We start from the raw sequence: 281267 nt of genomic DNA, 5'->3' as shown, positions 1-281267 counted from the left end.
GCCCCTGAGCAGGAAAAGAAAGAAAAAAGAGAATCTTGGCTGCGTTCCAATAAACAAACTTCCCTACCATTTAGTATGGTAGAAAAAGATTTAGGACGTCCCAATACATGATGCCATACAGCATGCTGAAAAATACCTGGATGTCCTACTACATCCTGTCGTTATTTTTAAGAGTTATTATTTTTAAGAGTGGATATCAGCATGCTTTTTTGGCAGTTCTAACCCTTAATCCACTGCGCAGCGGAAGTTAAGTCACATCGGACAGAGCCTCTGAATGAGAACAACCAGCAAAGGGACGGATATATAAGAAAGAGTGTATATGTACAATAAGTATACTATGTACCAATTGTAAGCATACTCCATCCAAACTACTTGCTTTTTATGGACAGGTGCACTATGTAGTAGTAGGGTAAAAAGAGTATGCTATATGGAAAAAAGCTAATCCTGTGTGTTCAGATTGGTGGAGAAACCTCTCCTATCTTTCGCTTTTAGCTCCAAGCAAAATCTCAACACAATTCAAAAGAAAGCTTTACGTTTCAAGTGCATCAGCAAAATGAATGTTTGGTGCGTAAGCTTTATTTTGCTAAACCGAGACATTAATCTCACCTGATCAGTTTGTTGGTCTCCTTCAGCAGTCGTGCCTTGCCGGCTCCTTCTCCCGCTGCTGCTGCTGCTGCTGCTGGACACAGAGCCCCTCCTCTCTACAAACCTCTGTGTTGTGACTCTCCCCGTGCTGCCGGAGCGCCAACTCTTCTGCCCGTCTGTGCTGCTAGGCCAACCTCCTCCTCCTCCTCCTCCTCCTCCTCCTCCTCTGACCCCCGACACCGCAAGGCTCCTGGCCTGGGTGAGCTGTGCCTTTACCAGGTGGTTCTGTCTCCTCAGCTCAGTGATCTCAGCCAGCATGGCCCCCGGAGAGATCTGGGTGCTGATTGGGTCGGGGCTGAGTGACATTGAGGAAGTGGAGGGCAGGCTGCTGAGAGGAAGGCTGGTGAGGCTGAAGACTGAGCTATTGACGTCATCCCGGCAAGGCAACACATCGACGGGGGGGAGGTCCTTGTGCAGCGGTATGGGAGGAGCTGCTGGAGAAGAGGTGGGAAAAGCAGCTGATTGAGTTAAGGTGGAACAAGGGCATTTGGCTGATATCAGGAGGCTAAAAAGAACCGAGATGTTACCAGGAATTTGTTGCCAGTTGTCTCTCTGACAAGGGGGGGAGAGCAACACAGCAGGAGGAACAGGCCCTTGCTCAGCAGCTGCTGCAGACTGACACACTGTTAACATATGCCATGTGAAAAACAATTAGGCACAATTTGCTCTATGAATATCCATACACAGATAAGGGATGGGACCAATCCGATATCTGGTCCAATATGTCTGTAATCCAGTAATCTGATATCGCACTGAAGACACAAAGCCAATTAATTATTTTGTTTTATGTGACTGTGTTTCTTGAGTGACATTTTTAAAGATCACTCACTCTTTGTTTTTGCAGCATAACAATAAAGCCCTAATTAATTTATCACGTTCAGATTTAGGAAGCAGCCAAAGCTTATGTTAAAGGCCATTTTGATTTGTGGATATTTATTTATTTATGCATTCTTGGACATCAATTTCTAACACAGATACTCAAACACAATGAATGAACCTGTGGCTTTGACGTCAGAGTCTTGCGGTGGGTCAGTTTGTGCCTCTAGTAGACCAAGTCCCCCCATCACCAACACCACTGTATCCACCTTCTGCTCCAGCTCTTCTGTCCGCTGCTGGAACCCGGCCTGAGAGGAACCAGCAGACAAAGAAACATGATCCATCATTCAGAATTGGAAATTGGACCATAAAGGAGTGTCTAGAAACATGTGGTAACGTCTGCGTCACCTGCCGGGCTGCAGCCTCTTCTCTCAGAGTCATGGTCTCGGCTGTGAGAGCGTCGATCAGCCCGCGCTGCTCTTTCAACATCTCCTCCGTTCTTCTCCTCTCCTCTGCCGCTCGCCGAGATTCCTCTTCACTCTGAGGACGTTTCAATTCAAAGTCATGAAATGAAGGATGCTCCAGCACACGGTCACCCATCAAAGCTGGTCAGTATTGAGCTAAAACAGTGAGGCTGACAATAGCAGTATATTTGCAGGTTTTAGCCCCCCCTGCTTCAAAATCATGTATTTGATATTACTGCTATCATTTTACAAAGTATGTTGTGTCCATTTACATTTCTGATGGAGAAGCACTTTGCTTTTTATAAATTAGATGTATGAAGGCTGTCTGAAAAGAAGGAGACACTAAGTGGGAAAGTGTTTTTTTTTTGCATGTGCTTTCTAGTGAAGGGGTTAAATCCTGCAAAACACTGGAATGGTCCTTTGATTTCAGCTTTCGTCTTGAAGCAGTACATTTTATATTGTTTGGACACAATGAGTAAACATCTTGAACCCTCAATGAAACCAGCAAAATGCCTCCATACATATCGACACATAGGAGGGATTGAAAAAAGAAGAAGAAGAAGAAGAAGCATATTACCTGTTTGAGGAGGTTCACTAAACGTCCTATAGTAGACACCAAACCGACAGAGAATCCAGTCAGGCTTTGATTTCTGTGTGGTTTTGGACTCTCTGCTGAATATGTCTCCGTGTCAGGACTCAGAGTTTCCAAGTCCCGCTCCACCTGACCCAACATGGCCTGCAGCAGACCCAGACTGGACTGGTCCCCACCCAGCGAGGTAACAGAGGAGCCGTCCAGCACAGTACTGTGAGGAACACACTTTCTGCTCCTCCTGGTGCGACTACTCATCCCTGAAAAACACAAACAATTATACCATTCAGTTCCTCTTTGTGAAAAAACACAGTGAAATGTTACCAAGACACGGATACGTTCCGGCGCTTACCTGACTGGTTAAGAGGCATCTCAGGGTTCAGGACCTGACTAACCAGGACTGATGGTTCTTCCTTATTGTCTTCTGACAGGCCTCGTCTGGACCGAACACGCTTAACAGCCACTGTGGCATTGAGAGCTAAAACAAAGGTGGGATGAGTTTATATATAGAAAACATATGATGACTGCATGAAATGAAATAAAGTTGTCATGCTTCTTCTACTCCTTGTCGTTTAATGTTACCCGTTTGGTCTGGTGCTCTGCCTGACGTGCAGGGGGTTGAAGGAACATGTTCTCTGTCTGCCTGGTCACAGATGGGACAATGGATTTTGTGTGGCAGTGACAATCTACCCCGAGACCGTTCCTTCATTTTGCGTACATTTGCCCTGTGTAAAGCAACACAAGTCAGTTTCAGTGGGTTAGAGTCCCACGGTAATAGTTAAAATCCTGTTTCACATTTCTTTGGCTTTTCTAGTGTCTATTCTATACTTGATGTATTTCACGCCCCTGTAAAGCACTTTGAATGGCATTGTGTCTGAATTGTGCTATATAAATAAACTTGCCTTGCCTCTTATCCCAGATTGTGGTGGTGCATTCTACTTTACGGGTAGCTTACCTTTTGATCACATGAGTGGTATCTTCATCACTGTAGTCTTGATCTGAAGCTTCTAGTTCATTAAGAGCCTGGAAAGTACCATTGTTTACATGCAAACACATTAATACAGAGCCAACTGTTATATTACCTACTATACGTATATTATTGTCAAGAAACAGTGAAACATAAATGGATGAACATTATCTTGGCACACACATTAACAGACCTGTTGGTCCATCATAGACTGGCTGAGCAGTGACAGCTGAGTTGGAGGATCTGGTCTCTGGAGAACAGGCAGCGCTGAGTCACAGTCACAGTCTGGAGCCTTTGTCACACTGGGGTGCCCTGTGGAAATACACAAACCAGTGCATACAATTAAAAATCAACGTGATCAAAAGTCTTGTCCTAATGGTACGTGATCTACCGGCACGCTCCATTTTGTCCATATTTTAGACATTTATCGCTGCATTTAAGTATCTATAGACATGGCAGAGTGGATTAGAAGCCCTCTACCCGTCTGCCTGCGTGGAGCATCTCCAAACAAGTCTTTGACCACAGCCATGGCTCTGTCGGAGCGAGCCAGCACGTCCTGCAGCAGCAGCTGATCTGAGAACACCTGCAGCAGCAAAACACACCATCACCACCAGCGGAAAAAGCACTGTGGTAAACTCTGCACCAGGTTTCATTTACATTTTTTTGTTTCTATTCAACAAGCAAAGCTATATTTCTCCTTCTAAAACAAAAAATCCCTGTGTAAGCAAAGATACTAAAGGTAAATTATACACACACACACACACACACACACACACACACACACACACACACACACACACACACACACACACACACACACACACACACACACACACACACACACACACACACACACACACACACACACACACACACACACACACACACACACACACACACACACACACACACACACACACACACACACACACACACACACACACACACACACACACACACACACACACACACACACACACACACACACACACACACACACACACACACACACACACACACACACACCTCCCTGATGATGCTGAGGCTGGTGTGGTCCAGAGGTGCTGGGCTCCCAGGGTGTCTGAGACGGCGTTGTAGGGCTTTCTCTCTTAGCTCCCACTGAGCCGCAGTCTTGTTCTGGGATTTGTGGATCTCATGTCGATGGTTCTGAAGCAGGAGCAAACAATCAGACAAACGGAAATGGGCTGGAAATAACCGTTTTAAATGTTTCAGTACCTTCATTACACTAAAATGATGTTCAGGTGCTATCACAATGTTTGATATATTGATGAATATGAATTAGTTCTAAGTGCTGCTTCTGCATACTAGCCTAGTGAAAAAAAGCACTACTGAAGAAGCACATGTTCAAACACCTTACCAGCTCCGCAGGTGTAAGCTTGTGCACGGACAGGTCATTGACAGTGCCCTGAAAACAACAACAGAGGGCTGTCAATACTTATTATACAGAGCTTCTGCAGTTCAAGACAAGTTAGGTTTAAGACTGTTTAATGTAACTTGCTATGAAATGTAAGTCCTTCTTTAAAATAACACCAATTTAAGGTTGTAACATAAAACAAGACTTTTGGTCAATTGAAAGAGTAATATGATCTACTTCAAATATTGAACATAATGTTATTATTTTACTTCACGTCATTCAAAAATCACAACTAAAAAGCCAGTAATAATAATGATATGCTATATAATGCCATCTCCCTTAATGTGTTAATGTGAGAGGCATTTGTAAATTATTTTAGAAAAAAAAAGTTTTAAAATTGCAACATCAGGAAAAAACTGTTTATAAAATTGCACTTCCCATGTCTTAGCATTTGTAAGACATAACACGTGTTGATTGAATGCATTTTAATAGCAATTAAGGCATATTTTTAAGGATCTGCAGAAACCCCGTTATTTGCATTCAGACAGCTGTCCAATAGATAATAAAGTGTGCATAGTTACTGAGTTAAGAATGAATCCCTTAAGGCTACAAAGTACATGACAACGTAACTTAACTAAACTCTAACCGAGTAGTATTCACTCTTCATACATGTCCAGTAGCCTACTCACCACCCACTCTCTTTTAGGAGCTGCTGCTACCTTCTTGGGGCGAACAGGCCTTTTTCCTTTGCCTTGTTGCTGAGGACGCCCCACTTTCACAAACGACATCTGCTCACAGACGACATGCATGCAAACATTAGTCTTATGGCTTCAAAGTGAAAACAAAGCGTTGTTTTATCTTAACTGCGGTAGTCTCCTCTACAATAGTTACCGGTATTCGTCCACCTGTTATTTTAGCTGTTTGTTTTCTAGGCTCCACTCAGGCTGCTTAAATGCGAGTTGACAAAGCTAAATGTAAAAAGAACACTTACGTTTTAGGTTGCGAAGCCAGAGTAAGTTGTGTAAGAGAAGCGTATTAGTTAGGTGGTATTACATTTTCCCACCACAGCTTAGAGGCTAACGAAGTTGAATAGCATCAAAAAAATCTCCTCCCCAGTTTGTTGTGTGACACAGTTTTAAACATGGACCTATAAAGAAATGGACAGCGGACTGAAAACCGTTGGAACGTTGAAGCCATTCATTCCTCTGAAAGCTGCTCATTGGCGCAGGGCAACCATACAGGAAGTATTCCTTCCGCGGTACACGGTGCCAACACGCCCCTAAAGCGTGACGCGCAGTGCACGTTTCACTGACGTTCTTGGATGAAGAAAGCAGTGTAACAGTCTAATATGTCCATGCCGTAAACTAAGCTGAAGCTAAGCGGAGACGAGCACAGTTGTATTGTTTATCTACCATGGAAGTATACATTACATATCCCCGATGATTCTCTGTATGTAATCGTAAAATAACATCCCGTTGTTGTTAAGTAATATAGTGATTCACAAGTTCTAAACGAAGACTCCTCCTGCCAACAGGGCAGCACTATTAGCTAATGTAAGCTAAACCAGCTAGTGGGTTAGCGCTGTTTTCGTAGCGTGTGCTGTTAGGTAGTGAGCAAAGTTCTTAGTGCTCTATTGAAATAAAGCAAACAAATGTTCAAATGCCAAAGTGAGCTTTTTAAAGTTTAATTATAAGACCGAATGTGTGGTTGTCAAAGCAATTGCCTAATCAGAATGGGAACAGCAACGAAGTTGGAGTAGCCTATACCAACATAATTAATTACAATACACAACATTGTTAACTGTCATACGTAACAAGCAACTGCAAATTAAAAACCAACGTAACTGAAATGGTTATATTACACTAACAATGTTATAAAAATTACGTAGGACTCCCATAATCATTCAATTAATCAATACATCCGTGCCTGTTACAGGCATTTGATGTGTTTTGGTGTTTTCCACACCATGGGTAGCGCAAATGGCATAGTACCCTTAGAGATTATTAGAGCTCATCAGCACAGCTGGAGGTGATAGTGAGGCTGCCGCTGGATGAGCAACTAGTTTTTGTACATGATCCCGTAATGCACCCATCCTTTGCCTATGGATCTTTTGAATAAATGGATCAATATATGGTGAATCGCAATGATCGCAAGCAGAGGAACGTGAGAGTTGAGCTCACGCGACTAACAGCTGAACCAGTCTACAAATCCCTCGGCGAGTAATGTTAAAAAGTCACATGCCTAAAATCATCAACGTCCTTCATGTTAAGTAAAAGGAAAAACCTCAGACACGAGAAGTTAATGGAGCCCGAGCCTCGCACTGAAAGAGTCATGGACCTATAAAGAAACACTGAGCCCTCTCGGAGGCCGGAGCAGAAAACCGAAACATTTGTTTCACTACGACTCTATTCAGCTGGCCACGGCTGCCCACCCCTCCTCCTCCCGCGAAAACAAACTGAAAGACGTTGAAAGCCGTTGGGCTAATAAAACGCTTGAGGTGGCGTTTTTAGATGAGAAAACTTCAGTTTTATTAGTACATGGTCTAAAGATAAGTATGAGCCTATGATTGATATCCAGAAAAAATTTGCGGAGACACAATCTTGTTCGCCGTTGTATTGGGGTGGACGGGAAAATCTGCCTCTGGGCTCCATGGAAAATAAGCTCCCCATTCACAGCATGCAGTACTAATGGGTTGGCCACTAGTCCATGCTGGTTGCTCGGAGAAGGCAGCATCCTGGGGGCCTGGTTTTAAACAGTTGCGCGCCACTTCCTGTGCTGTTGCTACGGACACTGCTTCACGGTGGAGCATGATGGGAAATGAAGTACAGACGAGAAGAAGGCGGAAGAGGAATCCTTTAGCAAAATAAAAGTAGCCAATTAAATTTACAGCACAATGGCCTTTGTTAGTGTCAAGACATTATTATTTTTATTTAAATGTTACAGCTCCTAGAATTGGTGGTAATTGTAGCTATAATATATGTGGCTAATATATTTTGAAATGTAGGACTAGTTAAAGTACGCAATTCAGTATTCTTTGATTAGGCCTTAGTGGAAAACAGTCCATCACTGTTTTTAAAAGTAAAAGTAGAGCATTCACAGTAGACCTACATACTAAAAGTAAAAGTCTTCATAATGGCAGAATGGCCTCTGTAATTATTTTTATCATTAACCTACATATTGTATTATTATTATAAATGCATGGAGCAGTGTACATAGGCCTATTTGTAGCAAAGCACTGAACTTTCTCATGGATTAGGACAACATTTAAATACTGAATATAGTACAGGAACTAGAAACATATTTTACTTTAGTGCAGTTCTTGTGTAAATGCAGGCTATATTACATCTCACCACTGTTCATTATATTATAATGCATGATATTAAAATGGTAGGTTTTGTGTATAAATGCTTAGCCTGAAACCTCTAGTGGACTAAAAAGTAGGCTATTTGCCTCCTAAATATGGTAAGAGTTATTAGATAGCATATGGAAAGATACTCAATGAAAATAAAAAACGACCTCTTTGTATTCTACAAGCCAGCAGATCCAGAGAATATTAAACCACTGGGTATTGTCTAAAATACATTTTGAATGTAATGCTAATCCAAATTACATTAATAGGCTAACTACTTAACTACTAGTAGGCCTAGGGCATAATAAAAATATTTAGAGGATTTCTAACTGAATGTAGCCAATCTTCATATTCTCTTAACTGTTGTTGTGCAGAATCATTGTTTGTACATAGGACCTTGATTGTATTCTATAATTCTATTATAATAATAATGGAATATAAGCCAAAGTTTTGCTCGATTATGATAACCTTGAAACACCCCTCAGGTCTCTGTAAAACTTTAATCGTTTTCTTTTGGTGTTGCAGGATGAAAATAAGTGAATATCTGGAATCTCCACTAGATGGCAGTGTCACCACGTAAATTCGTTTTGGGCATGGGAGGCTTGCCTGCACGAGCAGTGCCACTGCCACACAGCCAACACTTCAGTTGCTTTTCAACAGGATACAACTGACCTGTCACCTGAGAGGCATTCAGCTCAAAGCAGCTCAGCCTGGACACCTCTAACTGAAATGTGGGGCAACTGCCCAAAGCAAATCTCTGATTATGTTTAGAAGAGAGAGACGCTGCAAGAAGCCAGCAACAATAGCATATTCGATGTGCTTACTATCAAAATAAAATGATGGTTTTGTAAATATTTTTATCAGTGGTTGACTTTGAAGAATAGGGCTTATTGACCTTGAAAGTCATTGACAAAAACATATTCATTGTTGATAGCTATCAAGTGAAAAGTTTTCTCAAGCAGATCTAAAGAAGAAAATATGACAATTAGCCAGGTAGCCGTGGGCTGCGGGACTGAAAGATACTGTGAGAAAAAAAGTTTTATTGTTTTGTAATAATGTGAATTATTTACTTTTTTGCTATGATAGGTCCATTAAAAAACGTTTTTATTTAAATGAAGTTTGAAATTGCACATTTTATTCTGTATTTTGGAGGTTTTAACCGGAAGTTTGCATCTTACTCTTTGCATCTTGACACTGGTAGTCCCTTCACTTTATTGCTCTACTGAGGGGTATGTGTGTTTGCACGCCCCTCTCACTCTGATGCAACGTAGCAAAGGCTCTGCGCGCTTTAGTTCAATCAAGACTTCACTGACCCAGACTTTGGCTGTCTGTCTCCTGACACCCAACAATGCAGGCCAATCCAACAAGGCTGGACAAAAAGTTTTCTGTGCGCACGGGTCTGGCGGTGAGAGGGTCTCGGAAGTGACAGCAGCATCATGGATCAGGCTACAAGTGTTTCATCCACCGCGTCCCCGTGGAAGTCCGTTTGAAGAGTCAGAGGGAGACATGACCAGCGTCGCTGCGGTGCCAGAGGAGATCATCTAGTCTTTCCATACTGGATTTTAGGACACGCTCTGAAGTTTAAAACAACTGGAGTATCAGTTGGGTTTGAGGCTATATCATTGTTGTGACAACTTTTATTTTTAACACCACCTACTCTAACTTTTGGATAATTGCTTACACACTGCGGAGTCACTTTTGGAGACCTTGGATCTGAAATTACGCACGGAGTTTCTCTAACAAATGACAGCTTCTAAGTGCTCTGTTGCGCCCTCACTTCACCCCCATCTACTCCCCGTTTCGCACCGATCCACTGCATCACCCCCCTCACCGGGTTAGCATAGACGCTGGCGAGAGAAAGCCTCTCTGTCCGTCTGTCTCCCTCAGTCAGTGCGCCAACGTGCGGCCACGGGCCACCTGGCCCAGGATGTGGAGAGGAGGTTTCACCGTGATTGTGACTCTACTCCTGGTCATTATCGACGTGAAAGCCAGTGGGGAGTATTGCCACGGCTGGCAAGACCCCCAGGCCGGGTGGAAAGAAGGCTTCCAGTGCCCGGAGAAGATCGACCAGGAGGACGCGATCATCTGCTGCGGGAAATGCGAGCTGCGCTACTGCTGCGCCAGCAAGGACGCACGGCTGGATCAGGGGAGCTGCGACAACGACCGGCAGGCTCAGGAGCCCGGGACAGAGAGCAAGGAGAACAAGGACTCCAGTGCAGGTATAAGCCCACAGCTTCTACTTATTCAGCAACTTCTTTCAGCAAATAATAATAATCATAATGGTCATAAGTCAATATAATAAATAGGCTAGATGTAATAGATATATTTTCAGACAAGACAAAATGGTGCATACGGGATCAACACATAAAAAATGGTCACAATAAAAGCCTGCAATTTTTTCACTTGGACTTCTGTCAGACAAAGCCGTTAAAATATGTCAAAAGACACTAAAGAAAGCTTTGTTTGAATTCCAATCCAAAGAAATTGAGGCTAATAGAAAGTAATTTATAAATATGCTAAGTTGATTAACGCCATGCACAGGATGTCTTAAATTCGATAACGTAATCGCAGACCTATTACAAGCTTCGGTTTCCCCCCATAAAGCCAGCGGTCCCACAATATCTCCCTGTTACGAGGGTTCATCTGTTGCATGTCTGCCCCTGTTGGCACCGACAGCTGCACAGGAGACAGCGGCAGACTCCTAAAAAAAAGAAAAAAAATCCTAGTTAACTGCACTCACAAATGGCAAACTGTGTGCCCTGCTGCACTTATAAATAGCCGTGTTTGTTCTGGCCTGTAACAGTGCGAGTGGGGGCCGGGCTCAGATCACGCTGTCCCCACGGGGATCAAGTTTGGACTTGACCGGATCTTGGACAGTGGTTCACCAGAGGCGCTGACAGCTTGGCACATAAAAAAACCACACACACACACATATCGCGTTATGTATCATTTCCTCCTGGCTGTCACCCTCCTCACTGCAAAGTATCTAGTGTCTTTGGGCTTTCAAGGGATTCACACTCGTATAGCTCATAGGAACTGCATATAAGAGAAGCAACATATAACATTATAATAGTGGATTAAGTAACAACACAAACTTCTTTCTCCACACATTGGCTGCACATTCAAGTTGCTTACATTCCCATACATTCTTCTACCATAAAGCCCCTTGAACCTGCGTCATATCTCCAATAAAAGATCAACAAGTAGATAACAGCACTGGAGAAAAATGGAGCAACATGTGGACATGAAAAGGCAATGCAGACTTTACCACGTACTTCCCTGGAGGAATATTATGCCCTCTTTTTGGAGCTCCAGCTATAATCTGTCATTTGCTAAGACAATAATGCCTTATCACTGCAGGAAGAGGTGTATATATTTCATACAGTGGCATGTAGCCAAAATACAGTAAGTTAAAGAAAAGCTGCTTTTTTCCCACACACACACACACACACACACACACACACACACACACACACACACACACACACACACACACACACACACACACACACACACACACACACACACACACACACACACACACACACACAAACACACACAAGAGGAGGTATTTTAGTCATAAAAGGCCTTGTTCCGTTCATTTCTCATATGCTAGCAACCTATTAATCATCTGGACAAGAAACACAATGTGATGTCTATGGATAACAGACAGGAAATTATTAATGTGCTAAACTTGAAGGAGCATATGGTATTTAGGAACAGGAGAATGCCCGTGGGACGGCCCAGGGAGACAAGGGGGAGTCCAGCCAGCCAGCCACACAAAGGACTGTGCCCAAAACAAGAGATTAAGAAGGGGGGAGGCTTGCTGTCACTGGGGCAGGGCTCAACTGCAGCAACAGGTGTGGAAGAGTGACAGGGAACAATGGGAGAGTTTCAGCCACCATGTGCACGAGATGAGATGATCAGAAGCAAGACGAAAAGAAAGTGGGAAAGAAATAAAGTACTCTATGTGCAACAGTTATGCCCAGTTAAACCCAGCAGGTTTCATTTGTGGTGAATTGTAATAACTTGATCCTGAAGATGTTCATTTAGTGTCAAAGTCTAACTTTTACTCAAGTTTGAATAGTCATTAAATACCCTTAAAACAATTGACCTTCCCATAAGCCTCAGCTGTTGCCTACTTTTTGGTTGGCGCTAAGTAGCAAATGTTAGAATGCTAACACACTAAACTAAAAAAGTGAACATGTAAACACATAGTACCGGTTATCATTGACATTGTTAGCATGCTGACATGAGTATTTAGCTCTAAGTACAGCCTGCAGACTTACTAGCATGATTGTTCACAACCTCCTAGATTTATCTTGAACCATTGGACTGATCTCTACAAACAGAGTGTGAAGTAGTTCAAACGTGCTCCTCCTTGAGCAACAGTAAAACACTGCACGAGTAACAATTAAAACAATGTTTTTTGATACCTTAAGCAAATTTGACTGAAAATACTTCTGTACTTTTAATTGTAACAAAGTATTCATAGATATGAGTAGCATACTTCCCCCACCGATGTATTTGCTGAACTTTAAGTGGCACCTTTTCCCACCCTCCAACACTGATTTACAGTAGGCCTACAGCAGTTTGGAAAGGAGCTCCGCAGTTAAAGCAGGGATCAAGTAACACAAGACAAAAGTTTTTTTTGCAAATACTAATCCTCATCAGCCAGGCAGGAAAAAAGGGGAGTGGAGGCCGAGTTGTTGAGGTGGATGCCATATAAGTGCTGGAAAAGAGGGCAATGGAAGGCTCCCTTTACTTGTAACTTATATGTGTTGCCATAGAAGATTTCCTGTTAAAAACCTGTTTACTGCAAGGTGTGTAGTTTTTAGGGATGCTGGCCTCTGAAGTTGACACCGCTTGTTGTCAAAGGGAAATGGGTCAAGGTCTTAGTTTTTTTTCATGTCCTGACCTCCCTTGCCTCCTAGACTTACCGCATCCGCCAATGAATGCCCCACCAGCTCTTAACTGGTTTCAGGCAGTAATCCTTTTTGATACCCTGCAACTTTTGATGAGCAATTTGGAAAAAAAAAGTTTCTTAAGGCTGCAATGGATGCATTTCAAAGAGTCAAGAGACAAAAGGAAACTGGAGCCAGTTGCCATATCTCTCTCTCTCCCTCACTGGCATATGGTTACACCTCATAACACATGGGCACATTCAGAGCAGCAAAATAACTACACCCTGTGGGAACAATTAAACACAACCAATAGCTTGTAATGTAACATGGTGGTTATCGTCTTTTGTAAGGTGTTTTTGAGAGCCTTACACGGGAGGAAAACACCTCAGGAGTGAGCTCACTTTGCCCGTCACCCTGATTCTGCCCAAAAAACATTCACTCCGTTATTCTTTAAGGAACGTTAATGTTGATGGGGTTTCAAAGTTGTTATTGGATCATCCCATAGCACATTTACAGACTGGAACAGGTATCCTCACATATAAAAGTGTCAGGATTTTGTTTAATGCTGCCTCTTCTATTTGACCTGGCAGATTGAACCTCCTATTGGAGGAATTGGGAATTACATGAGTGCCTTCTTTTGAGTCCAACTTGCTTGTTTTAAACAAAAAAGAAAAAAAAAGTCAGTGAAGAAGGAATTTATATTTTTATTTAACAAAGCTGAATTACCTTCCATTCAGCTACGTTAAATCATTCAACTCCAATACCCTTTCTTTAAACAGAAGCCACATGCTGTAGTTCAACGTGAGTAACTTATTTCCAAAGGGGTTGGCCATAAATAGCCAAAGAAAAAAGCGGGGTCACAAACGTGTGCTGGCAGCCTGCCTTAAGTCTGTCGTCCATGTTAACACACACACACAAGGTCTGCAGGGTCGAGGAGGCTGGGGACACAGCAGGGTGTTGAGGATTAAAACAGATCAAAACAAAGTTAATAACTGCTAATGAGAGCCTGGGACTCCCTGGGGACACAAACTCAGTGGACCTTCCATTCTTCTATTCCAGTCCAAACACTCCTCTCTCACCCTAGTCTTTTGTTTCACTGTCTCACCCAATGTCCACTCACATGTAGGAGCTTTGCCTGTGCAGAGAGGCAAGACGTGCATGAGTGTGTGAGATGGAATGGCTTTGAAGTTTACTGTTCAACTTAAAAGTCAGTGTTTTACCGCAAAAAAAAGTCTGTTTATTTTGTAATGTTAATTTGTTTTTTCTTCTCTCTGCACAGTGCCCATTTACGTGCCCTTCCTGATTGTGGGCTCAGTGTTTGTAGCTTTCATCCTGGTGGGCTCTGTGGTGGCTGTGTGCTGCTGCCGCTGCCTCCGGCCCAAACAGGAACTGTCATCAGGAGGGGCGTCTGGAGGCGGGGGTGGGGCCGGTGGCGGTCGCCTCTTGGAAACCATCCCCATGATGGCCAGCTCAGGAACGTCCAGGGGCACGTCGTCCCGCCAGTCCAGCACAGCCACCTCGTCCAGCTCCTCCGCCCCGCCTGTCACAAACCGCCCCGGGCCCCTTCCTCTCATGCGGGCCCAGGCCTCCTGCTGCCTGCCCCCTGACGCTAGCGTCTTCGTCAACATGCCCACCAACTTCTCAGTGCTCAACTGCCAGCAGGCCACGCAGATCATGCCTCACCAGGGCCAGTTCCTGCACCCGCAGTACATCAGCTACGCCCACCCCACCGCGGCCTACCTGGACCCCACTCAGGGAGGATACAGACAACTCCAGTCCCCCTGCCCTCCTACCGGTGTGTCCAGTGTCATGAGTGACCAGAAATACCCTCCAGTGACTGTGTGAGGAACTGCAGACCACTCACTCACCATTATGTTGTGAAGTTGAACCTGTGAGGGCTGCGCCAGAGACCTTTATGAGACACTGCCAGAATGGAAAAAGAAAGGCAGGGAGTCAGACTCAGATGAAGGACTCATAAAGCCGGCAGGGTCAGCCCTGCTATTGTGTGTGGAGTGTGTCTGTTTTAGTGTGTCATGTGATCTCTTGGCAAGTTGGAATGAGCTAAGCTCAGCCTACGAGGGGGTAAGATGGATGTACAAACAATTTTCTGGCTTGATGCAAAGACAAAACTGGATACGGGAGGGTTATACAGCCCAGATGGGTGATCAGGCACGGCTCACTGCAGCCTGCAGCTCCAATAAAGCCTGTGCATGTGTTTGTGTGTGTATATGAGAGTGAGCAAAAGATTTGTTGGCTCTTATGTGCTGGAATGAATGATGATTGGATGATGTATGACAACTGAACTGTATGGAAAGTGGATACTCAAGTAAAAAAATGTATGACCACATGCTGTGTTTATGCCATGTGCACATCTGCACTTGTGAATGGTTTTGAGTGGTTTAAACAATACCGTTTGTTTGTTTGTTTGTGTTGAAAGTGAAAAGATGTCTGTACTGTATGTGTGTGGGTGAGTGCAAAGTGTGGAGGGATGTGGTCGTATGAGTAACTGTGTGAGTGAACGGTGTGTAATGGGAAAGGCAGGTGGTGTGATGTGAAAGGCAGGCGCAATATCCCTGTAGGCCATTTAAAGTCTAATGAAGTGAACACAGGACATAGACTGTGACGCTCCAACCTACTATATAACCCCCCCCCCCCCAAACCTCCTTCTGCTGCCACCCAAAAAGTAGAAACACAAGAAAAGGAAAATAAAACCTAACTGTCCTGAGTGGAAACACACACACAGACCTGTGAAAAATTCAAATATTCGCGCTTGGCTGGCAGTTAATGTACCTGGCGAGTGTGTGACAGAGGAGGAGTGAGAGGCAGCTCTCTGGAGATTACAGAGTTAATTATACAGCACAACCTCTGCCAAATGCCCCGTTCACTACTCTCCTGTGAGAGGTTCGTGTGTGTGTGTGTGTGTGTTTGTATTTAACTCCAACAGTTCAGTGCTTGAGCACAGGGCACGGGCAACTCGAGGGCAGCTTTGAGTAATTATTTTCCACTTTAAAAGTCACAGAAATGGCTGCGACTGGTTACGAAAAAGTAAAAGTTGCCTTTTTTTCCCCTTACAGCCATTCTGTTGTGCAGCTGGGTGACTGGTAACTGAGTAACGTGCGTCTGGAGGAATGTGCTGCTCCACTGAGCGTGATGTCCCATAGAAGTGAGGCCGGTATGTTGGCGTACCTCATCTGTACTCCGAGCACAATGTCTGCAAGAAACAGCGTGTGACAAAACGAGAGTATCTGTAAAATGATGTGAGGAAAATCGGTCCAATATGGTGCAGGAGTATGAGGTCTACAAAATAAACAATTTTTAAACAGAAAGCAGTGTGTTGAGAGCTTGTGTGTTTTCAGTGTTGTACAACCTCCTTAAGCCAAAAAAACATAACAAGCAGCGCTTTGTGCCTTAATAGCGGATTCCTTTGCTGCCATTGCCCCCTCTGGATAAGTGATATTTACATACACACTTAACAAAGAAACAAATGCGTGCCGTGGATGGGTTTTACACACAGAACTGTCTCGGATTCCTAATCTCCTTGAAACACAAACACACTCACAGTTGAGCTATACGAAACACTAATTACAGCCGTTCACAGACAGCTCTACCACCCACAGAGGGCTCAACCATTACCTGTCATATCTCTCTGACTCACTCAGGAGGAAAAATAAAACACAACTATGGGCGGTTAAAAAATATGATGTGGAGGTGTAGTTCTGGTCGTCCCCCCAATCCATCCCCCCCACACACAAAAAAACTGGGCCACAGTAATGTAGAAAGCGGAGCTGGCCACTGGGGAGGAGTTGAAAAGCACAAATGTCTTTTTGGCTTGTGCTCATACGCGGCCCGATGGATTCTCCATACCAGAGCAGCTGTAGTCGGTTTGGGCTGGGCCGCGTCCAGGAAGGTGGGTGGGAAAGGGATCTCCAGTTGGATTCCAGTATCCAGGGACTGGGGGCTGTATTAATCACACTGTATTAAAAGCTCTCTCCTGAGCTTAAAGAGGGAGTGTAGGAGGGCTTTGACTGGTTATAATGAAATCCACAGAATCTCGTGTAGAAATTACCTTTTTGATCCATTTAAAAAGTTAACAATGTAACCCCATCACCTATTATGCAACAGCTTACAATCAAGACACAAAGACGTTTTGGTCAGGCCATGGATTGATTAGATTTAATGATTAGGACACTGATGGACAGCACCCCCTTCTTTCAGTCTCTTTGCATTCCTGAACTGGAGTGTCCTCAATGCAGAGCACAAAGACAATGGACTCCACATTCAGACATATTCCAGAGCCAGAAAAACAAAATCATCCAGGCGTGTGTCTCGATCAAATCCCTTCTTTTTGAATGCCTATTAGCGCTATAGTTCAAGTAAAATATTCCCTAAGACATGAGTACAAAAAAAAACAGTAAATAATGAGGAAAAAAATATGAAAACATACACATTAATGTCCACTTTAATACATAAAAAAAATTATAAAAGAGGATGGAAATCCAACAGAAGTGACGGAGAAAGCTCTTATGCCAGGCTTGTTTCTTCTATGTTAGCTGACGATGCTAGACGGGCGGCCTCAGGAATCACAGGAGCGGTCACAAACAAGAAACAAAGTGGATTTTTTTTTAACTGGCCATGAGCAGCAGAGAAGGAGAGACGTGGAGGCTTCAGAGCGACTAGGTGATGGGGCGATAGGAAGGAAGAAAAGAAGGAGGGAGAGATAAGCTAGAGGAGGTCCCAGTGGGGTAGCAGGGGGTTGCAGCAGGGTGGCGGCCCAGTTTTGGCATGAGGGTTCTGCCTGAGTGGCATCTCTGTGGTGTTTGGCAGTGAGGTTGGGGGCTGAAATGAGATGGGGAGATGTCAGGGAGGGGGGGTTGGGGGCTCCGGCGTTCCTTGGTCTCTGCAAAACTCGCTCCCTTTTATCAGTGCGTGTGTGTGTGTTTTTATTTTGATCGTCGGCATGTGATGACAGACTAGCTTAACCCACCTCACGAGAGAGACAGAGATGAGAGGGGAACCGTTGAAGCTAACGCACGCGGGGGCCGAAACACACATGCACACAAATACAGGAGCGCCGATGCGTGCAGACACACATGCACAGGCAGATAAAGACACACACGCGCACACACATAGACACACATGAAGCAAACCCAGTCTGTGGGGTATATGGATATGAGCGGCAGTCTCTGAGTTTGACTTGTCATGTCTGTGCGTGGATATGATTGCTCATGCTTGTGCAGCTCGTTGGGAGTTTGAAGAATGTTAAATTCCGTAAAGGTCGACCTGGTCCCTGTCTCTGCAGTCAGTCCTACATGCGCCAGTGACGGCCTCAACACCCGACCGTGACCCCCACCCCGGAGCGAGGGCTCAACTTCATATAGTTCCAGTAAGGCCACAGCAGGGGTCGCTCACCCGGCACCAGGGTGTCACGCAAGTCTGTGTCCGCTGTCGCCTTGACAACCGTTGCTACAGTGAGCCAAAAGCCTTGGTCAGGGGTGGGGCTAGAGGCTGGGGCGTAGGACCGTGGTGTCGTAGGAGCGCACAACCTCGGATTGGGACACCACGCCGTGTTCCTCCTGGGAGAAGGCATAGCCATCTGTAGAGAGAGGCAGGAAGATGTTTGATATACAGTGCTGCTTGAAAGTATGTGAACCCCTTGAGCCTTTTGGAATGTTATTGAGTTTAACCGTTATTAATTAATTTTCATCAATACCAGTATTTTTTTTATATAAAATAACAGATGTTTGTTTATCAGTTCCACATTTTTCTTTTCCAGAAATCAATTGTTAATACAAATACAATTATTTGCCAACTTTTGTATGTGCAAAAGTTTGTGAACCCTGACCTGCATTGCTTAAATCGAGCAGGTAAACACAATCAGGTGGGCTAAATTGAGTGATCAAATGGACCAATGTAATGAGAGATCTTCAGGGAAGTAATTGGGCGGTACTAGATAAAACAGAGATCAAACCAGGTCAGTTTAGGCCCACCAAAGTGAACCCATACAGGTCTGACATGCCAAGAGGAAAGGAAATCTCAGAGGATCTCAGGAAGTTGTGATGTTGTACATTGTTGTTACTAGGCAACATAAAATAGAAACATGGAATAAAATTGCTCTCTGTCTACATTTGATCTCTGAATGGTTTGCCAGATTTTCATAATAGACAAGTTGGACTCTTCAAATATGTTGAAAATACTAAATGTTTTCTCCTTCATGCTGCTTAGTTTATATTGGCACAATACAAATTGGTTGTGAAGCTTTATATGCGTTTTAAATATTATTTTTTTCCAGTCATAGTAACGGAAAATGATGATCAACAATAACCGACCAGAGAGCTATAAAACTACATTCCAAGGTTGTACCAAAGATCTTCATGTAGCAGGCCCTCATTTACATTTCAGAGTGTGTGTGTGTGTGTGTGTGTGTTTGAAAAAGACACTCACGTGACACAGTCTGCTGCACCGAGTTCGAGCGTCCTACGCTTGAAGGCGTTTTCCTAAAGACTCTTGTCAGCAGATGGGCTCGTTCGTTTAGACTGCAGAGGAAGAAAAGGAGGATCAGTTACCCCACACTGACGGCACATGACAACATGATTATTGGTAATTAAAGATAGAATATCTACTACTGGCACTACTACACAACAGTATTACAAGCTACAGGGAAATGCTTTTCTGTTTTGTTTACCACATAATTCACAGTGCTTTTGTCACCTTTTTTTCTTCTGTCATGTCCAAGGGCAGATTTTACTGCCTTTGACATGTCAAAATATATTCTACCATAAATCTAAAGGCAGCAGGATGTATAAAGATCATCACCTGTCCTTAGTAAAACACTGGAGGAGCAGCATCAAAACACATGGCTCAATGAGCTAGCAGAAAGGATTTAAGGCCAGATTGTTGGTAGGAGACACTTTTGATACTGACTGCTTCTGACAACCAATTCAATCCAAACAGTAAGTCATAAACTGGCTCAGGGTAACAAGACATCCACAGTAAACTATTCCCCCCTCAATCCCACTCCTCTCTCCCTATCCCCCCTCCCATTTCAAGACGAAGACTGGATCCTCTGTTCTGAGACCACACGCCGTTACGGCTCCTCTCCTCCAGTGACCAAAAATAACTAAGCCTTTTCCAGATATTGCACGCATATACATGCACACACATTTATTTAGTCTGATGCTTCTCTCCAGTCTTATCACCATCATAACCGCCTATTAAAGTTGGATGTAAATTCAAGGATCCTTAATCACTGATTGCATCAGAAAGTCACATTGTATGCCAAATTTGAACTTTGAAGGGATACATTTTATACTTTTATCCGCCAACTGTACATTAAATTCACGCAAGAGGGGTTTCCCTGGAACTTACGAGGATCAACGGAGCAGTTATGGACTAGAGCCACCCTCTCCCAAGGTTACAATTTGGATTCAGCAGTTTGGAAATTCTTAATACTGTATGCGATTGTTGGGAACATTCACTGGACCGTTTGTCAAAAAAAAAAAAAAAAAAAAAGGAAAAGGCTCTGAAGTTTTCTCAAGTCTTTGGCCAGATAAAATGATGTCTGTTAGATAGATGACAGTGCGGAGTGAATGATGAAAGACTGAGTGGCGGCTGGATAAATAAATGAAAGGCTCATGCATCAGTGGGATTCAAGTTCTTTCTCTGTTTGCAATGTTTCCTTCTACTGCTACTCTCCGATTAAAAAAATCCTGCTCATGTTCTTCGTTTGAACCCTTCCCTGGAGACATTATTAACTGCCGGTACTATACCTTTCCCATGCCTACCTCAGGATCCCCCAAGGAACTACAAACACAGATGTGCTCATTTTCATTTGACTTTCTGCCCAGCGCTACTTTACTTCTCTTATTCTAAAAAGTAGAGGGCCCTAAGATTCCAGTCCTGCTTTCCTGGGTTTAAACCAGGGTCAGTCCAGGACGAGGCCCTGCGTTTGGGGGGGTCAGGAGCAGCTTGTTTCTACCACCACTCTAGTGATACCAAACACATGTATACAACTACACACAATATACAGAAGACACACCAGGTCTGTACAGCAGTTCACATTCATCCACCTAGGAAGCAATCCACAGAGTCAGGAATGGAAAAAATGAACACAAGGAGAGAAATAAAACGATTTCAATGATGAGGGGAACAAGATCAAAAGAGAGAGGTGTGAACTCAGTTAATGGAAAACAAGCGAGGGTCACTCCAAAGCAGCTTGCAGTGGGGCACACAGGTCATTTGAGGTCACAGTTCACACAGCAGGACAGTGCAAACCCAGAAACTACCTCTGTGTGCATGTGACAGCTCTGCCGCTATGGGACCTCAGCCTTGGCTTCGGCCCTGTCGACGGTGCCACCAGTGAGTTAGAAATACCATTTATTTTCACGCATGCAGATATATACATTTGTCATTGGGTACACCCACGCAAACTAATATGTTCACATAAATAAATGAATACCTCTCTGACAGTGACAATAACAACTCAACATTAGTATCTTTTGCAGAGGTCGAATTAATGACTGACCTGTTCTATTGGATTGCATTAAACTTTACAGGTGTACCTAATAAAGTGGCCAGTGAGATACAGCCTATATAGAACTTCATACTGAATCTGCACATTTACACAGAGAGAAAACATAAATTAAAATGGATAAGTCCTGATAGTTAGAAATCAAAATAATGAACTGACTGATGACAAATTAAAACTGTATGTGAGTGAAGGTGAGATGCCATGATTCTTTGCAGCATATGGTTTGTACCTGCGACCGCTGGCATCCCTCAGTACTGCTGCCCCTGGGTCGACGGCGCGAGCCTCCAACTCCTGCACCTCCTCCAGCAGAGACTTCCTCACAGTGCGACGTGTGCTGCAAAGCAGAATGAAGCTCATCAGACCCAGGATGCATCGCTTGAGCGTTTTACATTGCAGACATATGTGTTTAATAACATAAAGTGTGCAAAAGTGTTGACACAGACTCTATATGGGTTATGTAAACGCGTTGGTTGAGCTACATAGCCCCTGCATGGATTTCCCACGTATTTATATGAAATGTGTTCTACTTACGCGGTCCAAGCAAAGTCTTTGAGTAAACACGCAGCAGGCACCAGGACGAGGCCCAACCAGAAGTGCCAGCACTGCATCACCCTGCCAGCCTGCAATGACAACACACAGGCTCCCATTTATTTTGCTGGTTTATTCATTCAAATGGAGTATTAAGTCATTTTTTTGCAGCGAACGAGCAACGGAGAAACACATGTTGGAAAAGGCAGAGAGAAATGTGAGACAACGAACGCACGCACACTGAAAGCAATTCACAGCATTGAAATGAATTCAGAGTAAGCCAGACATGAACACCACTACAGTTAGCCAAACATATTTAACAGCTTTCTCACACCCTGTATCTACACCGCAAACTGGATTTAGCACAGTTTTCCCACCGCTGAAATACAATACGATTCTATGATCCTGCAAGATAAAAATGCTCTTGAGTAACCACAGACCCCCGCCCACCCCCCCACCCTACCTGTCTCTGCAGTCCAGCTGCAGCCAGCCTCGTTGACCTTTGACCCTCATCCTCTGTCCGTCTCAAGGGGATTAATCAAGCATCTAACCACTGTCTCAATCTGTCTGTCTCCTTCGCATTCACTCCAACACGTCTTTCTCCTGTGGCTCCCTCCAATCTTTCACAACTTCCTTTCATTACAGTGACTTTATCATTGGCTGCTTGTCTTAGCTTGTTACTGTAAATTCTTTATAAGCTTATATCTCCCTTTTACTCATCTGGCAGAGCTCTGTGGTGTGTTTCTCAAGTCTTTGTCTCTAGACAGGAACATTTAAGTCAGCAGTCAAAAGCCCTTTATGCACCGTAACATCCTCTACTACTACTTTATTGCTTATAGCATGTGCTTCCTGTGTCCTGTGTGTGGATACAGATATATAAAGACAATGTGGTTCCCAGAGGGAGAAGCCACAGGGAAAATGAAGATCGGAAAACCATTTGGAAACATCTCCTCTGCAGCAGCTGGAATCACAACCAAGTCACAGACTTTCTAAGTGGCCACACAAATACTCTCATGTCTTTCCGTCTGTGACAAACACCTAAACACAGGGGCACACAGTTCATATTTACAGAACTAGTGGACACACATTTTAACACAGGGGCACACAGTTCATATTTACAGCACTAGTGGACACACATTATACATGTTATGACCTTCATACACTCCGAGGATGGAGGCACGCTAAATGATTCTCTCTGCTTTGTTTTATCCACAGAAAAAGACTTGTTGGTCTCCACCACTTTGTAACGCTGCAGACACACGGTGCATTCATGCTCACATGCACAAACTGACACACACACGCACACGCACACGCACACACACACACACACACACACACACACACACACACACACACACACACACACACACACACACACACACACACACACACACACACACACACACACAGCTAATCTGAGAAGAAAATACACAGCTCTTTTCCATCCCGTCCCCCATGGACAGATGGAAATATAGATAGCGGGAGCAGGGGGAAATAAGAGAGGTAATAGGGCAGTTAGGAGGGGATGATGGAGGGCTGGGGGGGACTTCAGTTGAGTGTCTCTGACCATTCCCCAGTTAGACTGAGCAGCTGCAAAGATATTTGACCGCATTCCTGATTTCTGACACAAATTGAATTAATGGGCTGAGGGGAGTTTAGACAGCCCTATTCCCATTCCCTCCAATAGATCCTCAACCGCTCAGTGGGGCGCCTCACCTCACCCCCAAACCTCTAAAATGGGTCTCTCAATCAAGAGGGTCCCAGTGTATGCTCTCCTCATCTCCACCTCACCAGCAGCAATAGCAGAAGCAGCCCACCCTCTTGAGTCAACACCTCCACACTGGGGCAATAAAAGGCCCGGGCTCGGGTGACGTGCAGCAGGTGCAAGAAGCCTGTTGAGAGGGGCTGGCATGGCATAAATCTCCCCCGGGGCCTCCAGTACTGCCGACGTGGAACACCCAAGAGGTGAGTCTCATAGGCGCCATGTATTGGCTACTATAAGCGAATGAGGGGCAGGTGATGGGGAGGTTGCAGAAAAAGAGATGTAAAAGGAAAGGGCTATTTTAACCCCCCTCGCCTCCTGTTAGTGAAATGAGTGACACATGTTTACGGAGAGAGGGACTTGCCTGGCCTCGCATGTCGGGCGCGATGGGGAAGGCGGGCCAGATGGCGGAGTAGACGGCGAAGAAGACCATCCAGAGCGCCATGCTTCCCCAAACCGCCAGGTGGGAAAACTACAAGAGAAGAGGAGGAGGAGGCAAAGGTAAGAGTGGCGGCGAGGATGGAGATTAAGAGACAGAGGAGAGAAAGAAAGCATGAGGTGGAATAGTTTACATACAGCTCATCCGAATATACACAACCTTTCCCTCCCTCCCTTGCCCCTGTCTGCGTCCCCCTCTCTGTGATCTGCTGTAAGGGGACACTGCGTGAATTCCACCGGGACCCTGCTTCATTACTGCCAGGCTGTTGTGTGGACAGCTGAACGGACAAAAAGTGTCAGCGCCCTTCTGTCCATTCTGCCAATCTCTCTCTCTCTCTGTCCAATGGTAGGGTCATGTCGCTATCTTTGATTTGAGCTACGGTTGTCTTAAGTTCGGCATCCATCCCTGCTGATCTTGTTCCAGTACAAAAGTTTTAAAACCAAATGGCCCGCATCCTTAATAGTTTGTAAAGGAGAAACCTCTCAATAAAAAAAGTAGGGCTGGCAGCAATGTGAGTGTGTAAAAATGTATTTCTCATGACTCAAATAGAACATTCTTTGAGAGGAATGAGGGCATCTGGGCTTCAAGTTAACTATGTTAAATTAAATCGGCTTCGCTCTAATGTCCCTGTATGTATTCATCCAACAGATGGTAATCTCACTGCTTTACGATCTGTTTTTCTCCTTTGCTGCACTTGGTCTGAGCAATGATGACGTTCATTCGAACTTTGCAAGTTTCACCTAAAAATAAATCCAACACAAAAAAGGTTCACTGTGGAGTTTTCAAACCTCTAGTAGTGTATGGAGCAGTCTTACTATGATTGGGCCCCTCTTTTGTTTATCTGTGAACTGACGCGCTTTGACGTTCCTGCAAATACTTTCACACTATTTCACAGATCAACAGCTGATGGTAACAGACTAAGATCTGCTATAATGGGCCAGCAAAGGCAGCGATGAAGAAGACTGCAAGCTAGTGAAGATGGATATAAACAATGTAGTCTTAAAATACTTAAAAGAATCAGCTTTGTGTATGTTTTGTCAGGGAGAATAAGTTTATTAGAACTCAAGGGTTCACTGAATAACATTGAATTTAAGTATAACTAAACTCAACAGAGCATAACTTCAAAAGCCTTTGACTAGCGTGAGTTGTTATAAATTGTTTATTTATCAACATTGTATTTGCAAATTGATACATTTTAAATATTGAACAAGAGCAGTGAAAAAAAAAAAAAAAAAAAAAGTTAGAGCCACATGTGAATTCGTTGAAAGGGGAAGTGCAAGCAACTGCAGTTTAAGAAACCTCAAACCACCACCACAAGATCAAGGTAAGCCACATCTTTTCCCATGTCTGTCCTGACTGTAAAGCATTTAGACCATGTTATGAGAAATACTCCCAGAGCTGGGCCCCCACCACCTCCTCTTTATTTATTAACGGTGAAGTAAAATGCAGCACATGTGGTGTGGTGTATTAAGAGTGTGTTAGTGTTCCTACCCGGGTCCAAGCGGTGGTCTCCATTCCGGCTTTTAGACACACTGTAACTACCACATACTACACTCACACGCACACACACAGGGGAGAGGGAAAGCAAATGAAAAAAAAATGAAAAATAGGATTAGTTTGCTGGCAACTGTGGAGATGATAAACATAAATGTTGTATAGTAAACTTAGCAATGTCAGTTAAAATACTCACACACGCACACACACACACAGACACACACACACACACAGACACACACACACACACACACACACACACACACACACACACACACACACACACACACACACACACACACACACACACACACACACACACACACACACACACACACAGCACTCGAATTCACAAGAGACGGTAGGGAGTAAAATGATAGCGAGAGTGTGAGGTGGAAAAGTGAATCCAGGGAAAAGATGGATGAGAGTGGAGAGGAGACAGACTGGCTAGACAAGAATAAAGGTTGACTGGAGACTTTTAACGGTTCCAAGGAAACCCAAAGTGCTGGTGTGTACACAAATACTGTGCATGTGAAAAACATGAACAAATCTGCATGCCAAAAAGACACAGAATGTAAACAAAAAGACACAGAAACACATAGAAAAATACAAGTAAGGTGCTTACTGTGTAGACCATATTTCCAACAAACAGGTAGTCATTTCCCTGACCGTTACTGAAGGGAGAGTCTGTGGTGAACACACAACACACACACAAAGATGCCTCGTTACAAAGTCCTAACAGCGACAATTATGTGAATGTTAATGGGTTAATATGGCGAGTCACTTACCGTGCTCTAACATTTTGAGGGGAAACCAAAAGAGGATAATTGAATGAATCAGTGCATTGATACAGTGACCCCAAAACACCTGAAATATGGGGAGAGAGCGAGAGAGAGAGCGAGAGAGAGAGAGAGAGAGAGAGAGATAGAAAGAGAGAGAGAGAGAGAGAGAGAGAGAGAGAGAGAGAGAGAGAGAGAGAGAGATGGAAAAAAAGTCAGTGGAAACTAATGCCAAAGCACATATATGCCCCTTCACAAAAACCGCAATTCCTCACAGTTCCATACATCTTACACTGTGTTCTTGCCATCAAAAGTGCCCTCCTGTACAGTGTACACACACACACACACCTACAGTTGGTTGGGCTTGCCGGTGTACCCTCTAAAATGAAAGACTTCCTTATTCCAGCCCTATGAATCTCATTAGGCGTTGCCATGGAAACGTCCCAGTCTCCATGCCACTCTTGTTTACTCTTTGGCGTCCCAAACAAACAGCAGGCATCACTCGTCAAGCCCACACGGGCCACATGGCATGAGAGGTCCAACGCAGAGTGCAAAATGTACTGACTTGATTTAATGATAAGGCATGGGGTTTGTGTGTTTGTGTGTGGTTGCATGCAGACTGTAAATGTGCGCTCATGTACCTTGGTGTTAAAGCCCTCGGCATTCTGGGTGATTCGGTAGAGCTGTGGGAAACGGAGCATGTTCTGCTGGCTGCACGGCCGGTCGACTATCCCCAGAGTGAACGGAGGTAGCGCAGTGAATATCTGCATCACACACAACATACACACATACAGCCATTTAAAGACGTAATGACAGATTTTGTACAAGTACACATAAACATACATTTAGACTAGTTAGATAGTCAGTGCTCATATCAGAATTCCGGCATTAAAAGGAATTCCATTGGGTTTTAAAAATGGGGAGCCTGAAGGCCTATGCACTCAGACGTCAAGCACCCACAGCAGTCAAACCCATAGAAAAACCTTAAGACATATATGCAAACATTTCTGGTATTCAGAAAAAGCAGTGATAAGAAGACAAAGTAGAGTGAGATTGGGAAAGAGATAGACAGTTTTTGAAAGTGTGTGAGGGCGGATACTCACCACATTGTAGAGGCCTATACACCAGCGCTCAAAAAGGATCTGGCCAGAGAACCCATTGACAAAGGCAAACCAGAGCTGAGACACAAAGAGAGGGATGAGAGGGGATGAGTGGAACAATGGCAGAGGGTAAATCTGCTTTAGGGAGGTACTGATAGTGGAAACAGTGAGGGAGAGATTGCCAAATCCGTGCCTCTGTTTACACAATAACACAAACAGATGATTAAACAACTTGGAGCATTTTGTGTTTTATTGTGCCAAAGGAAACCAGACATCCAGCTGCACAGCGTCACAGTATTAAAGAGGAATAGAGCAGTTGTTCTTATTGTAAAAACATCCCCATGAAGGGTGAATTCTAAATCAATTTTAAATGATCTGGAAAGCTTGTACTCCCAAACGGTTTGTTAAATGTGAAAACTAAAGAAAGAAAAGCAATAAGTAGGCTAATGGAAAAACTTTGAAAATAAACAAATTAGGACAAAGATAAGCAGGTTTCATGAGAATTGTGGTCATAATCTTTTAGAAATATAATACTTTTTTTAAATATGTTATTAACAGGAATTATTCCTACGCTTCATTATTCATCTGTTGCTATATTCAATGTTGAAATAGGGATTTAAAAAGAAATGCTTGTAAATAGTTGTACTTCCTGTAGCTCCATTAAATCTCCTGGCAAGAAGTTTTAAATGCATTCCTCACGCAGGTTGTGGCTGGCTCCTAAAACCAATTTTGGACTTTATAGAAGTGAATTTACCAAGAACGCAATGTCAAAAAGTGACTGTGGCCCAGGGGAAACCTTCACTGAAGCGTTTACAGACAAAAACACATCCACACACACACAAACACACACAGAGACGCGGGCTGATATGAGGGCAGATAGGGAAAATGTTTGGGAGCTGGTGGGAGTTGTGGCATTCCTGGGCATACAGTGGAGCATACAGCCTAGGGGTGAGGTCAGACACACACACACACACACACACACCCCTTATTCAGTCTCCACCAAGTGGACAGAGACAGTCTCTAACCTTTGACCTAGAGTCCTTTGCAGGGGGAGCCAATCATGTGAGATAATCATGGACACACAGTCTCACACACACACACAGTCACACAGTCACACACACACACACACACACACACACACACACACACACACACACACACACACACACACACACACACACACACACACACACACACACACACACACACACACACACACACACACACACACACACACACACACACACACACACACACACACACACACACACACACACACACACACACACACACACACACACACACACACACACACACACACAGTGTGAGCGGGACAGTAGGCTACAGGCTGTGGCTCCCATGAGGAACTGCACCTGCTGGCACCCTTAATGTCAGATGGATGGGTGAGGAGGGGTGGAGCACAGCTGACAAATACCCCTCATTACAAGCAGGCTACGGCTGCAGTGTGCCCATTCATCACCCACACGCACACACTTGCACACACAAAGCTGTCGACCCTTGGAGCCCAAGGTCTGGTCACTGCTGATCTAAACACACTTTTTTTTCCTCCTCTGTGCATGTGTGCAGAAGAGACAGAAAGCAGACACCAGCAGGGCACCTCTTCCATCACTGTCAGCCATGTCGACAAACAGCTGCAAAACGTCTCTGTTAATGTAACTCTGTGTGTGTGTGTGTGTGTGTGTGTGTGTGTGTGTGTGTGTGTGTGTGTGTGTGTGTGTGTGTGTGTGTGTGTGTGTGTGTGTGTGTGTGTGTGTGTGTCTGTCTCTAAAACAGAGACTGTTTTGTGGTGGAGCTCCTACCTCTATAATGTAGAGGACCACATTCTTGTAGAAACAGTAGAGGATGCACTTGGTGACACGGTTGTAGCTCCACGCACCGTGGACCAATAGCAGCTTCTCTAGGTAGGAAAACTAGCAGTTTAGAGAAAAAGAGACAAGAGAAAGAGATGTATTACCATAAATAGAAGAAGAAAAAAAGTTAAAATGAGAACAAGCAACAGACAGAATGGGTCAAGAATGTGAATGGGAGACACAAGAGTTGAGACAGGGGGAGACTAATGGAGATAAGTTGTGTCAGTTGCCCGGAGGCAAAGAGATAAACAAGTCAAACAGCGAAAGTGGCAGAATGTGTGTATGTTAAAAAAACAAACAAGAATCCTCTGTTAAGAAAGACAGCCCTCTGATTGCTTTTCATCCAGTGTTATTATGGGCTACACAGATGATTAGAGGTTTCAAATCACAAATATTTAATTAATTCCAATCTGTTCTATTTTGAACAGCTTGTTTTGTTCGACCAACAGTGCAAAATCCAACAGATACTTAATTCACTGTTACAGAAAACAATAAAAAAAAGAACGAAATTCATTTCCTGTCAATTCAACAAATCAAACAATCTACAAATCTTTTCAGCTCAAATAGGGGCGTCTGAGCTGTCATGGTGTGAATCTATTATTTATTTAAAGCATGGAGAAATGTATGGGATAATAATGCCTAAAGAAGCCATTATTATCTGTTATACATTTAAGCTGCAATGAATTACTTTTTTATTTAAAAGTCGTTATAAAACTGCCTTTTAAAAGGAGCAAAACTGAAAACAGAATGTAATTTTATGACATGTTTGTATTTTCTTGGAGGACTTTCTCATGACTGGCCGTTTATTTGTATTGATAACGTGATACCACCTGACTGACCCCTGTAAGCAAATTCTCCTTTCAGCTGTCCCCCTCCAGGTGGGGTCAAAGATCGGGATCAGCGGACCCAGTGAGCCGGCAAGGCTTAAATGTCTTCAGTGACAAATCCATTATCTATGTTCATGTCAAGCCTGTAACATATCTGTTTGACTCTGACCACGTCTTTATGGTTATGTCTCCATGCTTATATCTGCGTCCCAACCTGTGCTATGGAGTAGTCAGAAGAGTTGCAGGCCTGCATGCCCTCGTTGCCACTGATCCCCACTCCAACGTGAGCCGTCTGAATCATGCCCACGTCGTTGGCTCCGTCGCCTATCGCCAGCGTGATGGCCTTCACGTGTTTCTTCACCATGTCCACGATCTCGGACTTCTGCAGCGGAGACACTCTGCGGAAACAATAACAAAAAGACAAGAGACGGTTGGGTTGATATCATAAGTGTATACAGCTGTCGGCACCGGTGGAAAATTAGAGGTTGAAGATAAAAGAATGTTGTGAGACAGGAAAGAAAAGAAAGGGGGAAAAAAACAAGGAACAAATTTGGAGACAGACGGGGAAAAAAAACTAAGATGCCAGCAATTAGGGAAAAGGAATAAATTCTGAAAAACTATAATTAGGAAACAGTTGAAAGGGAAGAACAAAAGAGATGGATGAGAAGCTCCCAGAACACACACACACACACACACACACACACACACACACACACACACACACACACTGCGGGGCTGTTTACTGCTCCTCACCGGGTATTAGGAAACAATGATTCACTGTTCGGCTAATAAGACTCTGGCTAGCTCACGTTTGATGTGTTCATAAATGCGTGTCTGCAATAATACCGGGGTGTGTGTGTGTGTGTGTGTGTAGATGTATGTTGTGTGTGTGTGTGTGTGTGTGTGTGTGTGTGTGTGTGTGTGTGTGTGTGTGTGTGTGTGTGTGTGTGTGTGTGTGTGTGTAGATGTATGTTTGTGTGTAGGTGTGTGTGTGTGTGTGTGTGTGTGTGTGTAGATGTAGGTGTGAATTCATTGAGCCTCCAGTGGTACTCCACCCTCTTGACCTGTATCACTGATCCTCCTGTCCATAACCGGTTCTGTCTCTCTACTGACAATGAAGGGCCCAGGGAGGCTCTATTACAGACGCTTGCCCTCGGGAATACTGAGAGACGATATTGAGGCGTCACACTGCATTTGCTTACTTAAGTACTGTGGAAATAGAAATACTGTTGAGTCAGCTACCTCCGATGCCCGGATTTCTGTGGGTTTTTCTGTTTTTTCATATACTGTATCAATAATTCATTTCTTTTACCATTATCTGCCTTGGACAAACTTTGTGGAAGCTTTTATATTAGTGTGCCAATAAAAAAACAAGTGTAGGAGATGGTATGTAGTTGTTTGTTTCGCTGCCTACGGGAATTGCATACTGCATTTAATAATTCACCTAAGGAACTAAGAACTATTTTCTTAAAAAATGATTTTGAGTTTTAAATGTTAATCCTCACCACAATTCCATTTAGTGATGGTTTTGGAGCTTCTGATTGTATCACATTGCTTTCCTCAGCAGAGTGTGTTTGCCCCATCATGAAAAGTTTGTAAGCTTTGCCATTTCTTTACATACATTTTTTCTTGAGCACTAAGAGATTATTGTCCATGTTGGTTTGGACCGCATTGTAACTTTGGCGAAGTAGTGTGTGAAATAGAACAGAAAAGGGGATTTCTTTAATTTGTACAAGCCTGCGTTTATTCATACTTTCCTTTTTGCTAGCCTTTAATATGTGTAGTTCAAATTCCAGCTTTGGATAATAGTCCCTTTTTATAGAGTTGTATCTGAGGATGATCATGTGGGACTGGTAGGAATCTAAGGAGCTAATTGTGTGAGAAAAGTTAACCAGACACACCGTGTTCACAATCCAAAAGCTGCATTCTGGACCAAATGACACGGTTTGGATTTGTCTTAATCTCTGCTTTCAAAACATGCTTTGTATGGAAGTGGAGCTCCTACTGCCTGTCATTCACATGCTGCACACAGCTTAAGTGAGTCTAGTTCTAACTACCTGCAACATGTACAGTGAAAGCACATACATATACAAAAGTAGGAAACTGATACTATGGTTAAACTGATATAACAAAGCAACTTATATTTCCCACAAACTAGCCCTTCCAACTGTAGTGGCTTATGTACATTTACAGTGTGAGTCAAACACATTTTACAGTAACTTTAGAAGGGATGTTTGAGTTTTATATAGTGCTAGCACAAATTCATCATTTGGATGTACAGTAGGCCATTTGCCTACATAACTAGAGATGAACCCAAATCCTGATATTAAATATTTACTTTACATTTCTCTGAATAAAATAATTACCTGAGTCTCAGTGACGTATTAGGTGTGATAGTAATTTGAGTATTAACATTGCCCCATCCATTTAAAATTTGGACAATACTTTAAATGGGGAGTCCATTTATCCATGTGTGTGCGTGTCCCTCTGTGGGTGCATGTGTGTGCGACAACTACAGCTCCCACTCTTCAGTCCAGCAACAAATCCACCCCATGTTTGTCAGTGCTCTGGCAATATTACTAAATAAAATTATTTGCAGCTGCATGAGCCATCGCACGCAACAATATAAAATGTGATTTGATAAAGATATGACCTAATTAAATTATGAGAAGACGCATGACCCTCCTGGCGCGCACACACACACACGTCCTAAAGATGGTCTATTTTCAATGAATATGTAAGAAGGATCATGTCCCGGTCAAGCTAAAATCACAGATCTGGGTGGTCTGCTTAGTATTCATACAGTAGAGTGTGCAAAAACACACACACACACACACACCTACAACCCCCACACCACAGGATATTTCCACGGGAAAACCTTAGAGAGAGATAGTCTTGGTCTGTGTAGTTGTTGCTGAAGGATGGGATCAACCTCTGCTCTTTGTTTTTTAATGTTCCTGCGTCTAATGTGTTTCTGCCTGTGCGTCTCTCAGCCCCTGACCACAAATCTCTCTTTTTATCTCACTCTGTCTCACTCTACCTTTCCTCTAAACACTGCTAACAGTGTCTCGGATTGTGTAAAGTGTCGTTGGGAGAGATGAAAGGCTCCCAGTGCTCTTCACGGTGGAGCTGAGCAGAAAATAAGCTAGCCGCTAAGTCCTCCGATAAACAAACGCACAGTGAAGTCAGGAAGCCATGCGTACAAGTTCACCCCGACTCTGCCGCCCCTCAAGACACACACATACTTTCCCAAACTATGCGACGCCACACACATACATGAGACATTATCTCACAGACAATTCTATATACTTAAAAGTCAAATCTCATTATGTTCAGGCCCCTTATTAACAGTATCGTGCCCTGATTCACAACGGGAATCAGCAGTGGTTCCCAACATGTGTGAGATGAGTATGGAAGAAAATATAGCAAAACCAATTCTGCAGCAAAATATATATATTTAGACTGTATATTAATTAAACTTTTCTCTCACCTTTGTTGTTTTTGCTTTGTTTTGGAACCTTTCTCCTTATCTCATCAGGTCTCTATAAATTATTTAAATGTTAAGAGTCTGAGCAAATTTTAGTTTGAAGTGTTCAGTTCCGCCGACTGAAACTTATAATGAGACATTGCTTTGGGGGTCACATGCCCGATGTTGGTCGGGAACCACTTAGCCACAGTACAAAATACAAATATTTAGCCGATATGTTATTTTTAGATTTATTTCTACTTTGATAACTTTTAAATCCACATGTTTTCAATATTTGGTTGTATGAGCATATTTTAGTCTGCATGACAAAAGTACTGATGTTCAATACCCAGCCCTAGTCCGGGTTAACGAGAGATATTGAAGGGTGGGAGAGAGGAGCACACAATGAGAGAGTGATGGAGTGAAGGATAGAGGGAAGGACGCTGAAGGCTGTTTTGCAAGGCCTGTGAGACCTGAGTCCGGATATGCAAGGGAGAGTCAATTACTTCCCTTCTGGCCTCCTGCACTTATACACACGCACATGTAAAGTAGGACCCCACACACACACACACACACACACACACACACACACACACACACACACACACACACACACACACACACACACACACACACACACACACACACACACACACACACACACACACACACACACACACACACACACACACACACACACACACACACACACACACACACACACACACACACACACACACACACACACAGACGATTGGACGATTGGAAACTCTTTTGTTAAACATCACATCTGGTGTTCAGTGAAACATGACCAAAAAAGGGAACACGCAGTAAACATTGTATGAACAGAGTGCACTTTGTATGAATGGAAATGTATAATGGCTGTGTGTGTGTGTGTGTGTGTGTGTGTGTGTGTGTGTGTGTGTGTGTGTGTGTTCCTGTTGGTGCCCATTCCAGGGGTACCAGCAGTGAGTGAGTAATGGCTTTGAAATTTCCATGCAGCGTAATGTATTACATTACTCCTGCTGCCCAGAGGGACAGGCTTTTATCATCCTTGTTCATTTGGTGACCGTGGGCAACTATTTGAAACACAGAGCCGCAGGTACACAGGTACTGTATGTGCATGAATACACACTGAAACATTCTCTCTATCATGTCCCTAAAGCTTTTTTTTTTTCAATAAGCCTCAAGTTGCTGATTTGGTTACTTGTTTAAAGAGGGGCAGTTTGGGGATTTTAACCGCAGTGACACCCACTCTCACCCACCTCCTGCCAACATTCAACTGTGCTTTTGGCAGTTGTCAGGATTCATTTTACAGATTATGTCACCGTTACCTGAGGGAGACTTATAAAGATGTGTTTTTAAAGGAAATAAAGTGGAATTTTCAACATTGTTGGGATAAAGTTCAAGGTTTCTTACCCAAGTAAGATCCTGCATTATACTATATAACACCGGTGCTTGTCCTAGATTAAAATTCAGACTTTGTCTAGACTTTTTTGGTTTGTTTTAAAGTGATTTGATAAATGTTTTGGGTCATAAGACTTCCACACATGATTTATTATGGAGGCTTTTAGATTTTCACCACTATTCATGCTCCTCTTTAGGACACCAAGCATTTCTGAAATGCTTTGTTTTAACAGAATGAAATGTCATTATATACAACCAGGAGGAATTCTCATTTCCTTTTTTATTTTTTTATTATAAATGATTCCGGCCTCAACTGCACCGCGGAATTTTTATTAATAAACACTTTCTGTAAGTGAGAAGCTGATTGACGTCGAAATCCCATATAAAAAGAAGGTGCCGACAAGGCGACAAGCTACTTTTTTTCTTTGTGAGACCAGAATTTAAAACTTTTTCTAGGCTTTCAAGACATATGACAATACTTTGATAGAAACCCAAAGGTGTTTTTGCAGACCTATGTGTGTGCGTGTGAGATGAAGGAACCAATGAATCTTCCCTACCGGCAGCAGATGACAGCCTTACAGGACAACGCCAAGTCGAGGAAGGCCTGGCGGAGCTCGAAGGACAGTGCGTATTTCAGCGTCTGACCATCGATGATCAGCGCCAGCTCATTTTCCTTCCTTAGAGAGTCGCCAAGAGATGAACAGTGAGCTGTCAGTGTTGCACGAGTAGCCTGTAAGGAACAAAGTAACACAGAAAAATGGTTTGGGTATTTTCCTAGTAAGAAGACTGATGCTTTTTCAAAGACTGTTAAGCCACTTTCTCACATCATCAACATGCTTTTACTGTCAAACTTATATCTGCACCATCTTTTCTACAGTAGGCTCAAGTCGGTAACACACACACAATCACTTCAGTGGTTTTAAAAATGTAACAGGAAATGCTGTTGGATTACAGTGAAACTCTAACCTCTAACCCTGAACCTAACCACTAATTGTCAACAGTCTTAAACCCCAATCTGCACCCCCAACCAATAACCATAACTCTAAAGCTCACCCTTAAAGGTGACTCATTTTCTGATGTGGCCGCATTTTCAGGTTTTGTGGAGATATTATGCCCTCACGAAGGGGAGAACTAACAAATCCCACACCTTAAAACACGCAGACCAATTTGTTGAAAGGTCAAAACCACTGGCGGTAAATGAAAGACATGTGCTCCTGGCTGCACAGCCTGCTCTCATCCGGAGAAAGAATTTGCTTCTGTGTATACCGAAACAATTAGAAATGCCAGTATAATGTTAGCAGTTGTTCTAGACATCATCACAAAAGGATGAGATTTTGAGGCCTTGTGGGCGTGTTGGTAGTGGTACCATGGCATCAAATCAAATCTTAAATCATCCTTACAAAGCATCAACTCACAACAGTGGGTGAAAATATGAGGAAAGAGATGCGTGGTTAGAGGTAAAAAAGAAAAATTTGCCTGACTAAAGTCGTGGCTGGTAAAATGCATCATTCATAACAGCAAAGTGTTGTTTGTGTGTGTCTGTGTCTGTGTATGTGTGTGTGTGTGTGTGTGTGTGTGCGTGTGTGTTTGTTTGAACGCCAGCTTGCCTGGAGGGCAGTTGTTTGGGGCAGTTTTGATGGAGCTCTTGATAATAGAGGAACAGGGATTAATAGAGAAAATAAACAACCCACAGACTTGTAATGAATTCCATGTGGAGGACCAGTCACGCTACAAGCTACCAGTCAGAAACACGCACACATTCACACAGACATACACACCTTAATTTCCACTTACAGGAGTTACCATAACCATGGGATCCCAATGTTACTGAGCATTAACATGGTACAATACGCTTGCCTTGTGTGGTCCATCTGTACCATTTAGATGCTAAACAGTAGTTCTATTGAAAATCCAATACAATAGAAGAAAAGGAAAACATTTAGGTTTCGATTAGGAATTGTCATTAAACGATGTAACATTCAACCAGATCCAACAGTTCCAGATCTGTTCTCAAGTTTACCAAGAGCTTTTTTACATTGAGGAGACACAAAGTCATTCAGATTTAAAGCTTATTAAATTATTCCAACACTACACACATGGAACAAGATTGTTTTATCCATTAAATTCGGTCCAATACTGTAGCAAAAAGCTCACTATCTGTCCATCTAGGGACAGTTTTTATTTAGTTGTACATGTGGAATTCGGCTTAAAGGAATGACGCAAAATGAAATGTCCAATGCCAGGAGTTGTTTGTGGAAACATGGGCTATATAACTAAACACGTAGCAATCAGCAACACAAGTCCAAACTCTAGACAAAAAGTGCACAAATATTTGATAATTTGGCGCCGTTAAGAATCTACACAGTCTGTCACAGTGGGTTACGTTGGCCATTAGACCTAAGAGAGTTCAGTGACCCGCAGAGGTGACCTGTCGGTCTACCGATCAGCATGAGCAAGAGACAACACAGCAACTCACACACATACACGCTCATATACATGTATGCAATACAATTATATGAACAATGCTGTCTCTCTTCTTCTTGCCAAATAGCCATGCACACATGCGTCCACACATAAATATCCTTCCTCTTCCCAAAATTCCCTGCTCTTTGTTTTCTCAGCCTGAGGCTGTGTGTTTTTCTTTGTATGCCGGAATTCCTGTTTGCATTCACCTTTCCCCAAACAGGGGGAAAGAAAACAAAAACATAATGAAAGGATTAAAGGAGATTACAGGTTGTCAGAGTTCTGAAACTCAAAGTGTCTATGTGTGTCTGTGAAGTGCATGTGTTTTTATAGAGGAGAAAAACACGTGTATGCATGTACTATTGTGTCTGTTTGCATGTGTACATGTAGCACATGTGTGAAGGATGGGAATCTGACAACTTTTTTTCCCCGGCTTGTCCTCACCTCATCACAAAGGAATGGACAGAAAAAGCCTACGCAGAATACAAAGTTTACAGCTCAAAAGTGAACAATTATTGTATAAAAACAGTGTTGTAAGTGTTGTACAACTTTCTGCACCGGGCTTGATTCTGTGAAGCTCTTTACTATATGATATGAGAATATTTCAACTTTAACTACATCATTTATTTAGAGAATATAATAATGGCTCGGTGGCCAGAAATTCACCCTAGTATCTATCCATGTCATTTTCAAATTATAAAGAAACTCAAAGAGAGGGTCACACACATGTGTCAGTCCTCAAGTGAATGCAAACAATTCACAGACGAAGCAGTGAGGGGTTAATACACCACAGCGACTTGTCACAGCAGGTCTAGTCAAAGCTTTAGCGGCTAAGACAACCCGGGATAATAACCAGGCTAAGTCTCCAGGGAGCTATAGAAGATTAAAAAGGTAACTTAGGAACAAACACTAGTTAGCTCTTTAAGCTAACAGGCAGCCACTTACTAAAATAGAGCAAGTCCAGACTTAACTGTATCCTCATGACAAAGAACGCCGACTGTACATGAAAAGAAACAGCTCACAAAAGGTCCACTATGATCTGTTCACACTTTTTAATAGAGAACAAACACAAGACCAAAGAAAAATCCATTACTATGTAACTTTCCTCTTTCTCACGCTATATTACTCCCTATTTATGGAGACCTCAGAGGAAAAATGCTTAATTCTCTGATTGCACCAGTTGCAAAGTGACAGATCTTGTTAGCAAGCATTTTTATGTTCCAAACTAAACGTTTATTTTTCAATTGCATCTGAGCACGAAGAGGACGGAAACACTCTTAACGTGCACATACACACACACTTTGTAAACCATGTTCACAGGCCTGTGCATGGAATTTTATCAGGTTTTATATTTGGATCACAAAATGGGGCCTTATTGTTTGAGATAGCACAGGTCACCTTCTCTTACTGCATATTTTACCAAAGAACGCATAAGAACAAACAAAACACTCACACACTATATTTATATATCTGTGTGTGTGTATGTGTGTGTGTGTGTGTGTGTGTGTGTGTGCACATGTGCGCGTTTGTGTGCATGTGTGTGTGAACACAGTGAGGATGGAGAAAGCCAAATGTTGATCCGTTCCAGGCCACCCTCTCCATTCAAAGAGAGTTCAATCGCCAGTACCGTAATGACAAATGTACATAGGGTAGGGTATAAAATACACAAAAAAGCACTAAGCAAGATAAATGACAAAATGGTACAAAGAAAAGGAGACCGACGAAGGACAAGGAGTGTGAACCAGACTCTGGGAAAAGGAAGAGAGAGAGAGAGAGAGGGCTACAGAGTGAAGAGGAGGTGGAGAAAGACATGCTCATATTTGAAGTGCAGATTCTGTCACCAGTGAGATTTAATATACCGTTTAATTATCAGTCTGTGCATTTGTGCAAACACTCACATCCTGCCGTCTCAGCCAGACACACACACACACAAACACACTTCTGACCGAAAGGAAAAAAGAGACACAGACATGTGTGGATTTGAAAAGGAGGCATAAACTACAAAAAACTCTGATAAATTGAAAATTGCCAGAACAATAGAGCATTCACGTTGAGGCAGTACATAATGTGACAGTGTGTGCGTGTGCGTGTGCGTGCGTGTGTGTGTGTGTGTGTGTGTGCATAAGGATGATTAATGAGCAGGAGTGAGATGCTGTTTGTTTAAGAGTTGTACTGTGGGCAGCATGACGGGGAGCGGGGGATTGTGGGAAAGTTAGATGTAATGTATATTCAGAACTATCAAGCTGAAGATCAAGAGTATTAATGTGCCATTGCATCTTGGGTAAAAAGCATGTTTGTGTGTTTTCTGTTGGATTCAGAAAAAAGAAAAGAAAAAGAAAAAATGCACATTTGTATGCATTGTGTAATTCAGAGTTGAATACACAGAAGGAGACGGGTCAAAGATTTGTGTCACTGTGTGTGGCATGTGATGTGACGGTGACAGATGGGGCTCGTCACAGCTACGGCAGTCGCAAAGCGTTTGCCCAGGAGGCACTGCACACGGGCTTTGTTTTGATGAGGAGAAGCACCAAAAGGAGATCGCATTACCCCTCACTCATCGCCCTCATATGGCTCGACCAAATCTCCCCCGTCTTCTCCCCCTTTCATTCTCTATCCAGATTGTCCATCTCATACACGTAGTACAATAAACAACATCCCTGCTTTGTTCACAAACACACTCCGCTAAGATAAACACACATATTTTGTTGCTTGTTCCTGCTCTCCTTTTGACTCTCTCGTACAAGCACACACACACACACACACACACACACACACACACACACACACACATTTTTTTTGTCTGTCACACACCACAACGGCTGTGTAGTCGCTTCCTGTGCATAGAGAGGGTGCTGACAGATGTGGACCTAGTAGTGTGAAGGAGACATGGAGCGTAGAATAGGCTCGGTCTGGGAGGGGGGGGGGGGGGTTGGGGTGCTGCATCTGCTGCCAAGACCGGCAACTGCAAGATCCATTGCACAGATCAGCCTTCACACCGATAAAAGCAGAAAGAGGGTGCGATAAAGAGAGTGCAAAGTTGGGACACATTTATTTTCTAAACGGGGGCAAGAGGTCAACCTGGAAGGTGAGATTTTGATAAGCAGCTTCTGTTTCCGCTCACAGGTTCAACCTTGATGCATAAAGAATCAGAGCCGGCAGGAGTTATCTAAAGTGCGAGATAAGGGTCGCTCTGAAGACAGTGTCGCTTTCATCCACACAGACCACCATCAGTCACAACCAGACCTCTCTGAAGCTGTCTGCTGTGATAGACATGAATGTGACACAGACACGCACCAGCCAGCTACGGTAATACACATGAGAAAGAATGTTTCTTCTCTTAGACACAGTACAATGTGTCCAAATGTGAATCTGGAAAATGACCAAATATTACACATCAAGTTATCAATAGAATATCAATGAGAGATACAAATTAAACATATTATACACAGTCAAATATTTATTACTGTATGTGTACGTAAATCAGCATAAGATATTCCCATTTTAAAATCAGGCTTTGTTGCAGGAGTTTGTCATGCAGTTTATTCTGTTGCATACTTGACGTGCTGCTTTCACACCCACTATAAAGTGTGCTATAAACGCTCCAGGCTTTAAAGCATTCCGTAGATCGTGCACTCAAAAATTCCACTCATGTCCTATGGTTAATGTTTCACGCCAGCCAGCTGTCCCTCTCAACTTCCCCTGTCTCTGTGTGCCATAGAGAAATGTGCAAGTACAAACACTTTACCAAAGGAGCCTTTGTACGATGATAAATATTTAATCTTGAACCTTTTTAACAATGATAACATACACACACACTTCAAAAACTTGCTCAAGGACACATCAGCAGGGTGAACTGCTATTGCCATTACTGTGTATTTAGGCCACTGTCCTTTTCCTCTTGAGTAATATTTTAAAATGCAATTATAAGAAGAATCAGTTTAAATCTTTTAGTTGACATTCATTTTTATTAAACTTTAGCTGACAGCAACATGTCTGAAAATGTGTGTTTTAAAAATGTTTTCACTTGGAAGGCTCAGCGACTTTACTCACCAATCTTTTTTTTTGTTTACACTGGGAGTCCCATCTTTAAACAGCACCTTTCCGCAATAGCCTAAATCCTTCAATGCTACAGTATATCATGCCTCATTACAAGCCATTCAGCCGTAGGGGGGAATTTGTTCTGCCTGAAGAAATCTCCAAGGAAAATGTTTTCTTTTCTGACGTGAAGGTGCAAAAAAAGACCAAGAAAGCTTAATAAACCTTTATATGTTATCACCAAATGGTTTTATCCTTTACCCCAGACTACATCACCAAAACAACAATCCAATTTTGAAGTGTTCACTGGGACAGTACAGTGGTTCGTGTGTAGCTTGCTAATAAAAGCATAACTATATTAAGAACAATCTACATACAGAGGGCTAATTGTATTGCCCATCACCTACTAGTATTGATTGCATAAGCCACTCTCACCTTTTGAAGACTCATTGCCCTTATATTAAGAGTTCATTTTGTCCAACTCAATTTATTCAGTATCTAAGTGGTCTCGCACGATGTCTAGGAACTTCCAGACACTACTTGGTGTAAAGTCATGCACCACAATTTAAATTCATGAGCAACATCAAAACCCTTTCACACAGGATTCCAATTGGATGGTATGTTAATGCCATGTTGGCAACGCTGTAGAGTAATAATACAATCTCTCTAAAAGCTCTCACTTCAAGACAGCCACCATCTTCTTTGAAAATTATGAATGTAAATACAGACATCTCTCCATCCGGGATTAACACATTGCACTCACACATACACCCATGCACAAATACACACACACACACACACACACACACACACACACACACACACACACACACACACACACACACACACACACACACACACACACACACACACACACACACACACACACACACACACACACACACACACACACACACACACACACACACACACACACACACACACACACACTTAAAGTTTATGATGCAGAATCTCTCCTGTGTCGCACATAAACAATCGTTGTAAAAAGTGAACACATTGATTGTGTTTGTGCGTATGCTTGTTTGAGTGTAAGCACATATGTGGGAGTTGAAGAGTGGTTGGCAGTGTGTGAACGAGAGGCAGAGACGGAGACACATGACAGCAATCAATCCACTTGGGTTAAGCAGTCACACGTGAAACCTGAACGCAAGGAGCACATAACTGGGGTATACATCTAATCTAGAGAATCTAGTCTCAGATCTCATTCTTAGTAGCAAAAGGAACATAAATAAACACAAATACAGTCTGATCATTCTGTAGGCACTTTGCTAGAAATAATATAGACAAAAATACTGATAGCATGCCAAATGCTATCATTGGAAGCCAGGTACTATGTGTATGTAATGAAAGTTGCAGAGACAGAAGGAGAGGGAAAGACGTGATAGTTTACTACTTGTCTCTGTTCATCCTTTCTCCAAAAGGGACACCAGAGACTTTAATAACCGCACCTGTGAGCACACAAAGAGCCACACCCACCAATCTGGCTGTGGACCACACCCTAGTTCCCACGATCACCAGTTTAAGACCCCACCACATAAATCCCCCCCTCCCACACACACACACACAGTCCCGATACTGTACAAAGTGTGAACGAAGGAGGTGAGAGAGGAGGGAGGGGGCTACTCACATCCAGAGAGTCCTCGTTGACAATGATGAGGGACATGCCGTGCGTCACCAGACGACAGGAGTAACCTGATAGTGGAAGGTAGAGAACGGGGGATGGGAGACAGATTAGATTCACTCAAACCCAGAAAACTGTTGAGAAAAAGGTTTCATGTCCGACAAAGACCAGCTACATTCTCTCACAAGCAGCCATCTGACTCCACTGTCCTTAAACACTGCTTACTGCTACCTTACAACTAGTTTGAATAATGATACAGCAGTTCATCATTTAAAAAGTGAGAGAAAAAACAAAAGAGTGCGAAGGATGCCAGAGGATGTCCTGACTTTTTAACTCAGTACAGGAAGTGTCTACTTGTTTCATTGCTTGTTTACTTCCTCACTTCCCCCATCTGACTGCAAAGAGAAACTCAACACACTCTAATGTGGTTGATTTCAAATGTTTTCACCTATGTTGATGGCAGTCTCCTGCTTGTCTCCAGTAAGGACCCAGATCTTGATGTCCGCCCTCATCAGAGTGGCGATGGTTTCCGGCACTCCCGCCTGGAGACGGTCCTCTATGGCTGTGGCGCCCAACAACAACAAGTTCTGTTGGTGGACAGCGAGATAGAATTCATTTGAGAAATAAGATTTAACCCGAGAAGGAGAGAGAAAAAAAAGTGTGGCACAAAGGAGAGAAAACTCGGTTAAAATCAATTGCATTTAGGCTGCAAATTTAAGATTTAAAAATCAGCAGCCTGTATGTGAGGGCCCTTTCTCTCCAGACAACATCATCCATATCTAATTTGAGGATGAGGACGATGCCAGCAAGCTCAGTTTAGTTGGTACAGCAGCTCAGTCTGGAGTGGATGTCTGTACCAACTCTGTGTGTTCGTGCCAAGAAGTAACCAATTACCTCCCCCCCCTTGCTTTAATTTGTTCTGCATTTTAATGCATGTGTGCCCTCATTAGACACACTCGGACGCACACACAAACACTCCAGCAGGTACACAACTTAACACTATGGTGTTGTTGACTCCAGTTTTATGGGGCTTTTGGCATGCTGGTGTAGGTAATTACCCTTGTGGTCTCCCAGTCTGAGCCCCCAACCCCCTCCTCCTTCCTCTTTTCTTACTTTTCTCATGTCGACTGTCCACGCCGATTCCTTGGTTCTCCCACCTATCAGTTCAACAACTCTGAAATATCTTCACTGAAATATTTGCATTATATTGTGTACTTTATCCCTCGTTTGGTGGCATCTTTCAGACAAACCAATACACGTCATCATTCTAGCAAGGAGGAGCAGCTGACTTAACATGATGCTAAGAGAAAAGACACACCATAAAGGGAAATCTGACTGTGAGTAATGGAGGGACAACAGTGTTTACTGAAGTGTGGGAATCAACGTGGTGCCACTCTGCCATCTGCTGGCAAATTGACGGGAGTTTGTGTATTTTATATCCTTTCAGGTCTCTGCTTTGATTCCATATAAATCTATCAATACTTGATAGTCTTTATTATTATTAGATCTTCTACATAAGGAAACATGATTCAATATAGGGGAGAGTGGCCTAAGTTGTGCATTTTGGAAGTTGTGCCACCCCTTGTTTCTAGAAAACCGTGGAAGAAATTGGAAATGTGACCACATATTTAAGAAGAGCCATCCATTTGACTCATCCTGTAAAGAAGGGAGACACAAGGAATAAGATATAAGCACATTTAAGCTAAAAAAACTGTGTTTTGCCTTTCAAAGTAAAATTTCCATGATCAAGGTTTTTTGATTATTGTGTCTGAACAATTATAGACAAGTTTGAAAACATTTGACACATATTTTAGTGCTTCGGTATGCTACATTTTGAGTCTATACAGTTAGCACGATGTCAGCCCTAAATTGCTGCATCATGCTTATTCTCCAAATGTCTGAGATTGGGGTGATTTGTGCCAAAGGGCCTGGGTGAGTTATAAGTACCGTAAGTAAGTAAGTAAAATGTATTTATAAAAGCACATTTATGACAGTTTGCACTGTCCAAAGTGCTGTACATAGTGCATTCAGTAGGTAAACAATGAAGGTAAAATAACAATAACCAAAATAAAAGACGTAAAGCCCATACATCCACATAAACACAGATAGTAGTGCAGAGGTAAGATAGCTAATGGGGAGGAAACACCAGGGTGTACATATGGGTTTTGAGCCTTGATTTAAAGGCAGAAATGTAGGGGAATCACATTTGTCAGGTGGCAGTTGGTTCCACAAGCACGGAGCAACTAGTGCAAAGTACATTTCTGAGAGTTGTGCCAGTGGCATGGCTGTATACGCTGGTCACCAAAAGAAAGTGATTGTCTACAGTAGCTCAGAAGAGAGTGACATCTCAATTCCACTTAACGACACCACTGATGAGAGTTCAGATGGCCAGAAAGATGATGATGGCGACTTTGTCATTGTGAGCTTTGCAGGTAAAACCATTAGATCTGCTAGGCCTTGTTTAAGAAAATTGTCCTTCAATCTTTGTCAACTATTTACTTTATTTACTTTAAATACACCTTAAATAAGTGATTGTCTAATGGACTTTTTTATTGTCTTACATTACAGTTAATGAGATATATATCAATGGCACAATTCACCCCATGGTATTCTCTCCAACCGCACAACTTACCCCACACCGGGGGCAAGTTGTGCATCAAGACAACTTTTTTTCCGAAAGCTATATTTCTTCAACAGTTTATTCCAGATCAAAAGTTTTTATTGCCAGGGATGCACAACACCCTGAAATATATGTACATATTTGAGTTGGAGACTTTACTGTCAAGGCCTTACTTTAAAGTCACTTTGAGTGAAAAGTTGCACAACTTAGGCCACTCTCCCCTAAGTATATCCACCCTGAAAATGCTACCTCTGAATTTTTAAACTCATAATTTTAAAAAGTTTAAGACTTCAAGGCGTCATACACATTCTCACACATCCCAAGGAGATGGTGTGTTTACCTTTTCCAGAAGTTCATAACACTCCTCAAGTTTCTGAGCGCGGTCTTTGATCACAGTGCTGACACAATTGTATTCCTTCAGCCACTCCTGGTAGGCGTCTTCCTCCAGGTCCACATAGGCAAAACACAGAGTCCTCAGGCCTGGATGGGGGGGATGAGACAAATAATCAGTTTGGAATGGATTCTATTTTGAAGATCAAACAATGGAGGCCAGTCAGAAACGATGGTTCTGATGTAAATCAAGCCTCAACCAGAGGTGGGATCCAGTAATGTCAAGTTTTTACACTTTGATCTAATGAGAGTTCAAAGCCATAACGTGCAGTAACAGCAAATGGATCAGTAAGGAAGTCAACACAAGGAAAATAGATATCCAGTGAAAAACTAATTTTTTTTTTTTTTTTACCTTCAGTAGCAAACTGTTCCAGATGAGCAACAGTTAATTCGTTGAACTGGGATGCCTCAGTCAGACGTTCAAAAATTACATTATCCTGCAAAACAATGAAATAAGAAATTGAGCATTGAATGAAACATTTTCAAAAGACATTTGGAGTGCTGCATTATAATGAAATAAAACATACAGCTCCTTTGCAGTACAGCCGTAGCTTCCCGGCGGGAGTTCGGACCACGACAGACATGCGTTTGCGGTTACTGTAAAGGAGGCAGTGGGATTAGCTTCAATAACACACTACTCTTATATTACAGAGTTATTGACTGACTGATGGATTTAAGATTCAAGATTCAAGATTCAAGATTTTTATTAGTGTCCCAAGAGGGCAAATTGGTTTACAGCGAGGAGAGGCGACAACACATAACAGTACAAAACAGTGACGGATGCAAACAACACAACATGTACGCAGGCCTGGGCACTATAGTGCAAAGTGCAAAAATCAGGGAGAAACCAACACAACACTGTCAGTTCCTTTCCCTCCACAGATTAAGACGGGCCACGCTGGGGTTAGAGTCTTGCTGTACGGCAAAACTCGCCTGAGATATGACCAGAGAATTTGGGCTCTTACTAAAGAGTGTTCCCGCTCTGAGAAGGCAGACCAGGGCAACTTTCTCCTACTGTTATCCTAGCTCCGACAGTTAGACACAGGTCTTACCATCATAAAATAAAATAAAATTATGAGAGTATTACCTGGAAAACTCTAGCACATTCAACAGCTCGAAGGTCATCTCTGTCCCTCTCTGAAAAACACAACAAGATGTCAGCTCCTACTCTTTTAGTGCACTGAAGAAAAAAAACACAGATCAACACTTACAGCTTCGATTATAACTGAATGCGGGGTTCTTGCAGTGAAGACAAAGCCAAGTCCCTTGGCCCCTTTGACCAGTGCTCCTTCATCTGGCGAAGAGGCTTGGTAAATGAGCTGGTTATCCTCCCTCTCTGGGACCACTGTGTGGCACACTGCCATCATTGTCAGGAACTCACAGATCTGGGCGGATGTAGGCTAAACATATGCACACACACACAGAATGGAGATGAGTTTCAAAACCAATATTTAGTCATTTGGGGGCAGAATGGCTTTGCTCTGAATAACAAAACAATGGTGAAAGCTTCATAGACCCCTACATGGTTCTTTTCGATGTTTTGGATGAGAGCTGGGTCGTCAAACTCTGTAGAATTATTGCTACTGGACGGCAGATTGCTGTGAGACAAGAAAATAAAGAATTAGGACATGAGGTACTTTGGTTATTGTGTAGAGAATCAATTTTTTCCCAGGCATCCAATTGCATCATAGGCTAGGCAATTTTATGTAAACTTTTTTTCTAGTGTTCTAATCAAAGCATACGCAGTGCATTCATTTCTAAAAAACATGCAAAGGCTAATTAGAAATCCAGACCCACATCTAGAACGATAGAGGGTCCGGCCACAAAAAATAGACCTTCCCAACTCAAGGGGTTGCACCTTCGCCTGCATTTCAAATGCCACTGCACGTGATTGGATAGCACTACTACCAATCAGAGCAATGAACAAGGTGACGTATTAAGCCCTGTTCGTTTAGCGAACAGCGGGGTTAATTGTTAAATTAAACTTTTGCTGTGGTCGGTCGGCAAAAGAGAACATTCACCTTTCTTGCTCATGAAAGATTTGAGTGCCGTCTTCCAAATCGCTAAGTGTCGAGGCCAAAGCTGTTTCAAACTCAAACAACGTATCCACAGCAATCTTTGTTGCCCAGCACTATCGTCATCCGGTTACGTCCGCCCCAGAGCCCCATACATAGGGCTCTGGCTCGTCCATATCAAATAGTAAGATTTGATTGGGAACTCAGAATTTTCCGACATAGAGCTTCAATGGATCGTGTCCAGACCAACAGTCTGAGCAAATCTAAATTTGCCAGCTGCAGGTCTGGATTTCCAGGCTAGAGGCTAATAACAAGGAGAGAAAAATAGAAAGGAAATGACGGATGAGGGGATCAGAGGAGAAGGTCGCTCACCTGAAGTCCTCCATTGAACGATCACAGTCAAGATCAGGGAAGTGGCTGCAGTGATGAATGAGGGTGAATTTGGAAAGGAATCAGTCGGTTGATGAGTTGATTAGTTCATTTGATCAAGCATGCAAGTAAAGAGTTCAATCAACTGAGTTAATAACAGCTAATTCTTCACTACAAGTTATTCTGAGACATGAATTTGTTTTTGCATGAGTGCCTTATGTGGCATTCTAACATCAATTTATTTAAGTAGGTGGATCCTTTTAAAGTTATAGCTAAAATTCACAAGTGAATGTGACAAGAAAAAAGAAGAGTTGACTGACCCATAGGTAATTCCCGCAATGGTACACTTCTTAAAGTTCATGATGTTGCAGGTCAGAGTTCCTGTTTTGTCGGAAAAGAGATACTTCACCTAGAAAAAGACAGACAGACATTAGGGAAAAAAGATACAAACACAGCAGGTTTTAAAAGCCGTGCATTGATTGTGTATGTGTAATGCTTTCAGGAATATGGATGGGGGGAGGAGGGGGGGCTGACCTGGCCAAGTTCCTCATTGAGGTTGGACGTTCGAGCCATGGCCGGTGTGTCTGTCTCTGCGTAGTACATCTCCATATCCTGAGGGAATAACAAAAATAGACGCAAAGTGATGAGAAATTACATTACACTGATGATTACATTTGAAAACATACATTACACAGTCTGAAGAATCTCTTCTGCCTCTACTGGACCTATAAAAAAGTTTGGAGGGTTATCAGGTTATGTGAATTTATGCCCTTAAGTGAGGATCTAGATCCTGAGTTTCTCAGTAATCTTCCAGTTAAAGTTATATCCTGATGATATCCTGATGAGCTTAAAGATACGACCCCATAGAACAGGAAATGAGAGACACTTCTCTTCCAGTGTTACTCCATAAAGAGCGAAAACCTCTAGTATCATTTAAAGATATTGGTTTTGTATTAAAAACTTATTGCGGATTTGTTATCGAATTGAGAACATACATTACAAATACACACACATACCCAATTGATGAAGAGGGCCTGTGTGAACCTGACCACCTCCAGAGTGACCAACAGGCTGATGGGGATCAGGTTGTTGTACAGGATGATGAATGTCAGCAGGTTATATGCAAAGTTAGTGGATATGTCACCTGTGCACAGAGACATGATTCACTTATTTTAATGTACATTTAAATCTTCACAAATGTCAGGAGACTTAAGTCACAGGTTGTGAAATGTGTGTGTGTGCGTGTGCGTGCATGCGTGCGTGTGTGTGTGTGTACATGTTCTCACCAGCCCGGGACAGGTACCAGCAGGATTCTTCGGTGTGTTGTGTGTTCCAGATGGCGGCGCCCACAGAGCTGATCAGGGCCATGACCAGAAGGATGCTGAACAAGACCAGGATCTGCATGTTGGTGACGCGCTCCACGTTAGAGCGCTTCAGTGGTGCCTTGGTGGAGTTCTGGGAGGAACACAGGCAAAACAAAAAAAGGAAACGTAAGGACACGCACATCAAGATGGTGCTGGAAGAAGCTGCAGTTTCACTGAGTAACAATGGTTTCTCTGGGAAGATAAAAAAGGCCACTTGCAGCACCTTATTAATACTTCTGCCTCAGATTTCATTTGTTTAAAATACATGGACTAAGAAGTAACAGTACATCCCGTAGTGTGCGTCCCAGTTAGAGGTTCATTGAAACCTCTAAACTATTCTTACAAAGTTCACAAGGAAGGACATATCAACACTAAAATCACCTTTGCTCTAAAATGTTTTAAAGCCAGGAATGATTTTTTACACTTTACCTGCATCAGTTTGGAGTCATGGCCAGTGTAGACAACAATTCCCACAACCCACTGTGTGTTTCTGAGCTGAGCGCCTCGCAGCAATACTTGGTCTGGACCCAAAGGTACTGGACTGAGGAAAAAAAGAGAGTTAATAAGCTTCACTGTTTTTAATGATTTGGGAAACAATGTTGACACATTCAGGACAAATTGACCTTTTGAGCCTTTTCTGCTTACCTTCTCAAGCTTTACAATTCTGCTACATGTATGTATTTAGTTTCCTATCATCCTACACAGGTCTGTTTTTTATAAAGATACTGTTTATATACTGTTGACTCACAGGTATATAAAAAAAATAAGAAATAATTTGAAAAAAGGCCAAAATTAGCATAAAATGCTTACACTACCCATACACAGTCAATCAATAATTGATCATGAAAAAAGCGATAAACAGTAGGTGTGTGTTTCTCACTTGTGGTTCTCCAGCCGCAGTGTGCCAGTGAAGTCATACAGGTGTCTGTTGGGGCCTTCACACTCCAAACGGCCAGTAAGAGCCACTAAATCCTCCAGGCCTTGAGCACCAGCTGTGAGCGAGAGACCCTGGAACAAAATGAATCATGAAAAGTCAAGGAATGGAAAGTTCATTGGAGGTAGCGCTCAAGCAGGCCTCATTAAAAAGGGATAGAGAGAGAGAGAGAACTAGGACTAGAAGAAACAGGATCAGATCCTGTGTTTGACCCACATGGATGCAAATGTGAGGATTGCCGGAAGTAAGGTTTCATCTGATACGGAGTCCTGAAAGTGGATGCCTATATTTTTCAACATCTTCTATTAATTAGTTATTTTGCAACCAAATAGTAAGTAAGTATAAGATGTCTGTAAAACAACATTAACTCTATACTAACACCTAAACCATTGACCTCCTTTCCGGTGGGATAGCAGCTCCTTAACATTGGTTGACCCACCACATTTTTTTAAGTTTGCAAACACTAAATCTAAACCCAAATTTGAATGTATGTTTTAAAGTGTTTATATGTCCAATACTTTAGTCAGTCATACCTGTCTGATCTTTAGGTTGGTTTCTCCATCCAGGTTGGAGGTCTCAGTGTAACACATAGCCTGCGGCTCGCTGTGGAAAGAAGGCAAAATTCCATCAAAACATTCTAGGGTATAAAACGATTAATCCATCAATCGACAGGAGATCAGTTAACAAAAATTTGGAAATGATCATTTAAGGAATTAGGTTTCAAACAAATGAGTAACATTATGATTAGAAATGTTTTATAAACGTAAACTGCTTATGGCTTCTAAAAATATTAATATTTGCTTTCTTTCCACCTCTTCATAGAACAACCTTTTCGGGTTTTTCACTGTCGATCAATTGAAAGACTAAACGTGAGGTTCCAGTCAATTTAACGGTGGGAAATCATCATTAAATTTAACATGCAACATAATTAATCAATTAATCAAAAAACTACAGTAGTTTATGGTAGGTTATGTAATTTGTAGTAAATATTCATTAATAACAGCCCTAAAAGCAGTATAAAGCACAACAAATGATTAGAACATATATACTGACAATCACACACACACAGGAGTCTGACCTGGAAGACACAATAACCATGTCAGCGGGAAGGTGCTGGCCATTGGTCACCTTCACTATGTCTCCTACTGACACCTTGTGGCCAGGACGGAGCAGTGCAACCGCATGAGAGCGAGGGAGAGAGAGAGAGACAGCCAAGAGATAGAAAAGAGAATGGGGTTAGGACAAGGGGTAAGTGGTATTGGGAGGGGTATGGGAGGAGGACAGAGAGAGGAAACAAGAGGCAGGTTAGTTAGTGACCAATCGATAGGCAGCCAATAGAGAGAGAGAGAGAGAGAGAGAGAGAGAGAGAGAGAGAGAGAGAGAGAGAGAGAGAGAGAGAGAGAGGAATGCTTAAGATCAAGTTGCGGTCAGCACAGCAGTGCATAGCTTAATCTGTTCTGATTAGGCTGCAACAGAGTCGAACCAGAAAAAGACAAAAAGATCATAAGTGTAATGGGAAATATTGCATATTGTATGTCTCCTGACTGACATGTTAGATTCCTAAAATTCTTATAAGTGTAATGAGCTATATTGCATGTTGTATAATTCTAAACTGAAAAATAGATTTCTCAAATGCGTATCCACCAAAACACTCAAACAGGTTACACCTCTTCTATTGCCTTATGCTCAGAACTCCCCCTGCTGTATCTTCAGACTGTCTCCACCACCATCCCCCCTCACATGACTGACCAATTGAGAGACATTGCATTGTTGTTCTAATAATAAATAATAATAATGCATTTATTTTATATGGCGCCTTTCAGGGCACTCAAGGTCGCCTAACAAGCATAAAACAAGGCAAAAACACAATTAAAACAATTGTGTTCTGGTGAATTGAAGCCATTGTTGTAGCCAGGATAAGAGACCTGAGCCCTGTTCTGTCCTTTGCCATTCTGTTCAGGAAGCTATCGTGCTGCCTGAATTGGATGGACCTTCATGTTTCTTAGGATCCGGGAGCATGAAGCTTGTCTTTGCTTGATTAAATACGCTTTGCTTTAAAAACAGTATATTACGTCTCATTTACTCACAACAGAAACATGTAGAAAATAAATAGAAAGAGAAGGAGAAAAGGAAAAATAAATTTAAGGAGTTCAACTTAGTTCAAGGAGACTTGTAAAGTATTTTGAAAGCCACAGCCATTCAAAAAAATAATAGACTTACATAACTGTAGCTTTATCAAAAATACATTTAGAAAACTGTAAAAGAAATGATATGACATAAAAGAAGGAAGAATAGTACAAAATACTTAGGCCAAAACATTTTCTTATACCCAATGACCAAGAAAGAACTGGTGACAAAAAGAGCTTTGGGAAGAATGTGGAGTTGATTATCATCAGGACAGACAGACAGCTCAAACCCAGCCAGTGTGCTAAGTCAGGTGTAGTGTTAACCATGCAACCGTGTCCTTCACGCTGCTTGTTATGGCGCTATAGACTTGTTCACTTGGTACACACACAGGAGGGGAGATAATCTCAGACACATACCATGATCTTTCTTTTGGGGAATGTTTGCTGCTTTTTCGATGCCACACACACACACACACACACACACACACACACACACACACACACACACACACACACACACACACACACACACACACACACACACACACACACACACACACACACACACACACACACACACACACACACACACACACATCTTATCATAGGGAAAAAGGTCTTTCTACCAAAGCACACTGCTGCACTGATCCTACAGCAGTCAATTAATCATCAAGAACAAAGCATAAAGGCCAGGACACACCAGTCCGACTACCCGAAAATGGAGACTGCCGATTCAGGGAGCTGGCGATAACTGGCCATAACAGCAGGCGGCGCTAATCTGTATTGTGGCCCGAAAAAATACGAAAGCCGGAAATGATGGGACGGCTCTCTAGACCATAAACATAGATAGAAATACGTATTTATATTTATGGACCATAAAGAGCACCATTTTTAGCAGAGAGTGTCGAGCATGGTGTCGAGCAGTCAACAAGGGTTGATGCATGTGAGTACTCGCTGAACGAAACAAACAAACACATTAAAACGATGGCTAACTGTTGTTAGCTGTTTGTGCTACCCGCCTCACTTCCGGGCTTCACTGATTCGCTAGCCCTCCACAAATCAAATTGCTCCAACTGAAAGACTGCCCGCCGCCCATCGGCTCAAAAGAAGCCCGACGACATCTACGACGACCGATTTCACGGCACACACCAAACAGATTTGTGTCCCCGCCCCCTCCCGACTCTACGACGGCGATTATCGGGCCGGTGTGTCCTGGCCTTTAGGGGCATTTTTGCATGTTTTAACCTGAATATAGGCAACATTTGCAAACAACATTCTTCACTTAAACATTAACACTAGTGAGTTCGTGGAGCACCTCTGAACAAATTCCTTCAGCTATTCTGACCTTGAATAGCAAAGGGGGGTACATTCCTGCTGTACACTATTGTCTCCAAGGTAACAAGGACTCAAGTTTAATTTGATTTGAGCAAGACTGTCCACAGCTGGACTCTGCTAATGAGTACATTCAAGAAAAAGACCGGATCTCAAGACACTAGTTACAGTGTATGGGCATTGAACTGTGACAACTAAGGGTTTATTTTTGCTCAAGTAACTTGAATTTGGCAGATATTGCATGTGGAATATTGGACAAATCCAGCCCCAAAACAAACAAACAAACTCAATTGTTATCTGGCCCGAATATAAAAAAAATAATAAAAAAATATATATATACAGTAGGGGAAGGTGGGGTGATTTGTGCATTTTGGAAGTTGCAAAACCCCTTGTTTCTAGAAAACCGTGGAAGAAATTGGAAATGTGACCACATATTTAAGAAGAGCCATCCATTTGACTCATCCTGTAAAGAAGGGAGACACAAGGAATAAGATATAAGCACATTTAAGCTCAAAAAACTGTGTTTTGCCTTTCAAAGTAAAATTTCCATGATCAAGGTTTTTTGATTATTGTGTCTGAACAATTATAGACACGTTTGAAAACATTTGACACATGTTTTAGTGCTTTGGTATGCTACACTTTGAGTCTATATAGTTAGCACAATGTCAACCCTAAATTGCTGCATCATGCCTATTATCCAAAATTCTGGGGATGGGGTGATTTGTGCGCAAGGGCCTGGGTGAGTTATAAGTAAGTAAGTAAGTAAAATGTATTTATAAAAGCACATTTATGACAGTTTGCACTGTCCAAAGTGCTGTACATAGTGCATTCAGTAGGTAAACAATGAAGGTAAAATAACAATAACCAAAATAAAAGACGTAAAGCCCATACATCCACATAAACACAGATAGTAGTGCAGAGGTAAGTAAGTAGTGCAGAGGTTAATGGGGAGGAAACACCAGGGTGTACATATGGGTTTTGAGCCTTGATTTAAAGGCAGAAATGTAGGGGGAATCACATTTGTCAGGTGGCAGTTGGTTCCACAAGCACGGAGCAACTAGTGCAAAGTACATTTCTGAGAGTTGTGCCAGTGGCATGGCTGTATACGCTGGTCACCAAAAGAAAGTGATGGTCTACAGTAGCTCAGGAGAGAGTGACATCTCAATTCCACTTAACGACACCACTGATGAGAGTTCAGATGGCCAGAAAGATGATGATGGTGACTTTGTCATTGTGACACAATGACGCACAAATCACCCCACGTAGTGGGGTGATTTGTGCGACAAGACAACTTTTTTTCCGAAAGCTATATTTCTTAAACAGTTTATTCCAGATCCAAAGTTTTTATTGCCAGGGATGCACAACATCCTGAAATATATGTACATATTTGAGTTGGAGACATAACTGTCAAGGCCTCACTTTAAAATCACTTTGAGTAAAAAGTTGCACAAATCACCCCACCTTCCCCTATATATATATATTTGTGTGTGTGTGTGTGTGTGTGTGTGTGTGTGTGTGTGTGTGTGTGTGTGTGTGTGTGTGTGTGTGTGTGTGTGTGTGTGTGTGTGTGTGTGTGTGTGTGTGTATTTTTACTGTCAGGGATTCAAAGCACAGACAGATCATGACCAAACACAGACTGAGTGACTTAAAGACAGAATATGCAGGATGTTTGGTTGAAAAATGTGTGAAATAGAATAGGTATTGTATCAGTTAATTTTAATAACAGATGTATTTCTTGCTTAGGGGCTATACCTAACATTTTAAAACATGTGAATATTTTTGCTTTTTGCTTTCATTATGTGTGCTTACTTACTAAGCATTTTTTCTATTTTTAGAAGAAATGCATCTTTTCAGCTCGAACTTCCTAGAGGTTTCTTATGGTATTATTTTATGTAATTCATGACAATAAAGTATGTTGTTTTACTTAATTGTTATAAGGAGCAAGGTAGAGAGAAAGACAAATGTACAGGGGGGCGAGTGAGAGAGCACCAAAAATGAAGGATGTGATGAAAGTGATACCTGTTTCCAGATGACCGTCTGCCAGGCCTCGCTCCGCAGCACTGAGAGACAAGGACAACACAGCCATCAGTCAGCCAATAGAGCAGCGCTCATATAGTATTCATAGTGACTAAACTTTTGTCTGGGGTCTGCACTATAGTGAGTGACAGACAACGGCTATTCACTCAGCCATGAAAGGAAAACAAAACCCACACAAATAGACACAAGCAGACTCATGGAAAAAAGCACACAGACAGTTGGAGCACCTAACGAGGGCACACACACACACACACACACACACACACACGCACGCACGCACACGCAGACTATACCTGTGGTCTTCTTCTTGTTAACGGTGTTGTCTGCTTTGTGTCTTTTCTGTAAAAGACATAGATACACCATGCGTTAGCGTTTGAGATGACCACATCATGTCTCTTTCTTCTACACTTAAACAGTGTGTAGTTGGTGCTGTGGTACTCACGTAGTCCTCTATGATCTCTTTGATCCCGGCCACGGTGAGGATGAAGATGAGCGGGACCAGGGTGGTATAGCGACCGGTCGGTGATACATCAGGGATTTGCTGATGAGAGTCAAGAGTGGTTGGAAGTGTTAAGTGGCAAAAAGGGCCCATGTAACATCACAGTGATGGGACAGGAAAACATTTGTTGGTACTGATTTAGCCTCTGGAAACATGGTCTAAGATATTAAAAATATCTGTCTAGTACTGCTGTGATTGGTTCAAAATACTTACTGTGACATAAGAAGCAGAGCATAGTAGCCCGCCTTATCTAAATCAAATTTCTGTAAAGTTAAACCAATTTAAATGACAATATCTTTATTGTCATTTAAATACTTTTCAGATGTTTACTATCATGCAACTAACTCCCCAAAATACATAGTTAGAAGTATTTTGTGGATTTGGGTTTACAGGGGCTTTTAGTTGTACGTTAGCTATACAATTCAGCAATGTGAGCATTAAGGATTGTAGTGACATTTTTCATGAGGATAACACACAAAGGGAAAGACAATATCGCCAAACTGATTTTTGCTAATCTATGCAGGCCACAGAATTCGAATGAAACCAAACAAACAGCACACAGAGCAAACGGTGTGACTGTTTTGTGCGTGGGGTTTACCTGCATGAGTGCAATGAACAGGAAGAAGGCGTTGGCAGCCCGCCTGATCTGCTCATACAGGAATCGGGGTAGGAAGGTGAGGACCCCATATTTGGTGGTGCTGCAGAAGAAGACAAGGATAAAGGTGAATTTACATTTAGTTTACATTCCAGACATGATGGCAACAGCGCCAGGTAATGCATTATGAACAACAGTATTGCAATTATTGCATAAACTGGATGCTAATGGATTTTTTTATCGAACATGATCAAACAGCATTACCTTAAAGGCTTAATAACACTAGACTCCATTTATCTTTCAATACCGCTGCACTAACATAAAAAAAAATCTATAAGAAACACTCAGACAGGGCACACAGCAATTATGGGCTGCCCACAAATTCCACCTATAAGTAGTACACTGAGTTCAATTTCAATAGTCTAAATTTAGAGCCAGCACTCCGGAATATAAGTGCAAGAAACCTTGGCAACTCCACCTTGTCTGTCAATCCACTGTACTGATCAGTCAATTGTATTGATTAGCCTTAATATAGGGAGGAGCTACCGTAAGGGCTTTTAGAGTTGCTGGACATTTTTATAAAAAAAAGGTCAACCTTCAAGTCAAGGGCAGCCTGTGGCTTGAGTAAAATGTGAGAGTATTTTGCAATGGATTTTGTTAGATGGATAGTGCGTGTTTGTGTCGTGAATTTGTGAGTGCATCAAGTCAGTGCATCCAAGGCAAAACACACCAGTCACTCTCTTATGGTTCAGAATCTCCTTGGAGATAAACCCATCAACGCCTTCTTCCTCCCTTACATATACACAAAGAGCAGGATATTACGCACAAACACAAAACAGTGTAGCAACAGCTGTTAGTGTTCACAAATACATACACATGCACGCACGAACGCAAGCACTGGAAACCTCAGAGTTTGTGATTCTACACCATACGATCCACCAGATAGAGCTCAAAGTCAAGTGATACAGTATATCAGATTCTACACAGACAGGCATTTTCCACTGAACCAGGCAAAAAAAAAAAAAAAAGGCAAAACATCAGGCTATGTTATTTTTCATACTATAGATGTCCAACCTGCTGGTGGTGTTAACAGCTGTTAGCTGCAGGGGTGATACTCTCCCGCAGCTGTGTGGCCCCATTTTGTTTTTTAAGAAAAAGGTCAGTATTGTTCATACAATATAGGCAAAAAGAAAATGCTGGGTTGAAGTCAGAAAAGTAATGACACTTTAAATTGTATGTCTTTTTATAGAATAATATGGCAGGCTACTTGGCAGACTACTACATTTGAGAAGGAGAGCAGCACTTGTGCACAGATTACATAAACACAACTGTATACAAAGAAAGTGGTATGGAAGTGGAGGAACAACCATGGAGAGGAGGTGAGTTGAGTGGCTATAAGGCTTTAATCCCAGAAAATCAATGAGGCTATTTAACCTTTAAAACATAAACTAAAGAGTTACAGGAACACAGGGACATCAAGGGGCATGCCTCTGGAGCCAAAGTGCTCTAGACTGTCCAATCAGCTTGCAGCTGGGGGCAGTACGCCACACGTGACCCAGTCAGATAAGCCACCGAGCACCAGCTTTAATCGCATTTGTAGCTCTGAAATAGGTTTTTTAAATCATTTAAATTGAATCTTCTGAGAATAATGGCAAACCACTGGATGTCAACTGAGTGACGACTAGCTTTCATTCAAGTGAACATGATCCTAGCGCTGCCTATGGCACCAGCTACAGATGGCACATACAAGTAGGAATAATAAGGTAAAGACAGGGGGAAATTCAATTAGAGGATGACTCAATCAAACCCTGCTATTTATGACCATAACCGAGCCTATAAAATATGCCAACGACAGCTGGGATGATTTTGATAAAAAGATGTCTTCTCTACGTGCTGTTTGGCCCCTCCCATTAACTGCTTATGACAGATACGTAGGCACAAACAGGAAATTCACTCAGATGTTCAATATTAAACCACAGGGAGCCACTTGAGTCAGGCCAGCACACTATGCGGAATATAGATACTGTTATGAAGTGCGGTGCATGATTTGTGTCCACTTCTTGCCACAGCTGCTCAAACCTCAGACAGACATGACTATGAAGTTCACACCTCTAGCCTTTGGCCAAGGTCTGAGGAATGAAATCAGACGGGAGTGACCCCTCACAATTTCTCAAACAACGCAAACGCAGAGTACACCTCTGACCATATAGACACAGCTGAGGCGCTTCCAGTAATTCATGGAAACAAATGTACATGTGGTTACTTTACTTTCATTTGCCCCCTTACATATTCATGAGGACTTTATTGATTAAGCAGCACGGTCTTGTTAAGTTGTTAATTCATGCACTTTTCGACAAAGATTCTCAAGTGTACTTCTAAACAGCAGCATGCATAACACGTGCCCATCTGTTGAGACCACTGCAACATTGCAAATAATCGCTTGACTGATGTATTATTAATTAACGTTTAAGAGCGAGAGAAAAAGAAAAATCTCAGTGGTCCAAAGTCTACTGCTTGTCACACATTGCATGCTGAGCAGCGAATGATTCAAACAGACTGTGAGGTCTTTCAACCTGACAGCAGCGGTGTGATAACCCTTTGAGCAAATATCCACCATGCCGGAGTGTCCTTTAGCAAGACACTAAAACCCTATACAAGCGGACCCTGCACTCTGACCTCCATGAGAAAGGCTATAAAGTAAGGATAAACACAAAATAAATAAAAATGATCTCAATATAAGCAGAAGTTTTATAAACGTGTGATGTATACTTTTTTTTGCACTGAGCAGTGATTCAAACTTCTAGAAAACTCAAATTTAAATTTGTTTGATCAACTTAGCTCTCTCTCTCTCTATGCTGGCATTGTCAAGCTAATATTTTACTTTCAGTGAATAAACAAACGAAAAAAATCAAGACAAGCCACACCATGCAATACAGCAAAACGTGCAGTCGGTGAAAGCTCAGGGTCAGAGTGCCACCTACCTGACATGGTTGTCGCAAAACTTGGTATTCTGTTGCCGGTTGAGCAGCACAATCCGCGCCGTGCCGTCTACGGGATCCGCCTGGGAAGTGGTCCCGGACATCTCATCATCTGCCTTGCGGTAACCGGCGGACGAGCAAGCAGGTCCTGCACCGTTGGATTGATGGGAGAGAGGCGAGGCTGAGTGAGTGCGAGTGAGAGACAGTGAGACATAGACATAGATAGAGTGAGAGAGAGAAAGAGAAAGAGAGAGAGAGAGAGAGCGAGAGAGAGAGAGAGAGGGGGAAAGAGGGGGGGGGACAGAGACATAGACGGGAGACGTGGTTTACAGTTCAAAACCGAAGGCGACCAATTAGTAGCAACTCTAGAGGCTACTGTATGCTGAAGCCGGGGTTTATTCAATGACGTTTCCCCTTATAAAAAGCGCCCTTGTCTTTCAGCATTATTATGCAGGTACCGTCAATGCACACACGCGCGTTTTGCGACGCCCACGGGACCCCCCGTATATAATGGATGTGCTGAGGGATGCACAATGGCGAACAAACACACCGAGTTTGTCTGTGTTGGTTTAGTTATCAACTGCAACGCAGAGAAGACCCGGTGCATGTTGCGGTTGTCACCTAAGCTTCAGGCGCAAATGATCCATTCCACTCATAAAAAAGTGACAGAAGGGGATACAACTTGCTTTCCCTCCTGCAGACTCCCTGCTTCTCCGCCCGCCTAGCTTTTGTCAGCTCCAACCATTTTAAAGCGTCGTGATCTCCGCTCATTCAAACACCGCATGAGATCCACTAGCGGGACATTTCTCATCCTCGAGTGCACCGAATGACGGGATAATGCGTATAGTACTGCTGCAGGGAAGTGAGGGCAATGCAAACAGGTCAGGACACCTAAGTTTACTCAGCTGGTGGTACAACAACAGCGAACCTGGGCGAGGACAGATGCAGCAGCACGCCCGCGCCTCCTCTCTCCTCCTACGGACTTGCGGAAGGGGAAACTCCCGGTCTCCCTAGTGAAAGATACTGGCCCTTCAAGCTCCGCTGCAGTGTCATCTGGCCACCTGCCGCCTCGGGAAGCCTTTATCGGGCGCGATTTGGATGATCTCCTCCCTCCAGTTTTTGATGCTAAGCGGTCCTCACTGCTGCCAGTCCAGACAACGAGAGGAAGACATATGGGAGCTCCTTCAGTGCAGCGGAGGTGCAAAGCCGGGGCTCCACTTTTAAAGGGCCAGAAGCCCGATATCGCCGTAAGGTCTTGTGGTCTGACACAAATGGGTCGAATGACATCCGTGAGACAGCAGGAGCCATCCATCAGAAGATCACTTCATGACGCTTTCCCTCCAATGTGATGCCAGTGCAACAGCAGTGTTCACCTAGCCTACTACAGGTGTATGCTATTCAAATATTTCTTGTTTGTTTGCATAGATTCAGAAAGTGTAGGTCTATGTGCTAAAGCATTCTGCATCTCCAGTAATGCAACATAACATACATTATCTAGAATATGCATTTATTTGGTAAGCAAGCCACTTCCAAAATGTCAATATTAATTTTACACTATTCCCACAATTCCCAAGTGCGCATTTAGTTCTCAATTGTTAATATCCAGTGAGCTCAAATGCATGACCAAACATTGCTATATCCGTATTATAACAAGCACTTCTTCTAAAATGTATTATGGGATAAGTGTTATTTGTTTGGTCTAGTTGTATCATTTCTTGGGATTTGTCCATTTTGTTTCTCGGTCTGTGGACGCCTCTGTAAGTGCAAACAACAACAGGCTAATTGCATTAATAATTTAGAAAAGAATAAGCGCCGCCAGCATTTAGCAGATTGAATTTCCGCAGTCCTGAAACTCCATTTCATCAGCACTGTGTTCCTATAATAGACAGGTAATTATCTCCTCTCACCCGTAACCAAAATTAGGTTTTTATCATGATAATCCACTCAAGCTTGTTGTTCTGAAGTAGGCGAGGAATTGTAAAATGACCCAGACATTTGCCAGACACACTTATCTACTGGATAGAATCACATCCAACTTCGACTTTTCCATTAAAAGAGACATTAGGATGAATGTGTTTACAACTGGGGTTATGTGAAGGAGCATGAATATAGTTGGATTTGCATTTATAAAGGAGGTACATTTTTTTTCTTCTGTAATATACCTCTTACCATTCTACCAATGCTACCTGCTTGAGATTTGAAGAGCTGAAACCCTGTCCAAATCTCCACCCTTAGTAAAGTGCTATCCCACACCATGCCCATAAAGTGTGTGCACGAGGCGAGAGTAAGGGTTAAAGTCTATCCAAGCAAAATGATAATAAGCAGCCAATCTCTCATCTCTATATCTCTGACCAAGCTATTACCTCCGGACTTAACAGAGCTATACGTCACAATCAGAGCTCGGAACTCCACACTGCACTGGGGTCAATGAGATAAGGAATGAGGGAAATGATAAAGGGATGATACAAGGTTAAATGCAGTGAAGTCCAATGCACATTGTTACCTGTATGTGGCATCTTTTACCTTCCCTGACATGATGCAATTCTCTTTCCTTGTTCCAGGGAAACAACAAGGCTCGCAACACTCCCTTAATACATGTTTCTCTTCTGCGTGAATCACCTTCTTTCTACATACCTAGTGTGTACCTAGTTTATTGCTGATGTTTTAGAGCTGTTTACTTAACCCTCGACCCCCTTACCTCCATCTTTTAACCCCTCTAGACTCTACCTTTTCAACAAGATCAATAAATGGCCTTCCGAGCAGGCCGCTTCAACTCTGATTACTTTCGGAGGAGATCAATGCCATGGTTATTCATCTCTGATGGAGCACAGGCGTAGTCACCACCACTACTCATTATTGATGCACCACCGATGACTCAGCAGCAAACCCCGGCTGAGCAGAGCCAGGTCAATGACATATGAAGCAGCCAGGCTTGCCGGACAGGTGCCGTAGGTCTGATAGACTGCAGCCAGAACAGGTAAGATTAGACTGATCCGCTCTCAACGAACACACTGATCTCATACCCAGCTTGCGAGATACTACAAATAAACCCATTTGGTCTGTGAGGCTTAAACAATACCTGTCGCCTTACTTGAAAACAATCCCATGAATTAATTAGCCAAACTTCCGTCCATAGAGAAGCTTAAAAGCCCTTTTACTACCTCTCTACAGTGAATCTCTCCCATTAAAAGCCTATTAGGCCGAACACCTATAACACAGTGTGCAGATAAAAGTACCTGTTCAGCAGAACGAGAACAATGCAATATAATTTATCTCTTTGCCCACCTACCCCTCCCCTATATGTAGCTTTTGTCGCTTGTCAAGCCACCATTGTAAATACAAACTTGTTCTTAAAGACTTGCCTAATAAAGGTGAAATAAAAAAATGTAATCTGAAAATGCAGACATTTATATATCCATTATATGTGTCATTTTAAGAAGACGCACTCATCACAAACTTTGTAATACTGCAATATTGAGTATTAACTTCCTGTTTCAGGTTGAGCTTTTTGGCATAGGGCCAAACTAACACTTTTTAAAAAGCAGGATAGTCTACTGAATAATGGATAGCACCAAGCTGCATAATTCATCTACATTTTCCAGTATGGCATATTTCACCAGACACTCGGCTTTGGTGCGGTCCTCCAGCCTTCACTGAAGAAACGACTCACATCAGTAACAATCACTCCCTCAGCGGCTGTGTCTATTAGTGAGGCTGCCAGATTTGTGCTTGAAATTAAAACATAGCTTTTTAGACTGAGAGAGAGAACTTTCGGTCTTTAGGACAGTAAATATTAACGATTAATATTACACTTGTTGCCTGTCTTACGTGTCTGTCTATCTCTCAGACAATAGTTTAGCTTTGTCGCCTGTGAGGAAACACCGTGAGGTCAGCTAAATAGATAAAGCTTACTCTCACTAGACTCTTAAGGTTGTTCGACTCGGACCCAAAACATTGGTACTCTTGGTGCCCAAGCCTGGAGCCTTTAGAGAATGCACAAGGCTAAACTACTGCTCTCAAGAAGTCTCTGGCAGAACCGTAATAAACCAGTGCGGCTGTCCCGTTCTCCTTGATCAAGCCTGTAAGAGATATTCCTTTATAATTCATCCAAGTCTCCTAAAATCTTCCTCTACCTGAGCTGCCCTCTGAAGAACTTCCATCACAATGTCCAATACAGATGCATATTCCAGCCATTCCAGAGATAAAATGATCCAGAAAGGATATAGCTAGTAGCAATCATAACAGCAGTTGTTGTAGAACATCTGCAATAATCCCAAACTTCCGAAAAACACTCCTAACCCACAAGCCACACTGAGGACAAATACTCAGGCTTTTTCCACATTTTTATTATCTGAAACACTGCCAAAACAATTCAAGATGGCAGCTGAATGCGCATGGAAAATCAGAGTATATTGGCTATGCTCATGATATCCCAGCTAACGTCTTCCTCTGATATGGCCACAGAGTTTCTGGTGTTATTGCCCTGTAACAGAAAAGTCCCAGGTTGTAACCCTCTGACAGCACATATAGCTGTCAGAGGTTCTTGAACTAAACACAACCACCTCCCTCATTTCAAAACCTTCAACAACAAAAAAATTAAAATCTTCTCGGTCCCCAATCCCAATCTCACTATGACATTAGGAAAACATTACCAACAGAGCATCTTCTGCTCGGTCGACCCCTGCGTCCCATGATTGTCCTGGTCTCCTAGGTGACCCACAGACCCTGTTTGTAGGTCCTGCTTGACCTATTATTTAGTCTTACTACTGGGTCCATTTGTCGCTGTAACGGAGTACGCGGTAAAGGCAAGAAAGCCTCTTACGGCCAAGGGATCGAGCACAATAATCCCCTCTGTGCCTGCTCTGCAACTTCACCTACTGCTAATCCATAACCGGATAATCCTACAGGTAAGACTGCAACACGCACTCAAACATACATTGAAATAAAAAAGTACACACACACTCACTCACACACACAGTATTATGGACAAACTCTCTCTCACACACACACACACAGGTGACATATCTTTTGATGAAAGAAAACATGCAAGGCCGCAGCATGCAACTACTACGCTGCTCCAATCCTGCTGTCAAACTGTCTATGTGTCATACATGCATGCAGCAATGTTCATGTACATGCTCTCTTCAGGCATGCCATGTCCATAACATGCATGTGGTGTTTGTTTTACTGCATGCAAATATATTCATGTTTAACGTTTCGCTCAAAGGTCAGATATTGGTGTCAAAATCACTTTGTCAAAATCCGTGAATATGTCCTCACAGTCCGCTAACATTACGTAGCCTAGTGCACACTCAAAAGAATCTAGTGTTTCTACACACCCTAGGCTCTGTAAACTGGCATGTTGCTAGCCAAGGTGGGCCCTTTTTGTTTACATACCCTTTGTTTACATACCAGTTTACAGAGCCTAGGCTGTGCATTAACACTGGGATTTATTTCAGCGCACACACACACAGTATTGACAGGTAGCGGAGGAGAGGAGAAATTCACTGATTTTGACAACAGCGTTGTCCAGAATCGCTGAATCCACCTGTAATGATCCCAGTGCATATCGTTCTTTTTCTCCAGCATGGTCTGACATGAGTGCGTGGTCACCCGGCCTTCTACTAGCACATGCAGTGAGAGGGTTGATTCCTGTTCAGCATTCATCCCTCCAGGCCCCAAGGAGCTACAGATTATTCAGGGTCCACAGCAGTAATAATGTCATGTCTTTGACTTTGCAGACAAAAACCATCGTAAGAAACTAGACAATAGTAGCTCTTGAGGGCCGGAGGTTGGGAAACACCTGCTCCTAACCGTTGTGCATGGCGACATGCACCTTGGGACGCCAGACGCAAATGGGGCTTCATCCAGTCTAATTCGAGGACACTCACTTTTGTCAAACCTGTCTGTGAGGCAGGCACGCATGGTAGCGCCAGCGCCTTGGTCCTGTAGTTCAGAAGCCTCCTGCCTAATGGGGGTCAACACTAACTGCTCTGTGGGCACCAGAGGGAGGCCACGGCGGGAGAAAACAACACACACAAAACAAGAAGTCAATATACACTTACCGCACAAAAGACATCTACTGTATGTGTCAACTGACCTGTAAATGTGTTTGTATGTGCCGGTCACTGGAAGCATTAATAGTGATATGAGATTCATGTTTCAGATGTAGGCCTGAAGAATTTCAGAGAAATGGAATTGAGCAAAAGCTTGCACAGGAGCACCCCCTTGTGTCCAGCTTACGTAAAGACGGCATTGCTGTAATTTATTAGGCCTCTCTCTATCTCCCAAATGGTATCTTCTAAGCCTTGGCAGCCATGACGACCAGTCATTATCTTCCCGAAACAGACGTATTGTCGACAGTTGAGCTGCATGACTCGCATAAACACGCCAACAGTGGTACAAGATGTGCTCTTACAATTTAATAAAAATCCCGTGGGATGTCAAAGACACACAACAAAACATTACAGACATCTCCATTACAGTTTGTTTAGCTTTATATTGTGAAGGGCTTTATGTGTTCGATATAATAGAAACATGACAAAATACTAAAATGCTGGTCAGAAAGTGTATCACCCTCTATTTATTGTCTTCTTAAATAGCAACTATTAAAATATTACAGTGTGTTAATGTGTTTGAGAGTGTGGGAGTACATGTGACAGACTGGTAGGGGCAGACATCATCTCCGGGGAAGTGACAGCTCGCTAATTGGAGCAAAGAATCAAGAGGTCAAGCTCCAAGAGATTACAGTAAAAGCAGTGTTGAGAATCCAGGAGGAAATACAAGTACTGTACATACCGAACCCCTTCACATGCTTTAAATAAGGCAGTGGTAAATGTGTGTGAACAATTTTAAGACCTTATGAAACCAAAAAAGTCTGCACTTAAGTTACCGCATGCAATGATCTGATACAAACAACAAGAAAACCAGTGGATCTCATTATTAAACTCTAAAAAGTGTCTATAGGTCAACATAGTATAATAGACGTGAAAATATGACAACTGAAAACAAATAAATATCTGGGGAACTCTGGCATGAAGACAGCATGGCCCAGTTGGCGCTCATCTCGCTGCCCCGCTTTCTATTTCTAGATACTGCATGAGGCATGCAGCTATACACAAATAGGCCTACTGTACACACACACAGCAGCAAGGCAGCCCACAATATGTGCAACTGCCAGTCACTATTAAAAGCCATGGGATGAGCCAAACATATGCTCCTCTCTTCCAGTACAATCCATTCCAATGTCGGGTAGGGTTGCCCTAATGAAACCTTGTGTTTGATCATTCCCATCTTCTCTTCAACTCGTAATCTGAGGCACGTTCTCCCAAAGTATGAGTCTAGCCCTCACTATACAGTTTGTTATGTGGGGTTCATAAAAATCAACAGCTTTTGATCATACAGCATATAGTTATTAGCAGACACAGCCTGAAGCATCCCTTTCCAACTCGTGTAAACAATTGTGATGTAACAGGCTTTGGATGTAGCCTAGGTGGATTTCAGGTGAGGTGAGATAAATTCTCGTATAGGCTCAGAATAAAGAGCTCTCCTTATACGGTCACGTGGCTTTTAAATCGGCGAGAGAATAGGCTGTTCCTTCTATAGGCGATTGTATTGGACTTTTTAAATGCAAAATAGTGCACAATAGGCTACTTAGATATGGAATAACGTAAAGGAGCACAAATCGTGGCGAGTCAACTCAAACGAATATGATACGATTCAGGAGATCTATATAAGAGGAGTCAACAAAGTGTTGTAGGCTAATATACTACCATAATGATGCCGTTGGAATTACAATTAATTCCATACGCACACAGTGATAAGGTCACAACAGATTCGTTTCACTTTTCGTGATGGAAGGAAAAGCACAGATCCATACACTTATATATAGCATATAACAAATCCCAGGTTAAACATCGGCAGACGGTGCTACCTGAAACAGGTGCATACCTGCAGTCTGCATGCCCTTGCATCCCACACAGGTGCCAAGATCTGAGCGAGGCTGGAGGATAAACACTGGCAAAGCAAGTCACCCCTCGTGCATGCCGCAGTTCCCGTTATTATGCCAACCACATATCAAATACGCAATGTTAAATACAGGCCGCTATATCCACTAAAATATACAGGCCTATAGCCTAATTTGACTGCGATAACCGCAGTTGAAATGTCACATTAGACGGCGAGGGGGACGTCAATCGAGCGAAAATTAAATAGCCTACGCGATGTTTTCAGGCTTACCTCCCTCGCTGTGTATCTTTTTGCCTCTCCGGTTGAAATACATCTTGCTGGTGGTGAATGATTATCGGCGAAGCTGGGGCGACGAGGCCGAAGCGGTGGCATGCTCATAGCTCACCGACAAAGCCGGGTAATGCTGCTCCAAGGCCGGGCTGCGACCGCTGCAGCTGCTCGGGGATCATTATTTCATACGGCTGCACAGCGGAGGTAATGTTGTCAATGTTGTTGAGGGCAGCTTCAGCTAGCGTCAAGTTCACTGAATAAATCAAATTAAGAGGGATACTTCCGGTGAATACTTTAAAAATAAAGTAAGTTAAACCACTCAAAGGGGATCATCAATCCTGCGTCTAGCCTGAAATTTTTTCTTAATGAATTATATGGAACAGGTAAGTTACAGTCTATATGTTCATGTGTGTACAATTGTAGTAAGGATTAGGTTTAGAAGTTACTGAAGGAAATACACATTAATCAGGTCAATATATTTAAAGTACTTTTCGCCTAACATCCACAACCACACACTTTTTTTTATAACGTACAGTAAACTGTAAATCAGAAGACCTACACAAGTATCCTAATTGCTGACACAATTAGATCTAGGCTACATGCTAGCACTTACCCTAAGCCAATTTAAAAAAAAATAGCTTAATAAATACAGTGTGAGATAATTTTGGGACTTAAGGATAGTCATAGTTCATATTAATACTAATGATTAATATTACAATTGTTACCTGGCTTATGTGTATGTATGTCTAGCTCTCAGACAATAGTTCAGCTTTGTCGCCTGTGAGAAGACGCTGTGAGGTCAGCTGAATAGATAGTCTACTCACACTAGACACAAGGTTGTAATGGTTCACAATGTTCAAATATGACCCAAAACACTGGTACGCATGGCGCCTAAGCCTGGAGCCTTAAGAGGTAGGAAAGGAAGCTTATGGCAGAACGAAAAATGCAAAACGTGTGCTGCAGTCTTGTTCTCCTTGATCAAGACCATAATAAATAAATATTGCTTTATAATTCATTCATGTTATACACATATTATTGTGTTCCTAATCATATTAAACTACAGCTGAAATGAATGGTATGCTTGATGTCAACAAAACACATATGGCAACTTTCTCAATAACCAATTCATCTTTGAATCAAGCAGAAGTTTCAAAGATTTTCAAGTTCCTATTGATTGTGATTTGTTTTGCTTTTCTTTTTATTAAGTATATATATATATATATATATATATATATATATATATATATATATATATATATATATATATATATATATATATATATATAATAGTGTTTAAATTGAATGTCTTTTCAGTAACCATGGGACAAATCAAGATATAAATGTGGAGTTCAGGAAATTCTAACAGACATTACTCAATGTTCTGTTTTATCAAATAATAAAAAATAGAAAGAAACAATTGTCGGATTAACTGATGATGAAAAAAATTGGCAATTGAAGCCCTTCATTAAACAATTGAGAACTACACCATAATCAAAAACTTTTAGGAACATCTTAAACCTTTACTTTGAAGGGCAACTGTCAAACCACTGCTTCTTTCCGACTGAAGCCTTTGCAAATGAAGGCCGAGATCGCATGAGATGCGTGCGCGCACCAGCATTTGGACTATTTTATCATTATGAGTGGAGACATTTGAAATAATTGTACTACAGTAAATGTTTTCCTTTGGACTGGAGGCGACTGAATATGGCTCTACCAGAAGATACGTTTATGTAACACATGCTATTCATTTAAAGCAAATGGGATACAAATGTAGGCCCAATTGTTAAAATACTGTGAAATGTTGCCTCCATAATGTTCTGCTCAAAGTTAATTGAGGGTGCGTTTCATTGTTTGGAAATGTAACTCGTAATTTTGAGATGGGGAACAATAACGAAACTCCGTTGATAGCGTCAAAGCATATTAGCCATTTTGTGAATATTTAAGTTAGCTTACACTCACCACAACGGCCACAGTTTTACGGCGAATTAAAGCCACCAAACGTTATCAGATACGTTTTAGATAGCTTGTACTACTACATAATAAGGCACTTCTCCTGTGTACATAGGCCTACGTATGGCTAGTTTTAAGCACACGAACAGCTTTTTGGAAGTTGGCGCGGTTAGCTGTTGACATCTGTGCGGCTCAAACCTACACGCGCACAACGTTCTCTTCGTACAGCGTGCGCACGCAAACGTAGCCTAAAATATACAGTATTTCCATGTACACCAATTTCTAGGCATAACAAAGCTGCGTTTTAATCAGGTTTTAATCCATTGTTAAAGAGCAGAGAAGAAAACCCCATGTCTTCATTTTATCACATAGTAACATATGTATCTCAACCGTTTTATTTCCTCTCATCACATTGTCACATAGGTTAATACATATGTCAAAAGTTGATTTTCATCTTAATTAATACGAACAGAATAAATATTCACTTCTGAGCCGAGGTCGCCACAGCCCTGTCCAAGTCTCTAAGGTGGACTGCTTTCTGAGAACCAAGTTTACTGGGACGCTCTTCCTTCAGCACTCACACACACTCAATTAAATCACACAAACTTAACCCCACTCTCACACATTTTAAAATAGTATGTATGATTCCTGCAGTTCTTATTTTTACTGCTCCAACTTCTGTTGATGCACAAAAGGGCCGTGTTAACACTGTCAACTGACTAGGTGGTTTGGCTAAATAATCCTATGCCACAATAGAAATGTCAATACCAATCTGTGCATGAAATGTAAAGCAAAAGCAAAAAGCAAAAAAAAAACATTGAATAGCATACAGGAATTAAACATTAGTAACACTAACTTATTCAAGTCAAGACAGACACAATAAAAAGGATATGTGTCCTTGACAGAAAATGCAGTTATGGAGACAGAACTGCATTAGATGTTTCAAACATCAACACAGTTCTAGCACCTATCTCATAAAGGATTTTTCAGCACTAGCTGGACAACCGCATTAATGCTAGAAAACCTATTATTTATTTTTTAAATCCATGTTCCAGGTTTTTCGCTCAGCAAATGTATAAGAATAACTACTCAATGCAACTTCATGACACCGGTCTGAAACATAAACCAGGAGGAAACATTGTTTTCAGGGTAAACAAGAGTTTTTTTTTAAGTGGAGATGATAATCAGGCATTACAATGTAAACAACATTAACAGTAAAACAAACTATACTGTCTTTTCTTTCTATATTGCACAACTCATACTAAAGTACAACTTTGAAATTCCTGATTATCACATGCCTTCTGCATTTCGGTTGAATAGTGCCGCTCATATGGATAATGTTAATGACTTCAAAGCAGCTGATTTTAGTGGGTGACTTTTTATGGATGAATTCTGTATTGCAATTATATGGGATAAGTGTATGGAGGGGGCTTGACAAACAAATAGTACTAGACATACAGAGTAAAACTTATTTCAAAATTAAATACATAGCTCATACACATCTCAATAAATCATACATTTCTCAACCAACTGTTATGGGACACTTTAAAATTGATGTCTGAGCTTTAAATGTAAAAAACAAAACAAAAACTTCTGCTTCCATTCTAAACAGATGGCATATTAGCGTCTTGCTTCAGAACCCTTAAATACAAGCAGTCTTGAGTTATTTACAGCTTATACTGAACAAATCAAGTCTAGAAGTGATTTGTATAGTCCAGTAGTGACAAAGAGATGTCACATGTTTCAGACATTTAAGAGTAAAAGTGAGACTAGTCAGCAGCAGCTACAGGAGCTCCTTAAGCATTAATGCCATCCACTGACATGGGCCTCTCAAGCTTTGTGACATATCAGTGAAACAGGTCACTGGAAGAAGAAAAATAAAACAATAAGTTGCTGAAAACAAAGAGTCTAAAAAAATAAAGTTGTTAATTCTCTGCATTTATAGTTAATTTTTTTTCCACACTTTTGGTTCAACCTTCTTTAACTTCAACACAATGGATCTTTTCAAAGAAATTAAACCATGAAAGCGCTATGTACATGCAAAGCCCACTTGGGTTTGCTCAGTTCAGCCAGCCAAGAACATGATAGTTGTGTATGTGAGCAAATATGTCAGTCATGATGCACTGCGAGTATGGGCTGTCTGCAGATGGGGCAGGTGTTGTTTTCAGAAAGCCAGCGGTCGATGCAGTGGATGTGGAATTCGTGGGAGCAGGGCAGGCGGCGCAGCTTGTTGCCCTGGGCATACTCATTGATGCAGACGCTGCATGCACGCCCCATCTCCCCCTCCAGGCTGGCCTGACCATAGGTACGGGTGGATAGATTGTCAATCTGCTCTTTGGTCAGGCCCCTAGGGTGTTCGTCATCCTCCTCATCATTGAGCAAGAAGAAGTGTGCCAGGCGCAGGATGGGTAAAGTACCGTTCTCTACCAGGTTGTTGGTGTCTCTACTGGTGGCACGGCCCTCTGTGGGGCCCACTACCGCTCCACCAAGCCTAGCCTGCCCACCCTGATCCTCCTCATTTCCCACAAGCCCCACCCTCTCCTGATCTACCCCACCTGTACCAACCTGGCCAGCTGCGCTCTCATTTGTGTGTTGACGACTGGCTGGGTTTGCGATACTATTTGTGCCACTAGCATCTGGGTGGCTGGGTGCAACAGTTTCAGAATCGGCTTCAGTCTCCATTAGAGAGCTCAGCTCCCCAAATCCAGTCATGATCTGACGCAAAATGGAACGCAGGGCGGTTGAGTTGGGCTCTCCCAGGCCTGTCTCACTGATGCGTCTCAGTGGAATCCGGATAGTGCTCACATAGGTGCGGATCCCAGCTCGCTCAGAGCGGGAGATAGTGCGCCTAAATCCACCACTGTCACTTTCAAATGTGACAGTATTTTCGGCAACGCGGGCACGAGAACGCGTTCTGCTGGCGATGCTGTCCCTATCGCGGTTTTCACCAGGTCGAATCCTTCTCACCTGCAGGTCCAACATGATGGTTGGGTGCCGTCGCACCGCTGAACTTCCTGCTCCTATTACATGTGATTCACTCTCACGTTCCGCTGTCTCTACAGCTGGCTCTGATAGCGCTGCAGGTTCAGCCACAGCCTCCCCTGTTTCCATGGAAACAGAGCTTGAGTCACTGCCTGGCTCAACAGTGTGGATGCTAGAGCCACTGACACTGCTTGATGGTGGAGTGGTACTGGCAACAGGTATTCTGTGCAAAGGGGAACGGCTCCGCCTTGACAAGCGGGATGAAACCCCGCCCCCTGCGGCAGCCCTGCGTGCACGACCACGTGATCGAGTCCTACTGCCACGTGATTCCTGTTCAACTGTTGAGGCCTGAGACCCAGACTGAGGTAACGCATGGGGACAGCCTATAGAGGCAGACATATCATCACTGCCCTGCTCTACTTCTGCACTCATGGCTTGATGTTGCAAAGGCGTAGTTTGATCAATAGGAGGGTTGGGAACAGTAGGAGCTGGTGCTAAAGAGTGCAAAGGGGCACCTCTCCTGTAAGCAGCAGGTGGGGCAGCCACTGGGGCAGGATGTTCAGGGGGGCTCATGGAAAGGGTGGCAGTGCTGCTGCGTGTACGCCGTGTCTGCATTCTCCTACTGAGGGCAGGGCGGGGGGTGGGGTACGGGGCTGGCCTGGGCGTGGTTGAAGGGCGGGGGTTGGGGATAGAGGAAGCGGTGCGTATAGAGGGTGGGGTTGTGTTTGGGGCAGTAACTGGCAGCTCTGCAGCGTCTACTGTGTCATTATGCTCCCCGGGCTCTGGCTGATCGTGGTTGATGTTGATTTCCAGGCTAAAGCGGAATTCTCCACTGTTAGGGTTGGTCCGGCTGACGGCACGCCAGGTCTGGTTGCCACTCTGCCCGCTGCGAGTAGCATTACCGGTGCGTCTGAAAGTGTTCAGCCATTCCAGTAATGAATCACCATTAGAAGTTTCTGCTCCAGGCTCTGTGCCCCCTGTAAAAAGAAATATGGGTCAGCCTGTAAACTAACATGTATTGGAAGCCCTAATATAAAGAGTGCTGTTTCCCATTGACTGGCAGTTTGAGTCATATCTCACTTGAAATCAGCACTTCCACTGTATTTACTGCCAGACTAACAATCAAACAAACTGTGTTGCAATGTTGTATAAACTTTGCCAAAGCGGATGCCAAACTCAAATTTAAAAAAATCATGAATATTGTTCATAGATATATGAAAAATGTTATAGGTAAGTACTTCCTTACTGTAAGTACTTCCTGAACAATCCAGTTTCACAAAATGTATCATTAAAGCTATCATATTATCCAATACTCAAGGTCCAGTTGTAAAAAACTGTTTTGTATTATTTGATTTTGTTACCTTCCTTGTTAATTAACAGTGGCTTAACCCAAGGCATTATGACTAGTGAAAACCAGATTAGGAAAAGATCAGATAGAGACAAGTCTCTCTCCTCCTCCCTACCTTCCCCTCGTCTCCCTCCAGACCCTCTCTCCTCTCCTTCGTTACTGCCCCCCTGCTGTTCTCTGGAATCAGCCGTCTGCGAGCGCTGCTCAGTACGGGGCTGAGATGACATGCGCTCTTTTGCTCCATCAAGACGCTGCCGGAGCTCCTCGGCGGTCACCTCCCCTGCGGAAAATATGGACAGCAGCAATGGGTCAAGAAGAACTATCATTGCCCCTAGTAAGAGCAGATGATCAATATCCTATATTGTGACATAAAATGTCCTTAGCTAAACCTCATATGCTTGGAATATATGTGATGTAGGGCTACATGGGCCATCCCAATGTGTGTATCAATGAAACTGGGTGTATTTTCTTCTCACCAGGTGTGCCAAGCAGGTTGCTGTCTCTCATTAGGCGGTATTCCTCTTCACTCAATTCATTAATAAAGTGATAATATGCCTCCTCTCGTCGAAGACGCTCTGCCTGCCTCCGCCGTTCGTCTCCCCCACCAGGAGGGTCCATCACCGAGAAAAGTGCTGGCAGACAGACGAGTGAATGTCAGTCAAAGGGGTGGAACGATACCTGAAGCTAGAGGTTCACATTTAGTATTCAAAAAGAAAGTAATGAAGTCGAACAGAGCATCTGCAGTTCCACTGTTCAAGTGAACATGGTCATATGTCAATATAGTATGATGCTCAGGAGCAAAACAAGCCAATGACATTTCGATCATCTTTTGGGAAAATACACAAATATTTTGCACAACAAAATATCATGCACTTTCCATGTTGCATTTGAAACTAAACTATAGTAAAATAAAATCCAAGTTATAGTTGTTTGATTACCTTAGCCTTTCAGTGAATAATCTCTAGCCAAGGACGACAGTACAGACAACGCCATCCATTTTCTATCGAAACACTCCAGCAGAAAGAGATTGAGCAAGACTCCTGCTTACGTTAAGCCCGAAGACAAGCGCCACAAATTCATCAAGTTCAAAATGTGGACAACTGCTCAATTCATTGAATGTGAGGAACAGCGAATAAACAGCATGCTAACAACGTAGTATTCATGTGAGCTAATATTAGCCAAGTTACAACAGGAGCTACGGAAGGCCATGTTGAAGGCAGGGGAATAAAGCAACAAAACTGGCGTTGTCATCCTGGTCAGCCACGAATCACCGGCCTAGAGTAAATTACGGACACGCCAAACGTCCAATCACAGCTGTGCAAGGGCGGGACACGGCATAATAAACGGAGGTCTCCTCCATGTAAACGCAGGGCAAAGAAGGAAAGACAAAGAATCGTGTCAGCTTCATGACAGAATTAACTAATGCAGGTGTTAACCCGACAATGGTGCGTAGCCGCCCAAAGGCGACATTCAGTTTTGTGGACCATTCAAGGGTGCGAACTGTCATTTCGAATGCGCAACGCTTTTAGTTGCTAACCGAGCACTAGCACATTAGCTCATCTAACGTTAGCAGCCCGTCGACACTACTGTTAGCTGGAGGCAGAATAACTCCTCGGATATAAATGTGACAAACCGTTTTATGAAGCGGGTAATTTACACGGAGCATAGCATAGTTTTTTAGGAGATGACAATGACATTAAAATAAATGTATTACCTGACAAAGCAGCTGTAATATGGACGGTTTGCTTCTCCCTTCTCTCTCAAACCAAGATGGGACCAGCGGTGCTACACGATATTGTCCGTCAAAAACCACCTCACTGCCTACATTAGTTCCTAGGTAACACAACATCTGCAAAATATCTCAAACCTTCTTGCACATCAGTAAAAAAATACTCTCGTTATTCGGTTTAGTGAGACTGTATCTGGAATACATTTCAAAGGAAAATATTACTTTTATTTAAAAAATATATATATATATATATATCCTGATAGCCTATCATATTACTGCATAGCATGGAGTGTATGGTCTACCAACCATAACATAGGTTCATATGTAAAGTACATAACTGCAAACACTTTAAAACAGTTGTCTTAGTAAATAGACCATTATTAAAATTTCAACTTTGTATTCAACATTTTGAATGCATGATATTGCCATAGTCATGCAACTTTTAAACGATTTGTGTTATTTTACATCCAAACTGATGGATGTAAAATAACAACCTCATGTCTAAAACCAAACCGCCCTGCCAAAGACTTTCAACATAAAGAACTGAAAAGAAAAAAGTGTGACATTTCTGACTTGAAACTCCAGCACACAGTTATTCTTCATGTTTGTCTTAAAATAAACCCTCATTTTCTAATAAGTTTAGTATTATATTATATTATATTATATTATATTATATTATATTATATTATATTATATTATATTATATTATATTATATTATATTATATTATATGTGATAGGGTATTCTGAGGTAATACAACAAAAACAATGCAGATGTTTCCTAATGCACCTGTATTATAGCATTGAAATATGCCAAAATAGGGCATAATATGTATTTATTTTTCCATCATATGGTTGTTATAGCCTACTTCAATAACCATGTGCGTCAGCTTTTAAATTTTTGACAGAAAGTCAAATCTGCCTATTTTCTGAAGCTCTTTCTCTGCTGCGGAGCTGCTGTCTTCACGACGTTTTACGACAGTGCCGTGTAGGAATACGACGTCGTTACCGAGTGAAGTGCGTCTCTTTGGAGCATATACCGGCCGAGAGAGAGACGTAGCAACAAGAGAAACGAATATATTTCGGGGTCGTTTTTCTCCCACTTGGACTATCTCCGAGCGCCTGATTCCTGTAGTCGGTACGAACAATTTGACCCGAAAACTCGATGTGGACCCTGGGCTGAAGGTAAGAAAGGGCCACGCTGGTGGAAGGCAACTAGCTGAATTACCAAACCGAGCTCACCGGAGTAGCCTAGTTGCCTCCCCAAGTGACGCTCTAGAAAAAAAAGAAGGAAGAAGCGGATATATTCAGCACAAACAGTGTTGAAAATGGACTATGATTTTAAAGTGAAGCTGACCGGCGAAAGAGAGCGTGTCGAGGACCTGTTCGAGTACGAAGGATGCAAAGTGGGAAGAGGCACCTATGGTCATGTGTACAAGGCGAAGAGAAAAGATGGGTGAGTTGATGACCAGCAAGGCCTCTAACCAGTAAACCCTACGCCAGCCCCCTCCCTCTCTGTCAACTAAATATATTTGTATTACATGTCTAGTTTTCTCCCATTATCATTATGCAGACTGGGTTCGCGTGTCTCTGCAGAAGTAGCATGTTGTTGTTTGAGAATGATGTGTAGTAAGAGATCAGTGCATTGAAATTTGCCTGTCAGGATGCTGATGAAGCTTAGTGACATGTGGCTCACTGTTGTGGTTGTGGCTTATGTTGTTGTTCTTGTTAGAGGCATCCATTTTGTCCTGTGCCCTGTTTACTCGGCAGCAGGCATTATTTTATGTAGCCTAGTCATATCAGGAGGCTTTTGCAGGTGATATAGTGAGTGAATATACCTGTAGTATGCAGCAGGTGCAGGAGTGGGCGCTTGGTAGTGGTCTTCACTGGCACTCTTTTCAGGGGAGGGGGTGGGGTGCTATTATCATACTCAGGTAAATTGCTTTGGAACTACCTATATGGATTTTGCCACCACCGACAAAACTTTGAGTGAAAAGTTAATAAACGTTAATTTGGGGAGCAATCTGTCACGCGAAACCAGATGTTTGTGCTTAATGATCTAGTTAAGTATTTCAGAAAAGCTTTTTGTACTAAAACAATGTTTTGATGTGTGTTAATATTAATCTAACATGCCTACGGTGCTTTTCATGCTCCTTTTTTAGTCCTCTTTTAATTTTAACCGCATCCCAACTTTATTGTACATTAGCTTTTAGCTTTATTTCTTATTTATATATTTATTTATTGGCACTTTTAGGCTTAAGTAGGGTCAACTTGAAAGATGAGGACTGAGAGGCAACAAGTCCTCATCTGAACTTGAACCTTAGCCACTCTGCTATATGGTAGTACCATTAATTTCTAAACCATTTATTTCCCCTTTTCGTTCCGTTTCAAATGCAATCCAGTGTGGACCAAAGCAGCTTGAGCTGCTTGAGCTAGGTCCATTATCACAGCCCGGACATACTGGCAGCCCCGAACCGCACAAAAGAGCCCTAAAGTGTTTAAAGATGTTTGTGTTCACTTTGGGAGGGTGCTGTTTTTGAGACTATCTAAGCTGATTTGTGCTGCAGCAGTTGGATGAGGCCTGAGGAGGCACAAAGCATGGGGTTATGAGATGATTTAGGCCAGGGGGAGGGAGAGGATATATACCCGATTCATTCAACTGAGAGCCAGTCCCAGTGCCCTGTTTGTCCCTTGCCAGCTGCCAGACAGTGCCTATTTCCTCTCCTCCTTCAATTGTTTTGGGCCTCAGAGGTGAGCTTGATTACACAAATCTGGAGGTAATGCAACTCGGCCTCTTCTCCGAGTCCCTGTGCCAGCTGCCAAGTGCCCCCCTTTATGTTCCTGTGCAAGCGGCTCTCCGGGGGCTCGCAGTCTGGTCTGGTGTGTTGACGTTACTGCTCTGCCTCTCTCTGTTTGTAGGAAGGATGATAAGGACTACGCCCTGAAGCAGATTGAAGGCACTGGCATCTCCATGTCAGCCTGCAGAGAGATTGCAGTAAGAACCGCTTGGCTTACTCCCTTTTTGTTTTGGTCTCAGTTAAACACCCTAATGCCATAGGTGCTTTATGTCATATCTGAATCACCTTAACAAATTGGATTTTGTTAAGTTTGCAGCAGACATAAAACCAAAAACTAGAAGACATTAATGTAATGCATACAAAGGGAAGACACTATGCAGCTAATATAAATTAAGCCCTCAAAATCAGTACTGTAAACTTCCTATGCTTCAGAAATGTTTTATTTGTTGTATTGCATTGAGTTGTACAGGTAATATTGGCCATTGTAAGCAGTACAGTAGACTACATGCTTTAGCAGTTAACACATGCATTAATTAGTATAAATTGGTTATTTATCGTTAATGATTTCTGCCATGAGAGCGTTTGGTCTGAATGTGTTTGTGTATTGCAGCTGCTGCGGGAGCTGAAGCACCCCAATGTCATCTCACTGCAGAAGGTTTTCCTGTCACACGCAGACCGTAAAGTATGGCTGCTGTTTGACTACGCTGAACACGATCTCTGGGTAAAATACACACATGCAACACACTTGAGCTGCATGGCATGGCTAATCAAACATACAGCAGTTTTGTGTATTGAATATGCTCGGTACCAGAATGCATTTGGTTAAGTTTTGCATTATTAATAGGGTCCGACCGATATTGATTTTGGAGTGCCGATGCCGATTATTTTCAGAGAAAAATTCCGATAACGATTAAAAAAAAAATGTTAATCCCAAAAATATATATTGAAAAAAAAAATACTTTTTTGAACCCTCAAATATATATAACTTTTACTGTCGAAAATGTGTTCAGGGACTTTTTCTTTATTGAAATATGCATTGTCTAAAAAAACTAAGTATTACAAATATGTCTAAATTCAGACATTAAGCATTTTATCTTAATGCACCCAACCCTCTGGAACTCCCTCCCCCCAAACATCAGCATCTCAGACTCAATAAACTCATTCAAAAGTCAACTCAAAACTGACCTCTTTAAGGAAGCATAATGACACCTGACTCCACTTCAAACCTTATTTATATTTTTCTGTATTTTGTTTTCTTTTTCTACATGTATGATTCTCTATAATGAAAGTGTCTTTGAGTGACCTCCAAAAAAGCGCCATATAAATTCTATCAATTATTATTACTAACAGTCAAGTGATGACCAATGCCTCTGCTATTGGTTGCAGAGGGAACTTAATCCAATGTATTACAACACACCTGCTGCTGCTGTAAATAGGCTATAGCCTTAATGCTATGCATTTAGGTTACCTCCAGGGCAGCAATACATTTCACACATGATTGCTTGAAAAAAAAAAAAAAAATCGTCAGAAATCGTTTTTTATATCCTCAATTTGTTTATTACAATAATCATGTACATACTGCAGACTCCCACACATTTAATTGAGCACACATGTAGTTAATAAACGGTACTCTTAGTTCATACTCATAGTTTACGACTTGCTGTTTCTTTACACATTGGTGAGCATTTCCGTTTTCTCAGCACAGACATTCACGCATGGAGAATAACTCGCAGTGCTGATGCCGTTCTCACATCACAATCAGCAACAATCAGTTGTAAAAAAATAAAAATATAATAAAAAGGTGAGTCAAAATGCTGAAAATTATGCATTGTGAGGTCTCATTAAAACACACACAAAGAATAATCAACATTTGATTGTTAAACCTCCAGAGCATTACTCTTGGCAGCGTATCAGAATGGAGTTAAAATGCCATTTTCTGCTATAAAGCTGCAAATGCTCGCATTCCCCTCCCAAAGAAGTGGAAACGCACGCTACAAACATCAGCCTCACCCATCTCGTCTGTCGCTTTGTGACAATACAAACATAGAAGAGTTACACAACATGATGTATTTCACTAAGCATGTACGCACACGCCACAATTCCTTTTTATTTTGTCTTTCCGCAGCACATTATTAAGTTCCACAGAGCCTCCAAGGCCAACAAGAAGCCACTTCAGCTGCCTAGAGGAATGGTGAAGTCTCTGCTCTACCAGATTCTGGATGGCATCCATTACCTCCACGCCAACTGGGTCCTCCACAGAGACCTTGTAAGAGGATTTGGGATGGGAGAGGAAGGGGGGGAGAAATTAGGGACTGCTTTGTAGAGGGGTCAGAACAAGGCTGCAGTCGATGAGACATTGTTAGATTGTTATTGGGCAGAGAATCAGTCCAAGGCTTGTGAAGCTGTGTGGTAATCTTAGCCCGACCTTTTCTACCATGTATGTTGGTCAATGAGGATGTAGAAACAAGTTTAGGTCGACCTTCTCTCCTTGTTCTACAATAATCTGTTATAGTTGATTTGGTGGGAGGTTATTACATAAAAGCTGACATTTGAATTTAAATAATAGTAGTTTACTGTGATCTGAATTGTTTTGTTTTTTAATAAGAACTTAGTTTATTTTTTATTTTATTTTCATTAATAATTGGATTGGACATATATCAGCCATTCACAACCACTGACTAACAAAATGAGATTGAATTGGTAGCCCTTCTGTCTTGTGATGTGCATTGGGTGTATTTGACCACTAGAGGGCAGCAACAATGAGTTTTGATTACACACCATAGTAAGCAACTGGGCTAACCTACTGTATTTGAATCAATCTCAGTTGATTTGTTGTCACTTGAGAAATATGGAACTGTGCAAACATGTTTAAAGTGGTTGGTTTATCTCTTGCCCTCCCTCAGAAACCAGCGAACATATTAGTGATGGGGGAAGGGCCGGAGAGGGGTAGAGTAAAGATTGGTATGTATAAAGTCTCCTTTTTTAAAACACTTTGTTTATTGTTTGAGGTTTGCCCTTAACTTTACTGACAATAATATCTGTTCTGCTGCAGCGGACATGGGGTTTGCCCGTCTCTTCAATTCACCGCTGAAGCCTTTAGCCGATCTGGACCCTGTGGTGGTCACCTTCTGGTACAGAGCACCAGAGCTACTGCTGGGGGCTCGGCACTACACCAAAGCCATCGGTGAGATTTGCACAACGCCGACTTCCCTGTGCAGCCCCCCCCCCCCCCCCCCCCGTGGGACCACATGAAGCCAGTTCTTCTGACTTAGGTGTGCTCTGCTTTTCTTTGTTTTTCATCAGACATCTGGGCGATTGGCTGCATCTTTGCAGAGCTGCTGACGTCTGAGCCCATATTCCACTGTCGCCAGGAGGACATCAAGACCAGCAACCCTTACCACCACGACCAATTGGACCGCATCTTTAATGTTATGGGCTTCCCTGCTGGTGAGCTTGCAATGTTGACAGACACTGGTGAAAATGCTTCATTTGAAGTCATAAATATACACTGATTTCTCAATCATATTCATGAATGGCTTCATAAAGGGGATGCTTTACTTTTGACACTAAGAGAATAAAGGCGTTTTACAAACAATGTTAATTCTGTTAGTGCCACATCAGCAGCGATGCCTTTCCAATGGAAAAATGCTGTGTGAAGAACAAGCATTTTTCCCCTTCTAGCAGAGGCAGATTATTTACTTGGTCTTACTTTTTCCTGTTTCTTTAGGCAGTAATGTGGGCTCTGAGCATCAATCCACTCACAAGATTGACATGCCAAGGCAAAAACCCAGAAACTTTTACTTGCAGGGCTACATTTGGGCCTATATTTTCCAGTTCACTTAAGATGCTTCTGATCTTTTCTCTTTTTTCCTCTCCCACCATCTCTGCTCTAGTTGTGTAACTCACCAGGCTGTCTGATGTATTTTGTTTTGATTCTGCAGGAAACCAAGCATGACACAGGGTTCAACATAACTTTTTTTTCCTACTGGCCCGCCGGGCCAGTGGATCCGAGTTTTACTGGCCCCTTGTATATTTTCACTGGCCCTGCACACACTTTTTTTTTCTTCATAATTTAGTGTCAATAATTATAATACCTGTATTAGAAAAATAAAGAAAGATAACCAGATCTAAAGGGAATATCTATACTGTAACAGTATAGATATTCCCTTTAGATTTGGTTATTTTTCTTTTAGTTAATTATATGAAATGTTGATATTGCTCATACACATAATATAAAACCAGGCAAACATATTGAATTAGAAGCCTACAACTGAAAGTATGTTGAAAGAGTCGGCCAGTATTTTAAAGTCCAGTAGTTTGAAGGTTGTTTTTATTCTTGAATTTGGGCAGTTTAATGAATAGTTCACCTGCAGAAGTCATGTTCAAACATAAAAAATAAATAAGAGATGAAGGTCTGATCATTCTTTGTGGTGTGGTAGGCTGTTTTTATTACTTTCTCTATATGCATTAGGGATGTGAATGTGTCGACCGAATGACCGGTTTTCCACTTTCGCTCAAGTTGACTTTAAAAATAGAATAGAAATCCGAAAATCAGTGGGTTATGCCGTTTTTTTAATGGGAGATTTCACCGTGTATGTGAGTTCACGTCTGGTCGTGAGCGCGCTGCAGCAGTGTCACTTCTCCATGAAGTGTCAGCTTCACATATAAGAGTCCGATGTGGGACCATTTTTTCAAACTATTGATAAAAAACAATGCAGTGCAAAATATGCAGCATAAGTTAAACGCTCGTCTAAGACTATGACGTTAAATCACCTTAGAAACACACAATGCCTTCGTCCGATCACAGCAGCGTTTCACCGTGTGATCTCGCCAGCGAGTGAGCCGCCGCGCAGATGAACTGTGGTTTGTGGCTAAAATAATAACCGGGGATATTCTCCCCGTTAGCGATTTCAATGGGAAAGACTTCCGCGATCTGATTGAATGTCTCGAGCCTGAAAACACAGTGCCAAACTGCGCGACTATAGGAACTGTACAGTGAGCGGAGTCCCTCCGTTCGTTTCTGTCTACAACCGACACAATCACCGGAGACGCATTCACAGCGTTTAAATAACGCCTCTCATTTGTATTACCATTGGGGCTTGGATGCAAATATTGTAACATTACGGCGGCAGATAAAGCAAAAGCGCAGTTATCATTTTCTGCGCGTCAACCTCTGCTGTGGGAAGAAAGAAAGGGGGCAGAGTAAGTCGATTGATTTGTCGACTCGCAGGCGGACGGTAGGCAGCTCTGCCAACGGTGCCTGTCAAAACGCCCACGCATCGGTTGTCCACTGGCCTTTCATTAAAAAATATATTTTATATTAGGTTTATTATATTGAGTCTTAAATAAACACTGCTTTCATTACGACTCAGAACGCGCATTTCAATGAACCATGATGTAGTCTACAAAAAGATACTGAACTGTGATTGGCCAGTCACTGGCCCGGGCGGGACAGTGACTGGCCAATCAACTTGCCCTGCATATGATTTTACTGGCCCCGGGACATCGCCATGTCGAACCCTGTGACAAATGTGGCATTGAAGGAAAATTGTTTTCTCAAGTTTTGAGATAAATTATGCGAATACTTAAAAACTTGCAGACGAGGAACTCATTTTCAGTTTCATAACACAAAACCGACATTAACCTTTTTAAGTCAAAACCAAAACTTCATATCCTCTTGTTGTAACAAGGGGTTGTTTGGAGAGAATCGTCAGCGTCTGTGCTTCAAAAAAAGATTGTAATCTGGACCCTACAACCAAAATAATCTGTTAAAGAGAGGGAGGGTGTGACATGGTGTAATCCTGTCTTTCCCTCATTTTGACAGAGAAAGACTGGGAGGACATCAAAAAGATGCCAGAACACTCAACGCTGATGAAAGACTTTAGGAGGAACACGTGAGTCTGCATCAGCACCGCTGTCCCAGTTTTTCTTAAAGATCAGAAACAAAGTGCTGTGTCTCCTGGCAAAAGACATTTCTTTATGTTGCTGGAACACAGCTCTTGTTTAAGCATGTCATAGCTCAGCATATATGGCACTATATTGTTTCACTGAAAGCATGATATTAATGTAATTTGCTCCTTCTCCATCACAGATACACAAACTGCAGCCTTATAAAGTACATGGAAAAACATAAAGTCAAACCAGACAGCAAAGCATTCCACTTGGTGAGTCTTAATGTCTCTAATAAGGCAACTGCAAATGTAATTTGCAATCATTAAAGGACATCATAGTACTATTATTACAGTGAATCCATGACAGCTGTGCAGCTATGGTTTGGTTCTACATGACAAATGCGTGCTTTGTCTTTATGCTACTTGTTTTGTGATTGAGTCCTAACACTGTGTCGAACTCATTAAAGCTGCAGAAGCTGCTGACCATGGACCCCATCCGTAGAATCACATCTGAGCAGGCCATGCAGGATCCCTACTTTTTGGAGGAGCCCCTGCCCACCTCTGAGTGAGTCACAACACACACATACATACAGTCTACATGGAGTTTTCCATCTTTTGTTGCTCTTTGGCTTGTGTCATGTGACCTTGATGGGATGTCTTGGGATGTCTAATAATATTGAAAATGTCTCTTAGCTATAGTAAGTTGCAAGTCATGTTCAAATGTTTTAAATTTCTTCCCCCAGTGTGTTTGCAGGCTGTCAGATCCCCTACCCCAAGAGGGAGTTTCTGACAGAGGAGGAGCCTGAGGACAAGGCCGACAAAGTACGAAATGCACGTGCCACTTTTCTTATTCCATCAATATATACGGGAGGTAAAGGGGAAACATTGCCAAGATGTAGCAAATACGCAGAAACTTACAACACGTTTATTTTGTTTTTTGTACTATTAGAAGAACCAGCAGCAGCAACAGGGCAACAACCACACGAATGGGGCAGGGCACACTGGTAACCAAGACAACAGCCACGCCCAGGGCCCGCCTCTGAAGAAAGTGCGAGTTGTACCGCCAACCACTACCTCAGGTGGTCTCATCATGACCTCAGACTACCAGGTCTCTCACTCCCCCTATCTCGTCTTCTGGCTCTTACACTGTTTCAGTATTTTCTGAGACTATGAAGTTGAATTGTATTCTCACTCGTGGTAGATTAAGCTTTATTTTTCCCATGTTATTTATACAGCAGTATATGGAAGTATGTATGTAATGTTTGACCTCTTGTATGCACTCAATCCAGCAATCAGCCCTTATTCGTGTCATGTTTTTGTAAATGCAGCTTTTTTGTTTTTTAAGATATTTTGGGGCATTTTGGCCTTTTAATAAACAGTTGTAAAGCTGGAAAAGTGGACAGGGAATATGGGGAGAGAGGGGTTGCCGGCTGGAATCGAATCTGCAACTTTGCGATTTAATGGCATGCACTCTAGGCACTTGGCTACGAAGGCGCTCTTATTTGCACCTTTTTATGGAAAAGTTGGCGGAAAATATTAAACTTTCCTGTTTTTCTCTCTTGTGTTAACTTCGTCATGTAACAACCTCCAAATTTAAACAAAGAGGGCACTGACAATAAAACAAATGAGGTCAAGCTTTGAAGTCAAACCAAAGTGTCCCTTTTTCTTCCTTCCTGCAGCGCTCCAATCCACATGCTGCCTACCAGAACCCTGGACCAAGCACATCACTGCCCCAAAACAGCATGGGATACTCCTCTACCTCCCAACAGCCGCCCCAGTACTCCCACCAGACCCACCGCTACTGAGACAGCCCTCCAATACTTATATACACACACAGACACGTGGACATACAAAGCCCTCACCATGCCCACATGAACAAATGTACTTAAGGATGTGGGGATGTGCAAGGCAAAAAAACCTCCACCCAACCCCTCCCCGCCCACAGAGGGCATCTTTTCTGCAGCAGTGTGTTAGACCAGCCTACACCTCTTCAAGATAAAACAACTTAATCCCAGTATTAGAAACACAGCTAAAGAGCAAAACCTGAGGGGTGAGACACAAGGCGGAAGGATGAGAAGAATGGATCCTGTTGTTGAATCCAACCCGTTTCTGTTGCTGAGACGTGATCAAAGCAGCCAAGAGAAGATGGCTGGGTTTGGTTTAGAGGGGGGCAGATTTGAATGTGTTGTCATATGATATCCTGCCCTCTTCTTCTCCACCTGTCTCACACCTCCACCTTCGCCCTACCCTTTTCCCGTTGAAAGCTTGGATGAGACTGAAAGCTGCTATGTGACTGCCAGCGGTGACCCATTCCCAGTCCGACCATCCTCCTGTCCGTTTTTATTTTGTGCGTGTATAGCCCTGTGAGGGCCTAAGCTTAGGACTGAACTGAGATGCTGTGAAGCATGCTGGGAGGAAGTGGAGCCCCCGAAGCTGTGGTGTTGAGGGTTTTACAGAAAGGAGAAAAAAAAAATGTAGTAGTTAATTTAATCTGTTTTCATGGTTTTATTTTCATGGAAAGAGTGGCGAAGCAGCCTGCGCGCTCAGCTGCTGTGGGTAAGCCTTACAACATCATGACAAAACCAACCAATCGCATGGAGGATGGCAGATGGAACATGCATTGTACTGTATTGTATTGAAATATTTTACATGAAGAAAGTATCCTGACAATAAAAGTGGAAACGTTTATTCTGTTATTTTAGCAGTGTGTACACGCAAGCAACTATTAACCTTTTACAGTTCAAAAGTTCCTTCTCTTTTATTTCCTTTTTCTAATTCACGGTTTTAAACTTTTCCTTGAGAATTCACGCAAATAGCATCAGCTGGCAAACATTTCTGGAAGAATCAATGGCTATATGGTCCCATCAATATTTGCGCATGTGACAATATATCACAAAGATCACGAAAAGGTAATTTTAAAATGTTTTCTTTACTTATGACACTTAGCCAGCAGACGTTAAGCCTTAGGTTTACTTCAGTAAATGCGCTGCATGACTTGCAAGAAATGATCTTTATTATAACCTCATCTGATAATTATGTTTTTGATTCATCAATTCTTCACTTTGTCTTTAAAACATCAGATAATAGTGTGAAATGACCATAACAGTTTCCCATAACACAAGTTGATGTCTGATCAAGGGCAAAAAAATAAATAAATAAAATAAATATTCAAATTACATTAATAGGAAACAGGAAGGCAGGAAATTGACATTGTAACTAGAGAATAGTTCACATTTTTTGCTTTAAAGATAATAATCAAATTTGCTGAACTGCCCCACTTTATTACACGTAGACGTAGTCACATGTGTGCTTTATTATTCATGGCTGAATCAATTATAAATGTTAAACTGACAACTGTATATCAAATGCAGGCTGTGGCTTTCCCCCTTCCCCAGGACTCTTAACTGCATTTGCAATAATGGCACTCCCTTTCCCTTTCTAATGAACTGTTTGGAGGCTATTCTCTGTTCCCTGTCCCTGCTTTGACGGTCATCTCCCTTGTTTTGGTCCAAAATGCACCTGGTAAAGTAAAGCTCATATCTATCTATAGTTAGTCCTCTCATTGAACCTATTCCTGCAGGATGCTGGCCCAGCTATTTCAGTCTGTTATACGTACAATACAACCCCAGTCTTTCTCAGCATCACTGCTCCAAACATGTTACAAACCCCCTATAAAACCTTTCCAGCTTGCAAATATTGTTTTGCTAATACTGCGTATTAAGGTAGATATTCGCGTGCACAGATTCTCCACATGCCCCAAATTAATTAAAGCACATATAATAATCTTGACAAGGAATGGGACACATTTGTGAAGAAATGAAAAGCCCGTTAAGCTCTTCAGCAACGCCCAACTGTAGCCCCGCCTTCTCCATTCGCAAAACCCCTCTCGAGCTGGGGAGTCTCCCTGTCAATCATTCCAATCCAAGGATTTCATTGAATGATGAGAACGTCCATCATGTGTTAAAGCCCCATTTTGCAGATTTGATTGGAGGATGCGCCCGGTGGGCGTGTCCCCGTCCTCAAAGGCTTTTTCGCCGGAGTGGCCAGACGGGCTGGGGGACACAGGATGGAAGCGCTAATAGGAGTGTCTAACGGGACATGCGGACGGACTGATTTCTTCTAATATTTCAAGTGCTGGTGAGGGCCTTACGATACTTTTTATATAAATTATTACAACGATTAATGACATTTTGTCTGAGTGGTGCAATGTGTGTGGCTATTTCTGTTTGACTGTGGTATCATTTGTACAAACTAAGAAGTCGACTGGACATTAGCTAGCTAACCAAGTGGTCAGTTGGAGAGGACCCCCAGTTGAGGATATCAATCGGACCCTCCGTACACGAAACCTGCCTTTACAAAAATACTATTTTTACCGATGCTGGGTAACTTTGACCAGCAAATGTATGTTCGATTGTACAGCTTTGTGTTAATCAGTTTATTAGGCATCTAGACATTAAAACGGCAGGTTTCATTTAAGATTAAAACCGGCGGAAATTGACGGGAACCGAGGTTGATGAACAGATGTGGGTCAGTCCTTCGTTAACGGGAAGCGACGGTGCGGAACAGTGATTGATCGCGGTTGCCATTAGTTCACGGCTGTGTACGTGTGTGTTTCTGTGACTGTGCGTGTATCAGCCATAGACTTTATTTAAAAGGTATTATAATCCTGTGGTGGGGGAGAGAGAAAGGAAGTGTGTGAGTGTGTAGTAAAATTGGGATTGGATTTTTAAATCATGAAACATCAGAATAGCACAATTTAAATAGCCTAACTTTATTCTGAAATTAAAATAAAGTGTTTTCTGTTATGACATGTAAATGACGGAAACGTTATTATAGATACAAATAGGCTATAATGGAGGCTTGCCTCATACTTATAGTATACAGTTGGCTCTATAACCAATATCTGCAAATATTCACTTCAAATGAATAAATCGACTACATTTTAGATGTATATGATTGAGTCTTTGAATTCAAAGTGAAACATAATATTGCTTCCTTAATTGACCACGAAATGTGTTGTTTTTATTACTTGATTAGTTACTTAAATCTGAATCCATTAATTGACCAACTGCTGAATGAATCAGCTAATGTATCATCATTGGGATTATGATAAATGGGGTCATGTTTTCATTAACTTGTCGGTAAGAATAATCCTGCAGTTACTCAGCAGATTTTAGGGCTGGGTGGTATGGTTGATGATGCTACATATTTTAAAGTATCAATTTGTATCACATTATATTGAATGCATATTTACATACATTTTCAAAATAATCAATATTTTGATGCATAATGATGACTTCAGTCACACATTTTTGTTTATTTGTCTAATGACAGTTTGCTGAGTGATTCATTTGGACAAGACACATTTGTTTAGAGATAGGATGATAATATTTTAGCATCAGGTTAAGATTTTACCTAGTCAATAAACAATAATATTGATTTATGGCATAAAAGATATGTCATAGTGGCTTCATAAAATAAGGTTTAGGTTAGGCAAGCTCCCCTGCCCTTCTGTGTAGAGTAGAGGCACAGTACGTTTCACCACAGATGCACCTGAGTAACACTTGGATGAGGAGACGCTCCTGAGCACGCGCAGTGTCACAGCAGAAATAGTTTTTTACGTCATATTTAGGGCAGTGTGACCTGACGTAATCCAGGCTGCATTATTCATAACGTCAGAACAAGCAAAACAGCCTCGACACAAGAAGCTGTACTCGGCTCATAAATTGGTAATGACTCCCCTTTCAGATCTTAATGGAGTTTTCACATCTGTAGTAAATGCCTCTTCTCTCTCTCTTCTCTCTCTGTCTCTCTCTCTCTCTCTCTGTGTGTCTCTCTCTCTCTGTGCGTTGGTGTAGAGATGTGGAGTCACTGTGAAAGTGTGTTTCACCCTGAGAAATGCAGCCTGAATGTCACCCGCCTTAAGGGGGATCAAAGACATTTTGTTGCTGCCGATGGGACTGTTTTACAGGCTGCTAATAGGACATGTGAGAGGCTGCCTGGCATGTTGTTGGTTGTAATAAACTCAGCCTTCGAAGACATGCTCAAAAGGAAGCATGAGAATTTGAATCCATGTTTGAGAGCTTATGGTGCTGTGGGTGAGATGGGCATACTCATGTGTCAGGCTTTACTCTCCCTTTCCTGCCCCTGTCTTTCTCCCAGAGTGAGCGGACTAGCACGAAGGAGGAGTGCTCACTTGCTACGCTTTGAATTGCAAGAGTACAGGGGCCTTAAAGAAGGTCGAAGAGGAGGAGGAGGAAGAGGGAGGGGGGGGAGGATGCATGGGAGAGCTAGCACTGTTGCCGTGTGAACGAAGCTCTATTGTCCCGGGAACCTTTCAGTGGCTTCCCCGAGGTCCCTGTTCATACCCCTCCCCCTACCCCGATGCACTCTTTCTCCCCCAGACACACATAAACACACACACACACACACACACACACACACACACACACACACACACACACACACACACACACACACACAAAGATAGGGCTGCTCGATTATGGCAAAAATCATGATCGCAATTATTTTGATTGATATTGAGATCACGATTATCCAACACAATAATATCACTCATGGTCATCACCTACATTGACTTTGGAAACATACTTTTAATAACTTGTTTTGAAATGTATTGGAAAAGCCTTCTTTGTAACAGATTTCTTTGAATTGAAATATACTGTAGTTCAAGTGTAAAATAAAAACATGACCCGGCTCCAAAGGCTTGACCTGTCATTAACACATTATCTTGTAAAAGTCTGTTGTCTAATTTTAATTGTTGTTGGAAGACAACATTGTAATTCCAATTAAAAATTCAATTAATTGCACAGCCCTACACACAGACACACACATAGTATGTCCACAGCCTGTCTCTCTCCTGTCCTGTCCCACTTGATGTCTATCTGGTGCACCCCCCTCTCTGCCTACACTTTCCCCTCATTTCTCACAAGCAGACGAGGCCCCATGCCCCTCCCTCCCTCCTCTCCGCTCGCCCCCCAGTCCCTCATTATTTCGCCTCATTGATGTGATTGTCATGCCAGACCGACAGCAAAAGCAAAAACATGCAATCTTCTCATTTGCATCACCTCCTTCCTATCCAAACGCTATACAAGCGGCACAGTGTATTCCAAAATGTTTAATGCGGACAGCTGAATCCAAGAGGCTGCTTCGCCCCAGACGTTATTGACTGCATTCTTTACTGTCCTTTGCAGCAGCACATGAGGGTGTAATTTTACCCTTTGTTTTGTCTTATTGGCGTGGGGCTGTTTGTTGGGGTTTGCTGGGGGGTCGCTAGCTGAGAAAACGGGGGCCAGACGAGGACTCTGCTTGTGGGAATTAGCCTCAGTGAGCAGAAGTGTCTCTTTTCAGTCTTGGGGCAGCTGTAATGACACAATCTGTAATTACAGTAGTTTCCAGCTGTGCCACTGATAGCCAGCCACTGCTACTTGCTTTGTAGGTGATTTAATGCTGTAAAGATGTAACCCCACCTTTTGCATTTGGAATTCTGAGATAATTATTCAAATATATACTGTATATATAATTATTAAGCCACTTGGAATCGAATCAAATCCAAGTTTATTCATGAAGCCCCCCTCATCTGTCTCCCCCCCTCGACCCCCCCACCCAACAAACACACACAAAATACATGGGAGTAAGTAGATTAATAAAACAGTAAATTAAATTAGTAATATATACCAATATGGCGAAAGAGAGAAAAGGATATATAAATAAAAATAGACTAGATACACATAGATTTACATTCAAATTGATTAATTAGAATTCAATTAAAAGCATAATTTAAAGGAAGGTCTTAAGTTTACCTTTTAAAAATATAAACATCGAAGATCTACGTTTTGTAGTTGTGATGTGTTAATACACATCACATCACAAGTATTTTAAAATCATCACTCTTATTCCATCAATCTTATTTCCAATCAAATCAAACTTCTTGTGATCATAAATGAATAATTGCAAAGTCCAGCAAATATGAGCTGTATTCCCAGTACCTGTCAGCTATTATTAGCCTTCTTTCATTCTGCCAGATCTCCTGTGTCTCTCCAAGCTGCCTTTTCTCTGAAGTCATTTATTTTCTTTCTCTTTTTCTTGGCGTAGCAGCACAGTAAACACTGTGTAAACTCTAATTAAGAGTGAATCATCAGATTGGCCAATCTATAAATTGGCCAATCTAAAAATTTTGTGAGAAGGGCTCTGGTTGGAAGTGGGTGCTGGCATGTTTCCATCTGTGGCCCTGTGCGTCCTGGTGGTTGCTCCTTTAACCATAGCCGTATTGTATATTGTTCTGGCCAAGTGTTTGGACAGGAAGGAGAGATGTGACACAGGCTGGACCAGGAAACAGGAGTCAGGCCCAGGCCCGCACAAACAGGAAGCAGGAAGAAGCTCCGATAAGATGGCCGCTCTGATGCTTTGAGTAATTGTCTGTAGTCCTTTTGAACTACATAGAGTGTGTTGTGCTTGATCAACGCCAACGAGGGGTTTAATTTAGACAGTTAAGTTCAGAGTTTACACTGTAAGTTATCTGGAGAAAGTGGTGAAGCTGTCGGTATCTTTGTGTGCTTCAGGTGTTTGTGATATCTTCAATTTTGGTTCTATGTCATTTATGTCAATTCCCATTTGCAGAGCTCTTTCGTTTGCCCTGCTTTTTGGTGTTTGGCTGACCATATCAATGAATCACTGTTTGTGTCAGGATTCCAGCTGGGCCAGTGATAAGCCGGCCTGGGATTAGCTAGCGTGCTGTATTTTACTATCCCTAATGCTTTTAATCTCTCTGCTGGTGGGCCCAAGTCTCACTGTCAGTTGGCTGACCACCAACTCACTCATGTCTTCTTTACAAAACAACACACCGAAACTGGACAGAAAAACCGAAACACTGACGGTTAAATGCTTCCACGAGGCACATACTTGCCGAATGGTGAAAGTGCAGTGGTGGTAGGCAAAGGTAAAGCTCCTAAGAAGCTACAATATGGTTGAAGGTCACTGCGACTTGACAATATTAAAGTGTCAGTTACTTATGAGCCCCAAAATTTCATCAGTTCACCCATGAGTGTGAGTTTGTGCCAAACATGACGAAAATCCCTCAAAGTGTTCTTGAGATACTGTGTTCAAGAATATATGAGGTCACAGTGACGTTGACCTTTGACCCCAAAAATCAAATCAGTTCACCATTGGGTCATAATGTTCATTTTTGACTAAACTGCATTATTATATAATGATTAATAAGTCACACGTAATATCTAGCCCCTTATCCACCGCCACGGGGGATTGGCTGCCTTGCTCATGGACCGCCAACTGCGTCTTCTGTGCCAGTTTCTCTACCACAGACGTTCTCTCTTAGCAGGCCACCTGTAACAATAACACTGACTGTGTGCATTCTCTGCCCCTTGTTTCCCTGCAGAGTGTGTCGGTGTGAGGCCTCGCCATGCCGCTGGTCAAGAGGAACATCGAGCCCCGTCACCTCTGCCGTGGGGAGCTCCCAGAGGGCATCGACAACGAGCTGGAATGTGTGATGAACAACACGCTCTCCTCCATCATCCGTCAGCTCAGCAGCCTGAGTAAGACACACACTCACATAGATCAACACAGTGTAGCATTTTACAAAAAGATATTAGCTTCTTTAAGCCTGAAAAACACAAATATGGGATTTTATCTGACAATAAAATCAGACTGAAGCGGCATCATCCTCAGGCTATGATACAAACCTCAGTATGACGACTGTCCATGATCTGTGTAGCCTCTTTGTGGCAGCACAGGATCACATGCTTTCATCATTAATCCCGAAGCTGTGATTGATTTAGGCGTTGTCATGGCTACAGGCCCTGGGGGTCACTGGGCTAGCAGCAGAATTACAGCGGCCACGCTCTGGAACATGGAGGGTTGAAATGTAATCCTTTTAGATAGCTCTGCAAAAAGGATTGTGTCCGGACAGCTGTGTGTGTGTCTGTGTGTGTGCGTGTGTGTGTGTGTGTGTGTGTGTGTGTGTGTGTGTGTGTGTTAACTGCGTTTCTTTTCAGAACTATTTTACATTGATTGTCATGCTCACTGTAAAAATTTATTAGAGTTATTACAGCATCAAGTGTATCCATCTCCCATTCCCTTATCCAAATCCTAGCCTGTCATCATTTTAACAGTCACACTTCGCCAATTTATCCTCAGCTGCACCCACATTCCCTCTCACACAAACTGTGCTGAGAGTTCAGACTGAATTTCATCAGCAACAATTTGAGACCAATTATTTTTCCTGCTCTACTTTTTGACCCAGTCGTTTCCATTCTCCGTCTGTCTCTTTCGTATTGTGTCAAGTTCCAGCGTTGGGAGTGGGCCTTTCAACAGCAGCTGTGGGGGCTATATATAAATGCCTACACGGGCCTGGAGGGTTGCATCTACAGACTACATACACTGTGTGTGCATGTTTGTTTGTGTGTGTGTGTGTGTGTGTGTGTGTGTGTGTGTGTGTGTGTGTGTGTGTGTGTGTGTGTGTGTGTGTGTGTGTGTGTGCAAGTGGACCATAAGAATCCTCAGTCGGGGTCAAAGTTGGCTGAGCTCACAGCATGCCGGATTCGTGATTCTTCCTTCCTCTAAATATTTTTCCTGCAGCCTTTCCTGTCAGCAGGAGGGACACAAATAGCCCTTAGTGTGTGTTATGCCATACCACCTTTTTACACACACTGTTCTATTACTGAAAAAGGTTCATAGAGCAGCGCTGAACCTTCATCAGATGGTTTTTAACCTGTTGAAATCCAAAGGGGGGATTTTTTAATCCTAGTCTCTCCATTTCAGTATGCTGAGTTAAGCAATAAAAAAGAAAGAAAAAAAGAAGCCTTTTGCACTGATTAGTCCTGGGGTAAGACCCCCAGAGCCTAGAGTTTATAGCTCTATTAACTGTGGACTACCCGTGTCCGACTTCCTCCTTTTGCCCTAAATCCCATTCCAGAGCAGGGCCATCCCATCCCTTCAGGTTAGTTGTATTATAAGAGCAGACACCAAAAGTGCTTGTTTTGATCATATGTTTTAAATGAACAACATCTGGACCAGGACCAGTAACGACATGAGCACATGTACCGAACACCATTGGTTATCATTTTGCTTGATCGGGAATCTAAACAACCAATGTGCATTAGATCAAAGGATATATATAGGGGAGAACGGGGGAATCTGAGGCATTGGGTAATGTGAGCCACCCCCTGTATCTAGGCAACGGAAAACATTTGTGGTCATGTGAGATATATGTTTTCAAGGCCCTCTCATTTCCCCATGGCCCTGAAAGAGAGGACCTCATGGTGCTGTGGTAAGCATGTTTTCTTCACCAAAATAGGTATTTTGCATGTAAAAGTCAATTTTCTTGCTGTCAACTTAATCAACTGTTGTGCCAAAGCAAATGTATTCACGTAGAAAAACTTTTATCATACGTGTTGATGAACTACCAACATATGAAACCATGTGATGCTGATAACTGAAGATTAGCCTGAAATGCTAAGAGAGGTAGTTTTTTCTCAAATTGTGGTGGTGGGGGAAAGTGAGCCAAATGCTGTGGGGGAAAGTGAGCCACTGTCTCACTTTCCCCCACCATGAGGCACAAGTTAAGTTTAGTCTTAAACATATTTTAATGTAATATTACATAACATATGTTTTATATTAATGTCATACACATTGTAGAAAAGCCATCATGCCAAGGAAATACACCAGGAAGACAACCTGGGGCAACAACACGGAAAGAGCACCTTCTCATCTTTCCCTGTACCCTTCAGGGCTGGAATGTAGAGTAGGCCTAGTTGTAGAGTATGACAGGCTGATGTTATAATCCAGTTGGGTCTTCTCCTGTGTTCTGAGTCCCAGGCTGTTCTCACTGGTTCTGTTTTTTTTTTCCTATGCTTTGACCCCCAGACACTAGCTGGCTCTAAGGGTCCTGTGTTCTGACCCCCAGACTGTGTTCTAATCTAACTGGTTCTATCTTTCATTTGAATCTCATTAAAACCTTTTGAATTATAATATGTTGTATTTGATTTTGTTCAGAGTTACTTTCAAGTGTTTAGAAAATTTGCTTTGCTTAATTGACCAAACCCCATCATTCTTTTACTAGTCCGACATTAGTTCTGGAATGTGTGGCTAGCTTTCATGATTCTTACACAGTAAGAATCATGAAAGCTAGCCACAAAATTCTGCTAATGCCCATATGTGTTGTTATGGTAGTTTCAGAGTGGAAAAAGTAAGTGGATCAGTTTACCCCACAGCTGGGGTAAAGTGAGCCACATGACAACTTTTTTTAAAACAATCATATTTTCACTGCCCTTTGTCTTGAATAAATTCTGCTAATGCTCATTTCGAGGAAACATCCTGAATTAATGGGAAATGTGTAAATTTGAGTGATAAATCATTTTAGCTCCCTTAGAGGGGAGCAAATGTAAAAAGTGGCTCAGATTACCCCGTTCTCCCCTATATATTTTTTTAAAGATATTTTTTTATGGCATTTTTATGCTTTTTTTATTGATAGTGCAGTGAGACAGAGGTGAAATGGGGCAGAGAGGGGAGTGACATGCAGAGAACGACCGCGGGCGGGAATCGAACCCGGGTCTGCTGCTGGGCCCGGCCCGGGGGGGGACGCCCTACCCACTGAGCTAAGGGTGCCCCCCAGATCAGAGGATATTTGAATTAATTTGCTCACATGGCAACTTTTAGTCTTTAAGTCATGGCAGCCAGCAATGGCACGTGTACTGTCCTTTCATTGATAGTCATGGGTTAATAAATATGGATATGGTTTATTAACCGATTTTCTTCTTGTAAACAATGTCCTTGGAGTGAGAAATGTTCACATATTCCTATTTTAGTCCAAGAACAGCAACACTAGAATAAGGTGATTACAAGCATTGATTAAAGGCCCATTAAAGTCAGCCTTGACGTAGAGGAGTGTATTCTATCATTTTCCCTGTAAAATGTATATATGGCTTTGAACTGTCAACCCTGAGATCAACAGTATCTAGTAATAACATTCTTAAATAAGTTTAAAAACATCTAAAGGGGATTTAGCAGAAGTTCTGTACTCGGTGCGTATTTATTTATTAATGAGGAATGTTGCGGTATGGAGTAATTTCCTGCACAGACTCTCAAGACTCTAGTTTCAAATTGTTTCACATTACCATTGTATTGATCGGACTTCAGGCTCTGTGGGGATTGATTTGGCTCCAGATAACGATTACAGGTCTCCTTCTTCTTTTGTTCAATTTTCCTGTCTCTGTCTCTTTCTGCTGTTCCTTTCCAGGTAGACACGCCGAGGATATATTTGGAGAGCTTTTTAAAGAGGCCAACACCTTCTATCTGCGTGCCAACTCTCTCCAGGACCGCATTGACCGGCTGGCCGTCAAGGTCACACAGCTGGACTCCACCGTGGAGGAAGGTGGGTCGGATGTTTTCCTAAAGGCACAGCAATCCACCCCTCAATGTCCAAGTGTAGTCAGTCTCATATGTTTTCTGCCTTTTTCTACACACTGAAAGTCTTCTTTTTCGCCCAGGTTCCATTGTTTAATTGTGTATTTTGTCCTCTCTTCCTCTTTTTATGTTCTCAGTTTCCCTACAAGACATCAACATGAGGAAAGCCTTCAAGAGCTCCACCACTCAGGACCAGCAGGTGGTGTCAAAGAGCAGCGTGCCCAATCCGGTCAGAGAGATGGCCAATCTGAGTGACAAGCCCCCGCCACTCAGTATCCTGTCAATGTACAGGTTTGTGATGTTGTCGCATACACACTCATCAAACACTCAGACCTTTCAGCCATTTCAAGTCCCTTTTCTCTTTTTTTAAAGTCCCTTTTCAATCAAAAGTTTATTTTTAGTATATGAGACAAACAAATCATATGTGTGTACACAATGTAGTTTTAAGATGTAAAAGACAAAGCAATCTTCTTATTTTTTTTTAAGATTGACATGCTTTACATGCTTTATTGACAGATAGAAAGACAGACATGAAATTGTGGATGTGAGGGGGATGACATGAAGAAACGACCCAGGCCGGACTCGAACCTGTGTGTGTGTGTGTGTGCGTGTGCGTGTGCGTGTGCGTGTGCGTGTGTGGGCCATGAGCAGACCCAAAGCAATCTTCGATTAAATAGTTTTTTTATTCAAAATGTGAAATGGTGTGTTATACTTGACCTACATTCACAGCGAAACAGCACATTTGGTTCTATGTCCAACTGCTATTTGGTAGCAGCTTTTATCCAGTGTGCTTCCCGGTACTTTGGGTGCATTACGTATTTAGCACATCTTGTTCCAGTGGAAATCCAACCCCTTACCCTCACTACATAGCACACTTTTCTTAAGTCTCTCTGTCTCGCTGCTTTATCGCTCTCTCCTTGTGTCAAATATCCAGGATCATAATGTCACCCTTGTATTTCCATCAGCCTCCTCCACTTTTGCAATATTCATATCTTCAGGTTTTATACCCAACTTAGTCTTCCAACAGGGATATGCTAAGACAAAAACACTTCACCTTTTCTGTCTCCTCCTTCTGTATAAGCAATGTACTTCATACAGGTTTCTATACAAAGACATCTGTGCACCCGTATGACCTTTTGGTGTTTCTGTAGGGATGACCACAAGGACGCTCTCAAGTTCTACACCGATCCCTCGTACTTCTTCGACCTGTGGAAGGAGAAGATGCTGCAGGACACAGAGGATAAGAGGAAAGAGAAGAGGAAGCAGAAGGTACTATCATTCCCAATGAGTATCTCACATATCATGTTATGGTTCATTATATTGTAATGATAATGTCTCTTTTGGTCAAAAACAATGGTGATATTCTGTCCTATGTAATGCAAGCTTTTCCAACTCAAAATTTGTGACCAAATGTTATTCACAGTTTAGTTTTATATTTGAATAGCAGTCCTTAAATGTTCCATTCAAACAAAACCATACAAAACATAAGTAGCCTTAATGCTCTCTTTCTCCTTCACTTTTAGGAGCAGAAGCGTGATGTGGATGGGACGTTACAGAGGGAGGTGAAAAAGGTCCGAAAGGCGAGGAACCGTCGGCAGGAGTGGAACATGTTGGCTCTGGATAAAGAGCTGAGGCCGGACCATCGACACACCATACACCGAGACCGAGGGGCTTCCTCCGAGGGCTCAATGTCACCAGAGAACAGGTTAGGTCTCTTATGTATCCCCATTTCTCTAGGGAACATTATATTTGCCTTATTACTTAGTTAAAAAATTATTGTGTCTCTATCAGGGGTCACGGGCCGGATCTTCACCACTATCCCAACTCTATGAACCATGCGGGCCACGCCCACACTTACTCTGGCCCGCCACCCAGTGTGTTGGCTGCCCAGATGGCCGCGGCGGGGCACGGCCCCCGTGGAGGAGGGGGTGACCACGACGGCAGAGGCAGGAATATGATGGCCTATCAGGGTGGGACTCTGGGCCGGGCACACCACCACCACGTCCCAATGCCTCCTCCGCCCACCGAGGTTATGAACGGTGGCTCCATGTCCCTCCCACCAATGGACTACAGGTAAACATTCAAGCCAGAGTTTTTTAGGGGAAACACTTTTATAACATGCGCTTAATGTTTTTCCACGCTGTCTATATATATCTTAATTTATGTTTATATTCTATTTTTCTTCACTACTTTTTTAGAATTGGCCTCAATTTTCTGACAATTTAGTTGTTTTTTTATGTACACTTTTCTTGATCTTTGCCAACTATGAGTACCAAAACATTACATACCGACATATTTAAACATTCACCACATCACTTCCCCCGCTGTTTCTGCGCCCCTCTATGTGTGGGATTAATTTCTTTATATGTGCCCATAATTCATTTTGTTTGAGTTATTTAGTTTGGGGGCATAAACTGCTCGATAGAAAATCAATTATTATTTGAGCCAGTTGTCCACACTGTAGAAGTAATTCTTCAGTATTTTTAAGTTGATGTAGTATCATGTATACCAATAGCCTGGAAATCCAGACCCTGATATCTTGAACGATAGAGGGTCTGGCCACGATCAATAGTAATTTCCAACTCAAATGCCACTGCACGCAGTTGGATAGCACTACAACCAATCAGAGCGATGCACAAGGTGACGTATTAAGCCCTGTTCGTTTAGCGAACAGCTGTTAAACTGTTAAATTAAACGTTTGCCATGGTCGGTCGGCAAAACAGAACATTCCACTTACTTGCTAATGAAAGATTTGAGTGCCGTCTTCCAAATCGTAAAGGGTCGAGGCCAAAGCAGTCTCAAACTCACACAACATATCCGCAGCCATCTTTGATGTTTACTATCACAGCTTCAACATCACATGCACGTCACTGTCGTCATCCGGTTACGTCTGCCCCAGAGCACCATACAAAGGGCTCTGGCGCGCCCATATTAGATAGAACCAATTGAAACGTGATTCTGGATTTCTGGACTTTCTGAAAAAGCTTCAATGGAGAGTGTCCAGACCAACAGGCGCAGCAAATATAATTTACCAGCGCCTAGTGGCAGGTCTGGGAATGCCAGGCTAGTATACCAAGCCATCACAGACTCATACTTGAGGCCAGGTCTGAGTCCACTGAACTGTGAGCTAATGCTGCCACCTGCTGGGTCAGTGTATTAATGATTGACGAATCCTGACGGCAAACAAAGTACAAACTACTATATTTTGTTTTTTAACTCTCTCCTTCATTTTCCTCTGTCTTGTAGTATGGATGGCTATGCCAACACCGGTCCCCCTCCCCCTCCTGCAGCCCCTCTCATCCCTTCTGCCCAGACTGCCTTTGCCTCCCCTCCCGGGGGTCCGATGTCTCCTGGGCTCTCAGCTGGTGGCTACACTCTGCCTCCACCACCTGTATCTGGGGCCCATGCTGCCCCACCCCCACCTGGTCCTCCACCTCCTCCCCTTTCAGCTGGGGCCTCCTACTTCACAGCCCACAAGATGTCCTCCTCTGCACCCGCTGAGACCACAGTGGTCAACGATGCGCGCAGTGATCTGCTGTCTGCTATACGTATGGGTAAGAGCTGTAGTGTATGTGTGTGTCCATAAAGACATGTCATTTGAATGTACATGTGTATCTTCTTTAGAACAATATGGCTTTTTTCCCCTACCTTTTAAATAGATAGACAATAGAAAATGCAATCGCACTCACCTATACATAAACATAATGCATATAAATAAAGTAAGTATAATCAAGAGAAAAAGAGCATTTTATGTCAAAGTGAATATTGATCTCTACAAAGTCATGGAAATCATAAATGTGAATTGTGTCACTGACAGCAAATGGTCTATATTTATTAAGAGGCTTAAACTAACATTTCAGAAATTCCCAGTGTGTTGCACCTAAGAACAATATCTAAGGAAAATGTAATTAATCACAATAATCCTCTTGTTATATAATCGGAATCACACATCATACATCGTATTTTCAAGTCCAGTTTAAACCTATTATGTATGAAGTAGATACTCCAACTGAATAATCCATCTGAAATGTCATTGTAATCTTTAATTACACTGCATTACTCAATGTATTCATTACGTCGGTAGGACAAAGTTTACCCAGGGCGCAGCTTTTACAACTCAACATTTACATATGTGGAAAAGTTATCTGTGATTTGTAAAAACTAAAAAAAAAACTAAAATCTTTAATTAAGGAAATAACTTAGATAAGGCTACTTTTGATACTTCTGTTGTGTCAACCCTGTGAGTAATTGTGTCAGTTTTTTGAACAAGGCTTTACATCCGATGTGTTCCTGTAGGCATCCAGTTGAAGAAGGTGCAGGAGCAGCAGGAGCAGCAGGCTAAGAGGGAGCCGGTCGCAAATGACGTGGCGACCATCCTGTCACGACGCATCGCTGTGGAATACTCTGACTCCGAGGACGACTCCGAGTTGGAGGAGAACGACTGGTCGGATTAACATACATTTAAAAAAGTAAATAAAATAGGATAATCACTCTCGAGATACACAACACTATAAGACACTCAATCAAGAATGCCCACTGTAAGGCAACCAAGGTTGTCACACACACACACACACACACACACACACACACACACAATCACATGCTGTCGGTTGATATAAGCTGAATGGTCCAAAACTGGAAATGTGGGGGTGTATTCAAGATGCAGAATCACTGTAAAGACACTAGTAATATACTGTAATGCTGATCACTGAAACACTAACATTTAATGTAAAACTATATATATATTTCAAAGCATTGTGAATACACCCCAGTGGATGTTTCTCTACCTGTTATAACACTATAGACGCCCTGTGTATGAAGGGGCTTAATTCATGTATAGTCGGAGCTTGAGAGCGCTAATGCTAGTAGAAACTTTCCTCTTGAGCTAACCAATGTACTTGTCTTTTTTTAACGTTTTTACTGAGGCAAGTTTTTAACACGACACTAGCTGTAAATGAAGGAGAAATGGCCGAGCTCAGTGGAAACTGCGGTCGTTGATAATGGCTTCAGCCCGCCGAGGGGTTGAATGGGGAAAGGAACTGAAGTATGGCAGTGAAGCTGGATAACAGGGCGATATGTAAAAAGTCTTATTGATCATAAATGTGATAATTGATTGAGCCATCTGCGTCACTTGCGTGTGTGGGGGGTGGGGGGGGGATCATGTATATGCCAGTGTAAGCTCTGTAACCTTTGACCCAGAGAAAAATAAAATGATGAATGAAGGATCATGGCTGGGCGGAGATGTCTCTTTACTGATCCACTGTTGTCCTAGAGATGACACATACCTGGCTTTAAAACTTCAGTTTCCATGGTAACAGTACAGCTAAGAAGGGGGTTACCAGGGAAACAGAAGAGTGTGAAAAGGGGCTGAACAAATTAGTCAAGGCAAGAGTTTTATGCACAGCACATGTTTGTTTTAATACAAAATTAACAAGATCTCTCAATAGAGTGAACTAACCAAAGCAATAAAAAGTACAACTAACACCTTGGAAAAATAGACACCACGTTCACACAAATGTTTTTACAATATCTCAGTTAAGTTAGTGCATGTTGATTATCGTTTATACATTTCATTTTGCAGATACTTAATTTTTGTGCCATTTTCATCCCCCCCCCCCAAAAAAAATAAAGTGCATTTCACATTAAAAACTATGCATACGTCTGCACAAGATGCTGTAACTGTGGCATCCCCAACCCAAAAACACGCGCACATTCACAGGCCCTTGAGTGTTTCGATATTTAGCTCTAGATTAGTAACCATCAGAAAGACAAAACAGCCTATCGTCGGCTACACATTAAAAAAAAAAAACAGAAGAACAGTCGCTGTGTACACATCTTATGTACCCATTACTCTATGAAACGATTCAGTGGATTAACAGATGTGTGCATACAGAGAAGTATTACATCCAACATCACAGTCTCATACTATTCTTGGATACGAAGCCCTTGTTCACACCTGTTCAACCATAAAAATCTCAACAATACTGCTGGCTGCACTAGAGACAAACATTCACCAATCAGGAGAAAGTCTTGTACCACTTTTTTCTCCTTCCGTTCTGTGTAGCCAAAATTCCGCTCAAACATCCTTTAACCAGCCTTTTCAAACCGGTACATACTGAAGCATGGAAACCTGACAGAAGACATCATACATTAACGGCTGAGCTGGAGAAATGTCATAAAAAAACAAAATATAAAAAAATGGTGCAACCCAACTTCTCCCCCTAATTTGCCTGGCTTTGGTAACACCATGCACGGTGGTATAAAGTCCTTCCTCGTCAGCATGCTATATTTACAGAAACAAATTAGTCAAGAGGAGGAAGGAGTACAAGATAAACAATTTGATTATTACTACATTCAGAAAAAGAAAGGCTTTACAGCGCCGTTATATCATACAACACTGGAATCTGAAAGAATTCAGGCCAGACAAAAAAAAAATAGAACTTTTCAATGAATATAACAAAATAGACTTTTTTTCTCCAAAGGTAAAGGAATACGAGTTTCTTTGATGTTTTTTAATGTGCCAGCCCAGCCTGGAGTTATAGAGTTCGGTCTGACGCTGGGCACAGGTTCACATACACAGGCCACATTCCATAGCTCAGAAAATGCTATTCTTCTGCTTTCCTTACTCACCCTTCCCACCCCTGTTCACTTCTTTACACCCGATCGGAGGCTACAAAGATAAAGACTATAGAAGCTCCCTGCATGCGTCCATCAGGCTCACTGAGATAGGGGGCTGAGGGGGCAGCATGAACGAGAAAAGATGCATTATCTTTGTGCTTGGAAGCAGTCTTTTTTTAGCTCATAGAATCATTCCGAGGTGACTTAACGGACACCAGCCTTGACTCAACTAGATTGATTTTAAAGAAGAGTCAAATATTGGCGATGTACAGGAGACAGCAGGACTAGGAAACCCCAGTTCGCTCAGAGTTACTTTCACTTTGGGTTGAAGTGCTGGAGCTTCCACGGCCTAGTCCCATCACTCCCAACAAAAAAATTAAAAAGCTCTACAAACATGTAAGGAGGGCACTTCTCGCAGAATTGACAGGAAGACTGGCAGCATTACCCTCAAAGGTCATGGAGGACAGAGGTGGTCAACAGGAGTTATATTCCTCAGGTCTGTTTTAAAAACCCCTGATTATGGTCTGCTGAGCTGCTGAATGACAAACACACACACACACCCGGAGGCCATGCAACTCATACAGTATGCACGAAATAAAGACAGTCCTAAATCACACACTGATACTTGAGGTTACAACATTCAGGACAGTTGCTCACATAATTTCATCCTGGTGTGACAAAATCCAAAGATTCAGGCGTCAGGGGAAAACGAGTCATGGTTTAATCTCGTTCACTTTCCTGCCACCTATTTGAAGATGTGTCACTGGAGCATCACTTTTGGCTCCCTACAACACGGCGGCCATTGCGGTACTTAGCTCAAGAAGTTGTGGATGGACGTGGATGTTATTGCTGTCTGAGTATTGCTTCACATCTAAAAAGAAAACGATAACTATACCATCAACAGGCTAGTTATTGCCGACATGATCTGGAGGAAGAAAGAGTTGACAGGATGGCATATTCATTTTGACGCCATAAAACGATGGATAACTAACTCAGAGCAACTGGTGGTGGGTGTAGTGATATGGGCCAAAGCAGAACACTCAGAATGCCCCTGTACTTTTTTTCTTTTTTTTTTAATCCTCATTTTTCACACACAGAGTCATGACTCATGATGACATCAAGATACAATGAAAAGTAGCCTGCAGCGCCCTATGTGACCAACCTAACCTTAGGAGAGCTCTGCTGGTTGCACGCAAATTACACTGAAGTCTGGCATGCAGATCAGTGGCTGGTGTGAGGTCAAATAAATGGATATACATTCGATTTTGCAGACTTCCACCCACAAATCACTTGGGCTCTGGTCTCTATTTGGGCTCTGGTCAATAGGTAAGTAGTGAATTCCTAAAAAGAGAAAATGTCAATTTATTTACTTATTGGAGTTTTTGAGGGGGGTTACATTTAATAGTTGTGTTATCGTTTTAAAAAGATACCATTAATCCAATTTGTGGGATTTTCTTGAACGAATTATGATTTAAACATATATAAATTATATTGCTAAAATTCATTAGCAATCTAAATTCGAAGAATGACTGAGGAGGGACATGAAGTGATTACATAATCCGATGGGCCTATATATGGTCTGGTGCCTCTGATAATATTAATTAAACAAAGTGAGGGGAGGAGTTAGACTAAAACACATTCAAGCACAATCCAGAGGCATAAAAAAGGCAGACAGACAGACAGACAGACAGACAGCGAGAGAGAGAAAGAGAGAGAATTGGAGAAGTGAGCAGGAGAAGAAGAAGAAATAGAAACAGCTTGATTTCTCTCTCGGCGTCTGTGGAGGACTCAGGATCAGAGGGCGCCGGGTCTATTTATAGCTCTCCGCGGCTGTTTAGCTTTCGACGCACGTTCAGAGTGCAGCAGCAGAGCGCCGGGATGCTGCTCCAGACGGGCTTTATGTGGAAATGCCTGCTTATTGAGCCGCGGCTGCTCTCTTCTCTCCTGTTCTCAGCGCACGCGCCTGCTTTTTTAATCTGCCGTGCGCTTTAACGCACGCGCGCAAACTAATAATTCCTCCCCAACGTTTGAAGAAGAAAAAACGAAACAAGCACGTGTCAACCAAAGCTCCAGCGCTGTTAACTACAGTTTGCACATTTATATATACAGCTGAAGAACACGTGATGCACTTAGCGCTCTCTGCAGAACAGAGGAAGGGCGTGGCACTGCTAGGTTGCACGGGAGGGGGGCCGCCTTTACTGGGAAAGACAGTGACATAACTTGCCCTATTGTGAGTGTAACAAAGAAAAGAATGCCATCGATCCATCCCCATGGGCTGTGGATAGTTAACCAAACTGCCTCTGCCAGTAGCACCTACAGGCAGAACAGAGGCCAGGTTCCCCTGACCTCCACTGCAGCTGATGCTCCCTTTGCCACCAGAAACACATCCAGTGAGGAGCAGCCAGCGCTGACCCAGGCCGCCTCTCTCTTACCACCTGGGTCTGCTGGGTCAGACGTTACTTGGGGTCCGCGCTCGAAGGGCCACGCTGGCGGGCACGCAGCCACAGCACACCAGCCACAGCGCCTTCTGGATCTCCTGGTTCCTGAAGGCGTAGATGACTGGGTTGATGACTGAGTTGTAGGTGGCGGGCACCAGGGTGGCGTAGGTGTAGAGCGGGGGGTAGGTGTAGTCGGCGATGAGAGCGTAGACGGTGAAGGGCATCCAGCAGGCCGCAAAGGTGCCCAGGATGATGGCCAGGGTGGACACGCCCTTCCGCGTGGTGACGTAGTGGGGCGTGGCGGACAGGAAGTGGTGCTGCAGGGCGATCTGGTGGGCGTGGTGCATGACGATCTTACAGATCTGTATGTAGAGCTGCAGCATGAGGCCGAACAGCAGCAGGAAGGAGACAGACAGCACCGCGATGTAGTTCTTAGTGAGCGGCCGCACCACGCTGCACGTGGCCTCCTCTGCCAGGCAGTTGACCCCCGTGACCGGCAGCAGGCCCAGGCACAGGGACAGGCCCCACAGCAGCACCAGCATACTGTAGGTGAATGCCGCCGTCCGCTCAGAGTTGTAGGTGAGGGCGTAGTACAGCGACAGGTAGCGGTCGATGGTGATGGCTAGCAGGCTGAAGACTGAGGCCGAGAAGGAGGCCACCACCAGGCCCACCGTCAGCAACTGGGCCGCGTCCGACTGGAGCAAGTAGGCACAGGTGAAGTGAAGCACCAGGCCCAGGCCGGCCAGCAGGTCGGCCAGCGCCAGGCTGCCGATCAGCAGGAACATGGGAGCACGCAGCGCAGGGTTCTGCCAGATCACCAGCACCACCAGGGCGTTCTCACAGGCGATCAACGTCCCCGATGAGCACAGCACAATGTCCCAGGGGTTGACCAGCAGGGGCAGCTGGCTGGGCGCGAGGTAGTCCGGAGTGAACGTCCCAAAGCTGGTGATGTTGTCCATGGGTCCTCCGCCTCCGCTGGCCCACCCTGTCGGGTCAGGCCAACCGGGGGTGACTGCTGGCTCTTCACTCATTCTGCCCAGCGCCTGAAATCAACACAAACAAACACAATGTTACGATAGCTGAGTTGAATATCAGATAATACAAACCAACACTGGTTGTATGAACCCTTTCATGGTCAAAACAAAACAGGGAGTAGAAGAATGACCATAAATAAATCTGTAACACGTGTCTGTCTTGGTCTGTCACGCACTAAAGGTGACACAGTGGGGCAGTTTGCTCTCCTGCCCCCCTCTATGCACGCCACTGCACTTGTATGTTTTATGCCTGTGCATAAAACATAGTGTTATGCAAAGGCAGAACACTGTATGTTGCCTGTGCAAGGACATTGCGCAGGAGCACAGAAGGAGAACAGAAAGCCCTTGAGCTACACCATTTAACTTTTCATTCTGGCTTTCATTCGTTTTACACAGCAAAACACTACAGTGATAGAAATGTGCATTTCAGCTGGTCTTGTGTAGATAGTATATAAACCCAGTGACGGTCATATAACAGTGGCATTTAGGTTAGGCTACAGCACGCGTGAAGAGCCACTAATAATTAATGTATGGACACAAGGGAAAGAAAAAAGCATAATAGGAAACCAAAGTAGCCTAGGCTTTGCAGTTAATTTCATGCCACATTTCCCAAGAGAGTAGCCTATATGGATAAGCCTTTACCGGCAACCGGCAAAATTTCACGCTGTTGTCAGACACAAAGTGCCGCTCTCTGCAAAGCAGCAGATACCGCACCCGTCATGGAAATACAGCCTGTTCTTAACGCGATGGTGGCCATATGGTGCTGCTTTACCCTCTCTGCACCTATAGCACCAGATACACACAGCGGCTGCTCCAGGTCAGCAGGAGGGGGTTGCTTGAGGAAGAGGTGGGAGAAAAAGGGGGAGGGGAGGGGGACAGGCTGCTGTAACGGATGCTCAATAATCAGCCTACCTTGACTCAGTGAGGTGACACTTCCCGTCTAATTGGAAGAACGGCTGCCGTCCATGTTATCGATAAGGATGGTGCAGCGCCGGCGGACAGAGACGTAGCCCGGGGAGGGAAGGGGGGGATGCTGGTCCTTTCTGCCTGGAAGCAACGATGATGATGGTGGTGGAAGAAGAAAAGAGCGCGGAGCGGCTCTGCCGTTAACGGCGCATCGCCGTAGACTGCGGCTGTGCGGGGAGCAGCGGTGGATGAGAGGGAGAGGAGGGTGTGTGTTTGTGTGGGGAGGGGAGGTCGATGATGAAGGAGGAGTCCCAAAAGGGGCCAGCAGACCCCGAGAGACTGGTTGAACTCCTTTAAATGTCTAGTCCGTGCTGTCTCAAGGACAAAGACAGGTGTGTGTTCTGAGTGTCCAAAAGCCACATTTGTTTCACTTCCCGTCCCGCCTTCAATTATTATAACAACCAAACACGCGTTTTTCCCAACACGGGCATGACATGCTGCAACATTTGTTCCCAACTGATAGAAGCTTATTTATTACCTGACCAACCTGCACTATGCACTTCAACAGCTGCCTTCGTCAGTTTTTGGGATTTTGTGCTGCCCAACTGGTCTCTCATATGAAGATGCTGGAGGCAGAGACCTGCTATTCTTGTCCTGTCTGAGCTATTAACAGCAGCCCTGATGTGTGTCACCAGCTCCCCTCCTCTCTCTTGTCCTCCATCTTCTCCCTCATCTCTCCATCCTTCCAGCATCGCCTCTATTAGATCTGTGGCTGGTGATAGGTGACTATGGTAATGTAGATGTACATGTGGCCAGTGAGCTGACCAAACGTTGTGTCGGCTTGTGTATCATTTTTCAAAAGCACCTGTCTTTCGAATCTGAATGGATTATTAATAGCTCCTGTTGGTGGGAGAGCGGGGTTTACCAGGTGGCGCCGCTAAGAGGCAATGTTGAGCTGCGTATGAGTCATCAGTGCGCACCTGTAGGACACAGAAATGAATGAGAGCACACACCGGGCCTCAATCTTACCGGCTTTATTTCTTTTTCTTTAAAACAGAAAATGATTGCTTCACAACAGGCCTTGTTAAGCAAACCCTCACATTAAACTTGCCAACACCTACAAAACGGTATCAAAAGTGCACCATAGTGTTAATACATCTTCTTAAGGGTTAAACATTTTCCAATAATATTATCCTCTTGTAATATTTATACAAATACCATCCTGTACACTGTAGAAATATACAACATAGTGTGCCCCATGGGTGGGACACTCCCCTTCCTTCGCCTCCCCACACACGCCCCCATCCTCCCTTACATCATCCATGATCCACTCTCAGCAAATCCCAGAGCATGTTAACAGTGTGTGGGGTGAAGACACCAGGCCAGTATTACATTATATGAATTATTAAATACCCATTTGACCCCACACCCAAGGCAAAACTAATACGCCACTCATACGACCAACCTGTGTCTGTACAACCCTCATTCAAAGTCTTCTTTTAAAAACAATCATGACAGTTTTCATTCATCATCGTCTCATTGTCCCGGCAGCAGCAGCAGCAGCAGCAGCAGCAGCAGCAGGGTCCAGTCAGAGTGAAGTGGATGTGAGTGGGAGGGGCGGGCTCGGGGCGGTAAGGACATAGACAACTGGTAGATAGTTGGAACTTTTACTGAGCTGCAGTGCTGAGTACGTAAAAGCACAAGTATGAATTAGAGCTGCGCGGGCGGGTTGGACACGTGGTGCGTTTAGGGTTCTCCCCACAGAGAGGGAACAGAGAACTTTCTCCAGGTTTTGTTTGGTCTTGGCACCACCTTTAGTCTCTGGACTGGTAAAAGAGGATGTAGCCCGACTCAGAGTTCTTGGAGATTTCAGAAGTGAGACCGTAGAACTCCTCTATGGCCTGAGCGTCGATTTTCTACACCAACAGAAAGAAGACACACGGCACGGTGAGGAAAAATGTATGCAATGTTTCTGTTAATGCTAAATCATACGTATATAAAAACTGACACTTACCTCTACAATATCATCATCAAACAGCAACCAGAAGTCGTGACTTTTCACAATGGCAATGTAGTGCCCTCTGTTTGGACCACTTTAAAAGAAATAGAAGATTGTATTTAAGTAAACTTTAGCATCTAGTATTGTATTATCCCGATTTTAAAAATGCCCAACACATACGAAGCATCAACAATGGTGTCTTAAAACACTCTTGATTTGACTGACCTCCCTGTGAGTGTTACTATACATGTACGAGTGGATGAAGAAACCTTTAACATTTTTATTAGTTCAACATTTGAAGTTTACTAATGCAGTGTCTGTTCTGGACATGTGCCGGATCAGCAGCTTGGATTATGATGCGTGTCAATTTGTGCTGTTACGGTAATGCCACACTTTCATCCTTTCTGGCCGCTGCACACAGCTTTGAATTGCTGATCCAAACAGCTTTAAACTTGGCACTCCACTCCCTTAGGTGCTCAGCAACACATCCAGCAAGTGCTACAGTAAGTACAGGGGACGAGCAGTTGGCAAGTTATTTGAAGGACAGACATACACAAGACCTTTTACTCTATAAAACTGCAGTGCCTGTTCTGGATGTGCCTTTGCCCTCGTTGTGGTGTGATAGTGATGTATGCCTTTTCCCACTATTAATGTAGCGGCCCCCTCCTGTCCCTGTTGGTAAGGTAAGGTTGTGGGCTGTTTTCTACAAAACCGCGAGCCGAACAACTTAACACTAGACACTGCACTCCCTTGGATCCTTAGCAACACAACCACTAAGTGTGAAGTAGATCAGACGAACAGTTGGCGAGATATTCAAAGCACAGACACACACTGATGTCTATCTACATAGTAAGATGAAGATTTCATAAAACTCTGACAAGAGGGAGCTGAAATGGTAGCGTTGGGCCAAAGGAATAAGGAATACTTAAGACACTCAACCAGATAGCTAATTTACGTCTGTAAGACTCCTGACTAACCTTCTCAAATCCAGACAAATTTGACCTTTAAATATAATTTTGTAAATAAATAATATTCAGAATTGTGCTGGGCTGATGTCGGTTTAGCATACACTGTGTGAAAAGCAGGGAATTAACTTATTTAAACACAGACAGACAGACTCCCGATCACACTGGGTAAAAACCAGCACTGAGATGAAGTACGGCCTAGCTAAACAATGATGAATGAGGGTTTGTGTTTTCTCCTTTGTGATGTTGTGTAGATTCTAATGCATCTCTATTCTTCTGCTAATGGGTTCAGATACATTTATATAATTGGAACAAGGATGTGTTTGCCTGTCTCTTGTTGCTGTGGAGACCGTTTTCAAAAATGTGTTGTATTCTGACTGTGTGTGAGCGCCTACTCACCTCCCACAATGCACCACCACAGCGACCAGGTCGTAGAGCCTCTCGGGATTGGTGGCGTCCCCGGAGGTGTTGAAGAGGCGGAGCTCCAGGGGGAAGACGACGCGATAGGACAGCTTGGTGTAGCGCTGCAGCTGCTCCATGTACTTAAAGCGCTTAAGGTGCAAAGCCAAGATCATTGGCAGCTTCTTAACACGCATCCTACGTCACAAAATAATAGTGTCAGACATAATAGCTAAATACCCAACCACACACAGACATGCATTAGATTAACACGTGCCTAGAAGACACAGAGTAAGAACAAAGCTGTATACTAACCTCTTATGAGCCTCCTGCTTGCTTCTACATTCTTCACAGTAGTATTTGTACTCACTGCACAGTGTCTCTGTGTTACTGAAACCTCTGAGAAGTCACAAAGAGAAAACTAGTGAGTGTACAATCTGCAGTCCACATCTGCAAATAAGTGAATTGCTTTCAAAACACTGCATTCTCCCCATGCAGTTTGGTGAAGGACTCAAGTCCAAAGTGTATTCTTTATAATGTTCAGACTGGTTAGCAATAATCTTTAAAACATATAAATATTTTATAACTAAACACAACAGTCCCACTTTGTAAGTTACATGCTTAAAATCTGAAAGAGGCTCAAAGCCATTCAACAGTGACTAGTGCTGTCATTCTAGTAAATGTCCATGTTCACATTACAAATATGTTCTTAAATGTATCAACTGTTTAGTGTTTGAAAACCTCCTGAATATAGTGAAAAACGTATATCACAATTTTCCAGAGCCCGAGGTACCTTCAAGTTACTGCTTTGCCTGATCATCAGTTTAAATGACATTCAGTTCCATAAGATGTAAAAAAAATGTTTAAAAAGAGACGAGCAAAGTCCTACTATGAAAAGCTGGAACCACTGGAATTTGAAATTATGTGACGTTTATTATCAAAATAGTGTCCGATTTCGGACAATCAACTACATATTGTGCTTCCTCACTTCCTGATGCAGCTCTGGCTCTTTATGCGGTCATCTTACCTGAGGCAGTGTGTGATGGAGGTATTCTGTTCTACGTCCACAGAAAGGTCCAGAAAGTCCTCATCTTTGCTGCTTATCTGAAGTGAATGAAAAGGAGATCATAAGATGCTGTAAATAACAGAACCGAAGTACCAGGCCAATATGTCAGCTGGATGTCTTGATATGGACTATCTTTTGTATCACATAAAACATTGTTTTTGCATACAAACTAAGCTGTTCTGCTCCTCTGACAAGAAGCTGCATCCATGAAAGTTAAACTTCATACCTGAATAGTAAAGCCATCTAAACTTCCCCTTTGTATGAAAACATCAGTTAGCCAGCAGCTCACCGTTTCACATGTGAGGCAGCGTGTCTCGTTGGTCAGAGTGCCTTGGAAGATCTCATGGACCCAGGTGGGAGCGGGCGTGGCGTTGCTGTTGTTGTTCTGAGAGTCCAACGTGCCGTTGGCAACGCGGCCGTTGGTCTTGTCCTGCTTCCTCTCCTCCTGCAGCAGATCTGCGATGGTGTTGAGCAGGTAGTTCAGGAACTCATGAGCATCCTGCTGCATGTAGTTGTCAAACAGCTCTGAGGAAGAAAGTACAAAGACAGAGACTTCAGATTCAGCTATTCTTTACAAGTTAGCTAAGGATTAGCATTTCTTCAAGCGATGATTCGACACTCCGCTAAGTTTAAATCAGTTTCCTCTCACCATTCTCCTTGCGTAGCCGAGTGATAAACTTCTTGGGCGGTATGACACCCACTTTCCTCTTCTGGTTGGCAATACTGTGGAAGAGGTCGGCCAGGCAGGTGAGCAGGTTCTCCTTCCGCCGAGGCTGACTGCGGTAAGCCAAGATCTTCTCCCGAAATGGCCGGCAGAAGTACAGAGCCTGCAGCACCGAGTTGCAGTAGCAGGTGTTCCCGAACTACAGTCACATTTCGCATGAGGCAAAATCAGTGAGAGTATGAGTGAGGTGGAGATGATATGCAAAACAGTGAATCTTGAAATGTAAATCATTCACTTACATTGACAAGGCCAAAGTAGTGCTCATTGACCGGAAACTGCTCAGATCCAATCTCTTTCTCCAGAGCAGAGGCATTGGCGCCCTTAAATGCAAAGAGACCCCCACAACAAATTACCATAAAGCTGTATTTTCAGCAATTAATTTCAAGTAAATGACAAAGGAACCAATGCCTTCATTTCATTTTAAAGTAGTTGCTTGCTAAGATAGCAGCAGATCTGTATTTTCAAAGTAGTGTGCTGCTGCTTGTACAGTTGTGTTCAAAATAATAGCAGTGTGTTTAAAAAAGTGAGGCAAGTTCAAAATCCTTATCATAGCTTTTATTTCCAAACACGCAAATGCATTGGGGACATTGCACATTCTATTCCAAATCCAAATATGAAGAAACATTTGTCAAATGTTTCTTCATCTTTACAGAAAGTGAAGGAAAAGGAATATTAGACTGGTCAAAAAAATAGCAGTGTCTGCATTTTTCTTTACAACTCCAACATTTACTGTATCAACTGAAAAATGCATGAAGATTTAGCTTTCCAATGAATCACTGAACTAATATTTAGTTGTATAACCTCTGCTTCACTGTCTTCAAAGTGTACTGTGGCTTGAATTCAGTGTTTGGGGGTCGTCTGAGGCCCCTATTTAAACCACAGTACACTTTGAAGACAGTGAAGCATGGTGGCGCAGACATCATGTTATGGGGATGTTTCTCATACTATGGTGTCGGGTCCATTGATCACATACCATGGATCAGTTTGGATACATTAGAATACCTGAAGAGGTCATGTTGCCTTATGCTGAAGAGGAAATGCCCTTGAAATGGGTGTTCCAACAAGTCAACAACCCCAAACACACCAGTAAGCGAACAAGATCTTGGTTCCAGACCTACAAGATTAACATTATGGAGTGGCCAGCCCAATCCCTGGACCTTAATCCAATAGAAAACCTATGTGGTGACATCATAAATGCTGTTTTTGAGGCAAAACCAAGAAATGCAAAGGAATTGTGGAATGTAGTCCAATCGTCCTGGGCTGAAACACCTGTTCACAGGTGCCATAAGTTGGTCGACTCCATGCAACACAGATGTGAAGCAGTACTCAGAAACAGAGGTTATACAACTAAATAGTATTTCAGTGATTCATAGGAAAGCTAAATCTTCATGCATTTTTCAGTTGATACAGTAAATGTTTGAGTTGTAAAGAAAAATGCAGACACTGCTATTTTTTTTAACAGTCTAATATTCCTTTTTCTTCACTTTCTGTAAAGATGAAGAAACATTTGACAAATGTTTCTTCATATTTGGATTTGGAATAGAATGTGCAATGTCCCCAATGCATTAGCGTGTTTGGAAATAAAAGCTATGATAAGGTTTTTAATCTTGCCTCACTTTTTAAACACACTGCTATTATTTTGAACACAACTGTATAAAACAAAAACATTAAAAGTATTGACACGGCAAAAAATACAAGTGTTCAAGTAGAAAATATGCTATTGTACATATATTGAATTAAGCACCGGGCTGTTTTATGAAACGCACATCCCTCTAGCATATTTTGGTAAGGGTTAAAAGATCACGATGTAATGTAGCAATCAACTGTGTAGAGTGGACATGCACCTGGAACGGGTCCACAGCTGCGCAGCTAACTGTTAAACCATGTCGTCATTGCCTGCGATAATAAGATCTCGTAGTTTGTCAAAGGCCACAAACCAATGTAGCCTTTTCACAGTTATCGTACACGAAACACATACTGCAGAGACTAATCGTGTCCTTGTCTGAAGTCATCCATTATCCAGCTGTGTTCCAGGTGTTGGCTAGCTTTGACACTGGTTTCGCTTTAGTTTCCCTGCTAGTTAGCTAGTTAGCTCCCAGCTGCAGCAGGTGCACTGTCACCGTGCTCAAAAAGGCTGTGGTAAATAATGATTCAATGAGTTGTCAAGCTATGACTTAAAAATTAGTCCACACAGTTTAAATAGTGTCTAGCTACTGTTTCTAGCAAAAACGCCAGGGCGAAGAAGCGGTGGGTGGCTGCTTTGCTTTGCTGTGGTCGTAAAACTGCTTGGCTAGCACGGACACAGGAATTATCTGCTTTTATTTTTCAACCCCGGTTTAAACGCAAATAACAGTGCAGCCGCGGGTTCCGTATAAACCAACAGCCGGACTATTGCTAGCATGAGTCCGCCGTGTACTCACCATGGTACAAAAAGAGGCAAATTTGGAAACTGTCATTAGGATTTCCATTCGGCTAGCGCCATCTTCCACCAAACGGCCGCGCTCTGACAAGACTGGGCTGGCTCCTTCCTCGTGAGCAGACAGGCGATAGTGCCGAGCTAGCGACGGAAAGTCCAACCACGGAAGAAAAAAGAGATGATTCACTGTTATTGCTTCCGTCTTCGCCCAATCACAGTCGGTAAAAACGATCACTTAGTATCGGGCCCATGGTCGGGCCAAACATTTAACACATGCGGACTAGCTTTCCAAGAAAGTATTACTTTTCGGAGTAAACAATTTATATTGACAACATATTTCATAAAGTATCATCCAAAACCATTGAAGGCTCGTTTTGCAAAAGTGTTGCGCATGCGTATCACTACCATAGAACGATAGGCTACATTTGCGCCGTCGTAAAATGTATAAAACTGTTCCAAACAACGGATGAGAGGGAAAAAAATCGAAAAAGGACTTGCATGAATTGCATCCTAAGAACCACGTGTCCAAGGATTATTCTCTTGTTGTTACTTAATAGATGTAGATACACAGTCAAATAAATACAATAATAAATCATCAAAGAATGGTATTACGTATTGTAGCTCGTTAGGGTTCTATTGTAATTCTTCAATGAGCTGAACTCAGAAACTGCTGACCACTTTTCAATTACTTTGTTTAGCGCATATAGTTTATATAATAGATTTAGCGTCACAATCATTTGGTACAGGCAGTGTCGCGGCATACCTCAGATGTATTTTACAAGGCGGAGTCTGGGGGCCTGAGATCTCTCTTTCCGCCGTACCCGCCATCTTGTAGTGACCGGGGGTAAGATCTTCTCCGTGTTAAATGTTATTTTCTACCTTTTTATTGTTTCATTCGTACACATTAACGTTAATATTCGCACCACAGCTCTTCCCTTACACCGCAGTGGTACAATATACTCTGTTTAAACGATCCCCAGAGCTAAATCTCCCGTTGAAAGTGAGCAGGAGCCGCAGCGTGGCTCTCCATGTGGGCCCTGCAGGCAGAGGAACGATAAGCAGATACCGTATTTTCTCGCTTTAACGCATCTTTACACGGCATTGATCGTGAATATTCGGTTGTTAACAATACTGTAAAAATGCAGTTAGGATGCTGCCAAACGAATTTGTACCTCGCTTGTCTGCTTGATGTTTATCACTTGTTAGCCGTGCATACACAATAGCATATCATCGACAGACGGTGTATAAAGTCAAATTGAACATACAACTATTAGGGGCTTTTTCCCTCATGTGCGCGTCTTTACAGTTCTTGTGGTCATACACTCAATCAGCTGTTAAGAGACGATTAACACTTTAATTTGAGTCAGGTGGCGTTTAAGGGTTGTCACTGCAGTCATATCGCCCTCACCCTGATATGGTGTATATAAAAGGACGTATTTCGTGTAATACTGAGGAACATTACTGTTCTAACATCCCATTCTCTTTTGCTGCATTGAAGCAATGATAATAAAGTAGTCTCCCTTTTAATTTACTAGTCATTTTCCATTTACATTCAACTTATCTGTCTTAATTGAAAGCAAGTTTTTGGCTCCATCAGGACTAACTATAATGTTTTCTCTTAGACATCAGGCATCATGACGAACACCAGAGGCAAGAGGAGGGGGACGAGGTACATGTTCAGCAGGCAATTCCGCAAGCATGGTGAGTACACATTTAAAAACATATCAAACTTCAAATGCATTCATCATTTTATTAATTGTGTTTTGGAAAAATTGGTTTTAATTGACTGCATTCACCCCAAAGGTCCAATTCCCCTGTCCACTTACATGCGCATCTACAAGAAAGGAGACATTGTCGATATCAAGGTAAGCCTCCTCATCATGCCTTTTGACTTTGAATTATTGATTTGAGTGAGTCAAACTTGAGTGAGTTAAACTTGCAAATTCAGGTCTACCTGTTGATTAACATATATTAATGGGATAAAGGCTGATTTTTAAGTTTTTGGTGATTTCATAGTGCCAGTAATTTTAGTATTTGACTTGTGTTGTCTAACTTGTATGCCATATTCCATGGCTTATTGTTGTGAAAAGCACTTAAATGTGATATAACAATGATTTCAAGTCTGTTTGGAAAGGGACTTTGTACGTCTATGAATGCGATATGGCAAATCATTATTTATAAACTTGATCAGAGACATTGAGTTGGAAATCACTAATTATCTTAGTATAGTAGTTAGAATCAATTGTCAGATTTGGCATAGTGGAGGAAAATTAAAAGCCTATCGGTTCTATTATGTGGCTATTCATGATGAAACTGTTGACCTAGTTGTTGTAATACTTTTTCATGCTATTTACTTTTCAGGGCACAGGCACCATCCAGAAGGGAATGCCTCATAAGTGCTACCATGGCAAGACCGGGCGTGTGTACAACGTAACCCAACATGCTGTCGGCGTCATTGTCAACAAGCAGGTCAAGTAAGTAGGAAATGGCATTTGTTTTTTGACTTCTCCATTGGTTATTAAACCTTGGTTAGTCCAATTTTAAGACAGAAAACAACAGTCTTTGTTTGACATCACTTTGAAGGACATGTTCCCAACAATCCAAATCATCGTCTTAAAATGTTCTTGGGGCTTCAATATTTGTTCTATGCTTGCTCGTACACTTTTGGGACCCCATCTTCACTTTGCCACCAGGGCCGTTTATGTCCTGAGTGGTCATTCAAATGGGGGAAAGTATTTGATCCTTGAGCACCCCAGCCTAACTCCTGTTTGACCTGGGTTGTATTGAGGAAACAATGAAGGCATGCAGATATTGAAATGGCATAATTTAGAATTTTTAGCTTTATCTACCACTCAAGTTTTAGTAACATTTGTATCTGTTGTATATCAACTAATTTATGCTTTTGGCACTCACAGGGGCAGGATCCTGGCTAAGAGGATTAACGTGCGCATTGAGCACGTGAAGCACTCAAAGAGCAGGGACAGTTTCTTGCAGCGCGTCAAGGCGAACGAGGCAAGGAAGACGGAGGCAAAGACGAAGGGAACCTGGGTGGAACTGAAACGCCAGGTATGAAATTATTCACGATTAGCTGTTTTTAGTAAAGTTTTGTGGTTTTACCACCAGTCTATTCATGTGATGTACCTAGAATTATGACCATTTAGAATTTAAATCACATCTTTTAATTAAACTATTTTTAAACAAAATGGTGTATTCGTTTAATTTTTATTTAATTTTTATTTGGGGTTTCTATTATTATTATTGCCTAACATTCCCCCTTTCTTGTCTCCTCAGCCCGAAGCTCCTCGTAATGCTCACTTTGTCAGCACCAAGCAGAACGCACCACAGCTGCTGGAGCCCATCCCCTATGAGTTCATGGCATAAAGTGCTCAAGAAAATAAAAGTATTTGTACACACACTGCTTGTCACGCTGTCTTCTGTTCATACATTTTTATCTTGTTAAAGTGTTATGATGTGTTGTCACTCAGTGATGATTCTCCTCCTTTGATTGTTCAAAATGAAATCAAATGCATTTCTATTTCACCGGCAATCTGAGAGTGAACGATACACGTCACAAGCATTTTACATCATTACACGTTCACCTGTCAGGTATAAAAGGTTTGTCCAATTTACACTCCAAGTTGTATGTCTGACAAGCATCAATGGGTGGTTTCACTGCACCGATTTACTTGTCAAATTAAAGGCAAGATATGCCAATAAAATTCACCCAAGGAGATCAAGATAGCGTAGGAAAAAATATAAGTAAAAACATATCTTGAGTTAAAAGCTTTTGATTAGTACAAAAGTCTCATGGTCTATACATATCATAATCACTTGTATCTGTAGGACAAATCTATCATGAGATTGGTATAGTGACATAACAAGCCCCTTACGGTTTTGGCCAACTTAAATATGAGGCCTTATTTTAAACCATAATTGTCAAACATCAGTGTTCCAATTTCAAGCTATTGAAAGCTCAAAACTTTATTTAAACTTCTGAACTGTATTGGAGCTTTAAATTAAGAGGTTCAATATGTGCCACATAGGTGTACCCTGAATATGTGTTAAAATTAGAGTGAAATGAAGTACCATGATCTGGTGGGACCAGGCTAGGTAACGATGCAGAAAATAATGCTATTGAATAGTATGTATTGTGTAATTTGAATGGACAATTCAGCATTCCTGTAGTGGGGATGTATGAGGTCTTTTTATGCATTGTTAGTCTATTACCTTATGGAGATGGTGGTCAGCTCAATTATAAGGAGTTCATGAGAAACGTGCTGTAGCAAAAGTCAGCGTGTAGGCCTATACTGTCTCAGAGGGTGTCAGCAGAAAAAGGATTTTTCGCCACTTATTAATGGTTTCCTACAATATAAATATATGTTCTTTTTTTTGTACTTCTGGTTTGTGTGATACATGGTTGAACTACACTGGGGGTGAAAGCGCAAAAACGGCTTTCTGACGATGCTGTGCAGCATCTCAGTCCAAAAATCAGCATTTGAAAACACTTCATTTGGCCTACAATTGAACAGATATTTGCTGATTTATTAGGTAAATATGGGGCGATAAAAGATTTTTCTGCTGGCCCCCTCTACAACAGGGAGAAGTTGCTGTAGGCTACTGTTGTAGGCCTACTCAGTCTATCTAAAATACTGAACTCTACTATAAAAACATTGAATAATTGATCAGGTGCTTCATAACATGTATGTGATACTGTCAAACATTAGTGTAGGGTGTTTTTTAAATATTTGTTATACTTGTTCAGGTGTTTATAACGTGTAAACTCCGGACATAAGTGGCATTGTTGGATTACCCATTAATACTGTGGAAGCCACAGGTAGAGTTGTGCTGTAGGTGGCAGTGTACATCAGGATGTTATCCATCTTAGAATAAACATACTCCTGGCAGCAGACTAACTGACGAATACGACATTTTCACATAACTGCTTCTAAAGTGCTTTATTGAATTATGAAACTTATTTTAATTGAGCCTTAAAACCATATCTGTGACTCACCATTAGGACATTGTGTAGGTATACAGGTTGTGAACCATGAGAATAATGTTTTCCAGTGCAAATTAAAAACGAAATGCAACATAAACAGGATAATGGGCTCTATGTAAACTAAATTGAAACATTTTATGCTTTTACAGGCTGATCTGTAGATTCTTATCAATGATTTGGTTGGTTAGAATTCTTTTGGCACTTGCCAATCGATTTAGAATAGTGAGGATGGCAATATTGAATAATTTTGCTTTCATATAGTCAAAATAGTAATTCAACACATGCATAATCCCAACCCATAATCCACAAATCAGCAGTTGAAATAGTCTATGCTTGTGCTTGAGAAGACATGTCATAATGTTATCTTCATATTTTCTGCTGTTTTTTGTGAATATAAAATCACAAGAAATGTATCCTCTTAAAGTATATCAGTCTTTTGTATGCTTTCTTATTGAGTATTTTCTTCTGTCTTTAAAAAAAATACACATATCAGTCATACCTCATGTGTGTGTCATGATGTTGCAGCAATGTGTGTGTGGACCACTTGATGTGTACTGTTTAATCAGTGGAGGCTGAATGGCTGGCTGGTTACGTGACAAATAGGTTATCTCATCCCACCTCAGTACTTACCCAATATTTGCACGAATTAGCAGCGGTTTACAGAGATACGGAGAGCTGCTGACAGGATGGAGTGTGAGAGAGAGAGAGAGGCCTGGAGGGAAAAAGGCTAATAGTGGATTTTTATCTAATTTCCGTGGGTGCATGCATCACTTGAATTTTCTAGAAGTAGAAGAGCTTTCTTCAATTAAAATGAACGCTGTGTATCCCTCTTGTAGGCCAATTCTGTTGAGATAAACCCTTCAGGGGGTTAAGGTCTTTCTTCACCCTCGTTACCAGGGGTTCCAGACAAGGGTCTTATCAGAAAAGTAGTAATAAGTATCCAACAACCTAAATAACTAAAACTTGGGGGGGGGGGGGGGGGGGGGGGACATCAAATGCAATCAATCAATGAGCACACTGGCAACCAAAGCCCTTGGTATTGATCGGCTTGGGCCAGGATTTTTCTTTTAGAATATAGATAAGATGAATGGTGCCTCTATCCTTTTGAATATTCCCACTGCTCTAACCTGAATGGTTGAACACTTAAAATAATCATTCATTGTGTAACTTCAATTTCTTTTTTCCACCTAAAAATGTCCAATATTTGATGATTCTATACTGTGAGATGCTTTCTCCGAGTGGCAGTAATACGATAATCATACAGCCTATGTCTACAGTAAGTATATTTTGTGTGTTTTCACAGATACACCAGAGCGTCATGCGTGGCACTGACTCATGGAAGTTACTGATTGAAGGAACAGCAGAGTAAACAGAGAAGGAGAAAGAGAGAGCAGGCGAGAGAGGGAGGAGGGCAGAAAGACAGGGGTTGGGGATAAAAGCCGTGGAACACTATGAACTCCTTAATCACACATGTTTGACACACACAGATTGAGTCTGTCAGCTCAGAGCAGCCATATCGACCTGGGGTGTTACACATTAACCACACACACACAAACAGTAGATAATTGGACACAGACAGGCTAACACGACGCAGCAGAAGTTGTGTGTGGAAATGTTGCACGATATGTAATTTCACAATTATCAGCCTGGCTGCCTCACCTGGCTCACACTTAATTTAACATTCATGGTTCACCCCAAAATGCAAAAAACACATGCTTCCTCGCTGGTCTCTGCTGGTGTTATCCAGCCACAGAGATATAATGGGGCCCCAGATCTCTGTTTCTGAGATGTTCAGCCTCAAACCAAGATGAATGGGATCTTCATTTGTGCTGCTCAAAGCATTAAAATGAACAGAAACAGTGTCTTGGTTACTCTGTAACCTCACTGTCACATTTCTTTATGCACTATTGTCCACTGAGGAAATTGTCTGTTGACAATACAGTATGTTCTGTTGAATATATAGAGTATTATGGAGATGTTACTGGAGAGTAACATGAATGATTTGACCTCTGTATATTACAGAAAATACCAGTGAAACATTCATTCAAGCATTTTCTTCAATACCACCCCTCCCCTGTAACTCAGTTAAGGAGCTCTTAGACAACTTTAACGGCAAACTTACAAGTATTATACAGTAGATGCTATTGCACCCACTAAGATGAAGGTTGTCTCTGGTAAGAAAAGATCTCCATGGAGAAATGTCCCGCAGGTCAGAATAGAAAGAAGAGAGTGCCGTAAAGCAGAACGCAGGTGGCGAAAAACAAATCTCCAGGTTCATTATGACATCTTCAAAGAGAAACTGTGCACGTTTAACTCAGAACTGAGAAATGCAAGGCAGTCTTTCTTTTCTGACATCATCACCAAAAACAACAACAATGCATGTGCCCTGTTTGCTACTGTCGACAGATTAACAAAGCCTCCTGTGTCAGTAGCGTCTGAACATCTCTCCATCAGAGCCTGCAATGAATGTGCCTCCTTCTTTACTGAGAAAATTCACAAAATTAGACAAGCTGTCACTGCATCAATACCAAGTTCAACATATGTGTTCCCTCTTAAAATCAATTCAAATGAAATGACAGAATTTTATCTTATAAACCACAAAAACCTGGAGGACATTATACAACACCTGAACTCCTCATCCTGCTGCCTTGACATTCTGCCCACAGGCTTCTTTAAAACTGTTTTTAGCTGTATGGCCTCAGATGTTCTACAAATTGTCAACATGTCCCTTCAGACAGGTGTATCCCAACCCACAGGACCTGAAAACAGCAGTCATCAAGCCACTCCTAAAAAAGAACAATCTAGATACATCACTCATGAAAAATTATAGGCCCGTATCTAACCTACCATTTTTAAGTAAAATCATTGAAAAAGCTGTTTATCAACAGCTAAATAACTACTTAGCAAAGAACAACTGCTTTGATGTTTTCCAGTCAGGATTTTGACAACACCACAGCACTGAGACTGCTCTGGTTAAGGTCCTCAATGATATCCATTTAAACACAGACAGTGGCAAAAGTTCTGTCTTAGTTTTACTGGATCTCAGTGCCGCTTTTGACACAGTTGACCACAGCATATTACTAGATCGACTAGCAAACTGGGTTGGACTTTCTGGAACTGTACTAAGCTGGTTTGAATCCTACTTAAAGGATAGAGACTACTATGTGTCAATAGGAAATTTCACATCTGAGCGGACAAATATTGAATGGAGAGTCCCCCAAGGTTCCATTCTTGGGCCTCTTCTGTTTAACATCTACATGCTCCCACTAGCTCAGATTTTGAATAAGAACAAATTATGCTACCATAATTATGCAGACGACACACAAATTTACATAACCATATCACCAGGAGACTACAGTCCGATACAGGCACTGAGTAAGTGCATTGAACAAATCAATGATTGGATGGGCCAAAATTTCCTTCAATTAAACAACGACAAAACTGAAGTAATTGTCTTTGGTGCCAAAGATGAACAATTAAAAGTCAGCGCACAGCTTACATCCGTTATGCTAGAAACCACACCCCAAGCCAGAAATCTTGGTGTTGTAGTAGACTCCGACTTGAATTTCAAGAAACACATTAAATCAATTAATAAATCAGCCTACTACCACCTAAAAAACATATCAAGAATTAAAGGGCTTATGTCTCAGCAAGATTTAGAAAAACTTGTCCATGCATTTATCTTTAGTAGACTTGACTACTGTAACAGTGTCCTTGCTGGCCTTCCAAAAAAATCTATCAGACAGCTTCAGCTAATTCAGAACGCTGCTGCTCGAGTCCTCACTAGGACCAAAAAAGTGGATCACATTACCCCAGTTCTGTGGTCTTTACACTAGCTTCCTGTCACTCAAAGAATTGATTTCAAAATACTGATGTTGGTTTATAAAGCACTAAATGGTTTAGGGCCAAAATACATTACTGATCTGCTGATACGTTATGAACCGTCCAGAGCCCTTAGGTCGTCTGAGACAGGTCTACTTACAGTCCCCAGAGTTAGGACTAAACAAGGAGAAGCAGCTTTTAGTTATTATGCACCAAAAATCTGGAACAAACTCCCAGAAAACTTGAGGTCTGCTGCAACTCTCAGTTCTCTTAAATCGAGTCTGAAGACTTTTTCGTTTCCATTTTAACCTGCAATTTTTATTTCATTTGTTTCTTTTATTCGCTTTTAAATGTTTTAGAATGTGTTTTATGTATTCTAATCTTGCCCCTGTAAAGCACTTTGAGTGGCTTTGTGTCTGAATTGTGCTATATAAATAAACTTGCCTTGCCTTGCCTCACATGACCTGATTATTGGATTATTTTCATTGATACACATATGTATGAACAGTATTTCAGTATTATGTTAGGGTAGTTTAATCTAGAACACTCATCATAATTTATGAGCTCATCATGGACTTTGTAACTAAACTTTCAGATACAGCATATTTGGAAATATTCAGCAAAGTAAAAAGTAAACTCTTTCCCTTAAGTAGAATAGACGTTCAGAGTTATGTAAATATAAATACTGAAGTAAATACCTCAGGACTCAACTTCAATACAGTAGCCTACCTGAATAAGTGGCATCTGTTCTATTAATATTTTCTGTTATAAATTTGAACTCTGTTCTCCCAAGGCCTCCCCATCTGTCACTACTTCTGACAGAAAAAAGGCCCTCTGTGGTCTCTTGAGAGTAATATCTGTGACTGTGATGCAAATGTGTGGGTGTGACAGTGTGTGACAGGCCTTTAGGTTTGACAAGGCACAAAGAAGTCCCACTGCGGGGCCAAACAGAGTGCAAGCTGTATCTCTGTATGTGATAGGTGGGGTGATAGAGACTGTGTGGTTATCGGGGGGGGGGGGGGGGAGGGCATAGTAATATATGTGCATATTGGGCCAGCTGTATTGATCCTGGCCCTGACAGCAGAGGTGGAGGAGGAGGGACCGGATGGGGAGAGTAGGAGGCTGATAACAGTGTCAACTGACCCAGGCGTGCTTACCTGGAGCGTGGGAGGGCACCGAGGTAACGGCCAACAGGCTCTCAATAGGCCTCATTCACCAAAGTCAGTCAAAGGTTTCACATACGGGCATGGCATGGGCGCAGAGGGTCATCTCTCCTGTTTACACAAGCAGATTGTGGCATTGGATTGACAGTGTGGTCCCCCCCCCCACCCCCCATAAGGATTAACATTGTTGTCTTTTCTATCAAAACACAGTCTATGAAACTTTTGAAAGAACAAATAGCTGTATCAAATGAGAAATTCTAAAAAAAAATACACTAAACTAATAAACAAACAAACGCATCCTCACTTAGGCCTACTTCAGTTCACTCAGGTGTTGTGCTGCTATACGCTTATTTGGTCTGGTATGACCTGTGGCTTATTATGGTTAATCCTAGCTATCGTTTAAACTTTATACAGATATTGCTAAATCAGTTTGTTTGTTCTGAATGTATTACTCTGATTTGCACGTGCTACTGTTACACAATGTTTTAGCATTCAGTAAGGCTGAAGCATTTTCATAGTCTTGCTGCTTTAAGCAGTTTTGTTTAAATCTTTAATATCTAAATTTGGGCTTAAATGATAACTTTTCCATTTGTAAGGACAACAATTTATTCTTTAAAAATAACACATAGAGATCGAGAAGGGCTGGTTTAGAACCAGGTTTGTGGCTTTCAAAGGAGCTCACTGACGACACTAGTTTCTGACTATAATAAATGTCAGCTATCAGAAAACAATATTAGACGGTTGATAAGATATGAGATTAGAGCAGTAAATACTGTGTGTTTGTGTGTGTGTATGTGTGTGTGTGTGTGTGATTAATGGAGACAGACAGTCGCCTCTCTCCCTGCTCACACACACGCACACACACACACACACACACACACACACACACACACACACACACACACACACAGAGCACGTCAACAGATAGGGACATACTGCAAGGAGCCTGGGTGACATTTTTAAAGCCTGAATCAATCAATGTGAAGAAAAGAGTCATGGACATAATGTTTGAGGGATGACTTTTCAACTCTGGGACCTAAATCATTTCCTCTCACTGTAGATGTTGTCATTTTGATCACCTACTGTCCCTACAATCCTGCACAGCTGAGTCTGGCTTAATACTGCCAATTAAGAGGTTGAGTGTGAGTGTGTAAAGGTTTTAAAAAGAAAAAAACGTGTCCATTTGTTGTAGTAGTAAACATGTTTTAAATATCATATTTATTTTCAATTTCAATGAATGACTTGTATTTTTTTGTTATTATTATTAAATAGGTTGCTATTTAATGTAATTTGGATTGTTTTTTATTACATACTCCGGTACAGTTGGTTGCAGTATGCACCAATGACAGATATGGTTGCAACCCGCTATAAAGCTAAAAGAAGAAGAATTTCAATGAGGTTTGGCACCCCCTTCCTTAATTTCATTGGTACATTCCAATAAGATAAATGAAGCACAGCTGAGCTGCTTGTTGTAGGCCAGTAAGTGTCCTGCTCCTTTACAATTTGTTTTGTCTGCAACCACAACACCACGTCTGACATCGCTTATTAAAGATGGGGGAGAGGTTGCAAAGTCAAAAGAGCTACGTTTGCTCATTTTTTGATTGTAAAGCTAAATTTACTAAGTCATGGAAGCTAGAGGCTCATCTTTGCAAACACACAGGATTGGTAAGTGGCTCCAAACTGATAGGCAAGCAGAGCAATTACGTTTTAAGTCGTACATATCAAAATGGCAATGTTTTCATGTGTCCCTTCACCCCAGAAACCGTTCTCCTGTGAGAACTGTGACAGGAGCTTTTGCACTCGCTATCAGCTCACCAGACATGAGCTCAATCACAGCGGGGAAAAACCACACAAGTAAGATGCCATGTCCCCATTTGAGATGACTGGGAATAGCAAGATGTAGTCTTCTTTGGGGTTTTTTCTGAAGCTGCCTTTTTGAACGGTTCCACTCTCTGGTTTCCAGGTGTCAGGCTGATGGATGCTCAGAGGCCTTTGTAACCAATACCGGCATGAAGAACCACATGGCTCGAGTTCACCAGCACAAGGAGAAGCAATATAAAGTACAGTAATCCTGAAGTTTTACTATTGTTTTACTTTTTTGTCATACGTAAGTTTGGGTTTACTGTTGTTTTTGCTCTTAATTGTTTTGGTTCAGTGCGAGCATGCTGGCTGTGGAAAGAACTTCAACAAGAAGAACCAGCTGAAAGCCCATTCCTGTGAGCACCAACAGATTCTGCCCTTTCAGTGAGTAGACGCACATCTGATGCAAGAATAACTGAACTTTTTTTAGGCCCTCCACCATTTAAATATTTTTATTGATCTTTTTTTTTAAGTAGCTGTTCCTTCAGTGGCTGTACCAGAGAATTTCCCTCTCAAGGCAAACTGAAGACTCACGAGCGAATGCATGCAGGTTGGTTTAAAATCAGAAGGCTTTTTTTTTTTAGTGTGTGTGTGTGTGTGCGTAACAAACATATGCCCTGTCTCTCCTGCAGGTTACCCTTGTGAGAATGAATCTTGTCCTTTTCAGGGAAAGACGTGGACAGAATATCTTAAGCACAGAAAAGAGCATAAAGGTATGACTGCAATGTTGGGTGTAGTGTGTACTTGCATTGTGTACATTGTTACTCATGAGTTTGTTTTTAGTTCTAATGACCTTTTCTCAGTCAAGGTGCCGTGTGGACAGTGCACAAAGCTGTTTAACAACACCTGGTTCCTGCGGCAGCATGAGCTGATTGTGCACTCCGGGGTTAAGAAGAAGCTGTCTTGCCCCAAGAACGGGTGTGACAGAAAGTTCAGCCGTCGCTTTAACCTGGAGAGTCACGTACAGGGAGACCACGAGGGGGGCAAGAAGCCCTTCAGCTGTGCACATCCTGGCTGTGAAAAGAGCTTTGCCATGAAGGTAAACCTGCACTTGATTTTATTGGGTCAAATCACAAGTGTACTGGTTTTAGAAACTGGTGTTTTACTTGCTGACTGTTTTGACATCTGCACAATGACACTGCTGCAACCTCAATATAACAAGAGCAAGGTAACTGGTATTTAGCTTTGTGATTTTTTATTTTTTTTTCTCCACATTGGAAATGCCAGTGGACACTGTGCATAAGTTATATTATTCTGATAAACTGTACATTTAGTTGTTTGCTGCTTGTTGAAAATTACTATGCGTTTTGAGCAGCACAAACTCTGCTCCAGTTATCTTCATTCTTGGATGGTGGCAGATATTTGGTAAAACGGAACTACAGTGCAGATGGTAACTGCCCTCTTTCTTAATCAGGAAAGCCTATGGCGACATGGCGCAATGCATGACCCAGCAAAGAAAAAGCTGAAGGTAATGTGTCCTTGTCATATATATATTTTTTTTAAATGTGACGTCCCTCCTCTCCACCTTGTACTTGTATAGTGTGTGTGTGTGTGTGGTTTATTGATTTATTTTGTCTCTCCTTCCAGAACCTTCATCCTAAAAAGAACCAGCCCTGGCATGTGGCACAGCGGGTCAAACTAGCAGCTGCAGCAAATCAAGCAGAGACCACCAAGCTTGCTGCAAAGCTGCGCAATACAACCTTAAAGGATAACAAATGTTGAGGCTGCGTTATATAAATATCTTCTTGGATGTGTTCATTAATAATGAAACAAATCACATTACATTTATGTTTAGTATACCTTTGTTCATGAAAATGTAAAATAAAGCCTCATTAGTTCAGCACTATACCAAAACCTTTTCTTGCGCCTGTTTCTATGGGACAGACTGGTCTCTTGCTTGTATAAACCATTCCAACAGCAATTGATCCTCTTAAGGAAATGTTTATTAAACAAACAGAACACACATTCACACACACATGTATAAAAGTCCAGCTGATGGGACAGCTGGTTGTCATGGTGATGAGGCCTGGGGGCAGCTGAGCCCCCAGGGTGCGGCAGGTTTTCTAATAAGGCCTGAGGCTTATTCAGCTGGATACAGCGCTGGTGATGCAGAAAATCTTGATTAGAGTGATTATAGGTCATTACCCTAGATGACAGAGGATCACAGGCTATACTTTTATATATATTTTTTTAATTTAAATATTCTATCTCTACCTGCAACGATGCATCCACCTGAATACAGCCCTGGATTCTACAACTGCCTGGTGAGGTGAATACAGCACAGATTGCCTGTTAACAGTTGCAGTACCGTTTCTCCCTGTTGGAGTGAAAACAACATGACCATATGAAACTCAGCAGTGTGTTTGAGTGCAGTCTGTCGCATGACGTGGCACGTCCTGGATCAGTTCCCACCCGGTCGGGACGGGCTCAGTCCTGCTGGGTCGACTACAGTTCTGAATGCAATTTGGTCCTGGATTATGCCCGGTATGGAGCGATGTACAGTAGCGTGTACCAGTTCACTTTGGCCAAGGTCGTTCCCCGATATAGAACATTCTGGGTGGACTCGGTGTGGTGCGCAGCCTGCCTGGCCCAGCTATACCAAGCTGCCAGGCCAGGAGACCACAGTAAGAGCCACACGGCTACGCTGCTCCTTCAGCATGGGCACCAGCGCAGAGTGGCTCATTCCTGCTGTCGACAGGCCGTTGACTGCCACGATCATGTCACCGCACCTAGGGGGGACACCAAGAGACAGTATGCATTGTAAACAGGAGCTGAACTTAGGGCCAAGTGCAATTGAAAGAGCTCTCAGTGTCTAACATGGTTTAAAATTGCTGTTAAAGGATCAAAGTGAAATTACTAGCAACAACTTGGGAGTATATCTTTGTAGTATATATGTAATTTGTATGTCAAAAATCTATTTATTCCAGCATCTTAAATGGAAATATTCACCTGTTTTCATAATCTTCCATGATAGAACACTGCAGATTTCATGTTTATTGTAACAAAGGAACACATCACTCAGTGCCACAATGTAGCTCTTTATGTGTTTTTAGTAGTTTTTGAACAACAATGGAGGTCTTGGTCATAGATCATGCCCCTCCTCCCAATCACAAACTGGGGTTTACACAGTGTATCTGTCTGCAAATTCCTCACTATGTCACTGTTGATGTGGGGCACAGATGGCCACGTGAAGAGCAGCTGATCACTCACTTGAGGCGGCCGTCGTAGTATGCGGGCGTGCCCAGGACGATGGTCTTGATGAAGAACGCCTGGTTGCCGTGGCTTTCCTCGTAACCGCCGACGATGCTGAAGCCCCAGCTGCCTGGGTGGTTTCTCCGCAGTACAATCTCATGACTACTGTGCAGGTAGCTGCGAGAATAAAGGACACAGAGCACAGTGAATCAGGGCTGGACAGAAACTATAGAATGGACTGCATCCTCAGTGCAGCAAAGAGGCGACCTTATCTTTAAATATATCTATTGTAAAAAGTAGAATACAATATCTGCCAGTGGGGGATTTTTACTGCTTTCCAATTTTTCTTAAAGAAGTTTAAAATTTAACTCACTTCTTATGTCCAAATCAGTTTCTTGAGTGCCTCTTGAATACCTCTAAATAAATGTACCTTGTGTAATGTGCCAATAATTCTTGTCAAATTTTGGCCATATTTTTTAATTTTCCTGGGAGCTTTTAGGAAAAGGAGTGAAAGAAGATTCAACGCACAAGGAGCAAGCTGAGTAAAAATAACGGACCAGAAATGAACGCATTGAACTACCCCACATTGACTGATCTCAATTGATCTAGGTTGCTCTTTTCAATAAATAGTCAGAATCCAAAATAACTGACCTAGAAACTAAATGGCATCTAACCAGACATTCAGTTATGTGTCTCTTGGTTGTGACTTCCCCTCACCTTGGTAGGCCCAGCCACATGACCCAGGAGGGGGACCAGTTGGCATCGAAGTCACTGTCATGTGTGTGGGGCAGCAGCAGCTCGTCTGGTTCCTGTTCCTCCACCATGCTGACCTCCAGCACCCGCAGCTGGACGGAGGGTGAGGCAGCGCTGGCCTTTAGGGTGCCCACTGCCTCGCTGTGGCTCAGGTAGGTCAAGTCCTGCCCGTTGATGCTGAGCAGCACGTCGCCTGAAGGAGAGCAAGGAGGGGAGACTGATTAAAGGTGCACTACGCAGTTTCAAGGGGAGGGGAGATTTGTTTACATCTTCAGAGCCTTCAGTTAGTTAACAAAACATATTTTCTTTACATGTAATTCTTAGTATTGAATATAATAATTCTATCAATATAAATCCCCCCCAAAAAATGTGAGGCACTTTAAAGCAATAGTAAAAATATGTTTGTAAGCAAAACTGTGGGCCCTGCTTCTGTAAACAACAACAGTTTAACAGTAGCTTGTAAGGTAGCTTTCTAACTTCAAACCAGTGTTCCAGGGATCCAATTTTCCTGTGAGGAAAGTTTGTTTATTCAGTGATGAGAATATAACTGACACACCCAAAGCGACGTAATGCACCTTTAATGTAATGTAATGTGTTTGATTTGTCTGAACTGATCCTTCCTGTCACACCCTGTCATCTCTGAGGAGGAGCATTCACCTCGTTTAATTCGCCCGTCCCTCGCCAAGCAGCCGTGAGGTTGGACGCTGGTCACGAAGATGGGCAGCTCCCCGCTCTTACTGCCCCGGCCTCCTGCAACGGTCATGCCCAGAGACTCCAGGGGCTCCTTCTTCACAGTAATGTGTTTCTCCTTACAGGTCACACACTGGGAAAGGTCCTATAGGGGTCACAGAGTCAGTATCAACACACAATACTACAACAGAAAATGTGTCTATTCACACGTAATCATTTCTCTTTCTGCACCAGTAAAAAAAAATAAAAAAAATAAAATGTTTACAAATCCTGAATTTTCAAAGGATCCAATTCCTATAACTGATTTTCATCTCAGAAAATGCCTTCACCAATAGAAAGTAAACAGAAAAACTGAAAGTAAAAAAGAAAAAATCCCCAAAAAACTAACGGAGTTCTTGATACAATCCAACCCACACACTAATATACACACATAAACCCTGTGCTCACTTTGTGAGTGCTGGTGCGGGATAGGTGTATGGGCACAGGACTCGGGGTAGAGCTGTGGTTAGGCAGGAAGTGATCAAGGCAGTAGAGGTCTCTGGTGGAGCTGGATTTTGGCGGTGGAGGAGGAGTTGCTTTGCTGGGTCGGCCGACCATCAGGTAGACTCGCTCTCCACTGGCCTAGGGAGAGAGAGTCAGTGTTAAAGGAATATTTCCCCTCACATTTTATTTTTCTCTTGCTCATGTTTTACTTCTAAATGATACAAAAACAATCTTGAAGGTGGAATCAGCAAATCTGGAGAATGCTTGTTGTCAAACACACTTTTTGAAAAAATCAGTGAACATCTCACAATCCACTACCTTAAAAAAATCTGGTGTTAATACAGACACAAGGCTCTTTAAACGTGTATGTCAAAAAAGAGTATGTTAACAAAGGGGGCCAACCGTAGACGGCAACATGCCCGTTTACAGAGCCTAGGCTGTGTAGTAGTAACATTGGAATTATTTTCAGCCCACACACAGTATACGTACAGGTAAGCGAATCATGAGGAGATCTTCACTGACATTGACAAAAAGGGGATTTTGACAACAAACACTCTTCACCAATCTCTGACTCCCCCTTTATTAATAAGAACCATATGCATCCTTCTCACCTGTATGATCTGTGCAGCCTGCTCCGGGGTGCCGTGGCGCAGGTCCTGCTCGTTGACTGCCAACACGCGGTCGTTGCTCCGCAGCCTGCCGTCCTTGGCTGCCAGGCCTCCGTCCAACAGGTCCAAGACGAACACTCCAGACTCGTCCGTCCGCCGCACCAGCTTGATGCCGAGCTGCTCCGTGGAGTCACGCTTGTGGAGGGTGATTCTCAGCGTGGCCGGGCTGGACGGGGAGCCCTCTGGGGTGGAGCAGGGAGCATGGGGCACTGCCGGGGTGGAGGAGGAGGAGGAGGAGGACGGAGGAGGCGCCCTAGAGGCACAGCGGCGCTCCCTCAGCACGGTCAGCTGCAGAGTGGTGCAGGGACGTGCCAGAGTGGAGCGGGCAAAGCTGTGGGGGACGTTACTGATGTCCACATTGTTCACCTTGGGATGGTGGGGAAAAAAGTAGGCAGGTGGTGTATAATGTGTTTATTTTTATGTGGCTGGAAATAAGGTCGATGGGAATAGTAAGAGGGAACCAAAAGCAGTAAAGACATGGGCCTTGAAACTGAAATGATAAGCAAATAGGCCCTAAAACTGCAGAGCGGGGATATTATTTTCTGTGGTATATGTCACTGTGAACTTCCCATTTAAGTTTTAATTACATTTCGAAAAGTATTGGTTATAGCAGCTTTAAACAGGAAGAACAATAACACAGACAATTGAGGACAAAGAGAACAAGATATGTTGCAAGGTACAGGAAAAGAAACACTATCAAGAAAGGATTCAGATGAAGTGAGATGATAACCATGTTCCTGCTCAGAAACATATTTGCAAAATGTGGTAAATTACTAATTTAGGATATAAAATGTATTTCCTACAGTATAAACTGATACTATTTTATACCATTACAGCCACTACTGACATCGACAATCACCAGACAGTTTGAAGTGAAGCTCTAAAGTTTTGGAAGATTTTTTCTTGTACAAATATGTTTAGTGTTTAAGAGTGTATAGTTAAACCGTCCCTGGAAAACAAACACTGAAAATGAGCAAGGCCCCTTCATACCTGCAGGATTTGATCCCCGGCCAGCAGCCTCCCGTCTCGTGCAATGACCCCGTCTCTGTATACTTCCTGAATCACGATGTTGATGAGAGGCGTCTCGTTGCCCCCAACGACGCTGATGCCCAGCTCAACATATGGGTTCGCCCGGTGGACCTCTATGGCAGTTATCTCCCCTTCAGGAAGCGAAGGCAGCTTCACACAGCCTTAACAGATGACCAAAATCACTTTTTAAACATGCTGCAATCACAAGAGAATTACAGCATCCTCCTATAACCTTTAGCGTAATGTTGCCGGAAATGTGAGTATCCGATCATCTAAGAATAAGCTGCAGGATTTCATGTCTCGGATCTCTGTTTGGTTATTGTCATATGGAGGAAGTGATGTCATACCCTCTTCAGCGGAGAGAGGCGGAGACTCGGGGCAGTCCCAGCCAGAGGAGGCGGAGCTGACGGAGCGAAGGAGGTGGATGCAGGGGTTACTGAGGGGCCGCTTCACCCTGGGGACCACGCACTCCAACCCCACCATACCTGAAGACATGACCGAGTGATGGATTGCCATTTCTATTGTGTATTATCGTAAAAAGATTTTTTGGTTTTTTGTCAAAATTAATCTAAACTGTATTGACTTCATTGACAATCTGAACCTCATCACTTCAGAGACATAGGCCAGTGGATCCACTCACTTTCTTCCTCGATGCTCTCCTCAAAGGCGGGGTTGTCCAGGCCGGCGTCGTTCGTCCACACGGGCCCGTTGTTGTTGTTGCCGCCGCCACCAGTGTTGTTGTTGTTTGGTCCGGAGGGCGGGGAGGGCGAGCGCACATCCCTCAGGTCTGTCTGCTGCGGGGAGCGGGGAGACCTGGATGGGCTGGTCCCCGTCACTCGCTCATCCCCGCTGCTGTCGCCTCGCGGGCCCTCCACGCTGCTCTGCTGGAACCGCGTCCCGGGACACCTTTCACCAAGCAACAGGCGGTCAGTTTGTTAGTCCATCTGACGTGTAAAGGAAAATCAGGTTCAGCATCAGTTAATGTAATGTGACGCTGAACTGATCCCATCAGGCAAAGTCTGCTTTTTTTTGTCCTCTCCTTAACGGAGGTCAGGGTGCACAGTCACGTGTAGCCTAGCTGGCAGGGATTCAGTGGGGTAAAGTGAGAGAGTTGTCACAGCTGACTAATGTGGTGGGCAAACTGTTGTGTCACTCATTAGAGGGAAAATACAAGTGTATAGCTGCATATGTTGGGCTGCACTAAAGAATATACAAGTATATGTAGGAATATTTGTAGGGGAATGATTTTATGTGAACGTGATGTGTTTGTTAGGTATGTGAGATACATACATGTGCAGGCTGTGAAAACATATCTTACCCCCCCTGGTACAATAAATAATTTATTCAATGAATCCATTTTATTATCCCACAACTGACAGTCTCAAACCTAAAGATACAATATTTGAAAGTGAAACCCAGTAAATAATGACATTGAAGAGGTTTCAACAGGTAGAAGTCACAATACAAACCCAAACCCGGTGGAGACGGACGCATACATTTGGTGCCACAAATGGAAACTCTTCACTAGAAAACCATTAAAGAGAAACCCAGACAGACAGACTCAAGAGATCAATGTGGTCTCATCCTTAATTGAGTCGGAAGTATTTGCTGTAAGCAGCAGAGACGGTATTTAAATGCTTCTGTTTCCAGGACCATAGAGAGCAAATGCTGCTGAAAATTCTCTGATTTATCCATCAAGACCAAGAAAAACAGGTCAAGCTCATGAAAACTAGGCTTTAAAACTTTGGTAGGTTCTTTGGTTCCAAGAACAGTGGAAGTACATTTGTGCTTGCTCACTAACAGCATCAATAATGAGATCAACCGGCCCACCTTGAGCACCGCGGCCTGAGACTCACCTTTTGATCTAACGTCCAGTGAGCCCTAATCTTCAACATATCCGAAGTTGGCTGATAGCTGTTTTGACTCCTTGTACAATCTTAAACCTAAGTCTGCAGGGTAAAGAGCAGTGGCATATCCACGTGGGCCACAGGTTTTGTTTTAACAAAAAAATTCCCTTTAATCTGTCTCTAAGCAACTTTCCTTGATTTATCTACATGACCTGACCTTTACCAAGATGTTCCTTTCTTAAATCGCCCTGATGTGACTTTCGAAAAAGATGATATAAACCCTTTTTTCTTCTCTATATTTATAAGCATTAACAAACACCCTTACTCACTCTAATACACTGACTGGTTTTACTGCTGTTAGCTAAATCTCGACAGATATTACGGACGTTATACGTTGACTTAATGACTCCCCTCTCCTTGTGCCACTTTTACATTACGTCTAACCATTTTCCCACAGTTGTCACTTGTATTTACAGCAGCCGTCATTTAGCGACACGGGTACATAGTCTGGCTTTAAGGACTTAATATTAACAAGTCTATGGTTTCCTGTAAAATGAAAAACCAGCTGACTAAGAAAAGCTCCTAACAGTTCTTTAGCTTGTTAGCTTGAGCTTGTTAAGGAAAATCTCCTTGACTTAACTCAGGTGTTAGGTGGTAGCCAGACAAATGGTAATCGTCAAAACAATGGACAGCTCATCACACATTGTCTCAGGACCCGTAAACTTTTATATGTCTGCTCTCAAATCAATAACGAAGCATTTAATACTGTTCCACTCATCTGTAGTTCTAAGCTCTGATGCTTTGACACACACACACACACACACACACACACACACACACACACACACAACACACACACACACACACACACACACACACACACACACACACACACACACACACACACACACACACACACACACACACACACACACACACACACACAAACAACACACTTGTGTATCAGAAGAAGCAAGACAGAGTAGAGCAAGAAAAATTGAAATTGCAGAGTGGACAGAAGGAAAGGTCTAAGAAACACGTAAGAGCGAGGTGGCCCACCCCAAGTCACGCTGACCTCACACCCCGCCGAGTTGGACTCACCACAGGCCCGGGTTGCCTTTGGCCGTCTCACAGAAGAAATGGTTGAAAAGGTCCCTGGTGTTGAAGTTGCTCAGCATGATTGCAGAATGAGAACATGGAGCTCCTGGTCAGCCAACCCATGACTGGTGTAGGGAAACCACTAATCTCCCGTCACATGACCTATACAGCCCAATAATCCCCTCAGGGTCTTGTTCTCAGCACCTGGTCCAAATGGGCCATGAGCCAAAGTGTGAGGATGGACGGACACCCCTTTGAGGTAAAGGAGGACGTTTGAGTCCAAACCTTTCTGAACCAAGAACTGGGATATCTAGTTCCTTCCAGATAATGAGACAATCATCAGGAGGGAGGGGTTCTGATAGCAATTTACAGTTTTCAAATGTAAACAAAGGTAAATAGGGTTAAAACTTTCATATTGGTGAATCTGTGACTTTCTTTCTCAATTAATAGATTAATGGTTTTGTCCTAAAACTTCATTTAAATTAGGTTAAGAAAAACCAGCGTGTTTCCTTATGGGAAGCTATAGGACTAATGAACAATGGTCGATTTGCTTGACACTAAACTTGCCTGTCAATTTTGGACAATTCTTCGTTTGCCTAATCAATCGGTTGACTTATCCTTTTAGCTCCACATCACATGTAACACAGCAGTAACCAGCTATCTGGCTTCTTTATTATTGGTCTGGTTGACTTCAATACAGCGACAACAAAGCTGCTATGAGATCACGCATGCATCTGTGTTTGATCTGTGAGCGTGTGTGTGTTTGCCCTCGTGAAGGCATTCATCTATTATGTCGGTATGTGAGCTTGGTTACCTGTGTTTGAGGTGTGCCTCCAGGTCGCATCGCGGCATGCTGAGGGAACAGACTGGGGTCAAAGGGCAGGAAACAGACAGCTTGTCCAGCAGCTTGTGCACCAGTATGCTGGACCTGCGGCACGCCGGCAGCTGCAGCCGTGTGCGGTCCAGCGGGCAGAAGTCCCTCTCCTGGAGGAAGCTACTCAGGCAGCGGGCGCAAAAGGTGTGTCCGCACGGCGTGTCCAGCGGCTGCACCAGAGGCTGCAGGCAGATGTGGCACACCAGGTCGTCGTCCACCTCCAGGCGGTAGTTGTAAAGGTGGTTCTCCCAGCCGTGGTGGATCTGGCCACACTCGGGACACACAGCCTCGAAGGGGGGCTCCACCGGCCCGGCTAGATCCACCTCACAGCCGGGGCTGCCCATCTTGGCTCCGTCCAAGCAACTCGGCTTTGGCACAAATGACTCCAGTGGGGCTTCAGTTGGGGAAGGGGCGCACACACACACAAACACTCCTATCCCATAAGCTTCACAGGGATGAACGAGTGGCAGAGAGGACAGATGCCCCCCAGCGGCTGATGGCACATCACGCTGCAGGTCAGAGGGCAAAGCAAGAGGGTTAAACAGCTGTTTCAGAAAAAAAACAAGTGTCTGATTATGTGCTTGTGCATTTATTTTTCATGTAGCAAATGGTTTGTGCACGTGGGCACGTGTCCGCAGCAGAACGAGAGTGCCACTGATGTGTGTGTGTGTGTGCGTGTGTGTGTGTGTGCTGAGATTATGTATTGCTGCTCCTGTCCACTAATCTGACAGTATAATCTCTCTTTTGCTCTCGCCTGCTGCAATCTTCCAATTCCACAGAGAGGGAATTATCTGGGATTGAGGCAGAGAGAGGACACAGATCAGAGGAGGTGGGATCAGGAAAGCAACAGAGAGTCGAAAGTAGTGCCAGTGAGGGGAACAGGAGTGGGGACAAAATAAAAGAGAGATAACAAGAAGAGGGTGAGAGGGTTTAATGGGAGGAACAAATCTGGAAAAATGGAGAGGAGATGGGAGAGATGATGGGAGAGTCCATGGTGACATGAAAACAAAAAGGAAGAAGTGTATGAATTCTTTAAACATTCCCCACAGCCAATTTGATATTTCTGGTTCAGGCCATGTACAGTGGAGGCACTCAGTCTCATCTGCAACAGGAAGAGAACATGCCTAAAGCAAAAGTCTTGAAATACAGCACTCCACAGAGTAGAGAGACAGTCCCCAGAGCTACTACACTGTAATGTGCACTGAAGCTTTCATTCCCCTCGTTCACATCCGAAAGCCACTCAGACCTTCAGACGCTCTGTTAACCGAGTCCCCCCCCCCCTCTCTAGCCCCTCTACCAACCCCATCCCGTGGGCCTGATGCTGTCGGCGGACAGCAGAGGGCGTGCCTCAGCACACAGCGGGCCCAGCCAAGACACAGTGACTACCTGCCTCTGTTCCAGCAGCGGGGGTCTGCTCCTGTCTCCATGACGACCTAGAGCCTATTCTGCTCAGTGGGGCTTGACATTCAGAGTGTAGCCGGAGAAGGATGCAGAGAGGAGGCACACAACAGATGCACTTCTCTCAACAGGATGCTCTGCTGGTGCAGCCCGAGAGCCTGTCAGACGGCGCAGACCATGATGCGAACCCCATCGCTTTCTTTTTTTTGGAGCTTTTTGCGTCTCCTCTCTGTGTCTACCAATTGTGTGTGTGTGTGTGACAACCTGTCTCCCCTGTCTCCTTGGCTATGACTGGGACTGTTAGTTACATATTGCAGCCTCCTTTTAAGTATACGTGCTCCTGTCTGTGTGTGACTGGCTGCTTCTGTCTCTATCCCGCAGCTGGACATGAATTAATCATGAGGACACAAGGCTCCTCTGTTCCTATAAGAAAGCTGTGACATCACCACATCACATCACACACACATCACATCACAGACACACACACACACACACACACACACACACACACACACACACACACACACACACACACACACACACACACACACACACACACACACACACACACACACACACACACACACACACACACACACACACACACACACACACACACACACACACACACACACACACACACACACACATCACGCACATGAGCTTTTTAGGTACCACATCCTGCGAGCAATCTTTATCAATAAGTAAAGTATTCTGGTTTTCACTGTGGCAGCAGTTTAGAGCCGCAGCCAAGAAAAGCACTTAGATCTATTTTAAACATAGCCGGACTCAGTAGCAACAGTTTCCTTAACACAAGTCATACAGAGACTGGCAAATGCTTGTGAAATATCTCTCTTTTTAAACCCCACTGTGTGTGTGTGTGTGTGTGTGTGTGTGTGTGTGTGTGTGTGTGTGTGTGTGTGTGTGTGTGAGTGTGTGTGTGTCTGTCTGTCTGTGTCTGTGTGAGAGATAAAGGGAGTCAAAGGCCATGCTGTTATTGTCATTGCATCGCTTTCTATATTAATAAACAACACAGTATTGGCCCCATGCACCTTGTCTCTCCTCATAAGTCATTTTTCAGAGATGACCATCCACTCGTAGGCTACATGAACAACCTCGCCCGCAGAAATGACATTTTCAAACAAGATGAAATGATGTTGTGTAGGCCACAGATTCAAAATCTCAGGTCCTGTCGGCTTAGCCCACATTTTCATAAAACCCATCTCGTCGGCTCTTATCTTTAAAAGGCTGACGGCCACTTGCAGAGAACAGGCCTGCTGCAATAGATTGCTTCTTTCACAACAGTCAGACATGTAGCCTAATGATAACAACAAAAACTGACACTGGTTTCATTGTAGGCTATATTCCAATCATTTTTTCCACTGTCATAGTCCTGATTACCGTGGCAACGCACCAACTGGACAGTCAAGATCTATAAGCAACCCGTAGTCGTTGAACACATTTGATTAGACAAGAGCATTTTTTTTATTCATCACCCCCATCTGTCTGACTCCATCCCACCCTCCAAAGCGGAAAGGGCTAGGACAGATGAAGCGACAATATCAATGCAAAGAAAGCCACACACTGTCACCGTTCATGCAGGCATTGTATAAAAATGCAGATGTTTTATTACCTATTCCGGCTGCTCCTCCGCGCCGTGCACTCCGGCCCCAAAAAGGGGAACAATTATATGCCACGGGACCTCAATCACGCATCCACCGCAACGGCCCGTTCCGCAAACCTGCACGAAAACGCCCCCGTGCCTTTGGCGGCGCTGGCCCCGCCCATTGATGTCCGTCCGTGGGGCTGGGCGTGGCCAGCGGATGTCTATCATGAGCAGACCCAGGCAGGGGTGGCATCAAAAGAGCCTGATCAAAATGGGATTCTTGGCCCCTCACTGACCTCTTTTAGATTACTGTGAGGTAAAATTACAAGTTTGAATGCATGCAAAAAAGGTGTAATTTTGCACAGTTATTTTATGGCAAAACAATATAGTTGATGTCGAGTTAGGCCAAGGCCTATATGTCTTGTGATATTTTCATTAGGCCTATGTTACAACATAGGCTACTATCTATTAATCTAGGCCTATCTATTTAGGTCTATCCATCTATCTATCTTGCATTTTCTGATAAATGTAATGTTACAGTTTTTGCAATGGTTATGCTGTAATTGTGTGCTACCACGAACTGTTCTACTTAGTTTGTCATAATGGTTGATGATGTCATACACACAATGCACCTCTTATATGATGCATAATCTAACTCAATGAATGCGTTTAGTTTTGACACTTTAAGCACGTTACTGAAAATACTTCCCTGTTTTCATTTAAGCTAAATGTGATTCATGACTAGGCCTATATCACTTTGCACATGTGTAGGCCTACTAGGCCTATATAATAGAGAGTTTTCAAACTAGTGTGGTATTGTTGCTTAAACCGTAGAAAAGATCTAAAAAATTAACCTTTTCATATGTTGGATTTAAACTATGTCGTTTACAAACCCAAAGTCTAATCTCAAGAATTTGTATACGATTTAAAGCGTGTGAACCATAGATAGTAGCCTATATTAGGTGTGAACCTATTTTTTAAGGATGTGGAGGTTTTTTACCGCTCCGGCATCTCTAAGGACAGCTATAAAAGCACAGGGTCCTCGGCTGAAGGACCTAGCAGAGAAGTAAACAAGAAAAAAAGACATGTTGCCCTAATTAACATACGAGAACCATCGATTTTAGCCTCTTTATTTTAAGTTATAACGTGTAATTTACCACGGGGCCATGGCGGAGGACAACAACGAACTGGAAAAGTACGTAACTATTTGTCTGTTTATGCACTGATGCTTTAGGGACACACAGTTTACAGCTGCTGATTTCGCTCGCGTGCAGCCTGTTTGTATCTAGCTTAAAACAATGAAAAAGAATATATTTCTGTGGGGGAGTTGTTGTGTGTAACATGTTGTAAGACGAATGTCATGTATGTAATGTAATGGCTTTTACCCCGTAGCATGGTCACAGCCATATTATCTGCGCGCTGTGTGATAAAGGTCGGATAAATGTGTGAGTCTCCTCTGCTGATTCAGCAGTTCGGGTCAAACCGGGACACCGCAGCTGTCCCCCAGTCACTCACTATGGATTCACCTTCTCATTTACACTCAGTTTTATCTCCTACTTAATTACATTATTCTCCTTGGCTCACCCTTCAGGTGTTGTGGCCATTTTTGTCCTCGGAGTGTCCCCCTTTGCCTCCCATCCACATGACTAATTCTAGTTTGTCTGATCTTTATTTATCCAGGCGTGCGGTGGAGGAGCTGCTGAAGGAGACTGACAGGGCTCGGGTGAGAGCAGAGACCATGGGCCCTGCAGGATGGTGAGCACTGTGCGAGTGGCATGCCGTGCGTATGAGTCATGTGGACATTCAGGGTTTGAATTCTAAAATCTTTTTAGAAATTGTAGGCCTTGACATCTCTGAAGGTTTCTGAAACACAATTTGTCAGTTTTTTTAAATGTCGTTTGGATTACAACTTTTAAACTCATTCTTGCTTATATTTGTGTTTTGGGGGGATTTTTTTTCAGATTTGCTATAGTAAATGTTCTGATAATGAGCATGATCTTGTCATTTTTTTTAATGTGTTGTCTAAATTGTACACAGTATGAGAACAAATGACAAACGGGCTTATGTAACAACATCTAAATAATACAGGTCAGTCACACAGAGCAGTCATCATCACTCACGCAGACAAACTTATTAAAGCCATTACAGATATACTTAAACACATCTAGTAGAACTTTAAAGTCCCTCAAATGAGTTGGCATCTTTAACTTAAGTTTATGTCACAATTCAGTGGATAAAACTGGAAACCAATGTAAACCCCTCATGTATTTGTTTTATTCATTTAAAAATGTCCCTGATAAACTGTCGTTTCTGCACATTTTACATTAGACAATATTAAATGTTTTTTCAAACCCTTAAATTAAATACATTTGCCACGGTTTGTCATATCCTGACTAATTAACACATTTCTTGGCCTACAAGTAGTCAAATTGTTAGATTTTCAATTATGTATTTAGTCTATAAAATATGCATCATCAATAGTAATCTCCGCCATGTTGCAAAATACCGCAAATTCCCATAAAAATCTTGAGTGACCTCAGAGTGTAAAGTTGAATCTGGTGTCAATCGTTAGTTCACCTGGCCTTTTCTAAATGAAGAGACAGAAGCCTGCTGGAAGCCAGTAGTGATGACCATCCAAATGTCAACAAGTCTAACCTGACCTAGCACTTGTCAGGTGTCAGCATCAAACAGTTTGATCACTCCCTCCTCTTGTCAGGTTGAAGTGTCCCCTGCAAGGCACCAACAAGCGCTTCCTCCTCAACACCCTGCGCTCCAGCAGCCTGCAGCGGCGCTCGGCTGAGCCCAGAGGCGGACACTCTGACACGAGAGGGCGTCTGAGCAGCGACTCCCCGGACAGAAGCCGCCACGACCGCAGCAGAACGCCCCCCAGAGATCACAGAGGCAACGGAGGACACGCTGACCACAAACGCCATCACAGGGACGACTGCAACAACAAAGATAAGAAGCGGGACCGAGACAGAGAGAGGACGTACAGGCACAAAGACAACAGGGATCGGAGACACGTGAGGGACGGCCACAGCAGAAACAAAGACAGACACAGTCTTTGTGACTGAAGACTTCTTTCCAGGGGAGGAACAATGATTTATTTTATTTGACAAGGCCACACCTTTTCCAGGGAGCAAAGAGGTGGACTCTCCTGAAACTGTTCACCTGGCACGGTGGACAGCTGCAGGGAGCCAGAGAAGACGTTGATTTACATTTGTATCACTTCTGATGGAGTAGAATTATCTTGCATGTCAGTTTTACTTTTGACTTTTAGTAGTAGTTTAGGTTTATTTGATTCTCCTAAATCGCCCATAATTCATTCATTTCTATTAGTTCTTCCCTCTGTAAATGGAGTGAATAACCTCTCACATGGCCGTTATAGCTCAGGAAATCCCAAGGGCTTTTAACAACATTTAATTTCAGCCAACAAAATTGTGCCCTTCCCCTCTTACATGGCTCCTGGTTTGATGTAATTCTGTTTCAGTTACAGCAGAGCAGGGTTTGATTTCAATTATAGTGTCATTACAATTCCTCTGTCATTATTCACTGGTCATAATGTTTACACAAGCCATGCTGCTGTCGCCACTGGGTAAGCACATTTTATCGCGTGTCCAACTTTCTGACATTTGACTGTTTGTCAAAGGAGAAAAAAAAATTGTTTTCCTGACACTCCTACATGTGTGAACAAGTGGCCTGCATAGATTGATTAATAGTAATTTAATAAGGCTGTAATGGCAACCAAGAACTATTTACTATATGATAATACAGATATTAAACTGGTACAAAGAGAGTATTTCTACGTGTTCTATTGGGGTCAATGGGGTTTCAGAGCAACAGATGGACATTTACTCAAGCATTGCCTTGTTTATATCTTTTCCTATCCATTTGGCCCTATTCAAGCCTCCACTTTTTATTTTACTGTTCCATATCCAGGGCGTTTTATAAACGTGGCAACGGTCATTCTCCTCGGACATGTTTTATCTGATGGACTATTATAGCAAGTCTAAGCTGCACTCCTCCTCACTTAAGCGCCTGGAAAGTCAGCTAAAATGCGTTTAACGCCCCTCATGCTTCATAAATCACGTTGTCTATGTCCACTGTGGTGGAGAATAGCATTGGTTAACTGTTTCTTCCTCTTTAAAACAACGATCAAATATAAATACTATTAAGCCATAATGCAGGGGGGTGATGTGTATTGAATTGGTTTACTTGAACTTTATTGCATCGCTGAGTGCCCCATTAAGATACTGTGGAAAGTGCCATAATTGCTTTTGAAGAACTCGGTGCAAATAGTCTATTGATACAAGCTATCGGTGTAAAAGCCAAGTCGTCCTCTACAATTTACATAAAAAAAAGCTAAATCTTTATGATCAGATTGTGTACAGGGGGGCTGCTAACGTGTTGCATAAACGTGCAGGTGAGCTTACAGGCTCGTGCAGACACGCTCCACGCACGCCAGTATATTGAGTTCTGTTGCTCACTCCAGCCTAATTGGTTTACCACGAGAGCTGCTGTTTAATGGGGCGAACACACAGCTGCGTAAGGCTAATAGCCAGCAAACATGGCGTGAGTGCCGCGGCCCGCATTTATTATGGCCGAGGTTCCCTCGTGCTGGGAACCTGTGGGCCCACGCGCGCTAAATGGTGTTAAATGATGCATCCACAGAAGTGTAATGGGTACATTTTTAAAAGTCAGAAAGGTGTGGACTTATGAAAGAGGCTTGTGGGAACAGACGATGTGCTGTTTGAGCTTCTCACCCGAGTTTCCAAGACAACTGTCTCTCACTGCATCCAGGTCTCTTATCTGACAGGTCAACCAATGTTTGCGCCCATACCTATCGATTTATCAGCCGCATTGTACACACGAGAGATACATCCATATAAATTGTCGATGTTCATTGTTTGAGGGGCAATCCTACACGAGAATCATGTTTCCCCCGTGTGCTCTAGGCCAATAAGGACCTCTTTAACAATGTTGTGTGCGTGCAGGCAGCAGAGTCCCGGGTCTCACTTGTCTGTCGCTGCTCTGGGGCAAACACAGGTGGATGCCAGGTAAACGCGGCGGTATTTACAGAGTGCCATTGATTTACGCGCTGACGGCCGTGCTGTTCAATTTAGTGAAAAAATCCCACAAGCTGCAGAATATCCTGGAAACTAGCGCGCTATAGGTCTGGCCCATTTTGAGCAAACAGTGAAACCAATGGCTTTGGCGCTGCATGGTCACATGGTGGCAGAGTGACACACCTGAGTGGACCCGCTTGGCCCCCACAGTTGCGCCAGACACAGGTAGGGTAGAGTAGAGTATAGAGCAGGAGGTCCAGGCCGAGGCAGGGCGCAAGGTACGGTACATGTGGAAGCCATGAATCGGGAAGATCATTATTACCCTGCTCAGGTTTTTAAAGAGTCCTGCGCCTACCAGAGATCGCAGGGGGAGGACTACAGCCACAGCCCGCCACCCTGCCTTTACATGAGCAGGCAGGTGCACTCCGTCTACACGCCGCCGTCAATGGGAGTCCTGGAGCAGGCCAGCCTTCCTGACATCGCCCCCTCGTACGGTCTGCCCATGCAGGACGATCCAGGTGTTCCCCAGCTGCACCATCCTCAGGGCCTACAGCAGCAGCAGCCTGTCCTGCCTGCTGCGGGATATGGGGACACGGGGGAACAGAGATATCACCTCCCTTTCCCCTGGATGAAAACCACAAAATCTCACTCTCACACCTGGAAGGGACAGTGGGCAGGTAAAAACCGCTCAAACCGCTTGATACCAGTAAATGTTGAAATAAAATAGTTTAGGCTCGTAATCACAAGTAGTGGCCTCGTGAGATATGAGTGGAGAAGTAATATGATTGTAATCACCAATCGTATTTCAATACATGCACGTGTTCAACATAACTCTGCACCAACAGGTGAGTTTCAACCGACTCTTTCTGAGGCCTATATGACCTCATGCTCCCAACAATATGATCCTGGGTGTTTCAGTTTACCTTGTCAGTCAATTTGTAAAAGGCCCGGAAGGTCAGCGCTTGTTTTTATCAGGTCTTATCGTCACAGAAAAATGTGGGTTTTGCCTTTACAATACATTTTCACAAATCGCCATATCTTAAACCACCAATGGGCTGAATACTAGAGTATAATAGGCACATCTACCACAATTGTTTTTTATTGAGGTAGGCAACATGAAATAAAAACTTGGATATTAGGCTACCCAATGAGTTGTTAAACTTTAATACGTTTTTAAATACAATTTAAGACTCATTCATTTGTCTTATCGGAGTAGTTTTGGTTTGGCCAGAAATGATGGTCTGTTTTTATTATATTCTAATTCCTTTTACCAAATTAAAGTTAGTTTTCTGTAATGACGGTGTTTTCTCCCGAGGAAAATAAGGAGGATAATATCAGGACGGTTCTTCAGAAAACGAGCCTATGAAGGTTTTCAGTATTATTATTTTTTTAGAGAAAACTGTCGAACAAATTAAAAAATAAATAAATGTATTCTGCCTCTCTGACATGGTAAAAAGCACTTTTATACGCGTGTCCTGCTCCTGTGACATTGTTGCGTATACCTTTTGGTGTTTGTTTTAACACAATGCTATTTATAGTAGGCTATATCCTAATCAACATAGGCTATGACAATTCCTAAACAGTTTCAGTAGCGCAACTAAGAGACAGAAAACTAGTATTTTTATTTCCAAAATAGACTTATATCCTTAGTTATTGAAGTATGCCTTTATAGGCTACCATCAATGGCTACACATTATTCTGTAATTCTCCAACAATTGTAACAATTCAAATTGTTTCGTTTAATTACCAATGTAAGCATAGGCTATCTAAAATGCAGTTTGCTGTTAGGGTATAGTCACTTTCAATTTGAACTCAAAAAGAGATTTCTAGAAGTTAAAATATATTTTTCAATCTCACATTTGTCTCCCCTGCTCTTAATAGAGAAAAGTGATTCGTTTAGGTTTGGGCTAGTGAAAAATAAAATACAGGTGCATGACAAAGAAGGCGAACTGCAAATGTGGGGCTTAGCCTAGGCTATAACTGATCCATAATATTGGTTATTTTTTTCTGCTTTTGATTATACTTTTCTTTTGTTGTTGCTTGATTTCATTGTGATATGTGATGTGGTGACATATTTGCGACCATCGGTAAAACTATAGGTTCCCCGAACGAAGCGAGGTCCTCCTCTCCAGGTTGAGGAGGACTCTGAGTTTGGCTGAGTTTGGACTTGTAAATACACTCAATCTTTTCAGACAGACACTTTCATTGACTAAACCACATCAATAGGATTTGTTTGTCCACCCGGATATCTCAAACTTATTTATCAAGTTGTAGCCATATGACCTCTGGTATAATATAGGCCGATTATTTAACCGAACATAGGCAATGGGAATTTATTTTTATTTGTATTAGCCTATAATGTTTTAGTGGTCATTATCAGATAAAAATGCACTGTAGTTTCTAATGGTGCTCACAATCTAAACAAGGTAATTTTTTCCATTAAAGAAAATATAATAAATAAAAGGTAAAATAGAGAGCCTATATGAATATAATTATTTTGCAATTAGGCTGACGTGCTTGAGAGTTAGTCCAAATAAATACAATAATAACACCCCTTCAAATCGTACTAAATTATACATTTCCCCTTTTTGTAAGGACACTATAGCCTCAATCACTGTTTGTCTCCTAGGTCAGTACGTGATGGCGGAGACTGAGGAAAACAAACGCACGAGGACTGCGTACACGCGCGCGCAGCTGCTAGAGCTCGAGAAGGAGTTCCTGTTCAACCGCTACATCTCGAGGCCCCGCCGCGTGGAGCTGGCGCTCACACTGAACCTCACCGAGCGACACATCAAGATCTGGTTCCAGAACCGGCGGATGAAGTGGAAGAAGGAGGAGGACCGGAGGAGGGTGAGGACCGCAGACCCGGACCAGGACTCCTCCATCACCTCTGGAGACCAGGGCGAGGCCTCAGGCGGGGTCTCCTCTACTAACGGAACTCACAACGCCACCTCGCCCCCCGTGTCCCCGCTGCACGGCCACTCCCTCAGAGAGCCCGCATAGGCCTGCAAGATGGGGGGGGGGGGTCTCAAGACTGGTTCCATATGATAGGCCTAATATAGGCTTTTACAGGGATATTTTTCAGATCCAAATTTGAAAAGTATCATGAGAGGATACTGTATGCTAGCCTAGGATGTTATGGAATCCTATAGGCTCTAAGATTCAGAATTGGAGACATGCAGGGCGGGGACCCTCCCTTGCTTATCTTGCTCTGGCTGCTTAAGTGCCCTTTTTAAATGTTTTATTCAAACCCCTATTTAAAATAGCAGGACTGCTATTGCCCCAAGGTCATACAAGGGGCATTTGAATGTCTCAGGTTCTGCTGTGACCTTTTTTTCTCTCTTTTTTTCTTTACACTTCAAGTTGTGCCCAGATGGGACACTTTATCTGAAAAGCATTTATTTTTTCTTTGCCTGTGAGGTCACGTCAAAAGGGCACTTGAGTTGCTGTGTATGTTTTTGACACCTTATTTATCCAAAACTAATATTCACTCCAATATAGGAAACACTTGTTTACAAAAAGGATATAGATAGCCTAGATAGAAAGTGCCCTTTTTTGTTTTCTTCTTGCCCCTGTCCTTTAGAGAGTCTGTGCACACCACTGGAAAGAGTGAAACCTCAAGTATCTCAGAGTTAAGGTGGCGTTTAAATGTAATGCTTATTTTCCAAAGACCCCCTTGAACTTTTTCTGGGACCACCATTGTACACCACTGTCTGTCATTCACTGGACGGTAGGGACATTTCTTCAACCCACTTCACCATGCACAAGGTTTTTTTTTTCATACAAGAACCACCACCACCTCTAGGCAACATGGATTCAGTTTGTTTTAGTTTTACAGTACACTGTTTTCACCTCAGATATGTGAGTATTGTACAATCAAGTGTATTAATGTATGTTAAATATTATTGTATTTTGCCACGTTTACTATGTTCACTTGTATATAAGGCTTCATTACAATCAATGATATACATATTTTATTGTTTGAGAATTTATTGTACAGTATGATGGATGAATAACACGTGTAATAACTTTGGAATAAAGCAAGTGTCACACTGGCATGACAGCAATGTCAATCTGTAACACAGTAGAAATCCAGTTTAGACTTCAGTTATTCAGGTTCACAACTTGTTGGGAGCGTGGTTGAGCACGAGAGCTTGGAGACGCAGGCGGCATATCTTCTTCACCTCCTCGATGCCGCGCGCCCTCTCCACCGCGCGCGCGTTCTGGCACCGCGCGGACAGCTGTAGCAAGATGTTCGCCTTGTCGTTCATCCGCGCGCAGATGACAAACGGGAAGCCGAAGCGCTCCTTGTACTCGCCGTTGAGCCGGGACATGCGCGAGGCTTCCGAGGAGTCTAGCGCGTCCATGCCGGCTCCCGCCTGCTCCTCGCGCGACTCCCTGGTCAAAGTGCCGCCTTGCAGGTGCCTGCCCGCGAGGTCCGGGTGACACCTAAGGATCCCCTCTTTACCTGGACGCAATCAGAGGCCTAACTAATTAGTGCTTTAACAAAAATGAGACCGAATGTTGATATAGGGCCCATAGGCGTGTCTCACCTGCTTCTGGGAGAACATCAATGAAGTCACTGATCGCAGCCTCCAAAGCGGACAAGCTCACAAACGGACGCTGCGACCAAACGGCAGCTGTTACTATAGGACAGTTTTCCACCACATTGCCGAAAATATCCACAAACTCCTCGTAAGGAAGAGCACTGACTGCGGCGATGTCCATGTTAACGTGGGTAAACTGTTTTGACCTTCGAACGAGACTTCAGCAAGAAAGGTTGATGACCTGTTGGACACACAAAACGCTCCCCCCTGCGCCCGGCTGCGGTCAATATTTTGTTTTGCTTCAGATCCACTTCCAATCACTGTACGATGAGAAGAGGCGGAAGCGTTCAGTCGTAGACCTACCTGGGCGAGGTCTGTTGCCTGAGTCGCTTCAGAGTACTTAATTGGCTGTATTTTGAAACGTATGCAAATGTCTTAGTTATGCTGATAACTTTAAAACTCCTGTACTTGCAGCAATTACAATTCAACTCGCCAGCTGACGTTTGAATGAGCATTTACCTTTTACCACACATGTTAATTAAATAATAGCATATAGCTCATAAGTAGGCTATAGACAAACGGCAAGAAACCTTTGGCAACTGACTAGGCATAGTATACCTGTGCTATCAACAGAACATTTCTCAAGACAAAAATAACGAAACTGCAATATTTCCCTTGCGTTCTTTGCTCAACACTTTTTTTTCAGTCACATGGTTTGTGTCATGATGTGAAGTCCTTTCGATTAGTTATCAACCCCACCTCTGACCACTTGGTGTCGCTGTTGCCTTGAGTTTTATCTATTTACTTTTCGAAAGGGAACTATCTGTAACTTTAGCCTATCACATATGTGGTTGCTTGTGTAAGGAGCCAGAAAACTGCTATTTTGTAATCTGTAAACCAAGCTGGGTCAAATCGTGCCCCCCTGTGCTTCTAGGGGGTCCATATCCGTTCAGCTGTCAGCTTTGTTGATGGAAAACAACGACTTTTTTGAGTGTGCATGTAAGAAGATGTACAATGTGTACAATCCTGAAAAATATTACAAATAGGCAGCCCAAGCAAATGGAGGCAGTGCATTGTGGATTCATAATTAATGACTCATCTGTTGAAGATAAGAGTGACCAAAGATGACATGGAAAGCTTTCAGAGACACATCATAATGCCCGTTGGCAATGTCTTATTAAAAACATGCATATATAGGTCTTGGTTTTATTGAAAGTTAGAGAGTTGTGATTGTGTGTGTGTATCTTATACTGGAATGTAAAGTACAATTAAGTACTGATTGTATTCAAAAACAACAATAATACATCTGGATTATGTGAAATCAAGAATGTGAGAAGACTGGGGGATTCTTGTCCCCAATTAATAACATTGTTATATCTGGTGCCTGAATCTTGTTCTGGTGTTCATTTCAGATATTTTTACCAGTGAGAGTTGATTTGCTATTAGGTAGCTTAGTGTTTTTATTTACACAAAAACAAAGTCACTACAAGCAGTAAATTAAGTCTCTTATACTCAAATTTGTACATGTGAGATATGATGGGGGGTCAGAAGATAAATCAAAGCATCACAGCGATTGACTGGAAGTGGAGGGGCAGAAAAACATGAAGTTAAAAAAACACTGGGGTTGGACAGATTAGACAATACCATTTTTTTGTAAAATGTGTAAAATAGCAGTTTATTAGTTAGGTGTAGTTATAATGCTTACAATGTACAAAAAGTGAATCCATTTTATAAATGGAAAAAATAAAATAAAAATTGGTGCAAAAATTGGGTTTAATATGCAAGTCCCAGCTTCTGACATAGGCTACTACAGACCACGATAAGACAAGTGCCATTACATTTCATTGCAGAACAATATTTTAGGGCAAAGGTTTGTTTCATAGTAGCATAGAATATATAATAATAACATCTAAATCCATAGTTGATCAATTGCTACAGTATATAGCCTCCACCTTAATATGTTACATATGTCCTGAGAGAAACCCCCCCTTTTTTTTTAGCTGCGCAATGAAAACTCAGGAAACAAAAATACTGTTATATTCAGACCACATTCTCACAGTGAGAATATAATTCACTGGATATATCCCATATACATAATAATAAAGCATTTGCTGTATATCTTCAGGTACTGTATATCCTTGAGAGGAATGATCACTGTGCATCGGATGGCTTCAGAAGCTCCTCCTCAGCTGTGATGGCGTCCGACATCTCTGCTCTGCTTTCTTCAGTGGCAATGGCTGGGCAGTAGTCATTGGCTGACTGCTTCTTGTTCTCCTTTTGTTTTGTCAAAGCGGAAATGTCCAAAACGGCCGGTGCGTTCTGGTACTCGCTTGACTTTTCGCTTGACGTCTGGTCCAGCATGTTGTGGTAGAGCTAAAATTAGGAAAGAGGAATAAGTTTAGATTAAAATGCAGTTTATGGAGCAGATAACATTGCTTACATGTAGCAATGGAGGTGAGAAGGTTAAGAAAAACCCTGCTTCAGCTTTTGTATTTTCTCCCCCCTATATGTCGAGCTTGCTTTACAGGCCTTTACCTTCTCCTCTCGGTCTGTCAGCTGATCACACACCAAGGACACCAGTTTGGAGAAAGATGGCCGCTCGCAGGGATCCAGGGCCCAGCACTTGCACATCATCTCGTACCTGGGGAGAAATGCAATGGAGAAATATAGGTGAAATATAGAGACAATGGTGAAAGGAAGTATTCAGAGCTTTTTGCACACATGAAAATACAAATACAAGAACTTAAAAGTACTCCTTTAGAAGTAAAAGTTCTAAATTCAGAATCCAACTGAAGTAGAAGTATTATCTAGCTAAATTAGTACTGTAAAATGGCTATTTTCATGTTATATATACAATCAGTAAACACAGGACGTGATGTTATTCATCCCTTGTGCCAATATATTGTGTGCACTTCCAGTGAGTATTTAGGTTGGTGTTATCAGTCTGTTTTTAATTAATTCAAATTGTTTTGCAGTGAAAAGCACAATATTTCCTTGTAGTGAAAATATGAAATAGCCGAAAATAGTTGTACTGAAGTACAATTGTGAAGTAAATGTACTTAGCTATTTTCAAACACGCTTGAATATACATAGTAAGTAATTAAAAAAAGCTTTATCAGCATGCATATTTCAACTGACTTTTTTTTTATACTGCTACTCTTGATTGTATTTATTTTGAAAATCATTAAAATATCAACTATTTCCTGATTCTGCTCAGTGTCTTATATCTATTTCAATACTGTATCAATTTACTAGAGAAACATTAGGGGTTTCACACAGACTAAGGACACCTACACAGCCTCATTGGCGTAGTATGGACACTCCATCTTAAATCCGCTCTCAATCATTGAATAGAACTTGTCATCCACCTTCATGCCCGGGTATGGAGTAACACCTGAGGGCAGACAGGGAGTGAGCATTAATCATTGTATAGGAAGTGTTTGTGTGCTCCTCTTTCTCAATGTATTGTACTGGCCGCCGATGGGTTACCAAGCGAGAAGATCTCCCAGAGCAGAATGCCGTAGGCCCACACGTCACTCTTCATGGTGTAGATCCCCTGAAAGGTGCTCTCCGGTGCCATCCACTTCACCGGCAAGCGCACCTGACCAGACAGCAAAGCAATGTCATATATGTAATGAAAAAATATGCGAGAAATTATTATTTTTTAAAATCCAGAACCTGGCAACCAAAAAAATGATGTGAAAGAAAGATGACATACGTTTCCTCTCACGACGTAGTTGCAGTCGTTGTCAATGTCCCGGGCCAGTCCAAAGTCACCGATTTTCACCACTCTGCCTTTTTTCACCAACACGTTTCGAGCTGCGAGGTCTCGATGGATACACTGCAGACAGACAGGACAAATCCTCCGTGAAAACCAAGCTACTGGACTGACATGTGTGAGGCTGGCCAGAGAAAACACACTTGAGTTTTTTTTGAATTTTCTCTGAAACTATCTCTTTTTGAAAAGAAAAACAGGTATAGATTGTTTTTAATCAAAGTATTATATTATGGGCTGTAAATTATTATTATTTTGCTCAAGCCACGTCTTCCGAAAGCCTGTTTTGTCTGATTAACCCTCAAATTATAGATGTATCATCATTTAAACAGAGAAAAACAGCAACTCCTCATAACTGAGAAGCTAGGGGTTGCTTGGTGTTTTGCTTAAATTAACTTGATTTATTCATAATCAAAATAATAGACAATTGTTTCAGCTCTATAGACAAAGGATGGAAACTAAATGGCATAATTCATGTTTGTGTGTAGAGTTTGGAATTGACCGATATAAATGTTGAAGGTTTGCACACGCTTACATTCTTGGATGAGAGGAACTCCATGCCTTTGGCCACCTGGAAGGCAAAGCTGAGCAGGTCATCAAAGGTCATGGTTTGCAAGCCTTCCATCTGATCGTCGTCATCGTTTTCATAGATCTCCGGGCCTGCATGTAAAAATAGGTTCAGTTAGGATCAACACTGTTCTCCATTTGCACGTCAATGGTCTACAAGTATTGATATATTAATCGGTGACAGCATACATGTTCTGACTTCAGACGGCTTTTCTTCACCTTCAAAGCTGTCCATGTCGCCAGAGTTGAGGGTGAGGAGGGCGATGTCCTCCTGCCCTCTGGTGGTGGAGCCGTACATGGGCACGTAATTGTCCACAGCTGCGACTATCTCACTAAGAAAACAGTATATTTTACAAATATACGCATACTTGTATAGAATCTCCTCTATATGCTTGATATACCCTTAATTATCCAACTTCCCCCCTTGATCCCACCTGGAGCTTTTCCTGGGCTGCAGGTTATGGTAGATGCTGCTGAAACGGTCCTTGTTGAAAGCATCAGTCACAGACTTGTGGTAGAGCTCTCTGTTTTTCTTTAGGTAGTTCAGTAGATCTCCATGACAGCAGTACTGGAAGATCAAGTATGTGGGTCCTAATATGGGGGAAACAAATAGGTATCATCAATAGTTATCATTTATTCAGTGCTTTTTCACACACTATAATCTTTTTCTAAGCAGAAATAAGAATATTTTAAGTGTTAATTAATGTACATCATTTGAAGACATTTCCATACACCAGCGTCCCCTTAGTTAAAGTTGAAATGAAATACATTAATAAACACAATATGTAGCATCTTCATTCGTCAAAAGCAACCCATTTACTTGGATGGATGGAAAACAGATGCATTGAGTGCATACAAATTTGATGAGCATGTGTAATAAGCGGCTGGTAAATGTACCTGAGTCTGTGCAAGCCCCGAGCAGGTTAACAATGTTGGCGTGGCTGCCGATGTGAGTCAGCATCTTGAGCTCTGACATCAGAGCCTCCTTCTCCACCGTCTGGTGTTTGTCTACAGGGTCAAATACCACAATGGCTGATGAAATGACCTCTGTAAAGTTTAGCATTTCACTCATCGATTAAATGTATAACAAATATCTGACCTTTAAGCATTTTGACGGCCACCTGTTGTGAGACTCCAGGCTTGTTGATACCATAAGCTGTGGCCTGGACCACCATGCCAAAAGCCCCGGAGCCCAGTTCTTTACCTGGGGAGGACAGAGAAACTCTCTGAACATGAGGTGATGCATGCTTGTAACCATAACATTACAAGGCAGAATATAATTTTCTTATAACATTTTTGTATCGCTTCTTTGACTTGAGTAAACAATCTGGAAATAGTTCCACCACTGAAGTCTGGCATCTCGTCTATTGCCTGGTGTAATTCATACCCAGTTCCAGGTTCTCTCTGGGAAACTCCCATTTCTGGTCGTACTGAAAGTCCTTGAAGTTTATGTAGATGTAATCATTGTCATTGGGTCCAACCATCTGGATAATCTGAAGCTGGGGCTGATACTGGGGTTTCTGTTGAAAACACAAAACAGCTGGCATCACGTATGTTTGTACGTGTGTATGTGTGTAAGAAAAATTGTTATCCACATACCTTCTTTTTGACATAGTATACAAGCATCACGCTAACTACAGCCAAAGCCAGAAGCAGAAGCAAGCTGCCTATTTTCAGCACCATCAGGCTGTTGTTGTCATTATTTGTAGCACCTGAAAAAAGGACGAAGAAGGAAGGTTTGTCAATAAAGCCAATTTCGTTTCACTATTTTGTAATGTGAAATTGATCTCACTACCTGTTAAGGCCTGCAATGACGTTGAATAGTTAGGGATTAATTGAGTTTGGCACCAGGAGCCAACTGAGTTTGTCAGGCAATATCTCAAATCCTGCCCCTTCACGAGATCTAAGTTCACAGAGCTCCTGATTGTCTTGAGGCAGGAGACATCAGTGTCTGTCCAAGAGGCATTTGAAATCACTGTCCAGGAAGAGTCTGTTTCATGACTGTGAGAAGAAAGAGCAGGGATTTGAGGACATCCGAGCTACGTGTGTGTGTGTGTGTGTGTGTGTGTGTGTGTGTGTGTGTGTGTGTGTGTGTGTGTGTGTGTGTGTGTGTGTGTGTGTGTGTGTGTGTGTGTGTGTGTGTGTGTGTGTGTGTGCACATTAGAGCTACAATGCCATTTGACCTTAATGGCTCTGACAATGAGTATACCTGTCATTGTGCCAATAAGAAGACATCCAGGTGGAATTTGCTGGCACAAGATTCTCTGTCTCAACGTTGAAGGTGTTATTATGCTCGTTAAAGCTGAATTTGAACTTTGGCGTTTCTGAAACAAAGTCAGTGCACAATGAGCTTTTGCAGCATTTAAGATACAATTGTGCAGAACTGACATTGATAAAGAGATACAAAAACACACAATATAAAATATGTCTTACCTACAACACACACTTTTATATTCTTTGTCGCTTTCTGTCCTCCAGCCTCCAAATGTAACATATAATCTCCTGATTTGAGTGGCTGGCATAGCCTCACAGTGCTGAAAAAAGAGTGTCACAGCTTGCATTCATATAAAACCATCTACAAGTATTTAATAATAATAGAACACATTGTATCAGGGCCGCCGCTCCCTATACGCAGAGTACGCAGACTGCGTAGGGCACCAAGTTCCTGGGGGGGCACCCCAAAAAAATTTTTTTTTTATTTTTTTATTTTTTTTTGTTTTTTAATTAAAAAGGAAAAAGAGATGGTCCGGGGCCCCCCAAAATAGTTTATTTTTTTTTAAAGTTCATGATAATCATTACATTACAAAACATATATAAATTAGTTATGAACAGGCCCATCGTTGTTTTTTCTTAATTGTGTAACCTATCCAGGGGTGGATTACTGCACAGGCACACCAGGCACAGGCCCAGGGGCCCAAGGGCTCAGGGGGGCCCTTAGCCAGAGATACTGATAGTAACTTTTCATGTTCCATAGTCAAAGAGCTCAGTCACTGATGTCAATAACAGGGTCCAAAAAGGAATAGCCTAAATATAAATACTAAGATAGAAATCATCATGGGCCCCTCAACTAGTAGGGGAGAAATACAAAAGCAAGCTAAAAACAACAGCATTAGTAGCTCTGTCTAAGGGGGTTGAAGGCCCCCTCACACATACACAAATAAACTTTATATGTGTGAATTCTAAATTGTTCATATCCACCCTTTATCTGTTGAAATGGGCCCCTCCATCATAGAACATGGGTCTGCAGACCAATCTACTGTTTTTACAGTTGCAGAGTAAAGAGTGCTACCTGTTTAAGAAAAATCTGAAAAATAATGTTCCTTCTGCATCTCAGGATTTGAAATCTCTCTAGTCTCTAAAATGTCCTCACAAAGTGCACCAGATTGATGCATTTTACTTTAAAAAGGTAAAAAAAATTCCACCCACCCCCCAACAAGGTACAGGGTCCCTCCAACAATACCCCAAAATCCTGTGGGAAACACTGACTTCCTTAATATGTTTTTCCATTAATTGTATGTATCCGTGTAGAAAATTCAGTGTACCTGACTGGATAGGGACAAGTGGGGGGCCCTTTAAGTGTAAGCCCAGGGGCCCATTATCTCATAATCAGTCTATGATCCTATCACTCAATTCCTTTGCAAAGGCAGTTTTTTCACAAGTTAAGCTGTTCTTTCTGTTAGTAAATGCTGGCAAATGTGCCAAAAAGCAGTCGCAGAGATCTTGCAAGGGCAAAAAAATTCCGCTCGCGCCCTGCGGACGCGAGCTTCTGGGTGTTTTTTTTGGGGGGGGGGGCATCACTGACAATTTCTGCTTAGGGCACCCAAAAGCGTAGCAGCGGCCCTGCATTGTATCATTTAAACAGTAGTAGTTGACTGCCAATGCATTTGCAAAGTAATTTCTACTTGCAACATGTTGGTTCTTACTGTATATACAGACTTTATGCAACTACCTGTGTTTCGCCAACCATTTGTCCCTGGTGCATTTAGTCATAGTTTTATCAGGGGCTTCCCAGGAGCAGTGCTCCAGCACAGGGTGGTAGGAAATATTGGCTTGCAAACAGGAGCTGGATGCATTGTGAGCTGACAAGGTCTTGTTTTTATCCAGCCGGACGGAGAGGAAACCCTCAGCTGAAGCAACACAAGAAAGCGTTAGGTACATGATCAAATGGTGCCAACACTTACTGAATGTTAGAAAGAGAAAAAAAGCCAATTATCAATAAACATTTTAAATAACCATGCGAGAGAGAAAGAGAAATAAAGGGGAATTAGTTGTACAAACCTTGGACATGGATGTAGACAGACTTGGTTTTGTTTTTTGGACTCCTGCAGGTGTACGTGCCGCTGTGATCCACACTGACTGAATCGATGAACAGGTAGGTCATCAAACTTTTGAAATGCATGTCAATTTTTATGCAGATCTGGGACAAAGAAAAACATTTTTTGTTGATAATGTAGTAGTTTGTGTCTCAGACTGAGGAACATTAAAGCGGTAAGTGAGTTTTATAACATAAAGGAAGGAAATTAAAACGAGTTCCCATGAAATGACTGTACCTCCTTTTTTACATCAGAGGAGCACGACGTGCTGGCATCCATTGTTCTGTTGCCAGTCTCCCACACAATGTGTGGCGGCCCATACTGCTCTATTCTGCAGCGAAGCAGCACAGACTGACCAGGGCTCACAGTCACGTTAGAAGCCTCATCCTTTTTCATGAAGTCAGTATCTAGGTCTGAAACACACAAGTCACACAACAGACTCGTCAGTCAGGTCATATTTTATAATGTTCTCTATTCACTTTGCTATGGCAAGATGTGTCTAAGCTGCAAACAGCGTTTCTTCTGAGCTTTTGATAGTTGAAGTCCAATACTGGGCAAATCAGCTCACATCTGAAATCACTTATAATGGATAAATCTCTTGTAGGTTGCATGTCATGAATCCAAAATATATTTACCGTAGTCATACAGTTGGGAGCATTCCTGTCCCTCCTCATTAGTAGCACAACACATCACCCCTTTATCAGAATACACACTACTGGATATTGTGCCCCATGACCTTCCAACTGTACCAACAGCTTTCACGTCCGTGTTTCTGTTCAAAAGGGGGAGGATCAACATTATTCAGAAAATCACACTAAGATGTGTTTTTGGTAACACTTTACAATAAGGTACACACAATTGTAGTACCTACTACATAGATATGTGTTACCTACTACATAGGTTTTTTTTTGTGTTACCTATAGGGTGTTTTTTTTGTGCTACCTAACACATAGGGTTTTTTTTTTGGTGTGTTACCGACTACACAAGTTGTTGTTTTTGTGCTACCTAACACATAGGTTTTTTTTTGTGCTACCTAACACAGGTTTTTTTTGTGTTACCAAACACATAGGTTTTTTTTTTGGTGTGTTACCTACTACATAAGTTTTTTTTATGCTACCCAACACAGGTTTTTTTTTGGTGTGTTACCTACTACATACGTTTTTTTGTGTGCTACCTAACACATATAGGTTCATTCTCTAAACTGCAGCTTAAGATAAGTCAGGATGGTGAATCTTATGTAGTAGGTAACACACCAAAAAAAAACCTATGTGGCACAAAAAAAAACCTATGTGTTGGGTAGCACAAAAAAAACCTATGTGTTAGGTAGCACAAAAAAAAATCCTATGTAGTAGGTAACACAAAAAAAAACCTATGTAGTAGGTAACGCATATCTATGTAGTAGGTACTACAATTTTGTGTACATTATTGTAAAGTGTTACCGTGTTTTTTATGCACTAAGTGGCAGCAGGCGACATTGTTATCAGTTAAAGTAAAGGGTGACATCTTACCCAGACCATTTAATTGTGGGCTTTGGGTAGCCCTCGGAGGTGCACTTTAAATCAGGGGAACTCTTCGGGGCATCGACACGGTCCAGTGTCAGCTTCGGTTTTGTGGGACGCTCTAGAAAAAATATGTTGTAAATGAACATTAGGGTTTGTTTGCTGTGTTGACTAGTGAGTAAGATTTGTCCAAAGATAGGTGGGACTCACTCATTACTACATGAAGAGACACAGACATGGAGGACCTGGTCTCATTGGTCTCGCAGCTCAGTGTGTACTCCCCTGAATCCGTCTCAGAAAGCGGTGGTAGGACCATGGAGCGACTCCCGTTTCTAGAGAGGTTTAAGGGAAAGAGTGGAATCATATACACGTTTAATGAAACGGGGTGGAACACACTTCAAGCATTCACTTACACTGTCAGCACTGGGACTGCTTCTCTGATCCAGCGGCAGACAGGGGGCTCAGAGAAATGCTCCAGGGAGATGATGAGTTTTTTGCTGGCACACACCTCGATGCTGACGGGACCAGATGCATTCAGATACTCAGCAGGCACAAAACACGCCACCTGAGGGACAAGACTCCCCATTTAATCATCCTGCATTAAGAGCCCATTAACTTTTGGCAAGATGTTGTGCAAAGGTTGCAAAACACACGTACAACAACACGTAATATAAAACATAACATTTAAAGAGTGTTTGTATCTGTGGTTTAATCCAAAATGATCCAAGCACACTTGAATATGTGTGTATATTTACTTCAAATCCCATATGTACACTGATGCTAACCATTATTCAAGTTTAAGCTTCAATAATAGGTATTTAACTTGTCACAGTAGGGAAAGCACAGGTGTTATTGACTGTGAGCTAGCATGCATAATAATATGACCAATGAAACTGAAGCAGCTAAATAGAATACAGCCACCATTACTTTCACACCTGCAGCTATCTTGCTATGACATGTCAAAAATAATCAAGGTAAAACGGTGTCTTGTACTTTTACAGTTCTCTGATCTGTTGTCTTTTTGAAGGTCATATACAGTATGTGACACTGATGAACAGAAATAAAACAGGAGTAAAAACCTTGTGCAATTTCCCTCTCTGATGTTTTACATCCTCTTGCCGCAGTTTTGTTTTTCTGTTTCTAAGTGAATCCATATGTAAGCCTACTCTAAAAGACAGTTGCAGGATTTCTGTTAGGTCTAGATATTTGCTCCTGCGGAAGGCATTGGCTGTGCACTCAGGCAAAAGCACTTAATAGAAAGCATTAAAATAAAACATTAACATTAAATAGTATCAAATCTGTAAAAACCTGTTTTGTCTACTACTGCGTTCAGATTCAATGGAACTTATAAAAAAACAATATACTTTAACTCAACAATGTTTGGAAATATGACCCATAGACATGTAAGTATTTGTTAATATGTGTTAATCATAGTGAGGCAGCAGCTTTTTGCCTACCTCATGGCTGGGTACACAGGCCTGACTATGGGCTGTTGTCACAACACCAGCGCAGTGCAGCTCCACAGCACACAGTATGAGGACAGCTTCAAAGACATAAAATGTAAATATTATTTAATTTGTTTGTAAACGTTTTTCTGAACAGCCTACAATATTTTTTTGTTGTTGAAAGAAATACAATGTCAATATTAAACTCCACAAAATAATAACTTTGTACTAATTACGTTATTACACACATAATGAGCAATGGTTTTATATATCTCTTAATATTAAGAGACAATAAGTTAATATTGTATTTTAATATGAACCAAATGTGTTATTGAAGGAGAAGACTAATGATTTCCCAGATATTTAATACATTCAAAAAGTCAAATAAAATAGGTCTATATTATTCTACCATATGTCTTCGAAATAGCAGGCAAAACAGACCAAAAATTAATATAATTATGGAAATTGTTCAATTATGCAATTTTTTCATAATTCACCCCGATTTTGCTTTTGCTGTGCAATAAAGTCAGATGGTCAGACTCACCCGCAATCATATTTCTCAGCCTATGCTTTGATGCCTTCTCTTTGGCGGTGTCACATACTCTTTTCCGGGTCAAATAGCGAAACTTTGATGTAGAAGATTTGTGCGAGTAGCTTTTAAACAGGGGAAGTATCCCCGAAATGGTGACGCTGTCAGATATATGTGTCAGACACGCCTTGTTGCAAAATGCTTTTTAATTTGAAGTGTGAAAACTTGTAAAAAACGACCGAAAAATTATTATAGGCTTTTAGTCTTTATTAACAGTCACATTTATTTTCAAGAGCACTTTTTGGTATTAAAGGTCTGACGTTCCCTTAGTTAGTACAATATGCAAAAATAGGCTAAATTAAAAATAGCCTACTACTGAAATGCTGATTAAAAAGAGATATACCTCCCCCCCTATGTTTAGAAAAGAGTAGGCTAGTTTATTTTCTCAAATAGGCCTACTTTAAATTTAATTTCAAAAGGTCTTCTGTTAATATTTTCCCGATGTTTTATTCTCATATCATAGGCCTACATACTATTATTTTTTTGCAAGCTGCATTGCAGGTTCATATAATTAAAGTTATCACATGCTACAATTAAACATAGATTCAGATTAGGCAATTAAATGCATTTTAATTTAACCTTGAAAACTGAACAGAATCGATCCTTCAAACCACGCTCCAAATAACTTTACCCTGATGCAGCCGAGCCACACACGTTCGGATGCTCACATCATATTCCTAGCGCTCGTTTGTTTTGCAGCGGGTAAACGCTGGATACCCACAATGCAAAGCCAGGCTAGGTCCCTAGCAGAGCAGCCTGACCGCGAGCGAAAAACAACAACAGGCTACTTTGCGAAGAAGGCAGCTGCATGGAGAGCGACAACAACGACGACCAGGATTCCGGGCATGCAATGATATTTTCTGAACCTCAAATGCATGATAGCCTTATAATGTGAGTACTGTAGCGCCGTATGTGTTCTTCACCAGCTGAAGTGATATTAATCCGTTGCTATCAAGGGAAACTATTTGCAGGCTAGCTGGCTAGCTCGCTAGCTTTCTGCGTCTCTCTATGTGTGAGTGTCTTCCGGCAGCAGCGGCGGCGGCAGCAGCGGTGCCATGAACAGTGGACTCCCAGTTTCAGCTGCTCCGCTCGGGGGTGCCGGGATACCTAATGTCAAGGTGAAATTCTGCCGATATTACGCAAAAGACAAGACCTGCTTTTATGGAGAAGAGTGTCAGTTCCTGCACGAGGACCCGTCCATGGGAAGCCTTCCGCTGCACGGCGGCGGCAGCCCTGTCCCAATGTCCATGGCCGGCGGTGGCGGGACGCCAGCGGGGTATTCCCTCGGCGGCTCCGCGGCGGCCTGTCCGGGCGGCGGGGGGGGCGGTGTGCCCAAGAAAAGCGAACCATTGGGGCCTGCAGGCACGTCTCTGGAGGGGCAGCTGTTAACTAGTGAGTAACAATTACAAAGACAAGGCCTCACACGGGGAGACTGGCTGTGACTTTACTTTGGGGCCTCGGTGGGCTTTGTTAAAATTTAGCCCGAGGATTCACTGGGCCTCTTCACCAAAAACAGCGTGGGTTAGTTTAGCTACCAAACATTATCCAAAGCCTTCTGTGTGCAGCTTGCACCTCTTGTTCTCGTTTGCTGTCGTGTGAATAGCTTTGTTTTAAAGTGGTAAGTTATTAGTCGTGCTCTATAAAAACATATAACAGTATCCATGCTGTTGCAGCTCACACGGAGGAGGCCTGCTGTGTTTGTGTGACAGCTGTGAGTGGGCTTGTGGCCAGCTAGCGTTAGCCAAAATAGCGTTAAATGGGCCGCTTCAACAACTCTTAAGGCTTTATGCGTTGCCTTCAGCAGTACTATCAGCTGTAGTACTTCTGTCGATAATTGTCTTCGGTTGAAGTGAGGTGTAGTGTTTCTGATAAGATATGAGTTTAATGTTTGCTAACTTTGGCGTAGCTGCGCTAGCTGTTCACGGGTCATTGTTTTTGCGTTGTGTTGTATTCGTTTTCCTTACGAATACAAACGGCAAGCAACTAACACTCACATGCAACTCAAAAGCTAACCCTGTCCACTTTAACTCGGACCCACTGAGATTGTAATTGTCGCCAAACAAGTGTGTTCGTATCCCTGGTAAGCTTTAGTAGTAGCGCACTCTGCAGTTGTGGAGATGTTTACATGCTTTCTAATCATCTGTGATTGGTTAACCATTTACTGAACATCCAGTAGTGCTGACATTAACATGCATCATTTTTTTCTTGCTCCATTTATATCACTGTTTATGTCTGTTATATCAACCTGATGGCGTTTGCTATTTGCTAAACCTTTTTGTGTCTTATCATCCACAGTCCCAGGGATGGAGGGTGCTACACTCAGTGATGCCAATCTTACCAACTCTTACTTCAGCAGCAGCTTTATTGGGGTCAATGGGTTTGGAAGCCCAGCAGAGTCTAAATACTCAATGATGCAGGTAGGAAAGGCAAGCTCTACTGTATATTAAGCTGCTGTAAACATACAGCGCCAGAGTGTAAACCAAGGCAATGCATTAGTTAATTAAACATTTTACATGCATTTATAAAATATGGAGTTAGTTCAATTATTTTTATTCAGATTCATTTATTTGATCAGTACACAATAATATTTGATTATATTTTATGATAAACATGCATGCACATTAATGTGCCTTCAGTAACACATTTGTTTTTAACGCTGCTCTCTTTAGCGAATGACTACCAGCAGCAGCTCTCCCAGTCTCCTAAACGATGGTGCCAAGAACTTCAGCCACAGCACCCATGGTAAGACTCCTACAGTGCTCCGTGGAGCAGTATACCGCTCTCAGCCATTGAAGAATTGCAAGCACTATTGATCAACTCCTCTTACACTCTTTGGTTTTCCACAGATCCAGTGAATTCCCCGACAGCCTCCCTGTTTAGTGATTTTGGTGGCCTTAGTATGTCCCAACGGAGAAAGGTGAGCACACAAGCATCCCGTCTGAAAGAGTGTAATTCTTTTTTTATGTGCTTTTGAATTTCAGTATAGTACTTTTGTATGAGTAGGTATTGCCTCTTTCAGGAGTGGACGATTTAATGTTTTTACTTGTGCCACCAGGCTCCTAATCCGACAGCAAGTGAGTTCATCCCTAAGGGAGCTCCACGTATGGCCACCATGGCTCAGTCGACTGTCCAGGCCTTCCCCTCGCCTATCTTCCCACATCCTGGCCTTAGCAGCTCTACAGCTGCTGCACTCGCTCCAGGTAAGGGGCATCACCAACAGAAAAATCACTCTGTTATTTTTGCCTTGCTTTAATTCATGCTACATGCTTTTGTTTTCCATCTTTAGCAATACAATTGTATAGTTGAGCAAGTTTGGGGAATCCCTCTTGTGTATAGCACCACATGTGCTACTGTTGAAACGAAAGCAGCCCTCTTTAGGGTCTGTGTTCCTTTCAAACATGTTATATGAATGCAGTCAGTGAAAGCTGCATGCCATTTCTTGAAGTAATGTCTTGTTTTGCAATTGTTTGCAATTTCAGGCATGTCTCTGTCTGCGGGATCTTCCCCTCTCCACTCCCCAAAAATTACACCACACACCTCACCTGCTCCTCGCAGGCGCAGTCACACCCCAAACCCCGCCAACTACATGGTTCCCACCACCGCAGCTGACCAGAATGCTCATATGATTCAGAAAGAGACTGTAGGGGGGACCACCTACTTCTACACCGACAACACACCGGCACCCATGGCTGGGATGGTATGTGCTGCACACCGTGTCCTGCTCTGTATTTAAGTCCGGAAATGCACCAGAGGACGTTTAAAGGCCAAACCAAATGTACAAAGATACAGCATTACTGAATTTCTTTAGTAAAAATGGGGTGTAAAAAATTAAACTGCATTTAACACTTGATCAGATCTGAGGTTCTTTAGGGAGGCAAGAACATTGGCTTCTGAATTCCTACATGGGACACTGCACTCAAGTCTGTGAGCTGTCTGTTTTCATGCAGACCTGTGCAGACTCTGAGCAATCTTCGAAAATACAGTCATTATGGCCAAGTAGCGGTCTTGATTTCATTATGTAACTTTTGCTTAATGCTTCGCAAAGCTATTAGCGTAAATGTAGAAAAAACAAACATGTATGATCACTCTTTTTCATTTTTCAATAAATAGGAAGCTGTTATTTTTTGGTTTCATCGCAGGTGTTTCCTACCTACCATATATATCCCCCAACCGCTCCCCATGTGGCTTACATGCAGCCGAAAGCCAATGCCCCATCCTTCTTCATGGCTGATGAACTAAGACAGGTATTTCACACTCGCCCTATTCCTTTTAAATAAGTGCCTCTGGTATTGTTCTGGAGGTAATGTCTGATTTCTTGCCCCCTTATTTTCCCTCCAGGAGTTGATAAACAGACATCTGATAACCATGGCCCAGATTGACCACTCAGAGAACCCAGGTAAAGGGTTTACTCTGTTTGCGTAATACAGGGCTGTAATTAATTAAATCATTCACTGTGCAGAAAGAGATTTAATTTGCTATGAATGGAACTAAATACTATCCTATGCTCTCTCGTGGTTTTGCAAGTAAAAAAACCTGCACTACTTGCTTAAACATAGCAACTCTATGGCGTTTATTGCACCATGTTAAAGTGAAAGAGTGGTTGTGGTCTCTGGGTTTTGCTTCCAGTTATTTAACCCATATGTTTTTTTTCTGTGATGTCACGCACATAGTAATGGGCTACATTTTGAACCACCAAATTACATTAAAAATACACATGTTTGAAAACAAATGTACAGGAAATGTATAGCCTATTGCTGATTAAGTATTCTTCAAAAAGTGTAATTGTTCATCTGTGCTGTACCATAGAGCCCTGCTGAAAGATATCACATCTGTTTTTGCTTGCATGTGTTTGCGCAGTGTTTTTTTTTGTCTTCTGAAACTGTTTCTGTCTGCCAGATGTACCATCTGAGGTGGACAGCTATCACAGCCTGTTTCCCCTCGAGCCCCTCCCCCCACCAAACCGCATGCAGAAGACCAGCAACTTCAGCTACATCACCTCCTGCTACAAGGCGGTCAACAGCAAGGATGACCTGCCTTACTGCCTGAGGAGGATACAAGGTAAGAAACGTAGTGATAATAAATTGTGTTTCATTAAGCATTATACTGATGACATGCAACCAAAATTACATGTTTCTAAAGCATACCCAATCATTCAGGCACTATTCCTTACCTTAAATGACCCCTTTCCAACCAAATTGATCAAAATGCAAAATATAGCTTGAGCCACAAAAATTGCGTTGCCAACATGTCAAGTGAGTTGCGGAATTTGATTAACTCTCATCTGTTTTATCAAAATGTAGACAAACCCTCACCTTTCCCACTGTCACAAAGAAATAATAATTACATTTCTCCTTTTTTTAAATCGGAAAATAATGCATTACTCTTGTGCTAAAAACACAAACTTCATTACACATCTTATTTATGTGTTATTTCTCACCAAGTTCACACAGTGAGTTGTTCTAATTGCCCTTGTATCTACTGTATTTTGTGTCCAGGTTTCCGCCTTGTTAACACCAAGTGCATGATGCTGGTCGACATGTGGAAGAAGATTCAGCACTCCAACTCTGTAACACTGAGGGAGGTCTTCACCACAAAGGCCTTTGGAGACCACTGTAAGTGTGTATTGTGAGGGGAATGGTATACTTGTGTCTGCAGTATTGTTTATAATCTCTTTTAGAGGTGGATATTTGTTACCGAAGCGTAGCTTTTTTAGCTCTCAGGGGTCATGATGTACCGTTTGGCTGATATAAACTAGGGTTCCATATGATTGTGTCATGGTGCTGAAGACAAACACTTCAGGGAGTAAAATGCAGGACTAAGTGGCAATAATTTGATGAAGTATGTATAACTGTTAGACGGTCACTGACAGTCATTTTTTCCCCCTTCCATCTTTTGTGCCTCAGCGTTGGTGTTCTCCTATGACTTCCATGCGGGTGCAGAAACCATGTTCAGCAGACACTTCAATGATCCAGCAGCCGACTCGTACTTTACCAAGAGGAAATGGGGTGGGTTGGTGTTACATCTCTTTCTCTCGCACTAATATATACCCAGCATCACCTCTGCTATGCTCCGCTGCACACATTTGAAGTTTGTTTACTTGCTGGCAAATTAGGTCATCGGCCTAGGTCGATTTGGGTGTGTGATTTCATGCCTGCGTTGTCTGCAGATGTGCTTATGTCGTTGATGGCTCATATTGAGTACATAAAACCACTCGTTTGACTCAAAATAAAGACACATTTTTCAGTGTGTTTACAATCTGTAAAGTTTCCTACTTTGACGGTTATCATGTGTGTTTCTGTGTGAGAGTCTTGGCGACTTAGGGGAAACTGTGGCTGAAACTGATCTTGCTGCAGGTGCTGTATGGCCTACCTACAGGAATTCAGACAGAGGAAGCAAAACCATTCAGACCTGAGCTTTGTCTAGGCTGCAGTAAACGGTGATAACGAACTGTTATGCGCAAATTGTATACAATTGCACAGATGACTTCTCAATTGTGAATTTATGGTTTTGGTTATGCAGTTCAAACCTGAACACTGTCGCCCGAGTAAAATTACCGAACCCATATGTTGGCAAGTTTGCATGATTTTACGAAACTTCATTTTTTCAGATTAGACTTTAGCTGAAACCAATAGTCAATAATTTAACAGGTCAAGTTATTGATAGAACCAAAAATCAGACAAAATGAGCACTTTGAAGACATCACCTTTTTAGCTTTAGGAAATTATGCTGGGGATTTTTCAATACTTTCTGACATCTTACTCATCCAAAAGCTGACCTCACAACAGTGAGATTGTTTCTCCTGAAGAGAAGATTACCAAGGAAGTTGTTGACAGTTTGAGGTTTGAGTCATAGGTGCTGTCTAAGCCGTTTTAAACTGCGTTCGTGTGATAAAGAATGTCTTTCATGTACAGGACAACACGAACCTCCACCTCCACGACAGCACGCAGGTCTGCTCCCCGAGTCCCTGATCTGGGCCTACATCGTCCAGCTCAGCTCGGCCCTACGCAGCATCCACACTGCTGGCCTGGCCTGTCGTGTCATGGACCCAAGCAAGATTCTTATTACTGGCAAGACCAGGTACACGCACGCAAGCACTCACACTCACACTCACACACACACACACACACACACACACACACACACACACACACACACACACACACACACACACACACACACACACACACACACACACACACACACACACACACACACACACACACACACACACACACACACACACACACACACACACACACACACACACAATGATATTGAAAAGAGCCTGTCACACATAACTATATATACTGAAATAGAATGGCGTGAATTTAAATTTTCACTTAAGAAAGATACGATCACTCACCTTAAATACATTTAAAGCAGAAGAGTTTTTTAAAGTTTTTTCAACTGAGGCTTTCCTTTTTTTTCACAACCATGTGCTTGTGCACACTCAATGCATACGTGTGTATCGGCTATTGACTATAATGCTCTCATATCTCTGCAGGTTACGGGTGAACTGCGTTGGGGTGTTCGATGTCTTAACCTTTGACAACAGTCAGACCAATCATCTTGCCCTAATGCCACAGTACCAGGTATTTACTATGATGTAGTTTCTTGAGCGTGTGGTTAAAGCTATTTTCAGAAAGGGGCTTCATATCCTTGTGTATTTTTGTGATGTGTGTTTGTTTTGTTGTGCAGCAAGCAGACCTGGTGTCACTGGGCAAGGTGGTACTGGCGTTGGCCTGTAACTCCCTGGCTGGCATTCAAAGGGAGAACCTGCAGAAAGCCATGGAGCTGGTGTCCATCAACTACTCTTCAGACCTCAAGAACCTCATTCTGTAAGAAAGGAAGGGGGTTGCAGTGTGATTTGTTGCACAAAAGGAGTTTGCACCTCGTACCCAACTTGGGCAGCTCAAGCTTTTAGCAGTGACCATGTATCTGTAGCTAAAAGGAAAGTTCGGTGATAATCCCTTATCCACATGCAGTTGGTCAAGTGCGTCACTTTATGTCGGTTTCAAACTAATGTTTAATTAACATCTGCATTAAGATGCAGTACAAATCCCCAGTTATACAGCTAATATTACCATAAATCATAAGCATAAACAGCTTAGGTTATTTTTGAAAGAGTCATCACAACGTTTAGAAAAATTCTGTGGCAGTTATACTGTAAATCTGATTAATCTCTATTTCCCAGGACTCAGATTGACATTCGTCACCCACCCACACTAATACTAATTCTGGTGTTCATGATGGTAGTCACAGCAGCTGTTGTGCTGTTATATCTGCACACAACTTTTTTTGTTTGTTGAAAATGTTCAAAGCGCTATGTATACAGTATGTGAATATTATAAGTGCAAAGGAAAATTGAACTTGCAGTTTTTACACTTAAACTCCTGAACACATGACGGAAACAAATGTTTATTCCCACATAAACTCGTGGAAGACTTAGTTGGAAGATGACATTGCTTTCAGCCTTTCCAACTCAACTCATGTTTTTGTGTGTGAATAGGTATCTGCTGACTGAACAGTCTCGCATGCGTAGCGTCAATGACATTATGCCGATGATTGGGGCTCGATTCTACACACAACTGGATGCATCGCAGATGAGGAATGATGTCATTGAGGAGGACCTGGCCAAGGTATTCAATTTGGAAAAACCCTTAAAGAACAGAAAGTGTCCATGAGTATATGATTCTGCCATGTACATTTCAGGCTGATATTCTCGGTGATGAGCAAAAATAGGGTCATTGGTTTAGTGAGCGAAGTGGGAAGTTGTATGCACAGAGGATGTTGTATGGTATATTTGAGGTTATGTAGCCTCGTCTTTAACTCAGTTTCCTCATGTAAGATCGTGAACGTGTGAGAAAACAGACCCACACCTCCATTTTTATTCTCGTTCACCACCCAACTTCCCCATTTCACCCCAACTCTGTAAACATCCACCAAAACTGCAAAATATGATTTCCATTTATGCCTCCATTAGATGTCCAGCAGGTCTCCAAAGATTTCAGCGACATATGTTTAGAGAACAGCTGATGATCGGAGAATGGGAAGACCGTAGTAATAAAAGTGCGCCTGAAAATATAGCTTTTGTGGCCAAACCTGCCTGTGATCTGCCACATCCCTTTTCTGGTTGGGATAGGGTCTTCTGTCTCATTACCTCATCTCTGCATTATGTGTTACACACTATTTCTATTATTAAGAAAATATATGTAGAAGAACATGATGCGTTTGTTCCAACTCATCAGGCCTAACTGAGTTTAGCTGCGCTGTAGCATGTCGGTAGGATTTCATGTGAAAGGTCATTGCAACACCACTGTTGTGTCAAGCTGTGGTTGGCATTGTTTCTGTCATATTACACATTGCCAAGTTTTTGACTTTTTCAAACCCCCAGATGTATGGAATATGAGACATCTTAAGCATAGCTAACGCAATACATTTGTCATTGACAAACTGTTTTGCCATGCAACAAACTTAAAATGCTGGTTCCCAATGTTGGTAAAACATTTTTTCCCCCACATGAAGTTAGCTAAGTAGGTTAAAAGTCTAGAGAAGCTAATGTTGGAGGATGCCAACATGATCGGCTGATTGGTTTTCAATACTTGTCACTCTGTCCAACAGTGCAGAAAACGTTTGACAGGGTGAGACAGGCAGAATGGAGGAGGAGGAGGAGAAAGAGGCAGGAGTAAATTATATCTGCAGAGGTGAAAGGTGAGCAACAACTTGTTGACAATAATCTGATGTGGAGTCAAAAACATCAAGTTTGTCTCTAGGTGCCCATATTATACAGTAGTACCAACATTCAAATAAATAAGAATAGATTAGTTCAGTTAGTGTTAATTCAATAGTGAAGTTGGCGCTGGCCAGAACACAAAATGTGTTAAGAAGAAAAGGCAGCTTCTCGTGGTCGACTTTTAGTAAGGAGGAAGTCTCATATGGAACCTGTGAGATAACCGGGTCCATCACCATGTATGGACAGGAAGTCAAGTGACAGAGGTTTCAGTTTCTGACGGTGTTCCTTGCGTGGATGAGAAGCCTTCTCATTTTTAAAGGGGCCCACTATCTGTAAGGCGAAATTGTCACATACGCCTCCGCCTTCATTATTATAAATCCCTGTTCATTCTAGTCATTCATTCCACTCTCTTCATGTATTCACTGATTCATTTGATTGTTTGAATAATTATTTATTTGTATTTATCCCTCACCCTGCAGTAGGGCTGGGCGATTAATTGAATTTCGATTTCGATTAGAATTTTGGCTTCCCTCGATCATGAAAACAAGATAATCATAATAAAACGATTATTGTGCTGCACGCCGGCCGGGTCATGTGTGGTAAATGCAGCGTACCCTTCTGTCTCCACCTGTGCGCTAAGCTCCGCTCCGCCCCCGCCTGAACAGTGCAATGGTTTATTTATTTTATATACTATCTATGTTTATTCAGCTTAAAGTTAAAACGCTCGTCCAGGATGTTAAACCGAAACAATAAAGCCTTGCGCGAGCGAAGGAGTGATTCACCCGGTAAAACCTTTCTTTATATGTCCATGGTTGAAACATGGTGTGAGACTTTGTGATGACGGTGGGTAACGGTGTCATTCACAGCGACACCTCGCCGCGCAGAAAAGCTCTGTGGCTTTACGACTAAAATGATAGTCGAGGATTCCTGCACGTTAAAGTTGTTGAGGGAAAAGGCTCTCGCAGTCTAATTACATTTCTCGAGCCTGAATACATAGTGTCATGTCGGCAAACTATCTGCGCGACAAGAGAAAGTATACAGTGAGCGGCCTCCCCCCATTCGTTTCATTCTACAGCCGAAACGTTACAATCACCACCTAAGCATGGACATCGTTTTAAATAAAGCCTCTAATTTTAATGATCACTAGGGCTTTGATGCAAATTCTGAAGTCTGAACATTACGGTGGCAGCTGTGGTGTAGTTTTTTTTCAGCAACTCAACCTGCACTGCAAAAAATGTAGATTCATGCCTCTTAAAAGTCAACATACAAATCAATAGCCCCTTTTACACAGCCAGTGAAAGCCGGGAATATGCCGGCCTTTCGGCCCTCCGCCCTGCTGTGTAAATGCGACAGTTGCGGAACGAGGGAAGAAAGGTGCGAGTGATCGTTCCGGGAATTTTACTACCTCGGGGGGTAGTAAAATTCCCGACACGATCAGTTCCGCCTCTCTGTTTAAATGCTCCAGCTTGTTGTTGCGGAACAGGGAGGCGTTTGACGTTCCATAGTCTACGTTCTAAAAATGCGACCATGTTAGCAGTTGAAGGACGTGTGTTTAACATTAACCACGGCGGCCTGATGTCCCGTAAAAATCACCAAATAAAAGGAACGGTGTATAATCTAGCTGATCATAAGGTCCGTTGCTCAATCCAAACCCCCGCGCTTCATTTTGCAGTGTGTATGAGTCTATTTCTGCCCAGGAGAAGTTGTACAATGGAAAGCTAGGCTAGGCTAAGTAAGGGATAAAGTATAGCGAACGGGTCACTTGCTAGAAATAAAGACCGACAAGCTGAAGCAGGAGCTCGACGCGCAGCGGAGGGCTCTTGTTCAGCTTGAAGGTCGACCTAGTAACGGGGGAATAGTCTGCTCGCCCCGCTAGACTGTCTGCTTCAGCTGACTGAAGGCTCCGGCTCAGCTGTTAGCCACAGAGCTACTGTTTTGCTAACACATTCCGCCGCCGCTATTATTATCCTAAGTCTGAGCGTATATCCACACTTTATTTCTGTCTACAGTAACGTGACTTCACACACTGTGTGTATGTGTATGTCTGATTGGCAGATCGCTGCCCTCACAAAGAGACTCGCTCACAACCAACCTGTCACACACACACACACACACAGAGGTGAAGCGGTCGGATTGATTTAGTCAGTTTGGTTAACTGTCCCAGTGATGTTGGACTCAGCGCGTAGCGAGATCAACTGGCACATCGTGGGGACAGTAAAATACTGCCCTCTTACTGCAAGCTCCAGCACTTCTGCTCTCAATTCACCGGCCATTGTTGTTGTTGTAAAGCAGCTGACCGGCGCGGCGCTAAATGTTTACGTCACACCTGACGCTGTTTACAAGCACCTCTTTCATTCCGGAGCGCTGTGTAAAAGGGACTACTGATGCGCCAGCAGGCCGGCGTTGCTTGGTTCTGTGTAAATAACACAGAAGAAAGCAAAGCCGGCATATTGGAGTGATGTTGTTCCGTAAATATGCCGCAATCTCTGTGTAAAAGGGGCTACAGAGTGGTTCAAAAACACATCCCTAGTAAAATATAAATTTTACTCGGTTTTACTGTTTATTTATTTTGGGTGGCTTTTTAGTTGTAGGCTTTGTTTGAGGAGCACATTTGGGAGTTTAGTTTATGCTATGTTGAAATAATTGTCTGAATTTTCATTTTGGTGCGTCCCTACAATGAATAATCGCCTTTAATAATCGTGATTACAATATCAATCAAGATAATCGTGATTATAATTTTTGCCATAATTGAGCAGCCCTACCCTGCAGTACACTTTATCTTTTAATCTGTAATTCTGGAAAAGGGCCCTAATTGAATCTTGCTGTAAATTCAATGTTTTGGTTTTCTTATCAAAGTCGATTGTTGCTGCCTCCAGCAACAGAATATTTTTCACACTTGGTGCCATTTTCAAAGTTTGCTACTTCCAAGTTTTTGCCATTTTCAATTTAAGAAAATCATATTCCTTTTAACTTTAAAGCTTGATTTTTAAGTTTTAAGTCTGTGATTCACCCTCACAAAATTCCATGGTTATTCCCTCTGTGCAGCTGCTCTGTGCCCATTTTTCTGAGAGTATTTGGAAGCACAGTACCAGCTATGTCTGTGCGTCAATTCTGGCTGGGGGCCTATGTTGAAAGTCTCTCCCCCTTGTTTTCGTCCTACCTCTTCACTACCGACTGTCGATTAAAAAAAAAATACCCTTTGTTTGGGTCTGGTGAATATGAACCGTTGTTTCTTGACAGGAGGTGCAAAACGGCCGTCTCTTCCGCCTGTTGGCCAAACTGGGCACTATCAACGAGCGGCCAGAGTAAGTAGCACTGGCACAAAGATGCAGTGATATGTGCCATCTTTGGTTCTATTACAACTCTGTGACCTTGTGGTGTGTGTTTATCAGGTTTCAGAAGGACCCGTCGTGGTCGGAGACAGGTGACCGCTACCTGTTGAAGCTTTTCCGGGATCACCTGTTTCACCAGGTGACAGAAGCTGGGACGCCCTGGATGGACCTCAGCCACATCGTCTCCTGCCTCAACAAAGTCAGTGTGCCGCCTTCTTTTTTAAATTTTATTGATGATATCTAAACCTGCAGAAATCTGATAATTTGTCAATTATAATGAACCAGTTAAGGTTTACAAATTAGACTCGCATGCAAAGTGTCTTGTTTTACGTTCATGCTTCGAATGCATCGGCAAAAAACAAACAAATTTATTTGCCAACTATGTGTGAGAGTAGGGCTGCAACTAACGATTATTTTGATAATCGATTAATCTGTCGATTATTTTCTCGATTAATCGATTATTAATCGATTAGTGTTTTGGTCCGTAAAATGGTGAAAAATGTTGATCAATTTTCCAAAGCCCATGTTGACGTCCTGAAATGTATTGTTATGTCCAAAACACACAGATATTTTAGTTTACAAATTCACATTTGAGAAGCTGAAATCAGAGAATTTGGAAATTTTTTATTAAAAAATTACTCAAAACAATTATCAAAATAGTTGCCGATTATTTTAATAATCGATTAATCGTTGCAGTTCTATGTGAGAGAGATGGAGAGTGAAAGTAAATGTACATCTATTTTCATTTGTGGCATTTTGTATCTGGTTAGCTGCTGGTCGCGGGAAGGAGCAGCAGAAATGTCAATCTCTCGGAATGTTTTAATAGTTTTGTGCACTTTGCAGAACAAAAAATAAATAAAAAATGTAGAGATGTGTGTTGAACTGCAATAATTTGTTAATAATTCCAACCAGAAGCTGTGAATGGCACAGGCAAATAAATTATACATTTCTCAAATTCAACCAACATCTAAATACAGCCAAACAAAAACAAACTTCTCTACCTCTTCACTTTTTCTTTATAATCAAGCAAGAATATGTTCTATTAGAGGATTGATTTCTTCCAAAATGTAAGTATTTTTTCTTTTTACGCTATCCTATTTTTTTTCACGCAGTTGGACGCCGGCCTTCCTGAGAAGATCAGCCTGGTGTCTCGGGATGAGAAGAGTGTCCTGGTTGTGACCTACTCGGACCTGAAGCGGTGCTTCGAAAGTACCTTCCAGGAGCTGCAGGCTGCAGCCTCCGGCTCTCTGTAGCGCCCTGTTGGTGGGACCGGCCGGACCTGGAGCACACTATTGCACTACAGGGGAGGACCAGGCTCATGGAGATGACATCAGCATGGCGAAGGCAGCGGGGCAGGGCTTCGTGAACCTCAGTCACATACACTGACGCTGTCCACCAGGAAGGCTTTTTCTAAAGTGTATTTTTTTTATTTTTCCTAAACCCCGCAGCTGAAAATCGTAAAATAAAAGGAGAGAAAAAGGACAATTACGGAAGCTGTGACGAACGAGTATGATGACATTTTTTTAGATTTGGGGAACAAAACGAGAAACAAACCATGAGGTTTTGAACATTTTTCCTGCTTTTATTGTTTATTTCTACAATTGGGGGTTATTTTCCAGAGGAGGATGCACTAAGATTTTAATTTGTTAATTTTTGTTATTTTTATGAATATGTGTGAGTGGCTTACAGGGTGTACAGAGAGCGCTAAGGTCACAAACACACACACACACATGGACATAAATAAGCAGACTAAGAATGAAAACAAACAAAAAATGAATCCAGCTTTCTATTGACTGAGTCTCTCTTCTGGAGACCAAAGCCCTTCATTGTGACACACTAGGAGACAGGACACACCACTTGAGGCTTTCGTTGGTGCAGGATGGCACCTCTTTCATGAAATGGGCCAGACCACCTTTGCCTTGGCTGATGGTTCCCCTTCAGAAAGGACAAACCACTTGGGTGGGTGGGAAGTGTTTCTTAAAACTGGAAAAATTTATGACATTTTAGTTCAGGTTGATGTGGAACATCAGGCTCATATGTTTGGGTGGGTGGGCTAGCATGGACTGGGATTTAAGGGGGTAAAACGTGTTTTTTGTTGGCACTGAAGAAGGGGTGTCTTCTCCTGATGCTGTCTGATGTTACATACAGCAACCACCTTTTCGTTAATGGACACTATTGTGACATGAACTGCTCAAGGCTTGGGTCATTTTGATTTGGCTGTCCAGCACCTGGATGGAGCCTGCGGGTGGGGCTTCTGTTGAGGTGGAGCCACAGCTGCCTCTTTGTGGAATGTCATTATTTGTCTCCCGCCCCTAACAACCCCTTTCTGTCTCTCTCTTTTTCTCTTCCTGCTCTTATCCCAAACGTTCTCTCGCCTCAGTGGTTCTTGGCCCCTCTACATTTTGAGAAAAAAACAAAGTGATGCTTTTTGTGATTTTTCTAGCTGGTTTTTCTCTTTTTCGGATACTGTGCAGGAATGCATGATGGGAAATACAACTCTTTATTATTCTGTGGACCAATTCCAGCAGGGGTTTAGGGAAATGGGAAGGGGTTGAAGGTGGAGGAGGGAGCAGGAAAAAGGCAACAACAGTTTTATTTGACTTTTAAAAGATCATGATACACAATCGTGCTGGAGCAAAGCTCGGATGGCTTGGATTTCTCTCAGGATGACTAACAGCTGGAGGGGCCCGATGATTGAATGTGTTTGGCTGTCATTGGCCGTCCCTCTCCAGTCAGATAGATGAGCTGCAGCAGAGTGGGATTGATTGAGTTTTAGGAAGTTAACTGCATTGGGGAGATCATGCTGTGAGGGATTTCATGTTGCCCTTAAGTTTAGGTCATTTTCTGTAGGTCAACTGTTTTTCAAATTGAATGAATTTGGTGCAAACCGGCTTCACCTAGATAATGAAAACAATCGGAGCTCTGCCAAACCACTGTTCTTGATTTGCCTTCCTCTTGGTCTTCATAGTTTTTGAAAAATGTAAGAGTGACCAAGAACAGGGTCAAATGTCAAAACCACACTTGTCAGGTGAGGGACAATCAAGAGGATAGGCCTAAACAAGAAAAGTTTATTGGCTGTAGTCGGTTGTTACTGAAGGCGATGGCCTGTATTTGAGGGCAACAAACCTGCAGGGAACTGGCTTTGTTAAATCATGTACTACTATTTTAGTGAAATAAACATACAGAAATCATTTGGTGAATGTGGTGCTTTGGAAGAGAAAAAAACCAACACACATGCCCCCCAATTCAGCCTACACAATGTCAGCGCTCATATCACTATATTCCACATCATAACACACACACAACCACACTCCAGTTAATTTTAGTGATGATCTTCTCTTACCCCCACATCAACACACCAACAATCATCATCTTAGTATGTTTTATGCCCCTCTTGTGTTCATTGTCTCAAATTTTGCAATATTTGTGTGTACAGCAGTATTTTAATAAAGAATATCAAAACTGATACATGCAGCTGCTTTTCTTTTTGTTGACAGCTTTTAATCGGCAAATTCAATATTTTAAAACATGTTTATCAACTTTTAACAACTCAAGTCAGCATATAGTTTGGGTTGTACTAGATGAATTATGATCACATTCCTTAATTATTAATCATCTTTAATACTAGGAAAAATACAAGCCAATCTTTAGATGTGTTATTTGCAAATTGGTACATGATGATCTGTCGTTATTAAGTTACATTAGCCTCATTGAAAACAAGTTAACATGCAATATGTAGCCGGATAATCTTATCACAATAAAAAAAAAATTTAAATGCACTTGAGTTATCAGATTTCACTGTTCAGATACAGATCAAATGTTGAAATCCACTTCATTCAAACGGTCTTCACGCATACAACTCAGCAATTATTTTGTAAATATGAGCATGAGCAAATGTATGTTTTATAAGTCAATTCTGAATGGCTTGACTTGATTCTATATCAAACGATACATAATACAGAATTTATAACACCTTGCTGCCCAATATTAGACACACTTAGAATGCAATGAATCCTTTTCACCATGATGTAGGGTTTTGTTTTTTGTCTATCTAGCTTTAGAGGCTGTAGCTTTATAATAGTTTGTAAGACCCTCGTGGATACTGAAAATGAACATGACACATTTTATTGCAGAACGGTTGTAATAGACCATATTAGTTTGGGCTAGGTGTACCTAATAAACTTGCAACTGTGTCTTTATTTATATTTACAAAAGGTAAAAAAGGGACAAAATCAGTTGACAAGGAATGAATACATGAAAATGATTACAACATTCAAATAAATACAGATAGATACATCACATACTATAATTCAGTGGATAATAACTTTTTTTTTTCCAGCATAAAGTTACTGTGTGGGAGAAACAATTATTTCATACAGCAGTGTTTCTCCTCACAAAGCTTAGCACATGAGGTACCAATACATTAAGCCATAGTAGTGGAAAGTCAGTGAATACATTCTGCATAACCGCATGTGAGGGAAGTAGCCTACTATCAGTTAACGCTTAGCTGCTCTATGAAGGGTGCTGTGGGATAATACTTGGTAATACTGAGGCAGCTTATACGATTTTGGAAACTACAGAGAAGCAAGAAAGGGTGTTTTGTGTCTGATCTAGAGAAACTGATTCTAGGTTTAGCCGAGGGAGGAGGAGGAGGAATGAATACATGTGAATATCATAATGAGGTAGAGGACGCCAACAGTGAAAGCAGAATATGTTTACCCTGTGTTAAAGTAAGCCTTCAAAGAGTCCCACAGACAGGACGGGATGCTAGAGGGAGGGGTAGAGAAAAGCAGAGTTGTAGTCTGGAGGAGGGGAGGCGCCCTCGTCAGACTCCCATTCACACGCCGAGATGGACGGCTCGTCGTCATGGAGAGCAGCGATGTCATTTGTCGGGAAAGGCACCTGTTTGTCCCGAGACTTAGAGAAGTTGAAGAACCTTAACACATATTAAAACAAAACAAAAAAACCTTGTTAATGATACATTTAAGATTTGTTCATGGACCGATTTTTTTTGGTAATGAACTTTGACTAGGGACGGTTAACGAGAACTGATACTTAATTGGTATCGGTGCTTGACCGGTATATCGATAAGCTACTGGATCAACGATACTGCCAATGATATTTATGCAATGTTAATTAATTGGGGTTGATATATAATTAAGACACAATTGAATGTTGCCTGATAGGAACAACATGTCTGCACTGATTCCTTCTTTCGAGACTCATCACAAGCGGGCACTGATTGTAATCTTTCTATTCAACTGAAAAAGAAATGTAAATGCGTGCAACTGAACGTTTGACATTTGCAGATAATGAGAGGTCTGGGCTGGCAGGCGGGAATTGACGGGTTTAAAATTTAACTGATCAGATGTCCCAACCTGCTGCGTTTCTTGTTCTCAGTGGGATTGTTCCACGTCAGAAGATTCAGCTCCTCGGACGGCAGGACCATGCCGCTGTCGCTCTGCCCATCCTAAAACAGAGAGGATGGAAACACCAAGCTTATTAGAGAGCTTTTTGGTTTTTCCAAAAAAAAATCGTTTTATTGTTTGTAGTTTTTTTCACGTGTTCCCTCTGAAAATTATTCAGTTTTGACAAAGTGAGGATGCATTCTGTCTTATCTCCTTACTTTGTGTGTATTTGTGTGTGTGTGTGTGCGTGAGTGTGTGTGTGCAAGCAGAAGTGAAGGTGTTCCTTCTTACAGGGCTGTCTGGTTCCTCGCAGGGCAGTTCCTCAAAAATCTGAAGAGTGGCCATACCCCGCATGTAACTGGACAGATTGGGATCAGAGTCAAAACACAAGTTGGAAATTTCTCTACTTTGTCAACCTGTTTCCTGTTAATACTGAATTTAGTTTCAGTAACCTCACGTAGCTCACTCCCATCACTTTCACATCTGCACCTGCCATTCTTTACTTATGAATCCAATCTGCACACATACAAATCAAGGTGCGCTCGCTCAGACACAGTACATGCAGTTAACTTAAATTGCATAATGTGTTCGTTTTCTCTATAATGTTTCCTCACCTAAGGTTTGTGACTGCAAGCGGGTTTTCTTTGAAGGTCTTGCTGTGAACAGAGTCTGCAGTCGCGAATGAACCCAGAGGAATATAATCCTTCCCATCCTGTTAAAGGAGAAGGAACAAATTTGGGTATTTACACCTGCGGCCTATTCACATTGAGAAACATTTTCCTGGACAAAAAAAAAATTTAATCATAAGCCTGATGAAGTGAGATCTTTAAACAATAAAAGTCTGACCTGCTGAACCCTGGCTTGTAGCAGGTCTCCAAGGGTCTCCACCAGGTTAGTGAACGTGGGTCGATCCAAGGGGGCGGCCTCCCAGCATGCCAGCATGGTGCTGTAACTGCACACGCACACGCACACACACACACACACACACACACACGCACACACACACACACACACACACACACACACACACACACACACACACACACACACACACACACACACACACACACACACAGGTATGAAGTTTGGTATTACATCTAACAGTATCACTGAGCGGAGACATAAAGGTTTGAACCTGGCTACTTTTCTAACTGATCTACAGTATATGTTCCCCCAAAACAGGTTTTGATTGTTTTAAAAATAAATAAACATATTGAATAATAGGGGCCCAATTTACTACATCCCCTCTCCCTTGGCTGATTTCAGTAAGTGTTGAAAACACCCACATCTCAGTTGTGCTGTATTCAGGTGCTCGCATCCTTGTTCCTGCCTTCAGCCTGTGACAGAACTCTTCATCTATGTGAAGACCAGGGTACGGGGACGCTCCTGTTGGACAGACACACACCATACATCAGTATGTGATCGCACATATAAAAGGGTTGGGTCAACATCTTGCAAAAAGGTATCAGATTAGAGTATTTTGTTGCTTTTGTATTGGATTGTTTAGTTTGTCCACTTCCTCCTACCCAAAGAGAAGATCTCCCACAGCAGAATGCCATAAGACCACACGTCACTTTGCGTAGTGAACACCTTGTCAAAGATGGACTCTGGAGACATCCACTTCAGAGGGAGGCGGGCCTGTGAGCCAACAACATCACAGGGAGCAGGGTTACAAAAGAGTGCTCATGAGGAAACGTTCAAAGTCTGGCTGAAAAGACGTTAGGCCACAGAAACCCTAAAAACCCTAGTAGGTAATGCATAACTATGTAGTTGTTATGCCTACTAAAAACTAGAATAAAATAAACAAATATGTAGTAGTTACTAAAATATATATATATATATATATATATATATATATATATATATATATCTAGTTAATACAGAACTAGGTAGTAGTAACTAAAAAAAAAAGAAACTAGTTACAAAAAAAAGCGTTCAAAGTCTGGCTGGAGAGACCACAGAACCTCCCCCCAAAAACGATGTAGTAGGTAATGTATAAATAACTATGTAGTCGTTGCTACAATTTTGTGTACCTTGTAATAAAGTGTCACCAAAAAAAATAAAAAAAGACTCACATCTCCCTTGCGGACGTAGTCAGGGTCTTTGTAGATGTCTCTCGCAAGGCCGAAGTCGCAAATCTTTACCACTTTATTGTCAGAAAGCAAAATGTTCCTGGCCGCCAGGTCTCGATGAATACACTGATGTAGAAGCACAGAGATAACAAATAATGACTTACATGAAACAGTGTACCTGTATGCTCACACACACACACACACACACACACACACACACACACACACACACACACACACACACACACACACACACACACACACACACACACACACACACACACACACACACACACACACACACACACACACACCAAGTGTCAGACCTTGCGAGAGGCCAGGAACTCCATCCCACGCGCCACCTGGAAGCAGAAGGAGATAAGATCCTCCAGGAATAAAGGAGAGTTAGAGACAGATTTGGTATCTACAGGAAGAAAGAGAAGTAGGAAACAGGGATGTAATGAAACAGTTTGATCATGCACATACAATGTTTGACAATGTTTACCCAGCTCCTCTCTTACCAAGGGGATTCTCTTCACTCTTATCAAACTCTGTTCTAATGTTGCCGACCCCACCTGGCCCTCTATCCTTTCCTCCGGCCAGCTACGATAGGGGAGAAACCAATTCATTGTTGTAAGATACGGTGTAACCGAGAGTGAAAATAAGTATTGTTAATGGTTTGAATGGATGTCTTCAGTATTTCATAAACATGTTTCGCAGTGTGACAATGACCTTTGAGGCTACAGCTTATAGTAAGGTCTAAACTTGTGAGGAAATTAAGGAAGTAAACGTCCCGCTCAAGAACAGATAACATCTTCAAACCTCAAACTGTTTGCAGAAGTTAGTTTTTTAAGTGTGATGATTTTGTAATTGTGTGTGCAGCACAAAGGGCAGAAATTATTCTGCTCTTTTCTCAACAACACGGAGAAGCTGAAGTGTGGGGGACATGGGCATGTGTGAAACATGTTTGCACTAACCATAGAGGTCCGGTTTCACACTTAACACGTCTGTCATGACACCATCTTTAACTGTATACAGTATAGGCAGCTGTGAGGCTGCCGAGCTCACCCCGTTGTGCACAAACACTTCTCTCTTGGTTTTCAGGAAGGCAGAGAGATTTCCGTAACAGCAGTACTCAACAATGACCATCAGTGGACCTGCACACGCACATAAAACACACGTATATTACAGTTATTTCAACTGTGAGGGCAGAACATGCTTGAAAAATAACATGTGCATACGATAATGTGCACACACACACACACACACACACACACACACACACACACACACACACACACTCACACACGCACACACACACACACACACACACACACGCACACACACACACACACACACACACACACACACACACACACACACACACACACACACACACACACACACACACACACACACACACACACACACACACACACACACACACACACACACCTCCTGGCTTGGTGCAGGCTCCCAGTAGGTTGACTACATTCAGATGATGTCCCATGTGGTTGAGGATCTTCAGTTCGGTCATCAGAGCTTTGTGTTCACTGGCTGTAGCTCCCTCTGGTGGACAAAGGGCAGAAAAGAAATAAAAAGTGGCATAAATGTCTTCTATTTGCAGGGAATTGTCATTTTTCTTTTCTCAGAAAAACAGGGAGACGATCTTGGCACCTTTGAGCATCTTGACAGCGACAGTGCTGCAGCCGGTGCCGTTGTCTATACCGAAGGCGGACGCCTGAATGACTTTACCGAAGGCCCCGCGGCCCAGAGGTTTCCCTGAAGGAAAGAGAAAGACTTTGAGTGACTCCAACAGGGGGAAAGGGGAAGTGTGTTTTTTTATTTCTCTAATGGAACTACTTCATTAATTGACATTATCATCCATACCGGACGTGGGAGGCTGATAAAAGAAAACCTCAGCCCCCATCAACAGTCCATCTGACCCAATCCCGCCCTTATGATACTGCCAGCTGATTAGTTCCAGTCAACACCGTTCACACACCCCCACACTGCACTTGATTAGCTCACCACAGACAACACAGACACACAGTCTGATTAATGGAATGAGAGTCACTCCCAATAATAGCCAGATAAGACCTGTGAGAAAGTCCTGCTATCTGTGGCGTGATCTTAAATACATCTCCCATCGTTAGCATTACCTTCCCAGAATCCTTCCAGCTTTATAGATTCACAGTGTAAGACCATCATGCTCACAAACATCCATTTCTGCACGTTTTACTTCCAGTGAATAATAGAACGTACCTAATTTGAGCCGCTCCCGAGGGAACTCCCATTGGTTGGGGTCGTATTGCAATCGCTCACACTGCTCATCTATTGGCCCCTCTCCTGTGTCCAGAATGATTGACAGGAACTCTGGTTTGGCGTTAGAGCTATTGGACTTTAGAGTGTTTTGTAAAAGATAAAAGAAAGAAAAAAATAAAACATTTAACCAACACTCTTTGCTCCAGAAAATAATTACAAAAGCACATTTAACCCGGTAGGAAAAACTGCATTGCCATTTTATAAGAATTAGAACATTTTAGGCATCTACCAGAATTAAGCTATCTGTGGCCTCACCACTCATTTAGTGAGGAAGATGGATTCATTCAGTTTAAAAGGACTAGATATACTCAGATACCCTTGTATGTTCTGATTATATGTTTTATCAAAGAAGTAAAAAACAACCTTTTTATTTTGTGCTTCTCACCTGTTTCAGTTTGCGAATGAAGAGCGTGATGAAAAGCCAGAAGAGAGTGGCCACCACGCAGGTACAGGTGAGAGTGGGAATTTCCAGAAAGGAGGCTTCGGAGACACCTGCACAAAGACACATAAAAAGCCCAAGTAGCTTTAATTTGACAAGTGATTACATTAAGTTAATATGCACTGGCAGTCCTGGAGTGTGCTGCATATGACTTTGAATATTGTTATTTTCACAAAGCTTTGAATGAGTGAATTGTGTTTTTGTAAGTGAAGCCATTTTTATCATTAAAGAGGACCTATGATGCTTTTTGACTTTTATGACCTATAAACGTTGTTATGATGATTCATAGTCATGCTTAACCATACTAAATTATCAAATAATGACTTACATGCATTTCGACGTATTCCCTGCTGACCGTCTGGGGTGTCTGTGCTGAGCACTAAACACTATTCTAGCCAGTCGAGAAGTCACGTGTTCAAAGCGGTCTACCCTTTGTAACTTTGTGACGTCGCATGTAACTTTGTGAAGTCACCACGCGGATGTTTCCATGTATGGTAATGCTGTCACTTCCCTGTTCGCGTCTGCCTCGCGTCTGCCTCGCGTCTGCCTCGCGTCTGCCTCGCGTCTGCCTCGCGTCTGCCTCGCGTCTGCCTCGCGTCTGCCTCGCGTCTGCCTCGCGTCTGCCTCGCGTCTGCCTCGCGTCCTTATAGGTCCATGCTCGCGCTTCCCGCCACTGAAAGTGTTCCGGAAGGAAGGTAACCAATCACAACGGATTTGGGGTAGCGGAGATGGCCGATGCACAGGCGGAGGGAGCGGAGATTGCCGAAGCACACACACTCAAGTGTTGACAGGACGTGCTGGATCGCCAAAATAAGAGAAAGAGCTTCCCGAAAATCTACATAGTTTTTTGTGATGTGATTCGTGTCAGGTTGCTCTATAGCAGTGTAAAACAAGAAATTAAGACCAGAAAAGTAGTATAATAGGTCCTCTTTAATAAATGCAACTCCGACATTCAAATACATTTCTCTTAATTTTCCAAATTGAGATAATAAGAGACACTTGATTTAAGAGATATCAGATGTCAAATTGGAATTTGTTTTGCTTCCACCTTTCCAAATTGGGGCACTGGGTTTTAACTGTAACACCAAAATCCATAAACTCTACCATCCAACCTCCTCATTAAACCCCTGTTATTTTGCCCAAAAAATGACCAGCTCACTGCCGAGCAGAGCCTCTCTCTGAGATGCAGGCCGGGCCCTTCCAGAGGAAATAAAAACGGGAGACAGCTTCCTTCCTGACTGATCAAAACTCAACAACACACACACACACACACACGCACACAAACACGCACACGCACACACACACACACACACACACACACACACACACACACACACACACACACACACACACACACACACACACACACACACACACACACACACACACACACACACACACACACACAGCCACACCTCTCTCCACACTATAAGTCCACCACTTCTGCTCTGGGGAGGCGGGTGGGGGTACAAGAACCACATGGGGCCTGCCTATTATGCTACCACCGGATGAAGTGTGTGTGTGTGTGTGTGTGTGTGTGTGAATGAGGAAAACTGAACAAAAGGCTGAGAGTGTCCTACATTGGTATTGTGTTAAGACTGTCTTTGATCAATATTTACTCAGAGATTGATAAACAGACGTATCATCCATCCATTAATAGAATTGACACAACACGCCTCCATAAAAACAGCATCCATAAAAACAATGTGATAAAGTGTATATGTCTATACATCCAGACGACACATCTATTTACAGAACTGGGAACAATGGAAGTACAGACGTACCCATATATGGCAGAGTCCTACATTTAAGAAGAAGTTAACATCAGCCAATCAAAGGCAGGGAGGCCTCTGGTCAACAGACACTTACCGTTGACCCATATGTAGGCAGAGCTCTCGGCAGATCCCCTCTCATTTGTGGCCTGGCACGTATACAGGCCCTGGTCCTCTACTGTGATTCGGTCAATATGGAGAGTCCCATCTTCTGGTGATATCACAATACCTAAAAATGGTGGCCCAATTAGACACCAGAATACAGCTACAGCTAGAGTTAGCATGATTATAGTATTTTCTTTTACCTGATCCTTGAGACAGAGCGCTTTCGTCCTTGTACCATGTGATGGTCGGTGGTGGGACACCTTCAGAGGGACAGCTGAGGACCACAGAGCTGCTGACATTGACGGTACAATCTGTCAAATTATGAAGCAGCACCGGAGGCTCCAAAACTGAAAGGACAAACACGTCACACCCCATGAATATTACAAGTGTCGATTTATGAGTGTGTATATATATGTGTGTGTTTTTTTTTTTTAGGATTGGGTTTGTCACGACTACAAACACTTTTACCATTTCCCAGATCATATTATGATCCGTCATTAATACACAGCTTTAGATATTGCTGTTCAAACTTCAAATAGACTACAATTACTTAAAACAAAGTATATTTGATATACATTGATATATTCCTATGTTTACCTATATGAATATTTGTCCCACCAAAAAATTTAATAATTAAAAAAAAAAAAATCAACATTTGTGTCTTTTGTACAGTTGTGGTTATTTATAGACTAAAACAAATGTGTGATGAAGTGAAACCGGTGCTATTTTTTCCCACTGTGTTCTGGACCTCTGCCACTTTTGGACAATAATGGTGCGCTGGTTGTGACACATTCTTCCAGCAGAGTGGACTTGGCTTCAACCTGTGAGTCAGCTGATGTTATGGCATCTCTTGGGTCCCTCACTCTCTCTTAAATACAAACCCATTTATAAAATAAAACACACGATATAGTATTGCATCATGGGGGCAACAATTGGCCTATGAGTGCACACAACGAGTTGTAGTTTTATTTCTTCGCATGCACTGTAATTAAAGTACAATACTCGGAGACTATTATTAGACCAGATGACTCCTCACAAACAGAATCTCTCCAACGATACGTTTGAATCCCCCCTCCCATCCAGTCTCCCTCTTTTTCCCCACTTTGTTGATCCCCCACTTCTCTCTCTCTCTGGTCACCCTGTCTCTTCAGTTTATTCCCTTGTGGCGTGGAGGAAGTTGACGTGTTGAGCCCTGATTGTATAGAGAACAGCAGTAAAAGACATGAAGAAAAGTCACTTAACCAAGGCGACTGATTGTTGTTTCCCCTATCTTCCTCCTGGACAACAATTGATGATTGTCCGCGGGGGCTGGGGCCTGACAGTGTCTGATTGGCTGATTGTTCCTACGGCTCTGTGTGGGGGCCTGTAAATGTGGCATTGTGGGAAGTGCCATTGTATGCTCTTCCTCCAGACAAGGGCTCATTCCCACGTGAAAGAGGTGCTGAGCTGGAGCGCAAGAGCAAAGGCAGGGTGGGGCCCCAGGAAGTCGAGGGGACCCAATTCCCAAGCAGCAGCACTCTGTGAGAGTGGGGGTGTTTGTTTGTTTGTATTGTACGTATGCATTTGCAACATAGCCTATATGCACAGACAACTTGGGATGGCTCTAAGTTTTAGCGTAGAGAGAGAGAGAGAGCTCAACTTGAATATGCTGTTGTTGAAATTGAGTTGTGAGGAATCATGACGACTCATTGAAGTCGGATGTGCCCAGAAGAAACGCTAAAGGAAAGCACCCAGGAGGAAGCACACTGATCAGATGCCCGAAAATCACGTCAAACGCCCCCTTTTGACTTGAAGGGGTAGTGACTCTAACTCCGGAAGTCTAAGCCCCTCACCCATAGCCACCCAACAGAGGAAACTTGTATCCACAATCGTATTCTCTATGCACCTACCCAAAGCTTATGACCCAAAGCAAGGATTGGAACGTAGATCGGCTGGTAAATCTTTCAAGCAAAGAGGATCAGCTCCCTCCTGACTACAACGACCTGGTACAAGGCCCATATTCAAATCGGTTTGATAATCCAAAAAAGCATAATATATTGATAAGCTATAAATAAGATGATTACCTGTGATCTACTGTATTACTGTTGATAGAAGCCATGTAACAAAAGAAACTTATTCATTTATTTTGAAGTAAGCTTCCCCACAAATGCACAACATTGACAAGCCGATAATGGTTGAGAAGCTCACAATGTTGCCACTACTCACTTGTGACCACAACCCATGTGTGCAGGTGCGTCTCCTGTGCGGTGATCAGGTGGCGGGCGGAGCATCTGTAGGACCCAGAGTCTCCTGCTGTCAGGTTGCTTAGCGACAGGACCAGGAAGTTGGAGAATTCCCCTGTTGTGAGCTGCTGACCACTCAGGGCAGGGCTGTGGGACCCAATGCCCTCTGTGTAGTTCACTCTCAGCCATGACAACGCCGTGTACAGGTATTTATTGGCTGCACAGGTGAGATGGAGGTCTCCACCCTCTGTAGACTCCTCCCCCTGGCTCACACTGAAGCCTCCTGGGACGTCTGAGGGAAACAGAGGAGGGTTGGAAAGTTGGGTGGATGAGGAAGAACAGGTGGGAGGGAGAGTCACATGAACATGATAAAAACCTTTGCCGATCTCCTGTGTGGTGAATAAGGCCCCCCTCTCAGTTTCTCAACATGCAAATGTGGATCCTGTACGGTGCCTGAAACCAGGAGAGCTGATTGGACCAATCCCCAATTTCTGTAACCTTTGACGATAATGTTGAATGGCTATTGTGGGTAAAAGCAGCTAGTGGAATACAGTGAAAAGTATTTTTATTTACTTTAGCCATTTGAAACTTCCCGTGGAAACGGCTCGAGAGTTTCCTGATGGCAGATAGTGTTTATCTTTCCCAAACACCCCAAGGCCTCCCGAAATAAAGCGGACCTGCCAGTCCAAGGAAGTGCGCTGCACGGGGAAGTGGAACGATAAGAGTCCCTGGTTCCTGTTTCGCTCTTGCTCACACACTTACAGCTCAGCTCGGCCTTACGCATGCACACACACTCACTACAACACACAAAAAATATTAAACTGCATGCTTAGTTACACATCTAACCAGAAAACAGCAGTCCGCCACGCACGTAGGCTAGGTTCGTTGTGTCAAATATTTCCACCTACATTACGTAATGTGTGTTTTACTTCTTCACTCTGTCATACACTTGTCAAGAACAGTAAATTTTACAGCATAGATAGATAGATAGATAGATAGATAGATAGATAGATAGATAGATAGATAGATAGATAGATAGATAGATAGATAGATAGATAGATAGATAGATAGATAGATAGATAGATAGATAGATAGATAGATAGATAGATAGATAGATAGATAGATAGATAGATAGATAGATAGATAGATAGATAGATAGATAGATAGATATTTCTAGAGCTCAGAGATGAGTAGCATCATGCTCTTTCCACAGCAGCGCAAAGACCTTTCTGTGATGTATTCTTCTGCAACCTAGAACTCAGGATACCATTTCTGCCTCCTTTCGTCTGAGCATTATCTTTTTCTTCCCGCACAGATGTTACTTACAAATTGTAAAGACATAACAACTTTCATGCAATGCATGGGCTCTCTGTTCTGTTTCCTCCACACAACACTTCAAATATACTAATAAACCCTTCTGGTTCTTTTTTTTTCTTTTTCTGGTTGTAATGTTGGTTGCAGGACATTTTATCTTGGCCCTACTGTCTACAACATAATAAAGAAGTCAGTGTGTACAGACTTATAAATACTCCCAAAGTTCTAGCTAAGGAAAAGGCAACACCATATGTGTGTATGAGTGTGTGTTCACTGGGAATGTGAAAGCATATCACAAGATGAATGACGAATTACATAACAATGGACACCATCTGTTACAACCCACTCACTTTTTCACTTTCAATCTGACAGCTAAATGTTTTGAGGCGGTTCCAGCGTATATGCATTGAGGGAAAATATGTTCTTATGTGAGTTCTCAATTAGTTTCGAAAAAAAAAACGTCATCAAGTAAAACAGGTGACTTTGACTAGATAGAACAGAAGAATTAAGACCATGTCACTTCTCTTTCATTGTTCTGGATTACAAAAGTAAGTGACAAAGCATAAAGTGGATGAGCTAATATACTGTAGGCCTAGGTGGGAGTAAAGTGACCAAAGAAAGCAGATGACAGAAACTAGTTATTCAAAGTGAGATGATTCTGAGAAGGGGAGGACCTGAGGGAACTTTATATATTTAACTTGAATTATTTGAAATACAACAGATGTGGACAATAGGAAAAAAAGCCCATGGGTTTTACATCTGAGGAGATGATTCAATCTGCTCACCTGTGATGTAGAAGTAAACGTCTAGCTGGTCCGTGCCTGCAGAGTTGGAGGCAACGCAGCGATACACTCCAGACACAAAGGCCTCTGCCACAGTCAGGACCCCCACCATCTACGGAAAAGCAAAACATCCGTGTGAGCAAAACTGAGACACACACACACACACACACACACACACACACACACACACACACACACACACACACACACACACACACACACACACACACACACACACACACACACACACACACACACACACACACACACACACACAAACAAAGTCATTAATGCACACACGTCAGGTTTAGGCTCATTACCTCTGCCACTGGCAGGAATCATATTTTCCATGGGCCCACTTAGAAGACAATAGGGGTCCCTGAGCCAGACCCCCTGCCCACTTCCAACCTAGTGGGCAGCTCGAAATGAAAACTGTCGATAAGTATTATTACAGGTGTGTATGTGTGTGTGTCTGTGAATGTGTGTGTTTGTCTGTGTGGGAGGAGTGAGCAAGGAGAGGGAGTTAGAGCAGGAAGTGAAATTATCCTGTGAGTGAAACCGAACATAAATAACCATTTAACAGAACTTTAAAGTTCCCCTGATGTATGTTATCATAGTTGTAACATGATCCAAGTTTTATTCAAATTGTTGAATTATTTGGTACATTTTCAAACATATTGTCAATAATTGCAAATCAAATGTTTTACCAGTGTTCACATTGTTGTCCCTTTTGCTTGTCAATATCAGGACAGGACATGTTGTGTTTCATTTTTCATTCAGTGTAGTCACAGTCTATATTTCACCTACCTTCTTCTTCCCGTGAAGCACTTCCTGTCTGTGCGTCACACTCAGGACGTGGTTGCTTGTGGACGTGGCGGGGACCCTCTCAGTCACACGGCTCCATGGTGAGTGGGACGTTGAAAATACACACCTTGAAGGAGGAAGGGGTGAGGGGAGATCTCAGCTGTGTTGACACAAGCCACTTTTTACGGCCTCCAGGTGTGTGTGTGTTTGTGTTTGTGTGTGTGTGTGTGTGTGTGTGTGTGTGTGTGTGTGTGTGTGTGTGTGTGTGTGTGTGTGTGTTTTCCACAGCTGTGCTCGGCAGGGAAGCTCAGAACATCAGGGAGACGCCTTGATCAACGCTGCTTGGCGTTATCTTCACGTAATCATCATCATCACCAAACCATTTTTATGGATAGCATCACGTCCTCTCACCCTGTCCTGACAATAGTGGATCGTTGCGTTGCTATGTTGCTATGTAATGCTGGATTGTTCATCCATGGAGGATGCAGAGGTGGTATTGTCATCCCGTTCTTCAGCTTCCTTCCATTCTTAACAAATCATCCGACATTTCCAGGACAAGAGTTCCTGTCCCTAAATCCATAGATTACACACTAGTGGAGCTGTGGGAACTGGACCTTATCCGAGCAGCTTAGGTTAGGTTTATTTAAAGTACATCTCATTCTGACCAAAACTTCATAAATGATGCTTGATCAATTCAGAGTTTAAGTAAAACGATTATTAGATGACCTGAAATATGTGTTATATGTTTCATCTATCCATTCATGTCTTATGACAGTTCTATGAGAAATGCTAAAATATTATATATACAATAATATATATATTTGAATTAGATTTGTTCATTTATAACAAAAATACTGCTTAATGTTATGTCATCAAAATAGTTTTTTCAACAAGGGTTAATGTGCTAAACATGGGAAAGAAGCAGTAGCCCCATGAGCAAAAGTAGTTTTTGTCATGATATATTAAAAATATAATTTTTTAAATGTCAGTGTAGAATCTTCAATGATTATTTTTTATGAATAAAATTGCAAGGCAACAAAAACATGTATTCTATAACCTATATCTGCTTTTAATATGCACATATGGCATAAAACTATACTTTTTTATGTTTTTTTTTAAATTTCTGATTATTCTACATCAGTCAATTACTTTATTTACGTTGCATGATTTTGGCTAAATAATTATTGCTTTATTTAAAGTTTAAATAATTATTTAAATCAATAATTTACTTAAATTGAACAATCCATAATTTATCCAAAATTCCAATTAAAATTTCAATGATCCTACATATAAGTTCTTTTTTAAATATTTTGTGTTGTCCACAGTTCAGCTAACTGAAACAACCAAGATTTAAGAAATTGAATAGTCGTGAGCCCCAATAAACCCAAATCCACAAAATCCTTTGAATTTGGGAAATTAGTCGCATGATAGTAAGCATCTGAAAAGATTTAGGCATAGGCTATTTATCAATCCAAATGAAAGATATTGTTATTTAAGTTTGATACACTTTTATGAACATTTATTTCTAATCAGATTTTTGAATAGGCTTACTGAGACACCCAATTCAAAATCATATATTGATTTTGACTAGTTACACCAGTCCTCCAGAGGCTTAAAGAGGAAACTGTAGGCAGCATCCAGCAGTAGATACATTTGTGCAAACCTAGAGCCATGTTTAGTTAACTCATTACATGTCAACAGTGAAATCCAAATCCATTTAAATTTTAAAATCAAAGGTTTAAGGCTAACATCCTGTATGTTTAGTTGATATTAACAGGGAGTTGCTGATTTTTATGATTTTCCAAAAAATCCCTTTGGAAAAACAGATAAGAAATTTCAGATATTCAAAATTCTTTCATAAAAACCCTGTCTCGACAGTTACACTATAGTTTCAAAAAGAAAAATTATAATATTTAGAGTATTCTTGGTCCAGTCTTACCATTGTGCAGAACTAAGTATCATTTTATATAATAGGATGATTATATGCTACCTCATATTACTAATGACTAAATATAGTAAGATACATAAGTGCTTGTAAGCTATCTCAAAAAACTAGGAGTTACATCAAATGTTTGAAACCATTGGATTCAAGTCAACTTCAATTTCAATATTATGTTATTTCATCCAGTGTAAATCAAAATACTAAACCTTCCAAATTATATTACTTATTATTTAAAAATGTTTTACTTGCATTTTTAATCTGCCAATTAAGGCATTATAAATATATTCTGATCCGGTCAGTTGTAGCCACACTTCTCAACAGTTTCCACAGCACATTTTGTGTTTCCACCCCTGTCTGTCTGTCTGTCTGTCTGTCGTGCAGACATATCTCTAACCACTCTCCTCATTTCCGCTCTGGTCATTGATCTTGTTTATGGATGTGTCACTGCCTCTCTCTCCTCCCTGTCTCTGTCTGTATCCTCCTCTGTTCTGAGCTCCTCCCTGAGGGTGGTTCTTCTCTGCTCCCTGATTGCTCTTCCTCTTGGCATTTAGTGCGCGACTGCACAAACCCACCCTGTGCATGACACACACACACACACACACACACACACACACACACACACACACACACACACACACACACACACACACACACACACACACACACACACACACACACACACACACACACACACACACACACACACACACACACACACACACCTCAAAGACACACATTACACCAGCTAACATTCCCACGCTTTCCAGGAAAAAGTTTTTATCACTCGAAGCTTCACTGACTCACATACACACACAAATAGGATTAGTTGGATTGATGTTGGGACACAAACGTGGTTAGAAAACAGAAAATGAACACACATGCATACACTCTCACAGCACAGCCACATTCACACAGTGTGTGCCTGCCAACAGGGTGAGCAGCCGCCTGGAAATATGAATTAACTGTGAGTTGTGTATCAGTGGGGGTCATCGCCTGCCTTTTACTCCTGTCCTGCTTCACTGCCTAAAATACACTTATATCGCTGTGCCCGTTCGTTCCTGTCTCAACCCCTGAAATAACCACAGAGCCATGTAAACCAATACACAAATATAAGCTAAGTTTAATGCAAAAAAACAACAAAAAAAACAAAAAGAAACAAAACACAAAAAACTGATATAACAATTCAATACTTCTTAACAGATTCATACAATGTTGGCAAATATTGTCATTTGTCATATGTAAGTTAGTTGTATAAAATTATTAAATATTAGATTCATATATTACTCATAGAACATCTGTATACAAGGAATGAATCACATTGGGAGACACCCGTAGAATGGGACACACACACGCACGCACACACACACACACACACACACACACACACACACACACACACACACACACACACACACACACACACACACACACACAAACAGACATTAAAACACTCACACAGAAAGACATGCACACACAGAAATGGATTTTACTAAAACACTTCATTCTCTTAAAATGGCTTGCAGTATCACGCATACGTTTAGATTTGAATTAACTTTCAATACAAAGACAACAGAGCTGTTATGCTGACATCATTTGACAAACATGGAATGACACTGGACGACATATTAAGACGGGGGTCGGGGGGGCAGTCATAGTCTCTGGTCTGTGGAGACTTCCTACATGGTAGGTGTCTGCTGACCATCAGTCTTTGAAATAGAGAACTGTAGGCATCCCATAGTGAACAACACAAAGCATGTCCTCTTGTTTCGCCCGTCCTAGGTGAGCACATTTGACCTTCTACCAGTGGCAAAAAAAAATCGGAACAGAAACTCACAGCTTTTGTGGATGTCAGGGTCAGATTAGGGCTTGGGACAGGCACGGTTCATGCACCCATTATAGTACCACTCAAGGACACGAATAACAAGCAAAAGCAGCTCCAGAAATGTGGCTGGTGGCTGGATGGAATTGCACTTCTTCTGGCTCAAAATGTCTGTGAAATGTATTTAAAACAAGCATAAAACTACAGAATGGCTGTGTGCGAGGGGTGGGACTTAAAATGGGAAAAGATGAAGAAAATAAATAAATAATGAGTAAAGCAGGTGCCCGTATATCCTTAGTGATCTGTCTTATTTTACTCCTTGGTTCCTGTGTCTTCACTGCTCAGCAGTGTTCAAAGTCACTTTCCTCACTTTTCTCCAAAGCAGTTTGAGCGCAGGATCGTCACATGCGATCACTGGTAATTTCACTGAGGGTTCCGTATGCCATGGAGAAGCACTGATGAGTGTGTGGAGGTTATGGTGGTGGTGGTGTGGGGGGGGGGGGGGCTCCATGGGGAGTTGCTCTCCTGTAGGTGGAGGATCCTGGGCTGGGGTGGAGGGCAGAGCTGGTGAGGGAAGGGGGTCGGAGAGGTATGTGTGTGGGGGGCAGCAGAGGTGGGGGAAGGGGGGTTGGGGAGAGAGGGGGGGGGCTCTCAAGAATAGATCAAGCTCTTGAGGAAGCGGACTGTGCCACGTTTGAAGACGAAGGGACAATCACGCTGCTGGGAAGCGTCTCGCGTCGGAGAGGAAGCCAAACAACGAGAGGAAAAGCGCTCTGATTTTCGCACAGGAAGTCCAGTGCGCCTCCTGCCCAGGCCAGATAAGAGCACAGTGGTTCCCAGGGCCAGACCCGGGAGTGGGCCCAGGACCGACCCAGGCACGAGGCCCCCCATCAGCCTGCCCCAGCCTGGTCCACTGTCCCTGGGCCTCCTCCGGCGCGGCGTCAGGCTTGTGGTGCAGCCGGGCTGCAAAGAACAAGGGCCCAGTGAGGATCCAGCCAAAAAACTGGTCTAATGAAATACACTCCATGCAGACACTGAAGCAGAACCAACCAGAACAGAGCTTTTCAAAGGACCATTACATAGTTAAGTGAAGAGACCAAATGTAATCTGCTGAAACATTACCGTGCGTTATACTTTGTTTAAAAAGCTGCAGCTTCTGTGTATAGCTGTGAGGTCTGCAGAAGGTTTTGTTTGTTTTTGGTTTAATCCCATATAATTCATGTAATAACTCATTTACTGACATTTATCTTAAATATATATTAGATTTTGACTTTTATCAAAAAATCAAGAACTACTTCACCAAATTGATCAAAAGATAACTTTGCTTTGGCAAATGTTGCAGATTGCATGTGACTCTTATCATGATGAAATAAGACAAAATCTGCTCTCATACATACTGTTTGCCTAACACTACTAATACAACATTAAGGTCCAATAGAAGCGGGTAAAGCTTTGCAGGATAAAGAGTTTACATCCCCCCACATAGCTTCAGTCTAACAGTGAATGTCATATAATTTAGCATCACCAGCTGGTCTAAGAGCGCGGCGCCATGTGAGAGTGGCGGGTGTTAAGGGTCATGTACGCTGATGATGTCAGTGTGTCTCGGAGGGGGAACGGAGCATGGGCGGCTGCTGTGGTGCTCTCAGGTGATGCTTAACCTTGCTGACTTGACCACAGGCAACACAATACGTGTGACCTCCGAGAACAACTCAATCAGTGTTTCTGCCAAGTGCCTGCTCGAGTACTCGCGTGTGTCCGCATTTGTGCGCGTTGACTAAATTGACTGTCCACTCTGCAGCGCTGGGTTGGGCCATTTCTCATGAGAACTTTATATATAGTGTGTGTGTCAGATATAAGAAAAGGCATCACAGGATGCGGTGCGCAATCACAATAATAAACAGGCCTCTCACCCTGCGTCCTGGACAGGAAATTCATTAAATCATAGCGTTTGATTTGGAAACCAACAAATCGTGACTGAGAGCACGGAACTGGCCTCTATTGAAGTGTGTTTTTTTTCTCTGCCCTTTCAAGTCTGAGATACACTGTGTACTGTGTCTGTGAATGTAGCAGGCACACACACACACACACACACACACACACACACACACACGCACACACACACACACACACACACACACACACACACACACACACACACACACACACACACACACACACACACTTAAACAAACATATGGAAAGGATGCATGGACAGTAAGAGAACAAACATATGGGGAAAGAGACGAAAAAGCAAGCAAACTTATAAACATAGACACGATGAGACACACTCACATTTGTGGGCTCATGCACACACAAACACACACGCAAGAGAACACACACACATTTTCACACATTCCCGCACATGAAAGGCCCCAAAAAGGCATCTGTTCTGGTTACAAGAAGGAAATGCTGTCTGAACACACGCTGAAATAGACAAAACATGTCTCGTTTTTCAAAACATACACACACACACACACACAGACACAAACACCACCGAATAACATAAAACAAACAAGACATACTTTTTCTTTGTACTGTATGTGTTTTGTAACATAATAGCATTAATATTATTTTTAGCCTTGGCACAAAATACACAAAGTTTAAACGAATATCAACCAATTAGCTCAACAATGAAGCAACAATGTGTCAGATGGAATTGATTATTTGAACAATCTGTTGCATTGTCTTGAGTTGATTCAAATGTTTTAAATAAATAATAAATAATACTCTATGACGTAATAGTTGTATAGTCATATTCACATTTGGCCTGGTTTAAGTTTCTGACACATTATGTTTATTTTGGACATTTTATAGTTGCACTGTGTCTAGTCTGCTGGGCTACTTACAGGCCTTTAGACGGGCAGGGACGCCAGAGCCACTGGATGTGTGGGGGAGGGACCCCGTGGGATGTGCAGTGAAGGGCTTGTCTACTGCCCCGTGGCACTGTGCTCGGGTCTTGCAACGACACTGCTTTCTCCCCTATCTGTGGACTCACTGTCGGACCACACACCCAAACAACAAACACACACGGAGACACAGACAGGAGAGCAAAGTTTAACACACAGAGGGGGAGATACAGTCGTTGGTTGAAAACAATTGAACCAGCTGGGTTTCTCACCATTGACCACGAGTGTGAGCGTGAGGTTCTGGTAGAGTTCATGTTCCTGGATTCGCACCAGAACAGTGTACCTCCCAGCATCTTCCTCTGCCACGTCCCGGATCACCAGCGAATTCCTATCCATGTGGTATCTGGAGCATTGCTCTGCTGCAACCATGCCATCCTTCAGCCTGTCAGGAAAAGAAAAAGAAAAAGAAAAAAACCTCTAAACAAAGTTTTGGAAAAGAGATACAATAGACTTTAGGACATGCTTTCATTAGACCAGAAGAAAGGAAGGGATGAGAAAAGGATATAACTCTCTGTGATTTGCGGCATCCCTTACCAGATGACTTCAGGTGCAGGGAACGCTCTCAGTTTGGGAGAGATTCGGTAAGATTTCTGTCCCGCCTTAGCCTCCATCACAGATCCATGTCTGGGCTTCAGGCGAATAAACGGATGATCTGAAATTGAGATTAATGTTGATGAAAAACGTCCAAGGATAAGCATCATCAGAAACACATGAAAATACAAATGACTGTGATTGAGACGCTAAATGTCAGGGAGACACTCACCATAGACGGTAACAGTGACTTTCTTTTGTTTGGTCTTCTCACCGCTGGTTACGCGGCATGTGTAGAGGCCTCGGTCCGATCGGTGCAGTTTTGGGATGGTCAGAATATTGTAGGACAACACGTGCGTTTTGTGTATCATGAACCTCTTGGAAGTAAAGCCTGTGTTGTTATTCTGAATGCGGGGGAGAGGGAGGAAGAGCAACAGAGTTAACGACGACGGCTCACCTGTGTCCTTAGCATTTATTTAGAAAATATGGGTTATTCAAAGAGCTGGTACGGCATGGGCATGATATTTCTTACTTTTTGAAGGATTATTTTATATCTACTTTTGAATATCATTAGAATAACTTGTCCTTCTGCTTGAGTAGGAGTTAGTAAATGCTCACAGGCTCAGCCATGGGCCGTAATCAGTCTGCCATGACATTTCAGATACTGTTGACTGAAGGGATATACTCTTTCTCCGAGGGTAACACAATCATACACTACACTGCTTAGTCTCTGTTAAAGGTTGTTTGTCATCTAAACCTTTGCCTCACTGCTGTTCATACAAAGTCTCCACAGACTTTAATGTAGGTCTGACCTTTCCGGGGTAATCCCAGGTGATCTCGACTCTGGAGTTCAACTCGGCAGTGGCAGTGCAGTTTAAAACCATTCTCGATCCCTTCAGGGCCTGCACGGGTCCACTGCTGTTCAGATACACATCCATGATGTTATTCACTGGGACAAGAAAGAAAGAGAACAAATTATTAAACAAAGTCAGAGTGGGCTGGAAGTTTGTGTATAAACAACACACACACACACACACACACACACACACACACACACACACACACACACACACACACACACACACACACACACACGCACGCACACACACACACACACACACACACACACATACACACATACACACACAAACACACATAAACACACACATACACACACACGTGTATATGTGATTTATCTAAAATAAATTAATGCCCTACTGACCTGGTCTGTGCACAAAGTATAAAAGTGAGTCTTGTGTGACGCCGTTAGTGATCGTCTGGCAGTAGAAGAGGCCGACGTAATAGAAGGTGGGAGATCGAATGGTGAAGCCATGCGTGCTGTTCCAAATAATGTTCCTCTGGTCTGGACTCAGGCTTAGGTTGGGGAACTGTGAGAGGAGGGAGGAGAAGACAACACCACATCACGTCAAATCATCCACTGTCCCACAGCCATGACAACAGCAGCAGTGACACACTTCCAGAATCAAGAGCACACACAATGACTAACTTTGGCTGTTTAAACTATGAAGACATGCAAATATGGAAGAACCATTTCAACATGTGACATATGTTAAACATTTCATATGCTGCCAGTTAAAAATATCAATTTGCGGGATATATTGACTCTGCCCCCTGAAACAAAGTGTCAATAAGTTTTCTGGTCAAGTCATAGGATTCGATCATGTTTGTGTTTGCTAGTAAAGATTATATGATGTGTCTGAAAATGGACGTCAGAACAATAAGTCCCAGTCTAGGCTTCTAGTCTTCATAATAAAATTGCCCATATGGAGAATTTTAAATGACATACATTTTTCAGGCTTTTCCTCCTTTGAGTTTTTATTCGTGGTTCCTTTAATGCGTAGGTCTCCTAATAAATAAACTAAAGTGTGTGGCCGTGCAAGGCCGTCTGTTTTCTGTTTAATTGGTCGGTCATTGTTCAGGATTTCACTAGGTTCAAATTTGAGATTTAATTTCCATTTTGAATTCACATATCTTAAAGGAATATAGTCCTACGACCTCATCATTGGGACTTTCATTAAGTTAAGTGTAGCTTTGATTAGATCTAAGTTGAGTTTTCCCAGTTTACTTCAGCTGTAAGAGACGACAACTTATTTTTTCACAGCAGACATTTTGACTGAAAATCACAGGTGTTACAAACATACACACCAAGAATTTAATTGCAGATTGTTCTAGAATTTAGTTCAATGTTTGCAGATTTGTTAGTAGTCTAGTGGTTACTGTGCGTGCCATATTATTTAAAATCTAGTCAGAAACCGTTGTCGCATGTCTTAACTCCATCTCTTTCCATGTTACCTCTCTGCCTCTATCCACAAACTATCCTATAAAGCTGAAAATCCTCAAAAAAAAAAAAAATCCATTTTAAGTCAGAAAAAACACTTGAGAATATGGCAATCCTAGAGTTGAACTAGTGAGAGGGAGCCCCAGATGATGTTACCTGTATTTACTGTGATGGTATTGTAATACTTGGCTACCTTGACATGGACACTTATGTAATCGTGCAACCTTGTTGTTTTCTTGGAGGCAGCCTTGAGGAAATGTTTACTAGAGTTTCTGTGACATAGTGGAAAGCTCCCACCCACTCTCAAGGGAACAGGTAGACACCCCCCCCCCCCACACACAACCACCACCACCGTCACCTCCTGCACCCCCCAATGTGAACTGACTGATACGAGCCTCCCAGAGTGAGGTGAGTCTCTCTGAAGCCTCCTCCTCTCCGACTTACTGACGCCCTGTCTAGGCGCCCTCAGTGCCCTCTCTGCCCCTCTCACCCCATCCTCCAAGCTTACATATGTGGGGAAGGTGGAAATGGAGAAACAGGGGGAGGAGCGAGGAGTCAGGATATAAGAAACGTGACTCCAGTCCATCTCCTCGCATCCTGTTACTACAGGATATAGACATTTTAACTGGAACCCCAGGTTGACCTCCTGGTCACTTTCACAGTGAGAAAGCAGGGCCTTGTGGGTATTGTTGCCGCTGAGAAGGGTCATATTAGAGATCCAGGAAAAAGTGCAAAGTCCCTCCAGGAAAAAAACACTCTAGAGGCTTTGACAGTGAATGGATTCCTGGCGCAGGGTTAGAGGAGGGGAAATGAAGGAAGAGGAGCAGGGCTATTTTTAAAATAATTACCTTAGTGGCTCCGAGGATTTGTGAGGAGATGGAAGTCTGAGAGAAACACGTGTGTGTGTGTGTTGACGTCCAACCATGTCCGTTTTATAATCAGATTCATATTTTGGAGAACTAGTGTGATATGTCATGCATGGTCTGGTTCGACCGTAATAGCAGCATGGCTCCATGGATGGTAATTTTGGTATGTCACTCCATCCACCACATTGGTCAAGACTGAAATATCTCAACAACTATTTGATGTCAGATGTTGTTAAGACAGTCATGTCACCCAGATGAAGAATCCATCTGACTTTGTGTCACTCTAGTGTCATCATGAGGTTCACGTTTGTGTTTTTTGGTGGAATGTCTCATAAATTGTGCCTTAGGATGATTTGTATTTACTTCTGATCCTCCTTTTTGTTGAAACACCTGCAAAACTAATGACATTCTAGTCCAGACCTTTCTCAGCATTTTACAACTACGCTATTGTAGTTATACCACAATGAGCTTCCCACAGTGACGCACAAACCATCATATTAATGATCAGAGTTCGTGATTGAAGAGAATAGACTGTACTTTGATCTGCTGGGGCATACAGTAGCCACCTCTGCTTCCTCCAAAGGGCAAACCAGCTGTTTAAGGCATCAGTTGGAGGAAGTTGGCAGCCATGATACCTACTACAAGAGGTAGAATAGTGAGATGTGGGAAGTGGAGCTGGCCAGGGGCCAAAGGAGCACTCCAGACCCCATGTCCTGTCTCCAGAGGTGGAAATGGTGCCAACAGGACGCTTTAGGTGTGGCGCGAAGGGGAAAAAGTCACTAACGAAGGAGAGATCTTTGACTGGAAGTTTTTCTTAAAGATTTGAGATGTCTGAAGGGGTTTTGTTTTCATTCACAGGTAAATATACAGAAACTAAACACACAGACACACATGCAGACAGCCTGCACTCTAAATACTCTTCTCTGCACTTAGTACGATGGTCCACTGGTGACCTCACTCAGCACTCAAGCACCAACACTCACAAACATATCCGCACACACTTTCACACATATCAGTAGACGGACACAACCAAACGGACACACACGCCACAGCGTAATGGCTGCCAAGATAAGAACAATGTGGTGAATGATCTGGAGGGAGGGAGAAATGACGGGACAGTGCATTGTGTGCTTACGTTTGCCCACATGGAAAAAGCCGGGACAAGTGACAAAGTGCAGAAAACATGAGTAGTGTGATTGGGCAGAGAGAGTGCATAGATACATTTACTACATGTGGCGATCATGTTGCAGAACAGACCCCTGTACCCAAACATGTATTAAAATACATACAACTATTGCCTGTTCACAGTTACTTACACTGACCTTGACCAGTGTGGTGGTGACATTAGGGTGGGTGACCCGGCAAGGGATGACCAGCGGCTCCTTCTCCCTCATGTACAACACGTCTGGGCTCGGACCCGGAGGTTTAACAAATGGCTGCTGGCTGTCTGAAACCCAAACACTGCGGTCAGGGACACATATACAGATAACAAGCATGTCATGTAAATGCATTTAAAAAAGACTATTTCTTTCTCATACATCAATGTCACATATATGCGAGTACAAGACCATGTGTAGATTAAAGGGCCAATCCACTGAAATGACAAAAAATTGGGACCTTTTGCCAGTTTGGGGATATTTGTATCTATATTATTTTAATGTACAGCTATAGGATAATAAACATTATCAAAAATAAGTAGATTATTTTCCTAATTAGTTGATGATTGGTTATTTGATGTCAAAATATAGTAACAAGTCTCATCACAGCTTCAAAGAGCCTAACTTGAAGTCTTCAAAAACCTTGTTTTGTACAACAAACAGTTTAATACCAATAAATATTAAAATTGAGAAAGAAAATCAGAAAAACATAATGAGCTACAGTCGGAGATTGTTTTTATTTTTTTCAAACTTTTTTGTTGAAAAATGATAGAAATAAATAATCAGTTATCAATTTTACTTCCTGTATATCAATGTATTTTCAGCTCTTATTATGTTTGTGCTGTTTGCATAATTGGAAATCAAATTTGTTATGTATTTATTTATTTTAATTTCAATAGGAGCATCTTTTTATTATTGCTAAATATTTCTTCAGTAGAGAGTAATGCTATTGAAACTTGAAACAAGAAACAGTTTGAAGAAAAAGGATGGTGCTGTTGTATTTTCATATTTTATTTAATTTTAATTTTTTACAAGCTTTTATTAGATAGTACAGAGTTGAAATGGGGAGACAGAGAGAGAGGGGGGATGACCTGCAGTAAAGGTCCACGGGTCGGATTTGAACTCGCGACCACTGCAACGAAGGCCGGAGCCAATATGGTACGCGCTCTATCCACTACGCCACTGGAGCGCCCCGTATTTTCATTTCTTAAATCAGAACAATCTGTATGGTTAGAGAACACACGTGTAGACAATTTTTTTCTTATCCTTTTAATCCAAAGTATGCAGTTTGCATTTTCTCTTAATAGCCATGAATATTATTTGCATTTGTACACCTTCCGAGCCACATAGAGGTCCATAGCTTTCACCAATAAGGTAGGGCCTGAGAGGCAAAACCCAGGGCATATAATCGGCATGCCTCGCTTTATTTGAATTCAGTTCTTCTCTCATCAGGACCAATGTTCTGATACATTTTTGTAATAAAATTTAAGTGGAGGGGACAAAAATAACCCCCATCCTTCTGTGATTAATTGAAAAAATAGGTTTCATTTTCTGTGGACTGACCCTTTAACTTCATGCACAAACAGAAAAGAAAGTAAAACAATCACTTGCCTCTATGCAAAAACGCAAACAAACACTGCCAAGTATCAATCTCAACAACAAACAAAAACAAACAGACACACACTCCTAAACATACACTGTCCTCCACACCCATTCATTGAATACCCATTCAGCCAATGACTGCCTGGAGTCAACAATAAACACACAGATTGTTTAGAAGCAATCAAACGGCCTCTCCGTGCTTTCTCCCAGCTCACTGTACTGGTTCTGTGCCATTGAAACGTGTGGGTGTTGCTCACTGCATTGTTTGTTACATTAGGGTGTTACTCAAGGAAAGCAAATCTCTGAACATTCGAACAAAAGTACCCCAAGGACTAGCGGACCGAGGGCTTCCTTCTCTTGCTTTGATTCCTAATAGAGGACTTGGAGGAGGGAGGTAACGTGTGATCAGAGACGCAGGCCAAGTCTGACGCTTAATGGACATGGTGACCTGAGGGATTAATGGCCCCCGAGGGTCCTGTTGGCCAAACAGTAGCTGGCCCTGTGACTCCTTGCTCGGGTACGGCCTGGCCTGATCAAACGTCACCCTCCAGGACAGGGTGGAGCAGCCTGGGTAGACATCGTGCCTCTGCCCCTATAGATACCAATGAGCCACTGGCCTCTATCGCATCCTTCTCAGCCCCTCACACACTTACACACACACTTACACACACACTTACACACACACACACACACACACACACACACACACACACACACACACACACACACACACACACACACACACACACACACACGCACGTTTACACACACACACACACACACCTCTACCTCGTAGAGACACAGTGACACCCCCTCCCAGCACAGAGCAACCCCCTTCGAGCCCTTCCCCTCCTCCCCCGAGCACAGGATGCTTCAAGCAAGGCTGAGCAGAGCAGATAAGGCTGATGCCCTGGGAAACTCTGCCCAGGCCTGAGCCTTTCAGCAGCTGGGCTATTCCTGGCCCTGGAGGTAGCACGTAAACGAAAGTTTAAAAAAGAAAAAAGAAAAGAAAAAAATAGTTATATATAGAACAACTGGGAGGTAGGCCCAGGATGAGAAAAGAGAGGCATTGGAAGAGGGAGGGGGGGTGGAGGGGTACTGTGCCAGAGTCATGTCGAAGGATGTGTTGCTGGGACAAACAGTGTTTAGATATAATTGGCTCTCTGGCATTGGTCTGTATTTAGCACCCACCGCATCCTGTTTAACCTGGGGGATATAAACAATAAGCACCAAGGGGGTGAAGGGGAGAACAAGTTGGACAGAAAGAAAGAAAAGCAGGGCAGCAGTGTCTTACCTGTGACATATACGTAGATGGAGGTCTGGTTGTGGGTCCGGTGTGGGTATCTGCAGAGGAACAGGCCTGTGTGCTTGGCCTGGCAGTGGCTCACCGTCACACGGCTGCAGTATTGCTGGCTGCCTCTCCCACAGCGCGACTCCACCACCCGCACTTGCTCTCTGGCCAACCCCAATGGGAACGCCCATTCCAGCTCCCAGCGACCCCTGGTCCAAAGGTACAAGGGGGTTGAAAGTTTGCTTAGTAAAACACTTTGTATGTGCACTTACATCCTGCTTACTTTATCTAAGGACTGTTTTCCCACATTGGGTTAATTATTGGAAAATGTTTGCCTCTTCAGTGTCCAAGAGATTCCTTCTAAATTTCTACACAGAACAGCTTGTCATGGTTTTTGTCTAAACTAAGACTGCCCTGAGGACAAAAAAAAGAGTAGTAGGAAGCATCAGGCCTCTGGTTCAAATGCTATTATTAGTAAGTGAAAAAGCTATTATGGGAAACTGGGGACAAAGTACTCCCCTGACACAGGACTACTGGCTAGTGACTGTTGATGTAATCGTTGCAATGGAAAAACTTTGATATCTTGGGGTTTTGGGGCCTATGGGTCCAGCTACCGGAAACTCACCTGCAGTTGAGCCGTAGTGTCTGGTTGGTGTCCAGGACCAGCTGTCGGCTTTTCACATCCAGAACGGGGACACTGAACTTTCCCTTTTGATCTTTATCTGCAGAGGTAGGAGAGAGAGAATGAGATTGCAGAAGATGTACTGTGGTGGCAGGTAGCAACATCCAAAAACTCCATCACTGATCAATGGTTAGAGCATTGTAGAACGGGTTGTCTAAGGATAACTATAAGGTGATTAATTGAACTAGATATGGACATCTCTGGAGAGGTCAGAGGTCAAGGTCAGTTTGTAAGACTTCAGTACAGTAATCTTTAGGGACCTCTTAGCAGGATGTTTACTCTCTGAAATGGGGGGGTTGAGTCCTGGGACTCCAAGAAAGTAGATTTTTTTGTTCATTAAGAAACTAGTTTGACAAAAAAGTGGATGCATCTTCTGCAAATCTAATTATGTGACATGAAGTCATGACTGGGACGGTCCAAATCCCCTTTGTGTGGAGCGACACGAGGCCACTTTCAGAGGAAATCCTGGAAGGCAAACACTTTACAAGGAATAAATATTTTTGGACAGTTCCTGTAAGCTCTGTCCATTGCATAGCAGACTCTTGACGGATTACAGAACGTAGGTCTTGGTGAGTCCCAGCACCACAGCACGTCCTCCATCCCAGGCCACGGTATCTGTGACCCTGCACACATCTCCTCGCTCAGGCCACTTGACAAACTTGTGTGGAAATGCGTAAGCAGCGTCCCTCTTGTTTATCAAACGAAGGCATTTCACCACTCCTTAGTTCGCCCAGGTTTATTAATGAGAGATAAAGACGACTGTCTGTCCGCCCTTCCTTCCTCCCAAGAACAGCGGAAACATCATTCAGGGAAGTCTGTCCTTCACTCTGACTGATCCCTACAGTGTGTACAGCCCAGCGCTCCAAACACTGACAACACAACTGTCCAGCAGTCTATCACTAGAATGGCAGCGAGTGAGTTTTTCACTAAAGCCCATTATTGCCATGTATTGTCAGAATCATTGTTCCCAGTGGATGCCCCATTGAGAAGCTCTAGCATTACTCACACTGCTACCGCTTCCTATACTATTTCCTCGGATTTCACGGTGTGTGATTAGTCGGCAAGAAGCACATGCACATGTGGCAGGATAGGGAAGACAGAGGGGAAGTTGGGGATCTCCTCCAGGCCTTCTGGGGCCTTTTCAACAAGCTGTGAAGTGTCTAAAAGCCACCACTTCCAAACAATTCAGAGCAGTATCTCCTGACACTTCACCTGAGTAAAACGAAAGTTTTTTCTTTTGTTGGCAACGTCACCACAACCACAGACAGTTACACTCCCACATCATGTTGTCTTATTTTTTGTGGCAGCTTTCCCATCTACCTGGGGAGTACTTCCTTGTACTGACTTGTCAGGAATTTTTGGAGCACACACTTGACAATGCAAAAAACAAAAACAAATCAATTATTTATAAAATGCACCCGACAAGGTCTTAGATATTCAATACATACTGTATCTCCTTATATTAACTTGATGGAATATGATCATCTACCAGAGCATCTAGCTGCAAACACTTTCAGATGTTTTATTTGATTAGGGAGTGATCAAGTAAAAACTTAAGAGCAATAGTTGCTCGTTGCCAAATTGACATTTATGGAATATTTCAGTAGTGTGTAATTCCTTTATAATTTGTTGCTGATAAAATCCAAGATCTTCTGTCAAATGCTATTATCGTTTTTAAAGCTAATAACAATACTTTAACAACGGCAACAAAGGGCATTAGTATACAAATGAAGATGCATGTATATGAGGATATATGCATACTCTCAACATGCAATTGTTATCAAGATAAAGTATGTATGCACTATAGTTGTGTTTGTGTTTAAAAGGCTTTGAAGACTAATAGATTATTGCAATGGACATCAAAAGAGGCAAATTCAAAATGTACATTTAATTTCTATTAGACGACATTTTTTTTAATAGACAAGAAGAAAGACATTTACTACGAGTATTATTTAAACAAATGGTTTGATTTTCAATTAAAAACTTGTATGCACAAAATGAGTTTCAGCTATACTCAAAATACATAATAATATAATATTTTCAGAAAAGATCATCTGTGTTTAATGAGTCAAGCCATTAGAAAACATCAGGGAACGTATATGAATGCATTTTAAACTTAATTTTAATTGCAAAAAAAAATATTTTTCTGGGAAAAAACAATATAAGCTATTTTCGCCAGAAATGACTTCTTATGACCCAAAACACCAGATAGATTTTTTTTTGCAAAAAGCACAGATTAATCCCAGTTTCCTGCTCACTGGAGATTTTCCTCCAGTCGGTCATGACCTCTTCGTTCAATTCTATCAGAACTTTCATTTGACAAACTCATCAGTCTCAGGAAACAACGCCCTGCGTGTGTCCATTCACCCGGGGCCAAACGCACAAGGAGCCGGGCCACAGAGGTCCGCATTATCCAAACAGGAGTCCCGCAGGATGGCGCTTATCTCCCTCGCTGCAGTCGGCGCTAATAAAGGCTTACGCGCCGAACAGCCTTGGACACACGGACGCAACGAGGACCACGGCACCACTGTGAGCCAAAAACCAAGAGGCGCGTTTGTTCATCTTTTGTTTTCCTTCCAAAGAAAATGCTGAATGTTGTGCCTTGGTGAGGGAAATGGTTTTCTGCAGAGTCAATGTGTCTAATGACTATATAGGACCCCGTAGTTTAAAGGGAATAGGCTACTACCCATAATACAAGCTGTGCGTAAAATGCAATTATAGCCCACTACAGTTAAAACTTGCACGCTTTTCTTTTCAGGAACTGTCCAAAGGAAAGTAACGAAATGAAATCTCGCCCTGTGAAGCGAAGCATTTTAACTAGCTTAATGCTCAATTAAAAATGTGAACGCCCTATGGATTAGCTACAGCAGGTGCTCTGTGCACCCTCAAGCTTTGAAGCATCAACACAACTAAATCTCGGCTACTCACCTTTTGCAAGAACACCGTACAATCCATATAGCAGGCAGATGAGGAAAGTATTCATCATATCTGGTGACTCCGATGCAACAAGCTGGTTTCAAACACAAAATATGAAACTAGTTTTATTCCTGATATTATCTCTTCTTTTTTCCCCCCACTCCAGACTTGACAGAGCGCAGCGCACTTGGCTGTGGCGCTCAGAGCTGATGGTCAGTGAATGGAGATGGTTTGGTTTCCTGAGGAGAGCTGCGGGCGATCACGCAACAGGACACCAGTGCAACTTTTTCCCATCGTTTTGGATTCTGCCGCGGATTTATACCGTTCCCACAGTGCAGCCACCGGATAGCGGACTTCCGTGACGTCCATTGACACACCCAAGGCGCGTAGCAGCAGTCCCATTTTGGCCCTTCCCAGTGGTCAAGCAATCAACCGGCGACCTAATGAATGTATATGATAGAATCCATAATAGCCCATTTCTTCTCGACAATACGTTGACTCATTTATTTATGCAAGACCTAACCACTTCTCTGGAAACCTGTCGTTTACAGAACTGCCAAGAATTACGCACCATAAAATCTGAGGGGATGCGCACAAGGCGGCTCTTTGTTTTTGAATGTCTGTACACAAGATTGGTACACGGGAGGATCAGCACGTAGGCACCGGAGTTAAAGGCGGTTGTATTGATTAACAACTTGACAGGCCCGTTTCTCACATTTCAAACTGTCATGTTTTTCTTCCTGTTCCTTGGATCGAGCATTGAACAAGTAGAAAAAGGTGATCTGATCGCATTACTTGAAGACATGCAACCTCAGTTTATAGGCAACTTAATGCTCCAACTAAACTACATGCATTTTATGATGTGAAAGAAAATAAATAGTAGTAATTGACAGCCGAAACTACTGTACCGTACAGGTGGCTAGGCCTACTCTTTCCAGTCAAAAGCACCAAATTCACCTAAAGCAGCAACAATTTCCCAGCCCTACATTTAAGTTAAGAAAGGGGGGGGGGGCTGTTAGAAAAGCAAGAAAAAAACGTAAAATTTTGTGATAAAAATAAAGCAATAAGAGCACCAGCCAGACCTGCTGCTTTGGAAATTGTGTCTTTAATATAAAGGCATCTAATCTTATATAATGATGAACAATGATGCAAATTGCATTTTTTTTTAACTCGGGGTGTGAAGTGCATCATTCCCTCATGGCATAAAATAAAACAAATGGTGCAGATTGTCCACTGGGGGGTGATGTTAGCTGAAGAGGAGAAACTGTGGGAATGTTAATTGTGTCTGCATGGGGCAAATTGGTGTTGTTGCCTCCCAAAATCTACTTACTGCATAATTTTTTAAAAGGGAGCTGTGACCATGTTTTTGTTTATGAAATATGCATGAAGTACAAAGGAGGCACCATAAAGATAAATGATATCATAGTAAAAACTGAAATTCTAAATATAGTATCACCTCCTATTTGAGGGATTATTCACTTGTCTACAATTAAAGAATATATTGAACGTAATGGCTATGACTCAGGGAAACTCATGATATACAAATGCACAAACATACACGTACAGTACAATTAAAACTCTTGAAACACATACAGTGAGTCTTGGACACACACACACATATACAGTACAAGGATGAATGTAGATGAGGGCAAAAATAAAAATAACAGTTAGCTACATACTTTTGGGTTGAGAGAACTCTTTCCAGATTCAATAAAAAGAGACTGATTTGATTTTTGTTGGCAACACCTGACATGATCACCATCTCTGGAGTGAACAATGTAGCTGTGACGGGAAAAGGAGGGAGGGGTGGAGACGTTAGAAAAACAGGAAGTAATTGGCAACATTTACATGCACAGGATAACCTGTGAAAAAACAAGCTGTTGACGTTCTGGACAAATTGATGTATAGATACTTAAAACCAAGTTAAATTAAAAACCAGGTTAAGCGCTGAATTGTTTTGTGCATTCCAACAAAGCCACCGTCTGTGTTTGGAGATTTTAAAAAGGAAGCTGGTTGGTATGGAGGCGGGGGGGGGGGGGGGTGCAGGAATGATGACCCTGCTGGCCTGTTGGCATGGACACACTCCCAAAGACTGTCTGAAGGTGGACTTTGGGTGTGAAACCTTTCGTCCCGTGTTATGAGTCCGTCATTGTGTTTGTTGTCAGACTGGCGGGAAGGCTGCAGTCACACCTGTCCTTTGGTCTGCTGACGGATCCAGTCGGCGAACCTGATGACCTGTGTGTAGACTCCAGGGCGGTTCAGCCTAGCACAGCCCTCGCCCCAGCTCACAATCCCCGCCAGGAACCAACGTCTGCCTCGCTCCAGGCACACCAACGGGCCTCCAGAGTCACCCTAAAGGGGGCACACATGCACGGTTTTACATAGACACACAAGAAAAAACACATATAACTGATATGTGGATTGTTGGAAAAATGTAAAGGATGTGATATCTTATCAGTGCATTTCCATAGTAGTTGAAGTACTTTTTCTTTCAGTTTCAAAACTACTTCCAGTAAAACATCAAGCGCCCACTCCTGTAGGCCTATTGGAAGTGTGTCTATGCATAGCGTGGTCAGAAGAAGTAGAGCACCTGGAGAAAACATAATGCCTGTTTTCTCATCCCCCCCCCTCTATTTACAGACACATTTTAGGAAATCTATTTAAAACTGAAATCATTGAGGACAGCTGTGCATGTCATGATGTCTATGGTAAATTACAGCTTTTCATCACATGACAACTCTGGGAATGAATGCTAGTGATAAAAATCAAAGACATGCCGACACTGCTGCACAGACTTACTTGGCAGGCGTCCACCCCTCCCTGCAGGTTGCCGGCACACAGCATCCTGGGAGTGACAGCGTCGTCATACAGCTTGTTACATGTGTTCCTGTTGATGATCTTCACCGAGGCTTCTTGTAAGCGAGAGGCCAGTTCACCTATAACCAAAGCAAATAGAAAATGGAAACATTGTGGGGGGTATGTAGAATTTAACAACTCTATGACGCTTGTCTATATTTCTCCATATCTAAGTTTATTCTTTAGCAAGATCTTAAAATAAACTTTTTGCTAACTAGCCCTTTCATTTCATCAGATACTTTTGATGAGCTCTTACCGTCCTCCATGAGGACCCCCCAGCCAGTGACGTAGCAGCTGGTGCCAGTGGTGAAGGTGTGTGAGGAGGCTGGGACACACACGGGCTGCACCAAGTCGTTGAAGAACACAGGAGTACTGAGCTCCAGCAGGGCGATGTCATAGTCAGAGGTGAACTGGTCATACTGTGGGTGGAGGAGGATCCGGCGGATTGTCCTGGTTGCTGCTCCGTTGTTCCCCGTAGTCATCACGCGCATCCCCATGTAGGCTCGCCATGCACGAGCATCCGAGTATCTACAAACAAAAGATGCATTTAAAAGGTGGAGTCAGCCAGGCGGGCGCTTGTGGTGTAGTAGTTAGAGCTCCTCCCCCATTGCCCTCTCTGCCCCATTTCATCTATGTCTCTCCACACCTACAATTAAGCATATTAAATGCCAAAAAATAATCTTAAAAAATCTGCAAATTTTGTCAAAATCAGTGAATATCTCCTCGCGATCTGCTACCCGTTTGTACTGTGTGCGCTGAAAAAAATCTGGTGTTAATACACAGCCTAGGCTCTGTAAGCTGGTATGTAAACAAAAGGCGCCCACCGTAGATGGCAACATGCCTGTTTACAGAGCATAAGGCTGTGTATTAACACTGGATTTTTTTTCAGCGCACACATACAGTGTGGACTGGTACCAGATCATAAGGAGATATTCACAGATTTGGACAAAAAGGGATTTTGATTATTATATTAAGGCTTATTGGCTTCTTTCTTACTTAATTGCGTCTGAATCCTGGAAGCAGTGAGCAGCAGAGATGAGCCAGCGGCTGGAGATCAGTGTAGCTCCACACACGTGGCCGTAGCGATCCATCTGGAGGCTGACCTGCCATGGCCACGCCCCCGCCCCAGCATCAGAGCCGCCTACTATCTTAGTACGCTTCCTTGGCCTGGTTCCACAGCCTGGAGCAGAGACACACACACAGGGAGACAGAGGAAGGGACAAAAATACAGATTTCAGACTGCTCTTGGATGATTCTTTGGTTCACAATTTCTGTTCTGTGAGTGAGAATTTACCACAGCGGAGTTCATCAGAGCCGTCAAAGCAGTCTTTGACTCCATCACACTCTGGGTTAACCCTACTAACACACTTTCCATTGGCACATTTGTACGAGGAGGAGGAACAGCCTTTAAGATCTAAAGGGAATGAAGGGCATAATCAGGCAGATTGAAATAAAGGACACCTAAAAAGGACTTATAAACAGAACATATTGTGCCATGAATACTCACATGCTCTTGTACAGTTGAGTTCATCACTGCGGTCTTTGCAGTCAATAACACCATCACACACTGAGGACTTTGGCAAACAGATCTTGTTGGGACACATGTGGTAACATTTACCACCTGAAAACAAACACACAAGCTTAAGTGATAAAACTACACAAAAGCACACACATGTGACAAGCTGCTGACAGTGCACTCACCACAGGTGCCTTCTTCACTGCTGTCTGCACAGGTGCTCTGGCCCACACACTGGCTGCTGTGAGGCCTACACTGGCCGTTCCCACACAACACTTCACCTGGCCTGCAGGATGCTACATGTTTTGCACATATGTGCAAACATGCACACATAAACACACAAACACATACAAATCTGAATGTAACAGAGGCCTTAGAAAAATGAAATGCATTTATAACCATATTAGCTCCCAATTACTGCAGTTAGCAAAGCCATGAAATGAATGTCGGATTACGACAAAAGATCCACATGTATGAAACCAAGATATGATGTTCATATGTGCGTGCATATCCCAGGCACTGCTCATGAAAAATAAGTTAAAGGTGAAGTAAGCGATTTATTAATGTTAATATAAGTGTTAAATCGCTCTTTATTCATACAGTGATCACTTATATAGTGTGCACGTTTCATAAAGCCGATCTCTCAGTCACTCGCTCTGCATGTAATCAGCAAACAAACTTATCGGGGATCCCACTACTGATAACCAATCAGAAGAGAGAACACTACAAACCGGCACCCGTCTCACTGCCGGTGTACGTACAGAGCGACAGATGGGTGAATGTGTATGCGCCTACAATGGCGGAGCAGGTAAAAATCCTTCCCAATGTCTGTTTTGATGGTTTTTATCATGTTTTATCACACTTATGGATCTGAGATGGTGCTAGATAACGCGCTGCTTGAAGACCGCAGTGCATTAATGTGGTGACGTGGGGACGAGGGAGGGGACTGCTAACTGCAGTCACTGACAGGAAGTTAGTTAAACTGAACATTCCGCTTACTGAACCTTTAAAGTCAACTCTTACACTTTAAGAACCAAAAGAGGGAGACAGATGCACAAAGAATAACACAGCAACATTTAGCGAGGCTAATGAAAATATCGAGTGCACAAATCTTTTGGTATCTACAATCAGGCAACAGACTTACAGCATCTAGCCTCGTCCCGCCCATCCGAGCAGTCTTTCACTCCATCACACACCTTCCTCAGGGGGATACAGCGTCCATCTCCACAGCGGAACTGGCGAGGGCAGGCTGGAGACAGACGGGAAAAAGACTTTCATTAACTCTCTGGAATTACAATATTTTATTTGGTGCAGATATGTGACCTGATGTTAACCTGCCATACTGTTTCAGTTCTAAGTCTTAAAAGCCAAATTACAGTGTGAGTTATTTGTTAATGAGAGTTAAAAACGTTATTGTAGTGGAGTGAAAGCATCAGATTTGACTTACTGCCCTCTGGGGAAAAGGCTCGGTAAAGCAGGTAGAAGCCCTTGTGAGTGAGAGATTCATCTGAATGGAAGTGGAGGGAGAGTGGAGAGGAGTAGACACGCTTTTTGCTGCTGTCTGAAACTGGATTACACAGTCTACATACAGAAGAGCACAACAGTGAATAATTCTAACACGTACCCAAAGAAACAACAACACATAAACAATGTCTTGAACAGTTCAAATGATTATTCATTTCAATAATAGATTTGACTGTTGTTGAGGATGAAACGCTAAGCCTAACCCTTACTTATGGGCACAGTTCAGTTTTATAACTCACTTGACCCCTCCAATGTCCAGCCAGTCTTTCTCACAGCCATCCGACGAAGCATCCTGAATGTCCATCTTCACGATCGTCATGGAGATCAGGTATCCTGGCACGGGCGCCTGATAAAGTGACAAAAAAAAAAAAAAAAGTTCACATGCTGGAATATTTACACGGCAAATAACAAAGGGATGACTCCTTTCATTTTCTAACTTTCTCATGCTTATTCTATAGTTACTAACACAACGAGCATTTCCAATACAGTCATGTGGCTCACCCGTAGTGTCCAGGTGCAGTCTATGTTAGGAGGGTAATAGGAAGGGTAGTACGGGGAGGAAATGGAGCCATTCCAGGAGGAAATAGACCCTCCACAAGCTGCAGGGGTGAGATGGTGACACATAAGTGCACAGGATAGAATACGTGAAAAAAAAAATACAAAGGAAATAACTGATTCCAGTAAAGGCTGTTACATGATATAAAGAACTAAATACATTGCCGTGGTTTTGTTTTGACTGTTTGCAAAAGCACTCCTGCAAACCTGATTTTGGGATGGCTTGGAAGTAAGCTTTAAAGATGGCTCCATCCCTCTGTCTGCTGAAGGAGAAGGTGACCAACATCACATTCCCAGAGGAAGTCAGCTTCATGACAGGGGAAGAACCCGTAACAGGCAGCCCACACCACCTGAGACAGGTAAACGCATCCAGGATATATGCATATTTACACTATATAAGTGGGACATACAGTACGTATATGACTAGACAGAGATGAGATTAGTGCAAATGTTGTCACAACTCCAGAGTAAACAAACATAAAGTGCTCATACCTAGCGATGATCTTGTTCTGTAATGGAAGCAAGAAGTCGTAGGCCGAGAGCTTGTGGGCTGTGCAGCTTCCTGGAGAGCCCCCCTGCAGGGTAAGGACCACTAGTCGAACCACATGTCCCGATGGCACACGAAGGCGCCACTGGTAGTATGGCTTCTTGGGACTCACCAGGCTCAGGGTGCGGTTGTTGCCATATTTGGCATAGAGGTCAAAGGACATGGCTAGACAGGGGAAGAGATGGAGATATTCGTTTGTGGTATATTGTTAAGTGTTGGTCCCATTAGAAAAAAAACACGTTAGTTATGAATAAGTTCAAAGTGCACGGCAATAAAAAGCACATAGTTTATTTTCACGACAGCTGCAATTCAGATGGAGATGATCAATAGGCGGGGTAAGGGACTTAAGCCTTTCATGGACCAGTCTGCCTCAATCACAATTTTTTCTTAATTTATTACACACCATTTCCGACCACATAGATAGGTGTTATCAATCTAAAGTTGGAAAACACACATGATCTCTTCACCTTGGAAGCCAAGCTGCCACTTCCCACTCTGGATGCTGTTTGGATTCTTACTCTTGTCAGATTTTTCTTCTGATTCATAGTCGTCAGGGTCCAAACCTACATACAAACACAGACAGACACACAGACACACAGACACACAGACACACACACACACACACACACACACACACACACACACACACACACACACACACACACAATAAGTCAAAGTACTCTCTAGAGAAATACACACAAAAAAACCTACCGCATATTAATACTCCATTTCTATAACTGTTTTTCACCTTCTTATGTAGTAGTTTTCTAAATATTGCTGAAACTACGAAGGCCAAAGAAAACTGTAGAACTACACATGTGCATAAATGTGTAGTGAATGTGTGTATGTCTACCCAGCAGGTGGAGCATGTCGCTATCTTGCTCCATGTAATAGCGCTGCTGGTTGCGGCTGACCCGCAGCACCTTGTTGCTGCCGGGCAGCCGGCGCTGCAGCCTCTCCGGGCTGGACCTCCGGATCGCCACGGCAACGTCGTCCGGGGCGGAGAATTTACTCCAGTAGAAGACGTTGAGCCCTTCCGCTCCTTCACTGTCAACACAAAAGGGCTTTACAATGTCGCTATTCAGGAGGGGGACAAGCAGCGGCAAATGTTGTCGCCATGTAGATTCATTTCATCAGTAGGCTCTGTTTGTTGGTGCAGCATACCTGAAGGCAGTAATCCCTGAGTGCAGGTAGTAGGAGCTCCACGGGGAGGGCTCGTAGAGCTCTGAGAACTGTTTATAAGAAAAGACAAAGGTGGAGGGTTGGCCACATAACTGTACAGTACTGTAGGTGCGACATCACAACAGGGCAAGTGAGGTCACTTTAATGTGTAAGCAACACATGAACACACCATGGCCAAACATGCAGCTTGAGGAGTTCAACAACGGAATTGTTCTTCTTGCCTGTGTGTGTGTGTGTGTGTGTGTGTCAAACTGTGCATGTGTGTATGTTGACTTTGAGCAGCACAGAGCTCCATTGTGTCTCTACCTGCCGGCCGTGTAGAGGTAGGATCCTGGGTGGTATGGGCTCCTGGCCTCGAGTTCACCTGTTCTTTAATGACCAGATGGCTGCACAGATACGATGACCACTTAACAAGCGTGCTAGCTCACCCTCACAGCTGATTACAGGATCATGTCACTGCAAATTGTTGGCGAAATTTGAAACAAAAACCTTTTCCACTTCTCAGCGTGAATCTCTGGCCATGCGTATGACCTTTAAGTCCAAAACCTAAATTTCCCCTTCACATATCTCCCTCCGACCCAGAAATCCTTCAGCCTGCCCTACTGCCCTGTCTCTCTCCCTCTCAACCCCAGCGTCAAACAGAGGTTCTCCTCCTCTCTGTAGTGTGTGGCGCACAGAGCGGCTGATTGTGTGAAAAGCTACAAAGACAATGTTTTTATTGAAGGCCTGCTCTTCCTCTCACTCTTGCTGCCCGGGCCTAGCTGGGCTCACAAATGCCGGGCTTGTCCTCAGCCCTGAAAGGGCCCTGTCCCAGGGGTTCTCAGAGAACTCACACACACACTGTGTCCGGCTCCTGTTTCAGCTTTACATTTAACACCACCAGAGAGAGACAGAGAGGAGGGGGACAAGAGAGAGAAAACTTGTCTGCAGATTTAAAAAAAGAAAAAAGAAAGGCAAAGCCAATAAATAGAATAGCAGAAGAATAGGAATGACAACAGTGGAGTGGAAAGAGAAAGAGGGCAGAAGTGGTTTTAAAATGCAACATAAAAGACACTAGTAGTTCGCTGCAGTGAACCATGTCAGAGTAAGGACATCAGCTTCAGAACGAGACGGTCGAAGCAGAGAAGGACAAGTCCACCTTTGAACTTACATAATGGTTGAGAGCCTGAGCCTGCAGGCGAAACTGAGGGGAGGTGGAGTCGGTCAGCTCCGAGGAGAAGCTCATGTTGGGAAACTCCACACTGCCACCGAGGAAGAACACTGAGGAGGGAGGCGCTGGAGAGGAGGAGGCAGGGGTTTGAGACAGGTGCACCTGTTTTACTGCGGTCTTTAAGTCAAGATAAACACATTTTAAGGATACGAGAGGTCCAGGAGACCTATACAACATCAAAGCAGGTCCGGACTCACATGTTAGGAAGTGGAGAGTCAGTGCAATGGCGACAGTGAAGGGAAAGAAAGGCAGGAGGCCCAGCATCCATCTCCTCCAGGAGCCACAGGCTAGAGCTTTCCCCCCCTCCACCTTCTCCTCCTGCGTCGTGGGGGGGCTCTGCCACAGGGTGGGCTCCTTCAAGTCCCCCTCTCCCTTCCAGAGACAAGGACATGACTCAAATATCATACCAGCTTTTCATGTGTCAATTCTCAAGTTGCTTCTAATTTGCTTGGATTAAATCTGCCTGTGACCAAAGCAGTGTGGGACAATAAGGAAAATGCGGCATATCTGCCAAAATCAATGAGACCTAGATTTTTATGGCTGAGAAGACAGTGATTTAATGAGAGTAACGGTGTATGTCTTTGAGCTGAAAGGATCTCCTTAAACATTTAAGGGGTTGGCAGGATTCCCCGGGGGAGCAGACAAAGCGTGGCTGGAGGAGTCTGCTTTCCCACGGCCTGGCTCTGCGGTGTCAGCACTCAATCAAGTGGCTCACGCCGACCGGGACATTCATGAGAAAGGGACCCACATACCCATAGAGACGGATTTTTACAATTAACATGAACCACGCCTGACTTGGTTCTGATTAAAGTGCATCTTTATGGCATTGCAAAAAAAAATCTGATAAAATGTTACTATATAAACAGAATAAAACTAGAAAATAGTCCCATTTGGCACCGTCTCTTTTACACGCAATAAAAAAACAACAGCACAGTGATGGCTTACCTGTGTAGCAGAGCAGCCTGGGTGACCATGACCGGAGACGCAGTACACTTCACAAGGTTTGCTTTTAGGGAGAGTCCTCATAGCACTATCCAGTTGAGCTCCGGAGAGGCGATGTGCAACAATACCTCAGGCATAGAAACGATGGAGAGAGAGGAAACCCCCGCTGTAGCTTCCTTTGAAAAAAAGAAGAAGAAAAAAAGAAAGAAATCCGACCTGAGCGGCTCGGATGCGGCGGTTCATTCACCGCCTCCCGTTTTTACCTGAAATGGGCGGCAGGTGTCACACGGAGACCCCAGAATGCAGTGCGGGGACAATGGGGGCACTATGAAAAGGGTAGAAGACTCCGCACAACCATCCGTGCGACAGATATTGTGGGCAAACTCCCTTCAAAGCTTTGTATGCAGGAGCAGCAAAGCAATAGAAGGACAAAAGGATGCTTGAGGGGAAACGTGTGCGAGTTTCTTTTTCTTTTCTTTTTTTAACAATTGGAGCTATTGGCTGCTGTGCCCTTGGGCACCTGCACAGCAAGACATAACCTGCCTTTACAAATCTGGCACCAAATTTAGGACATTACATTGGTATGACAGGAGGAATGAATTACAATCCTTCAAGGCACTTTTCCTGTTTACTGTTTAGTGTCAGTCAAACTGTAATAAGAGTAAAAGGTAGATGTTGCTCAGCAAAAAAACACAGTACACTGTATCTTATGTTGTTTTTATTATTGGGTGCGAGCGGCAGAATATTTAAACATTTGCTGGCAGTGGATGAGTCAGATATGTCATGTCAGCTGATATGGCTGTAGATCCAGGAGGTGAACTTGTTGACCCTGGTGTAGACCCCGGGCAGGTTTGGTCGACCACAGCCCGCCCCCCAGCTCACTATACCAATCAGGAACCAGCGACCCCCGCCTGGGGCCCGACAGGTCAGGGGACCCCCGGAATCGCCCTGAAAGAACACAAAGAGTGCAGTTGAAGCAGAAAGAACACAAAGAAGCGCAAACTTTTAATGCACCATATCAAACCACACAAATGCAGGTGATTGTAAGTCTTGCAGCCGAGGTGTAGTCTCACCCTGCAGGCGTCCTGTTCTCCAGAGGGGACCCCGGCACACAGCATGCGTGGTGAGATTGGCCCGTAGCTCTTCTTACAGTCAGTCTGGCTCAGGAGGGACACCTTAGCTTTCTGCAGCACAGAGGGCAGCACTTTGTCTGCAAGGGAGCAAGGTGTAGACGTGAATCATGAGACTGACGGATACAGATATTCACACGTTTAACAGGGCTTCACGCTGAAACAAGCAGCAAATCATAAAGATTGCAGGAGCTGATAAAGATACTCCATCAGATCTTATATAAAGAATACAGCTTGTACAAGGCAGTATTGGAGCATTTCTCTAAATACTGTATATAACATTGAGTTTTTCTATTTTTTATGCCTCTGCCCTGACGAAAGCCGAAGGTCGGAGGCATTATGTTTTCAGGTTGTATGGACGTTTGTCTGTCCATCCATACGGCTGTATGTCAGGGCCACTCTTTTTTTTTTAAAGATATTTTTTGGGGCATTTTTATGCTTTATTGACAGTGCAGAGAGACAGAGGTGAAATGGGGCAGAGAGGGGAGTGACATGCAGAGAACGACCGCGGGCGGGAATCGAACCCGGGTCTGCTGCTGGGCCCGGCCCGGGGGGGGGACGCCCTACCAACTGAGCTAAGGGCGCCCCCCGTCAGGGCCACTCTTGTGAACGCAATATCCCATGAACCCTTTGAGGGATTTTCTTCAAACTAAGCACAGCTGTCTACTCTTAACTAAGGATGAACTGATCAGGTTTTTGAAGTCAAAGGTCAGGTGACTGTGACCTTCTTCAAAGTTTGCACAAATGTCGACTCCGACTCAAAGCTAAAATGCACATATTTTGGAGGTCAAAGGCTACTGAGCTTATTTATTGTCAGGTCGCAGTGACTTTGTACCTTGTTGTAGCTTCTTCGGAGCTTTACCTAAACGTGCTTTCCCCCAGTGTACTTCAACGGTTTGGCAATTGTGTGCCTCATGGATGTATTGATATATAAATTATGTTTGTTATTATAACTGCTGTATTAGATTGCTATATGTAGATGAGCCCTGTCAGACAAACCACACTGAGAATGTCATAGTAATATTAATGTATTAAAGTCAGTGAGCTCTATCCAAGGTGTTGCTCACCATCCTCATAGCGGTAACCCCAGCCAGTGACCCAGCAGCGGTGGCTGTCGGTGACGGTGTGCGAGGGAGAAGGCAGGCAGATGGGCTGGACCAGCGGGCCGAGAGACGGAGGCCAGGGCTTCTTCAGCTGCAGCAGGGCGATGTCGTAGTCAAACGTGTAATCGTTGTAATACTCGTGCACCACGATCCGCCGGATCTCCGCCACGTGTTTGGCACTGCCCTGCGTTAGCATGCCGAGGTGGGCGCTCCAGTAACGTGGGTCAGATAGCCTGGTGGAGGCAAAAGTTAGGAGTTCAAATGCATTGAAATGTAGCCATTTACCCAAAGGACATTTTGTAGACCATACTGCGTTACAAAACTTTTAGTATATGTACAGTAATGAGCCAGAAGATTTTTTTTCTTGTAACATAAAATTACTTTTATCTATCCTTATTTCATGCATTTTTATTTTGTCACTATTGCAATGAGAAGATCAAGTATAAATCTGCTGAATGACTTAGTATCACCGAATGATGTAATAACAGTATGTTAATGTGATGAATCTCTTATTGAGAGAGGAATTAATGTTATTTTATCTTTCCAACCTGAGGACCAGGATCCTTAACGTGGTCCCAGGATAAATCGGTGGGTCACAAGATAATTAAAGAGGCAAACTTCTGTCAGAATAGCATGTTTTTATTTTTTTTATTATTTTTTTCATTATGAAATGCTTTATACTTTTACATCTTTAGGCCTCTGAAACTCATTCCATTGAACTAATCTGAGGTTGAAAACCCCACTCTTTGGCTGTAATACCTAATGTTCACACAAAGGCATAACCTGTAATGAGTGTTTGCAAGTAGATTGTTTTAAAGCAGAAAGGTTATTATAGGCCTAATGCTCCGTACATTAACCAATAAAAGGGTGTTGGTCATCAGTGGTGAGAGTGACTGACCTTTCTTTGCTAAAGCAGTGTGCAGCTGAGATGAGCCAATCAGAGGAGAGGACTGAAGCACCACAGTACAGGTTACCATTGAAGTGGAGACTGACCTGCCATGGCCACTCTCCCTCATTAGAGTTGACACCCCCGACAATACGCTCAGGTCCTGTAGATGACCCCACCTTATTTACAGAGGGACGGCCGCAGGCTGAGGAGCAGACAGTAATGAATTCTGTTCTTATTGTTGTTATAAACTGTACCTTACAAATGGTCACAAGCAGCTACATATTGTCATACTGTAGTTAAAATGATTGAGTCTAACAAAGTAGCATCACCCAGGGAAAAATACAAAACAATACATGTTATTACCATTAATAATATAAGAGAGTTCTACGTGCACAGTGCGCCTGTGTGGTTGTTCAACTACCCTATGCTGACACGCTGAGTCACCACCATGACAGGCCTGGGGCTGCTGCCACCTTATTAAAAACATTGAGCTTTGACTATATGCCCAGCATCAGTGAGTGATCAAAGACAAGCCTGTTCCCATCCCCTTGAGACCCTATCATGATAAAAAAAAAAAACAGCAAACAGAGAAAGCTAATACAGCTGGGGTCACCTCTGTGCTGCAGGTCAGCAGGCTTGGAGCATACTGCCAAGTGGATAATAAAATAACAACGTTCTCATGAGGCCACATAAAGGATCTGGCAGAATAATCACTTTTTACCAAATGCTTCAATTTCGAGCAAATAATTCAGGTAGGACCGTGGGTGTGTGTGTATGTTCAACAGTTAGATAGTAGTCACTATAAAGAAGGACGTGGTAATGTTTTAATATAAAGAGTTGATATTTTTGGAACATTTTGACTTCAAGATGTAAACACAGAGCAGGTTATGCAGTGCTCACCACAGTCTGCCTCATCACTGCTGTCCTGGCAGTCACGGACACCATCACACTTTGCGTTCTTCTTCAGGATGCAGGAGCCGATGCTGCATTGGTACCTGATTGCAGAGCAGGTTGTTTCTGACCAAAGCCCAGAACACATTGCAGTTATTATCGGTTCAACAATGAAAGCTGCACATGTACAGTACAGCGTTACAACAAAGTTCATACCCTGTGTGCAGTTGATCTCATCTATTCCGTTGGCGCAGTCTGTCTCTCCATTGCAAACAAACAAAGGATGCAAAGGACTGTGGCCATCGCAGTTTTTTGTGGGCCTCGCTTTGAAGACAATGCAATATTTTACCAGCGTGTGAGAAATTCCTCAGGCAGATTATACAATTATAGTGTAATGTGATTCTGGTTCCTCACTTTAAAAAAAGAGCAAGGCGCAGAAGTAAAACAAATGTCATAATAATTTTTTATTCATTTACTTTTTTTCATTTTAAAACATCTAGGGTTTTGCAGCTTTCAATAAGACTCACAGCAGAAGACCTCGTCGCTCTCATCCTGACAGTCGTCCAGGCCGTCACAGCGTCGACTCTTCTCCACACACAGTCCTGTGGAGCAGAGGAAGTGGCTCTCTGGGCAGGCTGGTGCACACATGAATGGGGGACGAGAGGTTGTACAAGACATGTGACGGGAGAGAATATTAGAGTAATACAACTAAATAATACTAAGCAAAAGTTTATCTTCCCGCTTCATTTATCCTCTAGGGACCAAATAAAAAGCACCAAAAGAAGCTTCCACTCTATATTTTAAAATGGTTGCAATTGGGTGTAGTATCCTGTCCACAGGCACAGTGACGAAAGTAGTTCTACTCAATTATTTTCATCCAAAACAGATCCACGTTAACAGCATTGTTCACGGGAAGCTGTTAAATGTTCAAACAATGTGTTAATGTCTATTTTTCCCCCAGTGTTTTCTCTCTGTTTAATATATTAACATTTTTGGAATCTACTTCAAAACAAAGTCATAAACTGACAAATACAATGAAGCACCTATGATCTGTCGCTTCCTACAGTGTGCCCCGGCCGCTATAGTGAGTCATGCGTTGGTCCATGCAGTGCTTACGTTGGCTGATATTGTAGCTGCTGTAAGACGCATGAAAAGGCTGAACAGAGTGACGTGAGCTGCAGCGGAACTCCACTTTTGGGCTGTGGTCATCGATCCTAAACACAGTGTTGTGTCCCACATAGCTGCCACAGAAACTGCAGAAGGAAAGAAAATAGAAGAAAAACCTCAGTGTAAATGGTCATTTTAGTCTGATCTTTTAGACCTATATGTGCATGTGTCTGTATCCACATACATGATTTCATTGATCTTCCACCAGCCGTGTTCGCAGCCCTTCAAGCCCTTTGCTTTCAATACATAGTTGTGGAACCGCAGAGCAACTCCTAAAACAGCGTTAGGGGTCTAGAATAAAATATAAACAGAATACATAATCGATAAAAGCCACCAGTTAGAAAAGCTCCCCCACAATTTTAGTCATGTGCGTGCGTGTGTGTGTGTGTGTGTGTTTGTGTGTGTGCATGTGTTTGCTTTACCTCAAACTTCCAGGTGCAGGAGGACTGTGGGGGCAGAAGGCTGGGGTGGAAGGGGCTATAGATCTTACCAGTGATGTCAGGATCTAAATGGGTCTCAATTTGAGACATACACACTGAGAGAGACACAGACAAAGACAGGTTTATACTTTTACCCCCCAGCCAAAACTGTGTACTCCACAGCACTGAAGCATTAACCCGTGGTTCACAATGCTGGGGGCAGGGAAGACTACAGTGATCTAAAGATAAATTGGAGGGGTCAGAAGATAATAAATGAAACCGGAGAGTCAAATACATCCTTTCTATAGGCAAAATGATGTTACTCATTCGTTGTTTCATTTGAAATATTATGAGGTTTTTTTTTACCTTCAGACCTTTCTCCAAATTGCATTTGAAAGAGGATTAATTAATTTGATCCTAGACATATTAAATATCTCTGTAGGCATGTAAGAAAAAGTGTCATACCTTCGTCAGCAATGGCCTCAAAGTGTCCTCTGAAGTTCTTATTGCCATTAGTCATTCTGAAGGACAGAAGCATGACATTGGAGGTAGACACAATGGAGAAAGAGCTGGACACGGGCTCACACAGCCTACAAAAAAAAGAAGCATTTTGAATCAATGCAGCTCTGTCTCATCTGGGAAAACATAACGTTGTCTTGTAAGTAAACAGGCCCATCTGATCTCCAGAATTAGATAAATAAACGATCTAGTGAAAGCTGCAGGCTCACCTGTGCAGAATGCGCCCTCTCATGGGCAGCAGAGCATCGTACACAGTCAGGGCTTCACTCACACAGTCACTAGGCTCAATGAAGAAGGCGCTGACGGTTAGACGAATCAGGGAGCCAGGGACGGAGGTGAGTTTCACATGGCAACTTACGCCACCCCACGACGAGTAGACATTCAATGGGACACTCGCCCCAGGAAGGTTGGCATGCAGCTTATCTACACACTGTGAACCTGGGAGGAGAAGAAACAACCTCAATAGCACCATATGACATGTTGTTGTGTGACTTTCATTATACCTAACTTCAGTTTTATCGCCCTACCTGCTCCGCTGGATGTATAGTCTGATCGATGAACAACTGCAGAAAAGACACAATGATCAATGGCTGCTTTGGTGAACACATTTAAGATGCAGGTGCAAACAAACAGACACACCGTTGACGAGGATGGAGTCTATATCCACAGGGAGACCGAGCAGGTAGCCTACGGAGGACCTGTTCTTCAGGCTGGTGTGGACAGAGTCTCTGAGGATGGCTCCCACACACTCCTCACACACTGCCGGGGACTTCAGTTGTGGGACCACAAACACCATCCAGAAATGAACCAGCACACCGCCCTTGTCGTTGTTACTGAGTGAAGGAAAGCGCACTTTACATACATATTTTTTAAATAGGGTGGGTTACCCAGTCGTAAATCAATGCATGGTGACAATGATTAACTAACTAACTAACCACTGTACCTGAGGTCTGAAATGACAACTTGTTTGTAGAGTCTGGCTACTGATGACGTTTTGTACACATTGCTCACCTACACCAGCAGAAACCGGTCATTAACATTTCTTAGATGCCATGTTCAGCGCCAACCATCATGGGGAATAACAGGGTGACATTGGCACATACCACATGTTGTATTTTGCTCGCCATGGATACAAATTCGAGTGACTCTTCTTGGCGGAACTCGGGGATGAACTCCACATTGGCAACACGGAACATCCCGGCGAAATAGGCTCCACTGTTGCTCTCCCTGCGAACTAAGGAAAGGCAATTTCAAAATGAGAATTATATAGTGCAGTTGTACCAGTACAGTATTTAAAAACATTAGTATTAGTATTGTAACAATGCAATAACAGATTTATCAGTTTTTGTTGATTGTTGTTGATTGAAATTACAAGAATCCTTTCACTCACATATGAACACCCACAGCAGCGACCAAATGATAACCACTACCACAAACACCACGGCTGTGATGATGAGGGTGAGGTGCGGGACGTTCAACAGATACGCCCACAGTCTCTGGAGTCCTTTGGGCTTCCGCCTGGTCTTCCTGTACAACCTGCAGAGCTTGTGTAGAGTGTGGTCGACTGTGGCCACCTCCACCGACACATCTGCAATCTATAGCCAGTAAGGGGGGGGACACATTCACACTCTAATGTATTATAAAAGTTAGCAGTACATTTTGCCCTTTCAAGTAAGCACTTCAATCTGTGTGTGGATTCTAATAGGGATGTGGTCAATGATGCTGAAGTGATACAATACTGTATCGACCGAGTGCGTTAGAGCCTTCAGGACTCAGTGTTAGGACAAAAGGGCACAAGAGAGCGATACTGGCTTTCTTTGAGGACCATGAGAGGGTCCAATTACAAGAGAAACATCAAGATTGCACAACCCTGTCACAACCATTCTTCTCCTATCACTATACCTTATCAAGGTCAGCTAGTTTACATTACAGTAGGCTGGACAATATGCTAATCAATCCTGAACGCGGAGAAAAATTCAGGTAAAGCGCTTATATAGCACAGAGTGTTCAATATGTCACTCACAGCATGTACTGGAAGAACATTAATGTAGTTCAAAACTGTCACATTTTGCCATTGATCTGCCATCAATGATGTAAGCGTGGTTACTGGCTATGATGCTGCATTACTGGTCACTTTAGCCTGTGGAGGGGGAAGGCCCTACAGTCACCATTACATGCAGCGCAGCACTCATTGAGTTACCCGGTGCACATATATTATTCATGCAGTGTCATCCCATACTGTGCAGGCGGCACAAAATCAATCACAAGTTAGCAGGATAAAGAACCCCAACAATTTTTTATTTATTTATTTTTTACACACAATTAATCAAGCAACTTGACATAAAAAGATACACTTTATGGTTTTGATGTGAAAAAATACTCTTTTTTGTTTAAGATAATTTTTTGCTTTTTTAATTTATTGAACAGTTTTTGGAGAGAGGCTCTAACCACTACACCATGAGCACCCAGGAAAACAGACTTATCGTCCACTAAAATCTTCAGGGTTTAATCTGGAAAAAGGGGTGTGAATAAACATCTTAATTCATTGTGATGGTAGAAAAATAATCCCAGTTTTAAGGATATATATTACTCACACTGGCATTGTCCTGTTGAGACGCTTCATCCTCTCCACTCTTCTCCTTGTTCTCCTCGCTCTCTGTGCCCATGACACAGGCATCCCTTTAGGCCTCCATCATCTAATTCCTGATTTCCGGTTTTTAAGATCCATTCTCTTTTTCCACTCCAGAACAAAAACTGCTTATTACAAAACAGCAGTGGACACACTAACTGTGTAGCGACCAACACGACATACGGTTTGAATGCATAGTGGACAGGTGTGTGAAACCAGATCCTTCAGCTCGAGCAGTGGACCAACAGGGAGCTCACTGACGGTATTGTTCCTCCTCCAGTCGTACAGCTAATGTTTCAATCATTAACTTCTATTAAATTCACATGAATTTATATTAAAGTCTGTATTGGCAAAAAATAAATAAAAATAAAAAAAGAGGTGAGCTGCATAAGCAAATAGAATTAGTTTGAAGTGAAAACATTCTCGTTAGGTATGTTTGTACAAGAGTTTTATTTACATTGTTAACAAGGAGGGTGAAGGTGTCAGTTAATATATCCTCTGGCTGTTTTGTGGTTAGAATTGACAGACAGAAAAGGAGAAAAAAAAAGGGTCCAGCCTTTGTGAAATAAACGCAAACCATGTTTTCAACATAAAATCAGTATACACATCGTTGTCATAATTAACATAAAAAATCCTTCAGCTGGAACAAATAAGAGGGGGGGGGGGTCTCTTAAATGAGCAGCATCTTTAACACACCAACAAAACAGACAGTATTTTAACACTTAAGTCAAAGCCCTTTGCAAATTGTAGGCACTGAACTTAAACATGCAACAAAACAAACATGGATAAAGACAAGGCACACACACACAAAAAAAGTCTTGATATTACATTCACTGGCAGGAAGTTACAGGGAAAAAAATAAAGTTTTTTTTTTGAGTCTTCAGGACGGTTCAGGCATGCTCCAATCAGGCACAGGAAGGGGGAAAAAATTACGTGGGAGCAAAGTCTCATTTCTTGAAAAAGGCATTGCGGGTGATGCTGTACAACAGGTGGTAAGGCTTTCGTTTTTGGGGCTCGGCCAGTGAAAAGACCTGCTGCTGAGGCACGCTGGTTGGAATGGTGACGTGACGCTGGTGAAGTGGGTGGAGGTTTTGGTGGTGTGGTGGGACAGATCCAGCGTAACTCATGCCTAAAAAGGTGAACAGGCAGAACAAACAAAGACAACATTTAATTGAAAATGAGAGCTAATTTAAATTAACAGTGGCTCAATGGCATGAAGAAACATATTTTCTTACTTTTGTTCTTCCCCTGTTTGGCTCTTCGGGCATTAACTATGGCCTGTTTTCTTTGTTCTCCACTGATCTCCATTCCTGCCAAGACACACACACACACACACACACACACACACACACACACACACACACACACACACACACACACACACACACACACACACACACACACACACACACACACACACACACACACACACACACACACACACACACACACACACACACACACACACACACACACACACACACACACACACACACACACACACCTTCAGGTCAGAATATTTTCCACCACCCTCTTGGTCCAACAATCTTTTTACCCTGTTCGACTTTGACATCTACCCACAGTAGCTGTTTGGCGTTATAACTGGAAGGTATTCAGCACGACTCACCCATCTCTTGGTCTTCCTTGACTCTGTTTCTCTCCTTGGCAAAGGCCTGTAACCACCTCTGCTTGTCCTGGGCCTTTCTACAGCACAGCATACATAGAAACTCCAGGGTGGAGGCGTTGCGCAGGCGGAGAGCATTCTTCAGGGTCAGGCCCAGGTCTGTGTCCCGCCCGTCAGCCACGTCCAGCACCTCTGTGTTGTCCATGTCCAGCCGCTCACGGTAGTGCAGCAGGTCTCTGCGCAAGACGTCTTTCTTACACAAGATCAGCTGGTGGTCAAACAGGAAGAAGCTGCGCTGATGCATTTTGCCTTGTCGGACAACTCGAGTCAGTTCACCAGAGTGGATCAGCTCTGAGCTGCGTTCCAGCACGTCGGTTCCCTGTGTACAAATCACAAAGTCCAAAGATTTAGAAAACATATTCAACCAGCTTTGGTTTGCAACAACCTTTATGCTCCCGTTAGGAGCAGAGTAAAACTAGGAAGAATATTGATTAGTAATCATCACCTCCCAGTGTAAAATGGCCACCTGCCAGTGAGCAATGGTGTCGATACTTTCTAGCCTTCTTTTCCTCTCATTTATCAGACTGGCCACATTCTTCATAGCGTCATACGCTTTGCTCACACCGCTGTAGTCGCTGAAAGAAATCAAAAGGAACAATGAGTACTGGGTCCATCTTACGGCATTAAATTGATAGAAAGGACATTTCCATTTACAGTAACACACTGCTTTAATCTCAATCACAGAAAGTTAGTTATCAAACCAACAGGATCATCAGGAACCACTAAAGAACGTAAAATGTTTATGAACATTTTGTTAATGACTAAGTCAAGATGATCTAATGAATGAATGGATCTTTAATCGTTATTGAATGGGTTAATGTGAGCTGATGCTAGGCTGTATACATACTTTAAGTATCACTGTAGCTTGTTGCTACAGGAGACAAGCTTCATCGACTCGGGTGTCAGGACATTATGTGACCCTACGACCTGTGCAAGTAGCAAAAGAGCAGTGTATGTACTGGTGTTATACATTTCCTGAGGAGTACCTGTGGTCTTTTGGGGTGTACTTGAGCAGCTCTCCCAGCTGTAGGGGGTATTTACAGATCTTCTGGACAGGTGTGAGCAAGAAACCAGCTATTGAAATGTTGATCATCTGTTGGAGGAGCCGGCACGCCTCAAAGAAATGTTTATATTTGCCCGACTTCATGAGGCGCTGCAGCTCAGCACAGGCTGCTGGATGGGTGTTACAGTAGTCTGAGTAAATAGAGAAGCCCTCTTCCTTAAGAAAAAAAAATAAGAGAAACATTCAATGAAAAGATAGAGATACTGAATCATGAGTTACACAGTGATAAAGGGAATTGTGGAAGGTGTTCTGTGTGTGTGTGTGTGGTCATTACCTGCAAGAGAAAACAAGAGCCTATTTCACTGAGATGTGGTTGGTCTTTGTTGTACTTATTCTCCAGGTCTCTGAGAAACTGCCTCTGAAATTTGTAGATATCCTCTATGTTGCTGAAGATGGTCTTCAACTGCAACTCTGTGAACATGTCCGGGTGTTTACGGCACTGACGGATGTAACCCTGAAAGTTACAAAAGAAACAGTAAGCAGACTATGCTGGCAGATGGTATGAAGTCAGTTCAAATACTGGCCAACAGGAGGCACTGGATGATGGAGATAAACATTTAAGGATAAGAGGCCTGTAAGTTTTAATAACTAGTCATTTCTTAAAATACAAATGTAGCTTATTCAAAATAATTCAAAAAGTTGCAAATTGTTAGAATGTAGGACTGCTTCAGATAAGTCAATCATGTTTATTTGAAATCAAAATGTTGAGACGCGTACCTCACAGATGTCTTTTAGGTGCTTGATGTAGATGCGTTCAGTATTCATGATTTCCTGAACCACATTGGTTCTCATCTGCTCCTTGTGCTCAGCGCTGTGTGTGTCCCGGGGAGTTGGATCTTCTTGGTCCGCTACACTCTCCACACTTCCTGCACTGGAGTCCTCCTGGTTCACTCGCACCTGAAACATCCAGAACAAGCAATGAGAACTCCTGAGCAGCATTCAAATCCTGTTTTGTCGATTGGCTAATGGCTAAATTCTAGCCAGGATTAGTTCCCCACAACATATTTAGTCACCGCACTAATCAAACTGACTAAACAAGTATGGACCCTGGTGAATCTAATAAACAAAATTAACAATTTAAAAAAAGGAGAATAAAAACTACTACAAAAATGAACTACAAAAGGCTCATCACTACGGTAACACCATGTTGAACAAGCTCCCGTGTTCGGAAACATTGATACAGCTACAAGCAATTACACAGCAGACGCCCATCTGCCAATCAAATCAACTCACCATGGTTACCCACAACCTGCCTAATTAAGACTCAACTGTCAATCAACTCTGGTCTCCACAGAAACCAGTTGAACCACTGAGGTTTGAACCCTTCCTCACACAGTGTTAAGAGGGCCAGTGAGGTTTGTTTGGAGCTAAGCCAGTTTGCCAGTCTTTTCTGTGCTGCTGGAGAGCAAACATGTGTCAAAGACACACAGGTCAGGAAGTCCACTTACCCTGACAAAGGTGGAGGGGAACCAGGCCTCCCTGTCAGGCCCCCTGCCCCACCACCAGTCCTGATGAGAGGCCTCCAGCACACGGATAACATCTCCCGCTTTGAAGGCCAGCTCCTGCTCCTCCATGGTCACATGGTCCCAGAGAGCCTCAGCACACACCGTGTGGCCACAGCTTATCCACTGAATACCACACACACACACGGATAAGATAAAGATACAATTACATGCAGGCTAAGCCCATGTCTAACATTTAAGATTACTATGTCTAGATTTTATGTACACTGCAGTGGTTGTCTGTTCTGCTGAACCACAGCCAAACATCTTGAAAACACAAACACGAAAACATTTGAACTTGGCGTGTTTACAACCAGATAAACGGTGCATCATAAATTCAATACACTTCTCAGAGCAGATGTTTGGGAGTGTTGCAACGTGACATGTTCCCCTCCTCAGCCTCACCTCGTTGAGCACAGAGAGCTCCACCCCGGGCTGAAGGTAGGGCGTGACGTCAGAGAGCTCGTCAAAGCTGCCCTCTTCCTCCTCACTTACACTGTCATCAAGTGTTGCCGAGCACTCCGACACACCATCTGCAACACACGTACAGAGTTTAGAAAAATTGAAGAGAGATGATTTAAAACAATCCAGAAAACAAGCCCCAGATGCAGGCACACCCACACCTGGCTCCACGCCAACACTTTCCTCCAACACAATTAATGACATTCCCAGACTCGGCTTTCCCACGGAACTAAAATATGAGATCGACAACAACCCCAGTTCTCACCGCTGAGCACTCTGTGCAGCCTGCGCCGTCCAACGCGGTCCAGTCCGATGGGCGTGCTCTGGGAGAGGGTGGACGGGCGGAACCTGGCCGACACGGCTCTGTAGGGGGGCACCTGGTGGGAGGGGATGGGTGGCCGTGACAGGGGCTGCAGAAAGGACAACAAGAGTTAACATAGGGGAGAACGGGGTAATTTGTCACACGGGTTGGTTGTCACAATCGTTATATCTCGGAACCAGAAGGCGCTGTCTGTGAAACAACCCAGTGCATACCAAACTAGACAAGCTGCCAAGGCTACAGTAAGTTATATAGGCCTATTTGTCAACTTGACAATGCAATTGCATTTTCAAATTTAGTTCTGCTTTCTTGCCTTCTTTTCAAGATTATTCCCATTAAGATAACATTGTGAAAAAAACAACCCCATAGTGTATGACAACCGATTGATTGTCACAATGTGTTAGGGTGTCTTTGATGATTAATTTCTTCTTTATTACAATAAGATAGAAAAAGTGAGGGGTACACATTTCAAGCCAACACTTTAAGCTTCAATGTAATGTAGGAATGACCATCGAAAGATGTTTAGTTGATGAGCAATTCTCAGTAGAGTAAAAAGTGTGCTTACTTACCCCGTTCTCCCCTACCTAATGACTCAATGTCAAGTAAAACCACCAATACCTCATTCAATTATCCTGCCCTTTCTTTTTTCTTTTTCAATAACATAAGCTTTAAACAGTAGAGATAAATCAAGAATTATTTTTATATATCTGTTCCCATTAAAACACAATTTTAAACAAGATGTGTTTTACTTTCTTGAGAGGAACACTTGTTCCTTCCTGAATGGAGTGCAGTCATTTTAAACTCATCTGTTCCCTTTACACTATCTGGGTTTTCCCATAGTGAAAATCTGTTGCTTAAAAACAGCGAGGCTAACATACTAATTACCACTCACAAAGCTGGCATTGGCCGGAAAAAGATAGTTTTTTCCTCCTAACAATGAAGAGTATGCACAGTGATCTTTAGAACACATTAGAAACAACAAGGTGGAGTCGAGTATCAACATACTTATAATCACATATCTCAGTGTTTGAAATCTCCCATTAGCAACTAGATTAGCCTAAATGCAACCTTGATTCAATAATTTGACTGAAATTAAAGTGCACATACAAATTTCTAGTTTCATAGTTTCATACACAATAGATGGGAATTCAACTTTTTCACTTTTTTCTTCTTCTAGCAGGTTTGAACTGTAATAGGAAAGTCTTACAGAAGGAAGGCGGTCATCCTTCTCCTCAGCATCAGGAGAAAATAGTTCCCCAACTCCTAACGCCGAGACAGGTCGCTGCTTCCTGCCTTGAACCTCTCCATTACTGCTGCAGCTCTCCGGGCTCTCTCCACCAGCGCCTGCGTCGTCAAAACTGCAACTGCCGTCTTTATGCAATGATGCGTTTGCTGTCCTTTCTTCAGTGCGCAGTTCTGCCGCTTCCTCGAGAATGTAGTGCTTCCTGGAAATGAGATGCCCGTAGTCGGAAATGGGCCGAGGCCTCGCGCGCCCACTTCTCCGTCTGGGCTTGACGGAGGACGTTTCTGTGGAAGCTGGGGATGCATCAGTGGACGATGTGGGCGACTCAGAGAGGGATGTTGGAGAGATAGGAGGGGTGCTGCTGGCTATCGGAGAGACTTCCTCTGTTTGGAGAAATGCTTGAGACTCTTGTTGATCTGATGTCGCCTATTGATCAAAAGGAAAAAGTTAAACATGTAATGTTAATATTTACTCTCCGCTTTCCAATGACCTGCAATGAACAGACTACAGAGATGGAGGACACAATGTTTGCTGGAAGGAACATCTGTTAATCAGAAACAGAGGAAAATGGTACTGCGAGTCATACAGTTTCAAACTTGAAGCAACCGTTTAGGCAGAATGACAAGAATCCGTTTGAAACTATTCCCTTGAACTTTATCGGGATCATCGTGAGAAACTTTATTATCATGTGAAAGTATTGGAGTTCTCACAGTGATTTGCTCCATATATTGAACACACAATAAACCCCCATGCTTATCAAGTTCAAACAGAAATTTCCCAAATATTCCCACAATTAATTGTTATCATACATTTTCATTGTATGTCAGCAGGTATTGCAAGCTCAAATATTGGTTTTACAGTAACTCATTTGGCAATTGTTGTTCTAAGTCTGTTAGTCAACCAGCGATATTATACCTCACCTCTTTGTTTTCTCGATACGGGTCGGATCCCCGGCGTATGCACTGGAAAGGCACACAGTGGCCTAGCACCATTGTGAAATACACACAAACACAGACTGGCCTGTGTCCCGAAGGCCAAGTCCCTAATTCCCAAGTCCCTTTTTTTGAGGCCAGGGAAAGCCACTTGATTTCTAAAGTAAAGAAATCAGAGGCAAAATCCTCCTACACCTAAACACAAACCCTTTTGCTAGAACAGCTGGTTTATGGTCCTGTCTACCTGGTGGTGCTGCCGGCTGACCGAGGCCCAGTGTCCATGGTGCTGGACTTTGATCCACTGAGCTTCAGTCAGCATTCACTCATGGCTGCCCGCCCCCCTACAGCAACGGGACTATGGAGCTTTTTGCGCAAGGGCCACTAATCATAAACAAAGCCTAATGATTAACTGTGCTCCTTCAGTGTGCCTGGTAGCACAGAGCAGCTGGCTTCAGCATGTGACCTTGCTGCTACAGCAGAAGGCAGTATGTCAAACTCCAGTGACAGGAAGAGGACAGTAAGGAACGCCTCCATCTTTATTTATTCGACACCTGAATGGAATTTGGGCACACGATCACAGCGCGTTCTTTTTAGCTTCCGAGCTCTGACAGGTCTCACACTAACATTAGAACCTATCTGAGTTGGTTAGAATCACGCCAGATTCAAAGATCCCTTTATATCATCACTTCTCAAAGCTGTGGGGACAAGGGTCAATGCCAGTCACCTGATAGATTGGCATCCATTAAAGATTCCGCTGTTCTAAGATAAGACAGGAAGACATTCAGTGTTTCTCCCATCTTTGAGGGCTTCCTTCCTCTTTGAAACTTCACAGAAAGCTTGTAATCTCTTGATTTTTAAGTCAATGACAAAGGAGCAGCTAATGTGTGATTGTGTGCACTTACACTTAACACTTAGCAGCCTTGTGCTCTTTTAGCTGCAGCTTTTTTTTTTTTAGCTTTTAGATACTCCATCTGCAAGCAGTTATCGAGCAGATAACACTCTAGCATGATGTAATCATTGTTTTACACACGTACTGCATCGCATCAGAATATCTTTACAAAGATCTTTAACCAGTCACTCTCCCAGCCACTGTCCCATCCTGCCTGAAGTCCTCCACCATAGTCCCCCTGCCCAAAAAAACAAATATCACCACCCTCAATGACTACCGGCCAGTAGCACTCACCCCGGTGGTGATGAAGTGCTTTGAAAAACTGGTTCGTAGTCACATCATGTCGTTCATCCCCCCCTCCTTTGATCCACACCAGTTTGCCTACAGGGCTAATAGGTCCACTGAGGACGCTGTGGCCACAGCCCTCCATGCTGCACTGTCCCACCTGGAGCAGCAGGGGAGCTATGCTCGGCTGCTCTTCATGGATTTTAGCTCTGCTTTTAATACCATCCTACCACACAGACTGGTGCTCAAACTGTCAGACATTGGAATACCACACTCCACCTGCCTTTGGATTAAGGACTTTTTAACAGAGGGTAAGAGTGGGCCCCACACCTCCACTGCCCTCAGCCTCAGCACTGGCTCCCTGCAGGGCTGCGTGCTGAGTCCTCTGCTCTATACCCTCTACACCCACGACTGCACTCCCGCCCACCACAGCAACACCTTCGTCAAATTCGCCGACGACACCACAGTAGTGGGGCTCATCTCAAGGGGGGATGAGACCCACTACAGAGACGAGGTGGAGCGCTTGGTGGGGAAGTGCAGTGCCAACAACTTGCTCCTCAACACTACAAAGACCAAGGAGCTTGTTGTGGATTATAGGAGGAAGAAGACGGCCATCCAGCCGCTGCTGATAGGCGGGGTCTGTGTGGAGAGGGTCTCTGACTTCCGCTTCCTGGGAGTTAACATCATGGAGGACCTGACCTGGGGCGTCAACACCACTGGGCTAGTGAAGAAGGTCCAGCAGAGACTCTGCGTCCTGAGAGTTCTCAGGAGGAACAACATCCCCCAAAAACTGCTGGTGTCCTTCTACCGCTGCTCAATAGAGAGCAACCTGACCTACTGTCTGTGTGTCTGCTTTGCAAGCTGCACGGTGGCACAGAGGAAAAGGCTCCGGGGGGGTCATAAAGGCAGCGCAGAAGATCACTGGCTGCCTTCTTCCCTCCCTGCAAGAACTGCACAGCTCCCGCTGCCTCAAAAAGACTCACTCCATCCTGCAGGACTCATCACACCCTGGTCACAAACTGTTTGAACTACTGCCATCAGGCAGGAGATACCGGTCAATGAAAACAAAAACAAACAGACTACAACACAGTTTTTACCCAACAGCCATTACCTCACTAAATGCTGCTAAGACTAGGGCATAGTGTGAACCATTTGTGTAAAGCACATTTATGAATGTAGATGTTGTTTGGGTGTGTCTTATGTCCTATGTGTCTTATCTGTTCCTTTTTTTATTGCCTATAGTTGACTATTTTTATAGTTTTAATTTAGTTTTAATTTATTTATTAATGTATACATTGTAATGAGAGAAATCATTTTCTCATGACAGATGTTTTGCACTTTACAAGGACTGCACTTAATTTCTTTGTACCTGTTACAATGACAATAAAGATATTCTATTCTATTCTATATCATGTGCCATTAAAAGGTGCAGTATGTGCATTTTTCAGAACAGACTTGGTAGAAATTGAGTATTATATTATTTATGTTTAAATGAGTGTATAAATCGCTTGAAAATAAAAGTTATTTTTAACATAATATACTATCACCTGCACACAATTGACCAACTAATGGCCTTATAAGCTTTTTTTTATATACACTGTATATGGTGGTTGTCCGCTTGAAATGCTCCTGCTGGAGGACAAAGATGTACTATAGATTAAATAACTAGATACATCTTCACCTCATCACTTGCTGCGATGGAAGGACTTGTAGGCAGTGGTAGGAGATGCCATCTTTAGTAACTAGCTTATTCTCCTTGAAGGCAACCGTAGCTTATGTTAATTCTCCAAATAGGAGTAGAGATGGAGCGTTGCTATCTAGAACTTTAACCAGATGACGACAAAATATTCCTACATTACACACTGCACCTTTAAGCAGGGAGAAATACACAGTATGTTCTAAGACAATTTAATTATTACACATCAGGCCCCTGTTGTTATCATTACGCATATGAGCTTCTCCCTTACCTCATTTGGAAGCAAGTTGACCTCAGTGCATTCTTGTTGTTGTGATGGCTCTTTTTGGAGTGGAGACGAGTCGCATTCTGCCGCCTGTTGATAACCACTTGTTGTGGCTACACTCATTGAGTCATACTGAGCAGGTGAAGTGTGCTCCGCTCTCCCTAGGGGCTCTGGAAGAAATGGGCCGATAAGGACCTGGTGCTGCTGTGGGCTGACGTCACATTCAGGGGTTTGTCCGTCAGACGTGACCCGGGCTCTTACGGGTGAGGGCCGTCTCCGTCTCTCACTGGTCGTTAGGCAAGGCACACGGCGGGAGTAGTCGTCGTGGATACGGCTCAGGGGTGTCATGGGAGATGGAGTGGTGGGGCTGGGGGAGGGACATGGCCGCCGTCGGACAGTCAGGTCAGTCATGCTGCTGCCGACTAGCTTCAGCATCGGCGCCTTGTTCTTTATGGGGCCCTTCGTGTGGTCCTGGAGGTCAACTGAGGACGTGCTGGCTGCCCTTTTGAAATATGACGTCCCATTTGATGTGTCAGTCCTCTGGGAGTTTTCCTGATGCGAAGGAGGAGGTCCCGGAGATTGGGCTTTACGTCTGAAAGGTGCCTTGAAAATGTTAAGATTATCCGCGCTTTTGCTCAGTCTGCTCAGCACCTTGAAATTTGTGCCCTCGTTCTTGTTCTCCGTCTGGGCATTCACATCAGATGACTGTTGTGGTTTCTGCCTGTCCTTAGCTTCATTTGTGCTTCTTCCTGCTAGTCTTCCATTGGCCGTGTCCAGTAAAGAGATGCGTCCTGCTCCGTACGCTCTCCTGATGCTCCTGGAGAATCGAGTGTTGCGCGTCAGACCATCTCCTTCATCATTTTCGTCATCATCGACGTCTTCAATATCCGATCCAGGTTGGCAAATTACAGCCAACGTTTGGCTAGTAAAGTTTCCATTGGACACACCGTATCTTTCTGCAAACTTTACATGGTTTGTTGCATCATCTAGACCAGTGTCAACATTGGCCACAACCGTGCCATTAGCCCTTTCCTGATTAGACGAAGGGACGTCGTCTCCATTGTGAGCGATTGCCCCTCTACTCTGTATGCCCTGGAGGACAGAAGAGCGGAGCTTTTTGAAGGAGTCCACAACAGCCAGTCCAGACAGTCCTGCCCAGGACTGGGGGCCAGTGTTGCTGTCACTGCTGTTGGTAGAGCTGGAGCTGTCAGTAGTTGGACTGGGAGCAGGGACGGGGCCCTTCCTTGAGTTAGAGAAAAGCTTCATAATCCTTGAGGACTGAGGCTTCCCCTCAGGTTCACCTATAACAGGGTTGGACCAGGCGGAGGAGTTGATGCCATTCAATTTGTTTTCATCAGTACCCGCAATCACAGGCTGTACTTGGGCGCCACATCCAGACAGCAGATATGGGACTGCATTTCTGTCAGCATGACTGTTGAATGGGTATATGTCACTAAGGGGCCGGCTCCGGATCAGCGGGTCAGCTCTGGAGTTGTGGAGGCACGGAAGAGGGTCTTCGCTTGTGGACAAGACCCTGTCCTCCTGTTCTGCCTGCAAAACCAAACAGAGATATATCTTAGGGATCTTTGCATGATACATTTGAGAAGAATGAGCGGTGGTAAATAAATTAGCTGATCACTGATCAGAGCTGAAACTGATCCGGAGGTAACTAGAGAGTCAATGTGCTGAAAAAAAAACTAAGTATAACAAAGTTATTTTTTCCCTAAGGTAAAGCAGTAAAAAAAAATACTGCTGAAGAGAACACTAGCAGGTAAAGTACATACAGTAGACTTAAGTGGATGGGAGCACAAGTTTTAACTGTTGCATGTTTACAGTACAATGTGTACACGTTTTTGTATGTAAGAGAGGAAGAAAGGAGACAAACAGATGACCCCAAAGCTGAATATCCCTCAGTGTGCACAGTGTAAGACCTAGAACACTGCGTGCATTTGTTTTTGGTGCTGTATTTCAATGTCCAAGGAGAGCTGAGGCCCAGGTTGGGGTAGAGTTGTTCTTAGTTCACATTATGCGAGTGTGTGTGGGTAAGTCAGGGCAGTGGCTATTGCAGCTGGGCCTTTGAAGTGGGGCTTTGTGAGCATGACTAAGCAATGAAACTTGCTAATCCATTGTGATTAATGCAATAAATTGCCCTGGTCTCTCCAGATCACATCTTAGATGATAAGATGATGGTGTGGTGCAAGATTGTGTGGTCTTCAAATCAGTGACATACACTCAACAAAAATATAAGCGCAACACTTTTTTTTTTGCTCCCATTTTTCATGAGATGGACTTAAAGATCTAAAATTCATTCCAGATACACAATTGTACCATTTCTCTCAAACATTGTTCACAAATCTGTCTAAATGTGTGATAGTGAGCACTTCTGCTTTGCTGAGATAATCCATCCCACCTCACAGGTGTGCCACATCAAGATGCTGATCTGACATCATGATTAGTGCACAGGTGTGCCTTAGACTGTCCACAATAAAAGGCCACTCTGAAATGTGCATTGTTTTGCTTTATTGGGGGTCTGGGGACTCAGAACCAGTCAGTATCTGGTGTGACCACCATTTGCCTCATGCAGTGCAACACATCTTCTTTGCATAGAGTTTATCAGATTGTCAATTGTGGCCTGTGGAATGTTGGTCCACTCCTCTTCAATGGCTGTGCGAAGTTGCTGGAGACGGCTTATGGTGGAGAAATGAACATTCAATGCACGAGCAACAGATCTGGTTGACATTCCTGCTGTCAGCATGCCAATTGCACGCTCCCTCAATGCTTGTGGCATCTGTGGCATTTTGCTGTGAGACAAAACTGCACATTTCAGGGTGGCCTTTTATTGTGGACAGTCTAAGGCACACCTGTGCACTAATCATGATGTCAGATCAGCATCTTGATGTGGCACACCTGTGAGGTGGGATGGATTATCTCAGCAAAGCAGAAGTGCTCACTATCACACATTTAGACAGATTTGTGAACAATGTTTGAGAGAAATGGTACAATTGTGTATCTGGAATGAATTTTAGATCTTTAAGTCCATCTCATGAAAAATGGGGGCAAAAACAAAAGTGTTGCGTTTATATTTTTGTTGAGTGTAGTTCAACTCTATATCCAAATACAGAGATACCGGTCTTTTAACAGATAATAGTCAATACACCATATTTTGTCATTATTATCCAAGTCAGGAGTTACATTTTTAGCGTCAGTCAGTCCTAACACAAACAAAATGCATTTCTTTTAGCTTTGAAGGCAGTGTTGCTTCCTCTGACTGCTATGTATGTGCACATGCATGCAGGGAGTTGCCGGGATCCTGGAACGTTCCCATACCTCCCGTCCCTGTGCGTGTTGAGCAGCAGATGGGCTTTCTCTGTGGAATCTGCTGTCACTACAAGCAGCTCCCTCCATCACACTAAACACTTACGTAAACACAGAGCCACCGCTGCCAAGCACCGCTGCTGACAGACAGTAAACACTCCTCTCCAACAATGTGCTGCTTTCAAAGCTAAGCTGAATTGTCTACTTGTACTTTCCCGTCTTCACCCACCAAAGAATCACGCTGACCGGCAACTGGAAAACTTGGCGAGATCAATTATTTTTTCCAAGCAGAAAGATAGGAGATAGGAAAAGGAATTCCTGCAGCTGGAGCAGCTTGTTTATGTTTGTAACGCTCACGGCATTCTATCAGCCATTTAACCAACTGGGCTATCCTTCAACACCTTTCTGCCTTCTCACTGCACTTGGAGCCAAAGTCACAGGCCAGTTGGATTCCACTGATTCTTGGCAGAGCTGTTAGTAAGAACCAAGCTGCTGCAGGTGGTGACTTATATTTCACAAAAAGACAACACAGACTTAAAACATTGTCGTATGTGCCACGTTCCATACTGCAGGAACCTAGTTATTGTATTGTTTAACTATTCATTAAGAGAATATTAATCTTAACTGAATGCATCACTCTCAATGCCAGTCTTTCATGTTAGCATTAATGTCCCTTGAAGAGAAACTTGATTGCTCAGTCTGTGTATTTTCTATTAATACCAATTTTACAAAATTTCAGCACTGACATTTGCAGTTTATTTTCCAATTGTGAAAAGTTGGGCAGTGATAAAATATTAAAGCTAGTGTACTGCTTTGTACTTAAAACTCTGTATTTTTATACTGTCCACAAACACACACATTACAGAAATATCTTGGATGCAAAGACATAATGACCCATTTCTGAACAATATAACATAACAAAAACCATCAATAAAAAAATATAAATGTAAAAAATTATTTACTACCTCAATGTCTTCAGCTAGGAATATCGCAACAGACGATTTACTTATGTCTATATCACGCCCCACTCTCTGTGAATGCAGATGACTTCTACCATGATGAACTTTCCTATATCATCTTTGCTCTGCCTGCACCAGCGTCACTGCTGCTTAATGGTGGATGGGAGCGTTGCTTTGGGGCTCTTGGTCCAGAGTTAATTAAGAGCTCAGGGAGGAGTCACCCCCCCACGCACATGGCAAACCAGCTGGAGCCATCCCAAGATTAGACTCCCGGAGTCCAGGATGAACATGCACCCATATTCTGTACACAAAACATACACAAGGGCGAAAGGAATGCGCTCCAAAAACACATGCACAATTAGGCAAAGCATCCTCTCTCTCATAGTGCAGGACTGAGCGGGGAGGAAGGCATATCAATCATTGACTCCCCTTCCTGTTTGGCTAGAAAACCCTTGCGGTTATGTAAGGAGTCATAGATGCGTATAGTGATAGGTGACCTCCTACCCATAGTTCACCTCTGCAGAGCTTTGCATTGCCTGAGGATAACATAAAACTTATTAGGCCAAAATGAAGCAAGCATTATAATGGAAGACAACCAGACAGGGTGGATGGAGGGAAAGTAAGCTTTTCTGTCGTTTTCCATTCTGTGGCTTAACTCCAAGACGGACAGAATCCCCCTGGAGCAATGTGCACCATTCCCCTGTAAGCTGTCAGTCGTCTATTTGTCTCAATGAGTTACAGCTGTGTGAGGAAGACGTCCTCATAGGTTGTCCTCAAACAACGCCACAGAGCGTGTAACAGATTGGCTGATTATCTTAAATCAGTTAGTGTAACTTTTGTGAAATGTAAAATGAACATATGTTCGCTACTAGAGAAAAAGTTCACTGTATTTTGACTTTCAACTGAATGCATTCGCGTTTCTGGAAGTATCAGCATCGGGAAAGATTAAGAAACACTTGACAATGTGCAGTATTAAATATTTTAATCACTATTAAAACCTTTTAATCCTTGATGCTTGTTAGCCGACCTCATAGCCTGATTCTGAACAAAAAAACTATGAAGAAAATCTACTGTGTAAGGGTTTGTGTGTGTGCCTATAGCCTATTCCATCTTCCACAAAAGTAATAATCTGCTTAGTGGAGCTTTACCAGTCTGTGTTCAGGACTAGTTTCATCTACACATGATACCCTAATCAGGGCGACAACTAGGCCATTCAGCACAGACCGAGTGTGACACCAAAACATTGTTAACAGCACACCAGGACTGGACAGCAGGGGCCAACTTGGCTTGTTTGCACTCTACATAATAAGATTTAACGTAGCTAGTGAGGAACATTCAGATTAAATTTTGATTAAGTATGGTACAGGAAACACAGGCTTTTCCAGTCTGCCTGCCGTAAATAGTTTTTTCTAAGTTAAGTTCAGGGGGAAATCAGACCCGTGCAAAGGCATTAATAATAACTATATGAAAAGAGCGTTTTACTGACGGTCTCGTTTGCTCTTATGTGACCATCAGAGTAAAAATTCGACTCATGTTAACATTGAAAAGTTCTTCGTAGGAGGTTTAACTTCATCAACAGTGTGCATAAGAATTATGTCACTTCTTTGTTTATCTCGTGGCACTAAGACCGACCGACATGGATCAGGTGAGCACACATGCTTCCGGTTCAGTTTGTTTCTTGGTTAAAGTTTCATATTTTGGCCATGACCTGGTTCCTGGTTTTTTGATCTGATAGAAAGAATGAGATTGTGAGATGCCACGCCCCTTTTCTATAGAGCGTGGGAAGTAGAGTCAGGTACAGGTCAGGCCAAACCAGGGAGTGTCTTCACTCTCACACAGGCAGCCACTTACTCATCTTCTGTGGACTGTCATAGAGACAGACAGACAGACAGACAGAAATCTAATACTTCAGTGCACAAGGCTTAGAGAGGACAAAACAACACTGAACCTCTCTATCAATAGTCAACAGTGTAACCTGACAGCGGTGCAACAATAACCAAAAGGCTGCTCTATCAACCTTCAAAGAAAATACCATGACAACAGGAAGCTTATCATGAGCTCAAATCTCCTATTATGTAGATCTGAGACAATATTAAACATGTTTCCCTGTTGGTTTGTTCGTGAGCTTGGAAATAGCTTGTGCTCCAGGTCTAAAAGCAGCAGTCACTGCAAAATGAAATTACTTTTTCATTCTGTGGACTTAAGGGCAAAAAGAAGGAAACAAATGCAGAATAAGTTAATAAACTACAGGAAGAAAGTGTCTTGTGAGAAATACAAATGTATCTATCAAATAGAAAGTGTCCTAGTAAACTGATATTGATTTTATATACCCTCTATAAAACAGAGAGAACTTTGTCCTTTAACAATGAATGGCATATAAATGAGTGACGTATAAAAATGTAGACTATCTGGGGGAGCCGTTAGAACAAGTTTGTTCACTTTACTGTGAGTAAACTTAAGTGATGACTACAACAAGCGGAGCTAAGTTGGTACACGCAAAGAATGAAGCAGACTCTGAAAACAAGGAGCCAGCTATGAAAGGCGATTAAACTCAGTACTTTTTCTAAGCTCATGAAGAACTCGGGGCCATACTGCTTATTTATTTCTGCATTAATTAACTTTCTTCGGCCATAAAGCTCTTTGTAGTTAGTGCCTCCCACTTTCCCTCCTTCACCCAACTCCCTGCACAGCCTGGCATCTCCCACATCACTATAACAACCAGGGCTGTAATGCACTACAATAACCCCCTCTAGTCCCATTTCAACCAAAGGCACAGGATTGGGGAATCAATGCAACTGTAATATGATCCACCTACGAATGATATAAATAATTAAAAAAGGGAATTATTTTATTACACAGTGTATGTGTTGAGTTAGCAGTCGTTGCGCAGTTAAGATAGCTGGAGAACACAGAAAACTTTTGCTCACCCTGCTCATAGTCGCTGATGTCCTGCTGACCTTTTTGTCTCACATCAACAGAGCAGCTGTTTTTGTTGTTTTAGCCATAGTGAAACAGCCTCGGTTTCTCTGAGGTCCAACCGCTCGCTGCCTCGCACTCCAAGTCCTCTCGTGAAAACATGTCGGGTACAAAAAAAAAACCCACAAGTGCGCTGCCCCCCTCGCTAACTAGTCACCCCGCGACATATTGAGACAAACGACTGGCTGACTTCTTCAAAGACACCGGGCTAGCATCTGTAGCTAGCTCACGAGCTCACTGATAAACTTGTTCTTAATTGCGCAAGATCTTCAGTCTTTTAATTTATGGTTTCACCGAGAGGCAAAACCACATGGTAGTCAAACAGGTGCATAAAATAAATTCTGACTCATCCGATAATTTTCTAAATTGGTCAAGAAAAGCTCGTAATTTCCCTGTTGGTTGCAGTTAAAAGAAGTCTTTCTTGGAATACTGGGTTCCCGAGCATCATTATAATGCACTTGTTGCAGTGTTTGCAAGGGGCGGAGCTCCGCGAGGTTACGATCGAGGTTACTGGTTGACCGCAGAGTGACCATTCTGCTGACAGCCAATCACGAGTCGGTAGATCAGTCGAAGACCTCAAAACCGCGCCCACGGTGGAACGCTGTTCATTGAAGAAAAAAGAAAAGAAAAGACAATGGACCTGACGCGCCTTACTTCCTGCACTCCTCTGAAGACAAAAAAAGACTAGACCTTCCAGTTGGTGCTGCGCCGTCTTCCTCGTGCCATATCTCTGTGTCATCCCAAGACAATTAAACACTAAGGTATTTCTGTTTTGCATGCCCATCCCCAAATACCAGAGGAAGAAACAGGAATGCTTATCATAACACATCAAACAGAGTAGAAGAAAAACACCCTCCTCAATGTTCAGGTTATTGTTATATCTGATAAAAATGCTTTCATATAATTGGTATAAAGTTTTTTTTTAAATGATTTACAGGTTGATGCTGAAGGCCATAGCAGAATTACATTTTCAAGATCCTGAAGTTTTATTGATCTTACCTTGTAATAAATAAAAATTCAGATTACTTCGGTGAAAGTAGCAATACAACAGTGTACAATAATAAAGTATAGTTTCATCAGCAAGATGTAGCCTACTCAAAGTATCTTAAAATAAATACTTGCAAATGCAGAATATTTCCCTCTGAATGTTACTTATATTACATAATTATATAGTTAGGCTATAATATAGTTATATTACAAAAACACAGTAGAGCTGGTTTGAACCACTTAAATAACTGGGTAGTTATGTTATAACAATGAGTTGTATTTTATAAGCCTGCTATAGTTGTGCATATAAAATCCGCTATAGTAGTCCAATAATTAAGTGGAGTAAAGTGTATGTTTAATTCTGAAATCTAATGGAGGAGAAGCAGCATTAAAAGGGCAATATTAACTTACAAATGTTTACTTAGATAGTTGAGTAAATGTACTAGGTTACATTTCACTGCTAGCACAATGCATTGTACAATCAACTCAAGTTTAGAGGGAGGCTGATTTTTATTCAGGAAGTTGACAACATTTTTGACACCACCATAAAAGTAGTAATGCCTTGTTTAAGTCCCAAATATTAAGAATCCAGAGAAAGTAGTGTCATCATCTTCATCAGCAAAGAGCCCATTGAAGAGCTCTCCTCCGATCACCTGCAGCCACACTTTGTCTCCCACGTTCAGGTGCAGCACAGCGCCCCCTGCTGCCTGATCCTCGCTGCTCTGGTAGGTGTCTGTGGTGTGGATGATCTTTTGGTCGTTCTTCATGAGAGCCACCTTGACGTTTCTGGAGAAGACGGTGATGTGGTAGGTGAAGAAATAGGCTCCGGCTGCAGAGCAAGTGAACCTTCCCGTTCTTGGATCGTAGTGGTTGAGCTGATTGTAAATAATCTTGTCAAACCGTATCGGTCCGGTAGCTGGTGGGAGTTTTGTGAGCGTTGTGAGTCCCACAGAGAAGGCACTTTTAGAGATAACCATTGCGTCTCCCTTTTCACCCTTATCACCCGTCTCCCCTTGCAGTCCCCTGTCTCCACGGTAGCCAACATTGCCTTTGTGGCCTGGAACACCCATGTCCCCCTTAGGCCCTGGCCTGCCGGTGGGCCCCTGGGGTCCCTGAATGCCTCTGTCACCTCTCAGACCAGTATCCCCCTTGGAGCCCTCTGGACCGTGAGGCCCCAAATCCCCTTTATGTCCTTGGGGTCCAGGCAGCCCGAGCTCTCCCTTATTTCCCTTCAGGCCAATGGGCCCTTGGACTCCCTGGGGCCCCATTTTCCCTGGAGGCCCCCGATCTCCATTATCTCCCCTTTTTCCTTTGAGCGCTGTGGGGCCAACTGCACCTGTATATGACAAGCACACAAATAAACTTAAGTATCCTTTTAAAGGCCATTGCTTGCTATTCAGTACATACATATTAGCTAGACATTCGCACATTCTTTATATGATAAAGAATGTGCGAATAAAGTGTACAAAGCTGGTTAAAGTAGATTAATATTTCAAGACAGGTACCTTTTCATATTTCAGTATTGCAGTTCATTCTGAAAATACATACCAATTTCCCCTTTGTCCCCTTTGTGGCCATCATTGCCTGCTCGTCCAACAAGGCCTAATTCACCTTTTGATAGAAGAGTCATTCATTATTATCACAAAGTGAAGTTGAAGTGCAAGCCATAGAGTACAACTTGCATAGTTCTAAAGAAGATGCTTTATTCTTCTGAACTTACCTCGATCACCTTTATCACCTCTGAGCCCATCACGGCCGTCTCTGCCAGGTGTCCCATTGTGTCCAGGGTCCCCTGGTATCCCAGGGTGTCCACAAACACAGCCTTTGTTTCGGGTTTCTTCCTGTGAAACGCACCTGACCGCCAATAGAAGGAGCAGGAGAAGAACTCTAAACCTCATCTGCAACATTGTAACTGATGCACCTGTCTTAAAAAATCAAATATTCAACTATGCAAAAACTTTTACACGGAAATAAGCTCAAGCCAGTGGATAGTTCGCCTCATAGTGTGACTCAAACAGGCATACAGTAAACGACTCTTCAAATTGTCTTCTAAAATGCACACTCAAGAGGAGTCCAGTGGAAGAAAAGAAAACCAGGACACAGCCCAAAGAAAACATTAGCTGTTGGACAAGAACTTTGGTCAAAGAGTGACACCAGGCCTCACAGCCATTCCATTGGGCTGACTCTGTTTTTGGCTTACTTATTGAGTCTGTCAGTTACACATCACCTGTGCCCCTGAGATTCTTCTATAGTCTAGTTGGGGCTAATAATAAGCAGAGTGTATGTGCGGGTCAGACGTGCAAAAAGCCACATAGTTTGACACATGTTGCGTTCTTGTAGAGTGAAATAAACAGCACAGTAACCTTAAGCAAATGATTAATCGCTGTCACTACACATGTGCATGGTACTATCTTATTATTTATTGAGCAATAAAATAAATGGCATCGGGTGTGGACGATTTTGAATAATATTAGATGTTTTTTTTAAATCCGAGATTTAAAGGACAGCTCTGTAATGGGCTCTGTGTAGTCATTGGATGTTAATAGCACTCATGTTAATTCATGCATGCTTTTTCTCATGTGCTCTTCAAAATGCAAATAGCCAGTAACAATTGACCCCATAAACTGGATCACTGACATTTGTGGTTCAAAGGCCAACCCAACCTCACTAGAATGACTAACCAAAATGTTTCTTCTTATCTTAATGAAAGTGATGTTAGCTCAGATGTTATCTAGATGCCAAAGTGATTTTAGTGGTAACCATGTTTAGAGCTGACATTTGATTACTGAATTCCCATAGACTGGTAAAAGCTATATAAATGAAATAAAGAACCACTACTATTACCAATGAACAATACAATATAGGGTTTTAGACAAATATGTATGGCATTTTAGACACCCTGCACAAAGGAAGATCAGCTATTAAACAACACTGAACCAGTTTGGGCTTTAATATCTTACTTAAAGTCACTCAACAAGGCAAAGGTTTTCTTGCAAACAGGCTTGAATCATGGCTATACTGGAGGGTAACCGGCTTCCTAATCATTATGCCGGGGCTGCTGCCACTTTATTAGATTGTGTTTAGCGAGCAGAGACGGGAGGGAGGGGCGCAAGGGCGGAGCTGCAACATAAAACCAAGATAAGAAAAAAAAAACTCTGAGCACACAGCATACACAGCTATAAAGATACACAGCTTGTGTTACACAGACTGACACAAATATATGTTCACTTCACATACTTTATTTTTTTCAATAATTCTTCTAACAAGCCCCCAGATATAAATATATTCAAAAATATAAACATGGCAATACATAAAAGTGCACATTCAAGCAATGTCTTTACCTGGCACCAGAAATTGAAATGTCACTGTCATACATGTTGGCTACGGCACAATTTACTTACTTGGACCTAAAAATGAAAACGTCATGGAAAGTGATACAGCAATATATAACAAGCAAATAACAAGGGCATGGCTCAGAAAGAATGAAACTCATTTATAAATTTGAGGCTAATATAACAGGACCGGGTCTCTGTAGTCCCATAACCAGGCACAACGTGAGGTTGATTTGGTTACATAGGATACTGCAACAAGTCTTCGGACAAGATAGCAGAGACATCGTCAGTCATTGAGTTACATTAGGTTTAAGGCTAAATAATTACACAGTAACAGATCATCTCAAAATGAGGAAAAGCATACACAGAAATAAATACCAATAAATATAATAAAACATGCTGGAACAGTGGCTTACAGTATTTCCGATTTAAGATGTATATAACACTGATGGCTTGTTTTGTATAGCGATTTTAATCTTATCTTTAATTCTCTGTTATACCAAATTGATGTTGAAAGGCTTAGAGTTCCACAAAGTAATAATTGGACATGGAAAGTTAGGAAACACAGCTGGAGAGGGAACAACACAGAAAGCAGGAGCGAGCAAGGAGAAGGAGCAATTGACATCATTTTATTAGATAAAAACACTGTTTGGGAAAGCAGCAGTTCCAGGGAAATTGAGGTTAAACATGGCAGGTGCTACAAAGGATATGGAGAATATGTGGATACAACTTGTGTGTGGTGTTAGTTGAACATAAGGAAGCGGTGGGAGCAAGGTTAGCTCGGGAGTTGTCTACATGATCTGACGGTGCATACCGTAGCCCGTCATTCCGGATTGAGAAGCCCCACGGTTGCTGCCCATCTGCAGGCCGATCAAGTTCTGGCCTTGGCGGAGCTGCTCTTGGCTGAACTCTCGCCGATACCCCTGGGCCTTTCTGTACACCATGCACAACAGTAAAGAAGGTGAGCTCCAACAACATCAAGCACCAGCTGTCTGAAAATGTGAAGCTTTTTATATTTACCTGTGAAACCAGTCTCGGTCACCTCTGTAATGACCGTCGTCCTTAGTGACTGCCAAGCTCCCGAGAGCCATAAGAGTTCTTTGCACTGCTGCCATGTCCTTTCCTAGAGCCAAAGCAGAGGGACAATGTTGTCATGACGCTGCTTAAAATGGCAAGAAATCAGTTAAATAAACGTATACGACTCCAGCAGCGGATGGAGGGTAAGTAACAAGAGGTAGAATCACCTTCCCAGAGGTCCACGGTTTGGAATATGTCAGTGGTTGTGACTCCGTAAGCTTCAGCGGCTTGCAGGAACTGAGAGATCTTCTCCATTTGTTTGAAGGCCATCTGCGTATCAGGAATCTTCTTGATGGGCTCCTTCCCCCTCGGATAAAGGCTGTTGATGAGCCTACAGAGGATCTGGGAGAAAGGAGAAGAAAATAAATGTATTAAACTGCCAACAAAAAGGCAAAAGAGGGATTAAAAAAAAGGTTTCTGCCATGCTTAAATGCCATAATTAATATTTATTTTGGTGTCATCTATGTATTTCATCTTCCCTTGTCAATTTATACTTCTGCCAGCGATCCAAAAAATGTCCATGAATAACTATTGTCATGCCTCAAGATACGGGGTATAGAAATGCATTTGAATGTCACTGTGAAAGCCGATACCATTTACAATGTTAGAGTCAGTGAAAAGTCTGTTGAGTCACTTGCTGGTGCAGAAATTCCCAGCCGGTCCTCTTTGATGGACTTCCCTCAATGAACATTATTCAGCTAGAATGTCAGGCAAGAAGGCAATGCAGCACTGTGCAGAGTGCATTTCATAATTGGTTGTTAATGACGTCTCATAGTGCAGAGCATTTTCAGTGTGGCGACCATTTCCCATAAAAGGCTACAGAATAACTCGGTAAGAAATTCTTTGAATGAGAACCATGGACTATAACAGATTGGTTCCCATTTTCAGCGGGTAGTGAAGATAACAACCAAATATAAGGAATCAATACTTTCACTGTTAACTTATGCTTTCAAATATAACTGGGTACGTAAATCTGGTTTATTATTTCACTTTTTACTCTTTAAAAAAAAACTTAATGGGCTATTTAAATCCCAACAGGGCTGATAAAATCTCTTTTATTGTAACTTAAATAATTCATCAGTAGGCCTAACTCTATTTTTAAGTACAGGTTCTGCAGCCACTCACGGTCCCATCCATAAGCCATTTCTGGAAGTTCTCTCTGCCCGCCTGCGGCCTCTCCAGGTTTCCCCCGCACTGTGCCACCATCCAGTCCACCAAACGCTGCTCCAGGTCCTGGTCGTACTTCTGCTCGATCTTCTCCTGCACCTCTCGGCTCAGTCCATAGCTGGGCCCTCTGTTCGCCATGGCAGCTCTCACAACACTCTGATATATGTAAGGGTATGGTAGCCCTGAAGAGGACAAAGAGTGCACATGAGGCAGACATATCACTACTCTGTAATAAACTGACAGAACACTCAATACACATAAAATAACTTCCTCCTAATGTTACCATATACATGTTGGAGGAGTAGTGTTTAGTTTGTCAGGCCTATATGAGATTGTTTAAGAGACTAAGCCTACTTTGTAATCTACCCCAGTTGAATGCAAAATAACTAAAATGATTTTCAGTTACTTTTTCCTATTTAACTAATCTGTTGTATTAAAGCATTGTCATAAACCATCTCCATGTCTGATGAAATGCCATCTTTAGTGTCTTTCCAGCACCTGTCTCCCCTTGCAGCGCATCTCTGGAGGCTGTAGCAGGGAAGGGTGTGGTCCCTGGATGCCGTCCCGTACAGGGACAAGCCCTCTTATTGCTATGGCAACAATGAAGCCCGTTTCCGGCACGCTGTGTGCAGTGATGCGCTGAATGAGATGGTTCAAGTAGGCTATGACCTCCAACTGGCTCTGACAGCCATCACGGCGCAAATTAAATCATCAAATGTGTTTTGTAAAAAGTTCTCCCTCTTACAAAGCATGCATTCATACAGTGAAGAACCGTTTTTCTATATTTAGCCCTCCAGTTTGATTAAATTACGTCACCGCGTATGCCGCATGTAAAAGGTTTGTGTTAATTTCCTTAGTTGGTTGACTTCAATGCATATTTTGATTTTATTTGACAATGTCTAACATTTAGATTCAGTAAATTGAAATAAAGTGCCGACATCTAGGCTAATGCTACGGCAGCACATTGCTGCGCACTCTCCAGCTTGTAATAAACATGAACATTCTACTAACCCAAAGGCAACTGCGCAAAGCTCACTAGCTGCGACACTGTATCGGGAGTATAAACATTATATTAACATGCCATGCACTCGTAAGCAGTTTTTTTTTCTTCCGTTTTTTTAATCCAATAAAGACTGCATGCACTTACTGAAGAGGAGAGAGCGGTCAGAGTGTCCGTGTCACTGTGTCAGTTCCGCTGAGCTGGGCAGGGCTGAGGATGCTGAACTGCTGAAGCATCCATGAAGCGCGTTGGACCAGGCTGGGTATGGATTGTCCGGGAGGGGCGAGTCACTCGTTTTATACGCCAGCTCGTCCAGGAGGGGTCCCTAGAGACTCTCGACACAGACCTGACACCGCTTCCGGACAGTGACCACTGTTATAATGCAGTATGTAGTGGCTCTCAGCAAACCAAGGCACATGATGAGGCCAATTTAATTGAATTATTCTTTTAAACTCAATACTGGACATGTATCCACTGTATAATATGACCCCCCTTACTGGATGTTCTGTTGTCTTGATTGAATAGTTGCTCCAACCAGTTGGTCTCCCTCCTGATTTATTATGTTCTGTTTTACTTCTGCACAAGGAAGCACTATAAAGCTTGTTTGTTCTTGCGCCCATCTCTAAGTTACAATAATAAGAGACATTTGCTAAGTGGATTAAGAGTTTTTTTTGTGGTGGTTAAATGTTCAAAGAAAATGCTGTCTGCACAGTGTCATGGTTCAATATGAAAAGTGAGATTACTTTGAAAGCATTGCCTGGTAAACATAGATATGTGGAGCAAAAATGTGTAAACACTCACTACTCACTAAAAGTAAACTACACTATGGCCACATGCAATGCATTTTTGCACCATCTCTTCTGCCTGTAATAAAATGTCTCCCATTTTATACTGCTGTAAATTGACAATTGATTTGAGTTCTGACACATGAAATGACTGACTACATAGCTCAACTATGAGTTAAAGGTCATCACTGCAGTTAAGTGGGCCTGAGAGAGTAAAGTGGTTGGTTTCGCCCCATTGAGCACAGTGCAGCTAGTGGCCAATTACATGTTAATAATCAACAGTCCACTGGCTCCATTCGGCAGGCCTCCCTATGGCTAAAGGCCAACAGGTATGGGAGAGTCATGTAACAGAATGCTCTGCTAGCGAAAATAAACATCACATGGCTGTAGCCTACCACCCTAGATCATTTTGACCCACTATATAGATCATGATTTAGTGGGTTTACATGTTAGTGTAACTGGCAAATTGTGTTCTATTCAGTGTTTTTTTGCCGTTTGCTCTACCTGGAATTGCAGAAAAGTGATTTTGAAATGCCTTTTATAATTTTAGTAATCACTGTGATTTGATTTGGGGTCTGGGTTCATAAGAACCATATCACAGTATATCACTTGGAAGAGCTCTCAGTTTCCTACCACTGTCTTTACTTTTAAAACTTTAGTATTTTGAACGCATTTTAATACTTCACATTAAAAGGTGGAGTCAGTGATTCTGGAGACGGCTTGTTGTCAAAATCAGTGAATATCTCATGATCCACTTAATGTATCTAATGTGTGTGTGCCCTGAAAAACATCCAGTTTTAAAACAAAGCCTAGACTCTGTAACACCAGATTTTTTTTCAGCGCACACACAGTACAGACAGGTAGCAGATCCAGAGGAGATATTCACTGATTTTGACAACAAGTGTTCTCCAGAATCGCTGACTCCACCTTTAATTAACAAAGTTGCTGTTTGTTAGGTGATTATGTTGTGTAAGCTGTAGCAAAAGACAGAGACCTGCACTCTAATGTGCAGAGGTTTTATTGGCCAAAATGGGTGAAAAGTGATTGAAAAAAGGCACAGGAAAACTATGCGTCTAAGAGGAAGGGGGAAAACAAACAAACAAAAATAAACAGAGGCATAGACAGTATAAACGGCAGACCTAGTAAAGGCCAACATAACACTCCGTATAATAAACTGGAACACATACAAATGCAACCTGAAGAAATTAGGGAACATCTAGCAAGAGAGCTCCCTACCAAAATAGTGTGTACTGTAACGGCATGTTGAATTGACAGATGAAGTATAGGGAGAATAACAGAGATGGATAAATGTCCTATTTGGCAGAGAAACATGCCATTGGTTTGGTAAATCTCTTGAGGGCTGACCCGGTAAACACAGTCCTTCTTTCCTTATCTCAGCAACCTCTCAAGCTCACTCATGCTATCCCTTTCCTCAGACCAAAGTAGTCAGCTTGTCTATGAGATCATCAATAGTGTAGACCATGAGCTTGATGTCGTCCTTGTCAGACATGCGGTGCTGGCCGTGTCGCCGAAGGATGACGTCCACATCGGGGCTGAGGACGCGTTCTGCCACCTGCATGGAGATGTGCCAGGGGACGTCCTCGTCTTTCAGCCCGTGAATGAGCCGTACGGGACATGTGATGGGGATGGGACTCTGGAGCACGCAGTGATTTTCTGCCTCGCGCAGAAGCTCCATGCTTAACCGGTACACACCCTCTTCCGAGTGTTTGGTGGGCACTATCCATTCACCCTTCTCCTCAAACTCCTTGCGTGCCTGCACATTAAAACACAAGACAATGCAACTCAGAGAAAAAATAAAATTGAAATGAAAAAATGCAAACCTTGAAATTAAAAGAAATGTTCCTACCTCTAGGGAAAGGGAGTTGTACACTGTGACAATGTGATCTGCGGCAGTGGAGATGCCCACAAGTGCTGCCATCTTCTCTGGTCTTGCGATGGCTGCCAGCAGCATGAGCCAACCGCCTATACTGGAGCCTACCAGTATCTAGAATGAAGCAAAAATACCATACATTTACTTCTTACTAAGAATGTAATAAAAATAACTATTTGAAACACTATAAAGACTAAATACAACACCCAACTCACTCACGCAGTATAATGATAGCAGTGGAATACTAATGCCACAGTGCCATCTTCTGGAGACATGGTGGAACATACAATAAATACTAGAGGGAAATTTGAAGGATTCAATTATTTATTCTGCTGTTCGACCAAATTAATTTGTCCGTTGTATAAATCCCTTGTTTGGATTTATTTGGCGAGTCCAAATTAAGTTTTAAACAGAGGTAATTTTATTGTTAAAAGCCCTTTCACACCCAGCACAGATACAAGTCTGGAACACGTTACCCGTCAAAATCAAATTAATAGTACATGTAAAGTTGTTCACAACAAAGGTCAAAAATGGGCTGAAAGCGAACCAAGCCTATACCCATTTAAAAAGGTGGAAAAAGTGACATTGTGTTGCTTTAAAACATCCTGTTCTTTTGAGTTAACGCATGCATATTGACCAAATATAATCCTATACATTTAACACTGAACTCAAATCAATGTTTTGTGAGTCCTGCTTGTTAGAATACATCTATAGATGTTTTCCTTTTATGACAAAAGTCTCACATGATTATCTAGGTTAGTGACCGATTCTGAAAGCTTAAGTGACGTTAAGTTACTGTTTGTGCAGAAATCAATAACTGATAACGTCAGAGCGAGACGCTTCACAGGGATCTGATTATTTAAAACCTGCACTAAGTATGAATGCACTCTCCACTCCAAGCCCATGTTGAGCTAAGCTTTCATGTCTTCATTGATAAATGACAAACAGTGACATATACAGGGCCATGACCCTTAGAAATATTTACCTGTGGCCCCTCTACTAACTCATCCAAAACATAAAGGACGTCTTTTTTCCAGGTACCAATGGTTCCCTCTGCAAGCACCCCCTCTGAGAGCCCATGACCTGTGTAGTCAAACCTGGGAAAACATAAATAGAACATCCTAATGGGGTATCGGAGGGTAAAACAAATGCAACCATGAGAGGGCAAGGCAAGAGAAAGGGTAATTTAAAAATAATTTTATGAAATTATGAGTAGTATGAGTAAATAATCATACTACACTGCATGAGGCTGTGGAGTTTTCAGTATAATGTAACCACATCCTTTATATCTAACCACTCCAGACCCAATCTGACTTGGATATGGTTGGAGGTATTTTTTAAATACCAAAAAAAATCATTCAAAAAATTAGACAATTAAAAGATTGATTTTAGATATTCATGCATAATTGCTAATATATGGCATCTCAGGCATTACCAGTTGTTACCTTTATGTTGTCCACATCATTGTACATCATATGATTTGGCTTTCCAATTTGGAAATTATTGAACAGAACTCTGTTCGGTCCTTTGAGCAAGCAAAATGTACTTTTCCAAACCAAATCCACTACAATATATTCTGTATATAGTCTGTTATCTTCGGGCATAATGTTATTTAAAAACAAAGTCAGACAGTGGGACAAAACAGGGTGCAACGTTGAAAAAATACAAACCCTATGTTTAGGCAAATTAAATTACATGTACAGTCATATGAAAAAGTTTGGGAACCCCTCTCAGCCGGCATTATAATTGACTCTGCTTTCACAAAAAAAAGATAAAAGTGGTATGTCTTTAATTTACCAGGAACAGCTAAGTACTGGGATGTTTTCCAAACAAAGATTTTTTGAAAAGCAGTATTTGGTTGTATGAAATAAAATAAAATGTGAAAAACTGGCTGTGCAAAAATATCGGTACCCTTGTGGTTTTGTTGATTTTAATGCCTTTAACAGCATGTAAAACTGATGACTTTAAACACACAGTTGGTTGGATTATGTTGTTAAGCCTTGAACCTCATATAATTGTCTGTTTAATCATGAGAAAATGTATTTTAGGTGCCTAAATGCAAGTTGCACTTCTCTTTGACTCTCTGCTGAAGTGAAACAGAATGGGATCATCAAAACAGCTCCCAAAAGATCTGAAAAACAAAGATTGTTCATTGTCATGGTTTAGGGGAAGGCTACAAGAAGCTTTCCCAAAGGTTTCAATTGTCAATTTCGACTGTAGGGAACGTTGTCAGGAAATGGAAGGACACAGGCATAGTGGCAGTTAAACCCAGGCATGGCAGACCAAGAAAAAAACAGGAGCGGCATAGGTGGAGGATTGTGAGAATGGTTGCACACAACCCACAGATCACCTCCACAGACCTGCAAGAACATCTGGCTGCAGATTGTGTATCTGTACATCGTTCAACAATTCAGCGCAATTTGCACCAAAACATCTGCTTTTTATAAAGACCAAATAACTTAATTTTTGTCTCATCAGTCCAAAGCATTTTCTTCCAATATGAAGCTGGCTTGTCTAAATGAGCTTTTGCATACTCCATGCAACTGTATCTGTGGCGTGGGCGCAGAAAGGGCTTCCTTCTTATCACCCGGCCATACAGATGTTTTGGTGCAAATTGCACTGAATTGTAGAACCATGTACAGATACACAATCTGCAGCCAGATGTTCTTGCAGGTCTTTGGAGGTGATCTGTGGGTTGTCTGCAACCATTCTCACAATCCGCCGCATATGCCGCTCTTGTACTTTTCTTGGTCTGCTAGACCTGGGTTTAACTGCAACTGTGCCTGTGTCCTTCCATTCCCTGACAACGTTCCTTACAGTAGAAATTGACAATTGAAACCTTTGGGAAAGCTTCTTGTAGCCTTCCCCTAAACCATGACAATGAATAATCTTTGTTTTTAAGATCTTTTGGGAGCTGTTTTGATGATCCCATTCTGTCTCACTTCAGCAGAGAGTCAAAGAGAAGTGCAACTTGCATTTAGGCACCTAAAATACATTTTCTCATGATTAAACAGACAATTATATGAGGTTCAAGGCTTAACAACATAATCCAACCAACTTTGTGTTTAAAGTCATCAGTTTTACATGCTGTTACAGGCATTAAAATCAACAAAACCACAAGGGTACCCATATTTTTGCACAGCCAGTTTTTCACATTTTATTTTATTTCATACAACCAAATGCTGCTTTTCAAAAAATCTTTGTTTGGAAAACATCCCAGTACTTAGCTGTTCCTGGTAAATTAAAGACATACCACTTTTATATTTTTTTTGTGAAAGCAGAGTCAATTATAATGCCGGCTGAGAGGGGTTCCCAAACTTTTTCATATGATTGTATGTATCCAACATATACTAAGCTACTGAGCTAAGGTTTGACACAACCTCCCAGCTTTTGTCCTTTTTATCAAAATTGACTTTTTACCTTGCTTCTCCTTTTTAGCTTGCCATTCCTTATTTTGTGTCAACTCCGTCAGACACCAAAAAACACAAATAAATGTTCCCTCATTTTATGCTAGACTCATGAGATGTATAGTGATCACAAATATTCACCAAAACACCACAAAAAAATATTTTCAAAATGTATATGAATATACATGTTTTTGATATCTGACGGTGTTGACATATTTAACGTTTCTTAAACAGAACAAAGAGTTTTTTCTAGTAGCAGTTTGGTTTTTCTGTTGATGATAGGTGCTAGTATGAACTACTTCAGGAAAATAAAATTATCAAAACATTTCTTCAGAAATTGTAAGTCGGTGTTGACGTATCATGGTTGTGACGCAGGACTTTCAAGATTTGTAATGTAAAATATTCTAAAACTACAACACTAATCTAAACCCGTCTGACTCTAATGTACTCTGCACAGATAGCGTGTGACAATAGGTCCTTCACCGAGACAGCTGACCCTCATATTGCCTGATTTTATTACATTTTAATGAAATGTCTGACGCTGGCGACAAAGTGTCCCCCCACTTAGTCGTAGAAAACATTTTTTTTATTGATGATATGAGAGATTATTTAGTGTTGCCTTTGATGAAAAAAGCTAGTTTTTGGTTTTATTGCATATGAAACCTTCTCTGTGGACACAGTTTTTGACGTCATGAGAAGATAACAAGTGTCATACATTTGACATAATAATAAAATTAAATTTAAGGGTATAATTGTGCTCCAGACATTCTATTCTTATTCCCTAATAACATCCACAATTTTAAATATTTTTATTTTGAAAGAAAACAGCAGTTACATTTTGTCCCAGCCTTTTGTCCTGGTTCTCAAGAATCACTGATATACATACGTACATACAACTGTATGTACGTCTATGATTCATAGTGAGACTCTTCACATTTTTGTTTAGTCACATTTTCTGCTGCTTTGAATGATATCATTCAACAAACTCAAATACTCAACTACTATGTAGTTTAGGGTGGGTTTGGATGACTTACCTCAGATAAGAGTGCCCTAGTGACCTACAGAACTCCTCCAGTGACTCAGCTTTCTGCCCACTCATATTGGAGCCATATCCAGGGAGGAACACCACACCTGGGCTCTTGCCCTTCACTTTTCTGTAGGCCAGCTTTGGAAGGTCTGGACGTGAAGCATACTGAACTGTGGACTTGTGTCTTCTGTCTCCTGGTTGACAAAGTACAAAGTATTATTGATATGACATGTTATGTAAATTATTCAATATAAGGTAGACATATCAGTTTAATGAGATTAACAGCTTCACCGAATACACCTACAAGGCCTATATAAGAACATATGGCTCTTATTCTATAGACGTACAATTAAACCACACACATGGGTTCTGGGGAAACAGCGTGGGGAGCAAACATACGAAGAGTTTAGCCACAATTACAAACCTAAATATGGCTAATTATTGTTGAACATGTTATCAAATACTACGAGAACCAATGTGGACGGCCCAGTCAGTTGCGCAATGGCAGCACCGTTTACATGCCCTAAATTTCTAAGACGACGCAGTCTGTGCGCCACACCCCCTCCTGTGAGTCTTAAATGCCCTTGTACCAAACTCGAGCATTGTGAAATGAATTTCCCCTAAAGCGGAAACTCGAACAAACCTTCGAGACGCTTAGAAGACAAAGCAGCGAGTCCTCCATTATTTAAAATCTGTGAAAGTCCTCTGCGGCAGGACCTCAGCGCGACGGCTGCCATACTGCTCCCCGACCCACTGAGGAAGTATCGCGAGAGTGGCACAAAGGAATCCCGTTTACTCACAGAGCACATTGTAGTCCATAACCACAGTACCTACACTACTTTACACTACAGTGCCATGGAGCAGTGGTGGAAGAACTATTCAGACCCAGCAACACTAGATTGTCATCATTTTAGTCCATTACAAGTTACTCCTGCATTCATGGCTCATGTGAACGTTATGTTTACAGACACAGGTCTGATGCTGCACACAGTAAACATAAACATAAATAATTTAATTTAAGTAAAGGCAGGTCAAATAAATTGAATAAACATTTTACAATAACACTTTATAAAATGCTAAATATGATATATAATATAATATCTAAATGTTATAGCATTTCTATTATATACATATATTATTACATAGCATAGAGGATTTGCATTTGATATAGGCCTGTATGATGCAGCTTTTTCAATGTTACATGATACACAATATCATATTTTCTTCTGCAATGTAGTCAAATAGACAAGTAGGCTAGAAAGTAGCAGGAAATAGAAAATTAAAAGAAAATGTACTGTACTTGAGTAATTGTTGTTTGTGTCCCCCTTTTTTTGCATGCATTCTATTCAGTAGGATTATTTTTATTTTATATACCCACGTGGTAATCCATGTAGGCCTGATGTAGGCCCACTTGCTAATACAAAAGGAGTTTTTATTTTTTTATTTTTTTAATATTAGATAAAATGCAAAAATATCCCTGACCCTGTGGAGAGAATAATACAATGAGGGTATCGAGGAACTTGTGTGTTTGTCATGTGAAGTGTCGGTGTGTGTAACATGACTCAGAGCGTCACAGGCGGAAGGTCACGGAGCAGCCGAATGGAACGGAAGCGGGAGTAAAAAACCTATCCGCCATTGTGGAATATGGTAAGGGCTATTCGCAGTAAGACACTAGTCAGTTTCACATTGACTGTTAAAGAAAACCCATCTGAGGCAGCATCGGACGTATCCCCACGCACGCGGACACACAATTGACGCCTTTTCCACGGACACATAGTCGCCGTTTGTAAACAGCTAAAAGAAGCGGATCGCCGTCAAGGTTTTAGCAGGGGAAAGAGAGAGAGATTGAGCGAGAGAGAGCGAGAGAAGAGAAACGCCGCCTTGTACCCGTTACAGAGTGATTGGACAGCCCGAGAGACGGGCCAGGGAAAAGCACCGAAGTGCGGAGAGAGGCAAAAGGGAAAAGGGGGAAGACCGTGGATAGTCTCTCGCACTACACAGCCATTCTGTTTGGGTTCTGGAGGATGTCTGCGACCACAGTCGATCAGGTTCGTTCTATGACAGCTAATAAAGATGCCGTGAAATCACATGAAAGTTTGGCCGACAACAGTTTGATGCGGCTCGGCTTGCCCAGATCAAACAGGCTGGGAAAAGTCTCTGATATATGATAGCTATTAGCTGTAATGTAGGCCCACTGTAGGCTATTGCCGACCCGGTTGCCAATGCGGCACCGTTTACTGGATATGACAGAGCGTTTGACATCCGGTCATTAACGCCAAGCAACCTGTAAATGTAACATCCGGGCTGGTGGTTTTAGCTTGCTGTTACTACGATTGACTGTTATTTTTATCCATGTAGGTCTCTCTCTCTCTCTCTCTCTCTCTCTCTCTCTCTCTCTCTCTCTCTCTCTCTCTCTCTCTCTCTCTCTCTCTCTGTCTGTCTGTCTGTCTGTCTGTCTGTCTGTCTGTCTGTGTCTCTCTCTCTCTCTCTCTCTCTCTCTCTCTCTCTGTCTGTCTGTCTGTGTCTCTCTCTCTCTCTCTCTCTCTCTGTCTGTCTGTCTGTGTTTCTTGTTTCCTGTCGTGATCTAACAACAGTCTCACTTCTTTTTTTGCTGCTCATTTATTTCAGAGACCCAAAGGACAAGGAAATAAAGGTTAGTGATAGTATTAAATGGTGACACAATCCCCTTGTTTTTAACGTGTATTCAGTGTGGTAGTGCCGGCTGTTTTGTTTCTAAATTAGCTAAAATGCTATCAACTTGATAGCATTTTAGCAAGGCCCCCGGTGGGTGATAATTGAAACTGTATCTTAAACTGCAGCTTCTTTATGTCACCATTGTTGATACATTTCTCACCGTACTGACATATTGTTGTGTTTTAGATCTGACCACAAAATATTTTTACATGACATGTTGTGCCTCACATTTGTTTGAATCACACAATGTAGCCTACATACGATGATCACACTCTCTTTCCATCCCTAGTGCAAAACGGATCAATGCATCAAAAAGATGGCGTGAACGATGATGATTTTGAGCCTTACCTAGGCGGCCAGACAAATCAGGTAATGTCCTGGGCTACGATTCACCATAATGTGGTCTCGGTCTCCAGACAGACTTCGCCATTTCAAATAGTACACTAACTGCCTGTTTCCCTATGGTCCACAGAGTAACAGCTATCAACCAATGTCTGACCCCTACATGCCTAGCTACTATGCTCCATCCATTGGTTTCCCTTACTCTCTGGGTGAGGCTGCTTGGTCCACAGCCGGAGACCCCCCTATGCCCTATCTAACTACCTATGGACAGATGAGCAATGGCGAGCCGCACTTCATCCCTGATGGCGTGTTCAGCCAGCCGGGCGCCCTGGGGAACACCCCTCCCTTCCTGGGCCAGCACGGCTTCAACTTCTTCCCCGGCAACGCAGACTTTTCCACCTGGGGCACCAGTGTCTCTCAGGGTCAGTCCACGCAGAGCTCAGTGTACAGCAACAGCTACGGCTATGCCCCCAGCTCTCTGAGTCGGGCCATCACAGACGGACAGGCGGGCTTTGGAAGCGACACCCAGCTTGGTAAGGTCCCGGTGCTGAACAGCATTGAGCAGGGTATGACGGGGTTAAAACTAGGTACGGACATGGTGGCAGCTGTCACCAAAACCGTGGGCTCGCCCTTAGGGGGCACAGCAGGTATGAGCAGTATGACAGCCAATAGCCTCCCTCCGTCTGTCAGCTCGTCTGCACCTAAACCGGCCTCCTGGGCGGCCATCGCCAAGAAGCCGGCCAAGCCACAACCCAAGGTCAAACCCAAAGCCAACATGGGGATGATGGGAGGCGCCACCATTCCTCCACCCCCCATAAAGCACAATATGAACATTGGTACATGGGACGATAAGGGCTCTATGAACAAGCCCCCGTTAGCTCAGACTATGATGCCCCCGCAGCAGCTGGTGCAGCACATGGCTCAGCACCAGCACCAGCACCAGCCCTTACTGCAGAACCCCATGCCCCCCCAGCAACAACACCAACATCAGCCCCAACATCATCAACAACATCATCAACAACATCAACATCAACAACAACACCATCAACACCAACAACACCATCAACACCAGCACCAGCCCTTCCAGTTCCAGTCTCTGCAGTCCCCCCAGCACCCCCACTCTCTGCCCCCTGGCCCTCCACACATGCACCTCTCCTCTCAGCCTGGCCCCCCACAGCACCTTCATCAGCAACAACCCCAGCAGCCCGGCCCTCCACCCAACCGCTGGGTGGCTCCAAGGAACCGCGGCGAGGGCTTTGGTCTGGGCGGGGGCGTCCCGATGAGTGCCTCCCCTTGCTCCGGAGAAGTGCATCCCGTGCTGGAGAAGCTCCGTGCCCTCAACAACTACAACCCCAAAGACTTTGACTGGAACTTGAAAAACGGACGTGTTTTCATCATCAAGAGCTATTCAGAGGACGACATCCACCGTTCGATCAAGTACTCAATCTGGTGCAGTACAGAGCACGGCAACAAGCGCTTGGACGGCGCCTTCCGCTCTCTGGGAAACAAGGGGCCCCTGTATCTGTTGTTCAGTGTCAACGGCAGCGGGCACTTCTGTGGCGTGGCCGAGATGCGCTCACCGGTGGACTACAATGCCTATGCAGGCGTCTGGTCTCAGGACAAGTGGAAGGGCAAGTTTGAGGTGAAGTGGGACTTCGTCAAGGACGTGCCCAACAACCAGCTGCGACACATTCGGCTGGAGAACAATGACAACAAGCCAGTGACCAACTCCAGGGACACTCAGGAAGTGCCTCTGGAGAAGGCCAAACAAGTGCTTAAAATTATCGCCACTTACAAGCATACCACCTCAATCTTTGATGACTTTGCACATTATGAGAATCGTCAGGAAGAGGAGGAGGCTCTGAGGAAGGTGAGATAAACACACATAAAATGAACTGTGTCCTCTGTAAATAGCTTGCTTGTATGGATGAGGCAGTTCAGTGTATTTACCCTTTAATTCAGAGGGAGGTTTGTTTGTACGTATGTTTGTCTATTTGAATCCACGTTAGCTTCAGCATAAGCCAGAAGCCATTCTTCCTGGGGTCCTGCAGTTTATGTTGTTCCAATACAATTTACACAATCACAATACACAAACATTACACAAAAACTACACAACATACAACTCAACTACAGTATCAAAAATGACATCTGACTCAATTTAACAAAAAATAAAACAACACGAAAAAAACAGACATTACATAACTCTGAATGAATCTACAGTTAAAGAATAAGTGATAGCAAACGACTTAGAGTCACTGCAGGCTGTAGTCAGCTGGTCTCTTTCCACCTGCTCTCAGACAGAGCTTGTAACTTCCTGTTGCTGAATGAGCCGTCTGGCGTGAATGGAAGTTCCCAGAGGCCTGTCAGCAGATTGACGCGCCACCATTACCCACAGGCCGGTTCCTCATCAGCCATCTTGTGCCGTGGAGATTGCGATGATCTGCCCAAAGTGGAGTTAGATGCATAGAGGTTTCCTGAAATAGCCCACATTCCTGGCATTCCTTCTCTCAGACAAAGGCAGATGTAGGCTCTGATCTCCCTTTGAACGCCAAGCCTCTCTGCTCTCCACAGGCCCCTCATGCTTTATTAGTCTTTAACAACATAAGCCCCTCGGCCTGCAGACTGGCCGCAGCGTGCCTTGGAGTTGGTACAGTTTGGCTCAGATGTTCCAAGGGGTTGATGTAAACAAAAACCAAACCAAAAATTATTTCCTGGCAAAATAAACACTTAAAAATACACAGTCACATTTGTCTGTGTATATAGTTTCTGGAAAGCACACACAGCGTAAGCCTGCTCCTTCACGGGGAAAATAAAAGATGTTGCAGTGGTGGTAATAACAGTGGGTTACCACAAATGTTAGTCTGAGTGGTAAAAACTCTGTGGGATGCTACTGTTGTGGAGAAACAACAGCCTAGGAGTGAATACCACGTCATCATTGCTAGCATTCTGCTGCATTCTTTCTTAGATTCACTAGTATGCTTGCTTATAGCCTTTATAAAATACAAAACATGACCCGCACCCTCCCTTTCTCCCACTCCCCCACTGCTGCTGCTCCATTGATGGTGTATTGACTCCTCGCTGCTGACCTTGTTAATATGCACCGGGTTACTTTCTCATAAATATTTCAGGTCAATGTTTTCAGGCTTCTGAAAACAACCTGTCAGGAGAAAGCCTGTTTCATCCTGCGTTGTGCTGTGCTGCTTTTGTAGCCCTGACCTCCTACATGACAGGCTCTGCCCGGTTGAGGCCTCACCCTCCATAGCCTGACAAGGTTAATTGTCCTCCAATGTTTGGCCCGTCCTTCCCCGGACTTTGAGAGGTGTCAAACCAGCGCAGCTACCTGCTCTGGAACACCTTCCCAAAGTGTGATAACTTTTGATCAAAATGTTGTCAGCAAGATTTTCATTAGCATCACTAATTTGCCAATTATTACCTGGAGGCTAGCACCAGCCTTCCCGTGGATATACTGTTATAAGGAAGCTCAGGTTGTGTGAGGTTGAACAGTAGTCTGATGTAATGGTTACAGCTGTAGTTAATCTTATTCTCTGAAAATCAGACCTAATATCAATTCAGGCTTCAATGCTGTAATGAAAATCTGAAAATAAAAATCTAAATAAATTATAACCTTCAGTCATAAATCAATAGCATTGTCAGTGTAGATTTTATATCACACAATTGAACATGATATGACCAACACTGCAATGTTGTGAAGGTTTCTGTCTACAAAGTTACAGCCCAGTTTGAGCAGCCCCTCTGTGGATAGAGTTACACTGGGGGTCTGGGTCTCACACAGCTTTTCCCAGACCACTGACATAGACACCCACTCCTCAAAGAGGACACTGTTCCACCTAAGAAAAAAAGATGAAAATAGCACAAAGAGTTTGAGTCCCTGGGTTATTTTGACTTTCATGTTTATTTTATTGTTAATAAGAAAAGTTGTCGTCCATGATGGCACACCCTTACAGTATTTGATATAAGGTGTGTTGTGATTACTCATGTTTTGGTGCGTATATGCGTCGTGCCTGCCTTGTGATTTCCTGGCATTACTACAGGCTGGAGTATAAACATAGCCCAACAGTTGGGTTAGTACATACCTGAGGCCTACTATTCATTTTCTCTAACAGCAGAGCCACCAACAGAGATAGCTCTGTGCATCCTCAATGGAATATATTGTTGAAGACAATATACAAAACATGGTTTCTGTTTTAGTGTTACAAGCTTCTAATGTCTGTCACTGAAAACATCCCTGCATTCCAAATCACATACTTTTTTTTTTTTGTAAAGCATGCTGGTTCGCATACTGCATAATGCAATTGGATGTTTTGGGGTATCCAGGTATTTTTGGCATACTGCATTTGACATGCATGTACTGGCCTGGGACATCCTAAACCTTGTACTGTCAAACTAAATAGTATAGAAGTATGGGTATTGGAACGCAGGGCAGGTTTGGAAACCAGCACTTTCCATAGAGAATAGGAAGTCTCACAGTGCAGTGTTGTTATTTACAAAATATAAAATAGTTTATACAAGGATTATCTCCTGTCGCTTCGAGGAGATTTTGAAAACCTACTGCATCTCTTAAGTCAAGCAGTTTAATATACACCAATTATAAAGGGCTGTAACTGCAACTTCAATCCCCAATTGACTAATGCTGTCCACTCATTATGACTCTTTCTTTTGTTATAGATTAAAATAGTTCCTACATAATATTTTCAATGCTCAACTCAAAAACGCAAATTAATGTCCTAAAGTAATTAATCAGATCTGATGAGTGGCAGACCGACTCATTTAACGTTGCCTTTCCACACGTCTCCTCTTGGAAGTAAAATCAATATCGTTTGCCTTCACAAATGCATTTTGATCATTTCTCTAGCACGGCGCTATATTAAGGATCTTTGCTTTAGGACTTCCAAGAGACGCATCTTCTAAGGATGTCACATTGGGGGGCGGTGGACCAGGAATTCTTTGCTGTAGCCCGGAGTTACTCCCCCAACACAAAATGCATCTTCTGTGTATCTGAGAATACTGAATTAACTTCAAGCTAAAAACCAAAGAAGTGTACAAGTCTTATATTTATCCTGTGAATGAAAGACAAGCGGAGCAGCTCTGATGTTACAATTTTAGCCTCTGTTTGTGTATCTATATGCCCCATTGTTGTTCATGTTCTTTTCATGTCCATCCACTGATTTTCTCTTTTCTTTTTCCCTCTCTCTCTCTCTCTCTCGCCAGGAGCGCAATAGAAATAAACAGTAACCTTCAAGCAAGCTCACTGCTAGAACTGCAACACTAATGATGTAGGACCTTATAACGAGAAAAATTGCCTAACCACCAAGGAGGGGAAAGGCCCCCCCCCCACCCCCCACCGCGACCTTTCCACCGAAGACGACAATGTATTTGAACACTTGAACATGACAACAATAGATGGACTCATCTGTATCCGTTGACTGGTGCATCAAACCCTGTGTTCCTGTCTGGCGCGAAAAAAGAACCCACTTTGAATACTGTCTTTTAAAGCACTTTTAGTCCTTCTAAACGGCCTCTACCAATACCCTTAACTCGCTAACTCTGTGTTCTTCTTCTTTGATTTTGTTTGTGAGCAACTAACTGACTAACAAAAAGTAGTCAGGAGATTTCAAAAAGGCTTATTTGTCTTTTCTTTTTTTCTGTTTTTTAATGCCTCAATTGTTTGGGATATCGGTGAGCTTTAGCAGCTTCCGAAAGAGAATTAAAGATGTTGTGTATTGAATTAATCTGTTACTTGAATCTGTATTCAGCCGCCTGATCCTCCTGCAGGCAAAGGTCTGAATGGTTGACAGGTGGAACAAAGTAAGTGGGAAAACAGCCACAATCATGCCAATCATCAGGCGTATCCTCCCTCTACCTGTCCCCCTTCCTCTTCTGCATCTGTTTCCGTGTACCAAAAGATAACGATTATTATGCAGCAGGCTGGCAATCACCGGCCAGTGCACATCTTTGGTTTATTCTCTCTCTGTGATTCTGTCATTCTGAAGTGCATTTGTCTGAGGAGAAAGCTGCTGCTCTGGTAGAATTCTAGCGGTGGCCTCCTTGGGCCCTGTGGGTTGACTGTCTTTGCTCTGATGTTGATGTACTGTACTGTACCTCAGGCTAAATCAGACTGTCTGTCTGTCCTTAGCCACTCTTAGCACTTTTGGGGAAAAATCGCCCCTTAAACACATCACCCCTCATGCTTATCTCGACTGGGATTCCCCCAAAAATGTTAAGACACCAACTGCAAGGACGTGACAGTTTTCTCCTCTAGGTGACTCACTAGCTAAATAAAAATTACCCATGTTTAGCGCAAACCTTGCTTTTGTGTTTTTATTTACTATTTATTTCTACCACAGCATCAAGCACACAAATATGAACTCATCTCCAGCGGCACAAGTTGGACAATTCCTTTTCCTATTTGCATGAGTTAATACAGAAGCGACAGCTCCGTTTCCACATCCACTTTGCATTTCAGCATATTAGTGACAAAGGTTGTACAGTATTTTGTTGCCAGGGAGGGGGTGGGTTTGGCCATATAATAAGACTATCATCTAGGTGTACAATAAATAGACTTGAAGATGACACCACATCAACATGTTTGCTATGTGGGAGGCAGCCCTGCTAGCTTAAAGTGGGTTAGTCAACATAGCAGTATCATTGCAGGGTATAATGTCAACTCTTATCTGTGCGAGGAAAACACAGACATGCAGGCAGAGGTGGGAAGTAAAGTTAATTTACTCAATTACTGCACTTTTATTTTCATTTTTATCACACTTTGTATGTGTACTCCATTAGATTTCAGAGGCAAAACTTGCACTTTAACTCCACATTTATTTGGCAGGATTTACATAAATAGCACAAATACATTATTATATAAAATGTATATACAGTTATATCATACAACCACCACATTAGAGATTAAACCTGTTTCCAGCCTTTTTGGTCAGTTACTCAATCAGTGTGTACTTGTGTATGTGGATTGTTTGCAATACCACCAAAGAGACATTTCCACTCTAAACTTCTTCCATTCATCATTGAAAATAAATACATACAGAACAGGAATAGACTGTAGGCTATCTGTAAATACTGTTTGGGCTTTTGACAAGAAGATCCTAAAGGTTCCTCATGAAGTGTCGAAACGAGTGGCACTGAAGGACTAATGTGTTCACAAGGATTTATTCTTTTCATAACCTCTATTTTGACATTTAAGACATGTTATAATGTTCAAAAATTAAATATTTTTTCTTTTGGACACATTTTATTTCTATCATTATCTTGAACTGTGTGATTTGATTATGGATTATGTGGAATTTCTTCTTTTACAGTTTTTCTCAGTCGCTTTGGTGCTTTTCTCACATCACTATTAACATTTGCACAGCAGTTAGTGCATTTCTCAAAACAATTAGTGCAAACTGCAAAACCTAGTGGATAACCTGCAAAAGTACGTCACTTGCTCAAAATGGATAGTCTATTCCTCAAAAGCAAGTATTCATGTCAATGAAACTGCCAGTGTCATCAAAATGAGAAGTCTTGACACCATCGTTTATGAACAAGATAGTCAAATAGCTTTGTCATGTTTTCATTATGACAGTTTATTCTCTCAGTGTTTTCCAATGCAAAAAAAAGGTCAGATCTCGGTGACACTACCTGAAAATGCTCAAAACAGCACTATACACTACTTGTACAGCCATTTGAAAACTGCAGTAAAGTTACACATTGCTGTAGTTAGGGGAGTAATGAGTACAAGACACTGAATACGTACTGTATGTTTCACATTTTTACTGTATATGCTCTTTGCAATTCTACATCATTGTGCAAAAGAAAAATACACTTCAGTCACTTATTTAGAACAAACATAAAAAACACCCTTTTGGTAGAGCTGTGCACAAATGTGAACAATATAACAGGACATATTGTAACTGAACATATATAGGTAAATCATTCTGGCACATCCAGACGTTCCTGTCTGTCTGGCCACGTATTTTCATCCACATCACAACGGATATTATCCCTTGCAATGCAGCGAGGAAAATATCTACGATAAAGATAAGGTATAAAATTTGCTTGACAGAATTTGATAACTAGTTCAACAATTTTGTATGTAATGACTCAAGCAATGAAATGAAGACTATTAGTTTTATTGGGAACGACTATTCAGCATCCATAAGTATAGTTCATTTTGACTGACATGACATAAGCAAATGACAATGTTATAAAACAGCAGAGAATTGTATGAAAGCAACTGATACATGTCCAAAAGCATTTGCAATTTGTTCAGAGGAAGGAGAAATTGTACTCAAATGACTAAATGTTGCCGAGGTTGATCTAATAGTTATGAGAATTTTCATCCTGATCTGAGAAAAGCACCAAAGCAACTGAGAAAAACTGTAGCCAACTCTTCTGTCAAAATGTGCTGGATTTTAATTCACAGGAAAATAAAGGAAATCACATTAAGTGTAGTAGTGCCACACACATTGAGTGATCGTATGCACTAACAATAATGTCAGTGATCATGTCAAACACAGAGGACAACATCTTCATAATTGATGTAGGCCTAATGTTTTATTAAATAAAGAGCTTTTTCTTTCACCGTGTGTCCACCAGAGAGCGCCATCGTATCATGTCAGTTCAGCTGCCCCTCTGCTCCCAAGAGGCAATACAAAGCCTTTTCCTGTGAGCAGCAAAGCCCCCTTTCTTCCAGAGACCCACGACTCCTGCAGACACAATTATTCCAGGATGAGAAGCACACTTGCTGTGCTTCCACAGCTTTTCTCAGAGCAATTAATGCAAGATCGCCAAGCTGTGCGTTGGAGAGAGGAATCAGAGAAGAGGATGTGATCATGGAGTGAGATAAAAAAAAAATCCCCCTTTAGGCTTTTAAACACATTCTAACCCCCCACCCCACAATCAGAACTGAACTGTATGCAATATATGTGCTGCCCTGGCTACAATATGCTGTTCTTATCCAAAATGCTAACTCTCTTGTGTCTCTTGTATTTATTATATGGAATTGTTGTGTTCGGTTCTCTGTATGTCCTCACCTCTTTGCCCCATTTCAACTCTGTCTCTCCAAATCTGTCTAATAAAATGAAAAACACCAAAAGTTATCTTAAAGAAAAAAAATAAGTGCATTACGATAACTGCCATGGAATTTCACACTGCTGTAGCTTTAACATCATAAGAATTAAACAGGGAAATACACTGCCGGCCAACTTCCTTCTCACATTCAAATCCATTGGCTTGTGTTGTTCTTGCCAGTTAGGGATCAAAACAACTTGTTAATAACTTTAATGTTACCAGCATTTGATTTGCCCCAGTCCACAGTGGTCAAAGCTGTTCCAGGAAAGTGTCAAGCAAACTTTTGGCTCCATTCCCCCCCGTCCCCCCCAAACCATCAAAATGTCTTTCTGGAGAGGGATTTCGTTGAGTGAAGATGAGAGGGAAGGAGCATCCTCTGCTTAGTGAGCTGAAATGCCTTTGAAGTTTCAGTCACACTGAAGACTCATCATCACATTGCTCAAGGCAAGGTTAGGGCAAGTCTCAGGGTTGGCACTTCCTCTGTGTTTAGAAGGATTTCATACTCTGGGCCATGGCTTGTCATTCAATAGGTCCTTTCAGAACATTAGTCCCAATGATGACTATGTTAACTGACATACTGACACAAACTATATACTATAGCATTGTTACTACGTTGTAGAAAATTACCTATACACATGTAGCCTAAAGTTGCTAGTGTAAGTGTGGGTGAAGTGAAAAAATACAGGTACATCAACAATGATTAATGTAATGGGAATCACAGTTGAGATGTCTATTCAGAGCTATGTTGATGTTGCAAGGTGTTACTCAGCAAGTCAGGTGAAATATCAGCAGTTTAAAAAAAACAATTGGGCTTTGACTGACAGTGATGTCCAAGTTTTCTTCCTGGCCTTCTGTGTCTCTGTTGCCATGGTTATATCATTGTCTGTGAACAGAAAGTAGAGGCTGAGCATTTTGCAGAACACAATTATAGGATGTAATTGAAAGAAGGAAAAACTAGAATGTTCTGCAAACAATAAAAGAAACATCAATGACTTTTATGCTACTTTCTTTTAGTATTGTTTGTAAAGAAAAAGCTGATGCAGGTGTTAAATATGACAGATAATCATTACAAGCACATGGGAAGTAAAAACATCAAATAAAAAAGGGGCTCAACAGCAATATATGATTACACATATATAAAGTATGGGAACTCTGAGGAGAAACATAACAAGACTTATCAAAGGCAAAGTAGCAGAGGCCAAGATATGGGTCAGCACCAAAACAGCTGAATCCTACATTTCCCAGGATGCAATGCTTCCTAAATTCCTATTTTGTTCCCCTAGGTTCCTATTTATCTTCATATTCAATTGCAACATATTATCGAGTTGATGTTGAAATCCTTGCATTTCCTGCTGTTCTTCAGACATCTTATAAGTACAAAGAAGAAACAATGAAAAACGACAGCGACATCATTTTCTATTTCATGCTACATTATGGTCTAATGCAGAGTGAGTGCACATGGCTAATGGAGAACAAAATAGCACAAAAGAGGGCAAACAAAAAGAACCATAGTTGGTGACAAGGTCCCTTATCTAAGATCATCTGAGCATATCTGGGCCATCGTTATTCATTGTACAGTAGGTCAAACACAGTCCGTCTTCTGCCCTGGGGTTTCAGGTTTTTGTCAGTCCCCTCTTTAATCTATGGATAAACGAAAGCAGTATGGAGGGAGAAAAAAGCACAAGTAAAAGAAAGAAGAATCAGAGTAAGGCACCAGCAGATTTTTACTGACTCATTTCTATCTGTAGGTTTATGCTGCACTGCCCTTCTAGGACACTCACTCGGCTACACCCTGCACAAGGCCTCACCAATATGAATCTTTAATCTGTGGAGCAGACGAGTAAATACATGAACTGAAGGAATAAAAGAAAGGCCTGCATCCAGAGCTTTTGATACCACATTCATACTTCATAACTGGACTTCACCCTCTTCTTGTGCCGCGGCGATGATGAGTGGAGACACACTATAGCTGTGGTCAGGCTGCTTATTGAATTCAAAGGTTGGAACGTGTCCTGTGCTGGGGCGGTGTGTTCAGGCCGAGGTTTTGCATCGCGGGGGGTAGCGTGGGATGGAAAAGGTCTGAAATGTAATGCATTTCAAATGAAATGAAAAGGTGCAGGGGAATGAATATGACATGGTTGCTGCTGAGGCCTGGAGTCCTGGGATTCACCAGTCGAGACTCTATACTCTGCTGCCTGTGTGTGTGTGTGTGTGTGTGTGTGTGTGTGTGTGTGTGTGTGTGTGTGTGTGTGTGTGTGTGTGTGCGTGTGTGTGTGATGAGGGAATCTAAGTGTAAGTCATCGTGTGAGCCCAGGTTGAGTGTGTAATGTGATGCGGGCTGCCTTTGCTCCCGTGACTTCCTCTTCCACCCTCCTGTTCAGGCCTGATGGAGATTAAGGGCCATTAAAGGCTCTCTGCTGCATGTGCAGTTTCTATTGATCACATCGACTCAACCCGCTGTAGCCAATGATCCGATTACAAGTGTTGTCCCCCCCATCCTTATCCCCTCCCCCCTCCATCTTCTCTCCTCCTTGCCCCACCCTTTGCGGTTCACCGTGCTGCTCTGTGGGGGTCGCTCCTTCTCTGCTGATGTCAGCACTGGGGCATGCCCACAAGGCCCCACCAGCCCCCCTATACTAAGCAAGCGTCTCTGAATATCTGCTTGCGTGTCTGTCTGCGTTTTTGTCTTTCGAGGCCCTCGCTGTACGCTCATGCATCCCAGCCATGCCTCGCTTCTGTGCTTCCCTCCATCTCCAGTCATCTCCAAACACAGCGGGGTGGTGATGAACCTTATTTCTACCCGAGAGAGACGGATCAACCGTGCCCCTGAAGAGCCAAATGAGTTGAGACAGTCTGAGAGGCATCAGCTCAACCCCCCCCCCCCCCATCCCTTTGCCTGCATGGTCAAACAGCCCTGGGGGAGCTCTCTGTGAGACCACTGTGGTTATAAGCATCGACAGAGGCTCATGGAAATCTTCTTAGGTTTCTACTGTACAGGAAGTGTCCTGCTAATTCAAGGGCGGGGGAGTGTGGGGGGATTCCCACCCACGGAACTGGCAACCTACTCCCCTTAAGAAACTCCTTACTTTAAAGCCTTTCAGCACCTTATCGGTAAGTCTTTAGCCACACAAGCAGCGTGGCTCTATGGATGGAAATGTTGATCCTCGGGTCTGTTGCTCCATCCCCTCTTGTTTAGTCAGAAATATACACAACAAATGGATAGATTTGCATGAACATTTTGGTACAGAAATTCTTGGTCCCCAGAGGGGACTTTAAGGTTGACATTTTAGTTTTTTTGAGTATCTTGTAGTATCTTGCCACCTATTGGATGGATGTCCATGACATTTGGTACAGATTATCACAATCCCCACAAGATTTATCGTAATAATTTTGATGATCACTTAAATTAGAGTCAGTGATTTTGGTGAACGCTTCTTGTCAAAATCCTTTTTTATCAAAATCTGCTGAATATCTCATGAGCCACTACCTGTCCCTACAGTGTGAAAAAAAAGTGTTTCATCTGACCTTCTTTTAGTCCTGAGCTGCAGCATTGTGAATGGACTGTTTTACATGGCGATCTTCTAATCAAAATGTCATTTTTGACTAAGACTGACTGAAAACTTTTTAAGTACCTAAAGGAAAAGTTTGATTCTGTGTTAAACACTGCGATGCATATTGTTATTTTAAAAGTAAAGTCATACATGGTGACAGAACTGGGTCTGTCATGTGTGTGTTTGACAGACGTCGCTTTCTGTCCTGGTTCTATCAATCAGCTGCACCACTGAGGGATTCCCAGTACCCACAACCACCAGGAAACAATACACACACACACACACACACACACACACACACACACACACACACACACACACACACACACACACACACACACACACACACACACACACACACACACACACACACACACACACACACACACACACACACACACACACACACACACACACACACACACACACAGAATAACTCAAACATCACCACAGGATGACTCACTCGCTACAAAGGCAAACATATTTCACTTATAAGGCATATTGTACATTTTATAATGTGGCAAGGGAACTATATTCAAGAGACACATTTTTTTCTCTCCAGTTGTTTTCATTAAATATTTGGATTCTTTGCTTTGATATACAGTGTAAATCCTCGGGGCTGCATCAGGGCCAGAGCTGGAACATGAATAAAAAGGAAAGTCCATTATATTCAGAACCAGAGGAGCCTTGATAATAGGAGCCCATGGGCGGGTGGGGAGGCTTGTAAACAGCCTTACTCCCAGGATGAAAGGGCTCACTGTGATGCGTGTCCAAGGAAAGAACATGAGAGTACAACATTGCAATGTGAGAGTCAGACCCCTGAGAGCGTACATAAGTTTGCAGATAACGCAAACAAAAAGACGATTTTCATCTATTTACACACCGCTATCAGCAGAGTCATCCTCCGCTTTCAAAATGCATGGAGATTGACATAAAACCTAAGTGGTGTGTGTACATCTAGGCTTTGATTCAGTGCACACAAGCTGGGCACAAGGCACTGACCTT

At 42.7% G+C, this 281267-nt stretch overlaps 26 protein-coding genes across 37 annotated transcripts in view; 9 read left to right on the top strand and 17 right to left on the bottom strand.

Moving 5' to 3' along the window:
* spice1 (spindle and centriole associated protein 1) overlaps positions 1–7134 on the bottom strand; it is an 8047-nt gene extending 913 nt beyond the window's left edge. Inside the window, exons 1-15 of one of the 4 annotated variants that reach the window (XM_080050626.1) lie at positions 5748–7134; positions 5546–5644; positions 4860–4907; positions 4508–4648; positions 3962–4064; positions 3675–3793; positions 3470–3537; positions 3097–3239; positions 2867–2992; positions 2503–2774; positions 1870–2001; positions 1643–1769; positions 1173–1268; positions 607–1079; positions 1–4 (exon numbers count right to left, since the gene is read on the bottom strand). The exon at positions 1–4 is cut by the window's left edge and continues 171 nt beyond it. In XM_080050626.1, coding sequence (XP_079906752.1) covers positions 1–4; positions 607–1079; positions 1173–1268; positions 1643–1769; positions 1870–2001; positions 2503–2774; positions 2867–2992; positions 3097–3239; positions 3470–3537; positions 3675–3793; positions 3962–4064; positions 4508–4648; positions 4860–4907; positions 5546–5644 — 1951 coding nt within the window. In that variant the 5' untranslated portion in view covers positions 5748–7134. The remainder of the gene's footprint in view (positions 5–606; positions 1080–1172; positions 1269–1642; positions 1770–1869; positions 2002–2502; positions 2775–2866; positions 2993–3096; positions 3240–3469; positions 3538–3674; positions 3794–3961; positions 4065–4507; positions 4649–4859; positions 4908–5545; positions 5645–5747) is intronic. The other 3 variants (XM_080050625.1, XM_080050627.1, XM_080050628.1) reach the window with 3 other exon arrangements.
* A 2324-nt stretch (positions 7135–9458) lies between these two features.
* On the top strand, positions 9459–16423 carry shisa2b (shisa family member 2b). Of its 2 annotated transcripts, none has more exons than XR_013845420.1 (3): positions 9459–10424; positions 14389–15191; positions 16184–16423. XR_013845420.1 is itself a non-coding variant. In XM_080050325.1 (3 exons), the coding sequence occupies exons 1-3, from the start codon at positions 10133–10135 to the stop codon at positions 16212–16214; spliced, it is 885 nt and encodes a 294-aa protein (XP_079906451.1). In that variant the 5' UTR covers positions 9459–10132; the 3' UTR covers positions 16215–16423. The 2 variants fall into 2 exon arrangements, 1 of the variants encoding a protein (XP_079906451.1); XM_080050325.1 differs by having other exon boundaries at positions 14389–14950.
* Positions 16424–18027: 1604 nt separating this feature from the next.
* On the bottom strand, positions 18028–22675 carry LOC307267532 (phospholipid-transporting ATPase IB-like). Its single transcript, XM_080049873.1, has 5 exons — positions 22628–22675; positions 22168–22256; positions 21866–21970; positions 19551–19642; positions 18028–18702 (listed from the first exon to the last, which is right to left on the bottom strand). Exons 2-5 carry the CDS (start codon positions 22242–22244, stop codon positions 18608–18610), a joined length of 369 nt encoding a protein of 122 aa, XP_079905999.1. The 5' UTR covers positions 22245–22256; positions 22628–22675; the 3' UTR covers positions 18028–18607.
* A 500-nt stretch (positions 22676–23175) lies between these two features.
* Positions 23176–51440, bottom strand: LOC307267675 (phospholipid-transporting ATPase IB-like; the record flags this gene model as incomplete). Its single annotated transcript, XM_080050058.1, has 27 exons — positions 23176–23202; positions 23956–24105; positions 24291–24398; positions 25857–25913; positions 26485–26546; positions 26648–26726; positions 27280–27402; positions 27742–27816; positions 29559–29669; positions 30651–30834; positions 35867–36039; positions 43456–43520; positions 43898–44036; positions 46410–46549; positions 46812–46896; positions 46987–47056; positions 47547–47596; positions 47671–47859; positions 47982–48057; positions 48847–48891; positions 49164–49252; positions 49378–49455; positions 49860–49987; positions 50130–50298; positions 50637–50748; positions 51088–51215; positions 51405–51440. 27 exons carry the CDS (start codon positions 51438–51440, stop codon positions 23176–23178), a joined length of 2748 nt encoding a protein of 915 aa, XP_079906184.1.
* Positions 51441–51673: 233 nt separating this feature from the next.
* Positions 51674–71000, bottom strand: LOC307267653 (phospholipid-transporting ATPase IB-like). 2 transcript variants are annotated; one of them, XM_080050038.1, is made up of 7 exons: positions 70906–71000; positions 60712–60856; positions 57734–57833; positions 57079–57177; positions 56930–56975; positions 56619–56659; positions 51674–51744 (listed from the first exon to the last, which is right to left on the bottom strand). In XM_080050038.1, exons 2-7 carry the CDS (start codon positions 60810–60812, stop codon positions 51718–51720), a joined length of 414 nt encoding a protein of 137 aa, XP_079906164.1. In that variant the 5' UTR covers positions 60813–60856; positions 70906–71000; the 3' UTR covers positions 51674–51717. The 2 variants fall into 2 exon arrangements, with proteins under 2 accessions (XP_079906164.1, XP_079906163.1); XM_080050037.1 differs by lacking the exon at positions 70906–71000 and adding an exon at positions 68947–69036.
* A 391-nt stretch (positions 71001–71391) lies between these two features.
* Positions 71392–76999, bottom strand: rnf6 (ring finger protein (C3H2C3 type) 6). Of its 2 annotated transcripts, none has more exons than XM_080049907.1 (4): positions 76941–76999; positions 75703–75858; positions 75342–75506; positions 71392–74855 (listed from the first exon to the last, which is right to left on the bottom strand). In XM_080049907.1, the coding sequence occupies exons 2-4, from the start codon at positions 75842–75844 to the stop codon at positions 73006–73008; spliced, it is 2157 nt and encodes a 718-aa protein (XP_079906033.1). In that variant the 5' UTR covers positions 75845–75858; positions 76941–76999; the 3' UTR covers positions 71392–73005. The 2 variants fall into 2 exon arrangements, with proteins under 2 accessions (XP_079906033.1, XP_079906032.1); XM_080049906.1 differs by having other exon boundaries at positions 75703–75910; positions 76941–76984.
* A 981-nt stretch (positions 77000–77980) lies between these two features.
* cdk8 (cyclin dependent kinase 8) lies at positions 77981–88328 on the top strand. Its single transcript, XM_080050409.1, has 13 exons — positions 77981–78409; positions 79873–79948; positions 80362–80472; positions 81877–82017; positions 82655–82712; positions 82804–82935; positions 83055–83198; positions 85576–85645; positions 85843–85915; positions 86110–86207; positions 86386–86473; positions 86592–86750; positions 87322–88328. The coding sequence occupies exons 1-13, from the start codon at positions 78282–78284 to the stop codon at positions 87445–87447; spliced, it is 1404 nt and encodes a 467-aa protein (XP_079906535.1). The 5' UTR covers positions 77981–78281; the 3' UTR covers positions 87448–88328.
* A 1348-nt stretch (positions 88329–89676) lies between these two features.
* Positions 89677–104144, top strand: wasf3b (WASP family member 3b). Its single transcript, XM_080050443.1, has 9 exons — positions 89677–89779; positions 95055–95211; positions 98913–99047; positions 99217–99370; positions 100231–100348; positions 100603–100784; positions 100871–101152; positions 102326–102633; positions 103376–104144. Exons 2-9 carry the CDS (start codon positions 95079–95081, stop codon positions 103531–103533), a joined length of 1470 nt encoding a protein of 489 aa, XP_079906569.1. The 5' UTR covers positions 89677–89779; positions 95055–95078; the 3' UTR covers positions 103534–104144.
* Positions 104145–108146: 4002 nt separating this feature from the next.
* On the bottom strand, positions 108147–109166 carry gpr12 (G protein-coupled receptor 12; the record flags this gene model as incomplete). The annotated part of the gene is made up of 1 exon (XM_080049838.1): positions 108147–109166. The coding sequence occupies one exon, from the start codon at positions 109164–109166 to the stop codon at positions 108147–108149; it is 1020 nt and encodes a 339-aa protein (XP_079905964.1).
* A 1927-nt stretch (positions 109167–111093) lies between these two features.
* usp12a (ubiquitin specific peptidase 12a) lies at positions 111094–118006 on the bottom strand. Its single transcript, XM_080049747.1, has 9 exons — positions 117649–118006; positions 115468–115548; positions 115154–115367; positions 114794–115029; positions 114466–114542; positions 113754–113837; positions 113439–113636; positions 112090–112168; positions 111094–111991 (listed from the first exon to the last, which is right to left on the bottom strand). The coding sequence occupies exons 1-9, from the start codon at positions 117694–117696 to the stop codon at positions 111890–111892; spliced, it is 1119 nt and encodes a 372-aa protein (XP_079905873.1). The 5' UTR covers positions 117697–118006; the 3' UTR covers positions 111094–111889.
* Positions 118007–118443: 437 nt separating this feature from the next.
* rpl21 (ribosomal protein L21) lies at positions 118444–121059 on the top strand. The gene is made up of 6 exons (XM_080050280.1): positions 118444–118488; positions 119267–119345; positions 119448–119509; positions 120006–120118; positions 120560–120710; positions 120936–121059. The coding sequence occupies exons 2-6, from the start codon at positions 119279–119281 to the stop codon at positions 121023–121025; spliced, it is 483 nt and encodes a 160-aa protein (XP_079906406.1). The 5' UTR covers positions 118444–118488; positions 119267–119278; the 3' UTR covers positions 121026–121059.
* Positions 121060–129144: 8085 nt separating this feature from the next.
* Positions 129145–131210, top strand: gtf3ab (general transcription factor IIIA, b; the record flags this gene model as incomplete). Its single annotated transcript, XM_080050057.1, has 9 exons — positions 129145–129293; positions 129388–129482; positions 129592–129688; positions 129784–129872; positions 129965–130038; positions 130121–130201; positions 130292–130527; positions 130903–130956; positions 131076–131210. The coding sequence occupies exons 1-9, from the start codon at positions 129180–129182 to the stop codon at positions 131208–131210; spliced, it is 975 nt and encodes a 324-aa protein (XP_079906183.1). The 5' UTR covers positions 129145–129179.
* Positions 131211–132081: 871 nt separating this feature from the next.
* Positions 132082–140466, bottom strand: lnx2a (ligand of numb-protein X 2a; the record flags this gene model as incomplete). Its single annotated transcript, XM_080050431.1, has 10 exons — positions 132082–132217; positions 132699–132857; positions 133398–133626; positions 134091–134268; positions 134571–134744; positions 135218–135640; positions 136265–136464; positions 136651–136788; positions 136944–137209; positions 140063–140466. 10 exons carry the CDS (start codon positions 140464–140466, stop codon positions 132082–132084), a joined length of 2307 nt encoding a protein of 768 aa, XP_079906557.1.
* A 3714-nt stretch (positions 140467–144180) lies between these two features.
* LOC307267571 (uncharacterized protein) lies at positions 144181–147125 on the top strand. Its single transcript, XM_080049930.1, has 3 exons — positions 144181–144321; positions 144807–144881; positions 145843–147125. The coding sequence occupies exons 1-3, from the start codon at positions 144293–144295 to the stop codon at positions 146198–146200; spliced, it is 462 nt and encodes a 153-aa protein (XP_079906056.1). The 5' UTR covers positions 144181–144292; the 3' UTR covers positions 146201–147125.
* A 1365-nt stretch (positions 147126–148490) lies between these two features.
* Positions 148491–151195, top strand: pdx1 (pancreatic and duodenal homeobox 1; the record flags this gene model as incomplete). The annotated part of the gene is made up of 2 exons (XM_080050056.1): positions 148491–148869; positions 150822–151195. 2 exons carry the CDS (start codon positions 148491–148493, stop codon positions 151193–151195), a joined length of 753 nt encoding a protein of 250 aa, XP_079906182.1.
* A 985-nt stretch (positions 151196–152180) lies between these two features.
* Positions 152181–153126, bottom strand: urad (ureidoimidazoline (2-oxo-4-hydroxy-4-carboxy-5-) decarboxylase). The gene is made up of 2 exons (XM_080050436.1): positions 152746–153126; positions 152181–152660 (listed from the first exon to the last, which is right to left on the bottom strand). The coding sequence occupies exons 1-2, from the start codon at positions 152918–152920 to the stop codon at positions 152311–152313; spliced, it is 525 nt and encodes a 174-aa protein (XP_079906562.1). The 5' UTR covers positions 152921–153126; the 3' UTR covers positions 152181–152310.
* A 1307-nt stretch (positions 153127–154433) lies between these two features.
* LOC307267942 (receptor-type tyrosine-protein kinase FLT3-like) lies at positions 154434–164949 on the bottom strand. 2 transcript variants are annotated; one of them, XM_080050428.1, is made up of 24 exons: positions 164883–164949; positions 164351–164436; positions 163307–163458; positions 163104–163225; positions 162903–163014; positions 162030–162166; positions 161632–161807; positions 161360–161498; positions 161031–161208; positions 159515–159615; positions 159291–159405; positions 158877–159082; positions 158681–158793; positions 158469–158601; positions 158181–158285; positions 157979–158089; positions 157516–157672; positions 157271–157413; positions 157050–157174; positions 156458–156580; positions 156229–156340; positions 156034–156133; positions 155275–155380; positions 154434–155112 (listed from the first exon to the last, which is right to left on the bottom strand). In XM_080050428.1, exons 1-24 carry the CDS (start codon positions 164890–164892, stop codon positions 154891–154893), a joined length of 3084 nt encoding a protein of 1027 aa, XP_079906554.1. In that variant the 5' UTR covers positions 164893–164949; the 3' UTR covers positions 154434–154890. The 2 variants fall into 2 exon arrangements, with proteins under 2 accessions (XP_079906554.1, XP_079906555.1); XM_080050429.1 differs by having other exon boundaries at positions 157301–157413.
* Positions 164950–165688: 739 nt separating this feature from the next.
* Positions 165689–181449, top strand: pan3 (poly(A) specific ribonuclease subunit PAN3). Of its 4 annotated transcripts, none has more exons than XM_080050663.1 (19): positions 165689–165818; positions 165899–166319; positions 167223–167344; positions 167597–167669; positions 167774–167844; positions 167983–168127; positions 168407–168624; positions 169067–169171; positions 169266–169323; positions 169824–169985; positions 170423–170539; positions 170831–170932; positions 171839–172004; positions 172432–172519; positions 172626–172765; positions 173437–173566; positions 177901–177965; positions 178053–178191; positions 179105–181449. In XM_080050663.1, exons 2-19 carry the CDS (start codon positions 165983–165985, stop codon positions 179243–179245), a joined length of 2379 nt encoding a protein of 792 aa, XP_079906789.1. In that variant the 5' UTR covers positions 165689–165818; positions 165899–165982; the 3' UTR covers positions 179246–181449. The 4 variants fall into 4 exon arrangements, with proteins under 4 accessions (XP_079906789.1, XP_079906788.1, XP_079906790.1 ...); XM_080050662.1 differs by having other exon boundaries at positions 165694–165818; positions 165961–166319; XM_080050661.1 differs by having other exon boundaries at positions 165709–165818; positions 165958–166319.
* Positions 181450–182759: 1310 nt separating this feature from the next.
* flt1 (fms related receptor tyrosine kinase 1) lies at positions 182760–213518 on the bottom strand (the record flags this gene model as incomplete). 2 transcript variants are annotated; one of them, XM_080049851.1, is made up of 30 exons in its annotated part: positions 213259–213518; positions 210274–210370; positions 209652–209857; positions 206915–207045; positions 203656–203821; positions 203246–203382; positions 202666–202837; positions 202437–202554; positions 202115–202284; positions 201843–201990; positions 195239–195362; positions 194435–194543; positions 192319–192627; positions 190314–190460; positions 190106–190237; positions 188183–188289; positions 187738–187873; positions 187150–187254; positions 186928–187041; positions 186541–186629; positions 185994–186075; positions 185799–185896; positions 185476–185598; positions 184927–185038; positions 184687–184786; positions 184247–184352; positions 184015–184112; positions 183692–183758; positions 183371–183462; positions 182760–182928 (listed from the first exon to the last, which is right to left on the bottom strand). In XM_080049851.1, the coding sequence occupies exons 1-30, from the start codon at positions 213314–213316 to the stop codon at positions 182760–182762; spliced, it is 3822 nt and encodes a 1273-aa protein (XP_079905977.1). In that variant the 5' UTR covers positions 213317–213518. The 2 variants fall into 2 exon arrangements, with proteins under 2 accessions (XP_079905977.1, XP_079905978.1); XM_080049852.1 differs by having other exon boundaries at positions 206921–207045.
* A 1823-nt stretch (positions 213519–215341) lies between these two features.
* On the bottom strand, positions 215342–223703 carry LOC307267790 (suppressor of tumorigenicity 14 protein homolog). Its single transcript, XM_080050190.1, has 19 exons — positions 223582–223703; positions 222834–223008; positions 222577–222701; positions 221409–221476; positions 221098–221291; positions 220712–220807; positions 220190–220409; positions 219905–220047; positions 219644–219741; positions 219382–219488; positions 219066–219199; positions 218763–218867; positions 217804–217914; positions 217610–217723; positions 217397–217516; positions 217099–217282; positions 216359–216630; positions 216046–216182; positions 215342–215598 (listed from the first exon to the last, which is right to left on the bottom strand). The coding sequence occupies exons 1-19, from the start codon at positions 223660–223662 to the stop codon at positions 215431–215433; spliced, it is 2652 nt and encodes an 883-aa protein (XP_079906316.1). The 5' UTR covers positions 223663–223703; the 3' UTR covers positions 215342–215430.
* Positions 223704–224340: 637 nt separating this feature from the next.
* Positions 224341–230907, bottom strand: tmprss7 (transmembrane serine protease 7). The gene is made up of 16 exons (XM_080049771.1): positions 230800–230907; positions 230640–230707; positions 230336–230529; positions 230224–230259; positions 229906–230134; positions 229643–229767; positions 229181–229293; positions 228943–229049; positions 228708–228844; positions 228119–228226; positions 227808–227915; positions 227601–227717; positions 226710–226902; positions 225776–226044; positions 224652–224788; positions 224341–224526 (listed from the first exon to the last, which is right to left on the bottom strand). The coding sequence occupies exons 1-16, from the start codon at positions 230890–230892 to the stop codon at positions 224365–224367; spliced, it is 2196 nt and encodes a 731-aa protein (XP_079905897.1). The 5' UTR covers positions 230893–230907; the 3' UTR covers positions 224341–224364.
* A 1484-nt stretch (positions 230908–232391) lies between these two features.
* Positions 232392–250427, bottom strand: spata13 (spermatogenesis associated 13). The gene is made up of 13 exons (XM_080049770.1): positions 249867–250427; positions 242672–244216; positions 238563–239024; positions 237302–237446; positions 236980–237107; positions 236521–236700; positions 235790–235969; positions 235347–235526; positions 234996–235228; positions 234455–234584; positions 233953–234328; positions 233561–233635; positions 232392–233454 (listed from the first exon to the last, which is right to left on the bottom strand). Exons 1-13 carry the CDS (start codon positions 249873–249875, stop codon positions 233273–233275), a joined length of 3825 nt encoding a protein of 1274 aa, XP_079905896.1. The 5' UTR covers positions 249876–250427; the 3' UTR covers positions 232392–233272.
* A 1041-nt stretch (positions 250428–251468) lies between these two features.
* Positions 251469–252809, bottom strand: c1qtnf9 (C1q and TNF related 9; the record flags this gene model as incomplete). Its single annotated transcript, XM_080049847.1, has 3 exons — positions 251469–252238; positions 252451–252513; positions 252623–252809. 3 exons carry the CDS (start codon positions 252807–252809, stop codon positions 251469–251471), a joined length of 1020 nt encoding a protein of 339 aa, XP_079905973.1.
* A 2191-nt stretch (positions 252810–255000) lies between these two features.
* On the bottom strand, positions 255001–256619 carry tagln3b (transgelin 3b). The gene is made up of 4 exons (XM_080049848.1): positions 256437–256619; positions 255479–255653; positions 255255–255357; positions 255001–255167 (listed from the first exon to the last, which is right to left on the bottom strand). Exons 1-4 carry the CDS (start codon positions 256614–256616, stop codon positions 255026–255028), a joined length of 600 nt encoding a protein of 199 aa, XP_079905974.1. The 5' UTR covers positions 256617–256619; the 3' UTR covers positions 255001–255025.
* A 2646-nt stretch (positions 256620–259265) lies between these two features.
* On the bottom strand, positions 259266–265344 carry abhd10b (abhydrolase domain containing 10, depalmitoylase b). Its single transcript, XM_080049822.1, has 5 exons — positions 265232–265344; positions 264596–264782; positions 261140–261251; positions 260131–260268; positions 259266–260037 (listed from the first exon to the last, which is right to left on the bottom strand). Exons 1-5 carry the CDS (start codon positions 265323–265325, stop codon positions 259696–259698), a joined length of 873 nt encoding a protein of 290 aa, XP_079905948.1. The 5' UTR covers positions 265326–265344; the 3' UTR covers positions 259266–259695.
* An 885-nt stretch (positions 265345–266229) lies between these two features.
* Positions 266230–273940, top strand: ythdf3 (YTH N6-methyladenosine RNA binding protein F3). The gene is made up of 5 exons (XM_080049881.1): positions 266230–266636; positions 267217–267241; positions 267572–267651; positions 267755–269494; positions 272854–273940. Exons 1-5 carry the CDS (start codon positions 266613–266615, stop codon positions 272875–272877), a joined length of 1893 nt encoding a protein of 630 aa, XP_079906007.1. The 5' UTR covers positions 266230–266612; the 3' UTR covers positions 272878–273940.
* Positions 273941–281267: the final 7327 nt, after the last annotated feature.

Source organism: Ammodytes marinus (genome assembly GCF_949987685.1).
Source record: "Ammodytes marinus genome assembly, chromosome: 21".
NCBI classification, from domain to species: Eukaryota; Metazoa; Chordata; class Actinopteri; order Uranoscopiformes; family Ammodytidae; genus Ammodytes; species Ammodytes marinus.
Note: the sequence above shows the minus strand (reverse complement) of the source record. Positions and strands in the feature narration are given on the sequence as shown.

What these genes read in the sequence shown, in the direction of transcription:
- shisa2b (XM_080050325.1), top strand. Translation starts at nt 10,133, where the DNA reads ATGTGGAGAGGAGGTTTCACCGTGATTGTGACTCTACTCCTGGTCATT. An exon ending in GAACAAGGACTCCAGTGCAG is followed by an intron (nt 10,425 to 14,388) that starts GTATAAGCCCAC and finishes CTCTCTGCACAG; the next exon opens with TGCCCATTTACGTGCCCTTC. An exon ending in AAATACCCTCCAGTGACTGT is followed by an intron (nt 14,951 to 16,183) that starts GTGAGGAACTGC and finishes TTCCCCTTACAG; the next exon opens with CCATTCTGTTGTGCAGCTGG.
- LOC307267532 (XM_080049873.1), bottom strand. Translation starts at nt 22,244, where the DNA reads ATGCAGTGCTGGCACTTCTGGTTGGGCCTCGTCCTGGTGCCTGCTGCG. An exon ending in AAAGACTTTGCTTGGACCGC is followed by an intron (nt 21,971 to 22,167) that starts GTAAGTAGAACA and finishes TCTGCTTTGCAG; the next exon opens with CACACGTCGCACTGTGAGGA. An exon ending in GGTGCAGCAGACTGTGTCAC is followed by an intron (nt 18,703 to 19,550) that starts GTGAGTGTCTTT and finishes CTCTCTCTACAG; the next exon opens with ATGGCTATGCCTTCTCCCAG.
- LOC307267653 (XM_080050037.1), bottom strand. Translation starts at nt 68,989, where the DNA reads ATGTATTTCAACCGGAGAGGCAAAAAGATACACAGCGAGGGAG. An exon ending in AAGAGATCATAGAGGACTAC is followed by an intron (nt 56,976 to 57,078) that starts GTGAGTACCACA and finishes TGTCTTTTACAG; the next exon opens with AAAAGACACAAAGCAGACAA. An exon ending in AGACGGTCATCTGGAAACAG is followed by an intron (nt 51,745 to 56,618) that starts GTATCACTTTCA and finishes TTCTTTCCACAG; the next exon opens with CGAGCCGCAGGCTATGTGTT.
- rnf6 (XM_080049907.1), bottom strand. Translation starts at nt 75,844, where the DNA reads ATGGACCCTCCTGGTGGGGGAGACGAACGGCGGAGGCAGGCAGAGCGT. An exon ending in CAACCTGCTTGGCACACCTG is followed by an intron (nt 75,507 to 75,702) that starts GTGAGAAGAAAA and finishes TATTTTCCGCAG; the next exon opens with GGGAGGTGACCGCCGAGGAG. An exon ending in TGGAGGGAGACGAGGGGAAG is followed by an intron (nt 74,856 to 75,341) that starts GTAGGGAGGAGG and finishes TTCTTTTTACAG; the next exon opens with GGGGCACAGAGCCTGGAGCA.
- cdk8 (XM_080050409.1), top strand. Translation starts at nt 78,282, where the DNA reads ATGGACTATGATTTTAAAGTGAAGCTGACCGGCGAAAGAGAGCGTGTC. An exon ending in CAGCCTGCAGAGAGATTGCA is followed by an intron (nt 79,949 to 80,361) that starts GTAAGAACCGCT and finishes TGTGTATTGCAG; the next exon opens with CTGCTGCGGGAGCTGAAGCA. An exon ending in GAGGGGTAGAGTAAAGATTG is followed by an intron (nt 82,713 to 82,803) that starts GTATGTATAAAG and finishes GTTCTGCTGCAG; the next exon opens with CGGACATGGGGTTTGCCCGT.
- wasf3b (XM_080050443.1), top strand. Translation starts at nt 95,079, where the DNA reads ATGCCGCTGGTCAAGAGGAACATCGAGCCCCGTCACCTCTGCCGTGGG. An exon ending in GGACTCCACCGTGGAGGAAG is followed by an intron (nt 99,048 to 99,216) that starts GTGGGTCGGATG and finishes TTATGTTCTCAG; the next exon opens with TTTCCCTACAAGACATCAAC. An exon ending in AGTATCCTGTCAATGTACAG is followed by an intron (nt 99,371 to 100,230) that starts GTTTGTGATGTT and finishes GTGTTTCTGTAG; the next exon opens with GGATGACCACAAGGACGCTC.
- usp12a (XM_080049747.1), bottom strand. Translation starts at nt 117,696, where the DNA reads ATGGAAATCCTAATGACAGTTTCCAAATTTGCCTCTTTTTGTACCATG. An exon ending in GCTGCCTCACATGTGAAACG is followed by an intron (nt 114,543 to 114,793) that starts GTGAGCTGCTGG and finishes CATTCACTTCAG; the next exon opens with ATAAGCAGCAAAGATGAGGA. An exon ending in GTGGTGGTGCATTGTGGGAG is followed by an intron (nt 112,169 to 113,438) that starts GTGAGTAGGCGC and finishes TTTCTTTTAAAG; the next exon opens with TGGTCCAAACAGAGGGCACT.
- rpl21 (XM_080050280.1), top strand. Translation starts at nt 119,279, where the DNA reads ATGACGAACACCAGAGGCAAGAGGAGGGGGACGAGGTACATGTTCAGC. An exon ending in GAGACATTGTCGATATCAAG is followed by an intron (nt 119,510 to 120,005) that starts GTAAGCCTCCTC and finishes TTTACTTTTCAG; the next exon opens with GGCACAGGCACCATCCAGAA. An exon ending in ATTGTCAACAAGCAGGTCAA is followed by an intron (nt 120,119 to 120,559) that starts GTAAGTAGGAAA and finishes TGGCACTCACAG; the next exon opens with GGGCAGGATCCTGGCTAAGA.
- LOC307267571 (XM_080049930.1), top strand. Translation starts at nt 144,293, where the DNA reads ATGGCGGAGGACAACAACGAACTGGAAAA. An exon ending in GACAACAACGAACTGGAAAA is followed by an intron (nt 144,322 to 144,806) that starts GTACGTAACTAT and finishes TTATTTATCCAG; the next exon opens with GCGTGCGGTGGAGGAGCTGC. An exon ending in ACCATGGGCCCTGCAGGATG is followed by an intron (nt 144,882 to 145,842) that starts GTGAGCACTGTG and finishes TCCTCTTGTCAG; the next exon opens with GTTGAAGTGTCCCCTGCAAG.
- urad (XM_080050436.1), bottom strand. Translation starts at nt 152,920, where the DNA reads ATGGACATCGCCGCAGTCAGTGCTCTTCCTTACGAGGAGTTTGTGGAT. An exon ending in TGATGTTCTCCCAGAAGCAG is followed by an intron (nt 152,661 to 152,745) that starts GTGAGACACGCC and finishes GATTGCGTCCAG; the next exon opens with GTAAAGAGGGGATCCTTAGG.
- LOC307267942 (XM_080050428.1), bottom strand. An exon ending in CCTGTGTACCCAGCCATGAG is followed by an intron (nt 163,459 to 164,350) that starts GTAGGCAAAAAG and finishes CTTGTCCCTCAG; the next exon opens with GTGGCGTGTTTTGTGCCTGC. An exon ending in AGTTCCTCTCATCCAAGAAT is followed by an intron (nt 156,581 to 157,049) that starts GTAAGCGTGTGC and finishes GTCTGTCTGCAG; the next exon opens with TGTATCCATCGAGACCTCGC.
- pan3 (XM_080050661.1), top strand. Translation starts at nt 165,736, where the DNA reads ATGGAGAGCGACAACAACGACGACCAGGATTCCGGGCATGCAATGATA. An exon ending in TGACCACTCAGAGAACCCAG is followed by an intron (nt 169,324 to 169,823) that starts GTAAAGGGTTTA and finishes TCTGTCTGCCAG; the next exon opens with ATGTACCATCTGAGGTGGAC. An exon ending in CTTATTACTGGCAAGACCAG is followed by an intron (nt 172,005 to 172,431) that starts GTACACGCACGC and finishes ATATCTCTGCAG; the next exon opens with GTTACGGGTGAACTGCGTTG.
- LOC307267790 (XM_080050190.1), bottom strand. Translation starts at nt 223,662, where the DNA reads ATGAGGACTCTCCCTAAAAGCAAACCTTGTGAAGTGTACTGCGTCTCC. An exon ending in GACTCTCCACTTCCTAACAT is followed by an intron (nt 222,702 to 222,833) that starts GTGAGTCCGGAC and finishes CCTCCTCTCCAG; the next exon opens with CGCCTCCCTCCTCAGTGTTC. An exon ending in CGACATGCTCCACCTGCTGG is followed by an intron (nt 220,808 to 221,097) that starts GTAGACATACAC and finishes GTTTGTATGTAG; the next exon opens with GTTTGGACCCTGACGACTAT.
- tmprss7 (XM_080049771.1), bottom strand. Translation starts at nt 230,892, where the DNA reads ATGTTCCGTGTTGCCAATGTGGAGTTCATCCCCGAGTTCCGCCAAGAA. An exon ending in GTTGTCATTTCAGACCTCAG is followed by an intron (nt 230,530 to 230,639) that starts GTACAGTGGTTA and finishes TCCTTCACTCAG; the next exon opens with TAACAACGACAAGGGCGGTG. An exon ending in CTATACATCCAGCGGAGCAG is followed by an intron (nt 230,135 to 230,223) that starts GTAGGGCGATAA and finishes TTCTCCTCCCAG; the next exon opens with GTTCACAGTGTGTAGATAAG.
- spata13 (XM_080049770.1), bottom strand. An exon ending in GCTGCACAGAGTGCTCAGCG is followed by an intron (nt 237,108 to 237,301) that starts GTGAGAACTGGG and finishes CGTGTGTTGCAG; the next exon opens with ATGGTGTGTCGGAGTGCTCG. An exon ending in GCTCTTGTTTTCTCTTGCAG is followed by an intron (nt 235,229 to 235,346) that starts GTAATGACCACA and finishes TTTTTTCTTAAG; the next exon opens with GAAGAGGGCTTCTCTATTTA.
- tagln3b (XM_080049848.1), bottom strand. Translation starts at nt 256,616, where the DNA reads ATGGCGAACAGAGGGCCCAGCTATGGACTGAGCCGAGAGGTGCAGGAG. An exon ending in AACCGTGGACCTCTGGGAAG is followed by an intron (nt 255,358 to 255,478) that starts GTGATTCTACCT and finishes CTTTGGCTCTAG; the next exon opens with GAAAGGACATGGCAGCAGTG. An exon ending in GACCGAGACTGGTTTCACAG is followed by an intron (nt 255,168 to 255,254) that starts GTAAATATAAAA and finishes CATGGTGTACAG; the next exon opens with AAAGGCCCAGGGGTATCGGC.
- abhd10b (XM_080049822.1), bottom strand. Translation starts at nt 265,325, where the DNA reads ATGGCAGCCGTCGCGCTGAGGTCCTGCCGCAGAGGACTTTCACAGATT. An exon ending in CTAGGGCACTCTTATCTGAG is followed by an intron (nt 261,252 to 264,595) that starts GTAAGTCATCCA and finishes ATGTTTTCCCAG; the next exon opens with GTTTGACTACACAGGTCATG. An exon ending in ACAACTCCCTTTCCCTAGAG is followed by an intron (nt 260,038 to 260,130) that starts GTAGGAACATTT and finishes TTTAATGTGCAG; the next exon opens with GCACGCAAGGAGTTTGAGGA.
- ythdf3 (XM_080049881.1), top strand. Translation starts at nt 266,613, where the DNA reads ATGTCTGCGACCACAGTCGATCAG. An exon ending in CAAAGGACAAGGAAATAAAG is followed by an intron (nt 267,242 to 267,571) that starts GTTAGTGATAGT and finishes TTCCATCCCTAG; the next exon opens with TGCAAAACGGATCAATGCAT. An exon ending in TAGGCGGCCAGACAAATCAG is followed by an intron (nt 267,652 to 267,754) that starts GTAATGTCCTGG and finishes TATGGTCCACAG; the next exon opens with AGTAACAGCTATCAACCAAT.